This window comes from Amblyraja radiata, chromosome 18 (assembly GCF_010909765.2).
Source record: "Amblyraja radiata isolate CabotCenter1 chromosome 18, sAmbRad1.1.pri, whole genome shotgun sequence".
In the NCBI taxonomy this organism is placed as follows: Eukaryota; Metazoa; Chordata; class Chondrichthyes; order Rajiformes; family Rajidae; genus Amblyraja; species Amblyraja radiata.
Window position 1 is genome coordinate 7,393,782 of NC_045973.1, and position 288,358 is coordinate 7,682,139.

At 43.2% G+C, this 288,358-nt stretch overlaps 2 protein-coding genes across 2 annotated transcripts; one reads left to right on the forward strand and one right to left on the reverse strand.

Moving 5' to 3' along the window:
- The first annotated feature begins 57,395 nt into the window (after nt 1-57,395).
- slc25a26 (solute carrier family 25 member 26) lies at nt 57,396-182,895 on the forward strand. Its single transcript, XM_033036667.1, has 10 exons — nt 57,396-57,498; nt 61,730-61,886; nt 66,204-66,313; nt 81,807-81,911; nt 83,006-83,053; nt 155,491-155,535; nt 159,992-160,061; nt 167,398-167,462; nt 168,564-168,637; nt 182,632-182,895. Exons 1-10 carry the CDS (start codon nt 57,466-57,468, stop codon nt 182,726-182,728), a joined length of 804 nt encoding a protein of 267 aa, XP_032892558.1. The 5' UTR covers nt 57,396-57,465; the 3' UTR covers nt 182,729-182,895.
- On the reverse strand, nt 182,771-242,567 carry lrig1 (leucine rich repeats and immunoglobulin like domains 1). Its single transcript, XM_033036666.1, has 19 exons — nt 242,053-242,567; nt 216,003-216,074; nt 214,612-214,686; nt 212,115-212,252; nt 210,924-211,067; nt 209,168-209,311; nt 208,275-208,418; nt 206,245-206,388; nt 198,075-198,155; nt 195,187-195,258; nt 194,336-194,407; nt 193,039-193,202; nt 191,762-192,082; nt 190,320-190,601; nt 188,205-188,642; nt 186,566-186,712; nt 185,882-186,025; nt 184,464-184,712; nt 182,771-184,203 (listed from the first exon to the last, which is right to left on the reverse strand). The coding sequence occupies exons 1-19, from the start codon at nt 242,301-242,303 to the stop codon at nt 184,022-184,024; spliced, it is 3,264 nt and encodes a 1,087-aa protein (XP_032892557.1). The 5' UTR covers nt 242,304-242,567; the 3' UTR covers nt 182,771-184,021.
- Between the last annotated feature and the right edge of the window lie 45,791 nt (nt 242,568-288,358).

Below are 288,358 nucleotides of genomic sequence, written 5' to 3' on the forward strand. Positions count from 1 at the left end.
TGATTGTGCACACCAGGTTGATTGCATTCGTCGAAACAGGGCGGACCACATGAAGGTTGCAATCTCCCACCCCAATAAGGTTCTGACTGTCCAGTTTAGTTTGGTGTAGTTTATTATTGTCCTGGAGCGGAGACTGCGGGACCTGGAGCTGGGGCGGCGGCCTGGAGCTGGGGTGGCTGCCCGGAGCTGATGCTGTGGCGGGCCGTCTCAGAGCGGAGACGGCGTTCCGGCTTTCGGCAGCGGCGACATCACCACGGAGGTCCGCCGGACTGGAGAGCGGCATCTTCGGCCTGGATCGATCGCCTCAGCGCAGAGGGAGAACAAGGAGGGAAGAGACGGAGACTAAGACTTTGCCTCCATCACAGTGAGGATGTGCTTGGTGAACTCACTGTGGTGGATGTTTAATTTGTGTTTATTGTATGTTTTGTTATTATTGATTCTGTGTATGACTGCAGGCAACATAATTTCGTTCAGACCGAAAGGTCTGAATGACAATAAAGGATCTATCTATCTATCTATCTATCTATCTATCTATCTATCTATCTATCTATCTATCTATCTATCTATCTATCTATCTATCTATCTATCTATCTATCTATCTATCTATCTATCTATCTATCTATCTATCTATCTATCTATCTATCTATCTATCTATCTATCTATCTTTGTGTTTGTAGAACCTGATAGATGTATAGAAAATATATATAGGGTAGCTGTTATATCTTTACACTAAATGTTGCACCCTTCATCCTCTATCTATGCACGGTGGACTGTTGTACACATTATACTTTATCAGTGCACTGTGGATGGCTGAATTGTAACCATGTATAGTCTTATCTTTGACTGGATAGCAGGCAACCAAAAGATTTTCATTGTACCTCGGCAGTAAACTGAACTGAAACTGAACTGAACCAAACCAACACAAATTTGCCCCATTTTTTCTTGGTCTCTTTGAAGAAACTACACAAGAATTGAGAGGCTCCATCTACCGTCCTTACCAATTGCAAATCTCAGCAAACGAAAATCAAAAACCACCTGTTTTAAGCACTTCCATGGCAGACAAATAGCCTGGGTGAGTTTAACACATGTTTACACCAACCACCAGGTGTCAGAAAGTCCTTTGGCATTTCACATCCATTGCATATTTGCAGAATAGTCTGGACCAGCGATCACCCTGTACACCAGCACTATCCTACACACTAGGGACAATTTACAATTTTACAGAAGCCAATTAACCTACAAACCAGTATGCCTTTGGAGTGTGGGAGGAAACTGAAGCACTTGGAGAAATCCCACGCGGTCACAGGGAGAACGTACAAACTCCGTACAGACAGCACCCTTGGTCAGGATCAAACCTGGGTCTCTGGCGCTGTGAGGCAGCAACTCAAACCTGGGTCTGTGCCCCTGTGAGATGTGTGGGGCATGTTTTTATATACACAGGGTGGTGAGTGCCTGGAACACGTTGCTAGGGTTGGTGGTGGAGACAGATATATTAGAGGCAATTCAAAGACTTGTTAGTGAGTACATGGATATGCAGGGGATAGAGGGACATGGATAAGAGTTGGCCTTGGCATCATGTTCAGTGCAAACATTGTGACTCAAAGGGCCTGTTCCTGTGCTGTACTGTTCCATGTTCAATGATAGCTCAAAATGCTCAAAATAGACAAGAGACAATAGACAATAGGTGCAGGAGGAGGCCATTCTGCCCTTCGAGCGATCACTGTGATCATGGCTGATCATCCACAATCAGTACCCCGTTCCTGCCTTTTCCCCATATCCCCTGACTCCGCTATCTTTGAAAGCTCTATCCAACTCTCTCTTGAAAGCATCCAGGGAATTGGCCTCCACTGCCTTCTGAGGCAGAGAATTCCACAGATTCACAACTCTCTGGGTGGAAAAGCTTTTCCTCATCTCCGTTCTAAATGGCTTAAACTATGGCCCCTGGTTCTGGACTCCTCCGACATTGGGAACATGTTTCCTGCATCTGGCGTGTCCAAATACTTAACAATCTTATATGTTTCAATAAGATATCCTCTCATCCTTCAAAACTCCAGAGTATACAAGCCCAGCCGTTCCATTCTATCGTCATATAGTCCCGCCCTCCCGGGAATTAACTTGTGAATCTAAGCCGCACTCCCTCAATAGCAAGAATGTCCTTCCTCAAATTTGGAGACCAAAACTGCACACAATACTCCAGGTGTGGTCTCACTAGGGCCCTGTACAATAAAAGCAATACCAGCATGAAGGTCTTCTGACAGGGATAAAACCAGGTTGCTATTGTCTTCAAATTTATTGTGAAATGGATGAACAGCTTCTGTAAAGCTATTGAATCATTTTCCCTGGCATATGTTCCCATTTTTCCGCTAATAGGCAGTCATAACACTTCAATTGCACAGCACTAAAGGGTCTGGAAGAAGGTATTTGTATTTGTAAACTGTATTTGTTTATCTTGCCAACCACACTTGATTTTAATGCAAGCTATTGCCGAACACTGGCTCTGTTGTTATAGTTACATTTTGCAATCAACCCTGTGATTATAATCAATTTTCATTCTGTCACACTAACTGAATACAATTTTAATTACTGTACATCAAATGAGCACATTATTCACTGTTACTGGTAAAAAGACATTTCTATGTTAATCGTGTGCAGTCTCTGAACTATGCCGTATTTCCATCCCTGTTCACAGCCCATTTCTTATTCACGATCAGGTTGCTAGCTAAACGAATAAAAGAGGTTTAGTTTAGTTTAGTTTAGAGATACGGCGCGGAAGCAGGCCCTTCGACCTGCCGAGACTGCCACGACCAGCGATCACCGCATACTAAAGGGCCTGTCCCACTTGGCGATTTTTTTGGCGACTGCCAGCATCATTGACCGACGTATCAGGTCACCGAAAAATTGCCGCTGAATGCGGCGGTGACGCAGCGTGATGACGTTCGACGTCCAGCGTTTTTTCAAGTGCCGCAAACATTTTTTTGTCGCTGCTGGATTTTGTAATGTTCAAAATCTTTTGGCGACACTGATATGACGCCCTTAACACTATCCTACACACACTAGGGACAATTTACAATTTTTACAGAAGCCGATTTGAAGCGTGGGAGGAAACTGGAGACCCGGGAAAAAACCCACACAGGTCACGATGGGAACGTACAAACCCCGTACAGACAACACCTGCGGTCAGGATCGAACCTGGGACCCTGGTGCTGTGAGGCAGCAGCTCTACCGTCACGCCACCGTGCCTGCTCAGGTAATAAGAAATAAAGGTCCCTTTTGCTCGGAGTTTGAGTGCGGTGGGCAGATTGCTGTGGAATCACAACTGAGATGCACGTCAGATTTACAGACCGTAACAATATCATGGAGAAACTTAGCAGGTGAGACAGCATCGATGGAGCGAAGAAATGGGTGATGTTTCAGATCAAGACCCCTCTTCAGTCTGAAGAAGAGTCTCGACCCGAAACGTCACCCATTCCTTCGTTCCATAGATGCTGCCTCACCCGCTGAGTGTCTCCAGCTTTTTGCCTACCTTCAATTTTTCCAGCATCTGCAGTTCTTTCTCAAACATAAAAATATCATGGAAGTGCAACACGTGGATCTGATATTATTATCATCTCAAAATAGGGCATATTATTAACATTGAATGGACCAAAGTGCCAAAGCGATACCCAGCTGGCTGCAAACTACTTAAAGTAACAACCAGAGTTAGATCTAAGTGACCAAATATAATTTTGCGTCTATGAAACGAGCTGCTAGGGGAGGTAGTTGAGGCAGGTACCCTTGTTTAGTTCAGTTTCTTACTGTCACGTGTTCCGAGAGACAGTGGAAAGCTTTTTCTTGGGTACTATCCAGTCAGCGAAAAGGCTATACATGATTACAATCAAGGCATCCACAGATGCATCTGTATCAGATACCGGATAAAGGGAATAACGTTTAATGCAAGATAAAGTCCAGTAAACTACGGTTAAAGATAGTCCAAGGTTACCATCTCCTACTATTAGGTGTCGGTAGTTTCTCAACTGATGTCGGCTAACTGGCCTACAGCTTCCTGTATATATGTATATATTATCTTTCTCACACACGCACACATCAGGCTAACCAGCCTATATCTTCCAATTTAGTCTCTCTCTCTCTCTCACATTCTCAGCGGCCCAGAACGGAGACTGCAGGACCCGGAGCTGGGGCAGCGGCCTGGAGCGGAGACTGCGGGACCTGGAGCTGGGGCAGCGGCCTGGAGCGGAGACTGCGGGACCTGGAGCGGGGGTAGCGGCCTGGAGCTGATGCTGTGGCGGGCCGTCTCGGAGCGGAGATGGCGTTCCGGCTTTCGGCGGCGGCGACATCACCACGTAGGTCCGCTGGACTGGAGGGCGGCATCTCCGGCCTGGATCGATCGCCTCAGCGCAGAGGGAGAACAAGGAGGGAAGAGACGGAGACTAAGACTTTGCCTCCATCACAGTGAGGATGTGCTTGGTGAACTCACTGTGGTGGATGTTTAATTTGTGTTTATTGTATGTTTTGTTATTATTGATTCTGTGTATGACTGCAGGCAACATAATTTCGTTCAGACCGAAAGGTCTGAATGACAATAAAGGATCTATCTATCTATCTATCTATCTATAAGGTCATGTGATAGGAGCAGAATTGGGCCATTCAGCCCATCAAGTCTACTCCGCCATTCAATCATGGCTGATCTATCTCTCCCTCCTAACCCCATTATCCTGCCTTCTCCCCATAACCTCTGACACCCGTACTAATCAAGAATCTATCTGTCTCTACTTTAAAAATATCCACTGACGGCCTCCACAGCCTTCTGTGGCAAAGAATCCCACAGATCACCACCCTCTGACTAAAGAAATTCCTTTTACTCCCTCCCTCTCTCTCTCTCTCTTTACCAGCCTATATCTTCCTCTATATTCTCTTCCTCAGTTACTACCTATGGTCCCATCTAGTGCACTGTAACCATTCCTGATCTGAGGATCGACCACGTCCGTCTGTAAGTAAGAAACCAACGTGTAACTTAAAGGATAATTAAACTATAAATTCAGGATCTCTTATTTACACACACACACACACACACACATTTGAGGGATTTTGTTTATTTATCTCTTTGTCATTGCTTAATTTATCATTTCGCAAGATGAAGAGAAATAAAGCCAGCAGGTGTATTGGAGCCAGTGAACAGATTCCACACACAGGGTATTGATTAGGACACACCAGCTACAGAGAATTGCACGCCTCTTCGAGAGCAGGTGAGCATCAATATCGTGCGGCACAGAAAGGCATCACTTTGGAAAGTGGTCTTTAGCTGATGAAAATAAATGGCACCACAATAGCGTCTCAGCTGTAATTTTAATCTAATATTATCTTGGTTCTGTTTCTCTGAATGAATGTCATCTAATCCATCATTACTGACTGATAGAACACGTGTGGAATAAACGAGACCACAAGGTCGATGACTCTGCAGGCTGTTATAATTTTGGAAGGAAATTATTTGGGATAGAATTTTACACCACGATGGCACAGCGGTAGAGTTGAAGCCTTAATGCCCCTGTCCCACTTAGGAAACCTGAACGGAAACCTCTGGAGACTTTGCGCCCCGCCCAAGGTTTCCGTGCCGTTCCCGGAGGTTCCCGGAGGTTTTTGTCAGTCTCCCTACCTGCTTCCACTACCTGCAACCTCCGGCAACCACCTGCAACCTCCGGGAACCGCACGGAAACCTTGGGTGGGGCGCAAAGTCTCCAGAGGTTTCCGTTCAGGTTTCCTAAGTGGGACAGGGGCATTACAGCACTTACAGCGCCGGAGACCCGGGTTCCATCCCGACTATGGGTGCTTGTCTGTACCGAGTTTGTATGTTCTCCCCGTGACCTGCGTGGGTTTTCTCAGAGATCTCCGCTTTCCTCCCACACTCCAAAGACGTACAGGTTTGTAGGTTAATTGGCTTGGGGTAAGTGTAAATTGTCCCTAGTGTGCGTAGGATCGTGTTAGTGTGCGGGCATCGCTGGTCGGTGCGGACTCGGCGGGCCGGAGGGCCTGTTTATGCGCTGTATCTCTAACAAAAACAGACTAAAGAATCATTAAAACATAGAACAATACAGCACAGGAACAGACCCATCAGCCACAATGTTTGCAATACAATACAAAGATGCACTAATCTCATCTGACTGTACATGATCATATATCCCAAGTACTTAAAGTATCAAAAGTATTCAGACTTTGATTAATTGGAAGACAATATTAGCTACTAATTTGGAATTAATAATGGGGCATTCGGCAGCACTGAATGATCTGAATATGTTCAATTTCTGTCATTTTTCACAATGTAACTGGGTGTGATGGATGGGGGGAAGGGGAGGTAGTCAGAGCTGGTAATGGTGCCATTTGTGGGCTCACCTGCTTTGCTTCAGATATGTGCAGCTAGTGAATTGGAAATGTAATTCAGTGACAATTTATTCAGAGCCCGTGCATTTGCACTGCTCCGGCAACTGGCTGCTCTACTGTTTTATATCATTGAAAACAACTGGTTTGGAAAACATAGAACAGACCCCATTTCTCATGGTTCGCTCATTACTGCGAGCTGACACTTTCTGAGCAGCTGTTTATTCCCAATATATTTTTGCTGGTTCGAAACAAAAGGCTTGCATTTGTTTCAAATCTTATGTTGGATAAGTACATACGTTGTTGTAAATGGAAGCAGAATATTCAGGCAGCAATATCTGAATGCTTTTGTGGAACCTGTTCTTCAAATCCAGATTTTATTTGTGCTGACAAGGGGATGAATTGGAGAGAGGCCAATCATTATTTGAGCTGGATCCCATTCGATAGAGACACTGAAAAGACAAATATATTTCTCTCTCCACAGATGCTGCCCAACCTGCTGAGCATTTCCAGCGTTTTCTGCTCTTATTTGAGATTTCCAGTATTCATGTATTTTTCCCCGGACAGCCATTAAAAGTTGAGGGTGAGAATTACTTTAAGTTTCATGTGAACTCAAATACGGGCACGACAGTGGCTCAGCGGTAGAGTTGTTGCCATAGAGGGAGTACAGAGAAGGTTCACCAGGCTGATTCCTGCGATGTCAGGACTTTCATATGAAGAAAGACTGGATAGACTCGGCTTGTACTCGCTAGAATTTAGAAGATTGAGGGGGGATCTTATAGAAACTTACAACATTCTTAAGAGGTTGGACAGGCTAGATGCAGGAAGATTGTTCCCGATGTTGGGGAAGTCCAGAACAAGGGGTCACAGTTTAAGGATAAGGGGGAAATCTTTTAGGACCGAGATGAGAAAAACATTTTTCACACAGAGAGTGGTGAATCTCTGGAATTCTCTGCCACAGAAGGTAGTTGAGGCAAGTTCATTGGCTATATTTAAGAGGGAGTTAGATGCGGCTCTTGTGGCTAAAGGGATCAGGGGGTATGGAGAGAAGGCAGGTACAGGATACTGAGTTGGATGATCAGCCATGATCATATTGAATGGCGGTGCAGGCTCGAAGGGCCGAATGGCCTACTCCTGCACCTATTTCCTATGTTTCTATGTTTCTATGTACAGCGCCAGGGAACCAGGTTCGATTCTGACTACGGGTGCTGTCTGTACGGAGTTTGTACATTCTCCCTTTAAAGTCCTCTAGTTCTGGATTCCCCTACCCTTGGTGAAAGACTGTGCATTTACCATTATATATTCCTCTGCTGATTTTATACACCTCTAGAAGATCACCCCCTCACACTCCTGCACTCCAAGGAATAAAATCCTAGCCTGCACAAACTCTCCCCATAGCTCAGGCCCTCAAGTCCGAGCAACATCTTCATTAGGGATTTGCAATTGGCTTTCTTATCTCTGACCAGAGAGATCCAAGGATGAATGGGAGGTGATAGGGCGATGGATAGATTGGACTTTCTAAACCATTGAATAGATTGCTGGTATTCAGTATCTTGGATCGGGTTTGGAGAATGCCTCTTTCTGTCAGAGAGTTAACAGCGCCTTAGAATCCTTGCCCAGTTGAACTAAATATTCAATGCAACACAGAGTGACAGTGGAGCTTTGATGGGGAGAGAACTTGTCCAGAAGGATAAAAGTAGCAGATGCATGGGTACATCAGATTCCCTTCCACATTGCACAACTTGGTCTGCCTCAGAAATATATTGTTGTTCCTTCGTTGTCGTTAGGTCTAAATTCTGAAAGTCCTACACCTGACACTGAGTGGATGTACCTTAACCTGAAGGATTGCAGAGATTCAAGGAGGCAGCTCTTCACTGTTTTTTCAAGGGCAGTTAGTGATGGATGTGCAAGGCTTGATTTGATTTGAGTTGAGTTGAGTTTAGTTTGGAGGTACAGCATGAAAATAGGCCCCTTGACCCTCCAAGTCCACACCAACCATCAATCTCCCGTTCACACTAGTTCTATGTTATATCCCACTTTCTCATCTACCCCTGAGGCCTCCAGGGCAATTTGAAAAGGCCACAAAGCCAGACATCTTTAGGATGTAAGAGGAAACTGGAGCAGTCTAAGGATACCCGTGTGGTTCCAGGGAGAACATGCAAACTCCACACGGACAGCACCCGAGATCAGGATCAAACCTGGGTCTCCGGTGCTGTGAGGCAGCAGCTCTACCAGCAACATAGAAACATAGAACATAGAAAATAGGTGTAGGAGTAGGACATTCGGCCCTTCGAGCCTGCACCGCCATTCAATATGATCATGGCTGATCATCCAACTCAGTATCCTGTACCTGCCTTCTCTCCATACCCCCTGATACCTTTAGCCACAAGGGCCACATCTAACTCCCTCTTAAATATAGTAAATGAACTGGCCTCAACTACCTTCTGTGGCAGAGAATTCCAGAGATTCGCCACTCTCTGTGTGAAAAATGTTTTCTCATCTCGGTCCTAAAAGATTTCCCCCTTATCCTTAAACTGCAACACAATGATCAGAAGCTGAAATATGAATAGATCGGATCTTTGTTAGAACATGTAAATTATCTTTTCAACAGGCTTTCTCTGGGGTGGAACCAAATGATGGAAGGCTTGTGTTTGTTGTAGATTATTCATGCAACTTTGCTTCTGGCATTGCAAATCTCTTCCCAATTACATTTTCCTTCGATAGTCTTTCGCAAAGATGGATGAACAAATGAAGCAATTCTGAAGTTACGGGAAGAATTATTTTGCTTACAGAACCTCCCAGTTTCTTTCATGTTACACAGGTTTCTACATTACAAAGGTCATGTGTACACTGTTCTCCATTGAGAATATTAAATGTACACTAAATTGTATCGGAACCGTCCAAATAAAAAGCCATTATTTCACTTTACAAAAAGCCAATCCTGGTCATACTTTAATTTGAGGCTGTAATTTGAAAAATAACTGAGGCATGTAATTGAGTTTGTTAGCATAATTGTATTTCTGAATAGATAGGACTTTTAAAATCCAGAGAGCCCTGTATTTAAGGCTTGGATTAATTCTGCTGGTGAGGCTAATTAAAATGACCGAAGTGGTAGTGTAGATCAGATACAATTCATTTCAAGTATTAACTCCCTTGTTAGATTACTTTGTATATGAATTGTACAAAGAAATTGCAACGTTTGGTTGAAATAGATTAAAATACAATGCTTGGGAGACATGCTAAATGGAAATTATGATTATAAGCTAAATTATAGGAAGCTCCTTTGAGATGCCTATCATACCCAATGTAGAATTTCAAGTAAATCTCTAGACAAATAAAATAGTTTGGCTTCATGCATCTCATAAACTATTCCAAGAGTTGTGAATGTTGTACTTTTTTTGTGGCAAAATGTGGAAAAATATGAAATGTCTGAAGAATTGTCCCGACCCAAAACATCATCTCAATGTTTAACGGTTTAATGGTTCAATGATCCAACTCAGTATCCTGAACCTGCCTTCTCTCCATGGAGAGAAGGCAGGTTCAGGATACTGAGTTGGATGATCAGCCATGATCATATTGAATGGATCGAATGGCTCGAATATTGAATGGCTCGAAGGGCCGAATGGCCTACTCCTGCACCTATTTTCTATGTTTCGATGTAATGATACTGTTGCAGAGACCAAACGTTGTGAGCCAAACAATGTTGTATTAAGTAATACAGATTTAGAAACATAGAAACATAGAAATTAGGTGCAGGAGTAGGCCATTCGGCCCTTCGAGCCTGCACCGCCATTCAATATGATCATGGCTGATCATCCAACACACACGTTTGGTGTTTGACACACACACACGTTTGGTGAGGACTTGAGCAAAGTTCCTGCCGTTGGTATGAAGCACACCAGAAGACTGACGACTTTCTAATTAGCTCCCGCCAAAACCCGGTCAATTAATTAATTGATAGTCCCAGCTCCTGACGAGGGTTCTAGCAGTATGTGGCTTGACCACCAGATGGCGCCACACTGTATTGTCAGGTGTACCTAGGTGCATTGTTTTGCATACAAGCAGGTAAAACCATGCAGCAGATCTCACCCAGGCAGTTCACAAGTGACGCCACGTTTTGGTGCTGACAAAGTTACAAAAGTTAATCGAACAGTCCTGTTGTAGCTACTGCCTGCTACTCAACCTCAACCATCCCCCCCTCCCCACCTTCTCCCCTTGCCCGCCGGGTCCTTCCTGTCATCAGCATATAGACACAAAATGCTGGAGTATCTCAGCGAGACAGGCAGCATCTCCAGAGAGAAGGAATGGGTGACGTTTCGGGTCTGAAGAAGGGTCTCAACGCAAAACGTCACCCATACCTTCTCTCCAGAGATGCTGCCTGTCCCACTGAGTAACTCCAGCATTTTGCATCCATCTTCGGTTTAAACCAGCATTTGCACTTCCTTCCTACGCATTATTAGTCTCTTCCGTTAAGATTTTATTAAATCCCTCCCTCATGGAGGGTGGGCATCAACATTAAATCAGGATTCATTGTCTATCTCTCATTCCTCTTGATACCAAGCTGCCTTTTGGACTGCCGAGATCGTGTTTAGATTGTGCACAATCTCTGAGGTAAAATGCCCTCTACACTGGCTAAGTTTGAAGTTAGCGGGTCTGGCAGTGTCTGGGGAAGGAATGGATGAATGATGATCTGGGATTGACACAAAATGCTGGAGTTACACAGCGGGACAGGCAGCATCTCTGGAGAGAAGGAATGGGCGACGTTTCAGGTCGAGACCCTTCTCGACCCGAAACGTCACCCATTCCTTCTCTCCAGAGATACTGCCTGTCCATCTGAGTTACTCCAGCATTTTGCGTCTATCTTCGGTTTAAACCAGCATGTGCAGTTCCTTCCTCCACAGTGATGTTCTGGGACCCGTTTGGGTCGGGTCCTTTCTTCAGACTCGGTCAAATCCTGATATCATTCTTCCACAGTCATGCACGCGACAATAAGAAACCCAAACCTAAACCTCGACCTAAACTCAAGGTTATAATCAGATCGGCCATGATGATATTCAATGGCGGAGTTGACCCAAGGAGCTGAATGGACAGTTTGCATACACCCAAACTAAAAACGCATATTCTTGAATTAATTTAAGAAACAGATACATTCGAAAGTGTTAAAACCTAACATGCGTTTTAGTCATGTGAAAAATTTAAGGAGTTACACTTTTAGCGACTAATTTCATTGGATAACCTTAAGCCAATTAAACCATATTTGAGTTGATAGTGTGGTGTATGGTCTGGTCAATGCTCATCAAAGTTCATTCACAGAAATACATCAAAAGCTGAAGGAATATGTCGTTAAATGAAATGCCAGTCAGTTACAATGGTGAGATTTACAAGGTTTATCCAAAGCATTATTCTTTCTGGAATGATATATCTATATTGAGGCAGAATGAGGCACAGGATCAATATGTTCATGGCATCTAATATTTCATTTGATGCCTATACAAGGAGTTGGGTGCGCTGGTCTCGTTTAATGACTTGTCAAGCATTACTCTGTCTCATTTGCACGAGACTGGATGAAACCTGGCGCAAATCCGCAGAGATAATGGCTTATTTCACAAGTGGAGTTTAGTTTAGTTTAGAGATATAGCGCGGAAACAGCCCACTGAGTCCGAACCGACTTGCGATTCCCACACATTAACACCATCCTACACACACGAGGGTTTATTCAGTCCTTGAAGGAGTGACAACTTGAAATTATTGTCACATCATAGTCATGGAGCCTTGGGTTAGAACAAAGGCTTCCTATCGAAAATGGAACGAAAATATGTATAAGAGGACGACGGTCTTAGGCATCGGCAGCGTCAACCCGGGAACCGCCATCGCAAGAAGGAGGAACCTGAGTTTGTAACTCAGAGAAGACTACCCCCTACCAGTGGAGTGAATCTGGCCAATTCATTCATACGGGTAATACCTGAATCCAAGTCATGAGTTTTGTGATTTAATTTAAGATCATAATGGGCCTGTCTCACTTAGGCGATTTTTCAGGCGGCTGCTGGTGACTGTGAAGTTGCCGGCAGTCCCATGAAAAGCTGGCAACTGGAACGGCGACTGTCAGAGTGGAACACACACACACACACACATACACATCACTTCCTTCAGCAGCCCATTATGCAGGCGGGGGACAAGGCAAGTGGGGGGAGCGCTTTCTGAGTGAAATTCACACAGTGCAAAGCCAAGGTGATACAGACACACGCCGCGATGAACAGGAAGGTTGATGCGGTAATTAAGACGACTAAAGCACAGGTGGAGAGAGGGGGGGAGAGAGGGGGGAGAAGGAGTGGGGGCAACATTTAAAACGCCAGAGATACACGACTGTGAAGCTCGGCGGACATTTAACATTAACGGTCGGTTATCCATCCTTGGTTCCGAAAACTACTGCTTACGTTTTTTTCCCGAATGAGCCAATGAAGTACACCGGTCGGCACTGGCTACAACCGGCGAGAACCTACGAGAACCTTCGACCTCCTGGCGACCCACCTACGGCACGAGAATTCTCGCTACTCTCCATGGCGGCTTCAATCTGGTCGCCGCTAATTTTTCAAACATGTTGAAACATTTGCGGCGACCATAATGAGACCACGACTAGTTCCCAGAATGCGGGAACTCCTCACGACCATGAAGGCGACTCCCCGGCAACCACCCACGAACATGTGGTGACCTCAGAGTCTCCTGCAGTCGCCTAAAAAGTCGCCTAAGTGGGACAGGCCCATAAGATCATAAGTGAGAGCAGAACTAGGCCATTCGGCCCATCAAGTCTACTCCGCCATTCAATCATGGCTGAACTATCTCTCTCACCTAATCCCACTCTCCTGTCTTCTCCCCATAACCCTGACACCTGTACTAATAAATAATTAAGAATTAGATTAAGAAGAGATAAGTTGAAATAGTAAAGTAAATGAGAAGTTATTTGAAGCCATTGGTTTGGTTCTTGGTTCTTGGTTTCTTGGTCCTCCAAAATTTTCCAAATGGAATTTAAACTGGAGTTGGTGGAGGGAGGACTTAAGCCAGAAAGGGTTATTGGGAAGAAAGAGCTACCTTAAATTTAGTTGCATCTGGTTGGGTAACTATAGTAGGGTGGAGATTGTTCCATGCTTTAATTATGCGGGGGAAGAACGAATTGCTGTACACATCTGTCTTGGTAGCTGGAATCACAAATTGGATCGAATACCCTCGTCTGCTCCTAATTGGTTTGGGTTTGGTGTAGGTCTTGTAATCTATGTCGAGCTGACCATTTAACATTTTGTAAAAACAGGTCAAACGGTGAGCTTCACGTCTGTCTTGGAGAGGGATGCACATGTTTAAGTTACTCAAGTGTTAATAGAGATTAAGTTGTACTAAAACTTGGATGAGAGTCTTTTGTTCGACACGCGAGTTGATACCCTGTAGAGGTAATAGGGTCAACATTAACTTTCAGATCAATATATTGAACCCACTCTCACAGAGAAATATACCAAGCATTTTCTTTAGATTCATCAAAAACCTTCCATTTTTAATTTTAGTTTTTAATGATGTAAAGTAAATGCAGCACTATTATGAATCATGAGTGCTTGCGTTATCACCTGCATCATGTATCTGAACAGCTTCCCTACATTAGGGAATGCTTCCCACTCTGGAGATAGGTTTATTGTTTGACGTAAGTGAAAATTGCAGAGCACCTGCAGTAAATCTCTATACATGACCAGATGACTTCTAGCAGAGTCCAGGGATATGGGGAGAAGGCAGGAACGGGGTACTGAATGTGGATGATCAGCCATGATCACATTGAATGGGGTTGCTGGTTCAAAGGGCCGAATGGCCTACTCCTGCACCTATTGTCGATTGTCTATTATCTATTGTCTATTGTCCCAACCCGAATCGTCACCCATTCCTTTGCTCCAGAGATGCTGCCTGTCCCGCTGAGTTACTCCAGGATTTTATGTCTATCTATGGTTTGAACCAGCATCTGCAGTTCCTTCCTACATATTTCGAGCTATTATAGAGATAATAATAATAATAATGGATGGGATTTATATAGCGCCTTTCTAATACTCAAGGCGCTTTACATCGCATTATTCATTCACTCCTCAGTCACACTCGGTGGTGGTAAGCTACTTCTGTAGCCACAGCTGCCCTGGGGCAGACTGACGGAAGCGTGGCTGCCATTCTGCGCCTACGGCCCCTCCGACCACCACCAATCACTCACACACATTCACACACAGGCAAAGGTGGGTGAAGTGTCTTGCCCAAGGACACAACGACAGTATGCACTCCAAGCGGGATTCGAACCGGCCACCTTCCGGTCGCCAGCCGAACACTTAGCCCATTGTGCCATCTGTCGTCCCAAATAGAGATGGTCGACAGCTTCAAGTTCCTAGGTATCCAAGGGATATAGGGAGAAGGGGGTACTGATTTTGGATGATCAACCATGATCACAGTGAATGGCGGTGCTGGCTCGAAGGGCCGAATGGTCTACTCCTGCATCTATTGACTTGGAAATACTGTAATTAAGTGTTTCCTCTGCTTTCAAATGTAGTGAGTGGAATCCTGTGTTGCTGCTGTCCTCTGTGGGCACATAGATAGGTGGATTGTAATGGTAAAGATTTAAAAATTCCATTACTGATATACAGCACTGCAGGCCTGATAGCTTTTGGCTCCCTGTGATACAAACAAAAGCCAAACACGATCGATGTAATCTCAAACTTCACCCAAGTTGTCCCAACAACAGAATATTGGAAACAAACCTAATATAAAACTATTAAAGATGTCATTTATCAAATAAGAAATATGGGTCTGAGGGTAATCCTTTAAAGGAAATAGGCATCACTTAGCACAAACCAAGGAATCATTCATTCCGTTCCCCAATGGATGGTTTTGAAAAAACATTTAAATGTATCTATTTTCCGAAATAACTTTTCCCTTATAAAAACAGAAAAGCAATAAAAATGGCCCTAATTAATTGTGTAATTCAATATAGCGCACTCTACTTACTTGGTCGGTAACTCGAGACAAGATTTTGATGGTTCAACATTACTTTATTTTCACATGTACCTCGGTACAATGCAGTAAAAAGATGTTTAGCAAGGAGGGAGGGAGATTTACGACGGACCTGAGGGACAACATTTTTTATACAGTGGGTGGTAGGTGCACAGAACGAGCTGTCAGAGGAGGGAGTTGAGGCAGGTACTATCAAAACATTTAAAAGACATTTGGACAGGTACATGGATCAGACAGGATTAGAAGGATATGGGCTAAATGCAGGCAGATGGGACTAGTGTAGATGGGGCATCTTGTCGACATCGACAAGTTGGGCCAAAGGGCCTGTTTCCACGCTGTATGATTCGGCAACTTGAGCATCCAGGAGCGGAAAAAACTGCAAAAAGTTGTGACCACTGCCCAGTTCATCACCGACTCTGACCTCCCCACCATCGAAGGGATCCATCGAAGTCGCTGCCTCAAAAAGGCAGCCAACGTCATCAAGGACCCACACCATCCTGGCCACACACTTATTTCGCCATTGCCATCGGGAAGAAGGTACAGGAGCCTGAAAACTGTAACGTCCAGGTTCAGGAACAGCTTCTTCCCTACAGCCATCTGGCTATTAAACACGACAACAAATAAGCTCTGAACTACAACAGACTATTATTATTATTGCACTATATTTGTTTATTTATTGAGTATGTGTGCATGTGTATATATACACACACTGAACTTTTTTTCTCCCGTTATGTTCTATGTTTACATATTCAATCGTGTTGCAGCAAGCAAGAATTTCATTGTCCTATCTGGGACATATGACAATAAAATACTCTTGACTCTTGACTCTATTACTAATTTTGGCCGAAAGATCTGATCCTGTGCTGTACTTTTCTACGTTCTACATTTCGCACATCCTCATGCTATAACAATATAGTGCAATCATTACAAATCATAATAATAAATAAATAACTCTTGCACGTTGGAAAGCAAAACAAAATAAATGGCTGTGCGGTCATTGTCGGAGAATATTTGAATTTCAAATACAATTGCAAATCAGTCAACCGACAGGCACTGCAAGTGTACTTCTGTGCCAGAAAACATTTAAATATGTTAACACGTTATATCAATATGAAGTATATTTTGGTAGAGGATATAGAGTAGATGGAAAACCGAACTTAGACACAAAGTGCTGGAGTAACTCAGCGGGTCAGGCAGCATCTCTGGAGAAAATGGATAGGTGACATTTCGGGTTGAGACCCTTCTTCAGAAAAACCAAGCATGGTTAATAATAAAAGGCGGACAATAGCAACAATAATATGTGGAGATGTGGAGATGACTCCTGAAGCACTAATATTGTTTAGAACATTAACTCAATGCATGAGCATATACAATGTGTGTATCAGAATCTATCAATATTTAGTTTAGAGATAAAGTGCAGAAACAGGCCCTTCAGGCCACCGAGTCTACACCGATCAGCGAGCGCCACACATTAACACTATCCTACTCTAGGGACTATCCAATTATCCAATTATCCTACAAACCTGTACGTCTTTGGAATGTGGGAGGAAACGGAAGATCTCGGACAAAACCCACGCAGGTTACGGGGAGAACATTCAAACTCCGTACAGACAGCGCCCTTGGTCAGGATTGTACCCGGGATTCTGACGCAACTCTACAGCTGCGCCCCCGTGGCACCCTTGTGTTTTGAGTAATATCCTGTTTTCCTCGCACCAATCTGTTAACATCAAGGAGTGAGTTAGAGTCACAGAGTCACACAGCGTGGAAACAGGCCCAACGTACCAACACTGACCAACATGTCCCATCTGTATTAGTCCCACCTGCCTGCATTTGACCCATATCCCTCTAAATCTGCCACATCCATGTAACTGTGGTTGTTGTTTCCATAATCAGTTAAGATAGATACAAAATGCTGGAGTAACTCAGCCTAACACTAATGAATAATAGTAAGATTAAACGAGAACTTACCAGTTTGAAGTTTGATCTGTATTTTATGAGGAGTTACGATGAGGGATTACGTGAAGAACCCACTCAGCGCGCAGGCGCGGCATACTTCCAAGCAGCGGTGTGGAATCACAGATAGACACAGTTATTGAAGTAAACATAGTAAAGAAAAGGAGACAGCAGTTATCAGTTTGACCCATATTATGAGGGTGGGAGCGGAGGGCACGTAATCCCTCATCGTAACTCCTCATAAAATACAGATCAAACTTCAAACTGGTAAGTTCTCGTTTAATCTTACTATTTTACTTCGGAGTCACGTGAGTGACTACGTGAAGACTTCAAAGCTCTGTGATTTCAAACCGTGTAACAGTTTTATTTCACTCACTGCCGAAGTTCATGAGGGAGGAAGTGTTATCGTAATCAACCAATGAATCTGTTTGTAGAAAAACACAATGGTATTTTTTAACAATAACAACAAAGAAATTAAATTGCTCCCCTGGGCTTAAATTAAATATTTGCAGTCCGTAAATCTTTACTGCAAATAAAACAGGTTTTGCCAACGGCTTATTATAAAATTTCTGAACGGTCTTTCCCCCCACCATCCTGCTGTAGCCAGGATGTAGTCTATAGGCATGTCCATTCTTTTAGCCGTCGACATGGATGCTGCCCTGGTGGAATAAAATTTGTACATGTTAGTGTTTATCCCAGCAGTTTTTAGCACCTGCTTGAGCCATCTCGCAATGGTTTGGCTCGTCACCCGACCATAAGGTTTTTTATTACTGACCCACAGGGCTTTTCATCTCCCTCGAATACTTTGGTTGTGTCTATGTAGGATAGTAGGTGGGTCATGGCACATAACCGTGGTTCTGGTGGGTAAGCCCGGAATTCCACGACTGGATTAGGTATTCCTGGTCTGCTCTGTTTGATCAGTCGCTGGATAACGACAGAGATCTGGTCTGGAGCTGTGATCATGTTGTCCAGTCGCAATAGGTGTAGTGACTGGACCCGCTGTGCAGATACAAGTGCCATCAACATGAATGTTTTGAGCATGGATTGTTTCAGGTTAAGGTGTCTGGCTGGTGGCCATCCCCTGAGGTATGTCAGGACCACACTGACATCCCATGTATGGGTGTACCTTGGTCTAGGGGGTTAGAGTTGTAAATACCCTTCATTAGTTTGACCACCAGCGGGTGGGACCCCATGGCCTGTTGTCCTGGAGCTGGTTTTAAATAGACAGGCATGGCACTTCTAGCCGTGTTGATGGCTCTGTAGCTGAGTCCTTCATCGTGGTGAAGGTTCGCCAGGAATTCCAGTACGTTGGTAACTGTAGCAGTTGAGTAGGTGGTCCCTTTGTCCAAGCAGTACTTCTCCCATTTCTTGATGCTGGACAAGTGCTGTTTTTTAGTGGATGTTCGAAGGGATGCTGACATGGTGTCGATGGTTTGTTCTGATAATCCCAGTCCCAGAAGTGGTTTGTGCAGAATCTGCAACCCAGGAGTTTGATTTTCATGGCACGGGTGGCTTGTGCCCGACACTGGGTGTTAATAACTCTGGGTCACTGGGGATACCATCGGAGTTTCAACAACCATGTCATGGAGTTTTGGGAACCATGGCTGTGTAGGCCAGTCGGGTACTATCAAAATACCTGAAGCAGAGTCCATTTGTATTGTGCGTAGTCCCCAACTGATGAGGCAGAAGGGAGGAAATGCATAGAAGAAGAATTTCCCCAATCCAGCGCGAACGCATCTACCGCTGCTGCCTCAGGGTCTGGTTCCCAAGCGACATACATAGGTACCTGGTGATTTAGCCTTGATGCAAATAAATCGATATCTGGCGTGCCATATTGCATGATAACTTTTGCAAATTATTTGGGGTTTAACATCCATTGTCATTAAATTTACGTGACCTGGTGTCTGCCACTGTATTTAGCTTACCTGGCAGGTAAGTTACTGATAGCCAAATATGTCTTTCGACACACCATTGCCAAATTGTGTTGACCAACTTGTCGCATGATACCGATTTTATGCCACCCATATGGTTAATGTAGGCTACCACCGTAGTATTATCTATTTGTAACCGTACATGCAAGTGATGCATATTTGTGCATATGCTTTTAAACCATAAAAGTCACCCAACATCTGTAGATAATTAATGCCCAGTGTAAGTGGTAACGATGATTCTGGGTTAGTCCATCTACTACTTGTTAGTGATGATAATAGGTTGAAATTATGCCAAACATTTTTTGCCCACCACTGTAGTTATGATATTGCTTCAGTGGGTGACTTCAAGACACGATCATAATGACCTGTATGTCGTTTTGGTGCCTGTACCTTTGCTCTTTGTAAGTTTTGACAGTGCAAAGGTCTGAATTGTGTAGCCGGAAATGCTGCTACCATATTCCCAATTACTCTGTTACTTGTCGAATAGTTGGGAGTACGTGGACCATTAAATTGTTGCATGATTGTGCCAATTCAACTGTTTTGTCTCTTGGCAAAGTTAGTCACGTAGACTGAATTAATTGTGAAGCCCAAGTAGTCCATGATTGTGGATGGCTTGAACTTAGATTTATCTGGATGTAAGACAATCCCAGGGTTTCGAATAACTGTTTGGTAGCTGATACAGCTAACATAGTCAATTCCATGGTCTTGCCTATTTTCCCATTGGGTAACGCTTTAAATTGCCATAGCTGCCCCATCCAGGTAAATTTCAGGTATCTGCGATGATCCTTGTGAATGGTACTAAATAGTAAACATCTTTAAGATCAATGCTTGCCATGAAGTATCCTTTGGAAATTAGTTGTTTGGCAGTAACAACCATTTCCATTTTGAAATGTATATACTTAACAAACATATTTAGTGAAGTTAAGTCAATGATGATGCGACATCCACCATCTTTTTGGATTTAGTGACGAATATTTGATACGAATTCCAAGGGTTCATGTTTCCCATGATACCCTTTGTAATTAGTCTCACCAGTACAGCTTGTCCCTCTCGTTTCTTTAACGGAGAGGGAAAATACCCTCTGGGGTAAATGTTGAACTGATGGCAATTTTTCTAGTATGAATTGTATTTTGTATCCACTAAAGCCATTGAGTATATACTGATCATTTGTGATAGACTCCCGTGCTTCTTAAAACAGGTGTAATCTCCCCCCTGTTAGTATTAAGCCCCTATTTTCTATACGTTGGTAGGAACCAGACCCACCTACCTCCATTGTTATGGGTATTCTTCTGTTTCCTGCCGGTCCAACGAGTCTTGCACGTTGTCTGACGTGGTGGTGGTGTTGGGGGGTGGCGCATTTTCCATGGGGCCTGCTCTGGGCCTTGGCCTGAAAGGCTTACGGGATTGGCATGCAGGCCCCAAGCTTTCACCAGTACCATGAGGTGGACCCTCCTGGTGGACGCGTTAGAGGTACTGCTGACTGGTTTATGTGTGGTGCTCATACCAGACCCTGCCCTCTTGCGCCGATATTTTGGACACTTCGTCCAGTTTTTTAGGCTTGGTTTCGTAACTTAGCCAGACAGCAGGATCTGTGGTTGTGAGGTCGGCGTTCTCACAGTCCTGTAAAATATTTTTTGAGTTGACGGCAGGTTTTATAACTTCCTGAGAAGTTGCGGAGCACTGCGAACAGTAGGTCAGGTGTTTTGCCATACTACCGTGACCCTCTGGAAGAGCATGCGAAAATGATAGCCGACGTCAGGGATATCAAATTCATTTTTTGATATTTTGGCTTTTTTAAAGCGATGTTCAATGTGCCCTCCAATAATGGTGGCCACTTTGAGTAAATGCAATTTAGGGGAAGCGTGATGAAATCCAACGCCTCATGACTACCTGTCTTGGAGATTTTTGAAAAGAACAGGTAGTAAGCTGGCCATCAGTTGAGACTGAAAAGCCATCTCGCTAGTGGTGGAGCCACATAGCGGCCACACCCAGCAGCTCTTCCTGATCCTGTACCTCAAGCATACTCCCAATGTTGTTCAGCCAGTGACCCCTCTTCATGACCAGCCCAGCCACTGGTCACCCCAAAGCTAACCACACTAAGGAGGAAACGATGGGCAGTGCCTAGGCACTGTGGAGGGTATGCCTGAACCCTCCAGCGAGACTGCCCCTCACGTAGCGTGTCTCGCAGGAGCTCCTGCTCCAGGAGCCGCTTTAGCGGCTCAGGCGGCTGTCTCTCGCCCATGCGGGTGGAGAGACGTCCCCTCCGACAAGTCGGAAGCCACCGGCCGGATGCCTCTTCGGATGGCTAAACATCCAGCCCGCAGCTCAGGCACTAGCGGGACTGGGCTCGGCGCGGTGATGGGGATAGCGGAGCGCCCGGTAATTGTTCCTACCGCCTGTTGCTGCCCCCCCTGCAATGGAACGCTCCTCCGTTGGAGTCGAGCGGGGGACAGGTTCTTCTAGAGCTTTTGTGCCTTGTAGAAGCGAGAGCGCCCCTCAAGCAGCGCGTCTCGCAGGCACCTGCTCCGAAAGCCGCTCCAGCGGCTCAGGCGGCTCTCTCTCCCCTCGTGCGGGTGGAGAGACGTCCCGTCCGAAATCAGGAACACCTGCCGGATGCCTCTTTGGGTGGCTATGCATCCAGCCCGCTGCTCAGGTACTAGCGGGCTGGGCTCGGCACGGTGTCGGGGAATAGCGGAACACCGGGTAAACGCTCCTACCGCCTGGTGCTGCCCCCGTCCCTGATGGAAAAACGTTCCTCCTTGAACGGGGGACAGTTTTGTTCCAGAGCCTTTTTCTCTGCCTGTAAAACACAAGCAGAAAAAGGCTCCCCTGTAATAGAAACCCGACCTCAGGATACTCACCTGACGGTCCGGTTCATTCTGTAGCGGGAGCGCCTAACTCCCGTTGCAGCCGCTGTTGCACTGCTGGCGTTAATGCCGCGCATGCACGCTGAGCGGGTTCTTCACGTAGTCACTCACGTGACTCCGAAGTAAAATCAGTACCATTAACTCCAAAAAATGTGGCCCTCAGACTGGAAATAGAAAATAATCATCAGTGCATAGTCCGATTAGTGAAAGCAAGAGGGGTCCTTTGTTTCAAGCAATGGAACAACATAAGACGAATGTGCCATGAATAATAAAACATTATATCATGTTCCACTAATTAAGTCTTTCATTATTCATGCACGTCTAGTTTGTAAAATAGCTGCTGAAACCGTGGATTTCAAAGTTCTTTGGCATTCTTGATTTACAATGGCACAGTACAGTCCTGCATGATTCCCTCTTCCCTTTATCATGTACACTGTGGGTGGCTCAATTGTAATCATGTATAGTCTTTCCGCTGACTGGTTAGCACGCAACAAAAGCTTTCCACGTGACACATGACTATAAACTAAACTAAATCTTGTGCAAAGCATGTCAACAAAAATATCATGTTCCATGTTTCCGCATTTAACTTATTCGACATTTAATTCATCATATTTTGGGCGGCAAGGTGGCGCAGCGGTAGAGTTGCTGCCTTACAGTGCTTATAGCGTCAGAGACCGTGATTCGATCCCGACTGCGGGCGTTGTTTGTACGGAGCTTGTACGTTCTCCCCGTGACCTGCATGGGGTTTTCTCTGAGATCTTCGGTTTCCTCCCACACTCCAAAGTCATACAGGTTTGTAGGTTAATTGGCTTGGTGCGAATGTAAAATTGTCCCTGGTGTGTGTAGGAAAGTGTTAATGTGCGGGGATCGCTGGTCGGCGTGGACTCGGTGGGCCCAAGGGCCTATTTCCACGGTGTATCTCTAAACTAAACTAAACTATTATATAAGAAAGAATATTTGAAGCATCTGTTCAATTTACTGTTTACAATATTGGAATTAACATAATTTTACCATTGCTTAATTCAACCCAATATTCTTAAAAATATGTGCAGAAACCAGAAAATTCACAATCTGGAATCCTCAGCAACTTTTAAATCAAAAATAGTTTTATAATTTTGTATTAATAAAGGCGAATAATTTATCAGTATTGATGATGTAAGAGTTAATATGTGGATCTGTGGAATATTAGTGCTGAACATAATATTTTGTCAAATGACAATTGAATGGACTGAATGAAAATTATTTCTGATTTAGGCTTGAACCGATGTCAAAAACAGGGGAATTGAATTATGTGCACTGACTTGATTTTCCAAAACCTGCTCACCCGCACCTGTTAATTTGGTTAAAAAAGTACTGCTCTTTGTTCCTCTATATGCGATAAACGGTGAATAGGAACAGAAACGTAATATAAAACAAATCAACATTATAATGGCAAATTGGGCCAACAATCCTAATGATTCAGCTGAGCCTCAAAACATTCAATTATTTGATTTTAAATAGGGCTGAAAATGTCTCCTTTCTTTCATGTAACCTCGCTAAATGATCACAGTAGTTGTTTCCGGTGGAAACCAGGCAATGTGAGAAGTTTCTCGGTGTTTATCTGTCCCTCTTCTTTGGGTTGAAGAGCCGTTTGATTCGAGCTGACATATCAACTAAATACATGCCTTGAAAAAGCAGCCGGCATAATCAAAGACTTGTCCCACCCCTTGGTCATCCCATCTTCTCTCTGCTCCCGTCCAGCACAAGGTACACCAGCTCAAAAACACGCACCACCAGACTCAGTAACAGCTTCTTCCCCTCAGTTACTATCAGGCTTCTAAATGGTCCTTCCATAAGCTATGGTAAGCTGAGGTCTGATTCTCTCTACCCCATTGCGGACATTGGACTTTTTCGATGGAACTGTTGAGCTACAATGCTGAGAACTATATTCTGCACTCTGTATCCTGCCTTTTTCACTTTATTTGTACTTGCGTTTGACTTGCTAGCCTTTATGCACAGTGCTATCTGATCTGTTCAGATAGCATGTAAAACAAATCTTGTCCCTGTACCCTGGTACACATGACAATAATAAGCCTAACCTAACCAACTCCTAATTTCAGCTAATTCTCTCTCTTGGTTATTTGCATTTGCATCGGAACAGTTTACTGTGTCCATCTCTTCTAAGAATTCACTAGATACTACTTCAGGTCATAAGATCATAAGTGGCAGGAGCAGAATTGGCCATTGGGCCCATCAAGCCTACTCTGCCATTCAATCATGGGGTGGTGAATCTGTGGAACACATTGCCACAGAAGGCTGTGGAGGCCGTCAATGGCTATTTTCAAGGCAGAGATTTTCAGATTCTTGATGAGTTAGGGTGTCAGGGGTAATGGGGAGAAGGCCGGAGAATGGGGTAGAGAGGGAAAGATAGATCAGCCATGATCAAATGGTGGAACGGACTCTGCTTAATTCTGCTTCTATGTCATATCGTCTTATGTTTGCAGTCTTTATCTGTGGATAAGATAGTTTATCCTGAATTTGAAATCCTGTAAAAAGCATGAAGGTTTGAAGAAGGGTCTCGACCCGAAACGTCGCCTATTTCCTTCACTTCATAGATGCTGCCTCACCCGCTGAGTTTCTCCGGCATTTTTGTCTACCTTCTGAAGGTTTTGAAAGGTCTTTTGGAGATTGGTTTGGGGGAATGAATATCAAGGAGTAGGGTTTCACACAATAATCTTAAAGATACTAAGATTGGATCAATAGAAAAATTCTAACCTGCAATGAATGTCTTTTTAGGCAGAATTAAAACAATAGAATTCATTGCCACAGACGGCTGTGGATGCCAAATCAATGGATATTTTGAAGGCAGAGATAGCTAGATTTTTAATTAGTACTGGTGTCAGGGGTTATGGTGAGAAGGCAGGAGAATGGGGTTGAGAGGAAAAGATAGACCAACCATGATTGCATGGTGTGGTAGACCTTTTGGGCCGAATGGCCTAATTCTTCCCCTAAAAGTTATGAGCTTATGAAATTAGAACAATGAGCAGCATCAGAATGGTGTTGGATGCTGACATTAGCCTCCTGGTTAGTGTTGCATTTTCTTTTCTGATGTGATTTCCATGTCAGAGTTTCTCAAATTACGTCATTGCTCGATTTTGCAGTGCTCGTTTTGGAAGTTAGACCAAGTTGTCCAGAGAGTTAGGCAATCCTTGGGACATTATCATAGCAGGGCAAATTGCAATTGAGTAGGTCGGAGGGGAGAACTTCTTCAAAGTAGACATACCTTGAGCAGGGTTCGCTGTGGAGCAGGCAAAATGTGTCGGATGGAAAGGAGCACTTCGTCAAAGTAAATGTCTGAAGAAGAGTCTTGATCCGAAATGTCACCCATTCCTTCTATCCAGAGATGCTGCCTGTCCCACTGTGTTACTCCAGCATTTTGTGAGTAAAGTGCAATTGAGAATGTTTGTACAAGGGCCAAATTATGAAACTCATAAAAACATCCTTAGACTTAAGAGATACAGTGTGGCAACAGGGCCTTCAGCCCACCGAGACTGCGCCGATCAGCAATCACCCGGGACACTCACATTATCCTGCACACTAGGGACAATTTACTATTTTACTAAGCCCAATTAACCTACAAGCCTATATACGTCTTTGTAATGTCGTAGGAAACTGGAGCACCCAGAGAAAACCCACGCAGTCACAGGAAGAATGTACAAACTACGCACTGTTAAAAAATTAAAACCTTAATTTAATTAATTTTGATCGGAATTAAACAAGGTAACGAAAGCGTATGTGGAGTTGGCAATTGGCATTTCTCGTGGACCAGGTGCAGAAGAAGATCATGGGAATTTGGCAAAATAAGTTTGAGACGCATTACCTCTTATCTGGGAATGCGTAGCATGGTGAATATAGCACAAAAAATCAGGACATAGATAAGGAAACCTGTTTCTCAGTGGAAAGTTACTGAATGCTGGATCACAATGGTTAAACCTGTAATGTCGGTAACTATTGTGATCAAACAACAGTACAGCAATTGCTGGGTAGACCACCCGCGCCCCCCTACTGCTGGTAGTGCAGCTTCGTTGCAGTAAATGGGAGCTTATGATTAGCTTGCAGATGGGGCAGCGGCGTTGTCTGCTCGAAAGATGAGATAGAATAACGTCAAAATGCCCTTGTATTATGTTTGACACCTGTTGTTGAATAAGATTAACGTAAAGAAAAAGTATATTGAAGTAATGAATACCCATGAAGTAGATAGTAGCAACTGGAAGACATACTGTATAGTCAAGGACGAAGTATATTTTCGTATTATTCTATCTAACAAAAAAAAAGTTGTTTACTGCACTGTATAACTGTTGGCTAATTCTGTTGCAAAGGCAGGGAACTGGTGAACAGTTAACTGCCACCATCTCCCCATGATATCATGCAATCTCTTGAAGCAAACCTCAACGTCTCTAGTTTTTCCTTTGATTTCCTTCTAAGTCAATTTTCTCGATAGCACCCATAGTCAGGATCGAACCCAGGTCTCTGGCACTGTTAGGCAGCAACTCACGTCGCAGCGGCCTCTGCAGTCCGTCTGTCTTTTTGATATTTTTTGTCCCGTTTTAATGTAGTTTTTTTTTTTTTTTGATGGGGTATGTGTGTGTGTGTGTGTGTGTGTGTGTGGGGGGGGGGGGGGGGGGGCGGGGGAAACTTTTAAAATCTTTCCCCTGCACGGAGAACCCGACCTTTTCCCTGTCGGGTCTCCGTTGTCGTTGGGGCTGCAACGTGGAGCGGCCTCCAGCAGGAACGACCTGGGGCTTCAGTCACGGAGCCTGCAGACTTACGTACCATCATGGAGCTGGCCGAGTCCGGAGCGGGTGGAGCTGTGGTGGCGCGCTGCTGTGACCTGACCCTCGGAGATTCGGAGGCTCCAACCGCAGGTCCGGTGGACAGTAATACCGGGAGCCCGCGGGTCCCTGCTGGGAGACCGCTTTTCGGGGCTTCCGCAACGGCGACTTCTCCCGCCCGAGTCGCGGGGTCGAAGAGTACCTGGAGCGGGGCCTGACATCGCCCGGCGTGGCTTCAACGGCTGCGAGACTTTGCTAGCGCCCGCCGGGGGCTCCAACAACAAGACCCGGAGCGTGGCCTTGCATCGCCAGGCGCGGCGTTAATGGCCGCGGGACAATTGCCATCGCCCGCCGGGGGCTTTGACTCTGACATCGGGAGGGGAATGGGGAGTGCAGGGGAGAGATAAGTTTTTTTGCCTTCCATCACAGCGAGGAGGAGATGCGCTGTGATGGATGTCTGTGTAAATTGTGTTGTGTCTTGGGTCTTTTTTTTCATGTGTGTATGACTGCAGAAACAACATTTCCTTTGAGCCTCTATGAGGTTCAAGTGACAAATAAATTGTATTGTATTGTATTGTATTGTATTGTATTGTATTGTACCACTGCTCCACCGTGCCGACCAAGCCCATAATTTTAATGATCATTTATTTGTTCCTTTTATTCCTGGAAGTAACAATGATTTTTTTTTTTCAGGGAAGTTACGAGTACTGAGAACTGAGTATTTTTATCACTCACGTTCCGTTGATTTTTATATATTTTACATATATTTCATATATATTTACATTGCATGTTCAGAAAAGAGGTAAATGCATGGTTAATGTATGATCAGTCTCTGCTCTAGTTAATGGCAAATTCAGAGAGAATGGTTATTAAGGAACAAAGAATCATGTGGATTTAAACAAAGGCAACAGCATTCTTTAGAGCTAATGTTTCTAAAAAAATACAATCAATGAAAAGAAGATTAAATGTCAAACTAATATCCAATGAATCTTCACTGTGACAAATTTAACATACGACACTGAAAACTCAACTTAAAGAGCTGAAAACTTTCTATAACTTCAATAGTTTATGGTAAGTAATAGCAGACATGACACACCATAGGTAGTCTTGAAAGTCACTTTGAAGTAGCATTGCTCAGATCTGGAATTTTTTAAGTTTAGTTTAGAGATACAGTGCAGAAATAGGCCCTTTGGCCCATCGAGTCCGCACCAACCAGCGATCCACGCACATTAACACTATTAATGCAGATGTATGAATGAGGCTTTTGCCACATTAAGAACATTATTAAAACAGCAGGGTGAAAATGCTCCTTTGCAAATTTAACATTAAAATGGATGTAAATACAATGTGACTTCTACCACTTATGACCTGATATTTCAAAGCAAGAAAGTCATTCATGTTCTTAGAAGACTTTGCAGTTATTTTCCATTTCCTCATTGTTCTGTCAGACTTTAAATAACAAGGGTAGACACAAAATGCTGGAGTAACTCAGCGGGGCAGGCAGCATCTCTGGAGAGAAGGAATGGGTGATGTTTCGGGTCGAGCCCCCTTCTTCAGACAACGTTGACCAGGTAATCTTGACATTGCCATTCCAAGCCACAAACCTTTTGTTTTAATAAGCAACAAATACAAGAATTAAGTCGAGGATGGTTTCAGAAAACAAAATCAAACACAGAAAAATGCCCTTTCCAACGGTTGGCCAGATCAATTTAAATTAAAGATAGGACAGTAATAATCCCTGGAAAATAGGATTTTATCTATTGACTGACCTTCTTACAATATTAATTCTTTGCGTGAAATAAGGTCTACCTTTGTAATCATTTCTAGTTCATAAACAGAGATTACGTATCTAAATTTAAAATCGCCCATAGATCAGCTTGTCAGGTGAATCCCTTGTCCTTATTAGCTATGAAGTGAAGGGCAGTGCGGATCATGGATATTTTGCAGCGATTTCTGTTGAAAGGCATAAGCTTTCAGTGAAATGACAGTATGCAGTAACCTCCAGTTTGATTTCAGCAATCTTTGTTTTGATCTCTGCTCTGCCAGTATAACCTTTACTGACATAATTCACATTTGTATGCAAGTTAATGAATAAAATTACAACGGACGCAAGATAAATTGGAAATTGTGCCAAGTGGCACAATGTTATTTTTAAATGGATGGAAGATGGTCTCAATATTGTGTCATGTAGCACAATCTTTATGTGCTGTATTTTTTATTAAAAGCATGATCGCAATACATCAATGGAGCCTCTTCGGGAACTTGTTCCACAGACTACATTGTGGAAATAGGCCCTTCAGCCCACCAAGTCCATGCTGACCATCGATCATCTTTTCGCACTAGCTCTATGCACAGTGTTGTCTAAATTGCTCAGTATATTGGTGTGAGGCTTGTCTTGATGTTGATTAAAAGGCCCAAGATGACTTGGACCATTGTCAGGCCATTGGTTGGTACAGCTGGTAGACCTGCTGCCTCACAGCCCCAGAGACCCGGGTTCGATCCTGATCTCGAGTGCTCTGTGTGTGTGGAGCTTGCACGTTCTCCCGGTGACCGCGTTGGTCTCCCACGGGTGCTCCGGTTTCCTCCCGCATCCCAAAGACGTGCGGGTTGGTGGGTTAATTGGCCCTCTGTAAATTGCCCCTGTTGTGGAGGGAGTGGACGCGAAAGTGGGATAACATAGAACTAATGTGAATGGGTGATTGATGGTCAGCATGGACTTGCTGGGCCGAAGGGCCTGATTCCATAGAAACATAGAAAATAGTTGCAGAAGGAGGCAATTTGGCCCTTCGAGCCAGCACCGCCATTCCTTGTGATCATGACTGATCATCCACAATCAGTAATCCGTGCCTGCCTTCTCCCCATATCCCTTGATTCCGCTAGTCCCTAGAGCTCTATCTAACTCTCCTTTAAGTTCATCCAGTGAATCAGCCTCCATTGCCTTCTGTGACAGAGAATTCCACAAATTCACAACTCTCTGGCTGATGTGAGTTTTTTTCACATCTCAGTTTCAAATGGCCTCTTTATCCCCTTTATCCTTACTGTGGCCCCTGGTTCTGGACTCCCCCAACATTGGGAACATTTTTCCTGCATCTAGCTTGTCCAGTCCTTTTATATTGTATATGTTTCTTTAAGATGCCCTCTCATCCTTCTAAATTCCAGTGAATACAAGCCCAGTCTATCCTCATATGACAGTCCTGCCATCCTAGGGATTAACCTCGTGAACCTACTCTGCACTCCTTCAATAGCATGGATGTCCTTCTTCAAATTTGGAGACCAAAACTGCACACAATACTCCAGATATGGTCTCACCAAGGCCCTTACAACTGCAGATGGACCTCTTTACTCCTATACTCAAATTCATGCTGAAACAATCCAAACTGCTGATCATTTTCCAAACAGGTCCTTTTTGCTGTGTTTGCTTGGTGGTTACTTCCACTTTCCACCTCGTGGCCCTGATTTTATTCTCACCTAGAATGCGCTTTTCCACACGGAGTAACAATTAACACCAAGCTCCAAATTTAAATTTCCTAGGGGAAAGATGTGATACATGTGAAAGTCTTCATCATAAGGCAGCCTGTGATTTCAGCGGGTGCCCCGGAGTTTAGTGATTTTGCTATTGAGTGCAGAAACCTGGACTAATTTCCCCGCTATACGTTAATCCAGCACTTTGAAGTTTTTTTTGTAAACTAGCAGTTTGTTTTTTACTCCAGATTTCAACGTCTGCAGTCTCTTGTGCTTCTACAGAAATGGGGAAATGGTCCTCAGACATTCTCAGAAGCTTCATGGCAACTGGGGCGGCATGGTGGCGTGGCGGTTGCATCATGGCCCTACAGCGAAAGTGACGAGGTTTCGATCCTGACTACGGGTGCTGTCTGTACGGAGTTTGTACGTTCTCCCCGTGACCTGCGTGGGTTTTCTCCGAGATCTTCGGTCTCCTCCCACACCCCAAATGGCGTACAGGTTTGTAGATTAATTGGCTTGGTGTCAATGTAAATTGGCCCTAGTGTGCGTCGGATTGCGTTAGTGTGCGGGGATCGCTGGTCGGCGCAGACTCGGTGGGCTGAAGGGCCTGTTTTCAAGCTGTATCTTTAAAGTAAACTACCTTAAACTTGCTAAAGGCTTCAAGAATGATGAAAGGTCACTGCGGGAGAGTTACACATAAAATAATTAAAAGTTATATAATTGAATCTGTCTTCAAATCTTTTAATCCCCACATTCTATACAGCTCGCTAAATTAAAAGATGCTGAGCATGTTAGTGTTTGTGTTACACTTTGATACCCAGCACTGACTTTAAATTAGGAAACTGGATAAAAGAAAGATTAGCAAGATAGTGTTGATTGCAAAAAGTCCTTGGCCTTTCTCCTTGAAATATGATGCAATTATATTCTTAAGTGGCTATTGTTAAAATGACACAATTTGATTTTTTTTTTTACAGTGACTCTTGTTAAAGGTAATTTGACAAGAGGTTCATTTGGAAAATCTATATTTTTGTTAGGCTAATTTGTTTGCCAAAATATTGATCTTATTAGATTACAACTTCTGAATATATAATTCACATTTTAATGCATTAATCATGTCTACCAATACCGATTTAAATCATTAAATCCATTGTTCGATTTATCTTCCACATTTTTTTGAGATACTGCGCAGAAACAGACCCTTCGGCCCACCGAATCCGTCCCGACCAGCAATCCCGCACATTAACACCATCCTACACACACTGGGGACAATTTAACATTTTACCAAGCCAATTAATCTACAAACCTGGACGTCTTTGCAGTGTGGGAGGAAACCGAAGATCTCGGAGAAAACCCACGCGGTCACCAGGAGAACGAACAAACTGCGTACAGACAGCACCCGCAGTCGGGATTGAACCTGGGACTCTGGCAATGTAAGTGCTGTAAGGCAGCAACTCTACCGCTGCGCCACCGTGCCTGCCACATCAGTAGGCAGGCATGTGCAGTGAATTCAGACAACAATAGATCAAAGCTTCCCTCTATGTTCAGCTCGGTAAAAAAACCCACTGAATGTACACTGACCATCGATCACCTGTTCTCACTAGTTCTATGTTATCCCATTTCCGCATCTACACCCTACACACTTGGGGCAATTTCACAGGGGCCAACTGCTCTACAAACACTCACATTTTTGGGATAGGAGAGGAAACCGGATCACCTGCAGGAAACCCACGCGGTCACAGGGAGAGCATGCAAACGCCACACAGACAGCACCTGATGTCAGGTTCAAACCCAGGTCTCTGGCGCTGTGAGGCAGCAGCTCTATTAGCTGTATGCTGTTTTGAACTTGTGAACAATTAGATTTTTTTTGTGGTAAATTGGCAGATTGAAGTAGTGCTAGATTTTACAGTGGAGGGTACAATTTGCATGAATATTGAAATATATAGCACAGCATCATAAGCTGAAAGATGTCATTATAGAAAAACATTGTTTTGTATCCCTGAACTCACATTTATGCCTTAGATATTTAAGATAACTTTGGGGACAGTGATACAAGATAACAGATGAAGGCAGGAAAGATCTCTCATTTTGTTCTTGTTGGGTCTGTTGATTTCTTTGTGTTGGGTTAGTTTGCATATATATTGAGAAATAGTGCTTTGCATTGCATTGATTTTCCTGATTATATTCAATAACTACTCAGCAAAAAGAGCCGCTCAGATGCCGTTACATTATTCATGTTCTGGATGCATGGGATGACATCAAATGGAGAATTACCATGGTAACTGTGTTACAAATCAACTATGTATGAATTCTCAAGTGCTCAACTTTGTAATGCCATATAAATGCGAGGTAACCAGGTCAGGTCGGGGGGGGAGTTCCCCCCCCCGCCACGGGTACCATGTAATCCCGTGCTGCCTGATCCATGGTCAGATGGTCGGCGACTAAACCGTTTCCCCCATCCTCAGCAGGACCAAAAAACAAGACTTGTCAAAGGGCGGATGAGCTTCTAGTGAGCCAACGGCCATCCACACTTCAGTAGAAGTTGCGATCACTGTCGTGCACGGCATTGTAAGGAACGATGATAAAGCACACGCACACACCAAAATCCTATACTTCCAGTGGCGGAAGTCCAGCAGGAACTGAAGGACAGAGACGTGTGGTGCGTCCGTCACCGTTCCCGTCGGAAACCGGCACCACTGAGTCACTAATATTTACAACGATGATGAATGAATGAACTTCGCAGGAGAGTGATGCAGCTGCTGCCTCACTGTGCCAGGCGCCCAGGTTCCATTCTGACCCCTCTGTGCTGTCTGTGTGGAGTTTGCATGTTCTCCCATGATTCCACCGGGTGCTCTGGTTTCCTCCCACATCCCAGAGACGTGCAGGTTTGTCGGTTCATTGGCTTCAGTAAAAATTGCCCCACAGCGTGTCGGGAGTGGTTGAGGAAATAGGATAACACAGAACTATTGTGAATGGGGGACCGATGATCAGGGTGGAATGGGTGGACCGATCAGCGCGTTTTCACGATGCATCCCAGAAACTAAAACTAAAACTCTTACAAGCATTTTCACAATGGCACATTTTTTCAAAAGAATGACCAGAAAAGACTCCATTGTGGTCTATTTCAAATAATAGGTCTCTTTTAAACATGGGAATTTGAACTCAGTGGCATAAGTCAGACTCAACTATGACTTAGGGTCAAAATGATCAGAGGCAGCAGAATGGGATAATCCTAAGGGAGAACAACTGAACAAATAGTGCTGAGAACAATATTCTGCACTCTGTATCTTCCCCTTCACTCTACTTAATGTGCTCGTGTTTCACTTGAATGTATTTATGGATCGTATCATCTGGTCGGATTGGATAGCATGCAAAACAAAGCTTTTCAGTGTAACTCAATACAAGTGAGAATAATAAACGAAACCTAAACAATAAGGCCAAATTACTTTTGCAGGCAAATTATTTTTGCTGATTGCACACCATGAACGGCAGTGCTTAAGGCCTCAACCGTAAGGCCGCAATCGACTGCCCATACTAAATGTTAATCAGCCCCTGTATGGCCACCTGTTAAATTCAAGGCAGCACGATGGTGCAACTAGTAGAGCTGCTACCTCACAGCACCAGAGACAAGGGTTCAATCCTGTCCTTGGATGCTGTCTGTATGGAGTTTGAAGATTTTCCCTGTGACCGCGCGGGTTTCCTCCAGGTGCTCCTGTTTCCTTCCACATCCAAAAGACCTATGGGTTTGTAGGTTAATTTTCCTCTGTAAATTGCCCCCAGTGTGTAGAGAGTTGATGAGAAAGTGGGATGACATAGAACTAGTGTGAAAGGCTGATTAACTTGTGGTTAGGAAGGAGAGATAGATTAGCCATTATTGAATGGCAGGGTAGACTTGATGGGACGAATGGCCTAATTCTACTCCTATTCCTTATGACTTTATGACCGCGATGGTTGGCGTGAATTCAGTAGGGCGAAGGTCTGTTTCCATTTTCGTATCTCTTACACATTAAAACTATTTGAGATTGGCTGAAATAGGCTCCTTTCAAAATAGAACCCGTTGTTCTTGATTTTAGTTTAGTTTAGTTTAGAGATACAGCGCAGAAACAGGCCCTTCGGCCCACCAAGTCCTTGCAGACCAGCGATCCTCATAAGCGAGCACTATCCTACACACTATGGGCCAATTTACAATTTTTTTACAGAAGCCAATTAACCTACAAACCTATATGTCTTTTGGAATGTGGGAGGAAATCGGGGTTCCCAGTGAAAACCCACGCGGCCATGGGGAGAACGTACAAGGTCCGTACAGCCAGCACCCGTAGTCGGGATCGAACCGGGGTCTCTGGCACTGAAAGGCAGCAACTCTACTGCTGCGCCACCGTGCCGCTCCAAATGGGAGATTGGGAGAGTTAAGGTCCGATCACTATTTGATTCTGTCAATGTCAAGAGGAGGTCATAAAAAATGAGGCTGATCCTTTCATATTTATAATTACCTTCTTTATGGGGTTTTTTTGTTTCAAGAACGATCAGGTTTTGTGGCAGATTATTTCAAAGAGCTCAATCATGCAAATTTTTGAAGCTGGATTAACAATTTGTTTGGTCACGGCAGTTCATTGTCCTTTTAGTTACAAATGACTGCAGTATTGATGACACAATGAAAAGACAGGCCCAAAAGCACTCTTGTCCACAGCAATTATAAAACAAGGCCCTTGTGGGCATTTTAAATTCAGGAAGGTACTTTCAAGGCCGCTAATCTATAGGAAAGCTGACAGTCCAGGCAGATCAAGATTCAAATTTATGTAGATGCAAGTATGTGACATGACTGAGTAAGACTGGCAGTTTTTAAGGTTTTACTTAAAACAGTGTCTGAAGAAGGGTCCCGACCCAAAATGTTCAAGTAACGCCTGCATCCATTCTTCCCCCCTTTCCCCCATCACAGTTGACCTACTAGTTCCATCATTCACATCCCTGTATCTCTCTCGTTATCACATTTTCCCCAGCCAACAATGGGCCTTCATGGGCTCCGCCCTTCCGGATGTCATCTGTTGCCATCCCTATTTGTTCTGGCCTTTCCCAAAGTCCATTTCATCCCCCTCTACTTTCAGTCTGAAGAAGGGTTCTGACCCAAAACGTCACCCATCCTTTTCCTCCAGAGAAGCTGCCTGACCCACTGAGCTACCACAGCACTTTGTGTCTGTCCTTGATGCAAACCAACAAACTGCAGATACACACAAAACGCTGGAGTAACTCAAGTATGTCAGGCAGCATCGCTGGAGAAAAGGAATAGGTAATGTTTCGGGTGTAGACCCTTCATCAGACTCCACCTGAAGCGTCACCCTTTCCTTCTCCAGAGATGCTGCCTGACCCGCTGAGTTACTCCAGCATTTTGTGTGTCTTTGGTGAAACCAGCATCTGCAGTTCCTTTCTACACAGCTTTAACGTTTTATTCATTTGCATAAACAATGATGAGTTTTGACCTTATGGTTAAGAAGGAACTGCAGATGCTGGAAAAATCGAAGGTAGATAAAAATGCTGGAGAAACTCAGCGGGTGAGGCAGCATCTATGGAGCGAAGGAAATAGGCAATGTTTCGGGTCGAGACCCTTCTTCAGACTGATGTGGGGGTGTTGGGGGCGGGAAGAAGAAAGTAAGAGGCGGAGATAGTGGGCTGTGGGAGAGCTGGGAAGGGGAGGGGAAAGAGGGAGAAAGCAAGGACTACCTGAAATTGGAGAAGGCAACATTCATACAGCTGGGGTGTAAACTACCCAAGCGAAATATGAGGTGCTGCTCCTCCAGTTTACGGTGGGATTCACTCTGGCCATGGAGGAGGCCCAGGAGAGAAAGGTCGGATTCGGAATGGAAGGGGGAGTTGAAGTGCTGAGCCACCGGGAGATCAGGTTGGTCGTTGCGAACTGAACGAAGGTGTTGGGCGAAGCGATCGTTAAGCCTCCGCTTGGTCTCACCGATGTCGAGCAGCTGACACCTAGAGCAGCGGATGCAATAGAAGAGGTTGGAGGAGGTGCAGTTTTGACCTTATGATATGTGCAATGTGATTTTAGCAATGATGAGTCAATTATGCAACCCTATCACTGCGCCACTGTGCCGCCCACCACCTTGCTATGGCACAGTCTACAGATCGGTCATTGGTCTCATCAACCGCCTCAAAAGCCATCAAAGTGGAGTGATAATAAGGGACTGAATGATGCCAAAATTCTTTTAATGTGGCAAATGTCCACAGCGTCAGAGGGCGGCACGGTGGCGCAGCGGTAGAGTTGCTGCCTCACAGCGACAGAGACCCCGGTTCGATCCTGACTACGGGTGCTGTCTGTGCGTTCTCCCTGTGACCGTGTGGGTTTTCATCGGGTGCTCTGGTTTCCTCCCACACTTCATAGACGTACAGGTTTGTAGGATAATTGCCTTCTGTAAATTGTAAATTTACCCTGGTGTGTAGGATAGTGCTGGTGTACGGGGTGATCGCTGGCCGGCATGGCCCCGTAGGGCAGAAGGGCCTGTTTCCACGCTGTGTATATAAAGTCTAAAATCAGATTAACTGCCCCTCATTGCACCCAGTGTGACTTCCAACAAGCAGTCACTGAATGCAGGACTGGTTTTAATTTGTATTCTGTACAGACTGGGTGTAGCCTGTCCATAATCCATGAATTGTCAAATGTTGCAATGTCTCTTGAAGAGGCATAGCTGAAGTTAAGTCACCCATATCATCATTCTACCTGCATGGCCAAACTAATTGGCTAGCCAAGAAATAATATGGTGACTGGATTGAAAAAAAAACATTCGCTGCTGAAACACCTTGGCTAAATACATTACCAAATCACCCCTGTCTCAAAGAAATGGAATGTTAAAATTCATCCAAATGTTTCTTGAATGTGTCCTAATTTCGAATATTTTCTGGTTCAATATCCACGGCACATTACATGCCTATTGCATAGTGAATTTCTGCTTTCATTTTAGTTACTTCTCTTAGAATTCTGCATAAATCCTGCTCTTTTTTTTGTGGGCCATAGCTCTTAAAGGTAACATAAATCTCCCTGAGTTTTTTATCGGGATGTATCCCAGCATGGTTTGGGAACAGCTCCATCCAGGTGGGCAAGAAATTGCAGCCCAGTGGACGCAGCCCAGACCATCACCCAAAGCAACCTCCCTTCCATTGAGTCCATCTACATGCCATGCTGTCATCAGCATAATCAAGGACGTGTCTCACCCTGGACACTCTCTCTTCCCCCCTCTCCCATCAGGCAACAGGTATAGAAGTGTGAAAATACATAATTTCAGATTCAGGGACAGTTTCTTCCCACCGGTTATCAGGCAACTGAACCATCCAATCACCAACAAGAGAGCAGTCCTGGCCTCCCATCTACCTCATTGGAGATCCTCGGATTATCTTTAATTTAACTTTAGTGGACTTTATCTTGCACTAGTTAGTTTAGAGATACTTGGGCGGAAACAGGCCCTTCGGCCCACAGAGTCCACGCCGACCAGTGAACACTGTGGACAGCTTGATTGTAATCATGTGTGGTCTTTCCCCTGACTGGGTAGCATGAAACAAAAAGCTTTTCACTGTGCTTCGGTATATGTGACAATAAACTGACTAAACAACAAAAAAAAAACACCTCATTAAGTTGTGCAGAGTCTTTCCCTGTTTCAAGCTCTTTTAATCTGTGTGTTCTTTTCCTCTTGGGATTGGAAGAAAATTCCTCCTGAGCAATGAATCACAAAGATGGATGATGCATCCGGCAGCTTCACGCAGAGTTTTCTCATTCAGAAGAAAGCAGCAACATAAACGAAAAGAAAGTGTGACTTTCCTAACGCAGAAATTACCCCTTTCTGTCAGACAGGTGATAAATAGGGGAAGCTCTGGCGGAGGGACATGTTTCGAAGAGAATTGAAAGGATGCACTGTGGAAAATGAGAAAACAAAGGTTTGGATGGGACATCAGCAGCAGGGTATGTTGTTCGTTGATGAAAAATAATGTCCCATCGATGCTCCTTCACCATTCAGGCGGTGCAAGCTGAAGAGAAATATTGATTGAAGATCAGTGGATAAAGAATGCAGCCATTTTCCATTGCTACTAGCATGGAGATGCTGGATAAGGTGCATTGATGGTCAAAGTCAGTTAGGCAGAATATATATATTTTAAATTAAATCGTTTGTTTTAGAAAATAAATAAATCATGAGCAAACAAATTCAGAATGTTTACAGAGTTATTTTGAGAGAATACACAGTCATAGTCAAAGAGTGATACAGAGTTGCCTACACTGGCTAACATCAGAATCAGAATCAGAATTGTTTATTGTCATTTGAACATAAGTGCAAACGAAATTGTGTTTCTGCAGTCATAACAACAAACAAACACATAATTAACACAATTCCACACAAAACATCCATCACAGTGAATCCCCAAACACCTCCTCACTGTGATGGAAGGCAAAAGTCTTATCTCTTCCCTGTTCTCTGTGCCCATTTCTCTCCCGCAGTCAAGCAGCCAAACTGCTGCATCGAACCGATCGAGGCTCCTGATAGATGTTAGAGCCCCCCCCCCCGGCGGGCGATTGTAAGTCCCGCGGCCATTTAAACCGCACCGGGCGATGTAAGGCCCCGCTCCGGGTCAATTTAAACCCCTCGATTCGGGCGGGCGAAGTTTGCCGTTGCGGGAGCTCCGAAAAGCGGTCTCCCACCAGGGACCCGCAAGCCCCCGATGTTGCCGTCCACAGGGCCTGCGGCCGAAGCCTCAGAGCTCCGAAGTCACCGCACGCCACCACAGCGCTCCGCACTCCGTAGTCGGCCAGCTCCGCGATAGTGAGTCCGCAGGATCCGCGACTGGAGCCCCAGGTCGATTCCGGCTGGAGGCCGCCGGCTCCACGATGTTAGATCCCAACGACAACGGCAACGGAGACTCGACAAGGAAAAAGTCGGGTCCCCGTACAGGGAAGAGATTAAAAAGTTCCCCCCCACCCCCCCCACCCCCCACAGACGGACTGCAGAGGCCGCTGCCGACAGACGCCGCCATCTTGTCCCATCTACACTGGTCCCACCTGCCCGCATTTGGCTCATAAACCTGTCCTATCCATGTAAGGTCAAGCATGAAACATAGCCACTCTTGTGTACTGCCTCAGTGTCATCTACTTTTCTCACACCCAAGATCTTACATATGTGCTAATGTATACGGGAAGATTTGTACTGAATTTTATGCAAAAAAAGAATTTTGCCATATCATGGCACAGGTAACAATAAAGTACTAATGAACTAGTGATTTTCATAAAAATCATCAAAAATGGTAATTTACAACTTGATTTAGTCTCTTTATAAATAGTCCTGTGTATCATTCTTTATTAGTGTTTTAGTTTAGTTTTGAGATACAACATGGAATCAGGCGATTCGGCCTACTGAGTCCGCACCGTCCAGCGATCCCCGCACACTAACACTATCCTACACACACGAGGGACAATTTATACATTTACACCAAGCCAATCAACCTTCAAACCTGTACGTCTTTAGAGTGTGGGAGGAAACTGAACATCTCGGAGAAAACCCATGGGAAGAACATACAGAAACTCCGTACAGACAGTACCTGTAGTCGGGATCGAATCCAGGTCTTTGGCGCTGTAAGGCACCAACTCTACCGCTATGCCATCGTGCCGCCCAAAACACCACAGGCCAAGTCAATGGATAATTTTAGGGCAGAGATAGAAACATAGAAAAATAGGTGCAGGAGTAGGCCATCCGGCTCTTCAATATAATCATGGCTGATCATCTAAAATCAGTACCCCGTTCCTGCTATTTTCCCATATCCCTTGATTCCTTTAGCCCTAAGAGCTAAATCTAACTCTCTCTTGTTAGATAGATTCATGATTAGTACGAGTGTCATGGGTTATGGGGAGAAGGCAGGAGAATAGGGTCAGGAGGGTGAGATAGATCAGCCATGATTGAATGGCGGAGTAAACCTGATGGGCCGAATGGCCTAATTCTGCTTCTGTTAATTATGACATATCTAGACATCAAGACAAAAAACAGAAATATGGGGATGGTGCAGGAAAATGGATAGTGCAATGAGGAAATGGATAGTGAGTGGAATGAGGAAAGTTTTAGTTTCAGTTTTAGAGATAGATCAAGGAAGCAGGACACAGCAAGGACTGACCATTGATCACCTGCTCACACACTAGTTCTATGTTATTGCACTTTCTTATCCACTCCCTACACACTAGGAGCAATTCATCTACAAACCCGCACGCCCTTTGGATGCGAGAGGAAACCGGAACACCCAGAGGAAACAAACATGGTCACAGGGAAAACGTGCAAACATCATCCAGACAGTGCCTGTGTTCAGGATTGAACCTGGGTCTCTGTCACTGTGGGGCAGTGGCTCTACCTGCTGCGCCACTATGCCACCCCAAATAATAATAAATCTTAGCCTGAGCCCCAAACTAAAACCAGGCCTTGCATCTCATTTACAATAAACTGGTGACATGTCAGCAGCCTGTAAGACGGCCTTCCAAGACAGACCAACCAGTCAGAGCAACTTGAAATCGATTGATCCAAAATGCAGGTACTATCGCAACATTTAAGAAGCCTTTCGAGGGTACATGGATAGGATAGGTTTAGAGTGATATTGGCCAAATGCAGGCAGGCAGGACTGGTGTAGATGGGTCGGCGTGGGCAAGTTGGGCCAAAGGGCCTGTTTCCACGCTGTATGACTCGATGATCCAACTTTTTCCCAGTATCAGTTTCAACAACGTTGAATGTATCTTCAATACTGCAAATAGAACTGTATACGTCTCCTCAATAGTAGTATGTGGTCCCAAGAAGGGTCCTGACTCGAAACAAAGCCAGGCAGGCAACATCTGTGGAGGAAATTTCCAAACGTTCCTCCAGCACCTTGCGTTTCATTGCAAATAATATGCAGTTTATAATGAAAAGATCAATAGAGTGATCAATCAGATCCATCTGTTTTAGTCACCCCATTGAACGGACTATTGTTTTGCTCATTAAACTTTGTATAAAAATCAACTCTGGTGTGAATACCGACTTATAATTCTTAGATTGCTATTGGAAAACGATATACTGTATAAGGAATGGGTTGTGTCATTAAGGCTTTAGCGGTTACAGATTGATTAACGCTGCTTGATTAATGCTATATTATAGTAATCTCGTTCATTCATGCCTAAAAGTCACCTTACAAGAGAATGCAGTTCAACTCCGCTGCTATTCATCTCTTTGGGCAATGATGTACAATTGTAATGCATGAGAATTACATGGTCACACAAGATTATGGATCATTGAGTTGTTGTCTCAAGCGACATGATGTGTGACTTAAACAAAATCCTCCAGAACCAATTTTAAGGGCACAAAAAAACATGGAATTTCTTAAGCTCAGTGGGTTGTTGTAATATTCACCTCTTCGATGCATGGTTACTTTTCTCCAAACCGCAAATACAGACAATCTCCAGTTGCTCAACTCACCTCCCTTGTTCACTTGCCCGCATGCAGATGCACACACTCTTTGTTCAATGGCTTCAATGGTAAAAAGGTCATAAGGAATGGGAGTAGAATTAGGCCATTCAGCCCATCAAGTCTACTCCGGCCAATCATGGCTGATCTATCTCTCCCACCTAACTCCATTTTCCTGCCTTCTCCCCGTAACCTCTGACACCCGTACTAATCAATAATCCATCTATCTCTGCCTTAAAATATCCACTGACTTGGCCTCCACAGCCTTCGGTGGCAAAGAATTCCACAGATTCACCACCCTCTGACTAAAGAAATTCCTCCTCATCTCCTTCCTAAAAGAACAGTCCTTTAATTCTGAGGCTGTGGCCTCTAGTCCTAGACTCTCCCACTGTTTGATGATTTCTTTATTGTCACATGGACCAGGTACAGTGAAATACATTTATTGCATGTAGATCCACCAGACTATCCCCATTCATAAAAACAATCGTCCCAATTAGTGTAGAACTCACAGAGCAGCCCACCGAGTCCATATGCAAGAGGCATCATTTTGGTGGCACAAAGGCCTGTTGCAGCCATCTCCTCCTCTATTTTGGTCACCCCGCAAACCGTCGTCCCTCTCCGCGTCTGGCCCTCTTCATTCAGCCTTCGTTCCCCGGGGCCGGGGGCGCCTCCCGTAGCTGACCTTGAGGGCGTAGAAGGTAAAACTCCCTGGTTCATCACACTCTGTTCACCGCTTACAGCAAAGTCTAAGCCAATGTTACTCTCATGGAGGGAAGAGAGAGGTGGGGAAGGGAGGCCAGAGGGGGAGTTGGGGAGAGTGAGAGAAGGGAGATGCGGGTGAGATGGAGAAGGGGAGGGGAATGAGGAAGAGTGGAAGTAGGGGAAGGGGAGGGGAGTGGGAGTGGGGGAGAGGAGGAGAGGGGTGGTGGGGGGAGGCGGGAGAATGGGTAAGTTGGGGTTGAGGAGGGGGAAGGGAAAGAGAGTTAGAGACTCAAAACGTCACCCATTCCTTCTCTCCAGAGATGCTGCTTGTCCCGCTGAGGTACTCCAGCATTTTGTGTCTGCCAGAGGAGGTAGTTGAGGCTGGGACAATCCCATTGTTTAAGAAACAGTTAGACAGCTACATGGATAGGACAGATTTGGAGGGATATGGAACAAATGCAGGCAGGTGGGACTAGTGCAGCTGGTACATGTTGGCCAGTGTGGACAAGTTGAGCCGAAGGGCCTGTTTCCGCGCTGTATCACTCTATCTCGGAGAAAACCTAGGTAGTCATGGGGAGAACGCACAAACACCATACTGACAGCACGTGTTGTCGGGATCAAACACTGGTCTCCGGTGATGTAAGCTCTGTAAGGCAATAACTCTACCGCTGCACCACTGTGCCACCCTTTTTCAGACTCTTTGATACATTAAATATTTCAATGAAGCTCAGGTCAAAACTGGTGTATTCAACATTTCATCTTTCCCGTTCAAGTATATGAATACAAATACACTTTTTATCCATGCCATTCATGGCCTCTTCCTTCGGTATCCCTCAGGATCAATGAGGAAACTGAGTGAATACACTCCTTTCAATATGGTTTTTCATGATTAAGTACACTGAGAGTGCACTAGAAATGTCACAACATATTAGGCATTAAAACAAATTAATTAGAAAAATGTTTTGCAGATGATAGCTTTCAGGCAAGCTTTCATTCTATAATTACTGATAGCAGAATGAAGCATGTTTCTTTGTAATTACACTAAGATACATTTTTTCATAGCCTCCAGTGAGAGTTAATCTGCTCATAGAATTCCATAAATAGAAACCAGTCATTAATAAAACCAAAAGCTTTGTAACGTTTTCACCGTATGCGGGTTCATTTAATCAGTGTTCATTTTTGTGATGAGTTTTGACAAGGAAATGCAAACTCTGTAGAGGGACACAAAATGCTGGAGTGACTCAGCGGGGCAGGCAGCATCTCTGGGGAGAAGGAATTGGTGAGGTTTTGGATCGAGACCCTTCTTCAGAAGAGGGAACTGGACCACCCTACCACAACTAAGAGCAGTCCTGAACTACTGTCTACCTCATTGGAGATTCTTGGACTATCTTTGATGGGACTTTACTGCATTTATCTTGCACTAAACGTTATTCCCTTATCATGGATCTGTACACTGTGGATGGCTCGATTTTAATCATGTGTTGTCTTTCCACTGACTGGTTAGCATAAAATAAAAGCTTTTCACTGTGCCTCGGTACACATGACAATAAGCTAAACTGAACTGATCTGAATTCAACAAGGAAAGGGAATGTAAATCTGACGTAATTTGCTGAATCTATAAAAGAAACCATCCGAATTTGTTCAAATTTTACCTATAGCTAATACTTTCATTGATATTAGTGAATAATTAAGTTATTTGAAGAAATTTCCATTTATTTCATGTGTAGGAAAAAACTGCAGATGCTGGTTACACTGAAGACAGACACAAAAAGCTGGAGCAACTCAGCGGGTCAGGCAGCATCTCTGGAGAAAAGGAATTGGTGATGTTTCGGGTCGAGACTGAAGAAGGGTCTCCACCCGAAATGTCACCCATTCCTTCTCCCCAGAGATGCTGCCTGCCCCGCTGAGTCACTCCAGCATTTTGTGTCCCTCTAAGAGTCAGGGGAGAGGGAACCTAGAGATATGAAAAAGTTACATAGAACAAATGAATGAAAGATATGCAAAAAGACAGATCAAAACCAACAACGATGACCAAGGAATGGTGGAGCCCACAATGGTCCATTGTTGGCTGTGGGGAAGATGATAACGAGTAATATAAGCAATGGAACTCAGCAGGACGACAGTGAAACTAGTCTGACGACTAGGGTGGGGGAGGGACGGAGAGAGAGAGTTACTTGAATTTCTTCACAGTTGACCGTCCTGCACTGTTTTTTGTCAAGGTGGTGATGTGCAATCCTGCCAGTTCCAATGAGGTCCTGGTCTTTTCTCGCCTCCAGCTCTTCAAATCCCCCCCCCCCCCCACCCCCTCCTCACTACCCACTCCCATACTTTCAATCTGAAGAAAGGTCCTGACCCGAAATGTCACCCATCCTTTTTCTCCAGAGATGCTGCTTGACCCGCTGAGTTACTCCAGCACTTAATGTCTATCTTTAGTACTTCCAAGGTGGAGCTGGTCACCTCCTGAAGAAATGGGATCATCGCAGAAATGTTAAACAAACTAATTGGTATAATATTTTGATAATTTTTAAATAATTTAAACGCAAAATGAGAGGATTTTTTTTTACATCATCAATGAAAAACAACTTGTAGAATCCTGCAAACTTGAATATTCCAAATAGGGTGTTTTCAGAATAACGTCAGAATCACTGTGGTCCAGAAATGGATAAAGATTAACAAGGTCAGCCTGGGCAGCATGGTAGCGCAGCGGTAGAGTTGCTGCCGTACAGAGCTAGAGACCCGGGTTCTATCCTGACTACGGGTGCTGTCTGTACGGAGTTTGTACGCACTCCCCGTGACCTGCGTGGGTTTTCTCTGGGAAGCTCCGGTTTCCTCCCACACTCAAAGACGCACAGGTTTGTGGGTTAATTGGCTTGGTATAAATGTTAAGGAGTCGGCGCAGACTCGGAGGGCCGAAGGGCCTGATTCCACGCTGTATCTCAAAAAACAGAGTTGTTATTGTGACCTGGCGCAAAAGCTGATGTGCCATCTACTCCAGACAGATACATCAAATAACGTAGACCAGAATGGCAGTTCTATTACTCACAAAAGCCACTTCTCATTGCTTCTTCTGCCAGACATGTGTCAGGCAAGAGCCCTGTAATTATCTTTCCCTCCAGCACAAGTGAGAAGTAATCAGGGACTATGTATGTGTCACAATTTGAGGATTGGTGTGACAGAAAGCCAAGGATTAAAGCAGAGATTGCAATCAGGATTCGGGCTGTCCACAGATGAGTTATCTTTCCTTTTTGAGCAACACAATGAACATTTATTTCAGATATCATCCTGATAAGAAATATCGTTTGGGAGTGGTTTATGAAACAACTGCTTCAATGCAAAACAGAGTAAATATGCTATTTTCGGGGTCTCATGAAGCATCCCATATGAAATATTAACTCATCTTTCTGCTTCTGGTTTACATCTGACTGAACACTCATGGTTTTCTGTTTCAATATTATGTTCTGAGTATTTTACCTTTATTTCCCAGCCGATATATTGTCTTAGTGATAAGATAAGGCGAATATTCCAGAAGGATTTGGAAGCCCGGGACACAAACCTATCGAGGGTGGAAGATGTCACACATAACCGAACAGAATGGGAAAAGTTTGCTACCCAATGCACTCACCAGTGTAGGAGGAACTAAGCAAAGTAAGATAATAAAAAGGGAGTATTGTCAGCTTTTAAAAAACTTGAATAACATAACATGATCGGCAACGGTAGAGTGGCTCTTGCAGCGCCAGATACCCGGGTTCTATCCTGACCACGAGTGCTGTCTGTACGGAGTTTGTACGTTCTCCCCGTGACCCGCGTGGGTTTTCTCTGAGACTGATCAGAGCAGGGTTAAGGAATAGAACTACAAGTAACAACATAACTATTTAAGACTTTAATTTTAGAAATGAAACAATAGACAATAGGTACAGGAGTAGGCCATTCGGCCATTCGAGCCAGCACCATCATTCAATGTGATCATGGTTGATCATCCCCAATCAGTACCCCGTTCCTGCCTTCTCCCCATATCCCCTGACTCCGCTATCTTTAAGAGCCCTATCTAGCCCTCTCTTGAAAGTATCAGAACAAGATATTAAGTGCGGCACAGTGGTGCAGTGGTAGAGTTGCTGCCTTGCAGTGCCAGGGACCCGGGTTCGATCCTGACCACAGGTAGTGTCTGTACGGAGTTTGTACATTCTCCATGTGACCGTGGGGGTTTTCTCCAGGTGCTCTGGTTTCCTCCCACACTCCAAAGACGTGCAGGCTTGTAGGTTAATTGGCTTGGTATAAATGTAAATTGTCCCCAGTGTGTGTTGGATAGTGTTAATATGCGGGGATCGCTGGTCGGGTGCATACTCGGTGGGTCAAAGGGCCTGTTTCTGTGCTGTATCTCTAAACTTTTGGGGTCGAGATCCTTCTTCAGTTGCCACCTGACCTGCTGAGTTACTTTGTCTCCTGTTACATTTATCATTGTCATGTGTACCAAGGTACAGCGAAAAGCTTTTATTTGCGTGCTATCCAATCAATCTGGTAATACGGTACATGAATACAATCAAATTCTAGAACAAAAGGTAGGGCAGAGGGAACGATAGAGTGCAGAATACGGTTGTCAGTAGATAGACACAAAAAGCTGCAGTAACAGCGGGACAGGCAGCATCTCTGGAGAGAAGGAATGGGTGACGTTTCGGGTCGAGACCCTTCTTCAGACTGGTTAGGGATAAGGGAAACGAGAGATATAGATGGTGATGTGGAGAGATAAAGAACAATGAATGAAAGACATGCAAAAAGGTAATGATGATAAAGGAAACAGGCCATTGTGTTTTTTTCACTTAAATTTGTATTGATTTTTCACAGTGATATATACAAAACAGTGCAACACCATCACCATAAATAAAACAAAATAAGAAAATCAACAATCAAAAAAAAAAAAAAAAATAGATTAAAAAATTAAAATAGGGGAAATTAATAAATAAATAAATAAATAAATAAAGAGAAGGAATAGGACCATGTGGTTCACTTACCAAATTTAAAAAAAACGTTACATTGAATAGTTATCTGGAGATATTTCAATATTCACACAAACATACCCTCTAGTTCTATATAACACAATCTTCCCATATCTAGCTCGGCATTTGTCTAGTTGGTGTCATGGCTCAAATAAACTGTCCATTTTTCCCAGATCTTCTCAAATGAATTCTCCTTGACTCTCAAGGAATATGTCAGTTTCTCCATATTAAAGATGTCTCGCACAATTTCTAACCACTGTTCCTGTTTTGGACTTTTTTCATTCAGCCACTGCCTGGTAATGGCCTTCTTACTTGCTGCAAGCAAAACTTTAATCAAATATGTATCCTCTATCTTTACAATATCTTTAATGTGCCCCAGATACATCACAGGGCAGGTATTTGGGATTTTATAACCCAAGATATTTTTAACAACCGCGTTAACATTTTCCCAGTATGGGCTTATCTTTACACAGTTCCATTGTTAGCTGTTTATAGGGTTAGATTGAGAAGCTGGTGTGACTTGGGTGGGGGAGGGATAGAGAGAGAGGGAATGCCAGGGCTACCTGAAGTGAGAGAAATCAACATTCATTAGCTGCCCAAGCAAAATATGAGTTGCTGTTCCTCCAATTTGCGTTTAGCCTCACTCTGACAATGGAGGAGACCTAGGACAGATAGGTCTGTGTAGGAATGGGAAAGAGAATTAAACTGTCTGGCAACCGGGAGATCAGGTAGGTTCAGGCGGGCTGAGTGAAGGTGTTCCGTGAAACGATTGCCCAGTCTGCGTTTGGTCTCGCCGATGTATAAGAGTCCACATCTTGAACAATGGATACGGTACATGAGGTTGGAGGAGGTGCAAGTGAACCTCTGCCTAACCTGAAAGGACTGTCGGGGTCCCTGGACAGAGTCAAGGGAGGAGGTATAGCGACAGGTGTTGAATCTTCTGCGGTTGCAGGGGAAGGTACCTGGGAAGGGGGTGGTTTGGATGGGAAGGGTTGAGTTAACCAGGGAGTAGCGGAGGGAATAGTCTCTGTGGAAGGCGGAAAGGGTTGTAGATTGATTATATGTGGCTAGTGGTAGGAACCCGTAGGAGGGGTCAGAAATTCCGGGGGATTATGTGTTGTGTTATATGTCAAGATGTGGACTCTTGTACATCAGTGACCAAAAAAATATATATTTTCTGTTCATCAGCCTTATTTGAAGTTATTTCTAATCTGGTAATTATTCTTCTATGTCACCCATTTCAACCATTTAGGATTTATTGATGAAAATATTTCCACCTTTTCAGTTTCGGAAATGAATCACTACAGGTTAGACATTTCCTCATTTTAAACCGGTTGTATCAAAAGCAATAAATCTGACTTTCTTAGACAAGCCACCTTTCCATGTATTTTTCAACCAAAGAGGCCGGTGAAGTGATTTTTTAAAACAATTATCATGCATAAATTCAACCAAAAATGGTACACATTCTAACATGAAGTTCTTGCCGTGAGTAATGCTTATTTCATTGTGTCAGACAAAGCGCTGCACATTCTCACTTCACTATAAGTGAACAAAGCAGTCTAGAATTTCATTATTATCCCCTATAAATAACTCAACGTAGCTATCTGCTGCTTCGGTCACACACACACACACACACCATTTTAATGTTGTGTGCAACGGGAGTCAAACTATGCTGGCTCATATATTGATACATGTACATTATGTTCTTGTGAAGCACTTACCAACAAATCTACAGGCCAAGACGTAAAAAGGTCAAACGTTGTACAATCGACATCTTTGCATTGAAAAATCTTGTAAGTGGTTTTATGGTCCATATTGCACGTTCTCTGAAAGTTAACATTATTTGTCACAGTTCTAACAATATGCAATGTATTCAACAGAGTCATGAATAATATGCCAAGTGTGGAAATGACCTCAATATATATTTAGATTTGTGTGATGTCAATCTTGAAGGGAATGGAGGAAGAAAATTCACGTTCACACATTATAGTAGAATTAGGCCATTCGACCCATCAAGTCTACTCCGCCATTCAATCATGGCTGATCGGCTTGTACTCGCTAGAATTTAGGAGATTGAGGGGGGATCTTATAGAAACGTACAAAATTCTTAAGGGGTTGGACAGGCTAGATGCAGGAAGATTGTTCCCGATGTTGGGGAAGTCCAGGACAAGGGGTCACAGCTTAAGGATAGAGGGGAAATCCTTTAGGACCAAGATGAGAAAAACATTTTTCACACAGAGAGTGGTGAATCTCTGGAACTCTCTGCCACAGAAGGTAGTTGAGGCCAGTTCATTGGCTATATTTAAGAGGGAGTTAGATGTGGCCCTTGTGGCTAAAGGGATCAGGGGGTATGGAGAGAAGGCAGGTACGGGATACTGAGTTGGATGATCAGCCATGATCATATTGAATGGCGGTGCAGGCTCAAAGGGCCAAATGGCCTACTCCTGCACCTATTTTCTATGTTTCTATCTCTGCCTCCTCATCTCATTTTCCTGCCTTCTCCCCGTATCCCTTAACACCAATTCTAATCAAGAATTTGTCTATCTCTGCCTTAAATTATCCACTGACTTGGCCTCCACAGCCCTCTGTGGCAATGAGTTCCACAGATTAAATACCCCCTGACTAAAGAAGTTCCTCCTCACCTCCTTTCTAAAAGAGAGCCCTTTAATTCCGAGGCTATGACCATTGGTTCTAGATTCTCCCACCAGTGGAAACATCCTTTCCACATCCACTCTATCTATGCCTTTCATTATTCTGTAAGTTTCAATGAGGTGTCCCCTCAACCTTCTAAACTCCAGTGAGTAGAGGCCCAGTGCTGTCAAGCGCTCATCATATGCTATCCCACTCATTCCTGGATCGTGTTGTTCATCGTGTTGTTCATAGGTTTTCCTAGCCTTGTCTGCAACGTTAAAATATCCTATGGCTATTTCACAATAGCTTTTAATCATGTAACTTTGATGCATGTCAACCAAGCTAAAAATGTAATACATTCATCAGTCATATCTGCCATCACCTCTCTGCATATTTCATATGAATTATTAATTCAGCTAACAATATGAATTACAATAACCGCTTCCGGGCAATACTGACACAGCAAAGTGCCGGTGTGACAGCTAAGTACAAACCTGATGCAATGTTGGCATTCTTGAAATTATTGCAGTTTTCAGAAAAATGACCTTATAAATCATCATTATTAGACCACCTAGAGTGTAACATGTCTATAAAACTTCGGTCTCCCGATCTCTGTGTACAAATAAAAACCCAGTTTATTTAATACCGTTTGGTGATAGAAACACCACACAATTTAACATTCGCGGATATAATTGTACAGATTGTACGATGCATCTCTGTGATTCAAAACTTGGATTAAACACCAAGGTTAAGAAAACGCTGTTATTCATAGAATTCAAGAGATCGGATAAACATAGTCCCATCTATTTTCACATGTCCTTTGGCGTTAAAGTCAAGGAGATTTCAGAGAGGGTTTACTTGTTACACTGTGTGATTTACAGATGAACATTCAGCGCGTTGAACTGCTGTTCTGCTTTCTCAACGCATGCAGAAGCAATACATAACCTGTTCTGGACATTTCTTACCAGTAATACCAAGAATAGATGTATTTCCCCTGAGAGTTTCAACTGTGACATGAAATCAAACCTAAATTCTTTTTCCTGATGAAAGTCGGGAGAGAAAATAAAACAGTATTTCCTTTCCAGCTTGGCGGCTGAAATGCAGTTGATTTTGAGCCAAACTACTCTGGGACCATGAAAAAGCATTAAATAAAAACAGAAAAACGTTGTGGAGAGGGAGAAGCTGTGGAGAGAGAAACTGAGTTATTTTTTTCAATCCTCGACCCTTCCACAGAAGTTTAGAAAATTTAGAAAACAAACATCCTTCAACTTGCAGAGAAGTGGAAGAGAGGCTTCGAAGCACCACAAGGAATATCTGTGATAGGCTGGAGACCGTGGCAAGAAGGATGAGTTACTCCAGCACTATGTCCTTTTTCGTAAACCAGCATCCGCAGTTCCTTGTTTCCACACTGTCAGATGGTAGATTACTCTGATATAGTACACAAGAGTCTCCATGTTTCTGGCACCATCTTGTACTCTTCAAGTTCAGAGTCGTTAAAGCTGTTAACTTGGCTGTAAAGACCGTGGTCCTGGTGGCGGCACTGGGTTAGAATGGCAGGGTCTTTGTGGTCAAGTGATGTGTTGATGTCCTTCGCTGCTGTTCCACTGCTGTGCGGTCATTACTCCAATCTGATGGTCAATTAACTTGCCTTTCCAGTTCTCCTGATCTGTTCCCAATAAATATATGTGTGAATGATATGCAGCCAGCGAAGCAGAATGCACTGTATTCTATATCCTCCTTGTGGGCATCATGGTGACGCAGCAGTAGAGTTGGTGCCTTAGACCCAGGTTCGATCCTGACTACGGGTGCTTGTCTGTACGGAGTTTGTACGTTCTCCCCGTGACCTGCGTGGCTTTTATCCGGGATCTCCAGTTCCCTCCCACACTCCAAAGACGTACAGGTTTGTTGGGTAAATGGCTTGGTATAATTGTAAATTGTCCCAAGTGTGTGTAGGATGGCATCAGTGTGCGGGGATCGCTGGACGGCGCGGAAACGGTGGGCTGAAGGGCCTGTTTCCCCGCTGTATCTCTGAACTAAACTAAACTGCTCCAATCTGATGGTCAACCAACATGCCTTTCTAGTTCTCCTGATTTGTTCCCAATAAATATATTTGTGGATGATGTGAAGCAGAATGCACTGTATTCTATATCCTCTGAGAAGGTATATATCTTCTTAAATAATTCAAGCAATGAAGGAAGGCCCTCCAGGAACCTGGGGGTTACCTGAATCGGGAACCGCTTCATTAGACTCAGCACAGGGGGGGTAGGGGGACCGGACTTTGGGACTATGGAAATGGCGCCAAAACATGGTGGCGCCTGCATGTGTAAATCTCACTGTGCAGTTGTACTTGTGACAAATAAAAAAACAGTAACAGCAACAATGAACACCAGTTGTTAAATGTAGCTCCCATTAATTATCTAAAGTCTGTGCTGTAAAAATTGAAATCACCTGTCGTAATTATATGCCTTTGTAATAATAGCGCATAATGTATCTTCTTGAAACTATGATAGTTTAAAGCACACAGCATGCTACAGTTTTAATACAAAATAAAATCAGTGATAAAAGGCTAAAGTAATCAAAATATATGCGTTAGGTAGATACGACCGAATTCATAAGTAATGAAGTTTCCTCCAGAACCAGGTTTCCTTCAGAACCAGTGGTCACGGTTTAAGAATAAGGGGTAAGCCATTTAGGACTGAGATGAAAAAAAACATTTTCACCCAGAGAGTTGAGAATCTGTGGAATTCTCTGCCACTGCAGATAGTGGAGGCCAATTCACTGGATGTTTTCAAGAGAGAGTTAGATTTAGCTCTTAGAGCTAACAGAATCAAGGGACATGGGGAAAAAGCAGGAACGGGGTACTGATTTTGGACGATCAGCCATGATCATATTGAATGGTGGTGCGGGCTTGAAGGGCCGAATGGCCTCCTCCTGCACCTATTTTCTATGTTTCTATGAATGGTGGTGCTGGCTTGAAGGGCCGAATGGCCTACTCCTGCACCTATTTTCTATGCTTCTGTGTTTCCAATAACATTTTGGTTGATATTTTGATGTACGTTGGTTATAAATCTTCACACGTACTTACTGGAGAAATATATTACAAAAATTACAACATGATTTTGAAACACTATCCGCAGGCATTTGTGCCACTGAGCTTTAATTCTAATTGTCATCAATACCCTGTGGAGCCATTGCTGCTAAAGTATATTAATTGGGTAGTTACTAGTTGCCGTAAAACTGAAGAATTATGGGTATGAACGTCAAACTAATTTGTGAGCAAAATCATTCCAGGCCATTAGAAATCAACTATTTCTGTACAGCTATTTTAAAGTTAAGATACTATTTTCCCTTGAAGATGTTTTCCTTGAATTTTATGGAATTTAAATATTACTCAATTTAATGAAGAACAAAATAAACATTGCAAGCTAAATTCAAATCTGTGTAACTAATTCTACAACGAAAAAAATGATTGTGTAAATTCAAGCATCATTTAAAGTCAAAGTCTCTAAACTATAAAAAGTCCAATGTCCGCAAAGAGGTATGTTGAAGGATTAGGACTACATCACAAAAGCTTGGCTGCAGTCCCAAACGTCCAATCTTCCTCATTGTGGACATTGGACTCTTTCTCTGACACTAAAATGCTCCAATGCTGTAATTTGTATTCAACAGTTCATTGGCTATATTTAAGAGAGAGTTAGATGTGGCTCTTGTGGCTAAGGGGATCAGGGGGTATGGAGAGAAGGCAGGTACAGAATACTGAGTTGGATGATCAGCCATGATCATATTGAATGGCGGTGCAGGCTCGAAGGGCCGAATGGCCTACTCCTGCACCTATTTTCTATGTTTCTATGTTTCTAACACTCTTGTATTTTTCTCTTTGCTCATTGAATGAATGAATTGCATTTCACTTGCATGAATGAATGATGCTTTATTATCACAGGACAAGTCACAGTGAGATTCTTTGTTTTGCACACCCAAGGTATGCAAAGAGTCACCACATAAACGGCGCCAACAGTTACAAAGTATCCCATTCGTGGTCCCCTTAGCTCTTGGTGGTCACCCCACGACAAGTCCTCCTTTGTTCTCTCGGCGGCCCCCATTACCCCCCCCCCCCCCCACGCCAGATCCCCCTTTGTTCTCAACGGCGCGTCCGTCCTCCGGCACTCACCACTGGCCCCTTCCTCGCCACCGGCTCCCATTACCTAGACTGCTTGTTGTACTTGTGTGTGGCTTGATTGTATTTGTGCATAACATTGCAGGGTTGGATATGACCCTGTGATAGTTTTAATGTAAACTAAATGTATCTTGGTACAGGTGACAATAATAACCAATACCAACATTTGAAAACAGCAAGAAGATAGGCTCAAAATGTTGGAGTAACTCAGTAGGTTACTCAGGATAAAACAACAACCAAAGTTTCTAAAAGTCTTTCAAATAGTTGTAAATCTGTTTAAATTTCAGTTTAGTTTATTGTCACGCGTACCAAGGTACAGTGGAAGGCTTTTGGTTGCATGCTAACTGGTCTGTTGAAAGACAATACATGATTACAATCAATCCCTTTACAGTGTATAGATACATGATAAGGGAATAACATTTAGTGCAAGGTAAAGCCAGCCAAGTCCGGTCAAGGATAGTCCGAGGGACATCAAGGAGGTAGATAGTAGAGCAGCACTGCTCTCTGGTCACGGTTAAACTATCAAATGATTCAAACTTCCCATTAAATAACTATGAATATACCATATAACTAAGTTAACATCCTCTGTCCATTACACCATCAATCGTATTCACTCAGCTCATTGACGACCACAAGACTGACAAAGTCCATTACATTGTTCGATAACAATATTCTGCACTCTGTATCTTTCCCTTTGCTCGACCTATTGTATTTGAGTTTGGCTTGGTTGTATTTATGTACAGTATTATCTGAGTATCTGATCACTCCCTCAATTACAATGAGGTGTAGTCCACTACGCTTAATGACATTCATATATATCACTGTAATAAAAAGGAATTTCAGATGCTCAGAACCTATAACAAAGGTAGACACAAAATGGTGGAGTGACTCAACGGGTCAGGCAGCATCTCTGGAGAACATGGATAGGTAACATTTCAGATCAGGACCCTTCCTCAGATATATCACTATTCATTATAAGATCCATAAAATGAATTATTTTTATTACCCAGTCGCTATAAGTTACTTTTACTCATCCATGTAACACCCTCATTCACCAAGTCAGGTCAACTTACATTTAGAAGTAATCTGCATTACAACTGTTGCATTCCTTCTTATTTATATGGACACAGAAACCTTGAATAATTGATATATTTGAGATGATCATTTTTAGGATAGCACCATTTTTGTCTCCAATGGGAAGTGGGTAAGTAAAAATCGGGAAAATTATAGGTTTAAGATGGGGGTGGGGGAGATTTAATAGGAACCTGAGGAGTAAAGTTTTTAGAAAAAGGTGGGTGGGTGTATCGAACAAGCTGCCGGAGGAGGTAGTTGAGGCAGGTATAATCGCAACATTTAAGAAACATTTAGACAGGTACACGGTACACGTTTAGAGAGATATGAGCCAAATGCAGGCAGGTGGGACTAGCGTAGATGGGGCATGTTGGTCTCTGTGGGCAAGTTGGGCCAAAGGGCCTGTTTCCACACTGTATGACTATGAAAAGGATTTGGAAATACATTTTACTTTAGCAATGATTAGGATCAAGTACTTTATTATTATTACCCTTGAGGTGACAGTAGGGCAAATTGAAATTTAATAAATCAGAGTAACCAACAATATTTTAAATAAACTTCCCTGCATTGATATACTTTGAGTTTGAAGGATGAATTAACCAGCATGAAGAAGGGTGGGACTTCTTTATTTGCACTGCTCCTGCAAAGCCATTTATTATGTCTCTACATTTTATATCTAAATTATACATAGATTTGATGAACTACAAGATGTTGATTGGGATAGACGTTCAGGGCATTTTTCCGAGGAAGGAACTTTCAAATACTAGAGGGCGCATCTTTTAGGTGCGAGAGCTAACATTTCATGGAGATACGCGGGGCAAGAGGGCGGTGAGGTCCTGCAATGGATTGCGTGGTGGGATTGGTCGGGGCAGAGGCAGATACAATATTGACAGAATAAAATTACATACCTCTAGAATGGAGATAAGGAGGAATTTCTTTAGTCAGAAGGTGGCGAATCTGTGGAATTCATTGCCACAGAAGGCTGTGAAGGCCAAGTCAATTAATATTTTTAAGGCAAAGATTGGCAGATTCTTGATTAGTAAAGATGTCAGGAGTTATGGGAAAAAGGCAGGAGAATGGGGTTGAGAGGAAAAGATAGATCATCCATGATTGAATGCTGGAGTAGACTTGATGGACTGAATGGCATAATCCTAATTCTACTCCAATAATTTATGATATGAGTTGGCCGCTGTAATGCGGGCCGAAGGGCCTGTTCCTGTGCTGCACTATTCTATGTGTAGGAAGGAACTGCAGATGCTGGTTTAAACCGTAGATAGATACAAAAAGCTGGAGTAACTCAGCGGGACAGGCAGCATCTCTGGAGAGAAGGAATGGGTGACGTTTCGGGGCGAGACCTTTCTTCGATTTCTTTACCATGTGCATAAAACCCTTTAGCTAAGTTAAGCTACTTCTAATCCTGAAGGTATAGGTATATGGATGGGAAAGGAATGGGAGGTTATGGTCTGAGTGCAGGTAGATGGGACTAGGGGAAAAAAAGTGTTCGGCACGGACTTGTAGGGCCGAGATGGCCTGTTTCCGTGCTGTAATTGTTATATGGTTATATGGTTATATGGTTAAGAAGGATCTCGTCCCGAAACGTCACCCATTCCTGTTTCTCCAGACATGCTGCCTGCCCCGCTGAGTTACTCCAGCATTTTGTGCGAATGTTCCCAGCATTGAGCGTAAACCAGCACCTGCAGTTCCTTCCTAAACTTCCACCTTGGGCATCCACTTGGGCAGCTCGCAACATGAACAGTATGAAGAATGAATTCCTTTGTTCCACTCTAACCTGAGGCTCACCTCATCCTCCAGAGACACACAGGACAACTTGGCATGGACTCCTGTCAGTTGCCATGGCAACGGTGGACGCCCAGTCATAAATCCTGGCAGCTGATTGGTTAAAGCTTGTAGAAACCGGAAGTCGTCCCCACCCCCACCCGTCCTCACCCGGAAGCGATCCCCGGTTCACGGCAAGATGGCGGCGCCCAGGCGACTCTGAGCCCAGTCCTTGCACAAAGTCCCGATGGAGGCGAGAGAGTTCGTGGCATCGCTTGTGGTGAGTGCTGACGCGCGGCATTCGCTGCCTCTGTCAACTCTCCCGGCAGGGAAGCGGGTTGGCTCAACGCAGATCAGTGGGAAACGAATAAATACACAATTGCCTGGATAATTTGGCTGTTTACTACATTGCAATGCAGTAAGAGACGGGGGAGCTTCAATAAACACGCAGTTGCATTGAAGCATTAAATCTTTCCATACATGTTCATGCACTTTAATGTATGATTCACCCACTTTTTCGCTTTGAATATGACAGTGAAGGCATTGGGGCATGTTTTGGAATTGGCCTGAAAGATGCTGTATAAATGAATGAACGACTGAATGAATTAATAAGTTTATTGGACAAGTATTCACACAAGGAATTTGCCTTGGGCATGTTATAATGTAGTTATATTTTATTTGGGACATTGTATAAACATTGAACATTTGAAGTAACGCCTCATGTTGGTTAGTTATTGGTGTTCAATATTAGATTATAGCTTTTCTGGTTTTGGAAGAAGAAGACATTGTTATCTGGGTTGTGCCATGCATTGATTGAAAGGTATAGCATGGAAACAGGCCCTTCAGCCCACCAGGTCCACACTGCAATTTACAGAGGCCAGTTAACTTACAAAGCTGCATGTCTTTGGGATGTGGGGGAAAAACCAGAGCACCACAAGGTCACAGGGAGAACATGCATACTCCATACAAACAGCACCCGAGTCAGATTCAAGACTAGGCCTCCGGAGCTGTGAGGCAGCAGCTCACAAGGTCATAAGTGATAAGAGCAGAAATAGGCCATACGGCCCATCAAGTCTGCTCTGCCATTCAATCATGTATGATCTACATCTCTCTCCTAACCTCTACCAGTTGCACCTCTATGCTGCCCTATCACCTTACTGAGATATGTACTGAGAATTATTTTGGTTGTCCAGGAAAGAAAGGTGGTAATGATTTCACATAATTTTGGCAATCAGGCTAATTACCAATCGTTGGGTTTGTAGGTTATATGGCCTCTGTAGATTGTCCCTAGTGTGTAGGGAGTGGATGAGAAAGTGAGATAACGTAGAATTAGTGTGAACGGGTGGTCAGCGTAGACTTGGTGGGCTGAAGGACCCATTTCGATGCGTTATCATGAAAGTAAACTACAATAAACTCTTGGATCAAGATGCTATCACAACCTTGCTTCAACATGTGATAAAAAAAACCTGAATTCCAGAGGTGAATTGAGATTAATTGTATCTGAGATCAAGAACTCATGCTCGGTCTGCCATGCTAGCACCGGTTGTTGTGGCAATTGCTCTGCTCAAGACCGTATGAAATTGCAGAGAGTTGTGAACGCTGCCCAGTCCATCATCACCACCCCCACCACAGCACACCACACCACCCCCCCAGCTGATGTCTCAGCCTGAAACATCAGCTGTTTGTTGTCCTCCATGGATACTGCCTGAGCTGCTGAATCCTCCAGCAATTTGTTTTATTTGTCCTACTTAATTAATTTTCAGTTTTCCAATTTATGCTGAAATAACCTCAATGCATGGTCCATTTCCCATCATTTACAGTTTCTATGTGTTTTTATTATATTTTAGAACTTTAGAACTTCTCCTAAAGTCAATATATAGAGGTTAAAGGTTAAACACTTTAAACTATATATTAAACTTCAAACGGGTGATTAAAATGAAGCTTTGCTTTCAGAACATTTGTGTGTTTCTGTTTGCTGGACTTTCAAGGAAAATGGTCAAAGTCCAAAAGTTCACAGGAATTATAAAGTAGGAGAATGGAGTTAGGAGGGAGAGATAGATCAGCCATAGTTGAATGGCAGAGTAGACTTGATGGGCTGAATGGCCTAATTCTGATCCACTGCATTCGACACTGTTGATCACTCAATACTTTTGGACAGGTTGGAAAAATGGGTGGGGCTTTCAGGCACAGTCTTAAGTTGGTTCAGGTCATATCTACAAGATAGGAACTATTTTGTTTCCATTGGCGACTTTGTATCAGAACCAACCAACGTGACGTGTGGAGTCCCGCAAGGTTCGATCTTAGGGCCCTCTTTATTCAACATCTACATGCTCCCACTAGGGCAAATCATGCGAAATAATAATATTGACCGCCACTGCTATGCCGATGACACTCAAATCTATGTAGCGCTATCACCAAATGACTATCGCCCCATAGATCTGCTGTGCCAGTGCATTGAGCAAGTCAAAGACTGGATGTGCCAAAATTTCCTTCAACTAAATAAGGACAAAACGGAGATAATTGTTTTTGGTGCTAAAAAAGAAAGGCTTAAAGTAACCCAACACCTTCACTCTCTGTCCCTGAAAACTTCAAACAAAGCCAGAAATCTTGGGGTTATTATGGATTCAAATTTACATTTCAACAGTCAAGTTCAAGTTCAAGCGAGTTTATTGTCATGTGTCCCTGTATAGGACAATGAAATTCTTGCTTTGCTTAAGCACACAGAAAATAGTAGGCATTTACTACAAAACAGATAAATGTGTCCATATACCATGATATAAATATATACACACATGAATAAATAAACTGGTAGTGCAAATAACAGAAAGTGGTTGCTAATAATCAGAGTTTTGTCCGAGCCAGGTTTAATAGCCTGATGGCTGAGGGGAAGTAGCTATTCCTGAACCTGGTTGTTGCAGTCTTCAGGCTCCTGTACCTTCTACCTGAAGGTAGCAGGGAGATGAGTGTGTGGCCAGGATGGTGTGGGTCTTTGATGTTACTGCCAGCCTTTTTGAGGCAGCGACTGCGATAAATCCCCTCGATGGAAGGAAGGTCAGAGCCGATGATGGACTGGGCAGTGTTTACTACTTTTTGTAGTCTTTTCCTCTCCAGGGCGCTCAAATTTCCGAACCAAGCCACGATGCAACCGGTCAGCATGCTCTCGACTGTGCACCTGTAGAAGTTAGAGAGAGTCTTCCTTGACAATCCGACTCTCCGTAATCTTCTCAGGAAGTAGAGGCGCTGATGAGCTTTTTTGATAATTGCGTTAGTGTTCTCGGACCAGGAAAGATCTTCAGAGATGTGCACCCCCAGGAATTTGAAGTTCTTGACCCTTTCAACCATCGACCCGTTGATATAAATGGGGCGGTGGGTCCCCCTCCTACTCCTTCCAAAGTCCACAATCAAATCAGTAACAAAATCGGCCTACTATCACCTCAAAAACGTAGCAAGATTAAGAGGACTCATGTCAGCTCAAGACTTAGAAAAACTTGTACATGCCTTTATTACTAGTAGGCTAGATTATTGTAACGGTCTCCTTGCAGGTCTTCCGAAAAAAACTGTCAGGCAGCTACAGCTTGTTCAGAACGCTGTTGCTAGAGTTCTAACAAAGACCAAAAAATTTGAACACATTATACCAATTCTTAAATCCTTACATTGGCTCCCTGTATGTCAGAGAATTGATTTCAAAATCCTGCTGCTTACCTATAAATCACTACATGGTTTAGGGCCAAAGTATATCACTGACATGCTTCCACTATATAAGCCTTCTAGACCGCTAAGATCTTCTGAGACCAATCTGTTAGTGATTCCCAGAGTAAATACAAAACATGGGAAAGCAGGATTTAGTTACTATGCAACAAATAGCTGGAATAAACTTCCTGAAGATTTAAGACTTGCCTCAACTTTGACCACTTTTAAAACAAGATTGAAAACTTTTATGTTTACTTTAGCTTTCAGCTAAATCTTAACTACATTGCACTTTTAACTTTTGCACTTTTTATAATGCATTTTTAATTTTGCTTTTATTTTCTTTTAATTCTATTTTATTTCATTTTAATATTTCATTTTATTGTATGACATGTTTTTATGTGAAGCACTTTGAGTCTGCCTCGTGTATGAAATGTGCTATATAAATAAAGTTGCCTTGCCTTGCCTTGCCTTGCCTTGCGGAGGGCTCAAAGGCCCCGACCACGGGTGAACAAAGAGGAAGATGACTGAACTTTATTGCCTTCCCTCACAGTGGGAACGTTAATTCCGTTGTGTTGGGATGTTTATGTTAAACTCTTATCGTGTATTGTGTTCTTTTTTTATGGTAACTCACATCTCACTGTACCAATTGATGCACGTGACAATAAATGTAACTTGAACTTGAACACTTATGACCTGAAACATCACCTATCCATATTCTCCAGAGATGCTGCCTGATCTGCTGAGTTAGCTATTTGTGTCTTGTTTTTTAATGTGATTCTGCCAGGGCATGTGATTCACATTACCTTTCCTTGTTGCCTTAGGCCGGTGGAATGGCCGGGATGTGTGTTGACCTAACCCTGTTCCCACTGGACACCATGAAAACCAGACTCCAGAGTCAGCAGGGGTTCTCTAAGGCCGGAGGATTCCGTGGGATTTATGCCGGCGTTCCTTCTGCGGCCATTGGATCTTTTCCCAACGGTAAGTTGTTTCATAACTCCAGTACTATTCAGCTTCAAAAGGATGCGACCTGATTTAGTTTAGTTTAGACATATAGCACGGAAACAGGCCCTTCGGCCCACCAAGTCCACGCTGACCAGTGATCCCCGTACGCACCAGTCCTACGTTATCCTACATTCACACCCACTCCCCTGCCTACAAGGGGCACTAACTGTTTGGAGAAGCATCCATTAGAATTTCATTCCCGCAACAGTGAACTTTTAATGCTTCTCTGCAGTGATAAGCATTAACTGCAAGGATCACCAGTTACAGAGGGCCAATTAACCGACAAATCCGCACGTCTTTGGGACGTGGGAGGAAACAGTAGCACCCGGAGGAACCTGCATGGTCATTGGGGGAGTGTGCAAACTGCACACAAACAGCACCTGAGGTCAGGATCGAACCCGGGTCTCTGGCGCTGTGAGGCAGCAGCTCTACCAGCTGCGTCGCTGTTGGTGAGGTGCTCTTCATTATCCTAAATATGTGTTGCAGGTCACGGTGGCGTAACGGTGGATTGCTGCCTTGTAGCGAATGCAGCGCCGGAGACCCGGGTTCGATCCTGACTACAGGCACTGTCTGTATGTAGTTTTTACGTTTCTCCCCATGACCTACGTGGGTTTTCTCCGAGATCTTCGGTTTCCTCCCACACCCCAAAGACGTACAGGCTTGTAGGTTAATTAGCTTGGTAAATGTAAAAATTGTCCCTAGTGGGTGTAGGATAGTGTTCGTGGTCGGCGCGGACCCGGTGGGCCGAAGGGCCTGTTTACGTGCTGTATCTCTAAACTAAACTAAGGTCCAGCATATTTATTTGTACATAATTTGTACATAAAATCTCTGTTTACTGAAGGTTTGGAACCAGTGAATGCATGTTGTATTTCTGTTAAACAATCACAACACGCAGCTATGAAGCTCAACAAGAGAAACCCCAAAGGCAGATAATTTGTCAGCCATCTTCAAATGTCACGCCCATTAACTGGCTGTTTGAAGAAGCATCCATTAGATTTTCATTCCTGCAGCAGTGTATTTTTAATGGTTCCTTGTCGTGATTAGCATCGTGTAATTAACTGCAAAGGTCACCAGTTACAGGCATCTTATCAAATTAAAACCAGTTTTTCCTCTTGATTAGCATCGCATTTGAGCACTTGTAGATCGACATGTTAAGTGTTTTTTAAATGTGCTGATTGATGTATGTTGATCCTTTGAAAGAGATTGCATCGCTGCAACCTGCAACTAACGGTCTGCGGGCAAAGTTTCACTGGCGTCGAGTTCGGTTCATGGGGCATGGTTGACAAGTGCAGAATGTGTTGTCCTCCACAGATGCTGCCTGACCCGCTGAGTTCTTCCACCATCTTGGGTTTTTTTTCCCTCATGGTTCCAGTATCTGTAGTTTTGTGTCTCAGATGGATTTATGTTTCTGGTTTCAAATGATATCCAGCATTTTTCAAGGCACGGTGGCACAACAGTAGAGTTGCTGCCTTACAGTACCAGGGACCCGGGTTCGATCCTGACTACGGGTGCTTGTCTTTCAGCGCCGCCGTAAGTGGCGGCGCTGCCCTGGCAGCAGCGGCTCGCCTGCAGTCTGTTTGTTTTTACTTTTTTGTGTTGTTTTTTTTCGTTTTGTCTAGTTAAGTTTTTGGTTTTTAGGTTGTGTTTATGTGGTGGGGGGGGGGGGGGGGGGGATGTGGGGGGTTGAAACAGGGCTTGCTGTCTCTTTTTGTCGTATCCCCCTTCTCTGCCTCCGTCTGCACTGAGGCCTAATGGCGGAGCTGGCGACCTCGAGACTCCGGAGGCAGCCTGTCAGGACTCGCCCTGGGCTCGCTCCCGTGAGGGCGGCCCAGCTCGGGGCTGGAACGGCGCTCCCGTGAGGGGCTGTGACGCTCCCGTGGGGGCGGCCTGGCTCGGGGCTGAGACTCTCCCGTAAGGGGCTGTGGCGCTCCCGTCGGAGCGGCCCAGCCCGAGGGAGGAACGGCGCTCCCGTCGGAGCGGCCCAGCCCGAGGGAGGAACGGCGCTCCCGTCGGAGCGGCCCAGCCTGAGGGAGGAACGGCACTCCCGTCGGAGCGGCCCAGCCCGAGGGAGGAACGGCGCTCCCGTCGGAGCGGCCCAGCTCGAGGGAGGAACGGCACTCACGTGAGGGCGATCCGGCTCGGGGCTGGAACGGTGCTCCGGTGGCTGGGACGGCGTTCTGGCGGCGGTGACCTGAGTCCTGGGTTCAGCCGCGGGCCAGCGGCTACGTCCGCTGAACTGGAGGGCGGCAGCTTCGACCACCCCGGGCCGCGTTGTTTGAGCCGGCCCGTTTGCGGGGGTCGGTGAGCCGCGGGACTGTTTGTACCATCGCCCGGTGGGGAATCGCCTCAGCACACTCCAAAGGTATACAGGTTTGTAGGTTAATTGGCTTAGTATAACTGTAAATTGTCCCTAGTGTGTGTAGGATAGTATTGGTGTGCGGGGTTCGCTGGTCGGTGTGGACTCAGTCGGCTGACAGACCTGTTTCCGTGCTGTATCTTTAAACTAAACTTAAAACACGACTGCAACAATAAATAGCTGACATTGTGCTCAAATTTCTGGACTTGGCCTCGACTCTACGATGTACTGGGTTGAGGTTATAGAGAGCACATTTAACAAGAAAATGTCATCGAGGCAATTACTTTTAAAGAACATTTAGATTTTGCATCAATTTTCTATAATGTATTCCATTTAGCTAAGCTGTTGAAAAAAAATTGTGTTACAAATGACTTTTCTTCCATTCCACAGAGTAGTTATTAACATCTCTAAATAAAATAGACTGCAGTTGATGAGGTGCAGCAGTGTTGTGTATATCATGGTGTGATCAAAGACTCAAAGCACAAATGTGCTCTCCATTTTGATGGTGAATTTCTAAAGCATTTCATCTGCGGTTGTAATATTCTCCAATTTAACACAGCAAATATTGCTGTAATTGTAGATAATTTTAACTGCCATTTAAATCGAGTTTGTAAATGCCTTCATCCACACTAACCACCAGGCGGAGATCTGACAGGGACTAATACTCCTTGCCTGCATGCTTTTTTAAGGTTTCAAGGTCAGTTTATTGTCACATGTGCCAATTAAGGTACAGCAATTGGGTTAATCGTATAGAAACATGTGGAAAATAGGTGCAGGAGTAGCCATTGCTTTTAATGACTGGTGTACCATGACACCCAGGTCTCGTTGCATCTCCCCTTTGCCACCATTCAGATAATAGTCTACTTTCCTGTTTTTGCCACCTCACATTTATCCACATTATACTGCATCTGCCATGCATTTGCCCACTCACCCAGCCTATCCAAGTCACCTTGCAGCCTCCTAGCATCCTCCTCACAGCTAACACTGCCCCCCAGCTTCGTGTCATCCGCAAACTTGGAGATGTTGCATTCAATTCCCTCGTCCAAATCATTAATATATATCGTAAATAGCTGGGGTCCCAGCACTGAGCCTTGCGGTATCCCACTAGTCACTGCCTGCCGTTGTGAAAAGGACCCGCTTACTCCTACGCTTTGCTTCCTGTCTGCCAGCCAGTTCTCTATCCACATCAATACTGAACCCCCAATACCGTGTGCTTTAAGTTTGTATACTAATCTCTTATGTGGGATCTTGTCGAAAGCCTTCTGAAAGTCCGTTGATTCCGTTAGCCCTAAGGGCTATATCTAACTCTCTCTTGAAAACATCCAGTGAATTGGCCTCCAATGCCTTCTGTGGCAGAGAATTCCACAGATTCCACTACTCTTGTGGAATTCTCTGCCTCAGAAGGCAGTGGAAGCTGATTCACTGGATGCATTCAAGAGAGAGTTAGATAGATCTCTTAGGGATAGCGGAATCAAGGGATATGGGGAGAAGACAGGAACAGGGTACTGATTGTGGATGATCAGCCATGATCACATTGAATGATGGTGCTGGCTCGAAGGGCTGAATGGCCTCCTCCTGCACCTATTGCCTATGTATCTATGTATCCTGGAGAAAACCCACATGGTCATGGGGAGAACGTATAAACTCCGTACAGGCAGTACCCGTAGTCGGGATTGAACCCTGGTCTCTGGTGCTGTGAGGCAGCAACTCTACCGCTACGCCACCTTGCTGCCCGTGTTATTGTTTAATAATGTATTAGATGCGGACTTTTGTTAATAGTTATAAGCATTCAAGTTTAAAATGAGTTAATCGAATCAATATTGAAAGTAATTTGAGCGAATGATCAATTGTTCTGTGTTGGAAATTCTTTAAAGAGCAATTTAGTAACACTTCAATTTTTCACTGATTGCAACCTTTTTCTTTTGTGTTCATTTCAGCTGCTCTTTTCTTTGTTACCTACGAGTGCACAAAATCTGCGCTGGGTCCACTGGTGTCTACAAAAACGGCTCCACTTCTGCACATGTTTGCTGCTTCTCTGGGCGAGATGGTGAGTTCTGAATTATCAAGCACTCTCTGAAAGTTAAAAATGAGCCAACACAAGAAGATATTCACAAAATGCTGGAGTAACTCAGCGGGGCAGGCAGCAACTCTGGAGAGAAAAAATGGGTGACGTTTCGGAGCCAGACCCTTCCTTTGACTGTCAGGGGGCGAGGGAGACACAGAGATATGGAAGGGTAGGGTGTGAAAACAACAAATCAAAGCAGACGATGGTCAAGTAAATTTGGGGCTTTTGAATGTGCCAATTATATAGGTATATTTTGTTATGTGCAGAATCTTCCATTGTATTTGCAATAGACTATTTTAAATGATTTGTCACAGATGTATGAGAGTCTCGAGAGGGTAAGTATGCAGGGATGCTTTATACACTTCTTCCCCACCAGGAAGTCCTTAAAGCCATCCGTTTCTTCCTCGACCGCAGAACAATCCAACTTCCCTCTATTAACACTCTAATTGGCCTAACAGAGTTGGTCCTCACCATTCACAACTTATCCTTCGACTCCTCCCACTTCCTCCGAGTCCATGGCGTAGCTATGGGCACGCACATGGGCCCCAGCTATGCCTGCCTCGTTGTTGGGTACGTTGAACAATCCCTGTTCCAGGCGTACACTGGCCCCATCCCCGAACTCTATCTCCATTACATTGATAACTGCAACAATGCTACCTCCTGCACCCATGCAGAACTCATGGACTTCATCAACTTCACCACCAATTTTCATCCTGCACTCAAATTTACTTGGACCATCTCCGACACCTCCCTCCCCTTTCTTGATCTCACCGTCTCCATCACAGGCAATAGACTATTGGCTGACGTATATTACAAACCCACTGACTCCCACAATTATCTTGACTACACTTCTTCCCACCCTACTTCCTGCAAAGACTCTATCCACTACTCCCAATACCTCCGTCTACGCCGCATCTGCACCCAAGATGATGTTCCATACTAGAACATCCGAGATGTCCTCATTCTTTAGGGAGCGGGAGTTCCCCTCTGCCATCATAAATTAGGCCCTCACTTGTGTCTCCTCGGTATCCTGCAGCTCCGCCCTTGCTCCTCCTCCCCCCAGTCACAACAGAGACAGAGGCCCCCTAGTCGTTACCTTCCACCCCATCAGCCGTCGCATATAACACATAATCCTCCAAAATTTCCGCCACCTCCAACGGAATCCCACCACTAGCCACATTTTCCCAACTCCACCCCTTTCCACCTTCCGCAGAGACCGTTCCCTCCACAACTACCTGGTTAACTCATCCCTTCCCAACCAAAGCACCCCCTCCCCAGGTACCTTCCCCTGCAACCGCAGAAGATGCAACACCTGTCCCTATACCTCCTCTCTCGACTCTGTCCAGGGACCCCGACAGTCCTTTCAGGTTAGGCAGAGTTTCACTTGCACCTCCTCCAAACTCATCTACTGTATCCATTGTTCAAGATGTGGACTCTTATACATCGGTGAGACAAAATGCAGACTGGGCGATCGTTTCGCGGAACAACCTGATCTCCCGGTTGCTGGACACTTTAATTCTCCTTCCCATTGTCAGAGTGAGGCTAAACGCAAATTGGAGGAACAGCATCTCATACTTTGCTTGGGCAGCTTACAGCCCAGTGGTATGAGTGTCGATTTCTCTCACTTCAGGTAGCCCCGGCATTCCCTCTCTTCTCTAACCCTCCCCCACCCAACTCGCACCAGCTTCTCATTTTCACCGTACAAACAGCTTGTTTCCTTTATCACGGTTACTTTTTTGCATATCTTTCATTCATTGTCCTTTATCTCTCCGCATCATCGTTTATATCTCTCGTTTTCCTTATCGATAACCAGTCTGAAGAAGGGTCTCGACCCAAAACATCACCCATTCATTCTCCCCAGAGATACTGCCTGTTCCGCTGAGTTACTCCATCTTATTGTGTCTATCTTCTGTGTTTCCTTAAGCTCTGTATCCCTTATAGATCTTTATGTCATATAGCTTCATTTGTATTCCACATATGTATTTCTCGAGAACTCATTTGTCAAGTTGAAGTGATTCACTTACTTGCATTTATTTATAAACCTTATTCTCCCTGAGGACATGCAAGAAAATACTGTGTGACATGACAAGGCAAAGCAATTGGCAAGCATTTAACTTGGCATGTCAACTCATCTACAAATTTTTGGATGCAAAAGACTGCTTGAAACAAAATAAATTGCACTTATAAAGAAAAAAACGATGCTTGGTTTCATTGTTTTTGCTTTGTTATAGCGTAATACTTGGATCATTTTGTGTTGGCGGAACGAGAGCATTGATCTGGTTAAGATCAATGCATTTCTTAAGTTTACGGAATCATTTAAAACGTACGTTTACGATGTTTAATAAGGTTTCTGTGGTAGTTACCGTCTTTCCCGGCCTCCAAGTCGCTATTTTTTACACTAAAATAAGGCCCGAATATTTACCTGCGTCTTCGAGGCCGAAGGCTAGGCCGAGCAATGCCACTCTCGTAGCGACTGCTCCGCGGAACCTGCCACTCCTTCGACCCTGGAACTGTCAACTGTGTGAAGTGGGAAGCGGCTGTAAAAGGACAGCGCCGCTGAGGGGGTGGTGGGGGTTTTGGATTTTGGATTGGATTCAATTTATTGTCATTGCACTTTTCAGTGCAACGAAATGGTTTAGCCTGCAGTCATAACATAGAACAAATAACAAACACTCAACACAGTTTAAAGTCCCAAAGTCATTGTCTCTTCCCTCCTTGCTCTCCCTCTGCGCTGAGGCAATCCAAGCCTCCGATGTTGTGGCCCCGCCGGGTGATGGTAAGTCAGTCCCGCGGCTGAATCCGTGCTCCGCAAACGGGCCGGTTCAAACTCTGCGGCCCGGGGCTGCCGGAGCTGCCGCCCTCCAGTCCAGCGGACGCAGCTGTAGTTGCGGGAGCTCCGGAAAAACAGGTCACCACCTGTGACCTGCGAGCTCCCGCTGATGTCGTCCACTGGCCCGCGGCAGAGCCTCCGAGGCTCCAAAGTCGGGTCGGAAGTTGGGTCGCACCACAACCACAGTCCCGAAGTCGGCCAGCCTTGCGTTGGTAAGTCCTGGCTCTGCAGCCTCGAGGTCGGTCGCAGTTGGAGGCCGCCAGCTCCGCGATAGGCCTCAGCGCAGACGGACACGGAGACGGGGGATACGGCAGGAAAGGTCGCATCCCCCCCGAAGGAAGAGTCAAAAAACATGTTACACCCACCCCTCCCCCCCCCCCCCCCCCCCCCCACACATACACAACTAAATAAACCGAAATAAACTGTAAAAACGGGACAAGAGAAAACAAAACAGAAAAGACAAACGGACTGCAGGCGAGCCGCAGCTGCAAGGCAGCGCCGCCACTTCCGGGTGAGTTCCTTTCCACCTTTCCACAGCGTGTGGGGAGTCTGGCCCGGGTCAGCACGGCCTGGGCTGCACAAAGTTGCAAACTTGGCTGGGCCGCCACGGGTAAAGTTGCGGGGAGGGGGGTCGGGGATCATGGCAGCAACTCACTCACTTACCGTTGCCACGGCGCTCTGGGCGCGGAGCCACCGAATTGTGAGCCAACCAGACCGGACAGCGGAACCGGCCGCCACCTCAGCGCCTTCTGCCGGCCGGCCACGGTGTCCTTCGGCACAGGCGCAACCGGTGGAGGTGGTGGTTGGCGGGTAGCTACTGGGCGGAAGGCTGGCTGCTCCGCTCCGGCTCTCTCTCTCTTTCTCTTTCTCTCTCTCTCTCTCTCTCTCTCTCTCTCTCACTCTCTGTTATGTGATCTCCCTGAGACAGGAAGTCCCCGTCCCTCAGACCTGAACCGCACAGTGCATTGTGGGACAGGCGAAGATGGAAGCTCCCCAGTCCTCATTGCCTCCTTGAATGAGTTTCACATCTTCCTTTCTACTGACTAAACCAAACCTTTGATCCTGTCCCGCCAGCCTTTTTTCAAAATTTTGCAGCTCAAAATGAGGGTGCGTCTTCGACTTGGGTGCATCTTCTTTGCCGGGAAATACGGTAGTCATTAGTTTAGTTTAGAGATACAGCGCAGAAACAGGCCCTTCAGCCCAGCGGGTCCACGCCTACCAGCGCTACCCGTACACTAGCACTGCACACCCCAGGGACAATTTACAATTTTTACCGAAGCCAATTAACCTACAACCCTGCACGTCTTTGGAGTGTGGGATGAAACCAGAGCACCCGGAGAAAACCCACGCTGTCACAGGGATAACGTACAAACTCCATACAGATAGCACCCATAGTCAGGATCGCACCTGTGTCTCTGGCGCTGTAATGCAGCAACTCTACCGCGATGTTACTGACTCGATGGGTTGAATGGCCTCCTTTGTAATGAGGAAACGTGAATACGTCTGCCTTGCTCCTTAACTAGCTCAATGATTATTTTATTATCATGTATACGAAAGTACAATGAGATTTTTTTTTTGCATGCAGATCTGTAAGGTTATTGCCACACATAAGTACAATCCCTGGTTAAGTACATATTGCATAGAAACAGCCATCGAGTCCATATGAAAGAGTGGCCAGCGTTCACAGTCCCAGCTGTAGCTGGCAATAATGGCCCATCTTCAACCTTCCTGCCTCCTGCAGCCGACCTCTGAGACTCCCCTGTTCTTACACGGAACTGTACACCACAGAAACAGTCCCTTTGGCCCACAAACTGTGGGTGTACTGTTCCCCCTTATCCAGCGTCCGTTGCCGTCGCTGACTCCCTCCACCGCTGAGTGTAGACGTTGCGACGTCATGTTGCAGTAGTATAAGGTAGACACAAAATGCTGGGGTAACTCAGCGGGTGAGGCAGTATTTCTGGAGAGAAGGAATGGGCGACGTTTCGGGTCGGGACCCTTCTTCAGACTGACTGCATTTAGAATAGTGTGTTCAGTTCTGGGCACCATGTTATAGGAAAGATATTGTCAAGCTTGAAAATGTTCAGAGAAGATTTACAAGGATGTTGCCAGGTCTAGAGGGTGTGAGCTATGGGGAGAGGTTGAGTAGGCTGGGTCTCTATTCCTTGGAGCGCAGGAGGATGAGGGGGTGATCTTACAGAGGTGTACGAAATCATGAGAGGAAAAGATCGGGTAGATGCACAGAATCTCTTGCCGAGAGTAGGGGAACCGAGGACCAGAGGACATAGGTGAAGGGGCAAAGATTTAATAGGAATCTGAGGGGTGACCTTTTTCACACAAAGGGCGGTGGGTGTATGGATCAAGCTGCCAGAGGAGGTAGTTGAGGCTGGGACCATCCCAATGTTTAAGAAACAGTTAGACATGTACATGGATAGGACTGGATCTGAGGGAGATGAACCAAACGCAGGCAGGTGGGACAAGTGTAGCTGGGATACGTTGGCCGGTGTGGGTAAGGAGGGTCGGTTTCTAATCTGTATCACTCTATGGCACCTCTTCCCTGGTTGCTGGTCTTCGGAGACGGGCAGAGTCCGGGCTCGGCAGCTCTCCTCTCCCGGTTCCGCGGCAAGGACCTTCTGCCGCCATGGCGGCCCGTTGGGAGCTATTTGTTGGTTTATAATCCAATTCTTTGTGGAACTATACAATGACAAAGACAGACACAAAGTGCTGGAGTAACTCAGCGGGTCCGGCAGCATCTTTCAGATTCAGATTCAGATTCAGATGCAACTTTAATTGTCATTGTCCGTGTACAGTACAGAGACAACAAAATGCATTTAGCATCTCCCTGGAAGAGCGACATAGCATATGATTTGAATAAATATTTGCATTAGCATATATACAGACATAGTGTTTTTCCTGTGGGAGGAGTGTCCGGGGGGGGGGGGGTGATTGGCAGTCACCGAGGTACGTTGTTGAGTAGAGTGACAGCCGCCGGGAAGAAGCTGTCCGGCAACGGAGAGACCTGTAGTGCCTCCCGGATGGTAGGAGGGTAAACAGTCCATGGTTGGGGTGAGAGCAGTCCTTGGCGATGCTGAGCGCCCTCCGCAGACAACGCTTGCTTTGGACAGACTCAATGGAGGGGAGCGAGGAACCGGTGATGCGTTGGGCAATTTTCACCACCCTCTGCAATGCCTTCCGGTCGGAGACAGAGCAGTTGCCATACCATACTGTGATACAGTTGGTAAGGATGCTCTCGATGGTGCAGCGATAGAAGTTCACCAGGATCTGAGGAGACAGATGGACCTTCTTCAGTCTCCTCAGGAAGAAGAGACGCTGGTGAGCCTTCTTGATCAGAGTTGAGGTATTGTGGGTCCAAGAGAGGTCGTCGGAGATATTAACACCCAGGAACCTGAAGCTAGAAACACGTTCCACCTCCGTCCCGTTAATGTGGATGGGGGTGTCCGTGCCACCCCTGGACTTCCTGAAGTCTACAATGAGCTCCTTGATCTTCTTGGAGTTAAGGGCCAGGTTGTTGTCAGCGCACCATGCTGCTAAGTGCTGGACCTCCTCCCTGTAGGCCGACTCATCGTTGTTGCTGATGAGGCCAATCACCGTTGTATCATCTGCATACTTGATGATGGTGTTAGAGGTGTGCAGTCATAGGTGAAGAGGGAGTAGAGGAGGGGGCTCAGCACACAGCCCTGTGGAACGCCGGTGTTCAGGGTGAGGGTTGAAGAGGTGTGCTTGTCTAACCTAACAGACTGTGGTCTGTTGGTTAGAAAGTCCAGTATCCAGTTGCAGAGGGAGGGATCGATAGAATAGAATAGAATAGAATAGTTTCTTTATTGTCATTGTAACATGAACCATGTACAACGAAATTGTAAAATGTCAGCCAGTCAGTGCACCATTCAAACATTTCTAAAAGCTAACGATACATACAAGGTAAAATATTTAAAAAAGATAAACAACTAAAATAAATATCATAAAAATAGCACGCATAAACACCCAGCCCTACATCCTTCTGTCGATTTCACAGTCTCTTAGTATGTATCGCCCCTGCGTTCCTTGGCGGCTACATTTAGTGCCTTTATAGCAGTGGGGTAAAAACTGTTTTTAAGTCTGTTTGTCCTTGTCCTTGTAGATCTGTACCGTCTGCCTGACGGTAACAGTTCAAACAGGGAGTGTCCGGGGTGGGAAATGTCCTTTATAATACTCTGGGATTTTTTGATGCAGCGGGAACTGTGTAAGTCCTCCAAGGTAAGGAGAGGGCAGCCGACAATCCTCTGGGCGATGCCCAGGTTACCGAGTTTGAGTGGCTTTGAGTGGGGGGAAAAAAGGATCGGTGACGTTTCAGGGAAAGGCTTCCGACCCGAAACATCACCCATCCTTTTCCTCCAGAGATGTTGCTTGACCCGCTGAGTTACTCCAGCACTTTGCACCTTTCTTCGGTATAAACCAGCATCTGCAGTTCATTCCCCGCACAATACAATAACAAAGTCTGAAGAAGGGTCTCAACCCGAAATGTCACCCATACCTTCTCCCCAGAGCATTTTGTGTCCATCTTCGGTGTAAACCAGCATCTGCAGTTCCTCCCTGCATTTTAACAAAGCTTTGTGCATGCTGGATACTGGGTGAAATGGTTTTCTGTTGAAATTGCCATCGAATGTCATTCTCTCCTTCCTGCACCAAGTGGCAATTTTTACATCTCTTTTTATCCAGTGCAAAATGCTGATTGCTTCTCTTCAGTGTTGCTGTAAAATGTCAACCGTGTCCTTTTGAATTGTCATGGTTATTGTTCTGTAACACCAGTCTGATTAAGATGAACCTAATCGGCACCTAGGAAATTAGATTGCTGCCCATGCAGTCACGCTGTGAGATGCAGGTGATGTTTGTGGGCACATCAGACCAAATCCCCAATTAAACCAGGAGTGAAAATCGCCTAGAAATAAAGACGAATGGAGTGTGAAAAACCCCCTCTGACATATCAGGCAAATTCATCATACAATTAGGGGTTGAAGCCTGTGAACTGGAAGCTGTCAGCTATTCACACATAAGCTGCATCGAAATGGCAGAAGCAACAAACAGAAGTAGTTTATCTACACCTTAGAAAATAAAAATGTTAGCACACAAGTTGGTGATCATTGTTTCAAAATGGACATGTTAACATATGAAGGTACACAAAAATGCTGGAGAAACTCAGCGGGTGCAGCAGCATCTATGGAGCGAAGGAAATAGGTAACGTTTCGGGCCGAAACCCTTGTTAACATATGAGACTGAAGAAGGGTCTCGACCCGAAACGTCACCCATTCCTTCTCTTCAGAGATGCTGCCTGTCCTGCTGTGTTACTCCGGCATTTTGTGTCTATTTTACCGTACAAGTAGGTAATCATTGTTTAGCTTCTACCGCGTCCTATTATGATCCTGATTTTAATAGTTGAGCCACTCAAAAGGAGGTGGTATACTAAAATCTGTTTTAATATTTGTGTCGGAAGGAACTGCAGATGCTGATTTAAACCAAAGATAGACCCAAAATGCTGGAGTAACTCAACGGGACAGACACAATCTCTGGAGATAAGGAATAGGTGATGTTTCGGGTCAATAGACAATAGGTGCAGGAGTAGGCCATTCGGCCCTTCGAGCCAGCACCGCCATTCACTGTGATCATCCACAATCAGTACCCAGATCCTGCCTTCTCCCCATATACTTCACTTTCTTTAAGAGCTCTATCTAACTCCCTTGAAAGCATCCAGAGAATTGGCCTCCACTGCCTTCTGAGGCAGAGAATTCCACAGATTCACAACTCTCTGGAAGAAAAGTTTTTCCTCATCTCCGTTCTAAATGGCCTACCCCTTATTCTTAAACTGTGGCCCCCGGTTCTGGACTCCCCCAACATCGGGAACGTTTTCTGCCTCTTAGCGAGTCCCATCCCTTAATAATCTTATGTTTTAATAAGATACCTTCTCATCCTTCCTAATTTCTGTGTATACAAGCCCAGTCGCTCCATTCTTTCACCAGCCCAGCCATCCCAGGAATTAACCTGGTGAACCTACGCTGCACTCCCTCAATAGCAAGAATGTCCTTCCTCAAATTTGGAGACCAAAACTGCACACAATACTCCAGGTGTGGTCTCACCGGGGCCCTGTACAGGGAGTCTGAAGAAGGGTCTCGACCCGAAACGTCACCTATTCCTTTTCTCAAGAGATGCTGTCTGACCTGCTGAGTTACTCCAGCTCTTTGTGACTACTATTTTAATATTTACTTTCAACTCTAAATATTGTCGCCATTCTTTTTCGTGCTCTATTACATACTTGGTTATTCATTTTCAACTTTGAGATGATTTAACTACCTGAAGATTATGCTGAACCAATCTTAATACAGTACCTGTATATTTTTGTACAAAGACTTCGAAAGGCATTCATTTCAAAGCAGAGAAATTGGTGTTGCAAAGCCGCAATGTTACTTCTTGCCTGAAGGGGTCAGTCCTGTCATACCAAATCAGTTTTTAAAGTTATCATTTTTAATAATACATTGGAAACATACCCGATTGTAAACACGGTTAACTCCAGAAATGATTATTTTTGTCACTGCCAACCTTTGCTGATTTTCTTCTGAGCAGTGGAAGAATTAAATTATAAAACTTTTTTTTGCTTCAATTAGTTTTTGTTTGCACAATGAGACAGCATTCTCAGCCACAATTACAGCAATGATCCTAACATTTTGATTGACCAATACATTTTACATACTCTGCCTGCCTTATGAATTTAGTTGTATTTTTCTTTCTCTAAAGGAAGTTAACTGCAGGTGCTGGTTTACACCGAAGATGGACACAAAATGCTGGAGTGACTCAGCAGGTCAGGCAGTGTCTCTGGAGAAAAGGTATTGGTGATGTTTCGAGACGAGACCCTTTCTTCAGGATGAGAGCCTGAGACTTCCGTCAGGAATTAGCTACAATTTTAAATGCTACTTCCAAGATGGCGCCCAACCCAGGCGACTCTTTGCGTGCCAGCCACAGAAGCAGATCTACAATCCCATATTACATTTTATCTTCGATTTAAACCAGCATCTGCAGTTCCTTCCTACGCATAAAATTTACAGCTTCAGCCTTTCTCTTCTGAAGTCAACAGTCAATTCCTTGGTGTAGGAAGGTACTGCAGATGCCTGCACATTAACACAATCCTACACACACTAGCGACAATTTTTACATTTATATCAAGTCAATTAGCCCACAAACCTGTACGTCTTTGGGGTGATGGAGGTAACAGAAGATCTTGGAGAAAACCCACGCTAGTCACGAGAAGAACGTGCAAACTCCGCACAGTTAGCGTCCGTAGTCGGGATCAAACCCGGGTCTCTGGCGCTACCGTGCCGCCCTTATTTTCATGTTTGACCATTGCTTAAGGGGGGATGATTGATGTTATGTGGTGTTGTACTTCAGATGAAAGGTGCGATATGTAGAAGGCCCGAGGCAGGAGAGTGAAGAGTTGAGCTGCACAAACACAAACACCTTTGCAGGCTGGCCATGTGAAGAATGTTACAAGAATTCTTTCTTTCAACTGAGGAATGTAGCTGAATTATGAAACTTTTTTTTTCCCCTGGATGGAAGATGGAGCCTCAGGAATTATTCTATTGTTTTTGATACATGAGAGGAACGGAGCCGCTGAGTCAAAAAGAAGGATTTTGAACAAGTCCAAGTCTGAAGTGCAACTGGGCATTGGAAGATGCAACTTTTGAGTCAGGGAAACAAGGACTGCTTCAGTTTAGTTTATTGTCACATGTAACCGAGGTGCAGTGACGACAGATGGCACAATGGGCTAAGTGTCCGGCTGGCAACCGGAAGGTAGCCGGTTCGAATCCCGCTTGGAGTGCATACTGTCGTTGTGTCCTTGGGCAAGACACTTCACCCACCTTTGCCTGTGTGTGAATGTGTGTGAGTGATTGGTGGTGGTCGGAGGGGCCGTAGGCGCAGATTGGCAGCCACGCTTCCGTCAGTCTGCCCCAGGGCAGCTGTGGCTACAGAAGTAGCTTACCACCACCGAGTGTGACTGAGGAGTGAATGAATAATGCGATGTAAAGCGCCTTGAGTATTAGAAAGGCGCTATATAAATCCCATCCATTATTATTATTATTATTAGCAAAAAGCTTTTTGTTGTGTGCAATCTAGTCAGCGGAAGGACAATACATGTTTACAATCGAGCCAGTTACAGTGTATGGATACATGATAAAGGGAATAACACAAGGTAAATAACACAAAGTACAAGGTAAAGCCAGCAGTCCAATCAAAGATAGCTTAATAGATCATAGTTAAAGTAAGAGATGTTACTGTAGGAATAGAGAGTGTTGGAGCGATTGTAATATGAATTTGTGGATCTGCTTCAGTGGCTAGCACACAAATAGTCGCCTGTGTTGGGCACCAGTTACCTGACTCACAGTCAGGACTTCTGAAGAAGGGTCCCGACCCGAAACGTCATCCATTCCTTCTCTCCAGAGATGCTGCCCGTCTCGCTGTGTTACTCCAGCATTTTGCGTCTATCTGAAGTAGTTGGCCTGTTTAATGCAAGGCAGAAAGGAGTGGTGTCAAGGATGTCAAAACATCACATAGAACATGGAACTGTAAAGCACAGGAACAGGCTCTTTGGCCCACATTGTCAGCACTGAACACGATGCCAAGTTAAACTAATCTCCTCTGCCTGCTCGTGCTCTATATCTCTTCTGCCCTCAATATCCACGTGCCTATCTAAAAGGTTCTCAAATGCCACTATCATAGCTGCCTCCACTAGTGCGTTCCAGGTAAAACAAAAGAAATTACTCTGCACATCTCCTTTAAACGTTGTCCCTCTCGTCTTAAAGCCCTTTTGCCTTTGAACCTTAATAAAGAGTAAAGTTACTGTCGGGGAAGCATGAAAATTAATATTTCATGGACTAGAAATGGTGGCTATAATTAGTTGAATTCAATATAGCACATCTAGTAGCTGTACATCTCCAAATGCAATCTGATCTGTGACTGTGCCTGGATACAGTTCCAACTCCATCTTTAAATCCGCTGACAACACCATCATCGTTTGATGAATTATGGGTAATGATCAGTCAGAGTATTGGAGGGAGATCGATCATCTTACTGAATGGTGTCAGAACACCAGCCTTGCTGTCAATGTCAGTAGAACCAAGGAATTGACCCACTCTGAAGAAGGGTCTCGACCCTGAAACGTCACCTATTCCTTTTCTCCAGAGGTGCTGAGTTACTCCAGCATTTTGTGTCTTTCTTCGGTGTAAACCAGCATCTGCAGTTCCTTCCAACATCAAGGAATTGATGACTTTAAAAGAGAAAGGCTGAAGATTTAAATTTTATGTCTGACTTTAATATGTTAGCTGTGTAAATATTCTCGCCAATTACAATTTTAGTGCTTTCTGATATATTTGAATCATTACAATTTAAAAAAACCACGTGCTCCGTGCAATTGAGTATAAATATGTGCAGTAATATACTCACAACTACTGAAATGTGTTGTTTTCAAGCAGGAAATTAGGAGCAGCACAATGGCGCAGCGGTAAACCTGCTGCCTTACACGCCAGTGACCCTGGTTTGATCCTGACTACGGGTGCTGTCTGTACGGAGTACGTACGTTCCACCTCTGCCTCGTGGGTTTTCTCCGGGTGTCCAGTTTTCTCCCACACTCCAAACAGATACAAGTTTGTAGGTTGGCTTTGGTAAAATGGTAAATTGTCCCTCGTGTGTAGGATAGTGTTAATGTACGGTGTGATCGTTGGTCGGAGTGAACTCGCTGCATCAGGGAGCCTGTTTCTGTGCCGTATCTGCAAAGGCTAAAGAAATACTTCTCTGGAAAAATATATGGAATAAATTCTTATTGAATTCTGCTTAATGCGGTATCATTACTGCCGCGAAGAGGTTTAGATTAGCAGCGGGGAACTGCAAGTAAAGAGGCAAAGAAATCGTTATAGAAAACCACAGATGTTAAAATTAACGTTAGAATTATACTTCCACAGAATTTTTCATTCTCTCCATGGTCAATGTTTTTAAAGTGTTTGAAATTCCATTATTGTGTTTGTGGACCTTGGATAACATACTAAATTTGTTTATCAATACAAACTTGGTGGGTCTGACTGGATTCTAAGGGAGATGAACGTTAATTCAAAAAGGAATGTAGAAATCAGAATGGTTGCTAGCTGCATGGTGTGTCATTGAAATAGCTGCTTGCTGGAAGCCAGGTCTCTCTGCTGGCTCCTTTGTACCGCTCAGCTGGAGAGATTGCTTTACATCAGTGAGTTTTTACACAGTTCACCTTGTCACCATATTAATAAGAGATAAAAAGCGCTATACAGTAAATATTTATGGCTACTTTAGAAGTTGGCCATTTCTTTTTTTTAGCTTATTTAGCTTAGAGATACAGTGTGGGAACAGGCCCTTTGGCCCACCGTGTCCGTGCTGACCAGTGATCCTCGCACATTAATACCATCCTACACACACCAGGGATGATTTGCAATGTTACCAAGCCAATTAACCTGCAAACCTGTACGTCTTTGGAGCGTGGGAGGAAACCGGAACACCTGGAGAAACCCCACGCAGGTTTTAGGAAGAACGCGCAAACTGCGTACAGACGGCACCCATGGTCAGGATCGAACCCGGGTCTCTGACATGCGGATTTGTAGGTTAATTGGCCTCTGCAAATTGTCCCCAGCGTTTAGGATAGTACTAGCGGACCGGGGTGATTGCTAGTTTGCGTGGACTCAGTGGGCCGAAGGGTCTGTTTCCACGCTGTATCTCTGAAGCCTAAAGACTTCAAGATTGAAGGTGGACCCTTCTTCAGACTGAAGATGGATCTCGACCTGAAATGTCGGCCATTCCTTCTCCCCAGAGATGCTGCCTGTCCCGCTGAGTTACTCCAGCATTTTGTGTCTACCTTCGATTTAAACCAGCAACTGCAGTTCTTTCTCACACGGACTTTGATTGAAAAATGTGCGACTAAAAATTAACAAATATCATTGAAGCAGTATAGATTTGGCTTTGTTAAAATTGCATTATTTTATTTTGAAAGAAGATGTGTAAGTGTCTACAGTGACTACCTACTATGGGATCAAAATGGTGTGTGGATGGGTTAGAAATGTTGGATGTTCCTTTCAGAATCAGGAAGATTGACAGGGATGTAATGCAATTAGTTGATATGAATGCTTAAAATATTCCCTTTTATTATTTTAAATGCGCTTTTCATGATAGCAGAAAGAATATTAAGCTTTGATTGCAAGCTATTTCAAACGGAAGATAAAGCCCGGAATTTAAATAGCTGTTCTTTTGACTATTATCAATGATGGAAAACAAGGGCTTTGGTGTTCGTGAGCATTCATCGATGATTGACTACATAATGGAGGCATTACTTTTGAAACTACTCAGTTAAAGTCAAAGGAAAAATATTACGATTGATATTGTACCTCCTGCATATTTCAAATATTTATGCAGCACGGTGGCGCAGTGGCAGAGTTCCTGCTACATAGAGCCAGAGACCCGGGTTCATAGAAACATAGAAAACAGGTGCAGGAGTAGGCCATTCGGCCCATTCGAGCCTGCACCGCCATTCAATATGATCATGGCTGATCATCCAACTCAGTATCCTGTACCTGTCTTCTCTCCATACCCCCTGATCTAGCCACAAGGGCCACATCTAACTCCCTCTTAAATATAGCCAATGAACTGGCCTCAACTACCTTCTGTGGCAGAGAATTCCAGAGATTCACCACTCTCTGTGTGAAAAATGTTTTTTTTTCTCATCTCGGTCATAAAAGATTTCCCCCTTATCCTTAAACTGTGATCCCTTGTTCTGGACTCCCCCAACATCGGGAACAATCTTCCTGCATCTAGCCTGTCCAACCCCTTAAGAATTTTGTAAGTTTCTATAAGTTCCCCCCTCAATCTTCTAAATTCTAGTGAGTACAAGCCGAGTCTATCCAGTCTTTCTTCATATGAAAGTCCTGACATCCCAGGAATCAGTCTGGTGAACCTTCTCTGTACTCCCTCTATGGCAAGAATGTCTTTCCTCAGATTCCTAGTTCGATCCTGACTAGGGGTGCTGGCTGTATGGAGTTTGTACGTTCTCACTGTGACCGTGTGGGTTTTCTCTAGGTGACCCGGCTTCCTCCCACACGTACAGCTTTGTAGGTTTAATAGGCTTCTGTAAAATTCTAAATCCCCTCAATTTCAGGCCCTCTGGATGGCATGGGTCCAAGTGGCCTGTTTCCAAGTGTACAGTTCTGCGAGTGAAATTATATTCATATTTACCTTCTGGCTCAGTCCCTCCTCTCTGTGCTTTTGGCAGCAACCCTTGTTCATTTGTGCAACGGTGTCATAAGTGATAGCAGAATTAGGCCATTCGGACCATCGAGTCTACAGCCATTCAATCATGGCTGATCTATCTCTCACTCTTAACCCCATTCTCCTGCCTTCTCCACATAACCCTTGCCAATCAATTATCTGTCAATACCCAATGACTTGGCCTCCACAGCCCTCTGTGGCTTTTATTTTTCAAATTCATGTGTTTATTTTTTTAGGCCAATGTTCGCACTTTGACAAGTCAAATCTTTTTTTGTCCACTGTGCAACGACCTGGTTCTACTTGTGTTTGATGCGATGTTTTGTTTGTTTGCAGGTCGCATGCCTGATTAGGGTCCCTACTGAGGTTGTCAAGCAACGGTCCCAAGCTTGCCCCACCCTGGGTACTCGCAAAGTCTTCGTTGATACAATAAGGCAAGAGGTAAGCTCAGTGATGTGAATATTGCCCTTCATGCCGTGAGAATATTCTCTTCAATATCTATTTTATCTCTTTTATTTTTTTCACTTTGATCGAATTGATTGAAAGGCACAGCAAGGAAGCAGGCCCTTCGGCCCACCTAGTCCACGCCGACCATCGATCACCCATTCACGCTAGTTCTATGCTATCCCACTTTCTCATCCACTCCCTGCACGATAGGGGCAATTTATGGAGGCCAATTAACCCATAAACCGGCACATCTTTGGGAAGTAGGTGGAAGCCGGAGCACCCGGAGAAAAATCCCATGCGGTCACCGGAAGAACGTGCAAACTCTACACAGACAGCAACAGAGGTTTGAACCTTTATCTCTGGTGCTGAGAGGCAGCTGCTCTACCAGCTATTTTGAAGAAGATAGCACATTGGTTTTGTCTTTCAGTTTTGACAGGTACCAAACCTCACATTTACCCCAAATATGTAACCAAAAAGCCTGCAGCTTACACCCACGTTGCATTTAAATAAGAATGAATAGACCTCGCTTGTTACTCAAGGACCTGTCTCTCTGATCAATTGCGACCACCTACTTAAAACCAAAAATTTGTCAAAAGGAATTGTTGCTGACTGAACGCACCATGAAGAGAACCAAAACTGTGCTTTGTAACATTGTCATTGTGATGAAGCATCATTATTTCTCTAGTTTTTATACATTTTACATCCTGTTCATTGTAGGAAAGAAGCTGCTCCTGAACCTACAGATTTCAGGCTCCTGTACCTCATTCCCAATGGCAGGAGTGAAATGAGAGTGTGGCCAGGGTGGTGTGGATCTCTGATAGTGCTGGCTGCCTTTGTGAGGCAGCGACGACTCCTGTAGATCCCTTCGACGGTGGGGAAGTCGGTACCCATGACGGACTGGGCAGTGTGTCTCTATTCTGTTGACTTCTTTGCTCTTTTGTGTTCGAGTTGCCGAACCAGGCCATGATGCAACCCGTCGCTACGCCCTCTGCTGTACACCGTTGGAAGTTTAACAGAATATTTGTTGACATATTGAAGAGTTCTGTCAAATTAATCCAGAGAATTACCATTCTGTTTTCTCCTTCCAGGGTATCCCAGGACTGTACAGGGGCTTTGGCAGCACAGTGAAACGAGAGGTCAGTTAAATCACAATTTCACATCACAGAATTTGGAAAACATGCCACTTTTTTATTTATTTCTTGGAACACTAATCAATCACACAATAGCCTTTTAAAAATAATAACATTTATGAATCAATAACATTTATTATTTATTATATTGAAATATAACTTATTGATTATTGCTGCTTATTATTCTACCCAACGAATAAGATAATTAAAAAAGATTCTGCTTGTGAATTAAAATGGTGGAAGCTGGTTGATGATGATATCCTTTCATAATGGAGTGTCTGTGCTGGAGGATCCCTTGCAGATGTTGGACCATGGGTCCCTAGATTATTATGGTAATTATGTGTTTGGTGATGTGTTTGCTGATGGTTGATGATTGTTTAGTTTAGTTTAGAGATACAGCGTGGAAACAGGCTCTTCGGCCCACCGAGTCTGCATCGACCAACAATCCCCGCACATTTACACTATCCTACACACACTAGGGACAATTTACATTCATACCAAACCAATTAACCTACAAACCTGTACATTTTCGGTACCTGTACAAACCTGTACATTATTGTCTGTGGAATTCTCTGCCTGTCTGTGGAATTCTCTGCCTCAGAGGGCGGTGGAAGCAGGTTCTCTGGATGCTTTCAAGAGAGAGCTAGATAGGGCTCTTAAAAAATAGCGGAGTCAGGGGATATGGGGAGAAGGCAGGAACGGGGTACTGATTGGGAATGATCTGCCATGATCACATTGAATGGCGGTGCTGGCTCGAAGGGCCGAATGTCCTACTCCTACACCTATTGTCTCTTGTCTGTTGTCTATTTGGGGATTGTGGGAGGAAACCAGAACTCCCGGATAAACCCACACAGGTCAGGGGGAGAACGTACAAACTCCGTACCGACAGCACCGTAGTCCGGATCGAACCCGGATCTCTGGTGCTGTAATGCAGCAACTCTACCGCTGCGCCACTGTGCCGAAATAATGGGCAAAGTAACGATTCTGATCATGGAAAAGCATCAAAGAACCTGGGACAGCAGTCCATCCCAATGACCCTTTGACAATCCAGTATCCTTTAGACTTTGGATACAGCGTGAAACTGGCCATTTGGCCCACCGAGTCCACGCCAGCCAGCGATCACCCACTAGCATTATCCTACACACCAGGGACAATTTACAATTTCACCAAAGCAATTAACCTACAAACCTGTACGTCTTTGGTGTGTGGGAGGAAACCAGAGCACCCAGAGCAAACCCATGCAGTCACAAGGAGAACATACAAACTCTGTACAGACAGCACCCGTAGTCAGGATTGAACCCGGGTCTCTGGTGCTGTAAGGCAGCAACTCTACCGCTGTGCCACAGTGCAGTCCCAAAAGAGACCTTTGAATAACATTTGACTATTTCTGATGATCAGAGGATGTGAAAACAATGAATAGGACTTGAAGTCACTTGAATAAATGAATTCATTTCAAACGCATATTAAATATTAATTTTAACAACAGGGAAGAAATTGCATTTATCTATTCAATCAAGGTTGGTAGCCTCATTTAAACTGCAGACAGACACAATCTAACCCAGTTGCATTGTCTTAAGGTCATAAGGTACAGCAGGCAGTGAAGAAAGCGAATGGCATGTTGGCCTTCATAAAGGGAGGAGTTGAGTAAAGGAGCAACGAGGTCCTTCTGCAGTTATATAGGGCCCTAGTGAGACCACACCTGGAGTATTGTGTGCAGTTTTGGTTCCATAATTTGAGGAAGGACATTCTTGCTATTGAGGGAGTGCAGCGTAGGTTTACAAGGTTAATTCCCGGGATGGCGGGACTGTCATATGCTGAGAGAAATGAGCGGCTGGGCTTGTATACCCTGGAGTTTAGAAGGATGAGAGGCCACCTTATTCAAACATCTAAGATTATCAAGGGTTTGGACACGCTAGAGGCAGGAAACATGTTCCTGATGTTAGGGGAGTCCAGAACCAGGGGCCACAGTTTAAGAATAAGGGGTAAGCCATTTAGAACGGAGATGAGGAAACACTTATTCACACAGAGAGTTGTGAGTCTGTGGAATTCTCTGCCTCAGAGGGCGGTGGAGACCGGTTCTCTGGATACTTTCAAGAGAGAGCTAGATAGGGCTCTTAAAGATAGCGGAGTCAGGGGATATGGGGAGAAGGCAGGAACAGGGTACTGATTGGGGATGATCAGCCATGATCACATTGAATGGTGGCTCGAAGGGCCAAATGGCCTACTCCTGCACCTACTGTCTATTGTCTATGAGTGATAGTACCAGAATTAGCCCATTCGGCCCATCAAGTTTACTCCAGCCTATCTCGCCCTCCTAACCCCATTCTCCTGCCTTCTCCCTATAACTCCTGACAGCCTCACTAATCAATTGTGCCTGAATGGATCAGCTCTCAGTAAATTGTATTTTCTACTCTTGTAGCATTTAAATGATGATGAATTCATTTAAAATCCATGAGAATATTTCTTACGTACACAATTTCATTCCATAAACGTAATTTATTGCTGATATTACAGGAAAGGATTTAGAAGAATTTGAAGTTTTGATGTTTGCAATGAATCTTTGGGTAATATAACTAACACAGGATTGATATGATCAAGATCACATTTATGGTATTCATGTTGGGACAGCCCACAGATGAGTGTTGCAGCCAAAGTGTATCTCTGTAGATTGGTTTTATACACCAACATCAGTCCAATTGATTCTTTCAAAGATAAGGAATAGCTCTTTTGCTGCAGTTTGTATTGGAATTAGACGGACTGTAACAATTGAGGCAATTGAACTCTGTTTGATTGTAGTCTTGGCTGACAATATAGGTGAAGGTTCTTTTCCCAAACTTTGTTGAAAATATGTGGAACGGAACTGCAAGTGCTGAAGATAGACACACAAAGTGCTGGAGTAACTCAGCAACTCAGGCAACATCTCAGGAGGAAAAGCTTTTTTCAGATGGACTGAGGTTATAGTAGGTAAGAGGAGGAGAAAAGTTAAGACTGTTGACAAGGGCGGTGGGGTAGCGCAGTGGTAGAGTTGCTGCTTTATAGCGCTTGCAGCAACCTGGGTCCGATCCCGACATCGGGTGCTGTCTATACTTTGTTTGTATGTTCTCCCCGTGATTGCGTGGGTTTTACTCTGAGATCTTCGGTTTCCTCCCACGCTCCAAAGACGTACAGGCTTGGAGGTTAACAATACAATACAATACAATACCTTTTATTTGTTATTTGAACCTCACATGAGGTTCAAACGAAATTTGGTTTCTGCAGCCATACAAAAAAAGAACCAAGACACACACCAACACAATTCAATTCACATAAACATCCATCACAGTGAGTCCTCCTCACTGTGATGGAAGGCAAAACTTAAACATATCTCTTAAACATATCTCTCCCCTGCACTCCCCTCTCCCCCCCATGTCAGAGTCAAAGACAGAGTCAAAGCCCCCGGCGGGCGATGTTAAATGTCCCGCAACCATTAAAGCCACGCCGGGTGATGCAAGGCCACGCACCGGGTCTTGGTGTTGGACCCCCGGCGGGCGCTCACAAAGTCCCGCGGCCATTCCAAGCCGCGCGGGGCGGTGCTGTAAGGCCCCGCTCCAGGTAATCTTCAACCCCGCACCTCGGGCGGGAGAAGTCGCCGTTGCGGAAGCCCCGAAAAGCGGTCTCCCACCAGGGACCCGCGGGCCCCCGGCATCACTGTCCACAGACCTGGTGTATGAGCTTCCGAATCTCCGGGTGTCGGGTCACAGCAGCGCTCCACCACAGCTCCACCCGCTCCGGACTCGGCCAGCTCCGTGATGGTGAGTAGATCCGCAGCTCCGCAACTGGAGCCCCAGGTCGTTCCTGCTGGAGGCCGCTCCACGTTGCAGCCCCAACGACAACGGAGACCCGACAGAAAAGGTCGGGTCTCCCGTGCAGGGGAAAGACCTTAAAGTTCCCCCACCCCACCCCACCCACACACACATACCCTGACAAAAAAACAATAAAAACCATATAGAACAAAACAGAAAACAATAAAAAGACAGACGGACTGCAGAGGCCGCTGCTGACAAGAGTCGCGCCGCCCACCACTTGGGTTGATATAAGTCTAAATTGTCCCGAGTGTGTGTAAGATATTGTTAGTGTGCGGGGATCGCTGGTTGGTGTGGAGTGTGGCCTCGGTGGGCCGAAGGGCCTGTTTCCGCGCTGTATCTCCTTCCCGTAGCAGAAGGCACAGTGATGGAGGAAAAGCTCTATGTCATGGCGGGCCGGAACCAGTTCAGGGTTTCTCTCCAGGGATGCTGCCTGACCCACTGAGACTCCAGTGCGTGAAATATATTCTATTATATGTGGAATAACAACCAAAGATCAGATATTTTCATATGTTTGTGATGTAAGCAAATGCAAAGGCCAAATGCATATCCAGACAACATACCAGACCACAGCTATAACTTAATTGCCAAGACGGCACCATTGTGCAGCTGGTAGAGCTGCTGCCTCACAGCGCCAGAGGTCCAGGTTCGATCCCGACCTCGGGTGCCGTCTGTATGGGCATTGCTCATTCTTCCTGTGGCCCACGTGGGTTTCCTCAGGGTGCTCAGGTTTCTTCCCACATCCCAAGGACGTACAGGTTGAGGGTTAATTGGCCTCTGTAACCTCTCCCTAGTGTGTAGGGAGTGGATACTTTAAATGATATGACAAAGACTTAGATAGAGTGGATATGAAGAGGATGTTTCCACTAGTGGGAGAGCCTAGGACTAAAGGACGTTCTTTTAAGAAGGAGATGAGGAGAATTGTTTTTAGCCAGAGGGTGGTGAATCTGTGGAATTCTTTGCCACGGAAGGCCGTGGAGGTCAAGTCAGTAAATATATTTAAGGCAGAGATAGATACATTCTTGATTAGTACGGGTGTCGGAGGTTATGGGGAGAAGGCAGGAGAATGGGGTTAGGAGGGAGAGATAGATCAGTCATGATTGAATGGCAGAGTAGGCTTGATGGGCCAGATGGCCTAATTCTACTCTTATCACTTATGATCTTATGATCTTAGAACTCGTGTAAATGGACGATCGATGGTCGGCATGGACTCGGTGGGCCAAAGGGCCTGATTCAATGCTAATCTCTAAACTAAACAATGATGACAAAATAGTGATTTGGCGAGTGATCAAGTTCTTCACAATCCAGGCCTCGTTTCCAGGGTTACATTCCTCTGAGAATAATATATTTTTTAAATATACAAACAGGTGCAGTTAAATTTAAAGCTAGTGTAAGGCACTTTGTAATTGAACTAATTTGCAGATGGCAGACTGTTTTGTTTTGAGCGTGGGAACTTTTAATGCTTCATGATATGCTGACTGAAACAATGTTCATTGAATCAGAAATGTAACATAACATTTAATGATCCTACTGTATTATGCAATTTTTACTCACCTATAATAGTACTTACTTCAAGAAATCCACGAATGTACCATATAAATTAAAGAGCATCTTTATCGAAGAGTGCACCATTTGGCCCATAATCATGATCTGACATGTAGTTTGGTTTAGAGATACAGCGTGGAAACAGGTCCACCGAGTCTGCGCCAGCCAGCGATCCTAGCCCATTAACACCATCCTACACAAACTGGGTACAGTTTACAATTATAGCAAGCCAATTTACCTACAAATCTGTACATCCTTGGGGTGAGGGAGGAAACTGAAAATCTCGGAGAAAACCCACACTGCTCACGGGGGAGAACGTACAAACTCCGTGCAGACAAACGCCCGTAGCCAGGATCGAACCCGGGTCTCAGGCGCTGTAAGTGCTGTAAGGCAGCAACTCTACCGCTGCGCCACCGTGCCGCCCAGAGCAAAATAAAATGTCATTTACACCATTCTAAAAGTTAGACGAAACGTGAGGCAAATCATTTGCATGAAGCTACCAGATCTGTGATTTATTCATGAGAGTTTGAAACAGTGCAATTATTCATTCCATTTGCCAACATTTCACTCGGTGTTTACATAATTTAAACAAATTGCAATATTTTAAACATTTTTCGATGTTAACTGTAGACAGGTGTTCGGTGATTTGGTAATATATTGCTGCTGATGTATGTTGTAAGCAGTCACTATATTTGACAGCACAGGTGTGAGTAGCTTTGAAACTATTTTACATTTTGTTTCACGAAACCTCACCTATCCATATTCTCTGTACAGGGCCTCCTCCGCTGTCAGAGCGAGGCCAAATGCAAATTGGAGGAACACCTCAGCACCTCATATTTTGTTTGAGCAGCTTATAACCCAGCGGTATGAATTTTGATTTCTCTAACTTCAAGTAATCCTTGCATTTCCCCCTCCCTCTCCATCCGTCCCCCACCCAAGTCAGTGTACTAGTCTCAAAATCATCTTGTTGAGTCTCATAGTCTGTAACTTATTTTCTCCTAACCCACAGCTAAGCTGTAAGTCCTTTATCATTGTTACATTTTTGCATATCTTTCATTGAGATGGACTGTTGGATGATCAGCCGTGATCATATTGAACGGCCGAATGGCCTACTCCTGCACCTATTTTCTATGTTTCTATTTATTCTACATCTCTCTATATCACCATCTAGATCTCTCATTTCCGACCCGAAATGTCACCTATTCATAAGGTCATAAGGAATAGGAATAGAATTAGGCCATTCAGCCCATTCATTCATGGATGATCTATCTCTCCCTCCTAACCCCATTCTCCTGCCATCTCCTTTTCTTTTTCTTCTCTTCTATATCCCTTTTTTCCAGGGACGGCGTCCGACCCGCTGAGTTACTCCGGCTTTTTGTGTCTTTCTCCAGGGATGCTGCCTGACCTGCTGAGTGACTCCAGCACTCTGTGTCCTTTTTGTGCACTAGCCGGAATCTGCAGTTCTTTGTATCCACTCCACTGGTTTGTGGTTGTTCGGTTTTACTCTGGCGAAAGCGTCTCAGCCGAGAGTAGGATCAGTTCTTGTTTCACGACGGGAAAAAAACAGCTGCTTGAAATTAGATGCAACTTGTAAATACATGTGTGAGCAGAGTGGACGGATTTGCTTGATGGGGATTGCTTCTGTGCACACATTGTGCTTAATCCAGGCGGCAGAAGTGCACAACCTCGCCTGGGCCTGGAATGACTCTCCTTTCACTATTTGTCAGGCATCTGTGGGAATGTTCTGTGGGAAAATTTTCTCGGTGCAACTATTCACGCTGCAGGCCACACCAGAACCGCTGATGTGCGGTGCGAGCAGTGTCAGCACGTCTCGTTCCAACATCAACAGGAAGGCTGAACATTGTGAAGATAGCCAGTGTGGGAGTCAGACTGTGTCAGTCCATCCCTGTTATGTCAAGGGACTGACAACCTGCAGAGAGAGGATAGACACATAAAGCTGGAGTAACTCAGCGGGACAGGCAGCATCTCTGGATAGAAGGAATGGGTGACATTTCGGGTGGAGACCCTTCTTCAGACTCGACCCAAAACGTCACCCATTCCTTCTCTCCAGAGATGCTGTCTGTCCCGCTGAGTTACTCCAGCTTTTTGTGTCTATCTTCGGTTTAAACCAGCATCTGCAGTTCCATCCGACACATTTAACCTGCAGAGACGAGCAGGTTTGCACTCGTAATTCTCCGCTTCGTGAATTCCAAATCACAGTTGTATCCTTGCGCATCCACTGACTGTGCAGACTTTGCCAGCTCTTTGCAGTTAATGCCAGAAGGTTGGCTGCAGTTAAAAGACTTTGCGTCAATTGAAGTTAGCAATCACAGCTACGGCAATCAACAATTGTGCTCATAAACATTTAACTGTGCACTTTCATTTAAAAGAAGTACATTCTGTCAGTCTATAACTTGCATTGCACCTTTAACTTCTGACCCTCTTTTTATGCTTGAAGAATTGAAGGGATGCCCGGTGACTCAGCTGTAGAATTGCTGCCTTACAGAGCCAGATACCTAGGTTCGATTCTGGCTACGGGTGCTTGTCTGTATGGTGTTTGTACGTTCTCCCCGTGACCTGTGCGGGTTTTCTCTGAGAAGTTGGGTTTCTTCCCACACTCCAAAGACGTGCAGGTTTGTAGGTTAATTGACTTGGTATCAACGTAAAATTTGTCCCTCGTGTAGGGTAGTGTTAATATGCGGGGATCGGTGCGGACTCAGTGGGCCGAAAGGCTGATTCCATGCTGTATCTCTAAACTAAACTAAACAAAGCTTTTCAGTCACTCAACATGTACAATGCTGGTAACGGGAGTGATTGGTGGTGGTCGGAGGGGCCGTAGGCACAGATTGGCAGCCACGCTTCCGTCAGTCTGCCCCAGGGCAGCTGTGGCTACAGAAGTAGCTTACCACCACCGAGTGTGACTGAGGAGTGAATGAATAATGCGATGTAAAGCGTCTTGAGTATTAGAAAGGCGCTATATAAATCCCATCCATTATTATTATTATTATTATTATAAAATAAATTTTAAAAAAACGGTTTGTATATCCTTTTTTGCAGAGTTTTGTGTTACAATAGAGCGATTGTTTTTCCTTTTTTTTCCTTTTCTTTCTAGGGTCTTATTTCCTTTCTTTACTTCCTTCTCTAACTTCTTCCCTAAGGGGCTTTCTTTCCCCAACACTTTCCTGCACCTTCACGATTCTTGCTCACTTTCCTTACTTCTTTTATTTCTATCTTTTTTAAAGCTCGAAAAACGAAGTGGTACAACAAATGTAATAAGATATATCTGATGTGTATTATTGTAATTTACTGTACTTCTAATAAAAATAAAATTAAAAAAAAACAAAAAACATGTACAATGCTAAGAAAGCAGTTCAGCTTTTTATCTCATGTTCCTGAAAGTTGTCATAAAACTTCAAAGACACCTGAGCACCAAATATGTCGCCGTGCAACTTTTGTAAACATACTGCAACCTCATGCTGGGAATAACTTATTTCCTTGTGTGATTTGCAGATAGGTAAATTGGCTTGGATACCAGTTCTAAGTCACTTCCCCAACATATAGCGTACATAGCGAGCCAGTTAGCAATGCATTCTTTTCTTTTTTTGGCCTTCCATTGTTCCATAAGGTCTAAAGCAGGGGTGGGGAACCAGCGGCCTTAAGCATGCGGCCTTCTCGGCCATTAAGTGCGGCCTTTTGAATGAATCCAAATTTTATCGAACAAATACTTTTTATTAGTATGTTTTTGTTTGTCTTTTATTATTTTTATTTTTATCTTAAAATGAATGTATTTAAAATACCAAAGAGTAAAAGAAGATTCAACAAAATAATCCTCCCCGACTGACGGCCACAATTAAAACTTTAGACTTAGACTTAGATTCCTTTATTGTCATTCAGACCTTTCGGTCTGAACGAAATTTCGTTGCCTGCAGTCATACACAATAATAATAAATAACAAAACATACAATAAACACAAATTAACATCCACCATAGTGAGTTCACCAAGCACATCCTCACTGTGATGGAGGCAAAAGTCTTAGTCTCTGTCTCTTCCCTCCTTGTTCTCCCTCTGCGCTGAGGTGATCGATCCAGGCCGAAGATGCCGCTCTCCAGTCCAGCGGACGCAACTGTAGTTGCGGGAGCTCCGGAAACAGGTTTTGAAGTACATCTAATTGAAGTTTCTTGGATGCGGCCTTATTAGATTACAGCTCACTTAATGCGGCATTCCAACATGAAAAGGTTCCCCACCCCTGGTCTAAAGCAATCTCACTTGCACGATATCGCAATCAGGCCAGATACACAGTGAGGGTGGGAGGTACAAGATTTTTACCTGTCATTGGATTTCTGACATAACACTGAAAGGCTTCAGTTCATTTCCTCGCAGCCTGTGTTGATATAACACAACAATGTCACTTGTAAAATATAAAGTGCTGGAGTAACTCGACGGGTCAGGCAACATCTGTGGGGAGTAGACACAAAATGCTGGAGTAACTCAGCGGGTCAGGCAGCATCTGTGGAGGGTAGACACAAAAATGCTGGAGTAACTCAGCGGGTCAGGCAGCATCTCTAGAGAAAAGGAATAGGTGACGTTTTAGGTGGAGATTATTCATCAGATTCCTTTTATCCAGAGATGCTGCCTGTCCCGCTGAGTTACTGCAACATTTTGTGCCCATCTTCAGTGTAATCTGCAGTTCCTTCTCGTACATCCGTGGAGGGAATGGATTGGTGACATTTCAGGCAGGGAGCCTTCTTTTAGATTGAATGTGGTAGGAGGGAGAACAGGTGGAGTAAGTGACGGAGGGAGAAGAGGAATGGGATGATCAGTTTAGTTTATCGTCACGTGTACCGAGGTACAGTGAAAAGCTTTTTGTTGCGTGCTAACCAGTCAGCAGGAATACAATACATGATTACAATTGATCCATTTACAGTGTGTAGATACATGATAAGGGAATTACGTTTAGTGTAAGGTAAAGCCAGCAAAGTTCGGTCAAGGATAGTCCGAGGGACATCAAACAGCTGGTCAGTAGTTCAGCACTGCTCTCTTGTTGTGCTGGGATGATTCAGTTGCCTGATAACAGCTGGGAAGAAACTGTCCCTGAATCTGACGGTATGTGTTTTCACACTTGTTTCCCAGATGTTGGAGAGAAGAGCAGGCTTGTCAGTATTTAATATTACTTTGTGCCTAAACTATAATTCAAGTTAGGACTTTTTGCAATGCTTCTAGTTGTCCTGTAACCTGAATAAATGTTTTTGATCAATTGATTGAAAGATACTGCAGGGAAACAGGCCCTTCGGCCCACCGAGTCGATCACTTGAACATATGGATCATATGGAATGACCTGCTGGAGAAGGTAGTTGAGGCAGGTACTATCGAAACGTTTAAGAAACCGTTAGACAGCATGGATGGGTAGGTTTATATGGGCCATGTGCAGGCAGGAGGGAGTATTGTAGATGGGTCATGTTAGTTAGTCTCTCTCTCTATGACCTGTTCACACTAGTTCTATGTAATCCCACTTTCTCATCCACTCACTACCACAGGGATAATTTACAGACACCATTGAAAGTACAAACCTGCGCGTTTTTGGTTCTGCGGGAGGAAACCGGAGCACCAGGAGGAAACCCACATGGTCACAGGGAGAACGTGTAAACTCCACACAGACAGCACCCGAGGTCAGGATCGAACCTGGGCCTCTGGCAGTATGAGGCAGGAGCTTTACCAGCTGCGCCTTTGTGCCGCCCCAATGTTGCTTGCTTTTCCATTGTAGATTTGTGAATATTTGTTTGGTGGTGCAGAACAATAATGATCCTGGGGGTGTTTGGGTTAACATATGAGGAGTGTTTGATGGCTCTGTGCACGCAGGAGCTCAGAAGAATGAAAGAGGATGACATTGAAATCCACCAGACAAAGAAAGGCCTAGATAGAGCGGGCATGGAAAGGATGTTTCCAGTAATGGGAGAGTCTAGAACCTGAGGGCACAGACTCAACATAAAAGGATGTACTTTTGGAATGGAGATGAGGAGGAATTTCTTCAGCCAGAGAATGGTGAATAGGTGGAATTCATTGCCATAGACGGCTGTGGAGGCCAGGTCATTGGGTATTTTTAAGCAGAGATTGATTAATTCTTGATTAGTAAAGGTGTCAAAGGTCACGAGGAGAAGGCAGGAGATTGGGTTGAGGTGGAAAAATAGATCGGCGATGATTGAATGGCAGAGTAGACTCGATGGGCTGAATGGCCTAATTCTGCTCCTATGTCTTATGGCCTTCAGAACAAGTACACTGTGATCATCTACCAAGAATTTTATGTTTATTAAGAGCATATTTATTGAAAAGGGAGGGGAAAAAACCCATTTAACCTTTCTCAACTTAACTAGATAGTGACGTCAGCTATTTTCTCTCAAAAACGAAGAGAAATTCTATCTAGTTTTTTTTAAAATTTCCTTCATCACTAAACAAGTGTTATTTAGCCTACCTCTATCTGGAATCAGGAAAAGGGTAACAAGCTTCATTTCCTTTTGATTTCTCTGAGGGATTCTGCATAAATGAATACATTTCGAGCCCCATGAATACTGATTTGGCATCCTAACAATTAGATAAAACATACGGCTACAAATGGCTGCTATTCTCTTCAGAATTTGTTTTGGCATATGTCACGCAGGTAATTAATTTCCAGTCTGCTATCTTCGCGTGAGATGTGACCCTGTCGAGATAACTTTGTTTTACGGAAGGTGTCAGAGCTCCAGTGGCAATTTAATTGGGGTCTTTTCCATCATGTATATTCATTAGCCAGCCTTCAAAAACTGATTTCTGAAGAAATATTGCTTTTTTTTTTTTTTTAATGCGCTTGCCACATTGTGAAGTGGGACAAATTACTGGCTAATGAAATGCTATTTCCTTTCAAAATTAAAGAAGTCACAAGTGGGTTAGCATTTAGCACAAGGCCCTGAACACATCTTTTGCGAGGTGATCTTTGCATCCTCTCCCTGTTAGTAACATTTATCACAGTGGAATTTGGGGAATTGAAAGTTTTATTTGATGTACTGCCTTCACTGAATATCTAAATGCTTCAATATATATATATATATTTATATATATATTAGTGCTGTGTTCGGACTTTCCAGTATCAAGTGTAATTTAATATGTCTCTGGAAGTGGTGACAGTGAAATTAAGTAAAAATGGGAACACAGGCTTTTTAAAAGGTTAAGTCCATCACACTAGTAACATCTTTATTAAATGATTGGAATATTTGTACAGTGACTATCACACGGGCTAGGATATTCTTATATTTAATAAGACATCTGAGTCATAATATTGTTCCAATTGCAAGCATGCTGGTGTGGAACGGCTCATCTGACTTCAATCACAGTGTTTCTGATTCTTACGGTGAAGTAAATACTTACTGAAATTGAGTTTAGTTTAGAGATACAGCGCTGAAACAGGCCCTTCGGCCCACCGCGTCCGTGCCGACAAACAATCTCCGCACGCTAACACTATCCTACATACACTAGGGACAATTTTGCAATTTTACCAAGACAATTAACCTACAAACCTGCACGACTTTGGAGTGTGGGAGGAAACCGGAGCACCCGGAGAAAACCTTTGCTGGTCACGGGGAGCAGGTACAGACGGCACCCTTAGTCAGGATTGAACTCGGGTCTCTGGCGCTGTAAGGCAGCAACTTTACCACTGCGCCATTGTGCCGAAAATTGTGGTTTCTCAACGTTCATGGCCTTGACTCGGACACTGGCAGTGTTTACCAGCGGTGCATTCAAATAATGAGTAATGATATTCCCAAGTAATCCATTCACTTGACGGACTCTATGCAATGTCAAATAACCTCATGTTGAAATCCACATTGATTGTTTTGTTACCTGTAAACCTGACTACTCAAAAACACTGGCTGTCTGCTTGATTCTTTCTTCCTTCTATAGTCTGGAACTCATTGAAAATGCTGGTAGCTGAATCCTAAATTACACCTTATTCAGTCCATCGCATGTACCGACCTCTCCACCATCAAAGGGATCTACAGAGAGCGCTACCTCAGAAAGGCAGCTAGTATTATCAAAGACCCTCGCCAGCCCATTCATGCTTTCATCTCCCTGCTACCATTAGGAAGACGGTAGAGGAGTCTGAGAACCATTACCTCCAGGTTTAAGAACAGATTCTTCTCATCAACCATCAGCTCTTGAATCAGCCTTGATCTATTATGGATTTTGTTCAAACTGCACAATGTATTTCGGTTTGCACTATTATGGTCTGATAACCTAGTGTTACTGATAATTGATTATATTATTGATTATTGTATATTTATATAATTGGGTTGTTGCATCAATGTTCCTGTAAAGCTGCAGCAAGTGAGACATTCATTTTCCCGTTCCCATGCATATGACAACTAGACACTAGTTTAGTTTAGAGATGAAGCATGGAAACAGGCCCTTCAGCCCACCGAGTCCACACCGAACGGCGATCCCCGCAAATTAACACTATCCAACACACGCTAGCAACAATTTAAATGAAAAGGAAATAATGTTTAGTGCAATGTAAAGTCCAATCAAAGATAGTCAGAGGGCCACCAATGAGGTAGATTGTAGTTCAGGTATGTTCTCTAATTGTGGTAGGATGTTTCAGTTGCCCGGGAAGAAACTGCCCCTGAATCTGGAGGTGTGCGTTTTCACACTTCTATACTTTTTGCCTGATGGGAGAGGGGAAACGAAGGAGTGGCCAGGGCGTGATGAGTCCTTGATTATGCTGCTGGCCTTGCCGAGATGTAAATGGAGTCAATGGATGGGAGGTTGGTTTGTGTAATGATCTGAGCTGCGTCCACTATACCTTAGATAGACACAAGATGCTGGAGTAACTCAAGCGGCTCAGACAGTGTCTCTGGATAGAAGGAATGGGTGACCAGAATGGAGCCGCGAGTAGTTCCGAGAATGCGTCACCCATTCCTTCGCTCCACAGATGCTGCCTCACCCGCTGAGTTTCTCTCGCATTTTTCTCTACCTTCGATTGTTCCACCATCTGCAGTTCCTTCTTAAACATTAAACTAAAGTGGTATTTTTTAATAAATATTTGCAGCATTTTAAGTATTTGAGCGTGGTAATAAACAATTTTTTTTTTAACGTTGCTGGGAAGATTCTGTTTATATTCTTCAAATAAATTGTATTTTAAAAGTGGCATAAATAATGAGAAGGGAATGAGAGAAGAATAGTTTGCATGAATGGATAACCAAGAATGAGGGTAAGCTATGGGGATATTGAAGAAATGAACTGAAGTATGGCACAGAATGAGTTTTGTCTGACTAGAGTGTGGTTTTCTCTCTGGAGTTCTCCACAGATGACAATTGAGATTGTTCGAATCTTGCCCCGTGACAATTTGTGACAGTAAATGCTAATTGGTCAGGTTGCGCATGGGACCACGCTAGCTAAGGAATAGTTCTGGAGAATATGACTCAGAAATTAAAAGTTATGTGGATAATTGATCTAAATGAATGCAAATGAATTGAAAATTACACTTGGCTAAACGTTGTTTTATCAGCAAAGTTAGTGCCATTGAATCAGAAACTCAACGCACAACTCGTTGAATGTTAAATTTCCCAGGATTGTTCTATTTGAGATTGAAGCTCTCCGAGGAGATCAACTCTGGTGGTCTATTGGAGAACAGCTTCATGCACTAATGTAACGTCTTGAGTGGTCCTCGGGAAAGTGAGCGTTAATGTATTTTATGCCATAAAAACAAGTGTGCAATAGCCCCAATGAGGTGGACAACTTTTTACCTGGATTGGCATGAAAGCTGATGATCTAATAATGATGTCCCTAGTTAAAAGGGCTAGTGTTTATAGTTTAGTTTGGTTTGGAGATACAGTATGCAAACAGGCCCTTTGCCCCACTGGCTCCACGCCGACCATTGATCCCCCGTTCATACTAGTTCTATGTTATCCCACTTTCACATCCACTTCCTACACACTAGGGGCAATTTTACAGAGGCCAATTAATCTTTGTAATGTGGGGGGAAACCAGAGCACCCAGAGCAAACCCACGCGGTCACGGTGAGAACGTGCAAACCCCACACAAACAGAATGCAAGAACAGAGTCGAACCCGGGTCTCTGACGCTGTGGGGCAGCTCTAGCAGCTGAAGGATGATTGGAAAGATTAACGGCCATTGACTCTTCCTTGGGGTAAATAGGCTTCTGCCAGCTTTTCGCGGGGCGATCTCTGGGAGCCCAAGTGATTGGGAACCATAAAAATCGATCCTTCCAATTAGGCGAAGTGGCAGATTTGTTGGATGGGCTGGTGATGGTACGCGATTTGCAAAATAAAATTGCTGAGGTCAACCTGCCTTCTCACACAGCATCCAATCAATTCTACCTGTAGGCTTTAGTGAAAAAGCCTTTGTCCACAAATATCAGATTGATTGTGGACTCGTGCTTCCAGTGTCGATTCAGCATTTTGAGGATGGATTGCACAAACTTCCAATAACTGATTTATGTCCAGTTTTAGTTCCAGGATTTGTTTTAGTGAGAGGATATATCTTCTAACTGATGGACTCGCCAGTTGCCTTACACTATCCTCCAAATCCTGTTTGCTTCATTCCTAAATAATATTGCAGATTTGTGGTAGGTTCACGTGAAAAAAAAGCAGATAAAGGATTGATTGATACTTTATTATCTCATGTTACATGCCAAAGTATTGCAAATGTCATCACATATAGAGACGCAAGGAGCTGCAGATGCGGGAATCTTCAGCAAAACACAAAATGCTGGGGTACCTCAGTGGGTCAGCATCTGTGGAGGGAATGGACAGGGGACGTTTAGGTTTGGGATCCTTCTTCTCCACTGAGCACCAGTTATGGGCCAGTGAATAAGTTCATACATCATAGAAGCACAATTAGGCCATTCGGCCCATCAAGTCTACTTCGCTATTCAATCATGACGGAGCTATCTTTCCCTCGCAACCCCAATCTCCTGCCTTCTTCCCGTAACCTTTGACACCCTTACTTATCAAGAACCTGTCAATTTCTGCTTTAAAAATACCCAATGACTTGGCCTCCACTGCCATCTATGGCAATGAATTCCTCAAACTCACCGCCTTGTGGCTAAGAAAAGTTCCTCCTCATCTCCTTACTAAAGGTACATTATTTTATTCTTAAGCTGTGCCCTCTGGTCCGAGACTCTCCCACTAGTGGAAACATCCTCTCCGCATCCACTCTATCGCGGCCTGTCACTATCCAGCGATTACAGGCCCAGTGCCGACAAACACTCATCATACGTAAACATATGCATCCTGGGGATCAATCTCATAAACCGTACCCAGTTAACCCCAAACTGTAATCCCTCCCCTGGGAAAAAGAACCAAGAATTTTAAAGGAACACGAGCTTTGTTTTAGATGGTCTCCAATCTAAAGTAATGCAACAATTATGTAGTGGCCTTAGACTTACAATAATGAAAACTTGTAATATCTTTCATGTAAAAACATTATTCCCGGGAAACATGATGGGTGTACTCATGTTGAACGTAGTGTATTGCATTCCAGAATTCTTTGTTTCTCTCCTTGGGTTGCAAATTGTTATCGTTTTAGTTTGTATTTTAACAGATAAACTGAGTAAGTTGTTGAGAAAGGAACATGATGCTCAATTCCCAGGTTTAAGAAGTGGGTTGCCAGTATTAAAATGCAAGTGTCAAGTAACGTCAAGTTTGACAGATAATGGTCGAGGAATCAATTATTTGTTGCTTCACAATACCCATCCTATTATCAGACCTGAAATATCCTTCCATAAGCTAGGGTACTGTCCGATTCCCCATTGTGGACATTGGAGATTGTCTCTGGAATGTGAGTGCTGCAATGCTGAGGACTATATTGCGCACTCCGTATCTTTCCATTTGCTCTACTCATTGTACTTGAGTTTGGCTTGATTGTATGTATGTATGGTGTTACCTGGTTTTAATTGGATAGCAAGCAAAACAAAGCTTTTCACTGTGCCTCAGTACATGTGAAAATAGTAAACCTAAACCTGAACCATCGTAATATTTATCTTCAAAACAATAATGGATCAAAGTTTCTCAAATAGTTAAAAATAGCTATAATGTCAACTATCATCTGAATTATTTGCCCAGAGCACTCTCGCTGACAGCTATTTACCACAGGTGTGTTTTAATTTTTTTTTATAAAGGTTTCAAAGGTTTCTTCTTCCCCCCCCCCCCACCATGCATCTCAACCCGAAACGTCACCTATACCATCGCTCCATAGATGCTGCCTCACCCGCTGAGTTTCTTCAGCATTTTTGTCTACCAAAGATTTCAAATGTCTTTTATTGTCACATGTACCACTTAAGGTACAGTGATACAGCCATATGAAAAACAAGACACACAACTACATAAAAGTTAACATAAACATCCACGACAGCGGGTTCCCCTGCGGTGGAGTTCTCAAAATCAGTTTCCAGCAAAGGCCACCAACTCCACGATGTTAAGCTGCAGTGCGGACGGAGATACAATGCAGAACACAATTGCATCTCCGTCGAGGTAAGAGATTAGAAAAAGTCTCCCCCAACCCATAAATAAGATAAAGAACATAAAACAAGCTAAAGAACACTAAAAACATACACTTAACACATACAATTAGAACACAAAGCAGGAAAGGACAGACACTCTGTTGGTGAGGCAGCCATTGCTGGCGCCACCCGGTGGATAGTCCTATATTTAAAAGAAAAGTGTAGACAATTCCATTAATTTCATGGTATGGTAATTAAATAAACTTAAGTGAGGTGGCGCAGCGGTAGAGTTGCTGTCTTTCAGCGCCAGAGACTGGGGTTTAATCCTGACTACGGGTGCTGTCTGTCCGGAGTTTGAACGTTCTCCCCATGACCTGTGTGGGTTTTCTCCGAGATCTTCGGTTTCCTCCCACACTCCAAAGACCTATATGATTGTAAGTTAATTGGCTTGGTATAAATGTAAATTGTCCCTTGTTTGCGTAGGATAGTGTAAGTGTGCGGGGATCACGGTTCGGCACGGACTCGGTGGGCCGAGTGGCCTGTTTCTGAGCTGTATCTTTAAACAAAACTAAACTAGACTATCTTTTGTGATGCACTCATACGAAGGTGTAGAGGGAAATGATCACAGGCTTATTGCAATGATTAATTCCTTGGACAAACCTGACCGATTTCTCCTTGTAATTCCGCTGGCATGCCACCATCATTGAAACCTATTTCCAGATAGTTCATGAATTGCTGTCACTGCTGAGGTATGTTTTACAGACTTTCGTAAATGATTGTTTGAAGATCAGGCAAGGTTACTGCAACTCTCTGCCGCAGAGGCTTCGCGGGATGATCACGGCAGCTTTCATATTGGGTTGTTTGTTGCTGTCCAAAGCATTGGTTCAACACGAACCTGAGAGTGTCCAGTTTTAGACACAAAATGCTGGGGTAACTCAGCGGGACAGGCAGCATCTCTGGAGAGAAGGAGAAATGGGGGACGTTTTGGGTCGAGTCTGAAGAAGGGTCTTGACCCGAAATGTCACCCATTCCTTCTCTCCAGAGATGCTGCCTGTCCCGCTGAGTTACTCCAGCATTTTGTGTCTATCTTCGGTCTAAACCAGCATCTGCAGTTCCTTCGTACACACAGTTTTACAAAGCTGGATCACATTGTGCAGACGGCGTTAGAGCTTATGCAGGTGTCAACTGCCTGCAGGTTCTTTGATCATCTTGATAAATGCCTCCTTGTCTGACTGGATAGCACATCTGGAAGGCAGATGTCCCCGCCAAATTTATGGTCCCCTCAATTGTCAAATGGCACATCATCAGGCTGAAACTGAAGGTAATTTGTCCAGTTTCATAACATTTCCTGCCACAGATCGAGGAACGATCTATTCATCTGTGAACAAACTCACCCTGGTGTGGAGCATAAATAACAAAGCACGTACTGGGCCATGTACATCCTACAGACTATCTCTAAACAAGCTGCCACCTGGCAAATAACTAGACCATCACATGCAGATCCATTCAACAGAAAGCTTATTCAAGCCCAGCATGTGTCTGATCTTCTGCAAATAGTAGGCACCTAGAGGATAACAAAGATGGTGAATTGAAATCAATGGATGTTTGCTAAGCCAGGCTGTTTTAAATTTTAAAAATCACCTTTCAATTTAACAGTGTGTGTTAATTTAAGGGCCTGTCCCACTTGGCCATCATTTGCGCGCCATTTACGCAACCTCCGAAAATGTGGTCATCGCGTTGTGACGCACGGGTAGCGTGTGGGTAGCGCGGGACGGGCGCATGGAGAGGCGTGGAGGAGTGTGGAGTTGCGAGCGGTATCGTGCGGCGCTCCAGGATTTCGTGCTGCATGAAATCCTCGCGCGCCACCTGCATTGGCGTCGCACGCTGGCGTCCCGACGTCACGTGTATCGCGTGGTGATGCAAGGTTACGTCACTGTGCGTAACCATGCGTCGCTGCGCGCCGCAGGGTATTCTAATGACGTCACGCGCACCAGACGGCATGATGACGCGTGATTTGCGCGCGATGCGTCGACCTATTTTACATATGACGCGTAAATGAGGCGCAAATGACGGCCAAGTGGGACAGGCCCTTTGGACACAAAATGCTGGAGTAATTCAGCGGGATAGGCACATCTCTGGGGAGATGGATGGGTGACGTTTCGTGTCTCGACCAGAAACGTTACCCATTCCTTCTCTCCAGAGATGCTGCCTGTCCCGCTGAGTTACTCCGGCATTTTGTGTCTATCTTCGATTTAAACCAGCATCTGCAGTTCCTTCCTACACATTGTGTTAATTTACATCCCTCTTGGTCTGCTGCGTGAAGAATTTCTCATCATTGATTTTATAGAGGTGTACAAAATCATGAGGGGTGTAGATCGGGTGGACGCACAGAGTCTCGTGCTCAGAGTGAGGGAATCGAAAAACAGAGGACATAGGTTTAAGTTGAGGGCGGAAAGATTTAATAGGAACCTGAGGGATGACTTTTTCACGCAATGGGTGGTAGGTGTATGCAGCAGGTAGTATCGCAATGTTTAAGAAACAGACAGGTATGTGGATAGGACGGGTTTGGAGTTATATGGGCCAAACGCAGGCAGGTGGGACTAGTGTGGCTGGGACATGTTGGCTAGTGTGGGCAAGTTGGGCCGAAGGGCCTGTTTCCACGCTGTAAGACTCTAATAATAAAAAACACCAAGCACGAATATGTTTTTAAATGAACCATTGAAATGTTTGGAACTTAAGGTAATTGAAAGAGAAATTTTCCAATGAGGTTAATTACAATGTATTAACATGGATAAAATATTCAAGAAGCAAGATTCTCTCCCCCACAGTAGATTGAAGAACCTCCTGGGAAGGCTTTCTCTAGAACTAATTCTGTGGTGTAGGTCAGCTTTCTCTGAAATGAAATTTGTAAACAGCCGCCTGAAAATGAATTGGTATTCAGAATGATAAGGAGTGACAATGACTTGGTGGTTGCAGTAGGAATAAATTGTTATTTTTTTTCAGCCTATGCCTTCAATCATGCATAGTTTAAAGAGCTCAATACTTTTTTAACTTTCCGCATATGCAATAAAGTAGCTTCGGCTGGTTAATTAATCCCTCCACGTTGAAACAAATATGTGATTGTCGTGATTCGCTGAGACAATACTATTGTTCACCGCTAACATTCAGTCCTTTGACTAATTGTGTGAGGTTTTTTTTTAACCTGTTCTGAGGATATTTGTCAAAGTAATATGATGTAAACTCAATTAAAAAAGTCACCAATGTTACGAATTATAACAATTCTCAATTCAAATAATTATTTTTTAAAAGTGCTGCTTAATTGAAGCTAATGAGATTTTCTTGAGTGTGCACTGTTTCAAAATGAAAAGTTGTTCAAATGTTTGGGAGAAGTGTCTTGCCTATGTTTCCGCAGCCAAACAGGTCAAAATCGACAATTCTGATCTGGATTGCAAACCTCGATTCAATCACTTGTCCCCAATCCAGTTTCATTTCCACAGATTTGTGAGATATGTGTGCAACATACTTCAACCATCAAACAATCATTGAGGCTAATAACTTGCAGAATTATTTTGTCATTCGTTGTAGCTGGAGAAGCAGATTTTTCTGGATCATTGGGTGCCTTCAACATCAGTAAAACCAAGGAACCGATTGTGGACTTGACAGAATAAAAAGACATAAATGTATTCCTTCAGAATAAAAGGAAGTACCTTTACAATGGAGATCATTGAAACATAGAAAATAGGTGCAGGACTAGGCCATTCAGCCCTTCGAGCCTGCACCGCCATTCAATATGATCATGGCTGATCATCCAACTCAGTATCCTGTACCTGCCTTCTCTCCATACCCCCTGATCCCTTTAGCCACAAGGGCCACATCTAACTCCCTCTTAAATATAGCCAATGAACTGGCCTCAACTACCTTCTGTGGCAGAGAGTTCCAGAGATTCACCACTCTCTGTGTGAAAAAGGTTTTTCTCATCTCGGTCCTAAAGGATTTCCCCCTTATCCTTAAACTGTGACCCCTTGTTCTGGACTTCCCCAGAATCAGTACCTCGGTAATTAGGAGGAATTTTTTGAACCTGAGGGTGAATCTGTGGAATTCGTTGCCACAGACGGACGTGGAGGCCAAGTCATTGGGTATTTTTAAAGCGGACATTGACGGATACTTGAAGGGCCGAATAGTCTACTCCTGCACCTATTGTCTATTGTCTATCGATTAGGAAGGGTGTCAAGGGTTATGGGGAGAAGCCAGGAGAATGGGGTTGAGAGGGAAAGATAGATCAGCCATGATTGAATGGCGGAGTAGACCTGATGGGCCAAATGGCCTACCTCTCCTATGACTTATGAGGAAGATTGAGGATCGACAAACCTGTCTTCATCGACGGGACGGTGGTGGAGAGAGTCAAAAACTTCAAATTCCTGGCCATGCATATCGCTGAAGATCTGTCCTGGACCCAGGACAATGATGCAATCATAAGGACATCAACACTTCTACCTCCTTACAAGATATTAAGGAGATTCGGTATGTCATTGAATACTCTCTTGAACTTCAACAGTTATAACTTCTGTATCTCTTTGGAGTTGGTGGAACCAGATACAATAGCAATATATAAGGTAGACACAAAGTGCTGGAGTAACTCAGCGGGTCAGGCAGCATCTCTGGATGCCACGTTTTGGGTTGGGACCCTGGGAAGAAGTCTGAAGACCCAGACTGAAGAAGAGTTCCAACCCAAGATGTCACCTGTCCTTTTTCTCCAGAGATGCTGCCTGACCCGCTGTGTTAGTCCAGCACTTTGTGTCTATCTATAAACGAGCATCTGCAGTTCTTTGTTTCTACATTTTAGCAATATTTAAGGCCTATTCAAACAGATAGAACAATACTAACCATGTGCTGGCAGATAGAATTTGTTTGGACCGAAGATAGACACAAAAAGCTGGAGTAACTCAGCGGGTCACACAGCATCTCTGGAGAAAAGGAGAAGTCTGAAGAAGGGTCTCGACACGAAAGGTCACCTATTCCTTTTCTCCAGAGATGCTGTTCTATGTTGTAAAATACAGTGCCAAATTGGACATAGAGCTACCAAAGTAAATAGCCAAAAGTTGAAAACAATTTTGTTAGCTTACCACAGATTTAAATAGTCTTCTTCTTGCCAATGGCGTGCACAGCCTAAAGTTGCAGGACAACATGTTCTATTTGATCTTATTTGATTGTGCACGCCGGGTTGATTGCATTCGTCGAAACAGGCGGACCACGTGAAGGTTGCAATCTTCCACCCCATTTAAATAGTAAACATGCCTCAATATGCAATGTTATACCCACTAGAGGGCAGGATGGGTCCATGGTTAACACAAGCAACTTGTTTATTTTGTCATTGTGTTCATCTAGAAGGCAAATCTGCTGGCTTTCTTTTTTGTATTGCATGCATTCTGAAGTTGGAATAAAAAACAGATTTTGTAGAAAGCTTTGTAGTTATTGTCAATTTTATTTGGACATAATGCACTGGCTCCAGCTAGCTACAAATGACCTGGCATCATGTAGGAAATGGATCCAATTTTAAAGCTTACCTTTCTACCCTGAGAGCTCGCACCATCTAGAAAATAATACCGGTATCAGTTCTTTTGGGATGGGGTTGGGGGTGGGGGGAGGGGGGTAGAACTAGATTGTGTGGAGCATTTGTAAGCAACGCTCTTGGCAATTGTATCTTCGGCAGCTGACAGTACTCAGTTAAACTCTCCAAGTTCCATTTTTCCAACAAATACCACACGATGCCTGTAACCGTTGCGTGCTGTGTTGATCTGACAGCATCAGTGTCATCCTGCAGCTGCTTTGTGGGACCACGAGGCTTGCCAGGAATTGTCAGGACAGGCTTATGCAACAACGGCTGAGGTTTTTCGCTATTTTTCGGTGAACATTTTTTTTCTCTCTCTCTCTCTCTCTCTCTCTCTCTCTCTCTCTCTCTCTCTCTCTCTCTCTCTCTCTCTCTCTCTCTCTCTCTCTCTCTCTCAAAACCTGCAACTTAATTCACGCATGTCTTTTTAAAAATCGGAAAGGAACACATGTGTGGAAAGAAGCAGTTGTCTGATTTATCCCAAATTAATTAAAATATTTATTCCTCGGTAACTTCCCGCAACATAAGGTTTGTAGGAGACGCCTGCAGCGGCATTCATTACTGCATGAGTTAGTTTAAGGGTGGGAAGTGGCTCCACATATGGTGGAGCTCTGTTAGATAGCTCTGTCCCACACAGGAGATGATCCGCTGCGTGAAATCCCATCAATTGCGCCTGTTTTGAGATTCATTTTCTCAGACTTTCTGTCCTTGCCTCCCGTGTCAAGGATTGATTTCTTACATCTGATCCAGTTTTGGTTTCACACACAGCCTAAGAAAATGTCTTTTTGCAGATTGGTCGGATTAAAAATGATTTATCCCTGTAATCGTTTGGGGTGGAGGGGAGATCTGATATAATATTGTGTATAATATTGTGAGAGGCATCGACGGTCAGAAGCCTTTTCCCCAGAGTGGAAATATCAAAGACTAGAGGACATAGTTTTAATGTGAAATCATAATCATAATCATACTTTATCAGCCAAGTATGTTTTGCAATATATGAGGAATTTGTTTTGCCACGCAGCCATGCCATTAAAAAGCCACAAAACACACAAAATACATTTTAACATGAACATCCACCACAGTGACTCCTCCACATTCCTCACTGTGATGGAAGGCGGAAAATAAAGTGCAATCTCTTCCCTTCTTTGTTCTATTGCAGTCGGGGGGCCTCCAGCCTTCCGTTGACGGGACCATCTTGGCTCCCGTATCCGGCGGTCGAGTCCTCCGCGTCAGGGCGATCAAGCTGCTGCATCGGGGAGGGATCTCAACTCCCCCGCGCCTGCCGGGTCGGGGCTGGTCGAACCTTCTGTGTCGAATGGAGCTTCCCGACATCGGTCTCAACCCGAGACTGCAAACTTCTCAATAGTGAATTCAGGCAAGGGATCGGCCCCATGGTGGGACTCAAAGTCAGTCCTGAGCAAGACCTCCAGCTCCATGATGTTGAAAGGGCCAAAGTTTAAAGAAAATGTGTGTGGCAAATTCTTCACGGATCGCGCTGACAGGGGAGGTGATGCAAGCTGATAGGATAACGGCATTTAAAACGTTTTTGGAGCCTTTTCCATTCCCTATATCCCTCCAAAAATCCCTGGAATGGAGGGAAATTGATGAAAAGCAGGCAGATTAGTTTACCTTGGCATCATGTTCAGCATAATCACTGTGGGCTGAAGGGCCTGTTCCTGTGCTGTACTGTAATATAGTCTATTTAGTGATTTATTAAATGGTGTAGGAAGATCCTCCTTCACACTTTTCTCATGATAAGTACAGGATGTTGTAGTGTAAGCTTTGGGGGGAAAAAAGTGCGGCACGGGGGCACAGCAGTAGAGTTGCTGCCTTACAGCACCAGGGACCCGGGTTCGATCCTGACCATGGGTGCTTGTGAGTACGGAGTTTGTGCATTCCCCTCGTGACTTGCGTGGGTTTGCTCCGGGAGCTCTGATTTCCTCCCACACTCCAAGACCAATTAGCTTGGTATAAATGTAAATTCTTCCTCGTGTGTGTAGGATAGTGTAAAGGGCCTGTCCCACTGTACGAGGTAATTCAAGAGTTCTCCCGAGTTTCCCCTGATTCGAACTCGGAGAATTACGGTAATAGCCACTCGTAGGTACTCGGGGCTCTCGTGGACATTTTTCAACATGTTGAAAAATCTTCACGAGTCTTCCCGAGCTTAACGCGTTTCCCGAGTACCTGCCGTTAGCGTTATGAGCCGCTAAGAGACGTCCCGAGCTCCGACGTACCAGCTACGTACATTCTACGTGCTTACCACCAGTTTGATTTTCTTTAACTCGGGAGAGCTCTTGAATTACCTCGTACAGTGGGACAGGCCTTTTAGCGTGCGGGGATCGCTGGTTGGCGTGGACTCGGTGTGCCGTAGGGCTTGTTTCCACGCTGTATCTCTAAACTAAACTGAACTAATCTAAAACTTACCTTCAGTTAGGCACTTCATTGCCACAGAGTGCGCATTACTGCAGCATGGTTGTTGCAGCATCTAGGAAGTGTAGTCATTATTGCAAAGTAGAAAATGTGACACAGATTTCTCCCGCAATACTCAAATCGATCATGACTAGATACGTTTGTCATGATGATCAGTGCAGGTGACAAGTGAAGACAGATAATACAACGATGATGACAGGATCTTCCTAATAAAGAAGTAGAAACAAAGAACTGCTGGTTAGTGCACAACAGGACGCCAAGTGGTGGAGTAACTCAGCAAGTCAGGCAACATCTTTGGGGAACATGGATGGGTGACGCAAGAAGGGTCTCGACTCAAAACCTCACCTATCCATGTTCTCCAGATATGTTGCCTGACCTGCTGAGTTACTCCAGCACTTTGTGTCCTTTTGCATATTAACTAGCATCTGCAGTTCTTTGTTACTACATACCAACATCTATACTCGGTTGACCTGAAACGCCACCCGTTCCTTCTCTCCAGAGATGCTGCCTGTCCCGCTGAGTTACTCCAGCTTTTTGTGTCTGTCTATACTCGGTTGCCTGACTGATGAAGACCAACGTGCAAAAAGCCTTCTTGACCACCGTATCCACTTGAGATGCCACTTTCAAGGAACTATGTGCCTGCCTCCGAGATCCCTCTGCTCTACAACCTTCCCCTGAACCCTGCCGTTTACTGTGAAGGTCCTGCCCTGGTTTGACATCCCCGACCCTTCCTCAGTCTCATCTCAGGACAGACAGGTCTGAGGATGAGTCCTGACCTGAAACCTACTCCATTTCTCCAGAGATGCTGCTTGACCCGCTGAGTTACTCCAGCATTGTGCCTCTATTTTCAGTATAATCCAGCATCTGCAGTTCCTTCCAGCACTTTTTAACATAACAGTTTGGTTTGGTTGAAATTATCTGGTCAACGAATTGTGGACTCAGCCCAGACCATCACACTAACCCTTCTATTGACTCCATTTATACCTCACGCTGCCTTAGCAAGGCCAGCAGCATAATCAAGGATGAGTCGCACCCTGGTCACTCCCTCTTCTCCCCTCTCCCATCAGGCAAAAGGTATAGAAGTGTGAAAACGCTCACCTTCAGATTCAGGGACAGTTTCTTCCCAGCTGTTATCAGGCAACTGAATCATCCTACCATCAACAGAGAGCAGTGCTGAACTACTATATACCCCTTTGATGACCCTTGGACTATCCTTGAATGGACTTTTCTGGCTTTGCCTTGCTGTAAACGTTATTCCCTTATCATGTTTAGTTTTTCATTTTAGTTTAGTTTAGAGATACAGACCGGAAACAGGCCCATCAGCCCACCTAGCCCGCGCCGACCAGTGATCCCCGCACTATTAACACTACCCTACACGTACTAGGGACAATTAACGTTGATACCAAGCCAATGAACCCACAAACCAGTAGGTCTTTGGAGTGTGGGAGGACACCGAAGATCTCAGAGAAAACCCACATGGTCACTGGGAGAACATGCAAACTCTATACAGACAGCACCCGTAGTCAGGATTGAACCTGGATATCTGGCGACGCAAGGCACCAACTCTACCGTCGTGACACCCAATAATTGGATCGATTGTAATCACGTGTTGTCTTTCTGCTGACTGATTTGCACACAACAAAATGCTTTTCACTGTATCTCGGTACACGTGACAATAAACTAAACTGAACTGATCTGGTTCTGTTATCCACTGAGCATCTTATCTATTGCATATCTTATCACAGCTGATAACCACTTCACCGAGTGTTGCAACAAGATTATGCAGTTCATCAAATTGTGATGTCTGGAAGTTTAAGGCCTCATAATCTAGCCTGCTGTGGAGGAGTTTAAAAGGATTATCTTGTGCCATTTCATTTGTTAATGGGTGTATATATTTAAACAAGCCCATATTTAGATAAAGTTATTTGAGTACGTCAAATTACTGGGATAAAATTTTCTGCTTACAGTAATCCTTTTAACGGCTTCATTCAAAACTCTTACTGTAATCTAGATTGGCAGCTCTTCACTGCAATAATTAGTTTATGCTATTGACCATTTTAGTGATTTGTCAAGTTCAAAGGAAATATAGGTACGATGACATCAGGTTCTCTGACTAAGTCATTAATCACCCAAACATCTTGAGCCACTTTGATCTGAAGAAGATGGATCATATTCAGCGGTACTGTCAGATTATTAAAGATATTTTCAGCATAGTTAGATGAGTCAGAATCGTAGTCATAAAGCTACACACCAGGGAAACAGGCCCTTCTGCCCTCCCTGCGCATGCCAACCAAATTGGCATGGGTGGGTTAGTCCCATTTGACTGCAATTGGCCCATATCTCTCAAAATCCTTCCTGTCCATATATCTGTCCAAATGTCTTTTGAAGGTAGACAAAAATGCTTGAAGAAGGGTCTCGACCTGAAACGTCACCTATTCCTTCGCTCCATAGATGCTGCCTCACCTGCTGAGTTTCTCCAGCATTTTTGTCCACCTTCGATTTTTCCAGCATCTGCAGTTCTTTCTTAAACAAATGTCCTTTGAAGGTCGGAATTGCATCTGTTTCTGTCGCTTCCTATGGTAGTTTATTCCAGGTCTGGACTAGAAACCTCTAAGTAGAAAAAGTTGCCCCTGAGGTCACTCCCCTCTAACCTTACCTTATGCCCTCTAATTTTAGAGCCCTCTACCCTGGGAAAAAGACAGTGAAGGCTCACTTTATGCCCCTTGTGATTTGTACACCGTAATAAGGTCACTCCTCAGCCTCGAATCACGAGGGACATGGATAACGTGAACCCTCACTGTTAAATTATACACTTCATCCAAACTCATCCAGCTAGATTGTGGTCCTGGGATCCCATCTACCTCATTGGAGACCGTTGAACCATTTCTTTTGTTCTGGCCTTCTCTATCATTCAGTCTAAAGAAGGGTTCCGACCAGAAACATCAGCTATTCCTTTTCTCCAGAGATGCTGCCTGATCCGCTGAGTTCCTCCATCATTCTGTGTCGATTGGTATAAACCAGCATCTGCAGTTTCTTCCTACACACACGTCTATCTTTACTTGGACTTTAGCGGTCTTTATCTTGCACTAAATGCTGTACCCTGTATCTGTGTACTGTGGACAGCTTGATCGTATTCATATATAGTCCTTTCCTTGACTGGATAGCACAGAAACAAAAGCTTCCCATTGTACCTAATATATGCCGATAGACGTGACGATGCAACAAGCCTTGGCACTGTTACGACCACAGCGTTTGAACCACTAAATCTGACTCCATTCTCCGTGCTCAAGAATAACAGGAAAATTATGACAATTTCAAAACAGCCCATGAGTGCTGAACGTGATCTGTCTTGGGTGTTTCTCAGTAAAGTTTTGCAACAGGCAAAATATATGGGGAACGTGGGTGGAAGTGTGAGAATATAAAGATTTGCACAAACTATTATACAACAATTTCTTCATCTTTTCTGTCTTCGGTAGATGCAATTCCAAACACTTGACATTTGTATTTTTAGTTGTGCGTGACCTTGTCCTAATAGCACATTTTTGGAGTGACACAAACACACTTTTTTCTATGGCGCCTTGTGTCAGTCAATTGGCCATTTAATTAATTATTGATTACCAATACAGTAAAATATGATCGCCAATGCAATAAAAAGTGATTACTAATGCAGTACAATGTCGATTGGTCATCATGAATGTGCCAAAGTTATTGTTTAGTTAGGTTTAGTTTAGAGATAGAGGCCTTTCGTCCCACCAGCGATCCTTGCACCGTAACACTGTCCTACACCAGGGAAGATTGATACATTTATACCAAGCCAATTGACCTACAAACCTGTACGTCTTTGGAGTGTGGGAGGAAACTTAAGTTCTCGAAGAAAACACAAGCGGTCACAGGGAGAACGTAGAAACTCGGTACAGGTGGCACCCGTAGTCAGGATTGAAGCTGGGTCTCTGGAGCTGTGAGGCAGTAGCTCTACCGCTGGGATCTGCGTGGGTTTTCTCCGGGTGCTCCGATTTCCTCCCACGCTCCACAGACGTACTGGTTTGTAGCTTAATTGGCTTGGTATAAATGTAAATTGTCCCTGGTGTGTGCGGGAAAGTGTTAATGTGTGGCGGTCGCTGGTCGGCGCGGACTCGGTGGGCCGAAGGGCCTGTTTCCGGGCTGTGTCTCAGAACTAAACTAAACTAAAATTATATCAATCAACTATTTACATTTCATTATATTTTGATCTTCTGAATGAGATTGCCATATTAATGCTGAATTCTGCTTTTTATATTGAGGGAATGCAAGTCATTAGTTTGACAGGGTACAAGCCTATTTCTTTGTGGCCCCTTATATCCCCAGCTGTGTAAAAATCAATCTCATTCATCTGGGCAAGATTCAAACTGGAATCTTGAAAGTAAAAGGACATTATGAGAACTAGTATATAATTACTTTGGCAAAAAACTATTAACTAAGATAGACACAAAAAGCTGGGGTAACTCAATTCAATTCAACTTTAATGTCATTGCACAAATACTGAGTATCGGTACAACGAAATGCAGTTTTGCGTCAGTCCGTAGTAGTGCAATATAGAAATTTTTTTAAAAAGAGGATACAGAACAATAAAAAATGCAGAATAATTAAACAATGGGGACGGAGGGACCGGAGGAATCTATCGGCGGGACTCCAAGTTCAGCAATGCGACGGTATGATTGTAGAAGCTGTTCCTCATCCTACTGGTACGAGACCTGAGGCTCCTGTACCGTCTCCCTGATGGGAGGAGGGCAAACAGTCCATGATTGGGGTGGGAGGGGTCTTTAATGATCTTCCCAGCTCGTTTCAGACACCGTTTTCGGTGGAGGGCATCCATGGCAGGGAGCGGGGCGCCGATGATGTGCTGCGCGGTTTTCACCACCCGTTGTAGTGCCTTCCTGTCCGCAACAGTGCAGCTGCTGTACCATACCGTGAAGCAGGCGGTCAGGATGCTCTCGATGGTACACCTGTAGAAGTTGGTCAGGATCTGGGGGGACAGGTGGGCTTTCTTGAGCCTAACTCAGCAGGGCAGGCAGCTTCTCTGGAGAGAAGGAATGGGTGACGCTTCAGGTCGAGACCCTTCGTTAGACTTCTTTCCGAGCCTCCCACTCCCTCATCATTACTGTGGAGCACCACCCTCTGACTAAATAAATTCCTCCTTATCCTTTTTCCAAAGTTACATCCTTTTAATCTGAGGCTATGGCCTCTGGTGCTAGACGCTCCCTCGAGTGGAAACATCCTCTCCACATCCACTCCATCTAGGCCTTTCACTATTCCGTAAGTTTCAATGAGGTCTTAGAGTCATACAGTGATACAGTGTGGAAACAGGCCCTTCAGTTCAACTTGCCCACACCGGCCAACAATGTCCCAGCTACACTAGTCCCATCTGCTCGCATTTGGTCCATATCCCTCCAAACCTGTCCTATCCATGTACCTGTCTAACTGTTTCTTAAATGTTGGGATAGTCCCTGCCTCAACTACCTCCTCTGGCAGTTTGTTCCATACATCCACCACCCTTTGTGTGAAAAAGTTACCTCTCAGATTCCTATTAAATGATTTCAATTCAATTCAATTCAATTCAATTCAATTTATTGTCATTTGGACCCCTTGAGGTCCAAACGAAATGCCGTTTCTGCAGCCATACATTACAAACAAATAGACCCAAGACACAACATAATTTACATAAACATCCATCACATTGTTGTGATGGAAGGCCAAAAAATCTTCTTCTCTCTCCACTGCACTCTCCCCCCCGATGTCAGAGTCAAAGTCAAAGTCAAAGCCCCCGGCGGGCGATGGCGATTGTCCCGTGGCCATTAAGCCACGCCGGGTAATGCAAGGTCGCGCACCGGGTCTTGGTGTTAGAGCCACCGGCGCGCGCTCGCAAACTCCCGCGGCCATTCCAGGCCGCGCGGGGCGGTGCTGTAAGGCCCCGCTCCAGGAGCTCTTCAACCCCGCAACTCGGGCGGGAGAAGTCGCCGCTGCGGAAGCCCCGAAAAGCGGTCTCCCTCCAGGGACCCGCGGGCTCCCGGTGCCGCCGTCCGCCAAACCCACAGTTGCAGCCACCGAATCACCGGGGGTCGGGTCGCAGCAGCGTCCACCACAGCTCCACCCGCTCTGGACTCGGCCAGCTCCGCGACGGTGAGGTGAGTGTCGGCACCAGAGCTCCCGGTTTTCCTGTTGGAGGCCGCTCCTCGTTGCAGCCCCAACGACAACGGAGACCCGACAAAGAAAAGGTCGGGTCTCCCGTGCAGGGAGAGATTTAAAAGTTACCCCCAACCCCCCCACACCACCCCCACCCCCCCACAAACATACCCCAACAAAAATAACAAAAACTACATAAAAACATAGACATAAAATAATAAAAACGCAGACGGACTGCAGAGGCCGCTGCTGACGAGAGCCGCGCCGCCTACCGGATTTCCTCTTCACCTTAAACCTATGCCCTCTGTTCCTCGATTCCCCTACTCTGGGCAAGAGACTCTGTGCATCTACCCGATCTATTCCTCTCATAATTTTATACACCTCTATAAGATCACCCCTCATCCTCCTGTGCTCCAAGGAATAGAGACCCAGCCTACTCAACCTCTGCCTATAGCTCAGACCCTCTAGTCCTGGCAACATCTTTGTAAATCTTCTCTGTACCCTTTCCAGCTTTTCAACATCTTCCCTATAACACGGTGCCCAGAACTGAACACAATACTCTAAATGTGCCACAGAAGGCTGTGGAGGCCAAGTCAATGTATATTTGTATGGTGGAGATTGATAGGTTTTTGATTAATAAGGGTGTTGGGGGTTATGAGGAGAAGGCAGGAGTATGGGGTTGAGAGGGAAGGATAGATCAGCTGTGATTGAATGGCGGAGTAGACTTGATGGTCCGAATGGCCTAATTCTGCTCCTAGAACCTATGAACTTATTTTCTACTGATTAAGATTTTCCACCCGTCATAGTCGCAGCAGGTTGCCAAAAATGTTCAACATGTTGAAAATCCAGCGGCGACCAGAAAAAGGTACTACTCCTTGGGTGACTACTCACCACCAAACAGGCGTCACCCATAGAGTCGCACCTTTTTCTGGTCACCGCTGGATTTTCAACATGTTGAACATTTTCGGCAACCTGCTGCGACTATGACGGGTGCCGGTAAGACGCCGAAAAAAATCGCGTAAGTGGGACAGGCCTTTAAGATTCCCACTTGCTCAACTTCAGAGGCAGTTGCCCCACTATTTTCTCATTCAATGAAGAATGAGAACTAGCAACTAACAATGAGAACTGCATCTGAGTGCCAATAGGAGCAGGTCGCAAATGGAGTACTACAGGATTAAGGTTGTGAAAGCATACTCAATCCATAACTCACTGTTGCATGTACGGGATGTTTTTAGATGGGGATTTTGCCCTTTGCACATTTTTGTAAAGGAATATATATTTGTAAAGGCTATGAGAAGGTTACAGTAGTGATTTATATCTGTATTACCAGCAGTGCCCTTTTTGAGTATGCAGTTTGTACATCTCAATTGGCTTCAGTGTTCAATTTCATTTCAATTGCTTTGTCTATCAACCAATTAGTTTAGTTGCTTTAATTTGTTCCTTGTTGTCACTGTTGTTGCCTAATCAGCAGCTGGTCTTTGATGTATAGGATCGCGTTGCTTTGCAAGTTGTGGCCTGCACTATTAAAAAGTATTTGTACATGAAAGACTACCTGAATATATCTGTGTAGGATGGAAGTTCTGGGAGAAAACCCACGCAGGTCACGGGAAGAACGTGCAAACTCCGTCCTGACAAAGACCCGTAGCCAGGATCGAACCCGCGTCTCTGGGGCTGTAAACGCTGTGAGGCAGGCACCCTACCGCTGCGCCGCCGCGCACGAAAAAAGAAAATCCTAAATAAATGTGATTTAAAATCATGATCCTCTTTTTTTTTTTTTTTTTTTAAATTTCTATATTGCACTACTACGGACTGACGCAAAACTGCATTTCGTTGTACCCATACTCAGTATTTGTGCAATGACATTAAAGTTGAATTGAATTGAATTGAATTGAATTGAATGATCTGTTTGAACTACTGTCGAATGAGCAGAAAGCAACATGCCTTTGCAGATCAAACTGTGTCTAGAGCTTTTGGTCCAATGATCCAAAATCAAAATCTTTATTAAATAGTTATGTGAACAGATCATAGATAAATTTGATATAGTTCACAAATCAAAGCTGTTCATGTGTTCTGTCTTGACTGGCTGAGAAATAGTTGGGAGTGCTGATTATTTTGTCATTGAAGTTTCCTCCCCCTAATCGTTAAGATTGTGGATTTGACTTCCCGTGCTATTGCTGGAACATGTTTTTCATTATCTTCCCTCGGTTTCGAGGCTGCAATATTTCAATGTTGCGGATTTGAAGGCAACAATATCGTAATAGATAATGGAAGATAGTGGAATATTCATTTCACTTCAAGAAGGTGGAAGCTTTGATAAAATCTATGTGAATGATGAACCATTCTGGAAAGTGAACCCTCCCAAGTATCCCGCAATGTAGTCAGGAATAACTTAATATAGAATTATAATATGAGTACATTTCTGCATTACATTCTACTGCGATTGCTTCCAATCTGTTTGTTATCGACAATAGACAATAGGTGCAGGATTAGGCCATTCGGCCCTTCAAGCCAGCACCGCCATTCACTGTGATCATGGCTGATCATCCACACTCAGTACCCCGTTCCTGCCCATATCCCCTGACTCCGCTATCTTTAAGAGCCCTATCTAGCTCTCTCTTGAAAGTATCCAGAGAACCGGCCTCCACCACCCTCTGAGGCAGAGAATTCCATAGACTCACAACTCTCTGTGAAAAAGTGTTTCCCCCATCTCCGTTCTAAATGGCTTACCCCTTATTCTTAAACTGTGGCCCCTAGTCCTGACCCGAAACGTCACCTGTCCATGTTCTCCAGAAATGCTGCCTGACCTCCTGAGTTACTTTTTCATTTTGGTACTTTTTCTAACAATAACAAGATGCGTTCATCAGTTCTAGGAGCAGAACAAGGCCATTTGGCCCATCAAGTCCACTCCGCTATTCAATCATGGCTGATCTATCTTTCCCTCTCAACCCCATTCTATTGCCTTCTCCCCGTAACCCCTGACACCCGTTACAATGGTTATTGTGCATTTTCTTTATGGAAATTTACTATTGGTATTCCATCTAATTCCAAGCATCGGATAAATAATGTTTAAGAAGGAACTGCAGATGCTGGAAAATCGAAGGTAGACAAAAATGCTGGAGAAACCCAGCGGGTGAGGCAGCATCTATGGAGCGAAGGAGATAGGCAACGTTTCAACCCGAAACGTTGCCTATATCCTTCGCTCCATAGATGCTGCCTCACCCGCTGAGTTTCTCCAGCATTTTTGTCCACCATCGGATAAATAATGTTGTGTTATTGTGCTGTGGAACACTGGTGCATTCCTGAATTGGTGCCTCTGTCGAATGGTGTCTTGATTTCAGTTGGCCTGCTTTTGGATGTCAGCCAAGCAGTAAAGAATGTTGATCACTCTCTGTGTTCTCGTAATATTCTGTGACTGGCTACTGAGTAGTTGTTTGAGTCCTTCAAAGAGCCTCTGTGTTTTAAACAGATGGCATGGAGAGCGTTGTACATTCTGTCAAATACAGATCAACAAATGAGGCTTATCCAGAGGGTGGAAGATTGTGAATTTAAGCAGGAATTACCAAATGTAATAATGATTACCTCGATCATATTTAGTTATTTAGTTTCTCAGCACTTCAACTCCCCCTCCCACTCCGTATCTGACCTCTCTGTCCTGGGTCTCCTCCATGGCCAGAGCGAGCAACACCGGAAATTGGAGGAACAGCACCTTATATTCCGCCTGGGGAGTCTGCATCCTGGGGGCATGAACATTGAATTCTTCCAATTTTGTTAGTCCTTGCTGTCTCCTCCCCTTCCTCAGCCTTTGGGCTCCTCCTCCTTTTTCCTTTCTTCTCCCCCCCCTCCCCACACCCCCCATCAGTCTGAAGAAGGGTTTTGGCCCGAAACGTTGCCTATTTCCTTCGCTCCATAGATGCTGCCACACCCGCTGAGTTTCGCCAGCATATTTTGTCTACCTTCGATTTTCCAGCATCTCCAGTTCCTTCTTGAACACACTCTATCAAAGGCCTGGAGATAGCCGTGTGCTCACTTTGGCCGCAGTGTCCACCCTGGCAGGAAACACTTGGGCATGTTGACATTGACCAAGGAGAGAACCCATAATTAGATGGCCTTTTCTCTCCCTTGCACGATGGATGGCATGCAGGCAGAATGATTGCCCCAATTTTTCCCATCATTTTAGTCTGTCATTACAAAAAAAAAAGAATTGTGTGCATAGCAATTTGAAGTAAGTCTTTGACAATGGCATCCATGCATCCAAACACTTAAGGGGAAGAAACTCTGAAACCATAAATCTTTTATTATCTAATAGATTGGTAATAGAGTTCTGGATTTTCAATTTCATTTTTTTCTGCTTGCTGTCATCTCGCCATTTGTACCATTTGAATGGGTGACAGATACAATTAACTGTATCATGGGCATACGAGCTGCAGATCCTATACTGTCACTTTATACAAATAACTTTTCCAGTGAATCATTACCTCAGTTTGAAATGTTTATTCAGGGAGTATGAAATAAATGCCTTTCAGAAGACGAAAGCAATTGAAACGCAATTGTGCCACAATTATGGCGCAAAACACTTAGCCTGGTCCAAAAATGAAGATATCTTATTTCTGAGGTGAAATTAATTTTAATATAATTACTCCAGTTCTTGGGAGATATGGTTCACTCAGATAAGTTTACATTTTTTAGGAAGGATTTGTAGTGCAGAGTGAAGAACAAACTTTAGTGTCCATTTTATCTTTGTGAATGTTCAGATATGTAATATTGAACTAACAATTGTATAATTTAAGTGCAAACCTTGTGCTATGTTTGATCTAACTACTGTAACATTCATTTTGGTAAAAGTAGCCAGCATTAGTGAAAACAGTGGATACATTTTAAGACACACACAAAATGAGTCCCTCCATCACAGCTGAAGAAGAGTCCCGACCCGAAACGTCAGCCATCCTTTGCCTCCAGTGAGGCTGCCTGTCCCGCTGAGTTTACTCCAGCACTTTGTCCCTATCTTATGGATAGGTGACGTTTTGGGTTGGGACGAATCTTCAGACTCAACATTAATCTAGCATGGGTTCTGACCTGAAATTCACCTATGCATGTTCTCCGGAGATGCTGCCTGACGACGCTGACTTCGTCCAGCACCTTGTATCTTTTGTTTTCGGAAGCCAACATCTGCATTCCCTTGTGTCTCACAAGAGTTGAACGATGTTTGGAGATGATTATTACCCAATTAAAGCAACACTCAACATTGCAGTGAAGTGGTTACTGGTTCACCACAAGCAGTGTTGGATGCTGTGTGGAGGAAGGAACTGCAGATCGTAGTTTACACCGAAGATAGACAAAAAAATGCTGGAGTAACTCAGCAGAAACAGGCAGCTTCTCTGGAGAAACTTATAGGTGACGTCTCTGGTCGAGACCCTTCTTCGGACTGAGAGTCCGGGGAAAGAGAAACAAGATATATTGACGGCGATATAGAGAGAGAGAGAACAAAGAAATGAAAGATATGCAGAAAAGTAATGATAATTGAGGAAATTGTTAGCTGTGGTTTGGGTGAAAATGAGTGATACAGTCAGTGAAACTCACCAGGACGCCAGTGAAACTCGTACGATGACTAGGGTGGGGAAGGGATGGAGAGAGAGGGGATGCTAGAGATGCTGTCTGTCTTCTTCAGAAGCTGAAGCAAGCATCTGATAACATGAGAAAAATGACAGAGTCACGAGTCATAGATCAAAAGTGCAAACCTTTGCAGTTTGGGATCAGAGATGCCACAGAGAGGCAGGTACTGAGCAGAAATACTGGGCAGGGGGGATAAACATGGAACTGGGAATATAATGCTTGTCAGGATTGATTAACCTATCTTTAACTGTGCAATAAATCCTTTTTGTTAAATATATTGTCGGTTGCAATGATGCTTGAACGGAAAAATAAATTATCGGTTCTTATTCCTCTGGCCTCGAGCATTTGTTAAAAAGGTTTTGGCAAAAATGGGGGGGGGGGGGGGGGACTCGTCTGAGTAGCTTGCAATTTATTTTAACTATTTTGGTATCCCCAAGAAAATTGCTTGCTGGTGGAGTTCGGTTCTTGCCAAGTGGGAGTTAAATTTATTACAAATATTAGAAGAATCAGTGTTTATACGTGGATGTCATCTGCACATTAAACAAGACAAAATCATTTCATATTGAGTGACAGAATAATTTCAAAAGGAAGTTTATATAATAAAACAATAAAATTAATAAAGACCAGGAAAATCGGTACAGAGATTTGATGAAGGCACAACATTGAAGGTGCAACAGTGTTTTAATTTTAGAGATACAGCGCGGAAACAGGTTCTTCCGCCCACTGAGTTCGTGCCGACCAGCGATCACCCCTTACACCCGCACTATCCTACACACACTAAGGACAATTTACAATTTTACCGAAGCCAATTAACCTGCAAACCTGTACGTCTTTGGAGTGTGGGAGGAAACCAGAGCACCCGGAGAAAACCCACGTGGTCACAGGGGGAACGTACAAAGCATGTGCGGACAGCACCCATAGTCGGGATCGAACCTGGGTCTCTACCGCTGCGTCGCCTGTGCCGCCCAGTGTAGGTGGCAAATTCTGCCTGACAGGTCTACACCTGCAATATTGATTAGTGTTGGGCTCGTCCTTCCCAGGGTATGAAGGCCAGAGTGATGGACAACCCGTACATATAGATGAAAGTTTAGGAGATAGCGGGGTGGATTGCCATCTGTTGCGGGGCTGCAGTCATCTTCTGTTCTGCAACTTCTCAGTTTGCAGCAATATCATTGCATTTTGCAGAGAGAAATCTGAATAGTTGAGTGAATTGCCCTGGTTTATCTACACCTTGCCCTTGGCTAGCCGATGATTTAAGCACATTATTACTGGACAGCCACATTTCCGCTTTGCCAACCGTTCGAATTACGGGCATTTCTCAGAAACACAACCCTGTTGTAACCAGGGGCGGACCTGTTAATGGATATCAAGCAGCTGCACCTGAAACAAGAGGTTGAGGTGGCCTAGTGGCGCAGTGGGAGAGTTGTTACCTTAAGTAACACCAGAGACCCCGGTTCGATCCCGACCTCGGGTGCTGTCTGTACGGAGTTTGTACGTTCTCCCTGTGATCGCATGGGTTTTCTCCGGGTGCTCCGGTTTCCTCCCACATTCCAAAAACGTGCAGGTTGGTGGGTTAATTGGCCTTTGTAAAATTGTAAATTGTCCCTAGTGTGTAGGATAGTGCTAGTATACTGGGTGATTGGCGTGGATTTGGTGGGTCACAGGACCCGTTTCCACACAGTATCTCTAAAGTCCAAAGATTAGGATCTACTGTATATACATGCTCATGAGAGGCTGAAACCCCTTCTGAAAGCAGGCTTCCATGAATGGAATGGGTCTAATTCTGAGTGACCATCTAGAGCAGGCATCTAATGCACTTCATACTGTATGCCTGTTGGGAGTTTCATCATATCCCTGTTTTGTTTTCCATTCTGCTATTAATTATGTCCTTTAAACTTACAGTCCAAGCTCCATTTGGTGTTAGTTTTCCCTCAGCAATCGGCTCTTTATAACTCTCAAGCCATCTCAGTTGGCTATTCTTAATTACAGCTATAGACAATAGGTGCAGGAGTAGGCCATTTGGCCCTTCGAGCCAGCTGTGATCATGGCTATTGATATTTTAAAAAGTTAAAAGCAGTTTAAAATGTTGTATTTTCTGACACGGCTGGTCTTAGGCCACAGGTTTAAAAGGACACAGGTTTAAGACACGGGTTTAAGAGGGCACAGGTTTAAGACACGGGTTTAAGAGGACACAGGTTTAAGACACGGGTTTAAGAGGACACAGGTTTAAGGTGAGGAGGGAAAGAATTAATAGGAATCTGAGGAGTCATTTTTTTACACAGAGGATGGTGAGTTTATGGAATGAGCTGCTGAAGGAGGTAGTTGAGACAGGTACTATTGCAATGTTGAAGAAACATTTAGACAGGTACAAAGATAAGAAAGGTTTAGAGGGATATGGGCCGAAAGCATGCAGGTGGGACTGGTGTAGATGGGGCATGTGGGTCGGTGTGGGCAAGTTGGGCTGAAGGGCCTGTTTCCACGCTGTATCACTCTGTGGCTACATGCGGAACAGTGAACACATTCAGCTTATTTTATACATCTGTCGATATTTTGCTCTTCAACTTTTAGTACAGACAATTCTGCATTTGCAGCCTGGTCTTCCCGGTTCCTGTAATCGTCATTTGTGTGGACCGACTTTGGAAGATAGCAGAACTTTAAATGAAAAATCTGTGGAAGACAGCTGTTGAACAGATGCGAACTTGCTGACATAACAGAATACTAACTTGGCATCGCTGCACACTCCACTATTTCAAACCACAGCCAATAGGAGAGCAATCTGTTTTTAACTAGCCCGCTGCTGTAGGTGGTGGAGTCTATGTGGAGAGGGCTGATTTCTGGCAGTGTTCCTGTGTAAATGTCCTTTTAAGGGCGGCAAGATGTCGCAGCGGCAGAGTTGCTGCCTCACAGCGCCAGAGACCCGGGTTCGATCCTGACCACGGGTGCTGTCTGTACGGAGTTTGTATGTTCTCCCCGTGACCGCGTGGGTTTTCTCCGGGTGATCCGGTTTCCTCCCACACACCAAAGATGTGCAGGATTGTAGGTTGATTGGCTTCTGTAAATTGTAAATTGTCCCTATGTTATCGATGGTTGCAATGCAGTGCTTTTAGAAGTAAATAAGCCAATGTTAAAAGATTGATTCCTGTATAATCAGAGTTTGCGCACAAGGATTGAAATTGATTGAAAGATACGGCGTGGAAACGCCGAGTTCTATGTTATACCACTCTCTCAACCACTCCCTGCACACTAGGGGCAATTTACATTGGCCCATTATTTAGGTTATATTCAGCTATTTTAGATTGGCAGCTATTTTAGGCAAAAATCAGATATTACGTTGCTATTAATATTTCAGTAGTATGTTTAGTTTAGTTTATAGTGAAAAGCTTTTGTTGCGTGCTAACCAGTCAGCAGAAAGACAAATCATGATCACAATCGATCCATTTACAGTGTATAGATACATGATTAGGGAATAACGTTCATGGCAAGGTAAAGCCAGCAAAGGCCGATCAAGGATAGTCCGAGGGCCATCAAAGAGGTAGATAGTAGTTCAGCACTGCGCTCTGGTTGTGGTAGGATGATTCAGTTGCCTGATAACAGCTGGGTAGAAACTGTCCCTGAACCTGGAGGTGCGTGTTTTCACACTCCTGTACCTTTTGCCTGATGGGAGAGTGGAGGAGGGAGTGGCTAGAGTGCGACCCGTTCTTGATGATGCTGCTGGCCCCTTGCCGAGGCAGAGTGAGATATAAATGGAGTCAATAGAAGGGAGGATGGTTTGTGTGATGGTCTGGGCTGCATCCACAATTCGCTACAATTTCTTGCATGGAGCTGTTCCCAAACCAAGCTGTGATGAAATGCTTTTAAAATGCTTTTTATAAGGTCATATGGTCATAAGGAATAGGAGTAGAATTAGGCCATTTGGCCCATCAAGTCTACTCTGTCATTCGATCATGGCTGATCTATCTCTCCCTCCTAACCCCATTCTCCTGCCTTCTCCCCATAACCTATGACACCCGTAATAAACAAAAATCTATCAATCTCTGCCTTAAACATATCCACTGATTTGGCCTCCACAGCATTCTGTGGCAAAGAATTCCACAGATTCACCACCCTCTGACTAAAGAAATTCCTCCTCATCTCCTTCCTAAAAGAAAGTTTTTTTAATTCTGAGGCTGTGACCTCTAGTCCTCGACTCTCCCACTAGTGGAATCATCCTCTCCACGTCCACTCTATCCAAGCCTTTATGTTGCAACAGTGCATATAATGCCCACTATTATAGTTTGTGGAGAAGTACAATAGTGAGCATTGCAGAGAAAAAGTGAAACTGCAACAAAAACTGTATGCATGGACCATTGTTGAACGGTTATGTGAGATGTGAAAGGTGCGAGCGAAACGAGAGGGAGTGTTTGAGTTGAGTTTATTGTCACGTGTACGGAGGTACAGTGAAAAACCTATGTTGCATGCTATCCAGTCAGTGGAAAGACAATATATGATTACAATCGAGCAGTCCACAGTGTACCAGATACAAGATAAAGGGAATCGCGTTTAGTGCAAGATAAAGTCCATTAGAGTCCGATCAAAGGGTGTAAAATCATGCATTGATTTTGTCGGGGTTCATTTTAAGCTGCGATATCCTGTAGGAGGAAGTAAATGAAAGGCAGGACTTAAATAGTTTCTCTTCCTGGTTTGAGAAAACTGCTTGTGCTGTTTCATATCCACAGATCACAACCATCCCATTCCACTTTACACGTCCAGCGCAGCTGAGACTTTATAAATAATGTCAGGACTTAGAAAGGATTAAACGGAATGAAAGGCAGAAACGTTGAACCTGCTACATGCCAATGTTCATATCTCCACCTTTGCAGTGCAAGATACGGCTGCAAACACTCGAGGTTTTTGGAATTCCCTCTTGAAACCCCTTTATTTATCTCCATGATATTTACTTTCTTGGTCGACACTTGGGTTGGCTATCTTAATTTCTAATTCAGTTTAGTTTAGAGATACCGCGCGGAACAGGCCCTTCGGCCCAACGAGTCCGTGCCGACCAGCGATCCCCGCACACTAACACTTTCCTACACACACTAGGGACAATTTACAATTATACCAAGCTAATTTACCTACAAACCTGCACGTCTTTGGAGTGTGGGAGGAAACCGGAGATTCTAGAAAAAAACCCACACAGGTGACGGTGAAAACGTACAAACTCCATACAGACAGCACCCATAGTCAGGGTTGAACTCTGGTCTCTGGCGCTGTAAGGCAGCAACACTACCGCTGCGCCACCCTGCCGCTCAGTTGGTTCGATCAAGTTGGTTCCATATCAAGCTCATGGTAACATTGTTTTGTGATGTAACTTGAATTGTTCTGCTCTGCTATAAACTCTGCATGAATGCGATGAGTTGTGCTATTGCTGAAGGAGCTCCTGCTGTCAGAGCTAGAAATTATTATTTATGAAGTCAAACCGAGGCCCCACTTGTTTTTGGAGGTGGTCATCATAGATCCCATGGTACTATTTCACAGAAGAGAGGAGACATCTCTTTTTCCTGGCTAATATTAATTCCTTAGGTGAAGGAAAGGGATAGACGAAGCGCAAAATGTGAAGCCAGAGGAAGGAATAAAGGCAGAAGAGTATGGGAGGTGGGGAAGGGAGGGGGGAATGGGAAAAGAGAAATGGGTGCGCATCCAGATGAGGCATAGGGAAGAAAGGTGGGGAGGGGGGAAAGGTAGAGAGGTGGAGGACAGAAGGGTGTTTGTAGGATAACTATCTAAATACGGGGAATTCGATGTTCACACCTTTGGTTTGTGTAAGCTACTCAAGTGGAATATGAGGCACTGCTCCTCCAGTTTACATATGGTCTCGCTCAGCAATGGAGGAGAATCAGGACAGAAGAGTCAGTAGTTTTTTTTAGAGCTACAGCGCGGAAACAGGCCCGAATCCGCGGTGACCAGCGATCCACGCAGACTTACACTATCCAGCATGCACCAGGGACAATTTACAATTACACCAAGCCAAATCAGCTACAATCCTGCACGTCTTTGGAGTGTGGGAGGAAACTGGAGAAAACCTACGCAGGTCACGGGGAGAACGTACAAACTCTGTAAAGACAGCACCTTTAGTCAGGATCGAACCCGGGTCTCTGGCGCTGTAAGGCAGCAACTCTACCGCTGCCCCATCGTGCTGTCTGGATATAGGAACAGTGTAGGAATGGGAAGGAGCAATGGAGGAGGCCCAGGACAGAAAGGCCAGGAGGATTCTTCGACCTTGCTAAAGCCAGATTAACTTTTCATTATCATTTTGATGAACCTGTGAGTTTGATTTGCTTTGCTTAATAATGTCTGCTTCATTTCCTCCCGTGATTGAAGTTAAGGTATTTAATTGTGCAGAAAGCACCTGAAAGTGATCTCTATATTAATCCAAATCTCAAGCAGATCCTAGAGATTCTAACTATTAATTTTTCCATCGTTTCTCGAGTGTCCATATCCTTGCTGTGAACCACACTTGCACTCCATATGGTTCTGACCAAGCTTCTTTACAAACAGAACCAAGATAGATTTTTAAGTAATTCCAGAATGACAATGTGGTTGAAGGCACCTTTTATGTGCAAAGACAAAGTCCAATGCATTCCTATTCTATTTATAGCCAGAGGAAATTTTACAGCTTCAACTTTCCCTGTGTGATGAAAGTTGTACAGCCAAATCGGGTGCTTTGTTCAGTTTAGAGATACAGCATGGAAACAGGCCATTCGGCCCACCGATCCCGCGCTGACCACCGATCACCCATTCACACCAGTTGTATTGTATTGTATTTTAATGACCACACAGCGAGGCTGGTGGAATTTGTTATCAGTACAGCTCGATACAGGTTCCAACATTTCATCAAACATTAAACTTGTAACATAGATATACATACAAACAGACACATTTCATAATACATAAGGGCCACGCTTATTTGTATTTCCTCACCGTACAGAGTTTAAAAAGTTAATTGCAGTGGGAATGAAACTGTTTTTGAAGCGGTTTGTTTTGGAGGCAATTGACCTGTAACGCCTCCCAGAGGGCAGTAGCTGAAAGGCATAGTGTGCAGGGTGAGTGGGATCAGAGATGATCTTGCGGGCTCTGTGAAGTGTCCGTTTGTGGTAAAGTGATTCAAGGGATGGTAGGGGTAAGCCAATAATTTTGGATGCTCTGTTTATGATGCGCTGTAATTTCTTTCGGGAGAGTGAGTCGAGACTGCCGAACCAGACTGTGATGGATGAAGTGAGGATGCTTTCGATGATGGCTGTATAGAAGCGGAGCATGAGATGAGTTCTATGTTATTCCACTTTTAATAATAATAATAATAAATTTTATTTAATGGGCGCCTTTCATACATCTCAAGGACACCTTACATAGTAATCGGAATAACATATAATCGGAATAAAACAAGTAATTAAAGACATCACAGTGACACAAATTAAAAACAGAATTCAATCCAAAAACAGAAAATCAAAAACACAGTGTGAAAAGAGAGCAGCGGCAGCCAAAGCGCGCCAGCGTCCACTCTCTCTTCATGGCAGCCATCTTGGACACAGACCTACAGGACTACAATTAGACAAAAAAAATCATCCCCCCACAGTGGGTAGCACTGTGGAGGAAGGCACAATGTCCAGTCCCCACCTCATGTTCACCCCAAAGTCAGGCCTATTGAGGCCACCGCAATTGCCTGTACGGAGGCCCGATGTCCCTGGCCGTTCTCACCGGGTGGTCTTGCCCCGGCGTCGGGAGAGTCCTTTCGGCGGCTGGGCCACTTGGAACGGCCGCTTCTTGGTTGGAGCCCGCGGCTGCCGAAGCCGACAAGGCCGCGCCGGTTTGGCGCTCCCAGGCTCCAGATGAAAAAGTCGGCGCCCGCTCTCCGCACTGCCGCCTTGCCGCCTCTACGCACGCCGTCTCTCCGCACGCCGCCTCTCCGCTCCGCAAACCCGCAGCCCGGAGATGTTGCTCACGGCGGTCCAGCTCGCCAGAGCTCCAGCGCGGCGACCCAGGCAAGGCATCGCCCGCTCCGCTCCGCTCCAGCGCTCCAATGCTGTGCCGCCACCCAGGCCGAGGTGCTGGGTGGTTCCCGCCAAGAAACGGCGCTCCAAGCCCGCTGGTAGGCCATGAGGACGGGTCGACGGGCAGCCCGGAAAAAAGGCTGCCACACCGACCAGGTAGGGACCTATAAATAAAGTAACACCTACCCCCCCACATTAAAAGACCATATCCCCTACAAACAAAAAAACAGGACTCACTAAAAACTAAAAAAAACGAATTTAAGACGGACGGCTGCTGACTAGCAGCCGTTCACCAAGATGGCTCCTCCTCCCTCCTGAGGAGGAGGAGCCATTTTTGCATCCACTCCCTACACACCAGGGGCAATTTACAGAGGCCAATTAACCTACAAGTTTAGTTAGGTTTATTGTGACGTGTACCGAGATACAGAGAAATGCTTTTTTTGTTGCGTGCTATCCAGTCAGTGGAAAGACTACCATGCCATCCACAGTGTACAGATACGGGATAAAGTGAATAATGTTTAGTGCACGATAAAGTGCAGTGAAGTCCGATTAAATACAGACTGAGGGTCTCCAATAAGTAGCAATGTTACAAAATTTTGAGATTTTAAAAATCAAGTCTGTAATTTATCCCATCAGATAAAGCATAAAAATAAGTTTAATTTGACACCTAATTCACTTTCATATCTCAAGTATTTAAAAAGTTATGGCCATTTTCATACTCGGAAATGAGCATCTTGTTCCCTATTGATTTTCTATGGACATAACAAAAAAGTTGTGATCGTGAACAGTCAAAAGCCCATAACTTTCTTAATAATTAAGAGAACTGAATGAAATTTTCAGTTATCATAGATTGAAGCATTCTGAAACAAATATAAAATAATCTTACTTGGATGACCTGAAATTAAAGCATATAATTAGTTAGTTACCTAATTGTAGCTAATTTCAGACTTCAATTACTAGATCTAAACATCTATCCATTTCTTAATAAATGATTAACATTTTTAAATAGCCTAAATGTCCAAATAATATTCACAAATAATTCACAATAAAACATGATTTTTAAATCTCATTTACATTAATTTATAGGCCAAATGGAAGGAATTCAGTGTTCAATTGCTGTAAATAAATGTCCATTTAAATCAGCTTTCCAGTGGGTCCCTGTGGAACGCGTTGGTTTAGAACGTTCACATTGCGGTAGATTTGTGCCCCAAATGCCCAGAAAAATACTGCGCGATATAATGGGCCCAAAATGAGCTACTCGCAATATTAAACTTTGTATAAAGGGATCTTTAGAAGCCCTTTTTAATGTAAAAATATACAACCTACCTTCAGCTGTCTGCTTTATAAGACCCTGCGGTTGCTGGCGGTCGCGGGTTTAGAGATTGATTTTTAAACTACTATAACTATTATTCAAGGCCTTTAAACCTAATAATAGCTTTTGCGACGGGGTCTTCTAGCGATTTTTCGTTAATAATTAACTAGGCTGAACATCTTCGATTTGAACAGCCTAGAGAAAATCGCGTTTTAAACCCGCCCCCTCTAAACGGCGCCAAAATCGCGCACACTTGCAGCGGCAGATTTTCAAAGACGCTTCAGGTAGGCTTTGCAACATACCTACAATAAGGTAGATAGTAGGTTACTGATTGGCGATAGGATGGTTCAACCTGATAACAGCTGGGAAGAAACTGTCCCTCAATCTGGAGGTCTGTGTTTTCACACTTCTGTACCTTTTACCCGATGGAAGAGGGTGAGACTGGTCCTTGATTATGCTGCAGGCCTTGCCGAGGCAGTGTGACATATAGATGGAGTCAGTGGAAGGGAGGTTGGTTTGCGTGATGGTCTGGGCTGCGATCACAATTTTGTACAATTTCTTGTGGTTTTGATTGGAGCTGTTCCCAAGCCAAGCTGTGATGTATCCCACTAAAAATGCTTTATATGGTGCATCTGTAGAAGTTGGTGAGAGTTGTCGGGGTCATGCCGAACTTCCTAAGTCTTCTAAGGAAGTGGACGGCTGCTTTGATGTGACTGGTGCAGGACAAGTTGCTGGTGTTGATGACACCTGGGAATTTGAAGCTTTCAGCCATCTCTACTTCGGCACCATCAATGAAGGCTGTGTGTACCGCTTGGCTTTCCTGGTCGATCACAATGTCCTTTATCTTACTGACATTGAGGGAAAGGATTTTGTCACGACACCAGGACACGAGGTTCTCAATCTCCTTCCTCTATTCTGTCTCATCATTATTTGATATCCAGCAGGCGAAGGTCGTGTCGACTGCGAATTTGTAAATTGAATGAGACTTGTACGTGGCTGCACAGTCATGGGTGTAAAACGGAGTGAAGAAAGGGGGACTGAGAACGCATCCTTGCAGGGCACCAGTATGGAGGATTATCACAAAGGATGATTTGTCATCTATCTTCACTCATTGTGGTCCGTTGGTCAGGAAGTCGAGGACCCAATTGCAGAGGCGAGTGCTGACTCCAAGTTCCATGAGTTTGATGGAGAAACCCGCATGCCTTTGGGATGTGGGAGGAAACCGGAGCATCCGGATGAATCCCATTCGGTCAAAGGGAGAATGTGGAAACTCCACACAGACTGGCACCCGAGGTCAGGATCGAACCTGGGTCTCTGGCTCTGCGAGGTAGCTGGTCCACCAGCTGCTCCACCAGTACCACACCATGTGGATGCCTGGTATATCAAGGATCTTCACCATGCGATGTAAAGGCACGTTCTGGAATCTACATAATATTAAATCGCCTAGGGCGGCACAGCAGTAGACTCGCTGCCTTACAGCGTCAGAGACCCTGGTGCGATCCCGACTATGGGTGCTGTCCGTACGGAGTTTGTACCTTCTCCCCGTGACCTGCGTGGGTTTTCTCCGAGATTTACGGTTTCCTCCCACACTCCAAAGACGTACAGGTTTGTAGGTTAATTGGCTTGGTGTAAATGTAAAAGTGTCCCTAGCTTGTGTAAGATAGTGTTAATGTGCGGGGATCGCTGGTCAGTGTGGACTCGGTGGGCCGAAGGGCCTGTTTCCGCGTTAAACTAAACTAAATTTAAAAAGCCTTCCTGTTCAAAAGGCCGAACGTCATGCAGCCATGCACACAGCTTTACAGCAGACAAGTTTCCCTCCCCCCCCCCCCTTCACCTAGTTCCGACTGCTTTTGATTTAAGTTTAGTTCGAAGCAAAAACCCTTTTGGTTCTGAAGACAGTGGGATAATTTGTATGCGAGAGGCCAAGGTCAGTGACAATCCGACATTGAATTAATCTGTCATCGATATCTCTTCCATATGTGATCCGATTTTTTTGACAATCTTCACTAAAATTTAATCCGATCAAAGGTGTCTCAGTAATTAAATTCATATTGCTGCTCTGAGAAAATTCCAACTCTGCCGCTACTTTAAATGAATAAAGCCCTTGACTAAATATTGCCAAATGTAAGGTGATCCAGAGCCCTTAATGCAGGATTACAGATTCTGAAGTCGAGCCTTGCAGCTGCCTTGCATAGACTTTGCAGATTTAATCAAGGCATTCAACATGTGCAGCTTGTAATTTAACTTTGCAAGTAATTCTCAACTTTGCAAGGAATATCCATAATGAATCTGAAAAAAATAAGTGGTGAAATAAATAAAGTTCACACATGGAATGAGCTCTAAAGTGCATCAAAATTCAGTCGGGGCTTCGGAACTTCAGAAGGGCGGCAAGGCAGTGCGAGACGCCCGGGTTCGATCCTGACTGCAGGTGTTGTCTGTGCGGAGTTTGTACGTTCTCCCCGTGACCGTGTGGGTTTTCTCCGGTTTCATCACACACTCCAAAGACGTACAGATTTGTAGGTTAATCGGCCTCGGTAACCTTTTGGTAAGATCATTTTTAAGTGAACTAGGTTGGAGCTGTGTCACTGACCTGTGTTCTTGTCAGATCAATCAGAGGATAAGGTTAACAAGAAATTAACAATTTCTAATATTTTTCCCCCAAAAAATTATCTTGCTGGTTTTGCAATTATTTAAATCAAGATAATACTTTTTGATAGTTTCAGCCTATGAGAAGGCCCAGCTTTGCTGAAAACTAATATTGTTTCCTGTTACATTGCAACACTTATGTTCTTCATTTAAAAAGCTGACTTGTGTAGCCATGTTGGAATATTTTCACTGACTAAAAGAGACTTTTATTAGTGAAATACACTGGGTTACCACCTGGTTTTCAGCAGTCCTGTCATTTGTATATCATGTCACTGCAAGCGTAGTTTTCCAAGAAACTGTGAACGATACTATTTAACAGAAACACGGAGAGCCAATGGGAATGAAAGCATGAAGTTCACAGTCGTGAACTGCAAAGTTAACTCTTGCATTCTAACTTTATACTGCACCAAAGTAAAATTAAAAAATAATTACATTCCTCCCAACCATGGAAGAAGTTCTTTGGAAATGAGCTGCTAATTTTGCTTGGTATTCTGCCAATGCATTTGGCATTTTATACTGGAATATTGCAATAGATGGTTTGGTTTTAGTGTAGGGTGGTGAATCTGGTAGTGGTAGAAAAAGGCACTTTAATAATCTGGTTCTTTATTTTTGCCGACCTTCTCCATAAACTCTGCAAACCTGCCCACTCTGAGCGATCAGCTCATCAACGTTCTTTCCCATCAGTCTGAAGAAGGGTCCCAACCGGGAACGTCTGCCCATTCCCTCCACAGATGCTGCCTAATCCGCTGAGTTGCTCCAGCACTTTGTTTTGTTTTTTTGCTCAACATTCATCTCCCTCTTGTTTCCATTAACACTAGAGTTTGACAACTCTCGAGTAACCTACTTTCTGCCACTGAATCCAAGTTTTTCTGTGGTCTCCAACCTCTTAAAACCTGCCTTCTGCACCTTTGAGCCACAAACCCAAATGTCTCAATATTCACTTTCCCATCGTTGTCGACAGTCTAAAATGGCCGACACTCTTCAGGCAAATTCTTTCCTTTACAAAATGGCCATCGACACTGCATTTACTGAAAATAAAATTGTAATCTTCTTTGCAAGCTAATTCCTCCCATTACAAAAGGAAATGGAGATTTGGAGAGTGTGCAGACGAGGTTTACTAGTATGCTGCCTGGATTAGACAATAGACAATAGGTGCAGGAGTAGGCCATTCGGCCCTTCGAGCCAGCACCCGGGTCTCACCAGATTCGAACCCGGATCTCACCAGATTAAAGAGTATTTGCCATAAGAAGAGGTCGGGCAAACTTGGATTGTTTTCGCTGGCACTTTGGAGGCAGAGGAGAGACCTCATAGAAATAGTGGAGGCCAATTCACTGGATATATTCAAGAGAGAGTTAGATTTAGCGCTTAGGGCTAAAGGAATCAAGGGATATGTGGAGAAAGCAGGAATGGGGTACTGATTTTGGATGATCAGCCATGATGATATTGAATGGCGGTGCTGGCTCGGAGGGCCGAATGGCCTCCTCCTGCACCTATTTTCTATGTTTCTGTACTTCTCATAGAAATATATAAAATGAAGAGAGGCATAGATAGGGTAGACAGTCAGAACCTTTATCTTAGGGTGGAAATGTCAAAGACTAGAGGGCATAGCTTTAAGGTGAGAGGGGGAAAGTTTTAGGGAGATGTGCAGGGCATATTTTTTTTTAAACAAAGAAGTGATGGTTGACTGGAAGGTGCTGTCCAGGGTGGGAGAAGCGGATATGATGTTGATGTTGATGAGCCTTTCAGATAGGGATATGAATATAGAGGGGTATGGATCGCGTGCGGGCAGAAGAGATCAGTCTATCCTGGCATCATGAAGCAATTGAGAGATTGCAGATTATGGTGATTTTTGTTTTCTGGAGGAAATAACTGCATTCGTTACAGCGTGGGAGTCAGGATATAGGAAGTAGGGTTTGAGCTGGCGTGGAGGCCAAGCCTTTAAATACTATCAGTGTTGTGGAAAGGAAGTAGCCTGTCTGAGCGCAGAGGCTCAGCCGGAAGAATTGGCACAGGATGGGTTGGAGTAGAGTGAAATTCTTCTTAGGATCAGGAAGAATAATTCCATGAACCAGAATAATAGCAGAGAAACAAGCTCCAGCTGAAAGTTCCAGTTTAGAATCCTAGGAATGTCGAGAGTCATAGAGACAACACAAAAACAGGCCATTTGGCTCAACATGCCCAAGCCGACCAAGCTGCCCCATCTACACCTGCCTGCGTTTGGCCCATATCCCTCTAAATCTTTCCTATCCAAACCTTTCCAAATGCCTTTTAAATGTTGTTATAATACCCGCCTCAACTACCTCATCTGGCAGCTCGTTCCATACACCCACCAACCAGTGTGTGGAAAAGTTGCCCCTTAGGTTCCTATTAAATCTTTCCCCTCTCACCTTAAACCTATGTTCTCTGGTCCTCGATTTCCCCTACTCTGCATAAAAGATGGTACATTCATCCTATTTATTCCCCTCATGATCTTATACACCTCTATAAGACAAGCCCTCATCCTCCTGCGCTCCAAGGAATAGAGTCCTAGCCTGTCCAACCTCTCCATATAAGCTAAGGCCCTCGAATCCTGGCAACATTCTCGTAAATCTTCTCTCCACTCTTTCCAGCTGAACAACATCCTTCCTTATAGCAGGGTGGACACTATGCTCCAAATGTGGCCTCACCAACATCTTGTACAACTGTAACATGACATCCTAACTTCTATGCTGAATTCCCTGACTGATGAAGGCCAATGTTCTGAACGCCTTCTTGGCTGCCCTATTTACCTGTGCGCCACTTTCATACGACCATGTGCCGCCTGTTCTCCTAGATCCCTCTGCTCTCCAACATTCCCCACGATCTTGCCATTCACTGTGAAGGTCCTGCCCTGGTTTGACTTCCTAATATGCAACACCTCGCACTTATCTGCATTAATCGTTAAATTATGGTTGAATTAACAATCAGAAATATGAATGTGACTCTCATTCCACACTCTGAACTGCAGCCCTGCACTTAAAGTGAAATGCACAGTACTGGATCTGATGCATAACAGCCACCAGCCAGAAGCAAACCACAGTGAAGAGCAAACATAACGACTGCAGTTACTCTCAATCATAATAGTGAAGGCTTGCAAACGCTTTCTGATGGAGATAATTAAGGAGAGTTTTAAGAGCGACAGAAATTTCCTTTCTGCTCTGATTGTTGACACTTTAAGAACCCAATCATCTCCGACGTGACATTTTTATGAAACTACATGAAGTGGCCACTACGTCCTTTCGATCCCTCATTCCGCCCGTCCACTCTCGTTGACAACCTGTCCAACGAGACAGGGAAACGGGCCCCACTGAAACCTTGTTCTCAAGTTGTGACAAGTTGGCAGTGGATGTAAAAAATTAGGCCTGGTTTGCGTCTCAGTTCCTTCCGCCTTTCTGCACGTTTTGCCCGTTTGTTATTCGCTTATATTGTATCACCCCTGCACCACCTACCCTCACAAGAATATTCTTCCCTGTCAGAGTTTTAAATGCGTCTTCTAAATCCTGAGGCATGACAACCTGCAGACCAGGAGAAATGTTTACATTTTGGCTTGCAGACCAGAAGAGTAAGAAGTCCTTTCATAAACACTTTAAAAATTATAGTAAACACACCTGCAAATGTGGTCGAGGAAACAATAAGATTGCTCCCAAAAAAATCCGCAGTTCTGCTATTAGTTGGCAGGAACCAACTGTATATGCAGCGAAAAGAATGTAGATTCAAATATCAGCTTCATGTGTACAGGTTCTGACTGATGATTAGTATTGTGATGAGTACAGTTTCTATATATATTTATACTGAGTGTAGGGGATAGAAGCCAGGCCCATTGTGTGTTGGGTTGAGTGGGGCCCACCAGTTCCAACAAAAGGCTTCAACGAGGCATTCCATTTATATTCTTTGCAAGCACAAAATAGTCCTATCTGCTTCCGGTTCGTCATGCAAAGGGGATCTTGTTTGAACAAAATGTTGATTCAAATAAAAGCCCCTTTGTTGAGAATGTTGGGAATGGTGTAGGGATTCACTCTTCAGGCTGGATTGTCTGAGGATGTCTTGTGGACTATTGTCAGCAGTTTTGGGCCCCATATCTGAGAGGGGGGGGGGGGGGGATTCGTTTACACGAATGATCCCGGGAATGAGGGGGTTAACGTACGGTTTGACGGCACGGGCCAGTGCTCGCTGGAGTTTAGCAGGATGACCTCAATGAAGCGTACAGAATACAGTAACTAGTCAGCGGGAAGACCATACATGATTACAATTGAGCCGTCCACAGTGCACAGATATGTGATAAAGGAGTTCATGTTTAGTGCAAGATAAACTCCAGTAAAGTCCGGTTCAATTTTTATTCCTTATAGTTCACTTTCCCACTGATCAGTTGACGTGAGAAGTGCAAGTATTACTTCCACTAAATTCCAATGAGCTTTTTTGTGGTCTCATCAAAATCATTTTGTTTGCCTCAGCTCTGAGGATTTGTCTGGATCAGGTTCGAGTCAGCTCACATGAAGGCAGTTGACTTTTGTCCACTGGAATCTGTTTGAAGCTGTTCCAATTTGCTCTGCAAGGTTTGGTGCAGGGACTAACAAGTACCAGGATAAACTGCGGATAGGAAAATTACTGAAGCAAGAAGCTACAGTCTACCGTTCTACCATCCTCTTCTGAGCCCGCTGCCCCACTGAATTACAAATTTAATTCGAACATTGTGGTTTTGGGCAATTTTGTACTTTATCAACCAATTACTTTTTCTTCACTCGAATAAAGATTTTGACTTCATGCAATGTTGAAGTGGCTGAAGCTTAACTGGAGCCAGTCACACACCTACACAGGATTAGAGGGATATGGGCCAAACGCGGGGCTAGCTTAGATGGGGCATTTTGGTTGGTATGGATGAGTTGGATCGAAGAAGCTGTTTCCGCACCATATGACTATGATACTGTATACCAGGGCTGAAGAAGCAATGCCAAATGACAGGTATTCTAATGTGTATGAAGGAACTGCAGGTTCTGGTTTAAACCGAAGATAGACACAAAATCCTGGAGTAACTCAGCGGGACAGGCAGCATCTCGGGAGAAAAGGAATGGGTGACATTTCGGGTCGAGACCCTTCTTCAGACTGGGCATTAGTTACCGCTGAGTTACTCCAGCATTTTGTGTCTATGCCAGGTATTCAAAGTTTTTTTAGTTTAAGATATACAGCACGGAAGCAGGCCCTTTGGCCTACCAGGTCCACGCCAGCCATCGATCACCCTTTCAGAATGGTTCTGTTATCCAAGAGTCAAAAGTGTTTTATTGTCATATGTCCCAGATAGAACAATGAAATTCTTACTTGCTGCAGCACAACAGAATATGCAAACATTGTATGATATGACAAATGAGAGAGGCTCAGTGTGTACATAGGCACACACGTACTCACAACATACCCATATAAAATACAACAATAATAATAATAATAGTCTATTGTAGTTCAGTGCTCATATGTGGTTGTAGTGTTTAATAGCCTGATGGCTGTAGGGAAGAAGCTGTTCCTGAACCTGGACATTATGGTTTTCAGGCTCCAGTACCTTCTTCCCAATGGCAGGGGCGAGATGAGTGTGTGGCCAGGATGATGTGTGTCTCTCATGATGTTGGCTGCCTGATGTTGAGGCAGCGACTCCGATACATCCCTTCGATGGTCCCACTTTTGCAACCACTCCCGACACACGTGGGGCAATTTACAGAGGCCAATTAACCTACAAACCCGCACGTCTTTGGGATGTGGGAGGAATCCCACGCAGTCACAAGGAGAATGTACAAACTCCACACAGACAGCACCCGAGGTCATAGTGGAACCTGGGTCATAGGTTCTGGAGGCTAGCACTTCTTACATCAACTTTACTGATGCGGCACTGTACGGCCCCTGTGCCTCGGCTTCCTTGGATGTTTGGAGTGGCTCGACATGTCACGAATACTCTCTCAAACATCTACAGATTCACTGTAGAAAGACTCAGCCAAGTTCATCATGGGACCAGACTTACCACCATTAAAAACATCCATAAGAGGCAGTGTCTCAAGAAGACAGCATCTATCATCAAGGATTCCCACCATCCTGGCCATAGGTTCAAAAGTTCCAAGGGCGAAATTAGGCCATTCGGCCCATCGAGTCTACCCCATTATATCATGGCTGATCTACCTTTCCCTCTCAACCCAATTCTCCTGCCATCTCCCCATAACCAGTCAAGAATCTATCAATCTCCGCCTTAAAAATACCCATTGACTTGGCCTCCACTGCTGTCTCCATAGCCACGCCATTCCCCCACTGCATGCACCACACAGGAGGTACAGAAGCTCACTAGCACACACATTCTAACATTATTTATAATCATTTTCTGCTGTCTACCACAAGCTAGAGAAAAACATAATCCAAACAGATGTTTACAAGTACCAAATGCTGACATCTTATTTCAGTTTTAGTTTAGTTTAAAGAAACAGCGCGTAAACAGGCCCTTCGGCCCACCGACCAGCGATCCCCGCACATTAACACTACCCTACGCACACTGGGCACAATTTTACACTTTTATACCAAGGCAATTAATCTACAAACCTGCACGTCTTTGGAGTGCAGGGGGAAACCGAAGATCTCGGAAAAACACCCGCGCAGGTCACGGGGAGAACGTACAAACTCGGAAAAGACAAGCACTCGTAGTCAGGATTGAACCCAGGTCTCAGTAGCTCTACCAATGCGCCGTCAAGATAATTGCCAATACTTGTTTTCTCAGAGAAATTATTAGGACATAGTTTTAAGGTCAGATGGGGAAAGATTTAATAGAAACCTGAGGGGCAACTTTTTTCACACAGAGCCTGATGGATATCTGGAACGAGCTGCCAGAGGAGGTAGCTACATGGATAGGAAAGATTTAAAGGGATATGGCCCAAAGGTTGGCCAGTGGGACTTGTGTATATGGGACATGTTAGTCGGCTTGCCTGGAATTGATAAGAACTAGACTACAGATTGGACTCAGAAAATGGCGCCAAAAAAATATGTTTCTTGCACGTGGGCTCAGTGGACTATTTACAGTGCATTCAGAAAGTATTCAGATCCCTTCACATTTTCCACATTTTGTTACGTTACAGCCTTATTCTAAAATGGATTAAATGCTTTTTTTTTTTTTATCATCAATCTACACACAATACCCCATAATAAAAGTGAAAACAGGCGTTTAGAAATGTTTGCAAAGTAATTAAAAAGAAAAAACTAAAATATCAAATTTACTTAAGTATTCAGACCCTTTACTCAGTACTTTGTTGAGGCACCTTTGGCAGCGATTACAGCCTCAAGTCTTCTTGGGTATGACGCCAGAAGCTTGGCACACTTGTATTTGGGCAATTTCTCCCATTCTTCTCTGCAGATGCTCTTAAGCTCTGTCAGGTTGGATGGGGAGCATCGATGCACAGCTATTTTCAGGTCTCTCCAGAGATGTTCGATCAGGCTCTGGCTGGACCATTCAAGGACATTCACAGACTTGTCACAAAACCATTCCTGCGTTGTCTTGGCTGTGTGCTTAGGGTCGTTGTCCTGTTGGAAGGTGAACCTCTGCCCCAGTTTGAGGTCCTGAATGCTCTGGAGCAGGTGTTCATCAAGGATCTTGCTGTACTTTGCTCTGTTCATCTTTCCCTCAATCCTGACTAGTCTCCCAGTTTCTGCTGCTGAAAAACATCCCCACAGCATGATGCTGCCACCACCATGCTTCACCGTAGGTATGGTATTGGCCAGGTGATGAGTGGTGCCTGGTTTCCTCCAGACGTGATACTTGGCATTCAGGCCAAAGAGTTCAATCTTGGTTTCATCCGACCAGAGAATCTTGGTGCCTTTTGGCAAACTCCAAGCGAGCTGTCATGAGCCTTTTACTGAGGAGTGGCTTCCGTCTGGCCACTCTACCATCAAGGCCTGATTGGTGGAGTGCTGCAGATATAGTTGTCCTTCTGGAAGGTTCTCACAACTAAACAGAGGAACTCTGGAGCTCTGTCAGAGTGACCATCGGGTTCTTGGTCACCTCCCTGACCAAGACCCTTCTCCCCCAATTGCTCAGTTGGGCCGGGCGGCCAGCTCTATGAAGAGTCCCGGTGGTTACAAAGTTCTTCCATTTAAGAATGACGGAGGCCACTGTGCTCTTCGGGACCTGCAATGTTGCAGAAATTGTTTTATACCCTTCCCCAGATCTGTGTCTCGACACAATCCTATCTCGGAGGTCTACGGATAATTCCTTTGTCTTCATGGCTTGGTGTTTGCTCTAACATGCACAGTCAACAGTGGGACCTTATATAGACAGGTGTGTGTCTTTCCAAATCATGTCCAATCAATTTAATTTATCACTGGTGGACTCCAATCAAGTAGTAGAAACATCTCAAGGATATTCAATGGAAACTGGTTGAACCTAAGCTCAATTTTGAGTGTCATAGCAAAGGGTCTGAATACTTATGTAAATGTGATATTTCAGTTAATTCTTTTTAATTACTTTGCAAAAATTTCCAAACACCTGTTTTTGCTTTTTTATTATGCGGTATTGTGTGTAGATTGATGATTAAATAAAAAGAATTGAATCCATTTTAGAATAAGGCTGTAACGTAACAAAATGTGGATAAAGTGAAGGTCTGAATACTTTCTGTGCTTAGGTATAGGAATACTCTACTGGACTATTTGTATGACCAGAATTTCACTGTGCATTTGCACGTGTGACAATAGAGCAACGTTGAACCATTGGGAGACGCCAGTTTGTTTCATCTTTAGTCTTTGGTGGCCAGCTAATGGTGTCTCTGTCCCATCCACTCCCGTGACACCAGTCTGAAGAAGGGTCTCAACCCGAGACGTCACCCATTCCTCCTCTCCAGAGATGTCCCGCTGAGTTACTCCAGGATTTTGTGTCTACCTTCGATTTAGACCTGAGTGTGTAGTTCTGTGCTCCACTTAAAATAACGGAAGATAGACACGAAAAGCTGGAGTAACTCAGCGGGTCAGACTGCACCTTTGGAGAATAGGAATGGATGACATTTCGGGTCGAGACCCTTCTTCAGACTGAGAGTCAGGGGAGAGGGAAACGAGTGATATAAGATGGTGATGTAGTGATGATGGGCCATGATGCTAATTTTCTGTTTTTTGACCCTATTATTCCCACAAGAAAATGAATAATTTTGACAACAAAAAACACAATGTGTTGACAAAGTAATATTTCTGGAGAGCTACTTCTCATGGTAAGTAGACAAAAGTGCTGGAGAAACTCAGCGGGTGAGGCAGCATCTATGGAGCGAAGGAACAGGTGACGTTTCGGGTCGAGACACTTCTTCAGACTGATGTGGGGGTTGGGCGGAAATTCTTCACATCAGTCCACATCAGTCTGAAGAAGGTTCTCGACCCGAAACGTCACCTATTCCTTCGCTGCATAGATGCTGCCTCAACTGCTGAGTTTCTCCAGCAGTTTTGTCCACCTTCGATTTTTCCAGCATCTGCAGTTCTTTCTTACACATCTCATAGTAAGGATTACTACCCTGGCAACCAGCCACACTGTTGGGCCAACTACCAATTGCTTATTCTAATTTTTGGAGAAATGTAATTGCCTTGTGCTATAATTGTCTGTTTGTGTCCTCTTGCCAGTTGTGGAGAGATTCGTTGAGCTTTGTGATACCGTGCTGACATTCTCAGCAACTAGTTAGTGCAGTTTCTGTAAGCGCAGTGGTGTAGATTGTAGGGTGGGGTGGAATATATACAACTGACAGGTGGATTTGTTTAACGATCATTCCCAACATTGTTCCAGTCTTTAACTCGCAACATTTCAGCTCCATTTGCTGAAAGCTATTGCATGTTTCGAGTTCATTAACCAAATCTGCAGCAACTGGATGGTAGCTACATACTGGTTTTAAAATGTAAATTCATTTGAACCGCTCCCAGCTTAGTTTGGTTTAGGTTCGAGATACAGCATGGAAACAAGCCCTTCGGCCCACCGAGTCGGCGCCGACTGGCGATCGCCTGCATTACACACCGCAAACAATTTGCAGAAACCGATTAACCTGCAAACCTGCACGGCTTTCCAGTGTGGGAGGAAACCAGAGCACCTGGAGAAAACCCGCGAGGTCAAAGGGAGAACGGACAAACTCCGTGCAGACAGCACCCGTAGGCAGGATCGAACCTGGGACTCTGGCGCTGTCAGGCAGCAAATCTGCCGCTGCGCTGGTTTTTGTGCAAAATAAAATTACTGCCCAAATTGACTTGTTCTTTGTAAACTGCAGGTTCACCCAATATGATGGTTCCCCCTGCAGTAAGTATGCCTTTACAATACACAATACACAATACAATTTATTTGTCACTTGAACCTCATAGAGGCTCACATGAAATGTTGTTTCTGCAGTCATACACACATGAAAAAAAGACCCAAGACACAACACAATTTACACAGACATCCATCACAGCGCATCTCCTCCTCGCTGTGATGGAAGGCAAAAAAACTTATAGATTCTGCATTAAGATATAATCTCGGCCTTGCAGCTGTAATTATACAAATTATCTCTCTCCCGGCAAATGCAACTTTCAACTTAGGCAGCACAGTGGCGCATTGGCGCAGTGGTAGAGCTGTTGCATCACAGCGCCAAAGATCATGGTTCGATTCTGACCACTGGTGCTGTCAGTGCAGAGTTTGTACGTTCTCCCTGTGACCGTGTGGGTTTCCTCCGGTTCCCTCCTACATTCCAGAGACGTGCGGGTTTGTAGATTAATTCGCTTCTGTAAAAGTTGCCCCTCAAGTATAACAGAACTAGTGTATGGGGTGATCGATGGTTGGCATGGATTCGGTGGACCTGGTTCCACGCTGTTTCCACGCTCTCTCTAAAACAGCGATACTAGATTTTAGTATCTCTAAAACTAAAAACTAAAACTTAGAGTTTTAAATTAAAAAACATTTCAGGATTTAAGGTTAAATCAATAATTGTTGAATTTTCAAGTAGGTATCATCTTAAATTAATAGAACTCTCCTTTATGAAACAAGATTTGAATATTCTTAATGTCAAAGGATTCGTTGAAATTCATAAAGAGTAAATGTTAAATAACAGTCTCAAAGTTTTCTCTTTTATCTTGGGGAGTTCTTCTTTGCTACCTTTGCCTAAGAGAAATAGGGCAGAATTGGTAGAGCTACTGCCTTACAGCACAAGGGACCCGGGTTCGATCCTGACTACGGGTGCAGTCTGTACGGAGTTTGTATGTTCTCCCCGTGACCTGCGCGGGTTTTCTCCGAGATCTTCGGTTTCCTCCCACATTCCAAACACGTACAGGCTTGTAGGTTAATGGGCTTGGTATAAATGTAAAATTGCCCCTAGTGCGTGTCAGAGAATGCTAATGTGCGTGGTCGCAGGACAGTGCGGACTCGATGGGCCGAAGGGCCTGCTTCCTCGCTGTATTTCTAAATTAAAGAAACGGATGTGTGTGTGTGTTTGTGGAGCATGAATGTATTATTGTGCCCTACCACATTTTCTGCACATTATATTTAGCTGGGAAGACAGCTGCAATAAATCAGATTTCTATCAAATCCAGTGCTGGAAATGGACTTGGAAATACATTAAAATGTTAATTTACCCAAGTGATATTGAAAATTAATTTGTGGAAATGCTCTTTTAATGGGTTTATTTCAGACTACTTTGATGTGCGGAAGCATTTTAAACTCGAAGGCTATTCCATCGCATCAATTCTTTATAAAAAAGTTAGATTGCAGTTTGTATTGCACAACCATAGTCCACTCTCACGAGTTCTCAAGTTCTCGGTCCGTCGAGTCCATACCGGCCTTTGATCACCTGTTCACACTCGTTCCATGCTATCCCATTTTCTCGCCCACTCCCTGCACACATATGAAGAACAATGGACAATGCAGGACCCGAAGTAGGGGGACGGACCGCCTTGTGGGAGCGAAGAACGAGGGGGAACTGGGGGTGGAGGAATTTGTAACTTTGTAAGGGCCCTTTATGGGCGACTATTTGCATACCTTGGCACGGAATGCAAGCACAGAATTTCACTGTGACTTGTCACATGTGAAAATAATGTATTCAATTCGGTTCAATATGGAGTGATTTTTACAGGGGCTGATCAACGTACAAACTTGCACGTGTTTGGGATGTGGGAGGAAACCGGAGCACCCGGAGGAAACCCAGGCGGTCCCAGCAGGAACGTGCAAACTCCACACGCAGACAGCACCCGAGGGAGGTCAGGATCGAACCCGGGTCTCCGGCGCTGTGCTGAACAATGTCCCATCACAATACCAGTGGTGAAGGATCTGGGCTGTAAACATAGAGAAGGAGCACCATTCAGACCAAGGGATGTCCCCAATGGAAGGAACTCACTGAAAACACTTCTATCTGTCCTCACCCACAACAAACAGCGGGAGAGTCTAGAACTGGAGGTCATAGCCTCAGTATTAAAGGATGTTCTTTTAGGAAGGAGATGGGGAGGAATTTCTTTAGTCAGTTAAAAACATCAACGAGCACCATGCTATGTACGACAGTGATCGCAACTTCTACTGAAGTGTGGATGGCCGTTGGCTCTCGAGGAGCTCATCCACCCTTTGACAGGTCTTGTCTTTGGTCCTGCTGGGCTTCCACAGCCCCCTCCTCACCTGGCAAAACAGGTGGGGGAGGCGGTTTAGTCGCCGACTATCCGACCATGGAGCAGGTAGCACGGGATTACTTGGTACCCATGGCGGGGGAAACTCCCCCCACCCGACCTGACTAAGTTCTCGTTCTTTAATCATAGGATGGTGAATCTGTGGAATTCTTTGCCACAAAAGGCTGTGTAGGCCAAGTCAGTGGATATTATTAAGGCAGGGATAGATAGATTCTTGATTAGTACGGGTTCCTGAGGTTATGGGGTGAAGGCCGGAGAATGGGGTTAGGAGGGAGAGATAGATCAGCCCATTCTCCTGCCTTCTGCCCATAACCTATGGCACCTGTACTAATCACAAATCTATCTATCTTTGCCTTAAATATATCCACTGACTTTGCCTCCACATCCTTATGTGGCAAAGAATTTCACTGATTGACCAACCTCTATGACTATGGAAATTCCTCCTCATCTCCTTCATAAAAGAACGTCCTTTAATTCTGAGGCTGTAACCTCTAGTCCGAGACTCTCCCACTGGTGGAAACATCCTCTCCACATCCACTCTATCCAAACCTACAAAACCAACCTACAAACCTTTGGAGTGTACGTCTTTGGAGTGTGGGAGGAAACCAAAGTTTTCGGAGAAAACCCCCACAGGTCACGGGGATAACGTACAAACTCCGTACAGACAGCACCAGTGGTCAGGATCGTATCCAGGGGCTCTGGCGCGGTAAAGCAGTAGCTCTACTGCTGCGCCTCTTGTTCTGTCTGTTCCTTCCTGCGCTATCATGCCTGTTCCCTGTGCTATTTTACTGCAGATTGTCAGCAGGTTTTACAACACAAAACACATACAACAATGAGTAATTGCTTAAGTTTCATTTTTAAAGTCTGTTCTCAACATAAAAGCTTGCATTTGAAATTAGCACGTCTAAAGCAGGTTTAAAACTCTGCAGTGAAGATAATATCCGACACACCTTCTGTCAACTTTAGTGTACGTGCATCATTTGAAACACTTATCTTGAGAATACTTCCCATTATAAGTTATCAGTGTGGTTGATGTACTTGAAGAGCAAATGCAGCTTTTCTCCAGATATCAGGAACGTTCTTATCAAAATATTTTCCTGTTTATGTAAAAAAAAAATCGCAGTCAAGTTTTTGTTTTTGAAGATTAGGGGTGGAAACCTGTCTGACCTGCTTGCGGACTCTGATTTAACATTGCGTGAGCAGAGGGTGCACAACGAGACCTGAAGTTGGGCTGAAACTGGAAAGATTGCCTGTGACTTCCATATGGTTTTGCTCGCAGTGACAACCACATCCTAAAGTGGGCGGTGGGACTGTGGGAGAGGGGGCTGACAGCAAATGTCAGGGGCGTGCCCACTCCTGCAACGACACCATTAAAGATCACGACAACATGTTTACAAGCCTGCATCCACATCACAATCAGTCCCAAGAAATGGCCTTTCAGCAGGTGCCAACCCCTCTGTTGAACCATTTAAGCCCCTGTCCCACTTTCCCGAGTTACTCACGAATTCTCCCGAGTTTTCCCCTTGATTCAAACTCGGAGCACGTCCGAAGCGAGTACGTAGGAGGCCGTACAGACTCCTACGCTATTTCGTAGCGGCTCGTAATGCCAGCCATAGGTACTTGGGGCATCAGTTAAGGCGGGCCTGTCATATGCTGAGAGAATGCAGCAACTGGGCTTGTACACTCTGTTTAGAAGGATGAGGGGTTATCTCATTGAAACATATAAGATTGTTAAGGGCTTGGACACGCTAGAGGCAGGAAACATGTTCCCGATGTTGGGGGAGTCCAGAACCAGGGGCCACAGTTTAAGAATAAGGAGTAAGCCATTTAGAACGGAGACGAGGAAACAGTTTTTCTCACAGAGAGTGGTAAGTCTGTGGAATTCTCTGCCTCAGAGGGTGGTGGAAGCAGGTTCTCTGGATGCTTTCAAGAGAGAGCTAGATAGGGCTCTTAAAAATAGCGGAGTCAGGTGATATGGGGAGAAGGCAGGAACGGGGTACTGATTGGGGATGATCAGCCATTATCACATTGAATGGTGGTGCTGGCTCGAAGGGCCGAATGGCCTACTCCTGCACCTATTGTCTGTCTATTGTCTATTGGGACGTTTTTTCAGAATGTTGAAAAATGTCCACGAGTAAAAAAAAATAGCCCTGAGTACCTACGGCTGGCATCTCCGAGTTTGAATCAAGGGGAAAACTCGGGAGAATTCGTGAGTAACTCAGGAAAGTGGGACAGGGTCTTTAGTCGGCGTACCCAGGAAAGAAGTCAAATTGTGCTACCTGATTGTTAAATTTTGCTAGTCTGCACTATGATTCTACTAAAGCTAGACACAAAATCCTGGAGTAACTCAGCGGGACAGGCAGCATCTCCGAAGAGAAGGAATCGGTGACGTTTTGGGTCGAGACCCTTCTAATTGCCTACAAAGTACTATCCAGAAATGGGGTGTTTAAGAAGAAACTGCAGATGATGGAAAAATCGAAAGTAGACAAAAAATGCTGGAGGATCTCAGCGGGTGAGGCAGCATCTATGGAGAAAAAGAGTAGGCGACGTTTCAGGTCGAGACCCTTCTTCAGACTGAAGTGAAGAAATAGGTTTATGTGTTTCTACTCTACCTAGCACTTTCTTCTCTTCAATTAAGTCAGCTTAATTTCTGTTCCATGCATCTCATAAGTTCATAAGTCATAGGAGCAGAATTAGGCCATTCGGCCGATTGTGTCTACTCCGCCATTCAATCGTGGCCGATCTATCTCTCCCTCTCAACCCAATTCTCCTGCCTTCTCCCCGTAACCCCTGACACCCTGACTAAGCAAGAATCTGTCAATCTCCGCTTCAAAAATACCCAATGACTTGGCTTCCACAGCCTTATGTGGCAATGGCTTCCGCAGATTCACCACCCTCTGACTGAAGAGATTCCTCCTCATCTCCTTTCTAGAGGTACGTCCGCTTTAATTCACTTTCCCTTTAACGTATCTATTCTATTCCAATATGCAGCGGTTACTTCCACATTGTAACAAGTTTTACTCAGTTCAAAGACATTTCCCTTGAATTCCCAAATGGATTTTTGGGATTTATTTATCTTTTATTTATGGCCTGGAATTTGTATTCCCACACAAGTGGAAAGACCTTTTCTATGTTTGTCCTACAAGACTCTCATGATGGTAAAGACCTTAATGTTCTCTTTTACAGAATAAAGTACATTCCCAATGCACATAATCTCTTGGTTTCTAGTACCATCCTTTTGAATCCTTTGTATTTTTTCCAGTATCTCATTTTACATTTATACAATAAAGATATCATAAATGGTGTCAACATTTCATGTATTTTCTAATCAATATTGTCATTAATTTTTCAGATTTTTATATTCTATCCATTTTTTAAGTGCACTCCAGAACTTAATTTGTTCATTTTAAGTGCTATTATTTATTGGTTTTACAAGCCTACATCACAATTAATGGAAAAATAGCAAAAAAACATTTTCACCCAGGGAGTTGTGAATCTGTGGAATTCTCTGCTAGAGAAGGCAGCGGAGGCCAATTCACTGGATGTTTTCAAGAGAGAGCTCTTAGGGTTAATGGAATCAAGGGACATGGGGAGAAAGCAGGAACGGGGTACTGATTTAGGATGATCAGCCATGATCATATTGAATGGCGGTGCTGGCTTGAAGGGCTGAATGACCTACTCCTGCACCTATTTTCTAAGTTTGTTTCAGACGGACCTGAAGTTCTCTCTCCAGAGATGCTGCCTATCCAGCATTTTGTGTCTATCTTTGGTCTCAACCATCATCTGCTGTTCCTTCCCGCAAGTTTACTGACCTGTTCTATGGTGCTGCTGCAAGTAAGAATTTCATTGTTCCATTTCAGGACCTATGGCAATAAAAACACCCTTGATTCTCTTGCGTTTCTTAAGTTGGCATTTCAATAGTACATTGGCAAAATGACCATGAAGAAGACATAATGTGAACTTTGGAAACTGAGAACTCGATCAGAAAAACCTGAAGGCGGGTCTCGACCCAAAACGCCACCTATTCTTTTTCTGTAGAGACGCTGCATGACCCGCTGAGTTACTCCAGCACTTTGTGTCTACCCTCTTGTACAGGTCACCTCTGCCCCAGAAGTGATCCCAATGATCCAGAAAACGGGATCTTCGGTGTAAAGCAGCCTTGGCGGTTCCTCCCTGCACGTACAGCAACGTTGAAGCTCTTTTGTTCTCTCTGCTTTCCCGAGAAGAGATTCACTAACTGCATGTGTGTGAAAAAGCACTTAATTGTCAAGAAAATAAGAGTTGGAAATTTAGTTAGAAATAAATAGTTAAACGTGCAATAACTACTTCCTGAGTGCCCAAGGCTTCAACTAATCTTCAATGTAACAGGTGTTAACAATGTATATGTCATTACTCAGGGAACTTATTCACGGAAGGGGAAACTGTCAGAAATAAGCTCTGAATTAATGCATTCACACTTGCATACATCTTCATCTCGTAAAGGTTCACTGATGAACTGATTTGTTTTAATTCAGGTGCTTTTAATAATCTGATTGTTATAATCCTTTTGGACAGTTTACTTCAAAATTAACTTGTTTCGTTTAACTTCATAGATTCTCATTTTAATTACAAATAAAGTTTAAATGGGAAGAGAATACATTTTTCTTTTGAATGTTAGCTTCCCTAGAGAAGTTATGGTATTTGACAGAAATGCTAGTCTAAGTGCACACAGATTTTTGTCCCCGTCATTATAAAGTTTAAATATTCATCTTGTAACAGCTGTACTTCAATTTTGTGAACCATATGGTGCTAAGATTAGGATTTGCGCTAATATTTCCCACACCTTTAAGTATTTGATCGAAACCAGAAGCCGCAGAGAAAAGGGAAAAATGCATAACGTTTGACCCCGCACAACTTTTGTTCACCTCTTGTGTAGCCAGCTTGGGAGCAGTAATCCCGGTGGCTTGCAATCGATAAAAGAAAGCTGTTCTCCCCCTTTTTGAGAGATTACACAATAAGATAAAGAAAATGGTTCTCTGAGAGGAACTATTTCGTTCCCATAATTAAAGGCATCAGAAGAGCAGAGACACTCAAACCTTTCTTTGCACAGCTGCATCTGGGAGCAAAGAATGAACATCTTAGTTTGGCTGCACAAGCGGTCAACCCAAGCCTTGTGCCACGCTGTTGAAACCATTACGGTAGCATTAGATTAATGCAGCTAGTCCAAATAGAGATTTTTGCTCCAATTAGTGCTGCTTTTCAGCTTGGGTATAGAGTGGCTTTAGTATAAAAGCATAAAAGATGCTGTACAACTCAAAAAGGCAGCTCAGCCTAAATGAAACCAGGTGGGTTGGAGCCGCAGAAGATTACTTCAAGAATCTATATGTCCAATACGGCTAAGTATGTTGATCGAGGTATTTGCTAAATCAAATATTTAGTGAGATATTGTAATTTTATCTTGATAGAGTGCGGAAAAGACCTTCCTTTCTCCTTCCAGTCGGTTTAATCCGCTTGTCTGTTCTTTGTCATCACTGCAAAAGGAATCCTTCCAATTCCTTTTGGCAAAGACCTCTTTAAACCGTTTCGATTTTCTTCATAGAGAAGCCTCAGAATACACTGGATGCCACGAGTAAAACATTTGCATGCAAACCGCCCTTTAAGGTACCTGCTGGGATGGTTTGCATTGAGTATTTGATGCTGTTTTTTGGAAAAGGAAATTAAAAGATTTTTTTTTAAATCAATCTGTCTGTAAAGGTGACGTAGGCCAAACATGTGGGACGTTTTGATTCCAGTGCGTTGCCTTTACCATTTTTGTGCCCTGCCTTGTTCATTTGTCCATGATCTGCAACTTCTCCCCCCTCCACTATCCTGCTTTTGTCTCTAGACTTTAGGCTTTGGGGGCACAGCGCGGAAACAGGCCCTTCGGCCCACCCAGTCCGCACCGACCAGCGATCAACCCATATGCTAGCACTATCCTACACACTAGGGACAATTTACAATTTTACCAAAGGCAATTAACCTACAAGCCTACACGTATTTGGAATGTGGGAGGAAACCGGAGCACCTGGAGAAAACCCACACGGTCACAGGGAGAATGCACAAACTCTGTACAGACAGCACCCGGAGTCAGGATCGAACCCGGGTCACTGGCGCTGTGAGGCAGCAACTCTACCGCTGCACCACCGTGCCTGTCCTTCTCCACTTTGCAGACTCTTTTGTAAACGATATGTATTTCTAATGGTATTTATTTCCAGGCCAGTGAAATGTTAATTCTCCCCACAGAAACGGTTGGTTCTTCAGAGTATTAACATTATTTTCATTTTTGTATTTTCTCATTTCAAGCATCGACAATATGTAGATATATTTAGAAGTCGGGTAGCTTACAACCCAGAGGTATGAAAGCCGCCTTCCTTGACTCTGTCCAGGGACCCCGACAGTCCTTTCAGGTTAGGCAGAGGTTCACTTGCACGCCCTCCAACCTCATCTATTATATCCGTTGTTCAAGATGTGGACTCATACATCGGCGCGACCAAACGCAGACTGGCCGATCATTTTGCTGAACACCTTCGCTCAGTCCGCCTGGACCTACCTGATCTCCCGGTTGCTGGACACTTTAATTCTCCTTCCCATTCCCACACTGACATTTCTGTCCTAGGTCTCCTCCATTGTTAGAGAGAGGTTGAACGCAAACAGAATCTAATTTCGCTTGTGCATCTTACAGCCCAGTGATATGAATATTGATTTCTTTAACGTAGTAACCCCCGGCATTCCCTCTCTCTCTATCCCTCCCCCACCCAACGAACAGTGAACAATGGCCTGTTTCCGTCATTACTATTTGGAATATCTTACATTGACTGTTCTATATCACTCTACATTGTTGTCTATATCTCTCGTTTCCCTTTCCCATGACTTTCAGTCTGAAGAAGGGTCTCGACCCGAAACATCACTCCTCTCCAGAGATGCTGCCTGTCCCGCTGAGTTACTCCACTTTTTGAGTCTATCTTCGGTATGAATACTGATCTCTCTAACTTCAAGCAACCCTTGCATTCCCTCTCCCTCCATCCCGCCCCCACCCTAGACATCCTGCTAGTTTCACTGTTGTCCTACGTTAGTTTCACCCGCTATCACATTCTCCACAGCCAACAATGGACCATTGTGGGCTCCATCTTTCCTTGATCATGGTTGCTGGCTTTGATTTGTCCCTCTGCATACCTTTCATTCGTTTGTTCTATGTACCTATTTATATCTCTCCTTTCCCTCTCCCCTGGCTCTCAGTCCGAGGAAGGGTCTCGACCCGAAACGTCACCCTTTCCTCTTCTCCAGAGATGCTGCCTATCCCACTGAGTTACTCCAGCACTTTGTGTTTATCTTCGGTGTAAACCAGCGTCTGCGGTTCCTTCCTACACATTGACAATATCTGTTCTCGTTTTCCAAGTTTACCACCTCCCATCTCAGGTTTTGTATTCTAATCACTTTATGTCCAAGGTGTCCTTTGAAACGACCAATTCTTTCTGTTTTATGTCGTTAATATTTAGTAATAATGAGAAATATATCCCATTTATCACTGTTGGTTTCCAAAAGTCGGAACCTACAAGGCAGGAAATCAATTCAAATCAAGCTGTCAGTTGTACAACATATTTCTCTGCCAATTTTCGAACTAAAAACCCCCAAACAAAAACCGTAAAATTGCTGTTGACGGCGTTCTAAACTGAGTAGAAATGACCTATTTAGCACAGCGATCGAGCTCCTTCAAGGTCACAGGCTGCTTGATTTCAGAAATGCATCCTTGCTGTTCACAAATTGGATTTTTCTTTACACACTTGTCTTGATGTGCTCAGCGGTGACACAGCTGATTCCCAGCGCATTTGAATGGCAGACATTTGATCATGTTTGCCGAAGCTGACCTCTCTTTGTGGGGCTTCTAGATATCTGTTGGAAAGAACGCTTTTTGTCAAAGATGACAAAACATCCTTAGATTTTATTTTTCCAGCTTGACGTTGATTTCAACTTGCTGCCGTTTCCTGTCCACGCTGATAACAAGTGTGTTGTGGCAGCTGTCTGTCAAACATGCTCTTGCTGGAATAACAAGTCGAATTCTCCTGGTTTACTAAACGACAGTAGGTTTGGGAATAATTTTAACCAGCTTTAAAGCCCTGTCCCATGGTACGTGTTTATTCCAAGAGCTCTCCCGAGTTTTCCCTAATTCGAACTCTGAGATTTACGGTAATGGCCACTCGTCGGTACTCGGGGCTCTCGTGGACATTTTTCAACATGTTGAAAAATTTTCACGAGTCTTCCCGTGCTTACCTGTCGTTAGCGAGCCTTCCCGAGTACCTGCCGTTGGCGCGAAGAGATGTCCCCGAGCTCCGACGTTTATTCTCCGTGCTTACCACGAGTTTGAGTTTTTTTTAACTCGGGAGAGCTCTGGGAATGAACTTGTACCTTGGGACAGGGCTTTTAGACTCTACTTCAGAGGAACAACGTGAAAACAGGCCCTTCAGACCCCGATTCCACGCCGACCAGCGATCACCCCGTTCACCAGCATTGTCCTACCCACACTAGGGAACAATTTACAATTTGAGGAAGCCAATTAACCTACAAACCTGAAAATAGATACAAAATGTTAGAGTAACTCAGCGGGTCAGGCAGCATCTCTGGAGACAGGTAATGGGTGATGTTTCTCGCCCCGAAACATCACCCATTCCTTCTCTCCAGAGATGCTGCCTGTCCCGCTGAGTTGCTCCAGCATTTTGTGTCTATCTTCGGTTTAAACCAGCATCTGCAGTTCCTTCCTAAACAACCTACAAACTTGTACGTCTTTGGAGTGTGGGAGGAAACCGGAGTGCCCAGAGAAAAACCCACGGGGAGAACGTGCAAACTCCACGCAGACAGCACCCAAGGTCAGGATCGAACCCAGGTCTCTGGTGCACGAGGACAGCAACTTACTGTGCCTCCGTGCTGCCCGGCGTAAGAGAAACAATTAAAGAAGTTCAAGCCCTGTATTGGCATTCTGAAATGGACAGTAACAAAATCTCTTATGATGAGTTGTATGTCTGTAGATTGCAACTAAACCATTGACCATCCTATATACATTAGAGTAGCCGTAATATTGAACAGATGAATCCTTCTTTTAATTACAGGTTGTATGTGGAAGTTTTGCCACTCACGCAACCAATGCTATGGACGGCCAAAAGAGGTATCAGGTGGTAACAGGCTGGCAGTAAGCTACAAGTAATTCAATCAAGGCATTGTATTGACATAAAGACTTGCGTGGTTTATGAATGGTAACATGCCCCCGAGATTGCATTAATATTGTAATTGCACATGCAGCTATTTGCTATTGTGGTATGTCACACCCTGTGCTTTGCAAATGGTGTTTATTTCCATTGCACACCAAAACATCGGTGAAAAGTTACTCAATCTGACATTCAATGTTATGGGGTTTCGAATGCATTGATGCAAGCCTTCTTTGAGCAGGTAATTAGGAGAAGCTAATTCATTGCCCAGGGTATAATAGAACGATTGAAATGTGAAATACAATGGTGAGCAACGGGTCATGAACTTCAGTGAGTACAGGTCTTGGAGAATCGAACTCTGTGGCTCCGACCAGCGATCCCCCCCCCCCGTACACTAGCCGTTTAGTTCAGTTTAGTTTATTGTCACGTGCACAGAGGTACAGTGAAAAGCACTATCCTCAGGACGTTACAATTTTTTACTGAAGCCAATTAAGCTACAAACCCGCGTGTCTTTGGAGTGTGGGAGGAAACCAGAACACCTGGAGTAAACCCACGCAGTCACATGGAGATCCTGTATGATGAGTATGTAGTCAGGATCAAACCCGGGGCTCTGATACTGCAAAGCAGCAACTCTACCGCTGCACCACTGTGCCTCCCTTAATATCTTGTTCTGATACTTTCAAGAGAGGGCTAGATAAGGCTCTTAAAGATAGCGGAGTCAGGGGAGAAAGCAGGAACAGGGTACTGATTGGGGATGATCAGCCATGATCACAGTGAATGGCGGTGCTGGCTTGAAGGGCCGAATGGCCTACTCCTGTACCTATTGTATATTGTTTCATTTCTAAAATGAAAGCCTTAAATAGTTATGTTGTTACCTGTAGTTCTCTTCCTTTGCTCTGCTCTGCTCTGATCAGTCTGCTTTTCTGTTTCAGATTCCATTTGCCATGGTCCAGTTCCCTCTATGGGAGTTTCTGAAGGTAGGTTTAACATATTTTTGTATTGTGAATCAATATGCCTCGACAGTGAATCTGTGGAACATTGCCACAGAAGGCCGTGGAGGCCAAGTCAATGGATGTTTTTAAGGTAGAGATTGACGGATTCTTGATTTGTACGGGTGTCAGGAGTTATGGGGAGACGGCAGGAGAATGGGGTTGAGATAGAACGATATGGCCTAATTCTCCTCCTATCACTTATGAAGTTATGACACCGTTGCACAAATGAATAAGCCCCTACTGCCAATCCACAGAACTGTACAACATGGTAACGAACCACTTGGACCCAATTCATCTGGAGGGCAGGAAATTGAGGGGAGACCGATAGAAGTGTATAGAATTATAAGATGCATGGATAGGATAGACAGTCAGAACCTTTTTCCCAGGTTGGAAATGTCAAGTGTGGCATGGTGGAGCAGTGGTAGAGTTGCTGCCTTACAGAGGCAGAGACCCGGGTTCGATCCTAGCTACGGGTGCTGTCTGTACAGAGTTTGTACGTTCTCCTCATGACCCGCGTGGGGTCCTCTCCGAAATCTTTGGTTTCCTCCCACACTCCAAAGACATACAGGTTTGTGGGTTAATTGGCTTGGTATCAATGTAAAACTGTCTCTAGTGTGTGTAGGGTAGTGTTAATACGCGGGGATCGCTGGTCGGTGTGGACTCGGTGAGCTGAAGGGCCTGTTTCCGCGCTGAACCTCTAAACAAAACTAAACTAAACTAAAGGGCATTGTTATAAGGTGAGAGGAGCAAAGATTAAAGGAGATGTTACCCCACAGAGGGTGGTGGGTGCCTGGAACGTGGTGATGGAGGCAGATACGATGGGCGCATTTAAGAGGCTTTTAGATAGCTACGTGGACAAGCTAGCAATGAAGGGACATTGATCATGTGTAGACGAGGAGATAATTTTATCTTGTCACCATGTTCGGCGCAGACAGTGTGGGCTGAAGAGCCTGTTCCTGTTATACGTTCCCTGCATCATGGAGGGGTAATTTCTATACTTACAGCAAAACGCATGAGATTAAAGTTCAGAAACAAGTTCAGTATTCCCAACCTGCAGCTGAATGCAGCGAAGCAGTGGTTAGCTCCAAAAACAAAGGCGAACAAAATGGAGAGTGTAACAAAAGTGTGTAATCTCCAGTTTCTTCATGTTGCCGGTAACAACAAAGTTGTTTTGTACAATTATTCTCGTGGAGATCACGGTGACAATCTCGGAATTAATTGCTGCTTAGACCAAACAAAAGAGGCTGAAATACTCCAAGGAGTCAGACATGTATGGAAGCTTTCATTTGACTTAGATTTGATCCTTTCCACTTTGAGTGCTCACAGAATAAGATTAACAGGCCCTTAGTCATGCTCGCTGGCATGGGAGATGCAGGCCTCCTTTCATGAGATACAGCATCATCGGGCTTGTAAACGAGTGTGATATCTTCGGGAGAAATGAGAGCGCAGAGCTGCATTGAAAAGCTCGCAAGACACCTGGCGGTGTGGGGTTTCCATTTCTATGCCACAGTGGACGTATTTGTGATTTGTTATTCATACGGGAAGAGCAGGAAATGGGAATGGCTCTCTGCGACAAGAAGCCTTGAAGTGGGGAAACAAAGTCTCCCATTCAATCTGGTGCTCGCCGGAGCGTACGTGACAATAACCCGATCCACCAGGGTGCATCGGAAAATAGCGTTTGGCACATCATTGGCATCTACTATATAGAGGATATATAAATATATCCTCTATATAGTAGATATATAAAAACGAGTCTGATTACTTCATGCTGTTCCTGCAGTTCTAACGCAGCCCACAGTGCAACCACCAAGCTCATATGATGCTGCCATGTCACGCACAGTTTACGGGACGGGGAACTCCCAAAACACCTGCTCAATTGTACTGCACCCGTATATTGGACTAAATTGGTTTGTCCCGTATGGGACCGCCCTTTTCCCATATTTGACTGCTACTACTCGGGTCGAGGGGACTGTCGGGTCAGAGCGCTGCGTCCTGCCCCGCCTCACCTGTCCCGACGTAGTGCAGCCCATGGAGTGCAGCAGCGGCAGCAGCGCCTCGCCCGTGGCCCCGTCGGTCGGCAGCCTTTGATTACCGCCGACACCACCACTCCTCCTTTTGATGGCCAATCATCGGTTCATGAGTTGGATAGGGTGCCGGATTTTGCACGCGATGTCGCGTGGCCCGGGCCAAAACTCCTCAGCTGGCCCGCCACTGGGCTTTGTGTGCAGTCCAGCACCCGGGCCAACTCATCATTCACCCAGCCACGGCCGAGTCGGTCAACAAATTGACGTCAGGAATTTGTCCCTTATCTTGACCTTTTGTCCTTTATTTGAGAGTGAGAAAGTTGGCGACCTACGCTTGAGCCTGCTCCATATTTCAGTATGTGTAGGAAGGAACCGCAGACCCATGCCCATGCTGACCATTTCCCCATCTACACCAATCCCATTCACCTGCACCAAGTCCACTTTCCTTTAAGTTTTGGGCCGAAAGAAGGGAACAGGCCCAAAACATTGTGGATACATGTTCCAGAGATGCTGCCTGACCCGCAGTGACTTAAAAAAAAAACCATTTCTATGCTGTACACCTGACTTTGGTACTCGGTGAGTTTTCTGACCTCACCAGATGCAACAAAGCTTCAGTTGTTTCAGTCGTCAGTACATGACCTAGCTTGACAATATATTTCTCTGATTTTTCATTGTGCTAACAACCTAACTGTGTGCAACGGCAGACAGGATTAATAACAATGTCTAACTTAGTTGTGTATGGAAAGAGTGCTCTGTGGGATTTGTTTGGCAGAAGCTTCCTTGTAAACATACGTGTTCAATTATTATGCAAAGTTATATCTGTTGTGTTTTATTTAATATAAAGGGACACGTTGCAATTTATATTAGGGAAAGAAGGGATGTGTTTGATTCATACTGTTAATGTAGTTCCTATTCCAGGTAATGCTTTCCCTGTTTTTTGATATGGAAAGGAGTGTTTCTCTTTTGATCTGCCCTGGGAATAAAGCAGATTTAATGGACTTTTTTGTACATTTTCAACTAATCACCTCAACTTTGAGGCACTTCATGTTGATTTTCCAAAGGTTGTAGCAAGAATAGTCATTGATACAAGAATTTTGCGCCTTGAATATAAGTTAGTAAATATCTCAAGATTTCCTCTTTGAAATATTTAATAATAGTTAATGCGATTTCTTATCACGGTTTTGGTCAGTGGTCATCAAATATTTAGACAGAGATACAGCGCGGAAACAGGCCCTTTGGCTCACCCAGCCCGCGCCAGCCAGCAATCCCTATGGTTTGAGTTAGATGGAGCTCTAGGGGCTAGTGTAATGAGTTAGATAGAGTTCTCGGGGCTAGTGGAATCAAGTGATACGGGGAGAAGGCCAGCACGGGTTACTGATTGTGGATGATCAGCCATGATCACAATGAATGGCGGTGCAGGTTCGAAGGGTCAAATGGCCTCCTCCTGCACCTATTTTCTATTTTCTATTTTACAGACTAGGGACAACTTATAGAAGCCAATTTACCTACAAACCTGCACATCTTTGGAATATAGGAGGAGGGGGGGCATGGTGGCGCAGCGGTAGAGTTGCTGCCTCACAGCACCAGAGACCCGAGTTCAATCCTGACGACGAGTGCTTGTCTGTACGGAGTTTGTACGTTCTCCCCGTGACCTGCGTGGGTTTTCTCTGCGATCTCCGCTTTACTCCCACACTCCAAAGACGTGCAGGTCTGTAGGTTAATTAGCTTGGTATCATTGTAAATTGCCCCTGGTGTGTGTAGGATAGTGTTGGTGTGCGAGGATCGTTGGTCGGCCCGGACCTCGGTGGGCCGAAGGGCCCGTTTCCACGCTGTGACTCTAAACTAAACTAAACTAAACTAAAAGGGAAACCAGAGCACTCTGAGAAAAACCCACGCGGTCACAGGTTGAACGTGCAAACTCCGTACAGACAGGTCAGGATCCAACCCGGGTCTCTGGCGCTGTCAGGCAGCGACTCTACCGCTGCACCATCTTGCTGCCGCCCGCTAACTCATGGGAGGACGGCAAAATGAACGTCTTGACAATGTTACAGCAGAGTAGCATTATGTTTTGAAGAGTCACAGATGTCTGAATATTGCTAAACAAATTGCACTTGGACAGGTTCCACTGGCACAGTTGCAAACCTGCAGGCCGCGCCTCCTGCTTTATGCCTGACCCCTGATTCACACACACACTTGTATTCCCAGCTATTTTCTCAAGATGCATGTATGCTAAAATACATCTAGTTTTTTCTTGGGAAGCGGCGTACGTTACATCACGAAATAGCACAGAAATAGCCACACACTCTGCGAAAATCAGTTCTCAGCGTCTCGGCGAACCCAAGGGCTTTTTGAACGATTTGGAATAAAAACTGAAAATGATGTTTTTCTTTTTATCTCTCTCTCTCTCCACTTTGCAGGTCCTGTGGTCGTGGAAGCAGAATAGTGCGGTCGATTCTTGGCAATCTGCAGTCTGTGGAGCATTTGCAGGTGCCGGGGATTAAATAATACACAGTGAGGGCTGAGAGTGAAGCCTGCCAAGAAATGAAGTTCACTAAAACATTCTTCAGAAATGCCAGCGGTGGTTTAGAAAGCTGGAAGTGGGTGGGGCAGAGCCACAGAGCAGAAAAGCACCAAGAGGAGGAGCCTCGGTTGACGGACAAGCAATTTGTGTTTGATAAACAATTTGTACTTGACAAATTTGAGGTTTGGGAAAGTTGAAAACTGTCAGTCGGGTCTCTGCGGTGTTGGAGGGAAAGGCAAATCTCTCAGTGACGGGAGGCCTTTACTTGGTCCTTCAGAGTGCAGCTGTCTGCTCCAGACTGGTCTTTAGGGCTTTAAAGTCGTGTTACTAAGGACCCGTGATTAACAGTTCATGTGACGGGTTTGACAGAAGTGTAGATTAATTAGGGTGAGGAGCACTGAGGGTGTCAGTGGCTGGATATTTGTGTGGAGTATTACCACAGGGCATTGGCACCTGGCCTGGCCTCAGGCACTGCACAAACTGGAATCATGTCTTGTCACACATTGCTGCTGTTGAATTCTTAGCAAAGCATTCCTTTTCGTTCTGCTGCTGCTGCAGTTTTTCTACTGCGATTTTTTTTTTTTCCACCCTTGTTTAGTTTTTGTTTGGGCAACTGGTGCATCAAGAATGTACTAGTCTGCTTAGAATTGGAGAGCTACCCAACATGGGAAGAGGGCCTGCGGCCTAACTTGTCCATACCGATCAAGTTGCCTAACCGAGCTAGTCCCACTTGGCCTAGGTCCCTCTCAACCCTTCTTAATCATGCACCCATCCCAAGTCCGTCCCGACTACGGGTGCTGTCTATACGGAGTTTGTACGTTCTCCCTGTGACCTGCATGGGTTTACTCCGGTACCTTCGGTTTCCTCCCAAACTCCAAAGACGTACACGTTTGGAGGTTAAATGGCTTGGTAAAAGTAAAACTTGTTCCTAGTGGGTGTAGGATGGCCTTAATGCGCAGGGATCGCTGGTCGGCACGAACCCGGTGTGCCGAAGGGCCGAAGAGCCTGTTTTCTCGCTGTATCTCTAAACTAAACTAAAGTATCTCACTGTAGTTGAGGCAGGCACTATCGCATGTTTACGAAATGGAATAGATGACTTTATTGTCACATGTGACAAGGCACAGTGAAATTCTTTGCTTGGACACCCAAGGTGTACAACTAGCCGCCACCTACGGCGCTGACAAAGTTACAAAGTACGCCGGCTCCTCCTTTGTTCTCCAACACCCCCCTCCCCCACATCAGTTCCCCCACGCCAGGTGCTCCGTTGTTCCTCACGGTGGCGAGCGAACATTACACATGTACTTGGATAGGGTAGGTCTACAGGTATGCAGTTGACCTGTCCCACCTGCACTAGCCCCACCTGCCTGCTTTTGGCCTATCTCCCCTCTAAACCTACCCTATCCATGTACCTGTCTGATGTTTCACAAACATGTGATAGTACCTGCTTCAACTACCAGTAATTCAATTACACGCTGTAATTGTAGCCATCGCTATTACCTCCTCTGGCGGCTCAGAGGATGAGAACTTCTTCAAACAGGGTACTGACTTTAGCTGATCAGCCATGATCATATTGAATGGCGGTGCTGGCTCGAAGGGCTGAATGGGCTACTCCTGCACCTATTTTCTATGTTTCTGTGTTTCAAAGTAGGCGTACATTGACAAACCTTGCAGTGGGGCAGACAAAAATGTGGGGGGGTGATGAGACCGCACTTGAATTTGACTAGCCAGTTTTAGTTTTTAGTTTTAGAGATACAGCATGGAAACAGGCCCTTTGGCCCAGCGAGTCTTGGATAGAGTGCGGATAAAAGGCTTGGATAGAGTGGATGTGGAGAGGATGTTTCCACTAGCGGGAGAGTCTCGGACCAGAGGTCACAGCCTCAGAATTAAAGGAAGTTCTTTTAGGAAGGAGATGAGGAGGAATTTCTTTAGTCAGAGGGTGGTGAATCTGTGGAATTCTTTGCCACAGAAGGCTGTGGAGGCAAAGTCAGTGGATATATTTAAGGCAGAGATAGAAAGATTCTTGATTAGTACTGGTGTCAGAGAAGGCAGGAGAATGGGGTTAGGAGGGAGAGATAGATCAGCCATGATTGAATGGCAGAGTAGACTTTGATGGGCCGAATGGCCTAATATTGCTCCTATCTCTTATGATCTTACGAGTCCGCACCAACCAGCGACCCCCGCACATTAACACTATCCTACACACACTAGGGACAATTTACATTTATACCAAGCCAATTAACCCACAACCCTGTACGTCTATGGAGTGTGGGAGGAAACCGAAGATCTCGGAGAAAACCCATGCAGGTCACGGGGAGAAGGTACAAACTCCGTGATAGTTTCTGCTTCCGGCAGGCTGTTTCATACATCCACCGCCCTTTGTGTACAAAATAGTTAATCCTCGGGTTCCCATTGAATCTTCTCCCCTCACCTTAAACCTATGGTTCTCTGGTTTGTGCGCTATCCAGTCAAAGAAAATATCATACATGAGTACAATCAAGCTGTCCACCGTGTTAGGTGTCAGGGGTTATGGGGAGAAGGCAGTAGAATGGGGTTCAGATAGGGCAAGATAGATCTCTCATGATTGAATGGCGGAGTAGACTTTTTGCAGTTTAGTTTATTGTCACGTATACCGAGGTACAGTGAAGAGTGTGCTACCCAGTCAGCGGAAAGACAATACATGATTACAATTGAGCCATTTACAGTGTACAGATACATGATAAGGGAATAACGTTAACTGCAAGGTAAAGTCAGCAAAGTGCAATAAGGATAGTCTGATGGTCACCAATGAGGTAGATAGTAGTTCAGGACTGCTCTCTGGTTGTTGGTAGGATGGTTCAGTTGCCTGATAACAGCTGGGAAGAAACTGTCTCTGAATCTGGAGGTGTGCGTTATTACAGTGTTCGACTCATCCTTGATGGGCCGAACGGCTTTGTTCTGCTCCTATCACGTGTAAACTTATGAAAAGGATTCTGCGGTATATAACTTAATAATAACTTACGTTACTGTGTTGCTATGAACTGTTTAGCTCAACATAGGAGGTTTCACCGCTGAAGTATTTGGTAAAGCTGCAGGGAAACAGTAGGGCATTTGCTTTTCACAAAATACAGCATGACAACTGTAAATCTGACTTTCAGGACAGCTGTTTAAACCTGCCTGCCCAACATCTGTGCTCTTTAAATGAACACTAAATCAATAAGGTAGTGAAGTGTCATGTGTGGAAACTTTGGCCTCGCATCAGCACGTTTTCCAACATGATCCCACGTTTCATCAAAGTGCGATTAGTTTAAACAAGCAAGTGTTGTATCAGATCACAGTCTTAAAAGTCTTAAATTAAGTCTTGATGTTTTCAAGAGAGAGTTGGATATAGCTCTTAGGGCTAACAGAATCAAGGGATATGAGGAGAAAGCTGGAACGGGGTACAGATTTCGGATATGTAAGAACTGAAGATAGACACAAAAAGCTGGAGTAACTCAGGCAGCATCTCTGGACAGAAGGAATGGTTGACGTTTCGGGTCGAGACCCTTCTTCAGACTGGATGATCACCCATGATCATATTGAAGGTCAAGCTGGCTTGAAGGGCTGAATGGCCTACTCCTGCACCTATTTTCTATGTTTCTATAATGTAAGAGACATATAAGTAAATCAGGTTTTTTTTTTAATGAATCTTGAACAAAACTCCATTTTTTCTGAAGGGTTTTGTGGCATTTCTTAACTAAGTTGGACACGCGGTCGCAGGGAGAACGTACAAACTCCGTTCAGACAGCACCGGTAGTCAGGATCGAACTTGGCTCTCTGGTGCAGTTAGGCAGCAACTCTACCACTGTGCCTGAGGGGCAACATTTTCAATGCAAAGGGTGGTGGGTATATGGGATGAGCAGAATCTAAGAGCAGCCTGTCTTTTAGAGCTTTTTTTAGTTTTAGAGATACAGCACGGAAACAGGCCCTTCGGCCCACCCAGTCCGCACCGACCATCGATCCCCGCACATTAACACCACCCTACACACATGAGGGACAATTTACACATACACCAAGCCAATTAACCTACTAACCTGTGCGTCTTTGGAGTGTGGGAGGAAACCGTAGATTGCGGAAAAAACCCACTCAGGTCACGGGGAGAACGTACAAACTCCGTACAGGCAGCACCCGTAGTCAGGATCAAACCCGGGTCTCTGGCGCTGTAAGGCAGCAACTCTACCGCTGCGCCACCGTGCCGCACGAACTCTGATCATAATTTTTTTACCCCCTTATCAAAACCCTACAATTTTCCGCTCTTTACTGAAGTTAACGCCACGAGATCATAATTAGTCATTGCCAGGGGCAATGGTCATGTGTTGGTGCAGTAATAATGGCGGGGTGGGAGATTGCAACCTTCACGTGGTCCGCCCTGTTTCGACGAATGCAATCAACCCAGCGTGCAGAATCAAATAAGATCAAATAGAACAAGTTGGTCCTACAACTTTAGGCTGTGCACGCCATACACAAGAAGAAGAGTGATAATGGTCTGATTCTGTCTTTCTCCTTTATCCCACCCACTCTCTCCTGTCCATTGGGGTGGGACAGCAGCCAGTGGAAATCATAGATAAAATGTCATGTAAAACTTACCAGTCAACAGGCAAGACTCCAATGGGCAGAAAGATCAAGGCAGTCAAGTGTTGGGTTTCAGCATTTTCACACTTGACCAGTATATATAGAGAAAAGGCAGCAATGAGAACACTGGCAAATTTAAAAGGAGGTTTTTAAAGGTTTTTGGAAAAAAAAGTTGCGATACAAACTCTACAAGATAGATTGGAGCGCGTTTCCTATTTTAACTATGGAACTGTTGAGATGCAATTTCTGAAATTGTAAAGATGGTATTTAGTTTAGTTTAGAGTTACAGCGCAGGAACAGGCCCTTCGGCCCACCAAGTCCGCACTGACCAGCGGTCCCTGCACATTAACACTATCCTAGACGAGGGACAATTTTCACATTTATACCAAGCATATTAACCTACAAACCTGTACGTCTTTGGAGTGTGGAGGGAAACCAAAGATGCCGGAGAAAACCCACGCAGGTCACGGGGAGAACGTACAAACTCCGTACAGAGAAGAACCCGTAGCCAGGATCGAACCCGGGTCCCTGGCGCTGTAAGAGTGTAAGACATCACCTCTGCGCCACCGTGACGCACCTTGTTAAAATGACTTCTCCTTCCAAATATCTGTCCAGACTCTTTGTAATTATAATTAGCCCCCACCTCCTCCTCTGGCAGCTCGTTTCAGATATTCACTGCCCTCTGTGAAAAATCTGCCCCTCAGGCCTCATAGAACATAGAACAGTACAGCACAGGAATAGGCCCTTCAGCCCACAATGTCTCTGCCAAACATGATGCCAAGTTTAGTTTAGTTTAGTTTATTGTCACGTGTACTGAGGTACAGTGAAAAGCTTTTGTTGCTAACCAGCTAACCAGTCAGCAGAAAGACAATATATGATTACAATCGAGCCATTTACAGTGTATAGATACATGATAAGGGAATAACATTTAGTGCAAGGTAAAGCCAGCAAAGTGGGATCAAGGATAGTCCGAGGGTCACCAATCCTGAACTTACCTCGTGCACATTTTTTTTGCTTTAAAACTTTAAACTTTGACCCTCTCACTTTAAAGTTATGCCCTCAAGTCTCGGACATTTCCATCTTGAGGGGGGAGTGGGAGAGGAATAGTTCTGTCGACCAGACCTATGTCAATTGTTTGCCTAATCACTAAAGGTCCTGTCCCACTTGCATGCGATTGCGTGCGTTTGGCGCGACCAAACGGAAGCGGAGTTCACACGAAGTTCACACAAAGTTCACGCTAAGTACGCGCGTGATGTCATTTGCGTCATGCTTACCAATCAGCTGGGCAGGAAGCGGGCTGACTGAATTTGGGCGTCGCACGGCGTCGGGCGATGACGTCATCACGCAACGCCATACCGGGCGGTGACATCATCGCGCAATGCCATGCGCTTGGCGTACGCCGTCAAGACGCTGCGTACGACCGCAATGCGCCTGCGTGCCGACAGGCGCGCAAAGATTTCGGCCATTGCAAGAATTTCGGAGCCCCGCGCGGCCATACGGTGCCCGTACGCCTCAAGCGACCATGAGGTCGCGTAATTTGCGAGCCAGATCGCGTAAGTGGGACAGGCCCTTTAATCGTGAGGTTTTTTCTGTGTCCTTGTGTGTGGGGATGATCAGTGATAGTCGTTGTCAGCTAGAAGCCATTGAATGGGTGCGGTATGATCGCTGCCCGAATACACACTCCTGGGGAATGCTGACCGAGCAGTAACCAACCCCCTTTAGTAACGCAGAGGGAAGATTCACAAATGCACAGCGGGTCAGGCAGCATCTGTGGAGAAAAGGAGCAGGTGATGGTTCGGGCCGAGACCCTTCTTCAGACTGAGAGTCAGGGGAGAGGGAAACTAGCGATATGAAAAGGTTCAGGACAGATCAGAGCCGGCACCGATGACCAAGGAAAGGTGGAGCCCACAATGGTCCATTGTTGGTTGTGGAAGAGGTAATAACAAAGGGATGTATGCATGCAAATATTGGAACCAGCAGGACGACTAGGGTGCGGTGGGGGGAGGGGGGTGGGAAAGAGAGGAAATCCAGGGGTTACTTGAAATTAGAAAAATCATATTCATGGGTAAGTCACAAAATGCTGGAGTAACTCAGCGGGGCAGGCAGCATCTCTGGAGAGAAGGAATGGGGATCTCCAGAGATGCCTGTTCTATTGAGTTACTCCAGCATTTTGTTTCTATCTTCAGTGTAAACCATCATCTGCAGTTCCTTCCTGCGCACTTGATACCAATGGTTGTAAGCTGCCCAAGCGAAATATGAGGTGGTCTACCTCCGATTAGCATGTGACTTCACTCCTGACAGTGGAGGAGGCCCAGGACAGAAGGGTCAGGCAATGTTCAGTCCCTTCTGCATGTATTACAATTCCGGGGGCTTTACTGTCGAGAACTTGACTGTTTCTTTAGTTCACACATCTGAAAACAAGAGGGATTTTATGCTTCAACACTGACTGACGTCACTCTTTGGAGCGCTGGGCTCTCGAATTGGAAGTTTAATCTCCCCCCCCTCTCCCAATCTTGATGGATTCCTCTCGATTGTGGTTTTTCCACGTTATTTGCTAGGGTAAATTGTTCGGGCAGGTTGAACAAAAGATTCTGTAGGAACGAGGGTGGCAGCACTGATTTGTTGTGGAGTTCAGCAAATGAGTATTAACGTCAGGATATAATTATACAGCCGCCATTGGCACGTGAGCTTAAGATTAACCTGTCTCGTTTTCAGGTGGTTTTTCAGCTGCAGTCACCACACCTTTGGATGTGGCAAAGACAAGAATCATGTTAGCAAAGGTACGTTTGTGGAATAACATCGCAGCAAAGAAAAACGGACGTCGTATGTCACTTTAGCAAAGTGCTGGAGTAACTCAGCGGCTCAGGCAGCATCTCCGGAGAACATGGATGGGTGACATTCCGTGTCTGGACCCTTCTCCAGAGATGCTGCCTGACCTGCTGAGTTACTCCAGCACTTTGTGTCCATTTGTGTAAACCAGCATCTGCAGTTCCTTGCTTGTACCTGTATATTATTTTGATGGATCATAATCATTTACGTTGATAGTCTTGTGTGAACAATAATGGTTTACTAATTTTGCAGTAGCCATTTTGCCCATCAAGAATGTACTATCTCCCTTCTTTCCATAGCCCATTTGTTTTCCCCAAGTAAGGGGAAAGGTTTAGAGGGATATGGACCAAATGGGACTAGCTTAGAAGGGGCACTTTGTTCAGCATGGACAAGTTGGGCCGAAGGGCCTGTTTACGTGCTGAATGACTCTGAGTGGACTTATCCAATCTCTTTTTACACCCCAGCGGTATGAACATTGACCTCCAATTTCAGGTAGTCCTTGCTTTCTCCCTCCTTCCCCTCCCCTTCCCAGCTCTCCCACAGCCCACTGTTCCCGCCTCTTCCTTTCTTCTTCCCGCCACTCACCACCCCCACATCAGTCTGAAGAAGGGTCTCGACCCGAGACCTCACCTATTCTTTCCCTCCATAGATGCTGCCTCACCTGCAGAGTTTCTCCAGCATTTTTATCTACGTTCCATCTCTTTTGAATGTTTTTTTTTGTTTCTCTCCACTGCCGGTACATCCCTGATTATTCTTAATCAATTCCCCCTCTCTTGTCATTTACCTTCATAATATGCGCCCCAGTCCCTGACCTTGTTACCAAGAGCAACAATTACTCCAGCCTTTGATTCCAGCCTGCGCCGGCTACACCTCTCCTGGTACAAAATCAGCTGCGTTTGGGAGTACTTTTCCAATGCGATGATACAGAAACAATTCACACTCAGTGTGAACACTGTACCACTTGTGATATCGTGAAGGAAGAGAGGATGAAATAAATAATTTATGACCGGGTTTCTTTTTAGATGTCTGATCTGTGCTTTCAATTGATGCAGAAAGGTACAAGGACTGCAAGTGGAAAGGTGCTGCCAACCCTGAAGAATATCTGGAACACCCAAGGGATTTCTGGGTAAGGTTTTAGCTTTCTTTCCGACTTGGCAAGTATGTCCGTAATCCTACACCCACTGGGGAAAATTTACGTTTATGCCTAAGCCAATTAACCTACAAACCTGCACGTCTTTGGAGTGTGGGAGGAAACCGAAGATCTCGGAGAAAACCCACGCAGGTCACGGGGAGAACGTACAAACTCCATACAGACAGCACCCGTGGTCGGGGTTGAACCCGGGTCTCTGCGGCTGTAAGGCAGTAAATCTACCGCTGCACCACCATGCTACCGAATGTTAGTATTGTGTAGAAAAATCAAGTATCAGTTTGAATCTAGCTTGCCCTAACGAACAGAGTATCAATATTGCACGCAGCTGATCTGGCACCCATGTAAAATTGGCTGACATGTAAAGTGTGTGCCCAAATATATTATGTCCTTACTGTTCAATCAATCAATCAATCAGATTTATTCATCACATACACAGTGAAATGAATTTGCCAGCAGCGGTACAATCAAAAAGAACACAAAATACACAATAAAAATTAACACAAACATCCACCACAGCATTCTTCACTGTGGTGGAAGGCACAAAGTACAGTCAGTTCCCCCATGGTCGGGGGAAATCTGGTCTTGTCGTCCAAGAAAGGCTATTTAATCTGACGTTGCAACATTTATTGTAGTTCCCTTTTTTTGTGCTTCTTGTCCTTAAATAACAGTTCGGCCCCACCTTCCGTCTTCCGTCTTCTTCCGGCACCCTTGGTTCCAGAGCATTTCTGGATTATCCGTTTTGCCGGACCAACACAGATCACGGTCTAGGCTGGACCGGTCCGCCAAGGCCGCTGAGAATCCGGCCCACAAACTTGGCCTCGGATGTCAGCTATGGGAACGGATCTGCTGGCTCCAGCCGGGCCGGGCATCCAGAGCCCCAGCCACAGGGGGGGGGGGGGGCAAATTCCACCCAGCTGCGGAAGTCCCAATGAGGCGGAACAATGAGGCAGATCTAATTCTAAATTCTAATTCTAATCGGCCACCTCGCCCACCCTAGGCGCCACATTTTCATTGGGACCTCCGGGAGGGATTTCAAGGGCGCTCCTGTAATTTAGTCCGGATTAAAAGAAGTGCCAGAAAAATTGGAAAAAAAAATACCAAGCCTACAAACCAGTATCTCTTTGGAGTGTGAGAGGAAAACGAAGATCTTGAAGAAAACCCATGCGGGTCACGGGGAGAAAGTGCAAACTTCGTACAGACAACACCCTTAGTCAGGATCGATCCCGGGTCTTTGGCGCTGTAGGAGCTGTAAAGGGGCTGTCCCACTTGGGCGACATAATTTGCGAGTTTAGTAGAGTTTTAAAAAATGTCATGTTGAAGACTAGCTTCGACTACCCTCGATTATGGGAAAATTGGATACCGAATAGCGGAGAGTGAAGACGACCTCCTTCGACCTCCCTTCGACTATGATGAAGACTATCTACGACTACCTTCGACTACCCTTGATTACCTACGACTAACATGACGACCTACTACGACCTACTATGAGAAAAACCTGCGAGTAAAAAAAGTATCGATTTTTTCCATGGCAACCTTTTTTAACTCTGGCATTTTTCAACATGGCCTCGAGTACACGGGGAGCACTCTCGAGCATGAAGGAGAGTTACAAAGACCTCCTATGACCTCGTGTTGACCATGCTGCGAGTATGAGTCGAGGGCAAACTCGCCAGAACTCGCGGATTAGGTCGCCCAAGTGGGACAGCCCCTTAAGGCAGCAACTTTACCTCCTCGCCACCGTGGGAGACTTTAGTCCAACAGCTGTTCTGTTGTAAATGGAAGATGCACAGGATGTTCAGACTTTTATTCCAGCTACAGGTATTTTTTTAAACGCACAGTGAGGTCCATGCTTTGAACAGAACGTACCCCCCACTAATGTACATTCCCCTTCACATGTTTGTCCTGACAGTTCATTGGGCCAAATTCAACAATCTGTTACCGCAATTTAAGAATATTTTGGTTCACAATGTTTCATGTAACCCTGCTTGGAAGGAAATGCAGCAGAAGTCTGCAGATTTTCTATTATGAACAATTGCTTTAACTGCTTGTTCTTCCGATACATTAATCAAACATGCATAAAATCTCCAGGGGAAATCCTAAATCCTTATCATTAGCAAAGGGCCAAAATGCATTCTTGGAATTGAAGGTTTAGTTTGGTGTGGCTCTTTGCTCATGATAAGGATTTAGGATTTCCCCTGGAGAAGTTTGCATTTTGTTATGTATGTCTTCACAAACATTCTCCCTATGACCGCCTGGCTTTCCTCTGTGTGCTTCGGTTTCCTCCCACGTCCCAAAGGCGTGCGGGTTTCTAAGTTATGTGGCCTCTGTAAATTGCATCTAGTGTATGGGGAATAGATGGGAAAGTGGGCTAACATCCTACCTTGTGTGAATGGGTGACAGATAGCCGGCGTGGACTCGGTGAGCCAAAGGCCCCTGTTCCCATGCTGCATCTGTGAATAATTCAAAGTAGTATTCAGAAAAGGGCTGGTGGAGGAAGGAGTCCCTATTTCATAATTGGGGGTAGGATACAGAGCAGAGTTGTAATGGGCCTGTCCCACTTAAGCATTTTTAGGCGACTGTCATAGTCGCAGCAGCAGGTCGCCGAAAAAACGGCAACTGGACCCCCCCCCTTCGATATAAAATTTGAAATAAAATCATTACACCGACAACTACGACAGCCCCTACGTCAGGAGAAGTCAAGCTACGCTCATTGTCGTCAAACCCACTGTCGCCGACTGTCTCCGAAACATTTTCAACGTTGGAAATCCGGCGGCGACCAGAAAGATGTTACGATTCTTTGGGCGACTGAGCAGACGACTCACGACCATACAGGCGACACCCTGGCAACAGCCTAGTCACCTAAAAAATAGCCTACGTGGGACAGGCCCATAATGTTGTACAAAAAGCAGGACAGGCTTCAACCTCATGACACCTAACCTCAAGAGGGAGATTTGTGTGTGGGAGGGGGGGGGGGGGGGGGTTCCTGTAACCCAGAGTGCGGCACAGATTCAGGGAAGGGGTGGTTAGCGTTACCAAATCATGCACTACGTAGCTTTTTGGAGCAAAGAAAGTTCATGAGGAGGTTTGGCCGATGTACCACTTGGTGCTGGATTTAAAACGAGTGAAGCTGTTCACTGTAACTGATGGGTTCGGAGCCAAGAGAACATGTTTAAAATGTTAATTTTTTTTTAAAGAGTAAAGGGTACATTTTTTCAGCTGTTGAATGTTACCGCCTGGAACTCGCTGTCAATAAGAGGAGCGGAAACAATCATCCAGGGCTAAACACCAACCAAGCTGAACAAGGAGTTGGTCATTTGCATCTCGCCCCTGCTCAGTCAACCAGCGATCATTCAGCTCAGCTCCACATTCCCGCACTAACCCTGTATCTTCTTCGATTCCCTTAACCTTTCCATCAATCTCAATCAGGAATATAGTGGTCAGTGGCACCTCCATTGCCTTCCAAACCCACCCGCATGGGTTTTCTCCGGGTGCTCTGGTTCCCTCACACACTACAAAGACCAGCTGGTTTGTAGGTTAATTGGCTTGTGTTAAATTGCCCCTGGTGTGTATGGGATAGTGGGTCAACGTGCGGGGATCGCTGGCCGGCGCAGTCTCGATGGGCCGAAGGGCCTGTTTCTGCGCTGTATCTAAAATAAATTAAAAAATAGGAAAAAGACATTTCCAAAGACTGGGGAAAGAAATTCCTTGGCGTTTTCTCCCGAACAGTTGACCCTTTAATGTGAGATCTTCTGGATCCCATGGTTCTAGGCTCTATGTAATCGGGGGGGAATTCCACTGGGCAAATGGCTGAAGGGTGAGTGGAGAGCATGGGATGAGGGGTGGTCCACAATTAGGGTATGAACATTGAATTCTACAATATTAGGTAACACAATCCCCCCCCCCCCCCCCCGCCAGGGTTTACACCTATTTCCTCCATTATCCCAATCCCATTTCTCCTTCCAACTAAATTGGACGGCACAGTGGCACAGCGGTAGAGTTGTACCCTTACAGAACTTTCAATGTCAGAGTCCCGGGTTCAATCCCGACTACGGGTGCTGTCCGTATGGAGTTTGTACGTTCTGCCGTGACCGCGTGGGTTTCCTCCGAGATCTTCAGTTTCATCCCACACTCCAAAGACGTACAGGTTTGTCGATTAATTGGTTTGGTATAAATGTAAAAATTGTCCATAGTGTGTGTAGGGTAGTGTTAATGTGCAGGGATCGCTGGTCGGCACAGACTCGGTGGGCCGAAGGGCCTGTTCCCGCGCTGTATCTCTAGACTAGACTACATCCCGCTCACTTGCTTCACAATTCACTCATCTCCTTATCCCACATCCTGTTGCCTTCTCATCTCTAGTCTTTATCCACACATCTGCAGATCAACTTGTCAGCCTTTGTTCTGCCCCTCCTCTCTGTTCTAGCTTTCTTCATAAAACATCCCGATCCAAAACATCACCTATGCATGTTCTTCAGAGATCTACCTAACTCACTGAGTAACTTCAGCGCTTGTTTTTTTCCATTGTTTTAAATGCCAGCAGTTTCTCGTGTCCATAGAATTAAGGTTCTGGATTGGGGAAAGGTTGATATCAAAATCTTAAGACATAGACATAGATAGAAAATAGGTGCAGGAGTAGGCCATTCGGCCCTTCGGCCCAGCACCACACCGCCATTCAATATGATCATGGCTGTCACCCAAAATCAAGAGTCAAGAGAGTTTTGTTGTCATGTGTCCCAGATGGGACAATGAAATTCTTGCTTGCTGCAGCACAACAGAATATGTAAATGTAATACAGAACAGGAGATAAAAATTCAGTGTGTCTATAAACCATAGACCAGATATACACAATAAATTAACAGATAACATGCAATAATAATAGACTGGTATTGTTCAGAGCTTGTTTGATGTTGTATTTAATAGCCTGATGGCTGTGGGGAAGAAGCTGTTCCTGAACCTGGATGTTACAGATTTCAAGCTCCTGTGCCTTCTTCCCGATGGCAACGGAGAGATGAGTGTGTAGCCAGGATGGTGTGGGTCTTTGATGATGTTGGCAGCCTTTTTGAGGCAGCGACTGCGATAGATCCCTTCGATGGTGGGGAGGTCAGAGCCGATGACGGACTGGGCAGTGGTCAGTACCCTGTTCCTGCTTTCTCCCCATATCCCTTGATTCCGTTAGCCCCAAGAGCTATATCCAACTCTCTCTTGAATACATCTACATACATAATACATACATACTCTCTTGAAGACATCACTTGACAAACGTAGACTGGGACTAAATCCAACAAGTGGGAGTTGTTCAAAAGAGAAAAAAAGAGTTCAGGGCCAACATGTTCTCATAAGGGTGAAAAGTAAGAACAACATGTCCAAGCAACCTTGGATGTCAAGGGCTATTGAAGATTGGGAGAGGGGAAAAAGAGGCCATTGCAATTCTATCATTCTGTGAGTGTATAGGGTTGAAGGGAAATGTGTTTACACTGAGGATTGTTGGACCTTTCAACGCTTTACACAATGAGTGATTGAAGCTGAGGCAATTTCATTTTCTACGGCAAATTTGGATGCATGTCTGAGGTTGAGGAGATTACAGGGCAATAAGGTCAGCACTAGACTGAATTAGATTGTGGATTGCTGTGGCTAAGAGTTTGCACAGATGGAGAAGACTCGGTAACAGGGATCCGAAATGACTCAAAAACTTGCCTTGGTATCATTTTGCCTGCTCGGAAAAGCCATATAATGTCATCCTGATGTTGCAAGGATCCTAGTTAATGCAAAAAGGTTTTGAAATAGCATGTGGAATAACCCAAAAGTAACCGGTGGGTAGCATTTACTAGCTTGACACATTTCAGTCCAAATCAATTTTTAATGTGGCCACGATTTGCCTCGGACAAATTGCAGTGCCTTAAAGCGACAATTATAGTAATCAGCGGAATTAGTGTCTAGTAAAACCTGAAACTATTTCCATCTGCCAGCTCCACGTCTTTTTTTGAAAACCAAAAACAACCAGCAAAACAAGTGGATGAACTATTGAACCATCTACCTTCAAAAACAATGTTTCATGATTAAATATCAACTCCAGCTGTTCCCATAAAAATCTAGTTGCTTTAATTTTTTTAATATGTGTGTTTGATTAAGGACAGGTTTCAACTCATTGTTGGCAACATTTACTCCAATCTTAAAATATTAGTCACCAATACAGTTATTAATTGATTATGAAATAAACGGCAATATATCTGCCTCCAACACCCCCCTCCCCAGCACCCACCACACTGTAAAAATAAAAAAACCTGCTCAGCGCATCTCCTTTAAACATTGCCCATCTCAGCTTAAAGCATTGACATTAGAGCAATGTTTGTAGGCTATTTTTTTTAAAACGGTGCTCCTTGCATAAGCAATTATCACAGGCAGAAATTATGGAAAGGACATCCTTTAGCTGGGGAGGGCGGCACGGTGGCGCATTGGTAGAGTTGCTACATAGCTCACAGCGCCTGAGACCCGGGTTCAATCCTGACATGGGGTGATGTCTGTACGGAGTTTGCACGTATTTCCCTGCGACCGCGTGGGATTTCTCCGGGTGCTCCGGTTTCCTCCCACATTCCGAAGACGTGCAGGATTATAGTCCCACCTGCCCGTGTTTGGTCCATATCCCTCCAAACCTGTCCTATCCATGTACCTGTCTCCCTATAGGTTAATTGGCTTCTGTAAATTGTCCCGAGTGTGTTGGATAGAATTAATGTACGGGTGATCGCTGGTCAGTCATGGAGTGATATAGCGTGAAAACTGGCCCAACGCCCACATGTCCCAGGTACACTAGTCCCACCTGCCCGTGTTTGGTCCATATCCCTCCAAACCTGTCCTATCCATGTACCTGTCTCCCTAACTGTTTCTTAAACATTGGGATAGTCCCTGCCTCAACTACCTCCTCTGGCAGTTTGTTCCATACACCCATCATCCTAGGTGTGAAGAAGTTACCCCTCAGATTCCTATTAAATCTTTTTCCATTCACTTTAAATCTATGTCCTCTGGCCCTCGACTCCCCTAATCTGGGCAAGGAACCCTGTGTATCTATCTTCCCGATCTATTCCTCTCATTGTTCGCGTGGGCCGAATGGCCTGTTTCCCTGCTGTATCTGTAAACGGTACTCAACAAAACAGCTGCATCTGGTACAGTAATGCATTGTTATACCATGGAGTACTATTAAATTATCAATACCCTATCAATAAGCAGCACGGTGGCACAGCAGTAGAGTTGCTGCCTTATAGCTCTTGCAGTGCCAGGGACCTGGGTTCGAACACGACTACGGGTGCTGTCTGTACGACATTTGTATGTTCTCCCTGTGACCGGCGTGGGTTTTCTCCGATATCTTCGGTTTCTTCCCACACTCCAAAGACATATAGGTATGTAGGTAAATTGGCATGATAAAATGTAAAAATTGGCCCTAATGTGTGAAGGATAGTGTTAATATGCGGGGATCGCTGGTCGGCGCGGACCCAGTGGGCCATAGGGCCTGTTTCCGCACCGCATCTCTGAACTAAACAAATACATAACCCCAACAAAGCAGTATAGGGGGGAAGGTTATAAGGGTCAGAACCGTGGTGCAGCTTAGAGCTGTGGCTTTTCTCTCCAGCAATTCCAGGATGATTTCTGACCTTCAATGCTGTGTGTGTGTTTGCATGTTCTCTTTAGCATGTGGGTCATTCCCCAGTGCACCCGTCCATGCTCATCACAAAAACATGCAGATAGGTTACCTGCTCACTATAGATTGCTTTACATGAGTGGTAGAAGTTTGGGGGGGGGGGGAGAACAAGATTTTAGGTTCGGATTAGTGCAAGAACTGGGTGCCTGATGGTTGGTGGCGTTTCTGTGAGCCAAAGAGCATGCATCGTTGCTGTATCTGTGTGTGATTCTACAACTAAGTTAAATGTGATGAATAGCTTCTTTGCTGCATAACATTCTTGCATTCTTTCTTCGGGTATTGGCATGCTTGCAAGGTTGACATTTATTATTTATTCCCACCTGCCCTTGGGAAGGCCGTGAGCCTTTTTACACAAACGGCTACATCAATGTGGAGAATGTACACCCACACTATTCTGAACATTCTTATTCCCCGTGTTCAGACGAGGAGATAAACTTTTCTCCCTGAATCTTCTATTTCAGTGGCATTGCTTCACAACATGTGATTTTCCAGAAGATTGCATGCAATTTAAATATTTTGAAATCAGTTTTAAAATAGTCGAGAGGATCAACTTGATATGTATCATCCTTAGCTGAGTAGAATCACGTTTTCTTTTAGTAATTTCTAAATTTGGATGAAGGTTTTTTTTTGCAGCAGCATTGAGGGGTTTTAAAATGAATAGTCCTGATGTTATTCTGTTCCAGTTAAGAATATTAAAGATATGCACTACTGTAGTTCATTCCCCTCCCTCAGCTTTTATCACTCGTTCCCTTCATTTCCCCATGGAAATCTGAAGAAGGGTCTTGACCCAAAATGTCACCCATTCCTTCCATCCAGAGATGCTGCCTGTCCCGCTGAGTTACTCCAGCATTTTAGAAACATAGAAAAACGGTGCAGGAGGAGGCCATTCGGCCCTTCGAGCCAGCACCGCCATTGATTATGATCATGGCTGATTGTCCCCTATCAATAACCCGTGCCTGCCTTCTCCCCATATCCCTTGATTCCACAAGCCCCTAGAGCTCTATCTAACTCTCTCTTAAATCCATCCAGTGACTTGGCCTCCACTGCCCTCTGTGGCAGGGAATTCCATAAATTCACAACTCTCTGGGTGAAAAAGTTTTTTCTCACCTCAGTCTTAAATGACCTCCCCTTTATTCTCAGACTGTGGCCCCTGGTTCTGGACTCGCCCAACATTGGGAACATTTTTCCTGCATCTAACTTGTCCAGTCCTTTTATAATTTAATATGTTTCTATAAGATTCCCCCTCATCCTTCTAAACTCCAGTGAATACAAGCCTAGTCTTTTCAACCTTTCTTCATATGACAGTCCCGCCATCCCAGGGATCAATCTCGTGAACCTACGCTGCACTGCTTCAATCACAAGGATGTCTTTCCTCAAATTAGGAGACCAGAACTGTACACAATACTCCAGATGTGGTCTCACCAGAGCCCTATACAACTGCAGAAGAATTTTGTGTCGATCTTTAGTTTAAACCAGCATCTGCAGTTCCTACCTACAACAAATTAGGAGTGACAGCTTTGTGGGTAATCTTTCCCATCTAAAAGGACCGAGGCTCTGCAGGAGAAATGAACTTCACAAGTTCATAGTAGAATTAGCCCATTCGGCCCATTTAGTCCACTCCGCAATTCTCTGCCTCCTAATCCCATTTTACTGCCTTATCCCCATAATTCTTGACTCCCGTTCTAATCAAGAATATCTATCTCTGCCTTAAAAATGTCCACTGACAGCCTCCACAGCCCTCTGTGGCAATGAGTTCCACAGCTTAACTAACTCACTTAACTGTAAAGCCAAACCAGCATATTTCAGTCATACAGAGAGCATAGGAGTCAACCCTGGAAGTTGAGTATGGCCAACGAGGACATGACCCCAGCCAATCACCCAGTGACAGGCTGATCCTCAGTGTCTTCAATGTTTTTGCAAAGGCAACTAAACGAGAGAAATCTGATTCAGACAAAGTTCTGCTGCTGCTAAATTACTTGGAGCAGTCTTCTCATAACACTCATCATATTTTTGCCAAGCACAAAAGCTCATGGCAAAACTCTCGATAACTGGCAGCTGTTGAATGGTCTTTGTCCAAGTGAGACATTAAGAGTGCCTTCCTCAGCCACACACACCACTGTAGGTATTGCATGTGTATTGGACTTGACAACACACCAAACCTGTTGGATAACTGGGAAATCACAAGCAACACTTGTACGTGCGAATGTTTGAAGGCTGAGCAAGTCTGACGAAGCACACCAGAGAATCAGCCTCGGATAGAACAGCTGTGAAACAAAGGTCTTCTGCCAGGCTGCTCCCTGTAGACCACACTCCAGTCCACAAGATCATGGAAAATGTGAGGCAGTTCCCATTTTAACAAGTCATTCTCAACAACGCCAGATGTCTCTGTTAATATTCAGCATCTCCATCAACTCCCAATACCTATTTGGCCCTTGTACTGCCCTTTACCAATAAGAAAGCAGGAACAGGGAGATACGGGACCTGAACGTGTGGCTGAGGAACTGGTGCACGGGGCAGGGATTTAGATTCTTAGATCACTGGGATCTGTTTTGGGGTAAGGGGGAACTGTACAAAAGGGACGGATTGCATCTTAACAGGTGTGGGACTAGCATTCTGGCAGGCAGGTTTGCCACTGCTACACGGGTGGTTTTAAACTGAATAAGGGGGGTGGGGTGTCGAATGGGCTAGTGGAGGATGGAGTTAAAGGGAAAGGGTTTCTTAAATGTGTGAGCGTAGAGACAGAGGGGTGTAAAATGAGGGTAGAAGCAATAGGTAGCAAGGTGAAAAGTAAAAGTGGCAGGCCGGAAAATCCAGGGCAAAAATCAAAAAGGGCCACTTTTCAACAAAATTGTATAAGGGGTAAGAGTGTTGTAAAAACAAGCCTGAAGGCTTTGTGTCTCAATGCAAGGAGCATTCGTAATAAGGTGGATGAGTTGAATGTGCAGATAGCTATTAATGACTATGATATAGTTGGGATCACGGAGACATGGCTCCAGGGTGACCAAGGCTGGGAGCTGAACATCCAGGGATATTCAATATTCAGGAGGGATAGAGAGAAAGGAAAAGGAGGTGGGGTAGCGTTGCTGATTAGAGAGGAGATTAACGCAATGGAAAGGAAGGACATTAGTTTGCAGGATGTGGAATCGGTATGGGTAGAGCTGCGAAACACTAAGGGGCAGAAAACGGTGGTGGGTGTTGTGTACAGGCCACCTAACAGTAGTAGTGAAGTTGGAGATGGTATCAAACAGGAAATTAGAAATGCGTGCGACAAAGGCAAAACCGTTATAATGGGTGACTTCAATCTACATATAGATTGGGTGAATCAAATTGGCAGGGGTGCTGAGGAAGAGGATTTTTTGGAATGTATGCGGGATAGTTATCTAAATCAACATGTAGAGGAACCAACGAGAGAGCAGGCTATTTTAGACTGGGTATTGAGTAATGAGGAAGGGTTAGTTAGCAGTCTTGTTGTACGTGCCCCCTTGGGCAAGAGTGACCATAATATGGTTGAGTTCTTCATTAGGATGGAGAGTGACATTGTTAATTCAGAAACAATGGTTCTGAACTTAAAGAAAGGTAACTTTGAGGGTATGAGACGTGAATTGGCCAAGATTGACTGGCAATTAATTCTAAAAGGGTTGACGGTGGATATGCAATGGAAGACATTTAAAGACTGCATGGATGAACTACAAAAATTGTTCATCCCAGTTTGGCAAAAGAATAAATCAGGGAAGGTAGTGCATCCGTGGATAACAAGGGAAATCAGGGATAGTATCAAAGCGAAGGATGATGCGTACAAATTAGCCAGAAAAAGCAGCATACCGGAGGACTGGGAGAAATTCAGAGACCAGCAGAGGAGGACAAAGGGCTTAATTAGGAAAGGAAAAATAGATTATGAAAGAAAACTGGCAGGGAACATAAAAACTGACTGCAAAAGTTTTTATAGATATGTGAAAAGAAAGAGGTTAGTTAAAACAAATGTGGGTCCCTTGCAGTCAGAAACGGGTGAGTTGATCATGGGGAACAAGGATATGGCGGACCAATTGAATAACTACTTTGGTTCCGTCTTCACTAAGGAAGACATAAATAATCTGCCGGAAATAGCAGGGGTTGGAGGAATTGAGTGAAATCCAGGTTAGCCGGGAAGTGGTGTTGGGTAAATTAAATGGATTAAAGGCCGATAAATCTCCAGGGCCAGATAGGCTGCATCCCAGAGTACTTAAGGAAGTAGCTCCAGAAATAGTGGATGCATTAGTAATAATCTTTCAAAACTCTTTAGATTCTGGAGTAGTTCCTGAGGATTGGCGGGTAGCAAACGTAACCCCACTTTTTAAGAAGGGAGGGAGAGAGAAAACGGGGAATTACAGACCAGTTAGTCTAACATCGGTAGTGGGGAAACTGCTAGTCAGTTATTAAAGATGGGATAGCAGCACATTTGGAAAGTGGTGAAATCATTGGACAAAGTCAGCATGGATTTACAAAAGGTAAATCATGTCTGACGAATCTTATAGAATTTTTCGAGGATGTAACTAGTAGCGTGGATAGGGGAGAACCAGTGGATGTGGTGTATCTGGACTTCCAGAAGGCTTTCGACAAGGTCCCACATAAGAGATTAGTTTACAAACTTAAAGCACACGGCATTGGGGGTTCAGTATTGATGTGGATAGAGAACTGGCTGGCAAACAGGAAGCAAAGAGTAGGAGTAAACGGGTCCTTTTCACAATGGCAGGCAGTGACTAGTGGGGTACCGCAAGGCTCAGTGCTGGGACCCCACCTATTTACAATATATATTAATGATCTGGATGAGGGAATTGAAGGCAATATCTCCAAGTTTGCGGATGACACTAAGCTGGGGGGCAGTGTTAGCTGTGAGGAGGATGCTAGGAGACTGCAAGGTGACTTGGATAGGCTGGGTGAGTGGGCAAATGTTTGGCAGATGCAGTATAATGTGGATAAATGTGAGGTTATCCATTTTGGTGGCAAAAACAGGAAAGCAGACTATTATCTAAATGGTGGCCGACTAGGAAAAGGGGAGATGCAGCGAGACCTGGGTGTCATGGTACACCAGTCATTGAAAGTGGGCATGCAGGTGCAGCAGGCAGTGAAGAAAGCGAATGGTATGTTAGCTTTCATAGCAAAAGGATTTGAGTATAGGAGCAGGGAGGTTCTACTGCAGTTGTACAGGGTCTTGGTGAGACCACACCTGGAGTATTGCGTACAGTTTTGGTCTCCAAATCTGAGGAAGGACATTATTGCCATAGAGGGAGTGCAGAGAAGGTTCACCAGACTGATTCCTGGGATGTCAGGACTGTCTTATGAAGAAAGGCTGGATAGACTTGGTTTATACTCTCTAGAATTTAGGAGATTGAGAGGGGATCTTATAGAAACTTACAAAATTCTTAAGGGGTTGGACAGGCTAGATGCAGGAAGATTGCTCCCGATGTTGGGGAAGTCCAGGACAAGGGGTCACAGCTTAAGGATAAGGGGGAAATCCTTTAAAACCGAGATGAGAAGAACTTTTTTCACACAGAGAGTGGTGAATCTCTGGAACTCCCTGCCACAGAGGGTAGTCGAGGCCAGTTCATTGGTTATATTTAAGAGGGAGTTAGATGTGGCCCTTGTGGCTAAGGGGATCAGAGGGTATGGAGAGAAGGCAGGTACGGGATACTGAGTTGGATGATCAGCCATGATCATATTGAATGGCGGTGCAGGCTCGAAGGGCCGAATGGCCTACTCCTGCACCTAATTTCTATGTTTCTGTTTCTATGTAAGAAGGAGTTGAAATGAGCATGCGCTTTTTACCGGTCACAGCGAAGGCTATTTGGGTCTAGCTTTCTTTAAATACATTGTACCATTGCTATGTTAAAGAAGCAAAAAAACATTCTATACCATCATTTTGAAAATATTATTGCAGCATTGTGCATGTGCAACAAATTGTGTCCAAGAAAACAAAAGATATAAACTGGTATGCTGCCTTTCCCGCTGAGTTACCCCAGCATTTTGTATTTATAAAGTGGTTACACCATTCATGTCGGACCTTGTTATCATATTTGTGCAGTTGGTGATTACACATTGCTGTAGTTTAGTATTCAGCATCTTTTTTTGCTGAATACAATATTAAATGTGTTTTAGCCCTGAACTAGATCTTACAAGTTTATAACTTACGGCTTTACAGAAAATAGTTGTAACGACAGTCATGATGTTTGAGTATTATAGCGCGTATACTGCTAAATTCATTTTTAACAAATGCAAATAAAACACTAATCTTTTTCCCCCTCTTTCACAGCTTATTTTCAGGCATTATACCCAGAGTCACATGGATCAGTCTTGGAGGCTTTCTGTTTTTAGGAACATATGATAAAGTCCACAAGCTGCTACTATAACGTGTCAAGAAATTCACTGTAATACCACGGAACTAGCATGGATATAATATAAATTGATTTTTATTAGAACCTTCAATTATTTTGTTAGACATTTCTATATTTTACATTTCTGTAATATGTATATTTTTTAGCAAATTGTATAAATAAATATTTGTGCAGAAAAGTAACACTTCCTCAATTTGCCTCCATTAAGCAGCTTTGCCGTGTCCTTTCTGGTAACATATAAAAGGAAATACTGACATAGTCATTTTACTTGGTGTCTCTGAAGCAGTTTCAACAGAAATATGTAGGCAAGGGTAAGTTATCAGGTTTAAATTATAAAGTTGCACACTAAAGATCCTTAGTTCAATCTCCAAATTGTGCAGCGTTCATAATTTCTAAATAAACTTGCAAATTCAGACTATTGTAGCAGTATTTACCTCAAATGCCATTTTGCTTGACACAGTCTAGCAATTTCTCAAATTACCCATATGGAAGGATACTGCTCAACAGCTCATGAGAAGACTTCAAGTGAACAAACAAGTAGTTTATAAACAAGATGCATTTTCAACTTTTACCAGTGACCCATTGGCAGATAGTGAGTGACAATACAAATTCTGCTATCATGTTTGAGTTCTGTAATCATGCTGCTCTGGGTAACTTTTCTGTAATTTGAAATATTTCTATGGGAAACTTGGGTAACTGCTACTGAAAAGTTATGTTTTTTTAAACTCCAAAAATGCCTATGGTAAATTAGATCCTTTATCAAATGTGTGCAATCCCCAGAAGTTTTGTCGACGTTAATTGTAACAAGCCATTTAGAACAAAGGTAAGTAGATTTATCTGAGCAATGTTACTTTCATTATAACCTCTTGTAATAAGGCACCAGAGGGTTTTACAAAATTTAAAAACAGCAACCAAACGAGTTTTCAAAAATTCTTAAAGTTCATGTTATTCATGCACTAAATAGGTTTAAAATATCTTCTGCAAAAGATACATAAGAAACTCTTATATACAAACATATAAAACAAAACATTCCTTTGTACATTATTATTCCCCGCATTTACACGCTTCAGAAGCAAGTAAATTGCCGAGCTACTAATTCTTCCCAAGGAAGCTTAAAAAAATGTATATACACAGTTAAAGAACGCTCGTACAGGTCTTCCCCTATACAAGCTGTGTCCTGCCACATCTCTTCATCTTGGAGAGGTAGCTAAAGGTGGTGAGGTAGTAACAAAAAGCTGACAACATTTTCAGTGCACAGGTGTACATTTGCATTCTTCTGCAAACTACTTCTGCTTTTCAGGTGAAGTCTCATGAATGTAGCAACTGCCCATTAAGTAGCAAAGTCTGTTTGGTGTCAACTTCAGAGTCACTGCGCGATAAAGTTCGAGGTCTCTCACACAACAATGCTGGATTGCCCGAGGCCTCCAAAGATGGAAGATGTTCAGGATTGTGAAGTTCCTGAGTCAACTGCACAGGTTGGAAAGATGTACCTGAAAAATTAGACAAGTTTAAAAAGTTTAAAACCTGGCAGAACTAGTTAAGAATTATAATATCAAGATGAATGTAAATCTCAGAGAAAATCCATTATTTATTTACTTAATAAACTGCATAAGAAAATCCATATTTTCAATTGTTTGTCTTTATTCCACCGAAACATTTTAATTTACATTATAACTTTTATTATCGTGAAAGAACTTTAGAAGCAAAACTATTATTGTTTTTTCACACTTGAACCAAGACTAAATATTACCTTTATTGGCAACAATCTTTACAACCTGTAGATTTTGGGGCATCCTATCGTGGTTGCTGGGATAAACAGGCCCTTGCCTTTCCTTCATGCTACTGAAAGTCCCATTGCATGGATGATTAAAAATTCCTCCATTGATTATATTCTGTCCTTTAGCATCTTCAGGAGAATAATCCGTACTTCCATAAGGGCTTGAAGTGTTGGCATTATCAAACTGATCCATGCAAACTATGGGTTGGACATCAAACAAACCTATTCAATCAAACAAAACAATATGTTACATCATTGTATGCAGGTATTGATTTGAAACTACTTTTATAGTGCTTCCAACAAGTAGACATTTGACATGATAGTTTGATATGAACACAATATGCATTGGATAGTCATCATCAATACAAATCTGCCGGTACGGAATAGATACTCCCTCTGAGATAGTTCTGCATAGTTATAACAATTTCTACATTCATTAGATGTACATTACGTTTGTTCAGCCTACAAATACCCAAACAGAACAAGTTATATTTCAGCAGAACGACTGGAAATTTTAATTAATATTTACTGAAAATCAAATATTACATGATATAACTCAAGCATTCAGATCATTTCCCTATTTCCATAATAGAAACATAGAAATTAGGTGCAGGAGTAGGCCATTCGGCCCTTCGAGCCTGCACCGCCATTCAATATGATCATGGCATGATCATAATCTTCTACGTGTTGTAATTCCCCTTCATTTCTACTGCACACAGCCTTGAATATAAAGTTGTTTTAGAAACTGGATCAGATCAAACCATACATCAACTGAATAATAGTCTGAATTCACAGTCGGGAGTCCATTATTTTCTGTTTTTAGAAGCAAAGTCTAATGGTTGCAGGGAAATGTCTTAAAACCAAAAAGATCGTCCAATTTAACCCAAAATAATTGTTAGCAAGGGATGATTAATCTGCGTTTATACTGGAAGAATATTTCATTGAAACATTCTGCACCCTAATAAAAGTCAGATACACATGTAAACAGCTTTAACCAATTTCTGAATTTGAGGAACTATTATTCGTTTATACAAATAATCATAGACTCATAGTTCCAAAGAAGCCCTTCGGCCCAACTAGCCCATGCCGCCAAAGATGTTCCATCGACTTTGCCCAAAAGGACAAGGTTCTGCATAATGAATGTTCCTATGGCTAAGAACGTCTGGCATTGAATGTTTGGAGCAAATAAAGCAAGGTTGTCGAGGAATATTTAACTCCAGAACTGCCTGTGCTTTAATACTCAAATCAAAATCCAGGATCCAATTGTTAGATTTTTGCAAACCATTTCTAAATTTGCTCAGCTTACTCTCCTTCGTCAAAAAATGACTGTAAACTCAAAAAATTCAAGTCAATACCTGCAGCATATTTTGAAACTGTAGCTAAACACATACCTGGATTTTCTGGGCACAGTCTTCCTTCTGTTGCATGTTTACATCTATCTTTAATATTGCATCCAACACAATGCTTTGCTTTCCAATAGGAAATATTGTGATTGTCCACATCTGCATAGTTTCCAGCATCAGTCCGACATATACCTGCAATTATAGTCCGTTAGATTTTGCCCACTCTGAATGAACGCTCATAGTTAACAATCTAGATACATATGTAGTCATCAGAAATACCACTGTCTTATGAAAATGGTGGAATTGAAATTTAGACAATCTTTTGCAGAGAGCAATAGATTTGGGAAATGTTACAAAAAAAAGAACATGGCATCAAAATGTGAAATGGGGGTAACAAATGCCTGAGCAACATTTAAATGACAGGTTCTAAATTAGACTAAATAAAACCAGCTCATATTCACCACCCATTCTTAACACCTGAATCATAAAACTGATGAAGCTCTAGATATTGAGGCAATCTTTGCTACCTAGTAGCACCTGGGAATGTAAAAATCCCGGCTTTGGCACAACCCTCTGTCTTCTGTCAATAAGCCAATTCCAAATCCAATTAATCATAAACCTTTCACTGTGCACTGAGCTTCATGCACTATTTTGCAGGAATATTTTTTTAAATGAAGTATCGGTGCTGCAGAATAAAAATGGGGGGGGGGGGGTTAAAAATCAAAATTATACCATTGCTCTCTGTATGTCTGCTGGGCATTGCTGCTGCTAGTTGCAAATTGCTGCTCCCATCCACCCTGAGAGAAGTATCCTGGCGTTCAGAGAGTGTTCCTTGTGAGGAGAGGCAACTGGGTACATCTGGCGGCACGATGGTTTCATCTGCAATGTATGCACAAAAACATGTTAAAATAAGCATGTCAGGCACAAGGTCACACTTCCACTGAGGTCAATTGTGTATTATAGACTGTCCCTAAATTTAATTCCTAGGAAAGTCTTTATCAAAATCTGTCCAAACTTTTAAGTATATTAACATTATATCTGCTTCTCAGAACCACGGTGTGTGGTTGCATCAGTTTCTTAGACTAACAAGCTAAAGTTTAAATTTTAATTGAATATGCCCGAAGCATTCTGCAGGACAGGCAGCATCTGTGGAGAGATAAATACAGTTCATGTTTCAAATCAACGAACCTTCTTCAAAACTGGGAAGGGGGGAAAAATAAGGTTATTGCAAGCTGATAACTTTCTATTGCGGAGTGCTTCCATCATTTGCAGGTTTTTGATTTTCATTTACACTTAAATTTAAAACATCAATATACCAATTTAGGAATCTGAAATCAGCTTTAAAAATCAGAAACCATAAAAGTAATATTTTGGAATGTGGTCGATGCTCATGATATATTTCATATGGACCTTTGAAGTAGCACAGCTCAAGAAGGGAAATCTGCGGCAGAATGAGACTGAACTAAAAGTCGTCCAGAGTGCAAGAATCTCAAAGTGATAGAAGAGAGTTTTGATGAGGTAATCGACTCAAAATATTGACTCTTTGGTACAATAATCCACATTTTTGCAGCAAAACAATAATCAAGTTCGCCGTTACAATATTATGTATGATTTTGGTGACTGTGGAAAGGTTGCCAGCTATGAGAATTCATAGAAAGCCAAGATGACTGCAAATTATTTGCAATGGAACCATCCCTATGACCTCTTTCAAATGGAGGCGCCCAAGAAAATGTTCATAATAATGAATGATTCTGAAAGTTAATAAATGATTCAAGAAACTACCAGATTGCACAGGTTATTAGTTCAAGTTCTTTAACCTTATTTCATGCATTAATATACAAATTAGAGACTAACTAAATGGGTGCTTGCATCATTTAATGCAATTGTTTCAAGACTTATTTTGACTGTAAAATGCTCGCTACAACACAATATACCCAGAGTTAACATTTTGAATGGTGGATGCTGCAGAATCCCACAAGTAATTAACACTAGTATTGTTAAAAAAAAAGATGCAGATTGGTGAAGGTTCCAATAAAAGTTGGAAAGTCAACCACTTGCATATGTGGAGAATGGGTATAGGCAAAACAGATATCCAGCTGGGACTTAACATGTGTCTGACATTACACAATAAACTGCTTACCAACGTTTTTTTGGCAAAGGGCAAACTCACAAATCTGTACAAAATTAATTGGACAGGGAAAACAGCAGCATTTTCCAGAATCATGAAACTGTAGAATCTAATAAATTGACAGCAGGATTGTTCTGGAAACAGGACCATGTACCACTGTTAGATTACATTTAACATGCAGTAAATAATGCTTAAAAGTGTTAGTGGATCACTCAAAGATAAAGTGGTAAGTGCCGCACGCACCTGTATTTGTCACACTGTATTCTTCACTCTTCTTCCTGGTCTGATAGATGATGCATACCCAAACCAGAGAGGTGATGACAATGCTGCAGACCACTGCAATGATGACAATGCCCACGGTCATCGTTGCATCCTGTTTGTTTCGTCCCACCACACAAGCCGACGACGGCAAAATGCTGAGGTGACTGTGAGCTCGTTCAGTGCCCAGTGGATTGGACATCTCGCATGTATATTTGCCCCCGTCGTCCGACACCACATTCCGTATGATCAGCAGTTGGTTTCCAGGCGTGAAGTGATGCCTCTGTGTAACCACGAGGGGTTCATCGCCCTTTAACCAGGTTATTCGTGGAGAAGGGCTTCCCGATGCCATGCACTGCAGAGCAATAGTTTCCCCAATCACTACTGTTTGATCTTCAAGCGGATAAATCAATGATGGAGTTTCTAAAAATACAAAATGCAGTGGTAAAACACTTGAACTTCACGCACGTACCTCAATTTACACGTATTCTAATTTGAGAAAAGCTGTATGAAATTATGCTAAAGCTTCCGCCCCAGCATTTATATGTCCCCCCATTATTACTATAACTGCATCTTACTTCTACACATTTGATGCATTTGAATTGGAGACAGAGAAACAAAAAAAATCAAAGGCCACCAGCATATTAGTAGCTGAAGTGGTAGGCAAGACCTCTATTCATTTTAACCAGCTCAAGAAAGATGTTTTTAATGTGAACGGTATGGGTTGCAACAATTCCTGAGACGGGTATTAACTTCACAATTTTACTTTCTCCATTTTAAAATATGAAACATAAAAGTAAATAAATATGTTGACAAGAAAAATAAGCAATCACAAATTATGAAACTATGAATATGAAACTGAAGGGATATAGTCTTAATTTATATGCATTGTCAACAGTAAGAGGATGAGTTCAGCAACTTTCTAGCAAACTATGTAGATGATATTTAATTGAAAAAATAACTAACATAATTAAACACCGTTCATTTCAACATTACGATTGGTTTGGTGTTCAGTAACAAATGGTTCACTCAACCTCTTAGATTGCATAGGGTCAAAGGGTCAGGGTGAACATTCAGTGTAAAATCAGACGTGATGCATGTAGAAATGTATTTATATTAATAGCAAGTAAATACTGAGATATTTCCCCCCCACCCCACGCAAGATGCCACAAATTCAAAGCTGATGCAGAGATGCCGAAGCACAGTAACTTTAGGTGTACTCCAGTTTCAGAATATTTTCTATCTTTTGGGAGTTTGGTTTTAACCTCCAGAGGTTCACTGCTGATAAGTGCTTTAAAGTTTCGGTGGCTTCAATAATAAGTCTGTTGTGGCTTCAATAATATTGTAAGAAACCCAAGGTACAGATGGACAAAACTAATGTTTTCATTCAGTTTCGTTATCAAGATCTTGGTATTTTACCTTGTTGCAATCCTGGATTTTGAGCCTAAGGGACTAAAGCAAAAGTAAAGAACCAAACAAATACACCTCAGGAAAAAGGTGCTGGGCATTAAAAGGCAAGATCAGATATTTAAATTATGATGAATGAAACTTGTGGTAAGGCACAAGCAGCAGTGTTCTAGGTTCTAGGAGATTTGGGTGGGTGTGTAGAAGGTGGGATTGTGAAGACACTGGGGAAGGAACCCTGAACATTGTAGTAATAACAAGACTACAAAGCTCACCATTCATTATTCTAACAGTAATCACAGGGGGCCTGCTCCATCTTAAGCCATGGATGTTGCCCAATTATTTTGTCTTAAAACATGGAGCATGGATACACTAATTATCCACTAAACAAAGAGGACTCGCCATTCACATGTACATGAACAGCAGAATGACTACAGACTCTGTACTATGCAAACCGACTTTTACAAGTACTGTTTCTTATTCTCAGATTTTAATTATGGTCAGCAATATAGGAATTTAAATCTGATTACCAGATCTAGTTACGGTCAAAAATTCGGAATTAACCACAACAAAAAGAAACTTCCCACGAGGTCATCTCTGCTTCAGTATTTATTTTTTAATCATGAATTAATGTTTTGCAACACAATATATTTCGATTGGACAATTCTGAAAAAGCTATAAACAGAATCCACCTACCCAATATTGTGAGGGATGCATTAGCAGATATTGCCCCTGCAATATTTTGAGCTGTACAACTGTAAACTCCCATATCTTCAGTTTTTACATCCACAATAAAGAAAACATCATCTTCAGGCATCACGTGCATCCTCCTTTCACGGGCTGCAGGAAAATCTGTCCCGCCATCCTTCTGCCATGCAATCTGTGGAGCAGGGTGGCCAGTAGCCGCACATTCGAGCCGAGCATTGGCTCCTGTTCTGATAGTTATATCTCTTGGCATTTTAACAAATGATGGCAACACTGCAAATATAAAATATTACCATAAAGCCAAGTGAAAATATTTCTCAAAGTGCAATTTTGTCTTTTTTTTTTAAAATAAGCAACATGAATGGGAGCTGAGCATTCCCTTCAAATCTATTTTGGGCCCATTTACTTATTTCAAATGAAAGTTTATTTTAGCGTATAGGCGACATTATCTTACAAGGACATCACGAATACTTGGGATTTTATTGGAATGATAGCGAGTGTTTGCATTGCAAATTCCCCTGTGCCTTTACAACCCAAATACATGTATTTGCAATTCAAATACATCTAGATAAGTGGTCTGGAAGATCTATATTTGGTCACCAGTGGCAACAATAGCCAAGACCATGATACTTCAAATTAATGACAAGACCCATCCTTAAGGGAACAGTAGTTAAAACAGACCACCAATGCCACTTTAAACCATAACATAGGTAATTGACACAATCGGTGCGTAAAATATAATAGCACATATGCGGCACAGTAGTGAAGTGGGCAGCATGGTGGTGTAGCAGTAGAGCTACTCCCTTACAGCGCCAGAGACCCAGGTTCGATCCTGACTACGGGTGCTTGTCTGTACAAAGTTTGTACGTTCTCCCAGTGACATGCGTGGGTTTTCTCCGAGATCTTCGGTTTCCTCCCACACTCCAAAGACTTGCAGGTTTGTAGGTTAATTGGCTTGGTATAAATATAACATTTTCCCTAGTGTGCGCGGGGCAGCGTTCATGTGTGGGTATCGCTAGTCGATGCGGACTTGGTGTGCCAAAGTACTTGTTTCCGCGCTGTATCTCTAAACTAAACAAAACAATTTCTATGCTTCCAGTGCATGCTGGAATATGTGTTGAAGTTATTATAAATGCATTGTCAACTGCAATGGTATAGAAATTTGGGGCCGTTTCAGATTGCAAAATGACATTTAAAATCAGGTGGTTATCAACCTGAAAAGGTGTAATTCCGTTTCCTTCTCCATAGATGTTGTTTAACATGCTAGATTATTTTGTTTATGTTTCAGATTTTTACCATCTGCAGTTTTTTGGTTTGTAAATCTTTGGTTCAAAGCTAGAATAAACTGAAGATTTTTGGTGTGTCACCATCTTGAACCATTTGTCGCAACAAGTTAAATGAACAATTCAAGTACATATCCTGCTTGTACCCACCGTTAACTGTAAGCTTGGCTCGAGTAGAGTAAGTCGAGCCAAAGTTGTTAGTTATCATACACTGATATTTTCCTTCATCTGAAAATTTCACATTTCTTAAATGAAGAATGGTGGTATATTCCATTACTTCACCATCCTTTGCCCGAACGTGTGCAAAGTTCTCAATCTCGGCATTGTGTAGAATCTCGTGATCTTTTTTCCAGGCAAATATCATTGGGAAGTTGCTACTGCTTGCAGCTGAACAAGTAAAATGAATATTTCTGCCAAGCATAGCCATGGTGGTCTCAGGCTGAACAATGATCTGAGGCTTTGGAAAGTCATCTGCAATAGTAAACATGTAGAGGAACAAATTTGAGTAACATAAATTAATAAAGTTACAATATATTTTATTACAGATAGGCAGGTGGAATGGAGAGATCAGAGGTTATTATGGTGTGTTATATTTTTTGATGAAAATCATTGTCTTGTGGACATAGCTAAGCCAATCAAAAAAATAGGATTGCAGATCTGTCTTCATGTGATTACATGTTTGTTTCAATAAACCATTGAGGAAACCACTTGTTTCTCTTGCAAGCCATAACCTTAGTGAACATGTTCTAGAAGTTATAACCCATACTTTTATCAGGACCTGCAAGTATGTTTGTGGCAGATAGCAGGCATATTTCGGTTATTGCCTGCAATTCTCACAAAGCAAGCTTGCCATGTCACTTGTTGTCATGAGGTCACTAGTTTTCGATGACACTTCCTACCAAGAGAGATCCCTATATTGGCCTCAGCGACCATTCTAACACCACTCTATAAGTCAGCCACACTAAATGTTCTTCCCTTTATCCTGTATCTGTACACTGTGGATGCCTCGATTGTAATCATGTATTGTCTTTCCGCTAACTGGTTAGCACGCAACTAAAGGTTTCCACTACCTTGACAATAAATTAAACTAAAATGTGTGAGAATGCATCTCAAATAAATCATACAGATTCATGCAGTGTAAATTAATATTAGTTTTAATAGGCTCATATCTTTAAACTAACTGAATGTAAAGAAATCACCAGAAAGAAATACATTCGATTTATTTTCTCCCGTTATGTACTATGTTTACATACTCTGTTGTGCTGCAGCAAGTAAGAATTTCATTATTCTATCTAGTAATAAATTACTCTCGACTCTTGAGCCACAAGTTAACCAGCTCTGTATCAGCTTCCCAAATTAATCTAATTTATAACCTGATGACAGAAGCAGAATAATCATTTTTTAAATAATTAAGAAGAATAACTTACCACAAACAAAACTTTCTGCAGGCACAATAAAGATACTTTTTCCTTTTAGTGATTCTGGATGAGCACATGTGCCAACTACATTTGATTGGAAATCTCTTCCTAAGAGCCATTGTGGCAGCCATTTTAATTGGCAATCACACAAAAAACTATCACAGTTCATATATCTGTAGAAACAAATGTTTTAATTGTAAAAGCATTTTGAATAATGTAATCTGATATTACCATGATCCGAGTAAATACAAAGGCATTGGGTATATGGTTATGAATTTTATTTGCCTACAGTTTAATAACATTTCCAAATTTGCATGGTATAAAAATTGGAAGTTCGATGATGAGTTTAATAAAGTAATACAATAGGCAATGTATTCTGCAGCTGAATACAGTAATGCTTTGGCAGAAAAACTAAGATATAGACGGGCAGGTTAAAGGGTTTAAAATGAGGAATATGGGAGGGCACGTTGAGGAATGGCACTACCTCCTGGATCCCATGTACTTTCGATGTTTACACTGAACCTGCACAAAATTATATAGAGGCAACATACAAGAGGAAAGAGCTGAAGGTCGTGTAGAAAGTATAAAAAAGATTTACACAAATAATTTCAAGGGTGAAGGTTTTGTCTATAAGATTACACTGAAAAATTTGCGGTTGTTCTAGAAGAAAATAAGTTTGAACGGAGATTTTTTAGAATTATTAGTTTATACAAAGGTAAAGATGGAAGCTGTTGTCATTAGTGGATCGTTCAATGAACACGAAAATAGATTAAAAAATGTTAACATGCTACATAAAAGGAATGCATAGAAAAGTTTATTAAAAAAACCTCTATGTAGGGCCTAGAATTTATTGTTGGCCATGATTCTAAAACCAGAATAAATCCATCCTTCAAAAGATATCTGGATAGGCAGTATACAGGGAATAATTTTCAGGTCTATGGGGAAAGAAGGTATTGGGAGCAGTGGATGGCTCCTACACTCACTGGGCTGAATTTATTCCTCCTGTGCCACAATTTCTACGGTTCTGAAAGATGTTGCATGTATCTGAACAAAAGAGGGCAATGAACATAGCTTCTAAGAAGCAAATGTTGCAGATTTCCCTTGCGCTTTGTATTTAGGATTGGTTTGTGATTTTAAAATTGAATGTTCTTTATCACATCTTCATTCTGGATGTAGTATTTTAAGCAGAGCAAAATAAAATGAAATTTAGAAAAGCAGTGCAATTTGCACCCAGTCTAAAGTTCGAAGATTATGTTCAAAACAAAACCTCTACCCTCAGATAGTATAGCACTGATTATTTACTTACAATTCCTTTAGATTCTTCATTCTGGAAAACGCTTCTCCTTGAATAGATCGGATCATATTATTCCCCAGATTTCTGTAACGGATAATTTGTTTGTAGTTCATACACACACAAAATCTGGTAGAACAAATTTATTCATAGTATTGAACCTGTAAATTAACTTGAAATTGTACCAATATTTGATAAATTCATCTCCTTTCAGAAACTACCCCATAAAGTACATCATTTAGATTTATAAATATAAAAGGATGATAAAGAATGTAATTTCCCTCCTGGGATAAATAAAGTTCTATCGTATTGTATCGTAGTCAGAACTTAACAGAAAGGAGATTAAAAAATGGAATTAATTCACACTGGTTATTTTATATCAAGGCATGGGGAAAAAAAACATTTAAAATAGTAAAATCAGGAACATAATACCACACAATACTGTGTTCCCAAAGTTACAAGACAATTAGATCATTAAAAGTCTAAATATTTTTAATTTTCAGAACAAACAAGAAGCCTGGCAAGATTTCCAAGGATCTCTCGAGATCAGCAAGAAATATATTGAGTAATTATTTATTATTGGGGGAAAAAATAATGAAATTGAGGTAGCAACATTAAGATATTGAAGGGTGCGTCTGTGCGTGTGTTAAATTCAAAGTTATTCAGAGATTGGATTTTTCCTTTAATGCCTTAAGGGCAAAACAAAAATAGGGCCAAAGTTTAAGCAGCCTATAACGAGAAAGCAGCAGATGGCCTCTGAAAATGCAACTTCTTCTCAGTTTACAAAGAGCTATTAAATTGCGAGCCGCCTCCTAAAGCAGCCACTCTTGGCAAACTGCTAATTCAATATACTATTGGATACTCACAGGTGTTCAAGGGCCTCCAGCCCCACAAAAGCTTTTTTGGCCACAGATTTGATCTTGTTTCCAAACAGTGTCCTACAGTTTTCAAACATATAAATGGAAAAAGAAATTGAACAATTAGTCAAGCCAAATCAGGTAATGAAACAATATGAAGTTCGATAGGGGGGGCTATGCTGCTCTGTACAAAAAAAATAATGAATTGCAAATACAAAATCAAACTTAGTTTGATCACATTATATACAGTTTCAACTACTTAAAGAAATGAGCTTAGTAAAATAAAACTGTCCAATAAACAGCAACATAACGAGTATGATTGAATGCACCGACAGCTGCAAGCTCCAGCATTAGACTGGACAGAGAGCTTGTATAGTTCCAAACCCCTCGGCCACATTCACTGCCTTTTGCATTACTTCCTGTACTTGCATGCCTTTCTCAAGCACCCTAGAAACACTAAACTCACAATCTAACTACATCCTGTAAACCGGCAAAAACAAGTGAGACTTTGTCGTGGAACTATTTTAAGCTGTATAATTGTGTTGGAATGCTGGGATCACATGGATTCATACACCCCCCCCCCGTGAAACAGTCTCCCTTTTCTGGAAATCATTTCAAACTGCCCTGATTGGCACAGGTAATTTTTCCTCAGCCTGTAGATAGTTGGCTGCTTCAAGTATGAATGCAGTAAAAGTGCGAGAATTTTGACCCCCTGCGTCTCAACTCAGAAGTAAGTTTTTTTTAATCTTACATCCAGTGTATTCATACAAGAACCATATTCAATATTCTTGCATGTACATGCAAGTGTAATCAACACCGAAAGAACGGCAGAAGTATTTTCGTGAATGCAAGATAAACAGTAAAAAATATTACAAATATTACAATTAAATGGCATATAATGATTACAATTGCAAATATCAATCCCGAAAAAAAAAAAACACATATTGGGGATTCCAACGGCCAATGTTTTTCTCTGATTGATATAACATTTTGGCTCCATTCTTCCAGCAATATTGCTAATATTGTTGGCTGGTAGTTAATTTCATAAAACACTTTGCACTGGATGTTTAACAAACAAATTGCTTCATCATGGATGTAACTACTGCTAATTAGCCTACTACAAACCCTTACTGCCCCCCTCTGCCTCAAGGAAACCACCTTCATTGCAGTTCCCAAGGAAAGTGACTTCCCCACATCTGTATCACTCTTCAGGACAACCTAGACCCCTTGCAAGTTGTACAGTGGAAAAATAGTTCCACGGAGGATGCCATCGTCCTTGCAATACATTCAGCTCAGATCCATCTTGACAATAAAAACACCTACATCAGGATGCTATTCAGTGACTACAACAGCCTGCAACGCCATAATACTGAATAAACTTATTTGTAAACTCTTGGTCTTTGGACCTCCATCTACTACTTTGCTCTTGACCACCTGAACCTATAGAGAGGGGTGAACACCACCTAGTCCAACACATAAGCTTGTCACTTCCTTTCATCCATCCCTTGTTCAAGACATGCATCAGGAAGGCTGAAGCATTGTCAAGGATGCCTGCCACCCCGACTATTCCCTTCTTTCTCTTCTACTTTCTGGGAGAAAATACAAGGTGCTTGAAAACGTGAACGTCTTGACTTAAGAATAGTTCCCCACTGCTATCAAACTTCTGACCAATTCACTTCTTTCTCATCCCCTTCCCAGGGACACCACCACATTCTCTTACTCCAAACTCTGCCTTATTTGGTTCTTCCGTTGGAGTGGCTTCTTTTTTTTTTTTTTGCACGACTTCAGATTGCACTATAATCCTGGGCGCCATAAATCCGTAAATTAAAGCAACAAAATTAGGCCATTCAGTTCATCAAGTCTACACAGAAATCAACCATGGCTAATCTATCTTTGCCAATTTCAATTTGTTATTGTATTTAGCATTGTATCCATCGCTATTATGTACAGTGTGTATTCTACGAACTTCACAAGGAATTTTATTGCACCTTTATGTATATGACAATATAATAACTTGACTCGATTAGGACTCAGATTTAAATATGAAGTTTTAATTTTGAGCCATGGCTGCATGCTTTTGTCATGTCAGATGCAAGTTATGACGAGACATTGTAGAGTTGGTGGCTTGAAAGTAGGTGTGAGGTATGAGGTGGGGAGCATCGAAAGCACAGTGGTTGGAACTGAAAATGTTGCAAGATGACGGAGGCTGAATTATTGAAAACTGTAGGGATTTGTTCACTGGGTTGTACAGGGCACAACCTCCACAGAACTCATTCCACTCACTAGAAAAAGTGACACAATCAGTTTTTTGTGTTGGAGGCAAACATATGTTTTTTTTGTTGGTAAAAATATGGAGAAATACATTGGATGTAGTGCACTTTGAATCACAGCTTTACTTGGATGGTCATAACGATTTCAACGTGAGGGAATCATACTGGGATTTAACTGCAGGTAGTGTTTTGTAATCTATGTTTTCCAGATCCTATCTAAATTGGATCTCTTCTCATTTCAGACACCTAATTTCTGGACTATTCTTACCACCTTCCACAACATAAATCCTTTGACTCTGGTATAACTAAATTAGACTCTCAACACCTTTGCTCTTCAAAATTGCCTTTTTAATTGTTTTTCTTCCAGTCAAGAGTGTCATTGATAAAAATGTTGGATTGTAAAATTTAAGTCCCGTAATCTAATAAGTGTATTGGCATAGAAAGTGTGTAAATAACTGAAATGATTAGATAAAATGAACAGAATTAATAATGGTTGCAGCTCATCACATCCGTGCATAAAGATGACCCTAATTTCCTATTCAGAGCACATGCACACAAACAATGGCTGTATGGAAATAACCTTTTTAAGCATGCAGTTTGGCTGACTTCAAAAGATGAGATACTCACAGCTTGCTTAGACTATCCAAGCCAGAAAAGGCCCCATTTGTATCTTCTATTATCCCTGAGATTTCATTATTGTCCACTTCCCTATAGGGAAAAAAATAAATGCAATCAATTTTCCAGTCTTGCTCATTTGCATTATGAAAGGTAAAGAGGGAGAGGAAAGGTGGCGCTTTAGTTCACTGCATTATAAAATGATGGATCACTTCTTGTGTCTAAAGTTATTCTGCATCAAAAGCTAATCTTCTCCAACCAATTCTCTTAAAGAAAACTGCTAATCATTTTTGTTCTGATACCAGACAACACTATTCCTTGAATCATGTTTTTTCTATAAATTGATGGTTATCATCTTGGGATTTAAATACCACTGTTAAATCCACTACCCAAATATGTGATACATCCAGCTTTTTGAATTTCAACACAGAACTATTTTCGACATCAAACTGTCTGTTATTACAACAACTGCTTTAATTAATTCATTTCATTTCCCACACAGAACTATGCCAAAACATAGTTGGGGAAAATGTCAAATTGTTTGTTGGGAGAATAAATAGCAGTGAACACCATCTGTTGTAAAACCATCAATAAAATGAGAATAGTGTTACTTTTCAGTTATTATCTTAGACTTTTTTTTAAAGAATTAATTTATTCCTGTAGTATATCACAAATGTAAGTCGCTACCAACAGCCCAGTTCGCAAAAGAAAGTTGCTACCGCTGGAACTATGTGCTAGTTCCTCTGCTCCCCTAAGGAGACTTTGTTACCTCTCCTATCATTATTGCGTGCACTAATCCCTGATAATAAAGAATCCTGCTACTCCCCAAAATATTTCACTTTGGAAATACAGGATAGAAAATAGGAACAGTACTAGACCACTCAATTCTTTGAGACTGTTCCACCATTCAATGAAATGATGATCGATCCTACCTCGATTACTTTGTTCACTTTTTTCCCCACTTCACTTGAACATCTTGTGTCCTGGGGCAATATATTCAGCAACTTGACTTCCACAGCTTTCTGTGATGCAGAATTCTACAACTTCACCCGTCTTCTCAACCTTACATCCTAAAACTATAACCCCCAGCTCTCGTCATTCCCCATATCCCCCTAGAGAAATATCCTTCCTGTATCCAGCCTGTTTAATTCTGAACTTTGTATGTTTCAATTTGATTTTTTTCTCATTTTTTTGACTCACATTGAATACAAGTTTAATAGATCTAATCTCCTCATCCATCAGTCCCGCAATCTCAGCAATCAATCTGGTGAGCATCAGCTGCACACCCCGAGTGGCAAGTTTATAATTTCTCAATTAAGAAACGAAAGCTGCACACAAAACTCCAGGTGTGGTCTCACCAGGACCCTGTGTAATTATAAGGCATCTTTACTCCCTGTACTCAAAACCTCTTGATTTTCAAAATGCTTGCTGAGCCGGCATATTTATTTTTTAATGACAGGTGTAGAAGGACAGCCAGATCCCATTACACATCAACGTTTCTCCATTTAATAAACGTTGCTTCCCCGTTTCCAATGTTGAACCATTTATGCGTTATATTGTATCTGCCATGTATTTACCCGTTCTCTCAAGAGTTTAACTAGCTTTCTCTCAACTCCACCCATGTTTAAAAATCATATTTGGATCCTGCATCAAACAGGTTTTATTATTTTAAATATATAGTTTTAAATTGTCTTTAACACTGAATACTAAACAATGCCAATACTGCACACACTGCATGCTTTTCCAATTGAAAAGAACGGAGGGTGAATTGAAAGAAAAAAGGGCTCTCTCAAACCAGCAAAACCTTTGATTTCAGCTCTTTTTATATTTACTTCCTTTTTCTTCCAGGCTTCACTGGCAATTTCCTATTCTTTCTGGCTGGCTGGGCCTGAATGCCTGCTGGCTTGTTAATCATTGCTGTGTGAAGGCCCCAAGGCTTGACCTCTATTTGAATAGCTATGCATTTCAGCAGTTTCACACTCTCTGAAAGCTCGTCAATCCTCAGCAACAATGGAACCATAATTAAAGCATGCTCATTTCTCTTTCACCAGGTGCAAGCCCCTATGAGCCTCTTGCTTTATTTAATTAGAATTCTTCGCATAGAGTAGAAAGCTTCAGCATTCTGCCAATTGGTCATTCAAAATACCAACAAAAACCGCACTGAAAACTAGACGGTTTCAGAAAAGATCAAGTAAACGTCTGTCTTACATCTTCAAGCTAGCAGCTCAACATAAAGGGGTCTTTGGCACAGAAAAGGTGGTGGCTGCACAGATCCTTTATAAGTGCCTTTCTTCCAACAAAATCATGACTGAAGATTTGGCAACAGCCCAAAAACTAAAACAGGATTTCAAAATCTATTTGTTAATAGCTACCAACAACTAAACCACTTTTGTCTTACATAATAAGAAGTCTAGAGAATGCCAGACTATGCAATTTTATTGTCTGTTAATGTTTCCAAATCATGGTAGATCTCTGAGACTAAACACAAGTATATGGTAGTACAGTTAGTTTAAGACACTCAGTACTTTCACACTTTTACATGTGTTCCCATGCATTTCCGGACCTCTATGTAAATTACGTTTTGTATTTCAGGATTGAAATTAGCACATTGGAAATAACATTTACACAATAAAGTAACTTGAACCCTGTTTCTAAAGGAAACATCTTTTATTGCAGCTATTTGTTCTCAATTTGTTAAGATGCTCTTGAAGTAGTACAATGAGACACTGCTATACCATCCCCTGCCAAATTCCCATGGATGGCTTCCTATTAAAGCACCATTCAGGATCTAGTGTGAGAAACAACAGGACCTGGGAGGTTGCATGAACATTTGAATTCTCGCATTTGAATCTCCAAAATAAATTCAGAATTATGGTTCACTTATTATCTTCCTTTTTTGTTCACTCTCCCAAAAACATAAATACATGACTTCAGAACATCCCATAGCGCTTGACAGCCAATAATGTCCTTATTGAGATGCTGTCACCATAAGAAAATGGAAACTTATTTTCCACATATCACATATAGCCTTATAGCAATAAAATCACCAGAATCTGATCCGATTTCAGGTTAGGCCAGTGTGTGAAGTTGGGATGTTGGTGTTAGCAGCAACATCCTTGGATTGCTCAGCAGGTATTTAAGCACACTGGCCTCCAACAGCACTATTTGTCATGTACTCGTCCAAGTTAAGTACATAAATCCAGCACAGTCTACCAGCAGCCTTCCTGCATGTATCTGAGGCAAGGACTATGGCAAACACTTGCACTGGGGAGTTGCCACCAATATCGCCTCCACAAAATTCTCCTCTGGCGGAACAAGAGAAACTATCAACATCTACTGACAGGCCTACATTTCCGGCATTGGGTTGTAATTGCACTGAGCAGGCCACTCATTCACCTTCAAGGGGGAAAAAAGGTCCAAGCTTTTTTTTTGGGGGGGGGGGGGGGGAGTACAATATCCTCACAGAAATGTGGGAATCCCTGCTCATGGGTGGTCAATCTGAAATGGCATTCACATAAATCTTCGACAGTTCAGAACATACAGAACTGGAGCTATTGTCAATCATGAGGATCTATTAGTGATAATGAATGGCCAAAACATCAAAACTCTGCTCTTTGGAGAATATTGTTATTTTATATCTAAAGTGCCAGGCAGGACCCTGATTTAAAATCTCATCCAGCAACACAGCAGCACTCTATATTTTTTTAAATTTCAAAATAGACCTTATTCGAGAAATTAAATATATTCAATACATGATCCGTGCAGAAAACCATCTGACATTCTCAGAGGCTATACATACATACAATATACTTTACCCAACACAATTGTACCTCCCACCCATGCTCTGCTGGGAGGTCAACAAAGCTTGGGCAGACCAAAGAGCGCCTTTCACCGAGTGGATGGCCTTCCAGCAGCACTCTATGTCGATCTGAATGCGTCCCTGGGAACAGTCCGTTAATTACAGACTCCTCTGTGACAGCTGTTCGGAATAAATCGTGACAGGGACCCTTGCAAACCTCTCCACTCTCTTAGCAAATCCATGCTCTGCGAAGAGGTGAGTAACCGTCCCCTCTCCATGGCAGCCATCCCGAGGGCAGTGTGCACTGGTAGAGAGGTTCGATGGTACAGGAAGGATCTGACTGGGAGTTCTCTCCCCACACCACCAGCCACGCCAGGTCTTGGTGCTTGTTGGTGAGTTCTGGCGTTGAGGCATTTCACCAGACAAGCTGGGCAGTCTGCTCTGGGAACTACGCTACAGGATCCATGGAGTCATTTCCCTGCAGTGCCTGCAGGATGTTCCGTGCTGACCACTACCTGATGGACTTGTGGTCAAAGGTGAACGACAGATGGTGCGGCAATGTCCAGCTGACTGGCACATTGCATGGCGAGGACTGAACTGTGTGACATGAATTGGCTGGAGTGGATAGCCAAGGTGCAGGAGTAGGCCATTCGGCCGTTCGAGCCTGCACCGCCATTCAATATGATCATGGCTGATCATCCAACTCAGTATCCTGTACCTGCCTTCTCTCTATACCCCCTGATCCCTTTAGCCACATCTAACTCCCTTTCAAATATAGCCAATGAACTGGCCTCAACTAACTTCTGTGGCAGAGAATTCCAGAGATTCACCACTCTCTGTGTGAAAAATGTTCTCCTCATCTCGGTCCTAAAAGATTTCCCCCTTATCCTTAAACTGTGACCCCTTGTTCTGGACTTCCCCAACATCAGGAACAATCTTCCTGCATCGAGCCTGTCCAACCCCTTAAGAATTTTGTAAGTTTCTATAAGATCCCCCCTCAATCTTCTAAATTCTAGCGAGTACAAGCCGAGTCTATCCCGTCTTTCTTCATATGAAAGTCCTGACATCCCAGGAATCAGTCTGGTGAACCTTTTCTGTACTCCCTCTATGGCAAGAATGTCTTTCCTCAGATTAGGAGACCAAAACTGTACGCAATACTCCAGGTGTGGTCTCACCAAGACCCTGTACAACTGCAGAAACTGGACCTGTGGAAGCAGCGCTCCCTCTCTATAATGGGGGAAAATTTGGTCATCAGGTGTGAGGTGCTCTCGGGGCTGCTGTACTTAGCGCAAGTGTGGTCTGTCCCTCCCTGCTACGCCACGGGATCACCTGGGCCGTCTTCCTCTTCATCTGGGGGTCGAAGATGGATGGGCCACAATGCACAAGTCGGCAGACAATGGTGGTAAAAGCGTGCCCAACGTCGTTCTCGCCCTGATGGCCACCTTCGTGTGAGGCTGCATCAGGCGGAGCATCGAGCCAAGGCACGTGGGCACCAAGTGTCACTACCTGCTGAGGTTCAACCTGTCCCCAGCAGCACTCTATACTACACAAGAACCTCAGCCAGAACTGTGTGCTCAAATCTCTAAACGAATTTGCAACTAGCTGATATTGAACTGAGAGTTTAATTACCTAGCCAAAACTGACACCTCATTTAGTTATCCAAAAGGACAATGCAAAGGATGACACCTCCATGCTTGTAGAGGTGTAGCAAAGCAGGACCATATTAAATCAGGAGTCACAAGAGACTACAGATGCTGTATCTGGAGCAATATACAAACAGCTGTTTGAACTCAGTGCGTCAGAGGCATCTGTGGAGGTTGAGGGATGGTTGAAATTACATTCCGATTCAACGTCGACCATGCCTCATCTTCACAGATGCAGCTTGACCTGCCAAGTTCCTGCAGCTGTTTGTTTTGTTCACATTAACTCAGTCTCTGCAAGAACTAAAAGTCAGTTAACTAATTATTCTGCACAGTGATGTGGCAGGAATCGAGCAGTTGCATCACATCTCCAGTGATCTGGGGTCAAGCCTGACCTCTGGTGTTGTGTGCAGTTTGCACGCTCTCCCTGCAATTGAGTGGACTTCCCCGGGACCAGTGGTTGGTAACCTTGTTCTGCATAGGGGCCAGGACCCATGTCTGTGAGCGGATGGCGGGCCACATCTGTCACCATAGTGTGACACTTGGTCTTGTTTTTCGCATTAGTTTTAATGTGTTTTTCAATTAGTTTTCTGCAGTTCCAGGTCGCCTCGCCTGCCCCGGGACTGACTGTAGCGCCCAGGTCACCTGCGTGCCCCGGGATGAGCTGCAGTTCCCAGATCAGCTCGTGTCCCTGGGACTGGCTGCAGTTCCCAGGTCGCGAAAACGAATTGGGGGGAAAAAAAAAATACGCCTGCGGGCCAGATGATTTTGGGTTATGGGCCGGATCAATGACTATTCTGTGGGGATCAGGGACTGTTCTGTGAACTGGCATAGAACTGATGGGCAGTTCTGATCAATCAGAAGGAAAAATGAAAAGAAAACATTTGTGACACCAAATTGAACTTACTGATTGTTAATTTGACATTTGCTTTTAGACTACTCATTAGATTTTTTTTTAAACTGGCATCTGCACTGTGACTTACGCAATCTCAGGATGCCTTGTGGTGCATTAGAGATAAAGTATTTTTTTGTGGTCAGTGGGCTGGGTCATCTCCTAATAGCTTGTGGCCACGATGTTCACCACTTGTTAACCATGTGAGTCTGACAAACTTTGCCAGGCCATTGCATATTCTACGGCAAGCGGGGTGGGACATCACACAAGGACTGGAAATCACTTTCCATGTTTCACAGGTAAATCACATGGAAACTTTATGCATTGTCGCTTTGGTGTGGAATGGCATCATAGCCACCTCCACTCCATATAAATGATGCAGTTGATTTCCTGGTCAGTTATCTGGAATGATGCAAGAGACTGAGAATAGTGAGACATTGTTTTAAATTCCCGCCGAAATGAGAGGGAAATTTCAGCCTTCAGTTAATTATTTAATCCAAACACTTCTGCTTTGTTGGCTGGTATTTTGAGCGCTAAAAGTTATATGAGAAATGTTGCCAAATTGACCCCCCAAGTATTCTCAGAGACAGAGACCCCAAGAAAGACTAGGTCTCGGTCAATTCAAGAGCTCTAAACAGTCACCTGTCAAATTGCACCACACAAAATCTCAGCAGAGCTGGATCAGTGAATGGCCTAGCCCAGTGAATGGCCAGCAGCCAGGCTTGTTACACCAAGGAGAGCAATGGAAGCTTCTCTCTCAGTAACAGGACTGTGACAGGACTCAATGAATAGGCTGTCAGCAAACGCCCAGCTCAGCAGCTAGCAGGCTAATCCAGCCACCTTTCACTATAATATGGCTATTACCATTGGTTAGTCAATTCACTCCATTGTTATTGTGTATGGAAACGTGGCAGACAATTATTTACATAGCAAATCCCACAACCAGTAAAGGGGTTCATTTGTTTTTGTGGCCACAGTTGAGGGCAGAAATTTATTTCAGTCAGACAAACCCGCCTTTCAAAAGTCAGGCTAAAGAATCATTACACCAAACTAGACAGCTAGATTAATGCTCAGTTGAATGTTTGATCTAAGATTGTTTGACAGTTCTACGTAGAACTGCCAGCATTTCTCAGTTTAAGTGCAGCCAAGTTCAGGCCTCCCATAAGAATGCACTGGCCGAATTCCACTTGTAATTTCCAGGCTGATCTCTGCAGCTGAATTCCCCCAGAGCTCATTCCCTGGTAGTTACACAGAGAATCTGCTCTCAGATGCTGCGCCAAGAAAGGACATTTTATAGCTGCAAGAAGAGGCAAGCGTAAGACGTTACCATTTGGTTTAAAAGTTATGTGCTAATCGTACTACCTTTAATTATCTTAAACTGTTGTTAATTTTATTTTTACTTTAATGGTTTACTTTAGAGCTTCTGAATGTTAGAAACATTGACATCTCTGACAGATAGAGCTGAGTTTATAACTTTGCATTTGTCGAGGTTTTATTTTTGTTTAGGAAATTTTAATGAATAAACCCTGTTCCGGCACATTCACATGGCCCAATTCGGCTGCGCCCATGTCGTGATACCGCTCAGGGCCCAAATGCTCAAGCTGCATTTAGCTAGCATGATTACAGTATCCAGACATAGGTAGGTAAGCAGTATTGGCACATTTCAGCACTGATTTTAGGCAGTGTTATTTACCAAGACTCAATTCCTATATTTACAAATGCACTCAACTCCAGAACACAGCACTGGTACATATAATAGTTGTCAAAGTATGCTGCAAACTATACCATGGATAATACACAGTGAAATCAATTTTGTTTATATCTCACAGTACAACTGATTTTAGTACTCACAATACTTGTAGATTTCTTAATCCTTTAAAAGCTCCATCTGCAATATGATTTATTGAGTTGTGGCTTAGGCGCAGAATCTGCAGTCCACTCAGTCCCGCTAAGTTTCCTTCATCCAATCTCATTAGATTGTTGTGTGAAAGATTCCTGAGAAAAAATGAAAAGAGACTTGGAAACTGGGGGGGGGAAAAAAAAAAAAATCACTGAGCCCATTGCTGGAGAAACTCAGCGGGTGAGGCAGCATCTAAAGAGCTAAGGAATAGGTCTTATTGCAGTTATCATTTACGCATTCCCAGTTGAGGACCATCACAGCTTTCACTATCAGGAGCTCCTCAGATTGCAGAGGCTGAAGATAATTTGGCATTCTAAAGGGACTGTCCCACTGCGGCGACCTAATTCGCGAGTTCAGACGAGTTTGCCCTCAACTCATACTCGCAGCCTGGTCGACACGAGGTCCTAGGAGGTCTTTGTAACTCTCCTTTATGTACTCAAGGCCTCAGCTAGGTTGTGGCGTATTTTTCAACATGCTGAAAAATGCCCGCGAGTAAAAAATGTCCGACATGGAAAAAAAAATTTGATATTATTTTACTCGTGGGTTTAGTCTTTATTAAATGTATAAACTTTATTAAACACCCCCCCTCTCTACCCCCTCCCAAAGGACTTACCGAACTGTGCCAGCCGTCTTTTACCTTCCTGTTCATCGCGGGTGTGAATTTCAGAGCGCTCCCCCGCTTTCCCTGGCCCCCGCCTTTGCGTTGTGTGGTGTGTGTGGGGGTGTTTGTGGGGGTGGTGTGTGTGTGGGGGTGGTGTGTGTGTGTGGGGGTGGTGTGTGCGGGTGTGTGCGTGGGGGTGGTGTGGTGTGTGTGGGGGTGGGGTGGTGTGTGTGGGGGTGGGTGGTGTGTGTGGGGGGTGGTGTGGTGTGTGTGGGGTTGGGGTGGTGTTGGCGGGTGGGGTGGTGTGTGTGGGGGTGGGTGTGTGGGTGGGGTGGTGGGTGTGTGGGGTGGTGAGTGTGTGTGGTGGGGTGGTGTGTGTGGGGGTGGGGTTGTGTGTGTGCGTGTGTGGCGTGCGTGCGTGTGTGTGTGTGTGTGTGGCGTGCGTGCGTGCGTGTGGATCCGGCTCGCGGTTTCATCGCTGACGGTCGATCCAGTTCGAGGTTTTTCAGGCGTCCCCTCGAGCTTGAAGGTCGAAGACAGTCGCTCAAACGTCACGTCAGTGGGACGGGCCCTTTACATCAGTCTTACCAAGATCAACCAAACAATGTCAGACGCCCAGGTTCGATCATGGCTGTAGGCCAGCATTTAATTCTCAGCACGAAATTTTCAAAGGCAGAGTTGCTACCTTACAGCGGCAGAGACCCAGGTTCGATCGTGACTAGGGATTAGGAACCATGCTTGTCTGTACAGATATCTCACTGTGACCTGCGTTGGTTTTCTCTGGGATTGCCGGTTTCCTCCCACACTCCAAGGACGTACAGGTTTGTAGGTTAATTGGCTTGGTATAATTGTAAATTGTAAGTGTGTGTAGGATAGTGTTAATGTGCGGAAATTGCTGGTCGGCGTGGACTCGCTGGGCCGAAGGGCCTGTTTTCACACTGTATCTCTAAACTAAATAGTAAACTGACCAATAAGATCTGCCACAAAAGTTTATGACACATTATGTTCAGTTACAGGTGTTATCTGTTTGCACGTTCTCCCTGTGACCACATGGGTTTTCTCTAGGTGCTCCGGTTTCCTCTTACATTGCAAAAACATGCAGGTTTGTAGGTTAATTAGCTTCTGTAAATGCCTCTAGTGTGTAAGTATGCAAAAGTGGGATAACATAGAACTAGTGTGAACAGGTGATCAATGGTTGGCATAGACTCGGTGGGCCAAAGGCCCTGTTTTGGAACTGCTTCTCTAAACTAAACTAAAACAGACCTTGGATGTTCTCAGGACCACCCACTATAATGAACTAGACTAAATCAATTACATTTTGTAATGTGGACCAATATGACAAAACAGGCATGTTAAAAACAAGTGCCTCATACAACTTACAGTTCTACTAGCTTCTGGCAGAATCCCCAAGCATCAGGGTTTATTCGAGAGATGCTGTTGTAGCTCAAGAAAAGCTGCTGCAGGGAAGACAGTCCATAAAGCCAGCCACTTGTCACTTCATTCAAGATGTTGTTATCCAAATGCCTAGAAACGATTCAAGATGTGTTAAATTATCTTCTACCAGGTATGGTAGCACAAACAACATTTTTAAAACGTAAAATGTGTTAGTTTGTTTTGAAGGAAATTCTAAAAGGTCAATCGTATTTCAACATTTGAGACTGGTGACTAAAAAACCGAATACAGTGCATATTTGAAAAATTAAAATGAGCAACACGAGATGATATGGCCTAAAGCCTAGTGCCCATCTTCAACATAACCGCGGTTCAATTACAATCTACAAACAGCTCCCATTTTGCCCTGCATCAACTCAGAAAGGTCCAAGAACTGGGGCTTTTATTACCACTATGACATTGAAGCATTTGATATTAACGGTAAATTAAACTTGAGGTATTCACAGTATCCGTCAGATGCTCTCTGACATAAATATAAGGACAGTATATGAACATTTATCTATCCTCAAGAATGACAATCTACTTCTTAGACTGATCACCACACTTTGATAACAATAACACATTTATTCATATGCAGGTGCACACGAGGATGAGGAAAAGGGATGAATGGAGAGATAATGTACACTCTCATAATATAACTGTATTCCTAAATAGCCTTAAGCTTTTGAATTATTTTTGAGGTTTGGGTTACTGGCACAGCCAGTATTTATTGCCCATCCCCAATTGTCCTTGAGGTGGTAGTGGCGAGCTGCCTTCTTGAACCGCTCCAGTCAATGTTATCTATCTAATCAACTGTGACATTATTCCTTAAAAGTGACTTACAGAACTTGCATCTTGGCAAGACCCCAAAAGGCTCCATCCATGAGCTTGCTGATGTTATTCCGCTGCAGCTTAAGGACTTCCAAGCTGTCTAGTCCATGAAATGTTAGCCCATCGATGAGATGTATCTTGTTCCGGTTCAGTTCACTGGAACATGATACACAAAATCTCAGTTTAAACCTGCTTCCACTGGCCGCTGCTCTACTTTGAAGAGACTGGCAGCTCCCAAAGTAACTGATCAATTTTCAAAAGAGGCATTATCTTCTTCAGTGTCTCTTCAGAGTTTAATTATCAAGGCTGCACAGACTTAAAAGAACAAATAATCTTTGTCCTTCACCTGTGTCATTGATCAAAATGCTCAAAGTCTTGAAATTTGATTCCCTGGATGGCATTTTCAAACAAGTAAACTGACCAATAAGATCTGACACAAATGTTTATGCCACACTACAATGTTCAGTTTCCATGAAAATGTCCAACAGAATATTTATCTTTATTTTGCCCAAAATTCCAAAAAGGTCCCCTTCAGTTCTAATTTTCATCTGTCATGACAAAACATCCATGCACCATACTGTGATCATTACTAAAATTAGTGTATTAATTCCAGAAAAATAGATTAACATTTTAACGTTTGTGTTTTACAAATTGATGAGCAAAAACAGGAGAGAAAAAATAGTAAAACTCAAAATTCATATTCACTTGAAATCTCATTTGTATTCCCATCAATGATAGTAAGACAACACAGCTATGACAATTCATTTAGAAAACGTACCTACACCATTTGCATTTGGAATAAGGACCGAAAACCTACACTGCATTATTTCATTATCTTTTCGTGGGAAAATAAACTGCTTAAATAACACCCATATGCTATTAGATTAGTCAAAATACTTTAATCCAACCGCCTATGAAACTATTTGGGTGCAGATATGTTAAAACTGTAAATGGTATCAAGTTGACAAGCACAACTCCCCAATAAAATGTATTTGTGAGTTATCCAGTGACTCAATAGATTCATACACTTGTAAAAGCTGTATGTCGAAGCATGTGACTCACGATCTATGTAGCTTATTAACATTATATTTAAACGGTTTCTGCATTTGATACCACACTAATACTTAAAATTAAATAATTAATGTTATGAAAGAATAAAATTCAGTAACCATCAAAATAGTTGATCACAAAGGGTGGAACTCAGTTTTGACGTTTCTGCATCATGCCAGTAAAATCTTGCCAAATAGTGTTTTAGTAAAATTTTATGCTGATTAGTTATTTTGCTGCACGCATCAAAGAAAGCAAATTGACATAATAAAATGATTCCATTTATAAGGAATATTAAATAATCCAACTGGAATGACCTTCCTACAGCACAACAAATAGACAAACACTGGGCAAATATTTAAACTAAAAAATTCAATTATTCTGTTTTTCACTAACATTCATTGCGTCAAATGTAGGCAAAAATGCTGGAGAAACTCAGCGGGTGAGGCAGCATCTATGGAGCGAAGGAATAGGTGACGTTTCGGGTCGAGACCCTTCTTCAGACTGAAGTTCATTGTGTAAATGTGTCACTGCTTTGCTGCTAGCCACAAATTCTGGGATATGTAAGCAAGTTCTGGGATATGTTCCGTACTGTATCTTTGGCAAACTATACTGGCATATTATGCACTGGAAGAGTGAAGAATTACACCCTTAATTAGGCAACCTGTGCAACAATCCCAGGCAAATTACTAATTAAAAAAGTTCTTGAAAAAGTACTCACAGTTGAACCAAATGTGGTAGCTTGAAGACCTTGACAGGCAGGTGCGAAATTCGATTTTTGCTTAGCCGAAGAACTTGTAAGGTGCTCGACAAATTATCAAATGTGCCAGGTTCCACAATATTTATTCGATTATTACCCAGATATCTACAAGAATGTAGATTTGCAGATTACAATCAGCCCCACCAGAAACAGAGAGATTATACAGATATAAACCATAGTAGAGAACATTTATTTTAGTGTCATATTTTATGCTGTTTTATTCTACAACAAAATCAATTAGAATCACATCTGTGAACAAAAAAAATAAAATTGTATTTAACAAAGGATGTTTCTTTTTTTTAAACAAAGAGCTAGTGAATCATTGTTATTATGAAATAAATGTCAGATTGCCAAATGTTATCTTCAGACAATTTTGTTTCTAACAAACAATCTAACAAACCAAAAAGGTTTAAAGCACAGAGGGTGCATCATAGACTTGCTGACTATACAGAGAAGAAACTGCTCTCCTCTCTTCTAAAGTTCCTGTTTCTCCCACTGCTTCACATATTTATCTTTCCAGCAAATCTTAATTATATTAAAAACCAATACATTTTAAACTGCAGGTTGAATGCCCACTCTAGCACCAAATACATTTGGATTCATACTACAGTATAATTCTGAGTACTGTAGTGTTGGGAATAGCTCCTTCTAGGTGAGACATTGAGGAGTGGCCTGGATGTCTTCTCAATTGGATGTAATAATTTGCACGGTACTTGTTGAAAGTGAGAATTATCTTTAGTGCCCTACTTAATATTTATATTTTAACATTTCCTCAAGGGATTATCCAATTATTATATTGCTTACCACATTTATAAAACATCAGAAAAGTCATTCAAGTGGCTAGGTTTACAAATCTACAGGCCGTCAAATTACAGAAACAGTCCAATCACCCTTCTCTTGACCGCACATAGGTGCGATGCCCTTTCTGTGCTATAAATCTCAGGTCTACAAAATAAATACATTTCACACCAACTCAAATCTGTGGTTTTAACTGAGACAGAACAGAGTGCCAACCTACTTTCAAAAGCAGACTGGTCATTGAAATGTAAACAAGGAATTAAACTGCACCATTGATTTTGTTTCTTAACAGATGAAACAGAAACTGCTCTCTTAACCCTTGAGTTTGTTTTAAACATAGAATACAATACTTACAAGTCTTTAAGTTTGAGATGCTGTGGAAAACAATTATTTCGGATTTCAGTTATTTCATTGTAGGATAGGTCCAATGTTTCTAGGGACTCATAAAGCTTCAAATGATTTGCCTCAATGGTGCGGATTTTGTTGTGATGTCTGTGAAAGGAAAAAAAAAAGTGAAAAAAATCACTCAAGATACTGGTGATTAGGATGAGGATGGGGGGGGTGGAGAGACAGGAAGACAAAAGTGGACAAGAACACTTGTGTGCATCCATGTGTACGAATAAACATGTGCACACCAATGTCCATATAGCAGAGCCCAGTCTTTAATTATCCGGGACCATTTTAACACTGGACCAAGATCTAGCTCCATCAAGCCGACATAGTAGTCGGGGAGTGTAACGGCCAACTCGATGTTACACAGGCCATTTTCACTCCTAAACAAGAATTTGCAATCAGCATGCCTGTAGACAAGGATAAGGAGGGTCAAAGAAAATCATGACCCACCCATCTAACTTTTTGATTATATTTATAAAAAAGGTTTAAATTCACATCTCTATTGACTGAGGAAGGAATTTGTGACTTCCAGTAGGCCCACGCGAGAAAACAGTCAGCCATCTGATTCATCGCAAGCAATACCAACAATCATAAACGAATACGTTAAAAAACGCACAAAACGCAAAATCAAACTACATGGAAAGTTTCTCATTGGGAAATTTGGAGAAATGTTAAATTCATTGAAAAGTCAACGACTTCCTTTCAAATAAATATAATTAATTCAGGATATAAATGAAATTGTTAGAAGTGCAATTCATTTAGATGAACGGATCTCAATCACATCTGAGGTGATTATATGTGTTGTATTGAACTTTGACTGGAGCATATTTCTTGTTGGGGAATGTCTACAGGCTCAGATCAAACATACTGATCACACTTATGTCACAATTTATTTTAAAATCAATATACTCCATTCAAGGGCAGGTCAATTGCTTTGATTCCGACTGTTCCACTTGAAAGATTTAGCATAATTCAATAATGCTGCCTGCAAAGGATTTTTAATGACAGGTCTAATAAAATATCAACGCACACACACTGGCAAAGTAATAGTATTGACTGCTGCACTCTGTAAAAACAGAATATCCACTCAAATAAATACTTAGAACAGTAAGACAGCTGTCAAAAAAATAATCCCTTCGCCTGGAAACCAAATTTAATAAGACATTGAATTTATTGACTTTTAAAAAGGCCCATACTTTATTTGAGTGAACACCAAGAATGTTGGCTGCGTCACCACAGGCCAGGCTGAGTGTTTTGAAAGAAAGTGGAGGTATGCAAACCAGATAAAATTGAAATGTTTGCCTTATTATATCAAGAAATGGTAAGGGATCTTGAATGAGATGCAATAAGAAGTTTTGCAAACTTCTGAACTCTGCTCATCCCAAAAATAAAGCTCATACATGGAGATTGTACTCCTATTGGTGGGAGCCCGATTGCAACTCGGAATGAAGGAAAATCCATGACATGGAGAAAATCAGGATTTTGCTATGAATGAGAATGAGCTACAGTGAAACAAGGTTATGGAATGGAATTGAAGAGATTGTTCCGAGAGTTTGCATAGCCTCAATGGGCCAAACTGCTGCAGAATCATAATGAAATATGAATACGAATGTGGCTGGAATGGCGGCTTAGTTTCCTCATGGGCAATGTTTGGTCTGCCCCAACATGGGATTTACAAAGTTATTCTGGGACTCTAGCTTGATTCAGAATTTGATCTGGTCCAAAATTCTATCTAATCTGGAAAGCTATCCATCTTCTAGACTAGCTAATGATTTTTTTAAAAATGCAGGTAAGAATGAAAACATTAGTATTAATCATGCACAAAATGAATCAGTATAAAAAAAGCTCACTTAAAATGAAACTGAATTTAATTTCCTGTTGAAAAGACTGTACATCCTATAATTCAAATTAATTTACAAAATAGCAGAATGAAACAAAGATCATTCAAATATTCAGCAGGCCAGGAAGCACCAATGATGGAAAAAAAAAGTGACTTTGCGGGTCGAGACCCTTCTTCAGACTGAATGAGAGTCTTGACCCAAAACGTCGCCCATTCCTTCTCTTCAAAAATGCTGCTTCCCACTGCACTACTCCAGCTTTTTGTGTCTATCTTCAGTTTGAACCAGTCGGGATCGAACTCGGATCTCCAACGCTGCAAGCGCTGTAAGGCAGCAACTCTACCATTGTGACAATGTGCCGCACACAAAGGCTAATTGGAAGGAATTTCGACCTGCCATGGTTCTGGTAAAGGATTTTCATCTTGAAAAGTTGCCCTGCTTTCTCAGTCCATAATGCTGTTTGGTCTGCAGTGTTTGCAGCATTTTCTTTCTAATTACCAGCAATTGCATTTTTTAAATTTTCAATTACTGACAGCTTCAAGTGAAATAATGCAATGAATAACTGAAAAGTTCAGTAATGTTAGAACATAACTAACTCAGTTCAACGTAAGATAACTTACAGATATAGATGGACCAGGTGGGCTGAAGCAAGTTCCATCTCGGGGATCGCAGTCAACTCATTATGATCAAGCCGCCTGCAAAGGTTAATAAATGCATAATTAAAGTATAATTATATTCTCTACTTTATACATCTCACTACAAATGCTACCTCATTATACAGTGCGTGCGCATGCGCATATGTACACACACATGCACGGAAGGAGCAAGGGCAAAAAGCAACGTGTAATTTGCCAGAAACAGAATTTAGCTTCATCTCTTGTGCAATTATTCTTCAACAAGATTACAAACTGATCCTTTTATTACTCCATATACAACAGGTCTTCTGCAAATTTTAATGTGTAAACTATTTCAAAACTACAAATATACTTAGAATCCCAGTATCTGATGTCGAGTTGATATAGCTTTCTACTTGTAAATAGTGACTTTACTAAAACAGTTTTAATTTAAAAGTTACATTTTTAAAATAAACTGTCAATGTGAAAATTAGTTTATTAGATCTAGTAAATAGAGGACAGAAAACATATTTTCAGTAAAAATACACATGGAAGAATGTAGCACTAGCGAGCAAGAGAAAGAGAGATTGAGCAAGAGAGGGGGAAACATAAAAATAAGAGTACTGGAGTCTATTTATGGAAGGTAAAGATTGTGTGAATGTTACCTACAAAGCTTAACATTAAGATGGCTAAGTAAAAATTTTCCTGAGGTGAAGAATGTCCCGGGGGCAAAAATAAACAGATTGAAGAAAATTAAAACTCAATCCACTTCAGGATTTAAGGATATTAAGATTATACATCTTCAGTTACCAGTTCCAATATACCAACGTGATGAATGGTTCTCTCTTTCAAGCATAGGATGACAAATTATTAATTTTCAGTAGATTTTAAAAGTCAACTGGTGACAATTAATCATCAATTGAATAAAATTAGAATTGTACCAGTCTGTCAATTTACTTACTATCCTGAACCAATACCCGAGCAGAGATAATTAGGGAAAATACTAACAATCCTACTAAATGTTAACCAGCTCGTTGAGCACCACCCCCTCCCCCAAAGTAAAATATTCTAAAAATGTAAAGGCTGGCATAAATGCATGGTGAATGCAGATTCAAAAAATGTAGGTAAATTTAGACTGCTTCCTATTTCTCTTGCTTAAGTTTGTCAATTAATTATTCTGTTAAATGGAAACCACATAAATATTTTTAAATTACATTATTTCAGTTGTAAGAAAGATTACGTTTTCTCCAGCACTAAAATTTGTTACATGAAATCAAAAGAATTGATGTAAGAAAAAAGCAAAAAATATTCAAAATCAATCAATGCTCAACACTTTCCTTTAAATATTTAGTATAACCAACAATCAGTCACAACTTCAAGAGTTCACATATACTTACACTTCAAGTAGTTTGGGCAATTCTGTGAAAGCAGTGGGATCGATTGAGGTCAGTTTATTATAACTTAAATTTCTGTAAAAGAAGAATACGTAAATTAGATTTATTTTCTGGCCAGCTGCAATGTGCTAATTTTGTCCCTTTTTACTTCAACTGCATTGTAAACTAGCATTTTACATAAAAGGACAATTGTTGTGCAAGTTACATGAAAAAAAGATAACTATTGATGTAAGGCCTAACAATTTTCTTTAACTGAAATTATTAGATTCATATTTTAGTTACTGTCACATACAATTTAGATACATTTCAATTTAATTCGTTTTTCCGGGGAATCAATATTGTCATATTAGTCCAGTATCCAGTATTACAGAAGCTCACAACCAACTTTTTGTAGCACCCCTAAAATGTAGATAAACAAAATCAAGGCATTATACTTAAATATATAATTATAGGAAAATGGAGAGAACCATAAAAAACTGATCTCGAGGACTGACTAATCTTTTAATCAAAAATGAGAAACCATGGTGGAGCAGCAGTGTAAGAAGAGGATTTCAAACAGATGGATTAAGGAATAGCAGCAAATGAAAAATTGTAGCTCTCCAAATGATTAGAAAAGTTAGAAAGGTATGGATATGAAGAGATTTAAACACAAGGATAACAAGTTTAAATTTGATGCATTAGAGGATTTGCCTTCTACAGATCTCTGCTGGTCCTTAATTAGCATGTGCTTTCCCACATGAAAGCTAATTTTGTCCTCAATAAGTGGTTCTCAACATTTCTCCACCACTAGCATTCAGTCCAAATCTGAATAAGAATTCCCAGATGTGTGGGTTTAATCATAATTCAAAAGTTGAATGCATAATAGATTTGTCCCGCTAAGTTACATTCACCCAGAAGGATTTAGTCAAATCACAATTTAGGATAATAGTTACCATATTTAAATTGGTTACTGTCATTTAAAGCAAGATACAAAACCCGCATAATAAAAAAATGTATGAATTATACGAGTCTCATTGCCCAAAAACAAGACAATACAGTTGAATGGGCAACCATAAACCTAGAGAGGAGGTATTTTATGCTTCGCTAGCCAATCTTAAATGAATCAATTGTTACTGAGACTCAGGCTATAAAATCAGAATTAATGACCAGATTTCAAACTTGGATTGCCTGTTTCAGTCCACTATCAGATTAAAGGATTAACTGTTCCTTCTTCCAGCAGAGTTTTTCTCTGATCACGTCAAGGACAAGGGTATCTCACAATGCAGGTACAGGTGCAGTGATAAAGTTCTTACTCAATCTGAACAAGGAGAAAGAAAAGATAAGGCAGAAGGAGCTTTCCAACCACATCAAAGCGGCTGACAATGAAAAGATTAACTTTTGCTCATGATAGCCTTGGCATTAAGCCAACCACATCAGCAAACCACCAATAATGCTGTCATTGCTATGCAATGCTAAAACAGTTACACTAATTCCCCCTGATCTTCAGCGAAACAGACTCAATAATTTCCCAACAAGGTATAAAATATAGTTAATGGAAAACTATCAATCAGCGACATTCACTAATTCTATTTTTTTGCACTAGCCTGTTAATTTTGGAGGCAGCAGTGGTGTGTAGCTGTTGCCTCATATCTCCAGGGATTTGGGATTGACTGAGTAAATGAAAACCCTGATAAGATTGAAGGTCTTTATTCAGTCATTCCTACAATGCTTATTTTTAATCTATATACAAAATCAAACCAGTGCAACGTTCCAATAAACACATTGCATTTTATATTGAAAAAATACATAAAAGCATATTCATACTCCTAAGCATCATCGTATACTCTTCTCAATGTATGTCTCTTAGCTTCCTCCACTCCAACCTCCCCACCCCACATTTATGAGTAATGCAGTCTCAATGAATTTTGACAATGAAAGACAATCTTGATGATGCAGGAGAGCTCCAATTGAACTATTTGATTTAAGATATCTTTCGCAGGAAAGATATACTGGCCTTGAAGTGGGTACAGTATAAATTCAAAGCGATAAGTGATTAAGGATTAATTTATGAGGACAGGTTGCCTCGACCACACAAATGCCTTGAGGTTTACCCAAGTCAAGGAATGATATTATCAGGCCATTTAAAAATTATTTACCTCACCTTGGATATCTGGGTTTCAATCAGTAAACAAGGAGAACCTGCTTCTACTGGCAAAATGGTCAGAGAATTTTTATTTTATACATATACACTGTAAATTAGGAAGATTTGTATTCCACTGAAAGAGATGGAAGCAGATTCAGTAATAACTGCAAGAAAATATCTGAAGAACTAGGCCTCCGTTTTCACGCAAGATTCATGATCTTTCAGTTATCAGCCAGTCCTGACCTGCTATATTTTTCCAAGATCATGGACTTCTTACAGTAGCATCTCCAAGTACTGAAAAAAGAAGAGGATCATGTGATATAATGTAATAAAAATGAACTGCTGATGCTGGTTTATAAGATAGACACAAAACGCTGGAGTAACTCTCAACTATATCGAGTTTAAGGCACAGAAGAAAGTCCTTAGACCATCGCGTCATTCACTTCTACATGTAATTTATGAGATCAGTATAACCCTCTGCTCCCTTCTTTTATCAGTCTGAAAATATCAAACACAAACATTTAAAAATATATTGAAGGTACACAAAAATGGTGGAGAAACTCAGCGGGTGCAGCAGCATCTATGGAGCGAAGGAAAGAGGCAACGTTTCGGGCCGAAACCCTTCTTCAGACTATATTCAAAAATATATTAATTGATTTCTAGAAAATGTACCATATATATTGATGAATTTAGCTGCTACTTAATTAGTACATAGATACTAATTCAGTAGCAGCCAAATTCATCAAACACAGACAGGAATAGGTATAGTGAAATGTGTAAGTGTGCTTCCTTGGCTGTCAAAGTCACTCCAACACTTTTAGGCATGCTAGCTGTGCATTAGAACATCCAGCAATCACCTGGATGAATCAAGCAGCAACATCCAGAGCAAATGGCGGAAAGCCAAGAAGAATTTACTCCTAACTTAATGTTCCCTTGCCAATAATAAACAGGTCAGAATAAAATAACAGATAGAAATAATAATTAATAGTTATAAGCAGTCATACTAGTTGCAACATACTGCGGGCCCTTTATCTGGAGTAATCTTTACTCTATTAGCAATTCAAATTTTAAAAAAGCCTCCTTTGCAATTTCTATAGGAAGTAACAAATAATACAAATTAAGCATATTTAAATTAGGAAACAGACTAACATAGTTTGTAATATACTGTAGCCATTATTATGAATTTGGCATTCATCCCATTTTTTATTACTATCAGAAATGAACAACTGGAAAGTTTTAAACTGATCTACAACATCTTAATGTTCTTACAGCTGGCAAACCTAGCTTTTGCCTACTTTAAAAACCAATAAAACAATTTTTCAGAAATGGTGAAAGGCAGATAATCATCAAAATATAGAAAAAGTAAATAATAAATGTTCACAAAAAAGTCAACACTAGTTTCAATTTTAAAATAAGTCTAATCTAAAACTGATGTTCATTTCTTTAATTAAAATGATACAATATTCTTCAAACACTCCACAACTTTTCCAATCATGGGCAAAGATCAAATAAATTATACATAAATTTGCCTTGCACTTTGCAGAATATAAAGAATAAACCTGCATTGCTATAACATAGAATACATTTTGCATAATTATTTTTCTTCATACGTCTTTCACATGCCAACTACCTGGATAACATTAACATCAACCAAATGAACTCGCAAATGAAATTTACCCACCCCTCCCCCTCATCAGGAAGCAACTTGAAATAGATCTATTTTCTGTGGCGAGTAGGCCGTTGTCTGATAGTCAACACTGCTCACATTTCATTCAGCTGCATATTGTTACTAGCAATAATGACCTGAAGCTTAAAATATACCAGCACATTTTCCCATTAAGTTCCTTAGAAACTGGATGTTTTTTTCTCAGACTTGCCTCATTCCATTCTATCAATATAACGTAATCACACAGTAAAGAGAAAAGAGAAAGATGGGGGTGGTGGGCCTGGCAGGGAACCTGATGGTGATGATGCAGCCTGCCCATCTACTTACTCCAGAAGGTTTGATTCATAGTTTGACGTGGATCTCTAGCTGTAAATCTTAACCAGCAACTCTGCTCTTTCCCTCTATCTTCCACTCCATAATTTCTCTTTGTTACACTCCCTCTAAAACAAAAACATATTTTAACAGCCACTAAAGTGCTGAATCTAGCTAAAATATCTAATAATTGATCAGATTATCAGTGCAATCCTGGTGCAATACAAGTAAATTTAGTAAACAGGAGATATAGGCTCCCATGAATGGGATTGGGAAATCTTACCACAGTCAGCATAACTATCAAATATGAGAAGGCTGTATTGTTTCCAACTATATCTCCTGTGGGGGGTGGGGTTACAGATGAATGATGAAAAATACAGGGTGATGCATGATTGCGTATAAAAAGTAAATGCGGAGAATAGGGAGGTTGCATGGCAGTCGGGTCACGACCCATAACCCGTACTGTTGCTACGCTACCCCAACTGGAGTACACCCGATGAACTGCAGGTAAGCACTAACCATTGTTTCCAGCGTAGCGGGCCCGTTAAAACCCGCCGAAATGGTCAATTTTTGCGCTGTAAATAATTATGGAAATCGGGACAAGCATGAAAGACATTTATCCTACTTCAGAATTCCAAAAGTGAGGAGAAATGACGATAGATAGAAACGAGAGCTGAAGGGACAACAACAGCCAAAGTGCTTGGCGGACATTGGCCGTTTTCTCACTGCATTTCATCAACAGCAAGGCATTATTTGTGTTTTTTCTTGATTCCTTTGGCATCTAAAAAGTTTCAGAAGTGATAAATCTGGCTGTAAAATTTAAAAATCGCCCATGGTTCTCAAGTGGGTTTTTACATACAAAAAGAAAACGCCTCTGAAGCAAAACTTATCATTAAAAAAAATTGCGAGCCATATGTGGGTTTTGAATTACATTTTACTCAGATGCAAGTCAAGGAATGGCATAATTGTTAGCTGTTAATTGGACATAATCAACCTCAGCAAATTGACAATATCCTATTGAAAGGGAGTGGGTGTTTAAGCTGTCAGGACATTTCATTATTTGCCAAAATATACATCTTTTTTTTTATTTTTTTGTTTATTTTATTAGAAGTTAATACAATACAAAACAATACAGTGGCACCTAATTTTAGGTGCCAACTATGTCATACCGTAATCCATTCTATGTACAACGTCTAGTTTTATGTTATGAGTAGGCAAGACAAGAAAAAGAAAACAATAGAAAGGGGAAAGAGTGGAAAAATAGATGGTAGAGAGCAGAAAAATGTGAAGTGTGGATATAAAAAATAAAAATAAAAAAATAAAATAAAAAAAAGGTGGAAAGTAGAAATAGAAGAAAAGAAAAGATATACATCTCAATAGCATAATGATAGAAGACTAGTTACTTTTCCACACACCACCCGTAAGTCTGGAGATTTTTTTAATGATAAATTTAGCTTCAGAAGCGTTTTCTTGTTGCATGTAAAACCCACTTCAGAACCATGGGCAATTTAAAAATTTTACAGCCAGATTTATCACTTCTGAAACTTTTTAGATACCAATGGAGTCAAGAAAAAACACAAATAATGCCTTACAGTTGATGAAATGCAGTGAGCAAACGCGATAATTCCCAATATTTTCAATCTCGATATCTGCACGGCCAATGTTTGCCAAGCACTTTAACCGTTGTTGTCCCTTCAGCTCTCGCTTCTCTTTACCTTCATTTCTCTTCACTTTAGGAATTCTTAAGTTGGGTACATGTCTCTCACACTTACCCCGACTTCCACAATTATTTACAGCACAAAAATCCACCATTTTGGCGGTTTTTAACAGGTAGGAAAGTACGCATTTCGTGTATTAACAACATATACCGGAAGCTGCAATGTCCTCCAGATGGATTGAGCGGCTCTGTGCGTGAAGCCCTATGACCCGGTGACCTTGCGTGCAACCCCCCTATAGTTACAATCTGAAGTGCACTGCCTGAAAGTGTAACAGTTGCATGTTTTAGTGCCACTTTCAAAGAGGATTTCAATGAATATTTTAAGTTAAAACTAATTTGCTGCAGGAAAAAAAGGGCAATGAGATAGACAAAGGAATGAAAAACCACCAAAAGACTATTCACACAATGATCCCCTCTGTGCTGTAACCATATTATGATTACATTCATTTTATAACAGAATTTAAACAGAAGCAGAATTGCATTTTTTAATGAAACACATTTTAAAGTTAAGTATTTTAGCTTTGTACAAGATTGTCTTTCTCCACTAGAAGTTCAGGAATTTGCTATGGAACGCAGTTTATGTAAATGGTCTGTTAGTTTGTTTTTCTGGGCAAGGTCATGAACATCTTTTAGAAGTTATTGGATCATCAAATTACTGAGCCCACATCACACTCTGGCGCAGTGGAGGGGGAGAACTGGCTTTCAGAAACTTTGTGAAACGAATCTTGCCTTATCGAGGTAATCAGTTCCCAGTGGAGCTTCTTGAATCCACATCAACCTTTGTCAGTACCCAATAGTCAATCACTAAATTAAAAGATAACAAATCACTAATAACGACTGGACTTTTTTTTAAATCCCTCCGAAAAATATGGTAGAATCACTGGCCTGATTTAATGTTTTAAAGATGAGAAAGCAATAATGACCAAGAAAATATTGTGTATTCAATTTGCCTCAAAACATTTTGGATGTCCCAATCCTGATCTTCCAGTCTGATCATCTACCTGTGCTGCATCTGCTGGCTTACAGAGACTGTACGCGGGGCACCAATGAAAATAGTAAAACAGCTGCAGTCTACTGTCTCTTCAGGACTAAATTGAGTCAATGGACCAAAGCATGTTCAAGAACACTTCATCCAGCTTGAATGAGTGTACCTTAGCCATCCGCCGGCCTCAATCAAGAAGCACGTTGATTACATCAGGGTCAATTCTAACCAGAAACCTTGGATGAACAGGGAGACTTACTTTCTACTAAAGAAGGATGATCCCACACTGTATAGGGCAGCCAAGTTGTGACCTCTGCAAAACTATAATGGAAGTCACAACAGACTTCGAAAACAAGCTGGAGGCTCAACCTAATCAAATGGACAGCAGGCGAATGTGGCAGGGCTTGAATATCATAAACCTATGTCGTGGCCAATCTCTGGTGATGATGCATCTCAACCAGGTGAGCTTATTGCCTTTAATGTTTATTTTAAATAGGCAGATAAACACCACCTAGCCATCCCCCAGTGCCCCCCCCCCCCTCAAACTCTCAGAAAGTCGTCGACTCAGATGAGTCATTTTGAAATCGTACGCCAATCAATTGGCCACAACCTTTTATGCCCCTGTCCCACTTAGGAAACCTACACGGAAACCTCTGGAAACTTTGCACCCCACCCAAGGTTTCCGTGCGGTTCCCGGAAGTTTTGTTCAGTCTCCCTAATGGTCGAAAGTGGTTTCCACTTCTTCTATGTTCCGGCGATTATTTCAAAAAATTCTAAACCGGCCACGACTAAAAATAGGTTGCCGTTTTAAAAATCGGTAATTTTTTAGTCGAAGCCGGTTGCGATGCTAGTTGCCGGAGGTTGCAGGTAGTGGAAGGTCTTAGATGTTTCAGAATCCCCATCTTTCCAAATCTTGCTGGCTTCCAAATGATCGAGAAACACAAACAAAACTTGTGCCAACTATTTAGTGCATAAAATGGCTAAACATTCACGTGTTTTTAACAAAATAATTACTCTGTAAATTAATTTTAAAAAGCATAACAAAAGTGTTACATTTCAAGAGAAAGTTTCTGTTCCTAGTTTGTTTCTTATTGAAAGATATTAGATAGATACCAAATAAAATTTTTAAAATGGCAGTTTCTGCAAAAAACTGACCAAGAATCCCTTTGCTGCAGACAACAGTTGAATCAGTGGGTATTACATCTTTTAATCTAAATATTGGTAATTATTTGAAGAAAGGAAAACGAAGGACTAAGAGAAAAAGACAAAACACATTTTAAATGGATTATATTGATCCCTAAAAATTGAGCCACAATTGAATGTTCCATGCTCTCCAAAACCATAAAAATATAATTATGGTGAACACAATTTCATAGTGTTTCATACTTCAACTGATTTGTACATTGGACAAAATAATTTTATTAACTTGGAAAGACAAATTTGGTAAAAACAGTAAACAGTAAAAATAATTTTAAGAATAATGTTATCTGAAGCAAAAAACTGTATTCTGTGCTTCACAATCCAGTGTGTTTAGTTTCCTGCTTGAATCAAATTTAACTTGGAAAGACAACTTTGGTAAAAACAGAAGGCTCAGTCTCAACCTAGTTAACATATTATTTGCAACATGTTATTATTTCCGTTCCCTATTAAATGAACACCGTTGGAAAAAGATCACTTGACACTTCTCTGCTGTAAACTTGTCAAAAATAATTATGCAGTTGCATTATGGATTGTCCAGATCACAAACCACCAATTTACAAATAAAAAGCCCCATCAGCAGAAAGGGACGAGCTGCTCAGTATTCAAAGGTCATTAAAATAAGGTTTGTTTTTATTTTCAGAAAAATGTTCCATTTGTCATCTCACCCACAAGACAGTCTACATTACTGAACCAATTATATATTTCTCTTTTATTCAAACAAATGGTTGCTGTGCTTTTTTATAATTGAAAAACTTTCTAAAATGTGTTAAAAGTTTCTAAAACCCCAGAGGGGGGGGGGGGGGGGGGGGAAGAGAGGGGAAAACTCAGGAGAATTTGTGAGTAACTCGGGAAAGTGGGACAGGTCCTTTACTTTGCAACGTCCAGCTTTCAGAATGCTAGTACTTTGTTAACATTGTTAATAAAACTTTCTTGATAAATTGCAACTCTTATACAAACAGGTTTCATAAAACATGTAACAGGAAGGTTTGTCAAAGATACAACAGGATATAGTTACGTTGGAACTTTAGGCAGAGAAATGACATTTGGAGTTTAATGCAGACAAGTGGCAGGTGATGCATTTTGAGAGGTTAAATGCAAGAGAAAAGTATCTAGTAAGTGGAAGGGCCCTTGGGAGCATTGATATACAGAGTGATCTTGGGGTGCAAGTTCAGAACTCCCTAAAAGTGGCAACTTAAATGGGTAGGAAGTGAAGAACGTATACAAGTGTTTGCCTTCATATGTCAGGAAACACTGTATAAAATTTGGCAAAAGGTTTTCCTCATCTCATCTCGGATTGTTTTCTATGGAGCATTGTACTGAGAGCTGACCTGATATAAGCATGTAAAAAGATTAGAGGCATGTATAGGATAGTCAGAGCCCTTTTCCCCAGAGTGGAATGTAAAATACTCAGAAATACTGAGAGGGAAAAAGTTTAAACAAAGACATGTGATGCACATTTTCTTTACACCGAGGGAATGGCAGCTCTCTTTTTTAGTCAATAAAAAGAATATCCCGCAATACTTTTGGACACCTACCAACTACACACTCACACCAATTGCACGTGTGTAGGTCGGTTTTTTTTTTCTGATAAAGTGGCTGAACTTGACTACATCTCAAGCCTTCCACCTTCTCTGCAACATAGCAACTACCTCTTAGCAATATGTACATAGTCTTCTTTTCATTAGCTTTCTTCTCTATACATATATGTGATATATGTCCCCAAATCCTCGAAGCATTGAAAGCCTTACAAGGATTTCGAATTTGTTGTTGCATTAAAGACCAATGGCACAAAACTGAGAAGCTGTTCTCCCCATACCAAAGATTTAAGCAGACCATGATTAGTATTACAAACGGAAGACAAAACATCAAAGTTTCTGGACATTCTAGTCCAGTATATTCTAGTATAGACAGACAGAATTGCTAACATCGACATGCTTACTTCAGCATTTTGTGATTGAAAACATACGTTTCTTGGAGGGAAATGCAATAATGACTATTACTCAATTTTTTCACATTACTCCAGAAATCAAATTGTGGGCCGGAGGCCCTTTGGCTGAGCCATACTGTTCTAAAGCTCAAACATCTTATATTATAGTGTGTAACTTAAGACCGTGCAAGACTCAAGCATCAAAATAAAATATTCAAACAATCACAGAGGCAGAACTCGGGCAGTGTGGAGAAAAGGTAATGTGTTCTACATAACCCAGCACCTCACAAGATGGGGCAGTACTAATCATACACACCTTGTTTTAGAGACCTTATCAAAACCTTAAAACTGTCATTTTAAATATAATGTACAAGAAACTGTCCCACAAAATGAAACTGAGTTAGCCGAGCTATCTTTAAAATATATACCCATACACAACCAGCACAAATCTATTCCTCACTATCTTGCCACCAGCAACTTTTCAATTGAAATAAAATACTTTCTTTGCAATACATATGTTTTGTTTGCTTTAAAATAGAATTTGAACACACCTAGAAGATACAACTTTGCCCATCAATGATCTAAAATATTTCTCTGCACTGTATTTTACGTAGCAATTTCTCTTTGTTTTTACGACACTTGTTCCATTTCTCCAGCTTTAAACTCCTCTGCTCTAAGTCACTGAGGCACATGCTTGGCCTCTCAGTATTTGAAAATGAGCATTAATAAAATCACTGCAAACGCTATTGAATTCTACAATTAAAAAATAACAAACATTAACTCCAAGATTACCTTTGTGTAATAAACTCTATGTTTTCAGTATTACATCGAAACAAAATCAATTACTAAAACGATACCAATTTACGAGTTACATGTGTTCAGTTTCTTAACAAATCTCCGCATTTGATAAGGAATGTGAAAACACAAATTGGTTATCAGTTAAGGAAATACTTTATCTACACAAGATTGCTTTATTGATCCCTTGTTCCACCTAAATAGTATCAATGAACTTACTTCACATAGTACAAAGATTATCCTTTTACTGTTTTCCCATTTCTCATGTTGGCAAGAATCATAGCTCACTGGTTCTCACAGGCACTTAGCCACAAAAATATGGCAGCTAGTCTCTATGCTTGAGTTTGCACAAGCTATCTGAAGAAAGAGGCCTGGCCTCCTAACACATTAGCATATGTTTCCACTCTCTCATTCTGGCTGATAACAACTATGTATTTTTTTTTTAAAGGGTGTAAAAACTCAAAAAGATTTAAAATGAAGACAAATAATTTATTTCACAGAATAACTTTGTTTTAAATCCCAGGTTGTCAATATTTAGGCAGCAGAGTTCCAGCACCCAGGTTTTACCCTGATTTTGGTTATTGGCCAATGTGGAACATGCATTCTACCTGTAACTATGACCATTTCTGCCAGATTTCCTGGTTCCCATCCACCTCGCAAAAATATGCTGATAGATTAACCGGCAATTGTAAATTAACCCATGTAGATTAATAGCAAAATGAATCAAAGGGATGCACGAGGAGTGTTTGATTGGAAGATGCAACAGAGAGTATGTTAAAGGGAATAAGGTGGCAGAATAGGATGAATGGGATTGTTTCCCTGGAAGCTGGCATTGACCCCATGAGTTTATTTGTCTCCTTTTGTCTCATCAAAGAATGTTATGAAGATAAAATAAACTTGGACCATGCTTGTAAATTGGGTATTTTCAAATGTCAAGAAATGTCTTCATCAATAACCACATACAACTAATTTAATTACACTTTGGTGTAAATTATCTAATAAAATGTAAATAATTGTAAAAAGAGTATGATGGTCTACAAATGTTCCATTTCCTTTTTTGGATACTTTTGGCATTCAGAAATGTTTAGCATTATTTTACAAAATAAGATTTCAGTAAAATCCACAAACATTTAGCTCTTAAAATTAAAATATTGTGTCAGAATTTCAATCTAAACGTCCAATCACCTTCTTCAACATCATCTCAGATTCAAGACTGACTGGTCTCTAGTCCAGTTCTGTGGAGTGAAAAATTACTACATTTAAATTATTTTAATGTGGAGTTGCCATTGCCCAACAGCTATCCACACAAACTTGAGAGAACACATTAATATCCAAAAGCAAATTAATCCAAGATGATTGGTAACCACCAATAGTGCAGACTTTGAACACACATATTCTCTCAAACTTACACACATGCACCAACTGTCTACTGTTTATCAACAGTGGTTGGTACAGTCATATCTTTCTTAAAGTGGCCTTTTGAACAGATCAGGTAAGCTACAAATTCCATGGTATAGCATGTGCAAAAGTTTATTTATAATTGACTGACTTTCCTTTATCCTTCCAAAATATATTCGTTGAAATGTTTTCATCTCAGTAACAGCAGCCATAAAATGTGTTAAGAATGTTGTAAAAAAACTCATTTAGTTCACAAAATGTCCTTCAGGGAAGGAAATCAGCCATCCTTACCAGGATTGTCCATCCTAATTGTTCCCATTTCCAGAACAATTTGGGATGGACAATCAATGTCATCAACATCCACAATCTGTGTTGAAACAGAAACAAAATATACTGACACCATATCTTAATTTGGAAAAATGAAATTAATCTAAAATTTTAAGATCTAAAACAATATAAAGGATAACAAAAATAACACAAAGCTTGTTCAGGTCTGTTCCAATTTACAACTAACTTGCATATTTCAAGTTAGATACACAGCCAGGTTTGGATACTACACAGTGTTGACTGCATGGCCTACATTTTCAAACACTGAAAATGGAAACTAAAGACATCGTCAAATGGTGTTAAGAGTTTCCAATATATAATCACAATAGCACAACATACAATACAATCAGTCTGAAAAAGGGTCTTGACCAAAAACTTCACCTGTCCTAGTTCTCCAGAGATGCAGCCTGATCTGCTGAGTTACTCTAGCACTTTGGGTCATCTCCTGTATCTTGTCCCAGAAGGTAGGAGAGAGAAAAGGGAATGGCCAGGTAGCAAACATCCTTGATGCCTTCCAGATGCAACACATGGATGATAAAAAAAAGTGACAAGCTTGTGATAGACTGAGTTGTGCTCCACTTTCTGCAGGTTCAGGGATCGAGAGCAGAGCTGTTGCCATGACAGGCTGAGATGTACCCTCTCAGAATACTTTCTATAACACATCTGTAGTAACTCAAGAAAATCGTTGTGGACAAACCAAATCTAGTCAGACTCCCAAGTAAATACTCCCAAGAAAATACACTGATGCACTTTCACCTCATCACTATGAAACGTCCAAGTTAGGTTGCTGGTGATTAGGATACCTAGGAACTTGAAGCTGTGGACACTACAGCAACTGTTGATGAGGACAGGGTTGTGTTCACCTTCTGGCTTGAAGGGAATGTCAACAAATTGTCTCAGTTTGTTAACATTAAGGGCTACATTGTTGTCCTATCACCAGGGCACGGGGCTCAATCTCTTTTCTGAATTTCGGTTTATCATTATTGCTAACAGAGGTCATCAGCGAACTTAAAAATAAAGTTGACATTCTACTTGGTCAGAAGGCCATGGGTGTACAGTGATTAGAGCAAGGTACTGAGCACAATCTTGAAGGGCACAAGTGTTGAGTGTCAGGGTGGAAAAAGGTTAAGATTAATTCTAACTAGAGAGAGCTTGGATGCACCCATATCTGAACCCTCGTGCATTTTATACTTCCATACTACTGTCCAGAAATGCAGAAATTTAGAACATGCTGAGGCTGGTCTCTTTCAAATCTGCTAGCTATCCAATAGCATAAACCAAATCAATATTACAGAAATTAGTAAATGGTATCGTATTGTGACACAATAAAATCTTAAAAATGTAATTCTGTTGGAGACTAAAAACATCCATTGAAAAATGCCATATAATTCCAGTGAAGCACAAACAATAAAAGCTAACAAATTAACTTTAAAGTGGTAAACACTGTGACTAACCTTTCCGCACACAACTTCCTGGATGTGCATTATCCTTCACTGTAGACTTCTATTACAAACTTATGGCTGTTTTGTACAATGTTCAAAGCAAGAATAACAAGACAAAATATCATCTGTATTTAAAAGCCAACCTGGAAATATTATTTTCCAGAAGAATTGAAATGTGCATTTAAAAACCCATCACTTTATAGAACAGTGTGAAAAAAGTGTGAAAGGTCTGAAACATATCATTTGGCCGATTTGTACTGAAAATGTTCAGTACAAATTCAGTACTGCAAAAGATTCAGTACTGAAAAATTACAAGCAATTCTAAATATCATGCCAAAAACAGAAACATTTTGTTTTGCTTTCTTTTGATTATTTATCTTCAAATTACATTGAAGTATTTTGCAGGCGGAGGTATTCAAAGTAATTATATCCTTGCATATACCATGATATCAAGATCATTAACTAGATCCTATCACTTATTGAAAACTTTTAAAAAAACAGTTTAGAGTAAACTATCAAAAGTACACACAATCCACAAGAGCCCCTGATATTGTTACCAATCATTTCAGATTATCAACAAAACAATTTCCTCAAGGGAAAGCCCTCGATCTCCTATTTACAAACACAAGAAGCAAGGACAAATTAATCACCTCAGAATGCACACAACCAATGTGGAAGCAAGAGAGCTTCAATCCCATCACTGCCTAAAAACTCAGAAGAAGAGTCCCTTTATCAACTAATTTCAAGACAAGTTGCAATGCATCAGGAACTTACTACATGCTTACAATATCAAATTATATGGGATTTAAATATTATCTTTGTTCACAGATAATTCACAAGATAATATAGATAATGCTTGGGTCAAATTTTGAGGAAGAGAACTCTCAAGTAATCAACACAAAATGGCATAGATTCAGTGGGCTGAATGGCTGCTTATGCGCCGTTATCAGTATGCATCAGTATGTGCTTGTGTGCCGTTATCAGTATGCATCAGTAATCTTAGCAATGATGAGTGAATCACTGAGAAATAAGCCAGAATGATAGGGATAGACATCATTCAAAAATATACACGAGTATCAAGATGTCACTAAAATAATTACGTCTGTTACTGTTTCTGATTTATATCAATAAATTGGTAAAATTTGAATGAACTTCAAACCAGAACAAATGAAAATGGAGGAGAAACTCAGAAATTGCAGCATAAACTTTGCAAAGTTAGTGTGCCAAATAACTGGAACAAAACAGGCAAAATACAAAGTGAAAAATGAAGATGCATGATTTTCTAGACTCAGTCCTAAAAATGTTCCATCAACATGGTAGCATGCAAAAATACAATTTGGGGAAATTTTATAAGGCATCTGCTGAAATGCCCCGATCAAGAAATGCTTTGAGTTTCACTGCTACACAAAGTAAAAGTTCCGCGATGTCCAGTTTTTCCTGAATGTATTAAAAAGTGTGCCTAGAAAATGTGGCATTCATTGAAATTTTATAATTTTTTTTAAATGGACACTCAATACATAAGAGTACAGTGCAACAGATGAAATGCACTACATTCTTATCCTCCAAGAGTGGCACACTCTTTTGTAATAACAAAAAGCTTTGCAAATGAAAAACAAGAACCCAGAAGAATCAATGGCAATGACAGTGAGAATTTATAAATAACACATTCATAAATTGACTGTACTGTCACTGAAAATTTCTTGCCAGTATTCCAAATTTTACAAAAAGGAATATTCGTGATTGGCAGTAAATGACCACAGAAAATTAATGCAAGTGGGAACAGTTTCCCAGTAACCATGCCTGTGGCCAGACAAGTTCAACAGGCAACACAAGAATTCTGAAATCATAGATAACCATGTATTTTTCGGAAAACACGCGAGCACGATATTCAGCATTATAATTGTTTTTGTGGGTGACATAATTGCCTGTGCCATTACTCCAATTGTACTTGATGCTACCACTCCCACACCATAAACCCATCTCAGCTCTATCAAAGGATATACCCACAGAAGCAGGAAATATAAGAAACAATCCTTCTGCAATCCCTGTTAACACAGGGCAATCCTTCTGCAATCCCCGGTTAACACAGGGCAAACTATCAAGAGCTCTTCAGCTCAACAATTAACATTAAATGACAACAACCAGCAGAGTTCAGAAGACAATCAATGATTGTATAAACACAATTAATAGCGAGCTACAAAACATGAGGATTGGTGGACCAATGAGGATGGAGGGACGGCAAGCCAGCAGAACCAAGTAGGACATGGGGAGGATGGAATTGGGAGACAGACAAAGCCAGTTTGGGGGGTGGGATGGAACAACGGTAGAGAAAGCTGGGAGGGTGATGTGCAGGAATACAAAGGCTATCAGTGCTGGAATCCAATAAGTAAGGAAGATAACAAGAGAACATTAAAAGAAGTGGTGAATGGCAAATGGAACCAGAATCATGTTGAGAATGGGTAGAGGGTGGAGTGCTGTGGGTGAAATGTGTAGTAGGCGAATGGAACAAGGAGAGTTAAGGGAAATGGGAAACAGAACAAAAAAAGAGAAAATATGGAAGCAATGGTTGGATAAAATTGGAAATGCATCTGGAATACTGTGTTATATTAATAGCGTTATTTCACTCCTTTTCACCTTGCATGGTAGCGATGTTCCTTCCAGCAAATCCAGTGAATTTAAAAGGGAGCAAGAAATATATAAGCATACCAACACCCAGCCCTAACTTCAGCCACACTCTTGGTGCTTAGTCTGAACTCTGGCCCTTAATCTGGATCCTGGAACATTCCAAACCCAGCTCCTGACCTTTTCTTGTAGTGACAGTATTTATATGGCTAGTCCAGTTGAGCTACTGGACAACCGTGGCACACAAAATGTTGATGCAAAAACTAGTGCCAATGAAAATCAATGTTGGTGATCAGACTCAAGCGATGTAGTCATTCCTTGGCATTTTTACAATTTGATTGTTACTTGCCACTTCACTGGACATGCCCGGATGTTCTCTAGATCTTGCTGCAAACAAACATGGAATGCTTTGTTTACTGAAGAGTTGCAAGTGAAATTGAACATTTAACAATCATTGGCAAGTACTTCTAGATTAGATTAGTTTATTGTCACATACAGCAGGGTGCAATGAAATTCATTGTACACACAAAACTCACAGATTAAACAGTATATCTACAATGAAGGAATGGGTGACATTGCGAGTCAAGATCTTTCTTCCGTGATTCTGTCACACATTCCTTCTCTCCAGAGATGCTGCCTGTCCCGCTGAGTTACTCCAGCATTTTGTGTTGATGTTCAGTGTAAACCAGTATCTGCAGGTCCTTCCTGCGCAGCATATCTCCAATGAAAAGTGCAACTAAGCAGAAGGGTGCAAGATTGCAGAGCATTCTGAGGTACTACAAAAAAACTAATCACCAAAGGAGGTACACCAAAAGTGTAAGGGTACATGGCAGCACTACCAAGAAGAGGATGTGAAAGTTGTGATTGGTTCGGGGGTCTGTTAGCACCGGGAAATAATTTGTTCTTAAGTCTGGACATCTGGGCTTTCAAGCTTTTACACCTTTTCCAATGAGGTAGAAAGGAGAAAAGAATGGTTAGAGTGGCAGGCATCTTTGACGATACTTCCAGCCTTCCTGATACAATTCACCAAAGATGGACAATGGAAGCAAAGAGACAATGATGAACTGGACTTTGCTCACCACTCACCATTGGTTCAGACAGTCAAGAGCAGAGGCGTTCCCAGAGCTGGCTGAGATGCATCCTGTCTAAATAATTTCTACATCACATCAGTAGAAGTTCATGAGAATTCTCCTGGCATACCAAATCTTAAGCGCCCATGAACGTAAATACGATGATGCCCTTATTTGATCACCACATCAATACAATACAATTCAATTTATTGTCATTTGGACCCCTTGAGGTCCAAACGAAATGCCGTTTCTGCAGCCATACATTACAAACAAATAGACCCGAGACACAACATAATTTACATAAACATCCATCACATTGCTGTGATGGAAGGCCAAAAAATCTTATCTCTCCACTGCACTCTCCCCCCCCGATGTCAGAGTCAAAGTCAAAGCCCCCGGCGGGCGATGGTGAATTGTCCCGCGGCCATTAAAGCCACGCCGGGTGATGCAAGGTCGCACACCGGGTTCTTGGTGTTAGAGCCCCCGGCGGGCGCTCGCAGTCCCGCGGCCACTCCAAGCCACGCGGGGCGGTGCTGTAAGGCCCCGCTCCAGGAGCTCTTCAACCCCGCAACTCGGGCGGGAGAAGTCGCCGTTGCGGAAGCCCCGAAAAGCGGTCCCCCTCCAGGGACCCGCGGGCTCCCGGTGCCGCCGTCTGCCAAACCCGCAGTTGCAGCCTCCGAACCTCCGGAGGTCGGGTCGCAGCAGCGTCCACCACCGCTCCACCCGCTCTGGACTCGGCCAGCTTCGCGACGGTGAGGTGAGTAGTCGGCACCACAGCCCCCGGTCTTCCTGTTGGAGGCCGCTCCTCGTTGCAGCCCCAACGACAACGGAGACCCGACAAAGAAAAGGTCGGGTCTCCCGTGCAGGGAGAGATTTAAAAGTTACCCCCTCCCCCCCCCACATCACCCCCACACACATACCCCAACAAAAAATAACAAAAACTACATAAAAACATAGACATAAAATAATAAAAACGCAGACGGACTGCAGAGGCCGCTGCTGACGAAAGTCGCGCCGCCCACCGAATATTTCAGGTGCGAAGGATGCCTAGAAACTTGAAGTTGTCAATCTCTCCACAGCAGCTCTGTTGCCGTGAATGCGGTTTTGTTCACACCTCGCTTCCTTGGTCAACTATTTCATCTTGCTGATCTTGTGATGGAAGGAAGGAAGAAAGAAGATGATCAAGCATGTTTATAGAGCTTTGTTCTGATCCATGGGCTACAACAGGGGTCGGCAACCTACTGGCCGAATGCGACCCGTAACCCGAAATCATCCAGCCCACAGGCGGATTTTTCCCCCCGTAATCATCCGGCCCGCCGAGGGCCGAGCACCGGCTGTACCGCATCCTGCGCAAAGCCGCCGGTACGGCCGCGCACCTTCTGTGAACATGTTTAAGAAAGAACTGCAGATGCTGAAAAAATCAATGGTAGTCAAAAATGCTGGAGAAACTCAACAGGTGAGACATGTAAGGATTGCGTGAGGCTGCCTCACAAGCTGAGTTTCTCCAGCATTTTTGTCTACCTTCTGTGAACACGTGATTTCATGCCTGCCATCCCAGGCGGGATCCATGTGTACACGTGATAGATGTGGCCCACCATCTGCTCACAGACATGAGTCCAGGCCCCTATGCAGAAGAAGGTTGCTGACCCCTGGGCTACAAGATCATTAGGCCCTTTTATTAATGCTGTTTAGCATACATGTAGTCCTGTGTTGCAACCTTAACAGCTCGTATTTAATATACCTGCTGCTGTTGGCATGTTCTTTTGTAATCCTCATTAAACTGTGGTTAATTCACTTGGCCTGATAGCATTGAAATTACAGAGTTGGTGCTATGCTGGGTCACAAGGTTGGAAATTGTAATAGTATATATTACTGTTGCTAATACTGCCACAAAGCCTCATGGGCCTGTCCCAATTAGGTGATTTTTTTGGGCGACTACAGGCGACTGCCACAAAATTTTCAACACGTCGAAAAAATTTCGGCGACAGCGGCGACAATTTTTGCCGTCGTAGGTTGTCGCCAGGTGTCGGAGGTGAATTCCATTAAAATTAGTTCCTGGCAGTCGCCTAAAGAGTGGCCTGAGTGGGACAGGCCCATCAGGATCACTAGTTTTCAGCAGTCAGATCCACTGTGCAAGTCTATCCTCTGTGTGGACACTATGTAAAAACTGGCGAAGAACATGATGTATATCCTATTATTTCAAAACAAGCACTTATTAGTTACCAATCTGTTAGTCATGGAATTATAGAAATAAGTGTTTGAAAATAAACCAGCAATTGCCATTGGAAGTATTCCCTAAAGTTTATCCAGCACTACGAAAAAGTCATGAATTTGCATCAACATCTGGCAAATAAAACCCCACCATTATTAATTTAAAAATGGTTACCTACAAAATATAGAAGAATTTCAACTCTGTAAGCTTTCAGTATTGTGGAATATTATCAAAGAATGCCAAATTATTCAAGCTTAGTCAAAGTTAAAATTGTCTACTCATTAATGCAAAATCTCCTCTTCATTACTAAAGGATCAAAAAAAGTTTAAAAACAAAATGCATTTCATTTCATTGTGTTGATCAGCAATGCACAACTTGAAAGCATGAAGCAAAATGTTTAAAAGTCAACAGAACAAAGCTTAGAAAACACAAAAGGCCAGGGAAGTGAATTGTGTAAAACTTTTGCTAAGAGGGTCAGACAGTTTGGTGGAAGTATTGCAGTTAGTCAATGTAACACTTTCAGCCTCAAAGCAGTGACACCAGAGTAAAGGTCCCACTGCGGCGACCTAATCCGCGAGTTCAGAAGAGTTTGCCCTTGACTCGTACTCGCAGCATGGTCGACACGAGGTCCTAGGAGGTCTTTGTAACTCTCCTTCATGCTCGAGAGTAGTCCCCGCGTACTCAAGGCCTCAGCTAGGTTGCGGCGTATTTTTCAACATGCTGAAACATGCCCGTGAGTAACAAAAGGCAGCCATGGAAAAAAATCTATATATTTTTTTAAATGTGGGTTTAGTCGAAGTAGGTTGGCATGTTATTCGTAGTAATAAAAGGGTAGTAGAAGGTAATCTAAGGTAGTCGTAAGTCTTCAACATAGTCGAAGGGAGATCGAAGGAGGTCGTCTTCGCTCTCCACTATTCGGTGTCCAATTTTCCCGAAGCTATTCGAAGCTAGTCTTCAACATAGTCGAAGGAGGTCTTCAACAAGACACTTTTTCAAACTCACCTAAACTCGCCAAATAGGTCGCCGCAATGGGAGAGCCCCTTAAAAGGATCACAGTGTGGTCAAACACTATATCATATCACTGATATTAAACGCGATGACAAATTATGAACCTATAATATTGTTTTTCTCAGTAATTTAGATCACTAAATCAATCAGTTACAAGTTTACAAAACCCCGTTATTAAAATATCATGAACTATTCACATTCTTAATTGTTGCAATGTATTTGTGATCAATCAAACAATGTCAAGTGTTAGTTATGCTTCCCAATTATTTGTATTTAAATCTCACCAATATCGGGTTAACGGCAATCTAGAAATAGAGTGGGCAGCACGTTTCTCGTGCTTTTTGCATTCAATCAATACCGACAAATGACAAAGGTGACAATCTGAAGAAAAGGCCTCAAAATTTGAGAATGTTTAGTGCATGGAAATTCAAACAGTAAAACAATTATTTTATGATACTTCTGAAAATACAAAAGGCCTTTCGGCAAACATGAACACAAATCATGTTTTAATCGTGAAGGTGAGGTACTTGAAGGTAGGCAACCCAAGGATGCATAGATGCATTAATTAATGTGAATATTAATGAAACGACAAACCAATGACATCAAAATGAATTCAATTTGCAATACAGAACTAGTCTAAAAATATATGTTTTTAAAGTAGAATTAAACAAATGTATAGAAATTTGAAGGACTCAACTGATAGGTATGGTCAACTCGTGTCAATAATCAGAATATTGATAATAAACTCATACCAATATCCTGAAGAACAAGAGACAAGGAAAAATAAATGTCAATATCTAATTTTCGGGTCAGTCTCAAATGAATAGGAAAACTGCAACAAGGATTCTATTTTACAAAGTTCTTTTTGAAGTGTGTTAAAATTTTCTTCCGGAATAATATGTGCAATTTGTAAGCATTGAATAAGATATCAACCCATATTTTTTTTTTAATTGATTCCACAATGAATTTTAGTAAAACAGCTGGTTTCCTTCGCATTGCAAAATTAGGATCAGCAATAGTACATGACAACAACTTTTGATATTCAGATTTAAATTTGACAGCAATACCTCACTGACGGACTATGACACAAATCCTACAGGACCAGACCACTTATTTTTAAGACAATCTACCGTGTGCAGAAATGATTTTCATATAGCCCTAGAGTAAAATATATTTTATACGATACAACCAATCTTACTGTCATCCAATATTCAAAAACAATTCCAGCATGGGTCATTGACCAATAAGAGCTGTAACCCTGACTACATCCCATCTTTGCAAGAGGCCAATTCTAGTAACACCCAATTTTAGATTAGCAGATTTAAAGAATTTGAAATGGTGCTATGATATTCTGAGTTGGTTCAACCAAGTTACATTGATGAAATGTATGTAAAAAGTTTTGAATAAATATTAAGAGGAGAACTTTATCATTGATTTAAAAAGACAATAGTAAATGCTGTGGATATTCAGTATGTCAGACAGCAGCTGTTAAACAATGATTTAAAACTGGGAATATACTGGCATCAAGCACTTTAAAAGTAAAGTGCCTGATGCCAGTATATTCCCAGCAATTTTTGGTTTTATTACAGTTTTCCAGAACCCTCTGCTTTGTGTCCAGGTTTACTTTCAAAAATAAAATAAACTGCCAAAGGTTTAAAAGTTCTAAAATGATTACACAAACAACAATACAGATCAACTTATTCCAAGGGTACAACAAAAGTACTTTTAGTTATGCGCTGCAATAAAAAAAATACTGAAACCCAAGTTAGTTAAGGCACTAAAAAGGAACCATTGAATCCAGCGTAATTCACAAAATTAAGACATCTCAGGATGCAAATGAAAATGTAACTTCATACATTTTAGTTCTAACATTAAACTTCCTCCCCAACTAAATTATTGTAAAAATTGCAAACCAAAAGTCACAAAGGACATTAAGACCACATGGACACTGAACTGTTCAGGCACGCTGCCAATCAGCATCTCAGGGCAACAACTAAGTAAATGAGAAACACGTCCCAGTTAGCATTGCACCAAACAATCTCTAAAATCTACAAAAACAAAAACACCTAATTACTTAAATTATGTGATTAGGGATCCAAAAGGTTACATCCACTCAAGACAATCTGGGGGAAAATACAGACTGAGACGTTTCAATACAAAGTCAAACTTCACAAGTCAAGGTACCCCGACAACGACATTAGAACACCTAGTAATTTATACCATAAAAATCCGACACAAGTATAAAGTTTACAGTGCAACTCGCAATCTGCATCTCTACAGCTTATTGATGCCAACAACTCCCTACAAAAACATTAGTCTATACTAAAATACAAGTTTTTAAACAACCTTAAAATCAGATTTGCCTCAGCCACCTGTTTTAGTCTCGATCGAAGTAATATACTGAGCAAAAAATGAAGTTCCTTTACCACCCCCAACCATGCACAGACGATCAGCTTCAATTATCCAAACTCAAGAAAGTACATCTGAATGATTAATTTGGAAGGTTGTAGTTCAAAAACGTTATTAGTTGTTTTAATCTTTTAGAGATACCTAAAATAGAAAAACTTGCACATGGTGCAAGAATTCAGCCTGGATTATTTCTGTCAAAGGGTGTAAATCCTTTCCTGAAAACCATTCTCCACGGACACCAGTATCAAAACTAGTATGTCTTTCCAATGTTGAAATAATTCAAGAGGGGAACCCAACACCAGCACTGTAAAGTCACGTCCACAAGTTACTCATCTCTCCGTATTCCTACATACATGGAAATGTATTGTGCAGTGTTAAAAATTATGATAATTTACGCATTTAAAGCGGATGAACGTTACAATAAATGTTTTAAATTTCATACTGCGAGATTTCTTAATGGGTAAAAAGTTATAACTTGTGTAATGCGACTTAGAGGCTGCAAGGAGTCATGTAGCACATTTGCCCGCAGTGATTGAGGTGGACGCTGGTGGGTCGTGGTCATCACCCTTCCTTGACAGGACTGAGATCAAAACAATTTGGGACATGTTGAGGGTGAGAGGATTAGGTGAAGTTGCTTGGGATCAGGATTGACCTTTGAGTGAAAGGACTCAAGGCAGCAAGGTTTTAAGAATGTTTAAAAAGTCACTTGCGCAAGTACATGCATCTTGGCTGCAAAGTTATCGGTACATCTAACAAGACACTTGGACATACATGCATTAAGGCTGCATGGTTTTAGGAGCATTTCAAAAGACACTTCGACGGTTACACATCAAATCTGTACGTTTTTTGGAACATCTATAAGACACTTGGACTAGCACATGGATCAAGGCTGCATGCTTTAGGGAGTAAAGAACTTGGATAGGTAAATGAATATGAAAAGTTTAAAGGGATATGGGGCAAACATGGGCAAATGAGACTAGCTTAGATGGGGCATCTTGGTTAGCATGGGTGAGCTGGACCGAACGGGTGGGTATCTGTGCTGTATTACCCTGATATTGGGCTCATCCCATGTGCTGTTCGAATTCGAGCCCCATCCTTTGACTCAGGAGGTCAAGGGTCAATGGGTTATTGGGAGAAGGCAGGAGAAAGGAGGTGAGAAGGAAAGATAGACGAGCCATGATTGAATAGTGGAGTAGACTCTATTGATTTTGCTAACTTCAAGTAACCCTTGCATTCCTTCTCTCTCCATCCTTCCCATCCTAGTTCTCTGACTTGTTTCACTGTCCTCCTGACTCATAGAAACATAGAAAATAGGTGCAGGAGTAGGCCATTCGGCCCTTCGAGCCTGCCGGTGCATGGCTGATCATCCAACTCAGTATCCTGTACCTAACATTTTACTGATTGTATGCCTCCTTGTCACCTTTCCCCCTCAGCTAATAATGAACCATGTGTGTAGGAAGAAACTGTAGATGCTGCGTTACTCCAAAGATGGACACAAAATGCTGGTATGGGGAATTCTCTGCCTCAGAGGCCAGTTCTCTGGATACTTTCTAGAGAGAGCTAGATAGGGCTCTTAAAGATAGCAGAGTCAGGGGATATAGGGAGAAGGCAGGAACGGGGTACTGATTATGGATGATCAGCCATGATCACATTGAATGGCTGGCTCGAAGGGCCGAATGGCTTACTCCTGCACCTATTGTCTATTGTTTGGAGAGAGGGAACGGGTGACATTTCAAGTCCAGACCCTTCTTCAGACTAAAGGTCATCAAGTCTGAAGAAGGGTCTCGACCCGACACGTCACCCATTCCTTCTCACCAGTGATTCTGCCTGTTCTGCTGTTACTCCAGCATTTTGTGCCTATTAACAATGAACCAATCTACAATTCCCTATCATCATCCGCTTCAACCTGTCGTTTTCACCTTAACCTTCCATATCTCTAGTCTCCCTCTCCTCTGACTCTCAGTCTGAAGAAGGGTCTCGACTCGAAGTGTCACCTATTTATTTTTCTCCAGAGATGATGCCTGATCTGCTGAATTACTCCAGCATTTTGTAATCTAACTTCTATTGCCAACTGCCAGACGAGAGGGAGAGGGGGGTGTCAGGGGTTTATGGGGAGAAGGCAGGAGATTGGAGTCGAGGGGGAAAGTTAGATCAGCCATGATTGAGTGGCAGAGTAGACTTGATGGCCAAATGGCCTCATTCTGCTCCTATAACTCATGAAATGTCAGCAATCGATGTCCTCCAGAGATGCTGTCTGACCAGCTGAGTTATTCCAGCACTTTGTGTGCTCCAAGCAAGTTCCTAGCATCTGCAGTTCCTTATGTCTATACTCTGGGTGACGTTTGTGTGTTTTTTTTAATACCAGGTTATTGGAGTTTGTTGTAGATTTAACCTATGGGTTTAACATATGATGAGCATTTTTACTCGCTGGAGTTTAGAAGGTTGACCGAATAGTCAAAAGCTTGGATAGAGTGGATGCGGAGAGGATGTTTCCACTAGTGGGAGAGTCTAGGACCAGAGGTCATAGCCCCAGAATAAAAGGACGTTCCTTTGGGAGGAGATGAGGAGGAATTTTAGTCAGGGGGTGGTGAATCTGTGGAATTCATTGCCACAGAAGGCTGTGGAGGCCAAGTCAGTGGATATTTTTTAAGGCAGACAGATGGATTCTTGAATAATACGGGAGTCAGGGGTTTATGGGGGGGGGGGGGGCCAGGAGAATGGGGTTAGGAGGGGAGAGATAGAACAGCCATCATTGAATGGCGGGGTAAACTAGATGGGCCGAATGGCCTAATTCTGCCCCCCCGCATATCGCCGGATGAACTTATATAAACTTATGATACTCACAGGTAGACGACCCAGGCGGGCAGCTGAGGGGGGATGCTCGTCCAGGCTCGTTTGCTGCAGTCCAGCTGCTCCCCGCTGCATCTGCAGCCCGCCGGGCAGGGAGGCAGGGCGACGGGGCTGCGGGTGGGGGAGCCGGCCCGAGGTGGATGGCGATCGCGATCGGGATCAGAGGAGGTGGCGGCGGCGAGGAGGAGGCAGCAGCTCGAATGCGCCAGCACCATGAGCGCCGCCAGCCAGCGCCGCGCCGCCATCTTGAGGCGAAGAGAGACGGTGTGAGGAGGAAAATAATAGAATATACACTTTATTTCAAAACAAACTAAAACCCCAGCCGTCGATTAGTCGGTCAGTCGGTCAGTCGATCGATGGCAGCAGTCCCGAAGCCTCTAAATGCGGTTTTTTTAAGGCCGATGTGAGGAGCGCCGTAGACGGCCGCCCCGCCGCGTCGAGCCACCTCGCCAACTGTAAGCGGCTCTCGCCGACCCGCGCTGCAGCGCCCGCCCGCCCTGGTCCCGCCCACCCGCCCCCACCGGACCTCCCCATTGGCCCCACCTCCCCGTCCACGTGGTCAAGCGCCCTCCCCGTTGGCCGCCGCCGCCGTCAATCAACCCCGGAGCGCAGGGTGCGAGAAGCCCCGCACTTCTCTCACCTTCCTTCTCCTCTCCCCTCACTCTCTCTCTCTCGCGGCCGCTGCGCTTAAAGGGCAATGCCCGGTGGGTGCTGGGGAGAGCTGTGCCTTGCAGAATGATCAGACTTGCAACAAAAAAAAAAGGGGGGGATCCTATTAACGATGCTTTTAACTTGTTAAAGTCTTAATTCCGATGCAATGCCTAAACAGCTAAATGCAAACAGCTTAAAAAGCAAATAAAATACATTGGCTTTCCAAACTCGTTCTCTCACCCGGTCTCAGCGTTTAAAGGGCAATGCCTGGAGCTGTGCCTTGCAGAAAGCGCCTTGCAGAAAGCGCCTTCTCTAGCAGCAAAGGGACGTTATTTATGATGCTTTTAACTTTTTTTAAAAGATTAATTCCAATGCAATGCAACCCTAAGAGGCTAAATGTAAATGCAACCGCTCAAATAGATGCAAAGAAAATATATTGGCTAAAACTAATATTTTGGCTTTCCAAACTCGTTCTCTCTCTCCCCCCTCCCTCCCTCCCACTCTCAAAGGGCAATGCCCAGTGGGAGCCCGGTGCTGTGGAGCTATTCCTTGCAGAAAGCGCCTTCTCAGGCTGCAAAGGGGCGTTACTTTTTTTATGATTTTAACTTTTTCAAAAATCTACTTTCAATGCAATGGAACCCTAAAAAGTAAATGTAGATACAACAGCTTAAAAATCAAATAGATGCAACTAAAATATATTGACTAAAACTAATATATTCGCTTTCCAAACTCGTTCTCTCACCTCTCTAACCCGGTCACTGCGTTTAAAGGACAATGACCAGCGGGAACCCGGTGCTGGGGAGCTGTGCCGTTTAGAAAACGCCTTCTATGCAAAGGGACGTTATATATAATGTTTTTGTTTAAATCTGCTTTCAATGCAATGCAACTCTAAAAGGCTAAATGTAAATGCAGCAGTTTAAAAAGCAAATAGATGCAAAGAAAATATATTGGCTCTCCGAACTCAAAAGAAAACTCTTAATTGCTGCAATTCAAAAGGCAACATTAACAATAAGATATGGGGCAGAGTCCGGGGGGGAGTCACCACTCAAACAAGGGAAGGGGGCCACATAAGTGGCAAGGGTGTTTTTGTTTAAAGATAGGTGCGAATACTGCTGAGAATGACGTTACTGAATATATAGACGCTGAAAATGCCTGAAGTGTTTACGCACATTGTTTTGTTTTGTATATATTTTTAATTCTGAACAAAGTTTATTTTGGGAAATTTAACAAAATATTTTCTTGTAGTAATAATTTTGCTTTGGTTTACGAGCAACCCGAAACTATCGGAATAAGGTTCCTTTGCATTGATCAGTGCTGATGTTTATTTGCAAAGACTTGAATCTAAAAGTGTCGGTGAACACACACACTCACACTCACACACACACTCACACACAAACACACTCACACACTCACACACACACAAACACAAACAAGTACTGAAGCCACATTCCTTGGAGAAATAAATAACCATTGCGTCATCGCAAAATAGTTTAATTCTAAATTGGGTTTATTTCTTGCCAAAATAGTTTTTGCCAAAATAAAACGCATGCACATGCATAAAATCGAGATATATTTTGAGCACCCTGCAAACTTTGCGAGCTCTTTTGAAGTGATAAATATCGATGAAAGGTTATTTTAAGAGACTTTCATTTTGTAGTTCTGTGGTCTTTCAATAATAGCGCAGCCTCGAAGTACAGAAATCGAAAGTGCATTATCTGATGATCAATTTAAGTATCCTAATATGCAAAGTCTGGACATGAGTTTTTACTGCAACAACACAATATATTTTATTAAGAGCTGTTTAAAATCAATATTGATATAACTTGCGTTTCGGCCTATAATGCGCTGAAATTTCTGTTTCTATGTTTCTAAATCATAATGAATCTGCCAGTTTGTTTTGTAAAGATTGAAATAGATGGCGTCAAGTAACTTAAAACATATTAAAATGAAGGATAAACCGTGGTCAATAGTAGTGCAGAAATATTCTAATCATGTTATGAATTAAGTGAAAAGATATAGTTATATTATCATTACGCTTAACTTACACATAAAAGTATCCAATTGGCGATATGGTGACCCGCACAATATAAACAAAACAATCCTTTAATCAAAACGACGGCTGCAGATACAAAAAACACCTCGTCTATCTTTAAATGATACTTCGCAACGTTTGTGTGCTATTAAGATTGTTACATCTGTCGCTCTAAGGCAAAAGTATTCGGATTTAAATAAACATTCAATTACTTCCTCAGAAGTCTAGTCACCACCATGTACCACACCACAAAAGATCAACGAGTGAAGTTAAGGAAATGAAGATAACATTGAACGAATAAACATTGCAAGCGATACTGTGATAGATTGCTAACTAGTGTTGAAGAAAGCATTTAGTGTATATGAGTTTAAAAACACAGTCCATAAGTACTTCAATATATTCATGGCCAAGGTGATTTATTCGAAACAAGTTAAGATATATTGTAAAGATAATCATTTGAGACCAGAATGTGAAAAACTTGTATGAATTTAAAACGCATGAACTTTCACCATTTCTACTAAACTAGTGGATGGACGAGAATTTTATCGAAGCAAAATAAAAAGTGCTGGAGGAACTCAGCGGGTCAGGCAGAAACTGTGGAGGGAGTGGACAGACAAGATTGCAAGTGTCGGGTCCCTTCAGACTGATGGAGTAAAGGAGGGATAGCTGGTACAAAAGGTAAAAAATGGGAGGAAAAATGGCCTTGTATTCCTGATTAGTAAGGGAGTCAAAGGATATGTGGAGAAGGCAGGAGAATGAGGTTGAAAGGGACAAGTAGATCAGTCATGATGGAATGGTGGAGCAGGCTTGATGGGCCGAATGACCTAATCCTGCTCCTGTGTCTTATGGCATTCTTTGTCCCTCTCCCACATCATTCTATCTTCTGAAAATGTATTGCAATGGATATTAGCACAGCTTTTGGAGTAATCATCTTTTCATACATATGAAGTTTTATTGTCCATCTTGGCTGTAATTTATGTGGAGAAAGGAACTGCAGATCCTGGTAAATACCGAAGATAGACACAAAATGCTGGAGTAACTCAGCGGGCCAGGCAGCATCACTGGAGAAAAAGAATGGGTGACTTTTGGGTCCAGACCCTTCCTCAAACTACAGGCCCGAAATGTCAACCATCCTTTTTCTCCAGGAGTCTGAGGTAGATTCCCGACAAGAAACATGACCTATCAGTTTCCTCCAGGGATGCTGCCAGGCCTGCTGAGTTACTCCTGCCTATTATGTGTGTGTGTACAATACATATACGGTCTCGAACCGAAACGTCACGCATTCCTTCTCTCCAGAGATGCTGCCTGTCCCACTGAGTTACTCCAGCATTTTGTGTCTGTTTTAGTGGTCTGAGAAACGACTACTGGAGTTTTCAACAGTTCTTTATTCAAAAGTTCGATATCCAGTATACAGGTTCTCCAGACACGTCTGCCCACAACGGTGGTTAGCGCTGAACTAACGCGTGCAAGTGAAAAACTGCGCGAAACAGGCAGCCCCTCCCGAGGCACGTGACCACGGCTTCCGAACGCCGGGTTCGATATCTGCGTGCGCTAGCAGGCGCCGCTACAATATTTTCGATTTAAACCAGCATCCAGCTCCAGAACCAGGGGCCACAGTTTAAGAATAAGGAGTAAGCCATTGAGAACGGAGACGAGGAAACACTTTTTTTCTCAGAGAGTGGTGAGTCTGTGGAATTCTCTGCCTCAGAGGGCGGTGGAGGCAGGTTCCCTGGATGCTTTCAAGAGAGAGCTAGATAGGGCTCTTAAAAATAGTGGAGTCAGGGGATATGGGGAGAAGGCAGGAACGGGGTACTGATTGGGGATGATCAGCCATGATCACATTGAATGGCGATGCTGGCTCGAAGGGCCGAATGGCCTACTCCTGCACCTATTGTCTATTGTCTATTATCTGCAGTTCCTTCACACACATATACAGGTACCTCCCTGTTTGACACATTTTGTGTAAACAACAACAGCAACTAAATTTGCAACCATCTCAACTATCTCCTGCTTCACTATTACTGAAGCGCCCTGTTCTCTGGTGAAGACACATCCCACCAGTTTGAGTATCTGCTCATTAATCTTATTTGCTGTCTCCAGTTGCTGAGCCAGTTTCCCAACCAGGTCAGTAAATTTCCTTCAGTTCCAAGAACTTAATCACAGCTAATATTCTCATGTGAAGGGCCCACTTGTAATACCTCTGAATGTTTACATGGATAAGCTACATAGGATTTTCATATCCAATATTTTATTCACCTCCTCACAAGTTCAGTAAAGTTCAGCATGCAAAGTTTATCTTTACAAATCCATACCACCTTTTTCAGTTCAAAATGGACACAACATCTCTGTATCCTGGATTATAGGTTTCAGACTTTAGCATCAATGAGTACAACATTTAATATTTTATAATCCACTGTCTTGTGCATTCATTTTTTTTCTTAAATAATGGAGTTAAATGTGTACAGAGAAGATGAGGATATTGCCAGGACTTGAGGGCCTGAGCAATAGGGAGAGGTTGAGCAGGCTGGGACTCTATAGGACAGGAGGATGAGGGGTGATCTTGCAGAGGTGTAAAAAATCATGAGAGGAATAGATCAGGTAGACAGACGCACAGAGTCTCTTGCCCAGAGTAGGGGAAATCGACAACCAGAGCACAAATGTTTAAGGTGAAGGGGGAAAGATTTAAGAGGAATCTAAGGGGTAACTTTTTCACACAAAGGGTGGTGGGCGCATGGAGCTGCCAGAGGAGGTAGTTGAGGCAGTGACTATCGCAACTTTTAGGAAACAATTAAACAAGTACATGGATAGGACAAGTTGAGAGGGATATGGGACTAGTGTAGATGGGACATGTTGGTCAGTGTGGGCAGGTTGGGTCGAAGGGCCTGTTTTCAAGCTGTATGACTCTACGACTCTATATGGTAAATGGCACAGTTTTCATTTGACGTGTGTTCCTAAATTCAAGAAACTTTGGAAGATATATTTACAGTGCTTGTGATGTTTTATCTGCTTCATTTGAAACTGTGGATCGGAAATAGGTATTTGGGTTTGAAAGATTAATGCCTCTTTAGTGCAAATGCTATTTTTGCTTTTGTTGGCTTCAGTGAGACCTTAGTCAGTATCAGTTTCCCAAGATTGTTGATAACCCACTGTAATTAATAATGCAAAATAAGTGTTCAACAGATATGCCGTGCCACTGTTCTGATTCACAATATCACTGTCATCAGTTTTCAAGGGGCCATATCTTCCTGAGCACCCTTTTTCCCAATAGAATTGTTGTTTTTTTAAGTGTCTATTTTAACATAACTTTAGACAATAGGTATAAGAGTAGGCCACTCGGCCCTTCGAGCCAGCACCGCCATTCACTGTGATCACGGCTGATCATCCACAATCAGTACCCCGTTCCTGCCTTCTCCCCATATCCCTTCACTCCTCTATCTTGGGGGAGCAAAGTTTAAAATAGATGTATGGGGCAAGATTTTTTTGCAGGAGCGTGGTGGGTGTCTGTAGCACCATGCCAAGGGTGGTGGTGGAGGCAGGTTGGATAGTGGCATTTAAGAGGCTTTTAGAAAAGCACATGGATATAAGCACAGGGAATGGAGGGATATGGATCATGTGCAGGCTGAGGAGATTAATTTACCTTGGCATCATGTTCAGCACAGACATTGTGGGCCGAAGGGCCTGTTCCTCTACTATACTGTTCGATGTTCTATCTCTTACAAGTTTCTTTTTATAACCCCTTTTTTTCTGGTTCCTACAATTAGTTTGTTACCTGTTGCTGTTCTTTATGCATCTCGCAAACATTGGATCTGTACCAGCTTTTTCTTCTTTGTGAACGTTCAGTTTTACACTGTAGTCTTATGTCCTTAGCATCTACAGTCGTTTCCTTTGGAAACATGGAACTTCTCGGTATAAACTCATAATCATTGAGTGATACAGCGTGGAAACAGGCCCTTCGGCCCAACTTGCCCACACTGACCAACGTCCCAGCTACACGAGTCCCACCTGCTCGCATTCAGCCCATATCCCTCCAAATCTGACCTATCCATGTACCTGTCTAACTGTTTCGTAAATTTCGTGAATTTTCGTGCTATATTTAAGAGGGAGTTAGATGTGGCCCTTGTGGCTAAAGGGATCAGGGGGTATGGAGAGAAGGCAGGTACAGGATACTGAGTTGGATGATCAGCCATGGTCATATTGAATGGCAGTGCAGGCTCGAAGGGCCGAATGGCCTACTCCTGCACCTATTTTCTATGTTTATGTATGTACTGTATGTAAACATTGGGATAGTCCCAGCCTCAACTACCTCCTCTGGCAGCTGGTTCCACCCATCTACCACCCTTTGTGAGAAAATGTTACCACTCAGATTCCTATTAAATCTTTTCCCATTCACCTTAAACCTATGTCCTCTGGTCCTGGATTCACCTGAACTGGTTCTGTATAACATCAAATTCACATTTAAATACCTCTCACCTGTGATTTTACCCATTAACAAATGTCCCCAATGAACATTGGCAGGCACGGCCTTCTCATTTTGATTCAGGTTCAATCCAATTCATCATGCTTGACCAGTCCTTTACAAAATCATACAGACTCTCTTTCTTCCACTGCAGATTTACAAGGTGTTCAGTCACGTTGTCCTTAATTATAGACTCTGGTAATTTCCCAACAACAGATGTCAGGCTAACTGGCCATAAACCAGGGCATTGCTATCTCACTTTTCACGCTCTCACTGGAGTAACAAGTGCAAATTTCCAATTGAAAGGGACAGTTCCCTAATCTAGATTATAGTTGTAGCATCTGCAATATGACTACTAGGCTTTATCTGCGTTCATATTAGGTATTTTAGGTGATAATTCGGGTCTGTGGTAGAGTTGCTGCCTTGCAACGCCAGAGCCCCAGGTTCGATCCTGACTATGGGTGCTGTCTGTACGGAGTTTGTACGTTCACCCTGCGACCGCTTGGGTTTTATCTTGGTGCTCCGGTTTCCTCCCACATTCCAAAGATGTGCAGGGTCATAGGTTAATTGGCTTCTGCACATTGTCACTAGTGTGTAGAATAGTGCTAGTGCACGGGGTGATTGCTGGTCGGCGCGGACTCAGTGGGCTGATGGGCCTGTTTCCACGCTGTATCTCTAAACTACACCGCAACCTGCGATCGCGTGGGTTTTCTGCAGGTGCTCCAGTTTCCTCCCACATTCCAACGTTATACAGGTTTGTAGGTTAATTGGATTTGGTAAAAACTATATATTATCCCTAGTGTGTAGGAGTGTGCTAGTGTTGCTGGTCGGCGTGGACTCAGTGGGCCGAAGGGCCTTTTTCCACGCGGTACCTCTAAAGTCTAATCAGTGGGTAAAAATGTAGATGGGCATTTGAAGATAAACAATCTCCCCTGTTTACTTAAAGTTAGCGGAGTCAGGGGACATGGGGAGAAGGCAGGAACGGGGTACTGATTGGGGATGATCAACCATGATCACATTGAATGGCGGTGCTGGCTCGAAGGGCCGAATGGCCTACTCCTGCACCTATTGTCTATTGTCTATTGTTTACGTATGACATCGTGTTTGTTCGTTCGCTCGTGTGTCAGACACGTACAGCTCGCTGTTGGCTTCTGTCGTCGTCCAACATGTTGACAGAATTGTCGCCCGACGCATCACAGAGTGCGACGCGCCGTCACTTCCAGGGATCGCCACGAGTAGGCCTCTGTCATGATCCCCATAGTGTTTGTGTGAGGGTATTATGTAATCGCCAATTGAGATTATGCATTCCAATATACATGATATTCATCTTATTGATCCCGTTAGTCATGTACTGTCTTTCAGCTGGCTGGTTAGCACGCAACAATAGCTTTTCACTGTACCTCGGTACGCGTGACAATGGACTAAACTGAACCTATTGGATGACATCATGAGAAGAATCTAGAGGGAGAAAGAGCCAAATTGTTGTTATATTAAGTTGTCTCTGCTCGTGGTAATAATAAATGTAAAAGTAAAAGAAAAGTTAAACAAACAGACTAATCCACTTTTAAAGTGGCTTGACTAAGAATTACAAAAGGCAATGGTGACATATCTGCAAATTAATATTTACATTCCTTCTGAACGTACTTCAATTATGTTTAAGAATAAACGGGTGACAAAAGGGAAAGAGGAACAAAAGAAGCACCATAAGAAAAATCCAGAATACATAGCAACAAAATAAAGATAATTAAACACAAACGATCGAGAAGCTCTCCAACGCAAGGGGAAAATGTCACAGGCTAAGCATGCTAAAAATGTTTTCTCATGTGCATGCAATTTTTTGTGCTCCCTTGATGGTTTCCTTGTGTGTATACACTTTGAATCTATATCGGTTATTTGCTTCTGATCTTTATTTGGAGTATTCCCGTCCCTGTGTACTTACATGGAGGTATTAATATGAGGGCAATGTTGAACTTATGCAAAATAAAATCAATGCAACCTGGCAAATCTTGAACGAGGGCGCTTTTTAAGTAGATTTTATTGTCATTTGTGTTACATCTGATGTATAATAAGCTGCAATTCGCTCATTTTTTTGTCAGTATATTAGCTCATAGTTATATACTTCTGTCAGTATATTAGTTAGTTTGTAATTAATGTACAGGATCATTCATTAGCATTTGCTATGAGTGGATATAACTCGTATTGTACTTTACTAGTGCTTTCTCTACGCTCTTATTAGATGAATTTGCAGCAATGTTTTGTTTATAAAGGTATTTATATTTACTGTTGCCAGGCTGGTCTATAGTTGCTATAGTTATAAAGGGAAGATTGTGAAGCTGCAACAGTAATAATGTTGGGTTTTATAGAAGGAAATGAATGAGCATAGTTCAGTGTGAAAAGCTTAAAACATTGAAAATAACTGATTTGCAAATATAGCACTTTGCCTTTTGGTTTATAATTCTTATTCAAGGATATTTTAAAAGTGGATTAAAGTGTTTATTTAAATTTTCTTTTAAATTTATTATTAACTTTTATAACTGAAACATTTTCTCCATAATTGTAACAGTGAAGGGGTTTGTGCTGCCAATATTATCGTTACATTGTTACTTCATTAGGTAATCATGTGCTAATTGTTTTACTTTGTAAATATTTTTGTTCTAAGGATTATGGATGTCACAGACAATGCTGATGGACTTGTTGTCCATTTTTATAAGCCTTGCTTTGAGATATCACCCGTGCTGATATGCTGACTCTTGGCTGTCCTGGGCTTCCTCCATTACCAGTTGAGGCCACATGCAAACTGGAGCACCTCCTATAGCTTACAACCCAATGGGATGAATATTGAATTCTCCAATTTTTGGGTGATATCTATACAATCCCCTCCTCTCTCCCTCCCCTTTTCCCCCCGCACCCCTTTCCTTTCACCCCCTCCACTGTGCCCCACCTGGCCTTCCCTCCCCTCCCCTCCCGCTCCACCTACACATTTTGAAGAATATGTGCTAGACTCGTAGGTACATAAAAATGCTGGAGAAATTCAGCGGGTGCAGCAGCATCGATGGAGCGAAGAAAATAGGCAAAGTTTCGGGCCGAACCCCTTCTTCAGACTCAGTGCTAAACTCGTGTTTTGGACACTCGGTGGGTTAATAGAAGGAGTGGTGTTTAATTAAACAGGACGAACCAATAGTAAAATTTCTTGTGTTGAGTTTGGGACTCATGCTCACTTAGAGCACCTTAGGCTATTGTGGATCAAGATTCCATTTTTATTTATATAGCTCATTACTATATTAGCGGTATAATGGCTTTTAGATAACATATAATTCAATCCAAATGGCCATCCAAAGCTGAATCTGGTGACTTAATAGTATTCACATGTGTTCTTAGTTTAATGGTTTAAGAGTCGACTTTACTTCTGCTTGTTGCTCTGAATTTGACAAAAAAAGAACTCCTGTTTCTTGACTGTACCCTGCTCATAAAGTCAAGTATCCTGTAGGCCTTCTTATCCACTTGATCTGCCTGTGCTACTGACTGGGGATATTTAATAGTGTCTATTAAACACTACAACCTCCAATTAGCTCTGAACCACATAGACTATTATTGTTATTATTGCACTATTATTGTTTGTTTGGAGATACAGAACAGAAACAGGCCCTTCAGCCCACCGAGTCCACAACCAACTAGCGATCTCCGCACATTGCACAAAGTCCAATGTCTGCAATGGGGTAGAAATGAATCATACAGTACCCTAGCTCATGGAAGGACGGTTCAGAAGCCTGATAACAGAGAGCAAGAAACTGTTCCTGAGTCGGATCATGCACGCTTTCATGCTTCTGCACCCGATGTACACTTCAGCAATTCTGATAACTAACTGTGGTCTGAGCTAACTGAGTGTTAAATATTAATTAAATGTATGAAAACCTTTACTGAGCGATGCTTTTATGGTTCATACTACTGGCGTTGCTAACTCTTATTTTAAGGTGCTGTAGCAAATAGGCTGAGCATTTTAAAACATTATTAAATACAATAATATACCACTCATTGGATTCACACCAAAATTATGACCGATTATGACCAAATTACGGCTGTGTCACTGCTGCAACTTTGCTGCCTACACAATCTGCTAATTTCTAAGACACATACATTATCCTATGTAAAACATGTTGAATGTAAAATGCACAATTAGTCCATTGCAAAATAAATTCAGCAAAAGAGAGTATAGAGTATAAAATGCATGAACAAGTTACATGCAACAGGTTAGGTACTCAAATTGGAATAAAAACATCCAGAGAAAATGATTCGAATTGTTGTTTCCTCAAGAAAATAGTATAAAACGGGTGTTTGTTTTAAAATTCTTTAAATTAATTTTCTTTAAAAATGTAACTGGATGACTGGCTAGGAATTGACTGAAAATTATGATTATGTACTCTCCAAATAATGTTGACTGTTGTGTGGTAGGAATGTCATTAATATTAAATTGATACTTTGATAGGTAATACTAGGGAGCTAAAGAAAAAATTCACACTGATCTCTCTTTTGAGAGGCTTCTCGTGAGGTTAATCACTTCCCTCAGGAACCTAAATGGGACAGAACGTACATAATTCAACAATATGACATGATTTATGGGTTAAAGGGGTAGGAGAGCTGTCCATAATTTACTGTATCTCCTTGATGGCTTTTACCATGTGCATTTAACACGGAACACTGGATATATTCCTCTCTGAAAGAATCTACCAGAAATTACAGAGATCAACCTTTCATCATATTATTCCAGTCTAAGTAGACACGTACGCACACACACACACACACACACACACACACACACATACACACACATACACACACACACACACACACACACACACACACACACACACACACACACACACACACACACACACACACACACACACACACACACACACACCCCCCCCCCCCCCCCCCCCCCCCCCCCTCTTCAAGACAATTAACAATTATACCAAGCCAATTAACCTATAAACCTGAGATAGTGACAAAAGGGACAGGCAGCATCTCTGGAGAGAAGGAACGGGTAATGTTTTTCGGGTCAAGATCCTTCTTCAGACTCTAGTCGTTCAGTCTGAAGAAGGGTCTCAACCCGAAACATCACCCATTCCTTCTCCCCAGAGATGCTGCCTGTCCCACTGAGTTACTCCAGTTTTTTGTGTCTATCTTTGGTTTAAGCCAGCATCCTGAACAACCTACAAACCTGTACGTCTTTGGAGTGTGGGAAAGAACTGGAGATCCTGGATAAAACCTAAGCAGGTCACGGGGAGAACGTACAAACGCCGTACAGACAGCACCCATAGTCGGGATCGAACCCGGGTCTCTGGCGCTGTAAAGCAGCAACTCCACCGCTATGCCACCGTGCCACTCATATAAATATGAATTTACTTTTTAAATGTTAGCATACTTTTCTGTCACTGGTAAACATAAACAATGTAATAAATACCCTGGACACAAGGAACTGCAGCGACTGGAATCTTGTGTAAAACACAAAGTGCTGGAGTAACTTGGTGGGACAGGTAGCATCTCTGAAGGACATGGATAGGTCCGTTTCTCTCCAGTCCGTGGTAGAGAACTGTCCCGAAACATCATCTGTCCATGTCCCCCAGAGATGCTGCCTGACCTGCTGAGTTACTCCAGCACTGTGTGTTTTACTGATAAATACTATATATTTCACCTGCTGTTCATACATTTAGCAGTTCTTGTAATCAAATAATTACTGAATAATTGTTCTGCGGTCTGTATCCTAAAAGGGAGAGAGACTGGTCCAGTCGGATAACTTCAGTTCCAGGAAACGTCCTGAACTGTCCTCTCACCAACTAGAGAGCAGTCCTGACCTTCCATCTACCCCATTGGAAGTCTTCAAATTTGGGGAAATTAGGGCTGGAGCTTTGCTTTCAATCTAAATCTTCCCTACAGCCATCAGGCATGAAACACTACAAAAGAAAGGCATAAAATGCTGGAGTCACTCTGTGGGACAGGCAGCATCTCTGAAGATGGTTTACCCATTCCTTCTCTCCAGAGTTACTCCAGCATGTTGTGCCTATCTAAGGATAAGCGTATGCTAGACTGGATAGACTCGGCTTGTACTCGCTAGAATTTAGAAGATTGAGGGGGGATCTTATAGAAACGTACAAAATTCTTAAGGGGGCGGTCAGACTAGATGCAGGAAGATTGTTCCCGATGTTGGGGAAGTCCAGAACAAGTGGTCACAGTTTAAGGATAAGGTGGAAGTCTTTTGGGACAGATATGAGAAAAAAAATGTTCACACAGAGAGTGGTGAATCTGTGGAATTCTCTGCCACAGAAGGTAGTTGAGGCCAGTTCATTGGCTATATTTAGGAGGGAGTTAGATGTGGCCCTTGTGGCTAAAGGGATCAGGGGGTATGGAGAGAAGGCAGGTACAGGATACTGAGTTGGATGATCAGCCATGATCATATTGAATGGCGGTGCAGGCTCGAAGGGCCGAATGGCCTACTCCTGCACCTATTTTCTATGTTTCTATGTTAGGTGAGGGCACATTCAGGATGCACCAAAAATCGACTAGGTGTCACGGGGTTATGGGGAGAAGGCAGGAGAATGGGGTTGAGAGGGAAAGATAGATCAGCAATGATTGAATGGTGGAGTAGACTCGATGGGCCGAATGGCCTAATTCTGCTCCTGGAACTGATGAACTAATAGGTCTTCAAAATTCAGTATCCCGAAAATGACTTCAAATTGCAGTTATTTATACCACAACATTTATTTTATATTAGCAGCTAATTCAGATTCAAGCTGAACAGATTGCTGCCAAGCAATTCCTAACCAAGACAGTCCCTTACAATAACTGCAATAAATTATATTGTTGCCATATCTCTTGCTTGTGGGCATATCAGAGCTAACTCATCCTGTCACGATGTGCTTTCATGTCATAACATAAGAACATACATAAAGAAGAACTGAAACAGACCATCCCAGCATCTCACTCCAGTCCCATCACTCAATGGGATAGTGGCATTCTCCCCCTTACTCAACTTTGTCTTATGTCCCATTCTTGAACCACTTAATTCTAATGGTCCCCCAACACCATTTAAGTTGTAGATTAACTCTTGGGTAGTACCTCAGTGATACCTAGTTTAAGCATCTTAGTGAAAGTTAGTTAAAGTATCGAGTTTAGTTTTTCAGTAAAATTCAAATTTAAGAATTTATACAATGACAGTAGTTACTTTAGTTTAGTTCAGAGATACATCACGGAAACAGGCCCTTCGGCCCACCGAGTCCGCGCCGACCAGCGACTCCCACACACTGACATTATACTACGCACACTATGGGTAATTTACAATTTTACCCAAGCCAATTGACCTACAAACATGTACGTCTTTGGAGTGTGGGAGGTAACCGGAGCACCCGGAGAAAACCCACGCAGGTCAAGGGGAGAACATACAAGCTGTGCAGACAGCGCCCATATGGGCCCGTCCCGCTTGCGTGACTTTTTCGGCGACTTCCGGCACCCGTCATAGGTCGCTGCAGGTCGGCGAAAAATGTCAACATGTTGAAAATTCAGCGGCGGCCAGAAAGACGCTGCGACTCTTTGGGCATGTCGCGGGGTGAAGCCTGTATGGTCGTGCGTAGTTGCCCAAAGACTCGTACCTTGTTCTGGTCGCCGCTGGATTTTCAACATGTTGAAAATTTTCGGCAACCTGTAACGACCTATGATGGGTGTCGGCAGTCGCCGAAAAGGTCACGTAAGTGGGACAGGCCCAATAGTCAGGATCGAACCCGGGTCTCTGGCGCTATAAGGCAGCAGCTCGACCACTGCGTCACTGTGCTGCTGGTGCAGTGATGAAAGGAGCAAGAAAAAGACTCAAGTTAGTTGAAACAAAAACATTCCATATCCCACACCCAAGATTTCTAATTCGTTCAACAAGCCACAGCCAGAATTGATTGTTGAAGAGAATGATAATGTTTTCCATATTTGCAGTTTCTAGGCTGAGCATTTAAAGACCTTGACAATTTTTTTGTGATAAATATCTGGTAAAATTTGGATGAGTGGGCCAATGATTCGAAATGATAAGGAGCAACAGCGTTCAAAATTAAATTCTTTTCACTTTGGAGCTTCACTTAACGTCGGATTTTCTTTCATCTGCTTTGCGCACATTGCGTGATACGTTGGCTGATGGGTTAAACATTTGGCTGATGGGTAACCCAACATTTCAAAAGCACTTATATTGTTCCTTGCACCAATTATTTATTGACAAGAAGCGCGTCACGGAGCAAGCGAAGCCTCACTTCGACATATCACAAAAACAACAGCCCCAACAAGGAGAGCGAAAAAGTTACTAAAAAAAGATGCAGCTGGATTCACTCGAACCAAATTCCCTGAAGTGGAGGGTAATAAATCTTCCAACTCTTGAAAACTTTCCAAATGTTTTAGAAAAAACCCCATGATGGGGTGATGCCTAGAGAGATGGAATCAACAGCTCTAATCCAAATCATTGTATTTCAACCAGTGGAACTTGGACATCCACATTAGCACTGTCAAATGTACATGTTAAAGATTTACACCATGACAGATGCGTCAAACTTGTCACACTTTCCACTGCTGGTCCCCACTTAAGGCTAAAAATCTTACTGGAAATAGCCAGCAAAAAGCTGAGGATTTGTTATTCCGATCCAGATCTTTGTCAGAGGACACAAGGAACAGCATATATTGTTTGTCATAAGTGATAGGACCAGAATTAGGTCATTTGGCCCATCAAGTCTACTCCGCCATTCAATCATGGCCGATCTATCTCTCCCTCCTAATCCCATTCTCCTGCCTTCTCCCCATAACCCCTGACACCCGGACTAATCAAGAAGCTGTTTATCTCTGCCTTAAATATATCCACTGACATGGCCTTCACAGCCTTCTGTGGCAAAGAATTCCACAGATTCTTCACCCTCAGATTAAAGGAATTCCTCCTCATCTCCTTCCTAAAAGAACGCCTTTTAATTCTGAGGCTATGACCTCTGGTCCTAGACTCTCCCTCTAATGGAAACATCCTCTCCACGTCCACCCTATCCTGGTACGTGTAGGGTAGTGTTTGTGTGCGGGGGATTGCTGGTCGGAGCGGACTCGTGGGGCACTGTTTCTGCTCTGTATCTCTATACTAAACTAAACTGATACAGGGTCTGGATTTCACCTTCAGTAATGATCTGCTATCTATGGTTTCAGCACAGGCAGGGTCTGTGGAGAGAATAGACCCTGGTCAGGCCTGGTACAAGATTTGTGGGCCCACTGACAGGAGAAGCAGTCCTTCTCTCCCGCTGAGTTACTCCAGCATTTTGTGTCTATCTTCAGTTTAAACCAGCATCTGCAGTTCCTTCCTATACACTTTCTTTTTATATTTGCTTGGGCCATTTAGTGGCGAAACAAAAGAGCAAGCTCAATGCCGTGCGGTTCTTGGGATTTTCAACCACTGCAACACATTTTACGGAGTAGATGGGTAGTGAGTGGAAATGCAAGATTTTGAAAAATAGTGGTAAGTCCATAAGAAGATCTGAGAAATGGGAAAGAAAAAATCACAATGCCAGAGGATTTAGGGTTTAGGATTTAGATTCTGGATAATGAAGCCAATTACACAATGCATTTCCAATAGGACAGTTCAATGAAGGCTTAGAGTGGCACGGTGGCACAGCGGTAGAGTTGCTGCCTTACTAGCGCCAGAGACCCAGGTTCGATCCTGACTATGGGTGCTGTTTGTACGGAGTTTGTACATTCGCCCTGTGACCGCGTGGGGTTTCTCTGTTCAATTAGTCCACGCTGACCAGTGAACACCCCACACACGAGCACTTCTTATCGAGTCCACACGCAAGATCAGAAGTTGTTCAGCCAGAGTTGAACTCATTTCTCGGCATCTGCATACAATGGTGTCTGTTTGGTCGCATCTTGTGCTTCTTGTGCGTGGTGGAGGAAACAGGGCCGTGACGTGAACGCTCTTTCCTTGACCCCACACGAGCACCAACCTGCACACTAGGGATAATTTACAATTTACAGAAGGCAATTAACCTCCAAACCTGCAAGTCTTATCACACAAAGGGTGGTGGGTGTATGGAACAAAATGCCAGAGGAGGAAGTTGAGGCTGGGACTTTCCCAATGTTTAAGAAACAGTTAGACCAGTACATGAATAGGACAAGTTTGGAGGGATATGGACCAAACGCATGCATGTGGGACTAGTGTAGCTGGGACGTGTTAGCTGGTGTGGGCAGGATGGGCCGAAGGGCCTGTTTCCACACTGTATCGCTCTATGACTCTGTGACACTTTGACTCTTTGGAGTGTAGGAGTAAACCGGAGCACCCGGAGAAAACCCCGCTGTCGCAGGGACAACATACAAACTCTGTACCGACTGCACCCGTAGTCAGGATCAAACCCGGGTCTCTGGCACTGTAAGGCAGCAACTCTGCTGCTGCGCCACCGTGCCGACCTTTATATCCGGCACATATCCTTGCTGGCATGACTATTTGTGCCATCTCTTTGTCAGATCCCGTTTCTTTACTCACTTCTGACTATAGAACCACTTTTCTTTCATTTTCCTAGGAGTTCTTTTTCCATTTCTGGTCATTTCTGGCCGCACAATTTTGAAGGGGGCTCCTTGCCAAAAACACCTTTGGCTGTGATGACTTGTTTAACACCTCGTCTTTTGAGTTTGAGCTTTCAACATTGTTAAAGCTGTTTGATTAGTGCAACAATATCACTTGTGAGTCAGACGAATATGAATCAGCATCTCAGCAGAAGCCAATTTTAGGTTTTTCATTATTACTGACATCATTTGCACAAACAATAACCCTAGATGCTGCAGGTTAACACAAGGACAAAGCCATGGATGTTGTCCAGATGGACTTCAGCAAGGCGTTTGGTAGGGTTTGACATACTAGGCTTCTTTGGAAGGTTAGATCACATGGGATTCAGGTATGGTAGTCGACTGGATAAATAGGCTTTGTGGAAGGAAGCAGAGGGTGATGGTGGAAGCTTGTTTATCAGACTGGAGGCCTGTGACCAGTGGTTAGGGTTGCCAACTGTCCCATATTAGCTGGGACTTCCCGTATATTGGGCTAAATTGGTTCGTCCCGTACGGGACCGGCCTTGTCCCGTATTTGACTGCTACTACTCGGGTCGAGGGGACTGTCAGGTCTGACCCCGCTTCACCCATCCCGACATAGTGCAGCCCATGGAGTGCAGCAGCAGCAGTGCCTCCCCCTTGGCCCCCGTCAGCCAGTGGGCCTGCTGAGGAGTTACGGCCCGGGCTGCACCCCAGTCCGGCAGCCCATCCAACTCATGACCCGATGATAGGCCAAGAGAAGTGGTGTCGGCGGTAAGCGAAGGTCCGGAGGTGGGACAGCTGGCCGGCCTTGTGTGCAGTCCAGCACCCGGGCTAACTCATCATTCACCCAGCCATGGCCGAGTCGGTCAACGAATTGCCGTCGGGAACTTATCCCTTATTTTGACCTTTTGTCCCTTATTTGGGAGTGAGAAAGTTGGCGACCCTACTGGTGGTATGCCACAGGGTTCAGTGCTGGGCCCATTGCTGTTTGTGGTTTATACAATAATAATAATAATAATAATAATAATAATAATAATAATAATAATAATAATAATATCTTTCATTGTCATTGCACATAAGCGCAATGAAATTTGGTATGCAGCTTCCATCCGATGTCATAACATAAATAACTAATAATATTTAGATTTAGATATCCTGAGAACATGTTTGTAAAAGAACAGTAAAATAGTCAATGATTTGGATGCGAATGCACAGTGCATGGTTAGTACATTTTCAGATGACACTAAAATGTCATTGGAGATAGTATATTGTAGATAGCGAAGATGGTTATCAAAAAATTACCAAGAGGTCTTGATCAGCTGTAAAAGTTGGCTGAACAATGGTAAATGGAGTTTAATGCATATAAGCATGAGGTGGTGCCTTTGGGAAGGACCACAGTGAATGGAAGAGCCCTGGGGAGTGTTGTAGAGCAGCAGGATCAAGAAAGGGCAGTCAAGAGGGCTTTCGGTATATTGGCCTTAATCAGTCTGTTTTGTTTATTTTGGAGATACATTGCAGAAACAGGCCCTCCGGCCCATTGAGTCCGCACCGACCAGTGATCCCCGCACACTAACGCTATCCAACACACACTAGGGACAATTTACACTTACACCAAGCCAATTAACCTACCAACCTGCACATCCTTGGAGTGTGGGAGGAAACCGGAGCGCTGAGAAAACCCACGCAGGTCACGGGGAGAACGTACAAACACTGTACGGGCAGCACCTGTAGTCAGGATCGAACACTGGTCTCTGGCATAAGTTGGGATATGCATCGACGGAGGGAATGGATGGGTGACGTTTCGGCTCAGAGCCTTTCTTCGGATACTACCGATGCTGTTATTACGAATTGGATGATCAACCAAGATCATATTGAATGGCGGTGCAGGCTCGAAGGGCCGAATGGCCTACTCCTGCACCTATGTTTCTATGTTTCTATGAATACAGCATCAGGATTTCACCCTCTGGAATGGTTTGCTTTCTGTGTGGCTTCTCGATGTGAACGCACACTCTTGATGTGGCAGCAGCGACATCTCGGTAGTTCACTTCATCGGCTTTAGCAATTGATTTTTAATTTCTAAGCTATCATGTAGCAAATAAAACATTGCACAATAGAATAGAATATTTTTGCTCAATCAATCTGTGGCCAGGAAGTCAACTGAGATCATTGAGGACATGGGCAATGGAGGAGCACAAATACTGGATATAATGTTGCTGTACAGCATTGTACACCTTTGAGGTTAAGTACATCAAACTTAACTCTGTAGGTACAAAGGCAATGGTTTAGTGGATGCCATATCTTGTATTATATCATTTGCACCACAGACATAGAAGGCAAAATTCACGTCTCACGTGACCAGGTTTACGGATAGATTGGATAGATTGGATGTGGAGAGGATGTTTCCACTAGTGGGAGAGTCTAGGACTAAAGGTCATAGCCTCAGAATAAAAGGACGTTCTTTTCGGAAGGAGATGAGGAGGAATTTCTTTAGTCAGAGGGTGGTGAGCCTGTAGAATTCATTGCTGCAGAAGGCTGTGGAGGCCAATTAAGGTACAGTGATAGAAACATAGAAACATAGAAATTAGGTGCAGGAGTAGGCCATTCGGCCCTTCGATATTTGAGTTATCATACAGCCATACAAGTAAAAAGAACATAATAGAATTTAACATAAACATCCACCCTGGTGGAATCAGCATTCTTCAATGCGATGGAAAGCAATAAAGTTCAGTTAATCTTCCTCCTTTTTTTGGCGGACTTAGATAAATTCTTCATTAATACAGGTGTCAAGGGTTATGGGGAGAAGGCAGGAGAATGGAGGTTAGGAGGGAGAGATAGATCAGCCATGATTGAATGGGGGAGTAGACTTGATGGGCCGAATGGCCTAATTCTGCTCCTAGAACTTAAGGTCTGATCATCTTATGATGGATTTTATATTTCATAATGCATGAAATGACACAGGTCAGAATTGTGAAACTAGTTCAATGAAAAAGTAATCTATCTTAAAAGAAAACAGGGGCTGCCCTGATATTTCTGGCCACTACTTTTCTCCCCACACGCACGTGGGCACTAAACCAAATCCTGAAAACACATTTTATCACTGAACAGCCTTTGGTACAATTTTACGTACTCCCTTGATTTAATATTAGATATACAGAATGGAAACAAGATCTTTGGATCACTGAGTACACGCCAATGACGCTAGTTCTTTAGTCATTAGAATAGACAATAGACAAAAGACAATAGGTGCAGGATTAGGCCATTCGGCCCTTTGAACCAGCACCGCCATTCATTGTGATCATGGCTGATCATTGAGACTTTAGCGATACAGCAGAAACAGACCCTTCGGCCCTTCGAGTCTGCGCTGAGCAGTGATCAAGCCGTACCCCAGCACTATCCTACATACTAGGGACAATTTACAATTTTACAAAAGCCAATTAACTTATAAACCTGTATGTTTTTGAGGTGTGGGAGTAAACCGGGCCATCCGGAGAAAACTTGTGCAGTCACAGGAAGAAAGTACGAGCACAGGACAGACAGCACTTGTTGTCAGGATTGAACCCTGGTGTCTGGCGCTGAAAGGCAGCATCTCTGCTGCTGCACCACACAAACGCCCATTCTATGTCATCCCCCCTTCTTACCCACTCGCTACATATTACGGGCATTCTTTTTACAGATGTCAATTAACCTATAAACCCGCACATCTTTGAGATTGTGAGGAAACCAGAGCACCCTGAGGAATCCCACATGTTCACATGAGGAACGTTCACACTCCACACAGATAGCACCTGAGGTCAGGATCGATCCTAGATCTCTGATGCTGTGAGGCAGCAGGTCTATCATCTGTGCCACTGAGCCACTCTTTGATATCAACAAATATTGAAACTGTTTGTTAATAAACTAACTCCCTAATAAATTATATACGTACAGACAGCACAAACGCTCAGAAGGCAATCTAGACGATCTAGTCGGAGTATCAAACATGCGTAGCCCTGGTAATGATCTTTCCATGAACCAATCATAAATTCACATTGAGGAATTTTTATTTTCTATCACTCCCCCCTCCCCCGGAACAAAATCGCTGATTCAGCGATCTAGTTGGCGCAGAGATAGAACTGTTACCTCACAGCGTCAGAGACCCGGGTTCGATCCTGACCTCGAGTGCTGCCTGTGTGGCGTTTGCAGGTGCTCCCTGTGATCTGCGTGGGTTTTCATCTGCTGCTCCGGTTTCCTCCCACATTGCAAAGACGGGCGGGCTTCTGTAAATTGCCCCTAGTGTGTAGGATAGAATTAATGGACGGGTGATCACTGGTTGGCATGGACTTGGTGGACCGATGGTTCTGCTTCCATGTTGTATCTGTAAAGTAAAATAAACTAATTTAAATCTACATGCACTCAGTAACGCAACACCTTAATGCACGCCACGCAGCCCCAGAGTGAGCATGGCCCTGTGACAATTCTACTGACTTGTCACAGCGATTCCCGCACACTAACACTATCCTACACACACTAGCGACAATTTACAATCTTTACCGAAGCCAATTAACCTACAAACCGCAACTGCTTTGGAGAGTGGGGGGGAACCCTGAGATCCCGGGGAAAACCCACACGGTCACAGGGAGAACGTACGAACTCTGTATAGACAGCACCCGTAGTCAGGATTGAACCCGGGTCTCACGCGCTTGAAGCAGCAACTCTACCGCTGCGCCACAGTGCCGCCCAAAATCATCTTAAAGATGATTTTTTTTTTTAATGATTTGTTTAAAAAAAAACATAGCATACATAAACCAGCTTAATGGTCAAGGGTTGTGGGGAAAAGGCGGGAACGGGGTACTGATTTTGGATGATCAGCCGTGATCATATTGAATGGCGGTGCTGGCTCGAAGGGCCGAACGGCCTACTCCTGCACCTATTTTACGATGTCTTTCCATGTTTCATTGATAACATTTTGGGAATACGAATTACAAGTGTGAAAGAAGAATTGAAATGAGCCACTGTTGTGTGTGTGGATATCTGTGCGCTAATGGGACAGTCGCCCTTAGGTGACTCTTTAGGCAACTGCCAGGGACTAGATTTAATGTAATTCATCGACGACATCTGATGACAACCTATGACAGCAAAGATTGTCGCCAATGTCGCCAAAAACTTTGTAACATGATGAAAATTTCGCACCAGTCGCCCAAAAAATCGCCTAAGTGGGACAGGCCTATAACTTTTAACTGAGTCTCCGCTGTTCCCAGGATGTTTCCTTTGCCCTGGGTCCCAGGTCCTGAACTGCCGCTAACTGCCCCAAAGAATCACGGCCCTGGTGCCAAGTTCCTTTCAAAGTGCATCGTCGTCAATAGGAGGCCCAGACACAAGTTGTTGAAAGCAGTTTCTTTACTCTTTACAATGATGTCAACTGTGAATAAAGTCGGGTGGTGTGGTATTTCTTCTTTTTTTTTCCTCTCTTTTCGTTTCTTAAAGAACGTGAGTAAATAAAAAAAAAGGATTTACATTAATAAAACATAGCAGGACGGAGAATCTTGTAACCAGATTCGTGAATGCGTTGAATACCGATCAGCTCTTTATGTTAGCTAATAATAGTCTCCAAACAACTCTGTGACAATGATGAATTATCCATGTTCTGAATATACAGTCTGAAAACAAAGAAAATGTGGCAGCTGCTTAAAAGAGAGCACTATTTCATTTGCTTTTATGATTTGGCAGTTGATTAAATATACAATCTTCTCAATGTTGTATCGCAAAAATCAAATATTATAAACGGGCGTTCAAAATGGAAATTCATACATCTTAAGCAAATAAGCCCCGAGACTAATTACTTGATGAATATACACACATTCTATACCTTAATTAGTATTCAGGCGTGCAGTTTACAGAGTCAGTTGCTCATGCTGCCAAAAGTTCCCTGCATGGTGAAAACCACGTCAATATACTGCCAGCATGCTGTAAACTGAAACTTCAAGTGATTAATTGGGTTCATGAATAAAGACAATGGAACAATAAAAGCTACCAATAAAAGTTTTCACAAAGGATATGGTAGTGCGGGGATTAAGCTGTGGCAAAAGGTTCCAGGCACCGCGATTCTTCCATGAGGTTTCCATCTGAGAAAGAACAAACCTCACTTTAATTAATCTTCGTTCTGTCCCAGAACTATCGCTGAATAAGTGTTCAGTTATTGCAACTTTTATTTTCACTCCATTTTAAAGGCATTTTATTTTTGCTGCATTTCAGAATCTTCTCGTGGTTCCTGGTTTCCTGGTCCTCCAAATATATTCCAAATGGATTTTAAACTGGAGGTGGCGGAGGGTGGACTTAAGCAAAAAAGGGTTCTTGGAGAAAAAGAGCTTGTCCATCTTGATATTATTTCTTGAATCTTTGACTCTCATTTCCACTTAGTTGATCTTTTAATCAGTACCTCAATAGCCATATATTGAACCTTTCAGATTCGCTTTTAGTTTTAGTTTTGATTTCGGAGATACAGCGTGGGAACAGGTCCTTCGGCCCGGCCGAGCCCACGCCGACCAACGATCACCCGCACATTAGTTTTATCCCACACGCTCAGGACAATTTTACAGAAGCCAATTAACCTACAAACCCGCACGTCTTTGGAGTGTGGGAGGAAACTGGAGCACCCGGAGAAAACCCACGCGGGTCGCGAGGAGAACGTACAAACTCTAGACAGACAACACTCGAGGTCAGGATCGAACTCAGGTCTCTGCCGCTGTTATCTAAACTACCAGATTTCTTACTCGTCTTATCAATTTCCGCAAGATTTATTTTTGCACTGTGTTCCTCCCCCCCCACCTGCTATAGGTCTCTTTATTCCTGCTGACAAATGTCTGCAGTGACTTCTCCCCTCTTGCCAGTTTTGAGGGATTATATTGTTTCTTGATTCTGGACAGCATCTTGCTGAAACTTGGTGTCAGAGAGCATTCCAGCACAGATATAGACCCTTCGCTAATATGTTCCTGCTGACTTTTTTGTTCATCTGCACTGGACACTAGTTACATTTAGGAAGGAGATGAGGAGGAATTTCTCGGTAAATCTGTGGAATTCTTTGCCACAGAAGGCTGTGGCAGCTGAGACAATTACTATTTTTAAAGCAGAGATAGATAGATTCTTGATTAGTACGTGTGTCAGGGGTTATGGGGTTAGGGTTAGAGATAGATCAGCCATGATTGAATGGCGAAGTAGACTTGATGGGCTGAATGGCCTAATTTTGCTCCTATCTCTTATGACATGACATTGACTTGGATTATCATTCTATGCCTTGATAATGAGGTGCCTATCTAAAAGTCTCTTAAACTTAGTGATTGTATCCGACTCCTTCACATCCTGTCATCAGCCACTCATTGTGCAAGAAAGCTTTCCCCTCAAATCCTCTTTAAAACTCTTTCCTCACTTTACCTGTAAAATGAGTTCCAGAGAGATGGAAGGAATGGTCTCTGGGGAAAGCGGAACGGGGTGGGGAGAGGAAGATGTGACTGGTGGTGGGATCACGTTGAAGGTAGTGGAAATGTTGGAGAATTTAATCCCCTGTCCCACTTAGGAAACCTGAACGGAAACCTCTGGAGACTTCCTCTGAGCAAGGTTTCCGTGCAGTTCCCGGAGGTTGCAGGTGGTTGCCGGAGGTTGCAGGTAGTGGAAGCAGGTAGGGAGACTGACAAAAACCTCCGGGAACCGCACGGAAACCTTGGATGCGGCGCAAAGTCTCCAGAGGTTTCTGTTCAGGTTTCCTAAGTGGGACAGGGGCATAACGTGTTGGATGCGGCTGGTGGAGATGTGAAAGTCATACAGGTTCGTAGGTTAATTGGCTTGGTTGAATTATACATTGTAGGCTAGCGTCAGTGTGCGGGGATCGCGGGTCGGCATGACTCGGTGGGCTGAAGGGCCTGTTTCTGCGTTATTTTACTAAACTAAACTAAACTAAACCAGACCTGTGCTTATCTTCTGCCCGATCTCCTAACTGATTTGACAACTGGAACTTTTAAGATAGATTCATCTTTGGATTTTATCTGTATCCCACAGAGCTGGTCACCTTGAAAGATTCTTACGTGTGAATCATATGTGGATGCAGCAACATGTCGATACATTTGCACGTTCAAGAAGGAGCGGCGCACCGATGAAGCGGCAGAGTTGCTGCCTTACAGCACCTGAGACCCGGGTTCGATCCTGACCACGGGTGCTGTCTCTGCGGAGTTTGTACGTTCTCCCAGACAAGGTGGGCCGAAGGGCCTGTTTCTATGCTGTACCATTCTATGAATCTATGAAACCAAAGGAATGAATTAAATTTGCAAATTCGCAAATGCCTTGACCATAATTGAATTTTAAAATAAGCTCGTATTTTGACCGCGTTGACTTTTGATCAGGTTTTCATTCCTGGCTTATCTTGCGAGGAAACTAAACAGAAAGGTATCTCATTTGAAGTTCTTGTTCTTACTGAGTTGCATTGCCCAAGCTGTAAACAGGAATGCCTCCTCCACAATGCGCTCACACCGATTTTGTACCAAGAGTGCATAATGCTGTCATCCAATGTCACTCCCAGCAATGACAAACACACACCTGTTATGGCCTAATCTCATCAAGAGCTGTTTCTCTGTACCTCTGTACTTTAGGATTTAAAAAGGAGCGACAGCTTACTGAAGAGAGTTCTTTGAAGAAGATTGACTTCCACATGAAAATAACTGCCCAACAGGTGTATATGTCAGCGGGATTTGCGCTAATGAGATTAGTTGCTGCTGTTTTTTAAACACGGAGATGAAGAAAACACAGGGATGCTGCACATTCTCCAGGGTGGGTTGCGTTCAGCTATGCACACCGACAATCTCTTACAGGTATTTCACCTGAGAACAGAAGCTTTGAATAGGCGCTTCCTATGTGACCTTGATCCCAAGGTCAAACAGGATTGGGACTGATTACAGCTGTCAAAATGTTGTTGGCCAAGCCTTTGAAACTGATATGATCTCCTCTGCCTCAACTATTCATTCTGTTTCCTGCATGCAGAAAGTTTCATTGAGGATGTAATGGAAAAGTAATACGTAATGGAAATCCATGCTTATTAACTAATGCTTTCCCACATACAGAGTAATTAACTAATGCATGTTTGCATCCATTCTATGTATATCAACTTCAGCAATGGTTTCTGTGTTATCTCAATTGGCTTTGAGAATGAACTTTAGAATTTAGGAACAGAGAGTGCGGAAACAGGCCCTTCAGCCTACAGAATCCGCGCCGACCAGCGATCACCCCGTACGCTAACACCATCCCCTACAGAACTTACAATTTTATACCAAAGCCACTTAACCTGCAAACTTTTACGTCTTGTGGGATTGCGGGAGTAAATGGAACTCCCAGAGAAAACCCACGCAGGTCGCTGGCAGATTGTGCCAACTCCGTACAGACAGCACCCGTAGTCAGGATTGAACCGGAGTCTCTGGCGCTGTAAGGCAGCAACTCGACAGTTGCACCACCGTGCCACCCTGAAGAGGAGGCAAATAATGAGTCACATTTATTGTGAATATCAGAGTGAATACAAAGGGATTTTATTTTTCTCAGTGTAATGTATTAGTGATTTCTAATGTACAAACACTTTGCTGTCAGAGGTAGATTTGAGTGGACTCCTACCACTGTCCCAGCACAGTCACCACAATCATCATAGTTTTGGTCAGATACAACAGAGTAATCCCTATAGAAAGGCACATAGTGTTGGAGTAACTCAGCAGGTCAGGCAGCATCACTGGATAACATGGATCAGTGATGTTTTGAGTCGGAGCCCCCTAATCCAGGCACATTCTAGCAGACCACCTCTGCATTCTTTCCAAAGCCTTCACATCCTTCCTATAGTGGGGTGACCAGAACTGCACACAATGCTCCTAGGGATCACGGCGGCTGGGAAGGCGGATGAAGGCTGCAGCAGAAAAGGGTCTCGGTCGTCTTGGACTCCATGCCACTGGATCCTGACCCAGATCTGTCAAGGACCATGGGGTGGCTGTCTGTGCACCAGTCTCCCCACGTTAAACATAGTCATACACAGGCATCGTCCACATAGGGAATAGCTCCCTGGAGACACCTATGGTCAGACATGACCGAAGGAGGCCTAAGAAGAGACATTACCTCAGGGGGCATTAAAATTAAATGTCTATTCTGTGGTTCCTATACTTGGCACACAGAAGTTTGATAGATTACTAAAGGGCCTGTCCCACTTGGTCATTTTGCTAGCGTCATCTCAGTGTTGCCAAAAGATTTTGAACATTTCAAAATCCAGCGGCGACAAAAAAAATGTTGCGACACTTGAAAAAACACCGTGCGTCATACGTGATCATGCCGCATCACCGCCACGTCATATGTCATCGCGCCACGTATTTTTCGGTGACCTGATACGTCAGTCAATGATGCCGGCAGTCACCGAAAAAATCGGCAAGTGGGACAGGCCCTTAATACACACGTATGATTCAGAAGCAAATGAAAGACTTAATTCATGCCTGGTTACAATAACTCTTTTCCTTTCCCACAGCGGAAGCACTTTCCTCTATTTAATCCCGTATTCTGCGTTATCCTCCCGGTTATTCATCGTGCCAGCTGTTTCACAGAGGGGGAAAAGGTCTTTCTCCACAGCTGCCAGCGGCTTGTGGTTCCGTTTATTCCCCATTGAATCGACTGATTTATAGAGTGAAGAACAGCGAGGAATCACTGACAGCGCTCATCCTCTCATTCATAAGAGGTGGGATAAAAGAATGAAATATTTAATCTGAAGTGATATAAAAGATGTCAGCATGGTGCGACACGTTACTTCAAGCATCCCCCGCGATTATGCTGGAGAAATGATCGGAGTCTGAGTAACTCGGGCGGCACGGTGACGCAGCGGTCGAGTTGCTACCTTACAGCGCCAGAGACCCCGGGTTCGATCCTAACTACGGGTGCTGCCTGCACGGAGTTTGCACGTTCTCCTTGTGACCGCGTGGGTTTTCTCTGCATGCTCCGGTTTTCTCCCCACACTCCAAAGACACGCGGGTTTGTAAGTTAATTGGCTTTTGAAAAATTACCACTGGTGTGTAGGATAGGTTAGAACCAGTGTACGGGTGATCGCTGGTCAGCGCGGACTCGGTGGGCCAAAGGGCTTGTTTCCACGCTGTATCTCTAAATGACACTGAACGAAAAGGACAGTTGATCAGAATACTATTCGGTAGACCTCATCGACAGTGTGCTGACATAAACAGGGTCAAAATCTGCATTCAAATCAGAACATAGTTGACACCGGAGGAAGAAATGATACTTGTATCATAGTGAAATTTTTCTTTATGACCAAATTACTTCTGTGGCACAACAGAACAGTGTGTGTGTGTGAATAATATCAATAACCATTTATGGGTAAAAGGATTACAAAATACTTCCTGCATTTCTGAAGATTTCTTTGCAATGCAAGCCATGGTAACGTTAGACAAAAAGAAGGAGAACCCACTCGGCCGAACAATAAACTCATTAGAAATTTGAAGAAGTGTCTCGACCCATTCCTTCTATCCAGAGATACTGACTGTCCTGCTGAGTTACTCCAGCATTTCGTGTCTACCTTCAGTGTAAACCAGCATCTGCAGTTCCTTCCTTCACCGATAGTTTAGTTTAGTTTATTCTCACGTACACTGAGGTAGAGTGAAAAGCTTCCGACACATGTTAATCAGTCAGCGGGAAAGACAATACATGATCACAATCTAGCTATCCACAGTGTACAGATCCATGATAAGGGGAATATCGTGAATAATGTTTACTGCAAGATAAAGTCCAGTAAAGTCTGATTAAAAATAGTCCGAGGGTCTCCAATGAGGTAGATTGAAGCTCAAGACTGTTCTTTAGTTGTTGGTAGGATGGTTCAGTTGCCTGTTAACAGCTGGGAAGAAAATGGAACAAATTGCGTGGGAAAGCCATTGAAACTCATTCACTTCAGTGGAAAATGTGATTATTTGGATACCATGAATGCAGCTCCACATTATTGAAGGGGTTCCTGATCTGTTTCTTTATTTATTCACAGGCTGAGGGCAGGCTCAGAAAGGCCAGGCAATTATTACCCATTAGGACACGGAGTGCTGGAGTAATTCACCAGGTCAAGCAGCATCTCTGGAGAACATGGATAGGTGATGTTCCAGGTCAGAATCTTCTTCAGACCCTTGCTTGTCCCGCTGAGTTACTCCAGCACATTGTGTCCTTTTGTGTGAACTAGTATCTACAGTTCCTTGTTTCTACCTCTTTATTACCCATTGCTAATTGTTCTTGACCTGAATGGCCACATTAAAGAGAGACCTAAAGAAGTCAACCTAATTGCTGTTGTAGTGTGAAGATATACATCGGTGGTGCTGAAGATAGACATCAAATGCTGGAGTGACTCAGCGGGCCAGATATCATCTCTGGCGAAAAAGAATAGGTCACGCTTTGGGCCAAGACCCTTCTTCAGACTGAAACATCACCAATTCCTTTTCTCCAGAGATGCTGCCTGACCCTCGGAGTTACTCCAGCATTTGGTGTGTATATCTTCAATGTGAACCAGCATCTGCAGTTCCTTCCTAAACAACTCATTAGTTTAGTTTAGCTGATTGACATTGTATCAATGCACATTGAAAAGCTTTTGTTGCGTGCTAAATTTGTACGTTCTCCCCGTGACCTGCGTGGGTTTTCTCCGAGACCTTCGGTTTCCTCCCACACTCCAAAGACGTACAGGTTTGTAGGTTAATTGGCTTGGTAAATGTAAAAATTGTCCCTCGTGAGTGTAGGATGGTGTTAATGTACGGGGATCGCTGGTTGGTGCATACCCGATGGGCCGAAGGGCCTGTTTCTGCACTGTATCTCTAAACTAAGCTAAACTAAAAAAGAGATAGACAATAGACAATAGGTGCAGGAGTAGGCCATTCGGCCCTTCGAGCCAGCACCCCCATTCAATATGATCATGGCTGATCATCTAAAATCAGTAGGCCCCGTTCCTGCTTTTTTCCCATATCCCTTGATTCCGTTAGCCCTAAGAGCTAAATCTAACTCTCTCTTGAAAACATCCAGTGAATTGGCCTCCACTGCCCTCGGTCCATTGTTAGCTGTGGGCTAGGTGTAAACGAGTATAGACAAAAAGAGTCAAGACGACTTTGAAGACAATAGTTTTGTGGTCACCCATTGAACAAATGTTTTATTTCAAATTAATTTACTTTTAACTCAGCAGACATTGTGGGATTTGTATTCACATCACTGGCTTAAGGTCCTGGCCTCCGGATTACTTATGGTAAATGTTATTATTAAAGCCTCCCCAATGTTAATGGTAATGTCTCCAGTTACAAGTTTGCAGATGACGCCGCTAGAGTGGGCCAGATCTTGAACAGTGAGAAGACGGAGCACAGGATGGAGTTTGAGAGCTTGGCAGTAACCTCTGCCTCAGGAAACACACATAAGTCAGCGGGTCAGGCAGCATCTCTGGGTGCAAGGAATAGGTGACGTTTCTGGGTCGAGACCCTTCTTCAGACTGAGTCAGGGGAAAGAGAAGCAAGAAATATAGACAGTGATATAGAGAGATATAGGTTCACCAGACTGATTCCTGGGATGTCAGGACTTTCATATGAAGAAAGACTGGATAGACTCGGCTTGTACTCGCTAGAATTTAGAAGATTGAGGGGGGATCTTATAGAAACTTACAAAATACTTAAGGGTTCAAAAAGGAACTGCAGATGCTGGAATGAGTCTGAAGAAGGGTTTCGGCCCGAAACGTCGCCTATTTCCTTCGCTCCATAGATGCTGCTGCACCCGCTGAGTTTCCCCAGCAATTTTGTGTACCTAAAATACTTAAGGGGTTGGACAGGCTAGATGCAGGAAGATTGTTCCTGATGTTGTGGAAGTCCAGGACAAGGGGTCACAGTTTAAGGATAAAGGGGAAATCTTTTTGGACCGAGATGAGAAAAACATTTTTCACACAGAGAGTGGTGAATCTATGGAACTCTCTGCCACAGAAGTTAGTTGAGGCCAGTTCATTGGCTACATTTAAGAGGGAGTTAGATGTGGCCCTTGTGGCTAAAGGGATCAGGGGTTATGGAGAGAAGGCAGGTACAGGATACTGAGTTGGATGATCAGCCATGATCATATTGAATGGCGGTGCAAGCTCGAAGGGCCGAATGGCCTACTCCTGCACCTATTTTCAATGTTTCTATGTTTCTATGAGATATAGAACAACTGAATGAAAGAGATGCAAAGCGTAACGAAGATCAAGAAAAAGTGATCAACCTCCCTCAATGTCAGCAAGATGGAGCTAGTTAAGAAGGAACTATGAAGGAGCTAGTGTAAGAAGGAACTGCAGATGCTGGTTTACACCGAAGATGGACACACATCTGGGTGTATATATCCATATTGATAACCATATCAATATAGTTGCTTCGGTGAGTCAGTAGCTATCACCATAAACCTGAAAGCTGGTACTCCATAATACATTGCAGGGGAATCAAAATATTTTCGGACTCGTTCTCTTCTTCTCTTCCTCCCATAGTCCAGAACTAGAGAGCAAATGTTTCAGGAGAGAAGAGAAAGATTTAAAGAGAATAGATAAGCAATTGTTTCATCTGGACAATGGTGAGTGTATGGAATGAGCTGCCAGAGGAAACTATAGGGGCAGGTACAATGGCAGCATTTAAAAGATATTTGGACAGTTATATGGGTAGGAAAGGTTTAGCGGGATGCGGACTAAACATGGGCTCTTTATAAAAAGTGGCCATCATGGACTAGTTGGGCCGAAAGGCCTATTTGGTGCTGTATGACTATTGTCTTTCTTAGGTTAAAATGGGTTCCCATTCTACCCCATTTTGGCACCTCATGGAAAGTTCAAAAGTCTTGCAACTTCCCCGGGAGCAGAGTGAGTGGCAGTCACGACCTTTCTGGTGAGCTGTGTAGTGCCGTTCATTGGATGGTTCCTAGTCTTGTTGTTTCCCAACAAAGTGAGAGTTTCGCTTCAATGAATGATTGAATACCAGCGAGCTGAAAGGCCTGGGAGTCAGTGAAAGCCCGCAATGAGAGAGAGAGAGAGAGAGGGAGGGAGAGGGAGAAAAAAATCTGAATGTGAACAGGACATTGTCTCTGTGTGCGTTTCAAAAAGCCCGTGTCTCCAAAAGTGGATCAAGTTTAGAGTGGCTTATTTTCTAAGGAATCTTAAACAGGGCTAACCACGCCACTGCTGTGCATTGAGAATGTAGGCCCTGTTTTTTCTTTATTCATTTCTCATGGTTTACAAATAATTTTCGTTTGACCTCTGTAGTTTCTCGCACGGTTTGCCCCCTCCCCTGACAGAAGTGACCTTTTCACAGATTATTTCTGTGATGCCGATCGGCTAAACGATTTAGCATTATGTGACTGGCGTGAATGGCCGTGTTCCTTTATGCAGAGAGTGATGAGTCGGGCGGAATTTAAATGCGGCTGTGCAGGAAAGGAGGAACAACATTAATACTGTTCTCTTTGACCAGCTCAGCCCCAGTCCATGTTCTCATGGCGAGCACGTCTTCTCAAAGTGTTATTAGACAAGCATATGCAACCAGACCACAGGAAGATGTTTGTGTTGAAGAATTATTTGCATAACATTCCCATGGCAGGTGTAACCTAACCATCAATTACTGGAAACGTATTGGACGCACCCGATTCCGAGGTCTCTCTGTTTGTGAGAATTTCGCTGGCCTGCTAAAAGATCATCAGTTTAAGAAAGAACTGCAGATGCTGGAAAAATCAAAGGTAGACAAAAATGCTGTCTACCATAAGATCATAAGTGATAGGAGTGGAATGAGGCCATTCGGCCCATCGAGTCTACTCTGCCATTCAATCATGGCTGATCTATCACTCCCTCCTAAACCCATTCTCCTGCCTTCTCCCCACAACCCCTGACACCCGTACTAATCAAGAATCTATCTATCTCTGCCTTAAATATATCCACTGACTTTGCCTCCACAGCCTTCTGTGGCAAAGAATTCCACAGATTCACCGCCCTCTGACTAAAGAAATTCCTCATCATCTCCTTCCTAAAAGAACGTCTTTTAATTCTGAGGATGTGACCTCTAGTCCTAGACTCTCCCACTAGTGGAAACATCCTCTCCACGTCCACTCTATCCAAGCCGTTCACTATTCTGTACGTTTCAATGAGGTCCCTCCTCACTCTTCTAAACGCCAGCAAGTACAGGCCCAGTGCCGTCAAACGCTCAATTTCTGAATTTTCGCTGTTAAAATTCTTTAACATTAATTTCTGCTGCTTTTCAGAGACACAGTGGGCAAAACTTGCTGCATGTTTACAAAAGCTTCTCGTTAACACATCCACAAAAGCACAGAGAATAGAAGGTTTAATATTTAACATTGTGGCTTCTGTCTGCTGGCTTGTTGCCCTTGGTGACAGCTAATGCCAACCTCTAGTGAAAAAAATGCTATCAAGTGTTCTTATATAAAAGTAGAAATCGACTATGGGGACTATGAACTTATGGGGAGAAGGCAGGAGAATGGGGTTAGGTGGGAGAGATAGATCAGCCATGATTGAATGGTGGAGTAGACTTGATGGGCTGAATGGCATAATTCTGCTATCACTTATGACTTTATGAATGAATTAATGAATAAATGTTTATTGGCCAAGTATATACACATACAAGGAATTTGCCTTGGTGCTCTGCTCGTTAGTAACAACATGACATCCAGTAAACAATTAAGAATAAAACATAAAACATTAAGATTAAAACATTATAGATTAAACATGCAAATGAAATAAAAGACCAGAGTAAAAAGGAGGCTACAGACTTTTGGTTATTGAGTATAGCTACCGCTCGTGGTAAAAAGCTGTTTTTATGTCTGGCTGGGGCGGCTTTGACAGTCCGGAGTCGCCTTCCAGAGGGAAGTGACTAAAATCCATGCATGTACATGCTTGGAATGAAAAATCTTTTCTGTAGATGTAGGAGTGTGGGAGGAAACCAGGGGACTGGAGAAAACCCACACAGTCACAGGGGGAACATACAAACTCCACACACACACACACACACACACACAGCCATAGACAGGATTGAACCTGTATCTCTGGTGCTGTGAGGCAGCAGCTCTACCACAGTGCCACTGTGCTGTTTAGTTATCCCTTTATACTAAAAGTAACAACATAGAATTGCTCCTTTGAATTTAAGCTCTGAGCTTGGGTGAAATGAAGTCAATTTCTTTAAAAAAAGTGGATTGAAAAAAAAAATAATATTATTATTGTCTTAATGCCTCCTTTTGAGTCATAGTCATACAGCATGGAAATAGGCCCTACGGCCCAACTTGCCCACACCAACCAACGTGTCCCATCTACACTAGTCCCACCTGCCTGTATTTGGCCCTCTAAACCCTTCATATCCATGTACCTGTCTAATTGTTTCTTAAACTTTGCAATAGTCCCTGCCTCAACTACCTCCTCCGGCAGCTCGTTCCATACACCCACCACCCTTATTGTAAAAAGGTTACATAGAAAATAGAAAATAGGTGCAGGAGGAGGCCATTCGGCCCTTCGAGCCAGCACTGCCATTCATTGTGATCATGGCTGATCGTTACCCCTCAGGTTCCTATTAAATCTTTCCCCCTTCACCTTAAACCTATGTCCTCTGGCTCTGGGTTCGTAGCCTCTGGGCAAGAGACTCTGTGCGTCTACCCGATTTATTCCTCTCATGATTTTACACACTCCTATAAGATCACCTTTAAGGTCACAGTTTAAGAATAAAGTGTAAGCCATTTAGGACTGAGATGAGGAAAACAATTTTCACCCAGAGAGTTGTGAATCTGTGGAATTCTCTGCCACAGATGGCAGTGGAGGCCAATTCACGGAATGTTTTCAAGAGAGAGGTAGATTTAGCTCTTAGGGCTAAGGGAATCAAGGGATATGGGGAAAAAGCCAGAACGGGATACTGATTTTGGATGATCAGCCATGATCATATTGAATGGCGGTGCTGGCTCGAAGGGCCGAATGGCCTACACCTGCATCTATTTTCTATGTTTCCATGTTTTTATCACCCCTCACCCTCCTGCAAGGAATAGAGCCCCAGCCTGCCTTAAATTTAAATTTATAATCGCCTGATTTGTATTTGAATTTTGTTTCAAGCTCCACTGAAGAAAAAAGAGCCAGCTACTGTGGCTCATATTGACATGCCAAAAATATTTATGAGGCTTGACAGAGACTTTGAGACTGGAACCTGAGGTATACGTACACAAGTACAATGAAGAGTCGTGTTTCTGCATTAAATTCCTCCTTGGTCAAAGATGAAGGGTTTGAACATTAATTTTACTTTCAAATTAATTTTTCACCTTTATTTAAAATTCTGCTCAGGGAGCTGGCAAACCTGGACTCAGATTTCTCCTTGGGTAGTTTCTACTGAAGTGGCTCAATTTGAAGCATTATTCTGCTTTCCCTCTTTTTCAGCTGATGTATTTTTCCAACAGTCTTTTTTTTCTTCTTCCCCCCCCGTGTTCCCTGTGACTGCTGCCTGTGATAAACGGCAATAAAACAGTGGCCTGATCCAGATGGATGAGTTACATTTAACCTTATTTCCCCCAAAATGGATGATCTTGCCTTGAAGTAGCACTCTCGCCGATCACTCAGCCAAGGACGGATTACACTTACACAGGTGTGCCAGCGAAACATGATGAAGGACAGTCTCGGCCTCAAACCTCTCATCTTCTCGTGGAGAAAGGGCACTTCAACACTTGTGTTTCAGAGGAACCTCCAAAATGAAGTATTATCGTTGGGCAAGTCTTTGGTAGAATGTATGATGGAACCATTACATTCTGAGCAGTCATATATCTGCGCTTAGTTTCCTCGTCTCTCAGTGCTGCTACATAATTCCTGTTTACCGGGCGTTCTCCATTTTGAAAATGTTGTTAGGGGGTCAGGCAGTGGCTCTGGAGAACATGGGATGGGTAACGTCTCGAGTCGGGACCATTCTGCCTGACCTGCTGAGTTACTCCAGCACTTGGTGTTTTACTCAGAATCCAGTGTCTGCAGTTCCTTTTGCCTCCCTGCTGCTCTTAATATACAACATAGAAACATAGAACAGCACAGCAGAAGGGCAGGCCCTTTGGCCCACAATGTCTGTGCCGGACGTGATGCCAAAAAAGGTCTGACAAAAAACGTCATCTAAACATGTTCTCCAGAGATGCTGCCTGACCCGTTGAGGTACTCCAGCACTTTGTGGGTTTTTTTTTGGCATAAACCAGCATCTGCAGTTCCTTTATTTTCTTGCACATTTAGAAGATTTTGTCATTCATTTTCGATTTGATCACCAAGTTCGTAATACCTTCTTATAATTGTAAGTAGTGGTCTGCAAACATGTTACTCTGTCTCTGGATTGCGTTAGAACACATTCATAATGCATTTATAGCTCAGTATGCAGAGCAATTCAGATTACATCTATTATTTAAATGCCAATAATTGATATACAGATAAAACTCTATGGCTTACATCCAATTCATCTGCTAAAAAACATAACTGGATATTAATGAATCAACCCTTTTCAATGATCCAGATGTCCCCCATTGAACATTGTGTGGTTGTTGCAAATTGAATGTTCTGAAAATGCCTAAGGCTTCCTTAGGCCTGGCTGCACTGAAGATTATTATTGTGTCGGAAGGAACAGCAAATGCTGGTTTAAATCAATGATAGACACAAAATGCTGGAGTAACCCAGAGGGACCGGCAGCATCTCTGGAGAGAAGGAATGGGTGACGTTTCAGTTTGAGAAGGGTCTCGACCCGTAAACGTCACCCATTCCTTCTCTCCAGAGATGCTGCCTGTCCCGCTGAGTTACTCCAGCTATTTCTGTCTTTCTGAAGATTATTATTGTTGTTGAGTAAAATGCAAGAGCAAGGCAGCACATTTAAAGAAAAGGACACAAAATGCTGGAGTTAAGGGACTGTCCCACTTACCTGAAACAGAATTGTTTTCTTTGAAGCAGAAGACCAGTTATCTCGTATACTGTGCTGAATGGTGATTAATGGAGTATTGAAATTTAGTCTTCCACATTTGCCGGGGGGGGGGGGGGGGGAAATTTTACTAGTTATTGACGATCAAGCTAGTTATTCATAAGAGAAGGATCTCGACCCGAAACATCACCCATTCTATTGAACTTCTACAGGTTCACAGTAGAGAGCATACTGACTGGCTGCATCGTGGCTTGGTTCGGCAACTTGAGCGTCCAGGAGGGGAAAAGACCGCAAAAAGTTGTGACCACTGCCCAGTCCTTCACCAGCTCCGACCTCCCCACCATCGAAGGGATCTATCGCAGTCGCTGCCTCAAAAAGGTGGCCATCATCATCAAAGACCCACACCATCCTGGCCACACACTCATTTCACCCCTGCCATTGGGAAGAAGGTACAGGAGCCTGAAAACTGTAACGTCCAGGTTCAGGAACAGCTTCTTCCCTACAGCCATCAGGCTATTAAACACGACAACAAATAAGCTCTGAACTACAACAGACTATTATTATCATTGCGTCTGAAGAAGGGTTTCGGCCCGAAACGTTGCCTATTTCCTTTGCTCCATAGATTCTGTCTCACCCGCTGAGTTTCTCCCGCATTTTTGTCTACCTTCGATTTTCCAGCATCTGCAGTTCCTTCTTAAACATTATTATTATTGCACTATATTTGTTTATTTATTGAGTATGTGTGCATGTGTATACACACACAGAACTTTTTTTTATTTTGTTACGTACTATGTTTACATATTCTGTTGTGCTGCAGCAAGCAAGAATTTAATTGTCCTATCTGGGACATTTGACAATAAAACACTCTTGACTCTCTTCCTTCTCTCCAGAGATGCTGCCTGTCCCACTGAGTTACTCCTGCATTTTGTGTCTATCTGCTAGCTATTCATAACATGTTTAACGTGATAAGAATTCCACTTGGGACAAAATGGTGAGGATCTGGTATGAGAAGAGGAGCCAAACAGGTGGTGATGTCCTTACATCATGTTCTCCCCCCACAAAATGTTCCATGGCACAAGTGTTCATTAATTGCATCTCCAGGGAGGTTGGTTGTCACGATAACAAACAGCCCACAGCACTGATCCATTTTGTAAAACACAACCTCGTTCCACATGAAGCTGCACAACACATCCCCACTGGAAGGGACGCGGCTCCATAGAAAACGCTTTTTGAACAGGTCGCACTTTAAAACAAACATTTATAACATTTGAAGGAGTAGATAGGAGTGGGGATGGGTAACTCCCAACCATCTTTGTACAGCCAGCTGACCACCATTGAGGAAACAGGGTGTTCGTCAGTTCTACATCAAATGTCAACAAAATAGAGAGAGTACAGAGGAGATTTACTAGAATGTTGCCTGGGTTTCAACAACTAAGTTACAGAGATAGGTTGAATAAGTTAGGTCTTTATTCTCTGGAGCGCAGAAGGTTAAGGGGGGACTTGATAGAGGTCTTTAAAATGATGAGAGGGATAGACAGAGTTGATGTGATCAAGCTTTTCCCTTTGAGAATAGGGAAGATTCAAACAAGAGGACATGACTACAGAATTAAGGGACAGAAGTTTAGGGGTAACATGAGGGGGAACTTCTTTACTCAGAGAGTGGTAGCGGTGTGGAATGAGCTTCCAGTGGAAGTGGTGGCGGCAGGTTCGTTGGTATCATTTAAGAATAAATTGGATAGGCACATGGATGAGAAGGGAATGGAGGGTTATGGTATGAGTGCAGGCAGGTGGGACTAAGGGAAAATAATTGTTCGGCACGGACTTGTAGGGCCGAGATGGCCTGTTTCCGTGCTGTAATTGTTATATGGTTATATGGTTACATCCAAAGTATTTCAAAATACATGTTTAGATAGTACATTCGGGCGATCGACGGTTGGCGTAGACTCAATGTGCCAAAGGGCCTGTTTGCATGTTGTACCTCTAAAGCAAGCAGTTGCAGTAGGATACTAGTCATTTCCACATATTGTTGACAGGACTATGCAGTCTGAAGAAGGGTCCCAACAGGGAACGTCATCATAAGTTCATAAGTTCATTTTCTAGGAGCAGAATTGGGCCATTCGGCCCATTTGCTATTGAGGCAGTGCAGCGTAGGTTCACAAGGTTAATCCCCGGAATGGCGGGACTGTCATATGTTGAAAGAATGGAGCGGCTGGGCTTGTACACTCTGGAATTTAGAATTTAGATGAGAGGAGATCTTATTGAAACATATAAGATTATTAAGGAATTGGACAAGCTAGAGGCAGGAAACATGTTCCCGATGTTGGGGGAGTCCAGAACCAGGGGCCACAGTTTAAGAATAAGGGGTAAGCCATTTAGAACAGAGATGAGAAAAAGCTTTTTCACGCAGAGATTTGTAAATCAGATGGCAGTGGAGGCCGATTCTCTGGATGCTTTCAAGAGAGAGTTAGATAGAGCTCTTAAAGATAACAGAGTCAAGGGATATGGAGAGATGGCAGTAACAGGGTACTGATTGTGGATGATCAGCCATGATCACAATGAATGGCGGTGCTGGGTCGAAGGGCCGAATGGCCTACTCCTGCAGCTATTGTCTATTGTTTATTCCGCCATTCAGTCATGGCTGATCTATCGCATTATCCTGTCTTCCCATAACCCTTGACACCCATACTAATCAATTTATTTATAATTTATGATGTTATGTCTGAAGAAGCGTTCAGACCTGAAATGTTGCCTCTTCCTTTTCTCCAGAGATGTTGCCTGACCCGCTGAATACTTCAGCACTTTGTGTCTATCTTCGGTATAAACTAGGATCTGCAGTTCCTTCCTACACATGATATAAATATGTTAGTGGGCATGTGGGATCCTTATGACATTGAGCCTGGAAGTATTAACAAACTGACCATTTTCAGTACAGCCCATCATTGATCCCTGTAAAATATTCCCCCATGCAGCAAAGCCTGCACTACTTAGAAATCGGGGGCTCATATAAACCGTCTTGGGTGGCACGGTGGCGCAGAGGTAGAGTTGCTGCCTTACAGCACTTTCAGCGCCGGAGACCCGGGTTCGATCCCGACTCCGGGCGCTTGTCTGTATGGAGTATGCACGTTCTCCCCGTGACCTGCGTGGGTTTTCTCCGAGATCTTCGGATTCCTCCCACACTCCAAAGACGTGCAGGTTTGTAGGTTAATTGGCTTGGTGTAAAATGTAAAATTGTCCCTAGTGTGTGTAGGATGGTGTTAGTGCGCCGGGATCGCTGGTCGGTGTGGACTCGGTGGGCCGGGGGGCCTGTTTCTGCACTGTATCTCGAAACTAAACTAAACTAAACCATCAGAAATGGCAAGAAATTCCCTGTTAATTTGTGCCTGACTACTTGTTTGTCAAGAATCAAGCGAGTCAAACATCTCGTGTGTCCTATGTACAGGCAATGGAACAACTAAATTCTTACTGGAGGTACACAAAAATGCTGGAGAAACTCAGTGGGTGCAGCAGCATCTATGGAGCGAAGGAAATAGGCAACGTTTCGGCCCGAAACGTTGCCTATTTCCTTCGCTCCATAGATGCTGCTGCACCCGCTGAGTTTCTCCAGCATTTTTGTGTACCTTCAATTTTCCAGCATCTGCAGTTCCTTCTTAAAAACTAAATTCTTACTTGCAGCTACTTAGTTTATTTCAGTTAAGTTTAGTTTATTGTTGTCATTTGTTGCGGGGTAAAGTGAAAAACCTTCTGGTGCGTGCTATCCAGTCAGCGGAAAGACTATATATGATTAATATCATGCCGCCCACAGTGTGCAGATACAGGCTAAAGGGAATAAAGTTTAGTGCAAGATAAAGTCCAATAAAGTCCGATGAAAGAAAATGTGAAGGTCAATTAGGTAAATGGGAGGTCAGGACCACTCTCTTTATGCTTAACAAGCTTGTAAACACAATACGCATAGATAAATATAATAATCCAAAAATCAATAAATTCATCAAGTAATAAAAGTGCAAAAAAACCGAAATCCACAGTGAAATCAAAGACTGCTCTAGAGAAATGTAATGAAAAGAAACTGCATAGTCATAGATTGATACAGTGTGGAAACAGGCCCTTCGGCCCAACTTGCCCACACCAGCAAACATGTCCCAGCTGCACTAGTCCCACCTGCCTGCGTTTGGTCCATATCCCTCCAAACCTGTCCTATCCATGTACCTGTCCAACTGTTTCTTGAAAGTTGGGATAGTCCCAGCAGAGTGAGCAGAGCAATGGCGCAGCGGTAGAGGTGCTGCCTCACAGCGCCAGAGACCCGGGTTCAATTCTGACTACAGGTGGCTGTCTGTGAGGAGTTTGCATGTTCTCCCTGTGACCGCGTGGGTTTTCACCAGGTGCTTAGGTTTCCTCCCACATTCCAAAGACGTACGGGTTTGCAGGTTAATTGTCCTCTGCCAATTATCCCTAGCATGCAGGATAATAAGTGGGATCATATAGAAATAGTGCATGGGTGATCAATTGTCGGCATGGACTCGATGGGACGAAGGGCCTGTTTCTACACTGTATCTCTAAAAAAACTGCAAATGTGGCTTTACACCAAAGATAGACACAAAATGCTGGAGTCACTCAGCGGGTCAGGCAGCATCTCTGGAGTAATCTGTAGATTTTAAAGCACATAAATGTGTTATTGACTTATCTTCCTAAACTTGTTATCATCCCATAAAGACCAGCAATATAGTGTTTAAGAAGGAACTGCAGATGCTGGAAAATCGAAGGTACACAAAAATGCTGGAGAAACTCAGAGGGTGCAGCAGCATCTATGGAGCGAAGGAAATAGGCAACGTTTCGGGGCGAAAGCCAAAGGAAAATCGAAGGTACACAAATATGCTGGAGAAACTCAGCGGATGCAGCAGCATCTATGGAGCGAAGGAAATAGGCAACGTTTCGGGCCGAAACCCTTCGGGTTTCACCCCGAAACGTTGCCTATTTCCTTCGCTCCATAGATGCTGCTGCACCCGCTGAGTTTCTCCATCATATTTGTGCACCCACCAGCATTATAGTAACATGTTAACCATCCATGATATTCATGTCAATACTTTTCAGGAAGCAATCTGCTTAGCAGCAAATTTATACATGTTCTCTTGGATTTGGTTGGAAATGAAATAGTTATATATATATATATAACAGGTCTTCCCACACCCACACTAAACAATACTCCATCCAAACAGGCACTCCCTGTGGGAAAGTGCAAGCTTGCAAGCTTCAAATGTTTCTGGAAGTGCTCAGTGTTCTTGTGAGAAAGCTTTCCCTATGTTCCTGTCCACCTCACCAGAAAGACACGTACAGACCAAGTCGACACATTTCAATCAGATCACAATCTCTATTCTGTTTCTTCACGAGTTCTTTCCACTGGTTTGACCCCAGCCATGGAGAGATTGACCCAGACTTCATTGTAGGTGTAGCACAATAGCCCATTAATCACGGGGCAACTGTTGTCTTTTGCTATTCAAAATGGAAATGCTTCACATGGAGTTACGGCTAAATTATTTTTACTTCACCTTGCGGAAAAATATCGACCGGATTATTTGTCGGTGCGATGAACATTCTACCATAGGAGACGTTCCTCAAACAGAAATGACGAAAAAGAGTTTTTTATTTACTGATGAGAGTGGTGTTAGAGAGGTTAGGAGGTTTGTTATTGTGGGCACATTCCTGGCTCCTGGCATAAAGAGATCAGGTCCCGCTGTAGGAGTGTCTGGTGAATTGTGCACAGATTTCTAAACAGCCTTCGCTCAGTCCACCGCTTCCCGGAACAATCTCTACTCTGTGCCCCCGCGGTGTACACTCTTTGCCTTGTGCTGGCACCAGCAGGCTCTCGCTCTGACTGTCCCCTATCTGTGGAGCCAATAAAAAGAGCCCGAAGAAGAACCCTGATGTGAAACGTCACCTATCCATGTTCTCCAGAGGGTGCTGCCGAGCCCACTGAGTTACTCCAGCACTTTAGAATTCACAGAGACAGCGCTGAAACAGGCCAACCCGATCTGCGCAGACCAGCGATCACCCCGTACACTAGCACTACCCTACACACAATTTACAATTTGACCAAGCCGAATAACCTGCAAACCTGCACGTTCTTGGAGTGTGGGAGGAAACCGGAGCACCTGGAGAAAACCCACGCCGGACACGAGGAGAACGTACAAACTCCGTACAACGGCCACCGTTGGTCAGGATCGAACCCAGGGACTCTGGCACTGCAAGGCAGCAGCTCTACCGCTGAGCCAGCCTGCTGACCATTTTGTGGCCTTTTTTTTCCAATCAGTGGGTTGAGATATAGTGGGGTACTTACATCCAGGAACAGGGGTCAAGGAAAGGGCCCTGTTTCCACCAATCTTTCCACCACCACGTACAAGAAGCACAAGAAACATAGAAACATAGAAAATATGTGCAGGAGTAGGCCATTCGGCCCTTCGAGCCTGCACCGCCATTCAATATGATCATGGCTGATCATCCAACTCAGTATCCTGTACCTGCCTTCTCTCCATACCCCCTGATCCCTTTAGCCACAAGGGCCACATCTAACTCCCTCTTAAATATAGCAAATGGACTGGCCTCAACCACCTTCTGTGGCAGAGAATTCCACAGATTCACCACTCTCTGTGTGAAAAATGTTTTTCTCGCACAAGAAGCACAAGAAGCGACAAGACAGACACCATTGTGTGCAGATGCCGAGACGTGTGTTCAGCTCCGGCTGAACAACTACTAATCTTGTGTGTGGACTCGACAAGAAGCAGATCCAGGAACGTAGCAGAAAGTGCTAGAGGAGTTCATTGGGTCAGGCAGCATCTGTGGAGGGAATGGACAGCAGCAACTCTGCGGGTCGGGACCCTTGAGCCTGATTGTATAAGGGAAGGGAGAGCTGGAATGAGAAGAGGGGACAAGTGGGACATCCAGCTCTATCAACTGCACCACTGTGCCATCCTTCAATACCGACTTGTAATACCTTTCTGCCTTGAGCAATGGGCCAGCGATGCTTTTCTTCATGACATTAACTGATTTGCTGAGCAGTCACACGTGTATGTTTGTTCAAATAATCCTCATTAGCTTTTAAATAAAAAATGATGAAATAAGAATCCTGCAGAGGTTTCGCAGGAGAATACTCACCAAAATAAGATAGACACAAAAAGCTGGAGTAACTCAGCGGGTCAGGCAGCATCTCTGGAGAGAAGGAATATGCGACGTTTCGGGTCGAGACCCTTCTTCATCAAAATAATTCACTTCTACTACATTTTTGGGTAGATTTGAGCATTTGAGATTTGGTATATTCTACACTCTCTACTGGGATGATGCATGGATTAATCACAGCGCTCGGGCACTATCTGTGTGGAGTTTGCATGTTCTCCCTGTGGCCATGTGGTATTCATCTGGGTGCTCCGGTTTCCTCCCACATCCCAAAGGGTTTGTAAGTTAATTGGCCTCTGTAAATTGCTTAGGGAGCAAATGAGAATGTGGAATAACATAGAACTAGTGTAAATGGGTGATCGGTGGTTGGTGTGGACTTGGTGGGCCTGTTTCCATTATCTATCTATCTATCTATCTATCTATCTATCTATCTATCTATCTATCTATCTATCTATCTATCTATCTATCTATCTATCTATCTATCTATCTATCTATCTATCTATCTATCTATCTATCTATCTATCTATCTATCTATCTCTCTCCCTCTCTCCCTCTCTCCCTCTCTCCCTCTCTCCCTCTCTCCCTCTCTCCCTCTCTCCCTCTCTCCCTCTCCCTCTCTCCCCCCTCCCCCCCTCCCCCCTCCCCCTCTCCCTCTCCCTCTCCCTCTCCCTCTCCCTCTCCCTCTCCCTCTCCCCCTCCCCCCCTCCCTCCCTCTCTCTCTCTCTCACTCCCTCTCACTCCCTCTCTCTCCCTCTCTCTCCCTCTCTCTCTCTCCCTCTCTCTCTCTCTCTCTCTCTCTCTCTCTCTCTCTCTCTCTCTCTCTCTCTCTCTCTCTCTCTCTCTCTCTCTCTCTCTCTCTCTCTCTCTCTCTCTCTCTCTCTCTCTCTCTCTCTCTCTCGTGATGACAAGGAAACAGGGGTCTAAAGCTTAAATTGAATTATGGTGTAAATGAATTGTCAGATATGAATATATCTCACATACTTTTAGTCCCCAAGTTAACTACAATAACTAATGTATCAATTCATGAATCGCTCTATTTATACTCACTGTTCATATATTCCAACAAAGTATAATATTTTAACAGATTTGCACGAGTGGTTCTCCTGTGGTGTGGTGCATTAAGAGTGTTTTTTGTAATCTGCTCATGTTGTTGTGAGTTGCTTCTCTCTGGCCTCACCGTGGGAGCTGCAGTGTATTTGTGGTTCTGTTGAGTGCATTCAAGATGCTGCTGATCGAACACCAATGGAGGGCAGTTCCCAGGGGGTACAACAGCAACATCTCAGCGACTGCAGCAGTGGTCTGCTCTCTCTGGCTCGCTGGGAACAAGGTGGGTGTTACTTCAAGCTCTGTTCCCACTGCGATACAGGCCGTGCTATTTGGACATGCCTCCCCGCTCACACTGATGTCTGGACGTCACCCATTCCTTCTCTCCAGAGATGCTGCCTGTCCCGCTAAGTTACTCCATCATTTTGTGTCTTTCTTCGGTTTAAACCAGCATCTGCACTTCCTTCC

What these genes read in the sequence shown, in the direction of transcription:
- lrig1 (XM_033036666.1), bottom strand. Translation starts at nt 242,303, where the DNA reads ATGGCGGCGCGGCGCTGGCTGGCGGCGCTCATGGTGCTGGCGCATTCG. An exon ending in TTGCCCAAACTACTTGAAGT is followed by an intron (nt 214,687 to 216,002) that starts GTAAGTATATGT and finishes TAACCTTTGCAG; the next exon opens with GCGGCTTGATCATAATGAGT. An exon ending in CAGACATACAGAGAGCAATG is followed by an intron (nt 186,026 to 186,565) that starts GTATAATTTTGA and finishes CTATAATTGCAG; the next exon opens with GTATATGTCGGACTGATGCT.
- slc25a26 (XM_033036667.1), top strand. Translation starts at nt 57,466, where the DNA reads ATGGAGGCGAGAGAGTTCGTGGCATCGCTTGTG. An exon ending in AGTCTGTGGAGCATTTGCAG is followed by an intron (nt 160,062 to 167,397) that starts GTGCCGGGGATT and finishes TCTCGTTTTCAG; the next exon opens with GTGGTTTTTCAGCTGCAGTC. An exon ending in CAAGAATCATGTTAGCAAAG is followed by an intron (nt 167,463 to 168,563) that starts GTACGTTTGTGG and finishes CAATTGATGCAG; the next exon opens with AAAGGTACAAGGACTGCAAG.